Below are 288,358 nucleotides of genomic sequence, written 5' to 3' on the forward strand. Positions count from 1 at the left end.
ATGTCTAGTCTTCTGCGACAACAGACAGTGACTAAGACGGCAAAACAAGACAATGACAGGTCAGAGGAAGCGTGATATGAGGAGCTATAAAGTCTTGACACAAAAAGTGTTGTCCCTGAAAAATACATGGGCCAGGAACATGCTAGGAGTAAAGGTGAAGAAGTGAATTAGATGTGGAACTAACACACACACACACACACACACACACACACACACACACACACACACACACACACACACACTACCCTCCCATGCACATATATACACATTCTCACTTACCCAGTCAATGGAATACGAAATCCTTACTCTCTCTCTCTCTCTCTCTCTCTCTCCTCCCTCTGTGTTAATCACAGTGTTGTGGTTCTCTTCTCTTGAGACTCAGTGGTTGTTTTCTCCTCCCTCTCAGGAAACTCTCCCTTTTTACTCTCCCATTCTCTGCCTCTGTATATAAAAGAGTGGTGTAAGAATTGTGCAGCAGAAAGTATGTTCACATGCTGGGGACACAGAAAGGGCCATGTAACGTGTACCCTGGGCAGTGGTGCTGAAACAGACTTGCAGAAACTTTGAGTGAGTACTCTTTTACACACACACACACACACACACACACACACACACACACACACACACACACACACACACAAGTACTGCCTTTGTGATTCAAAATCAAAAGAGAAGAGAAAACAGGTAGCAACTCAATGTTTGTGTATTTCTTGGCTACTGTCTTACAGGCAATACAACATTGAGCACATTTAAGCATTTACACTAGCATTTTCTTAAAAGTTATTCATTAAACTTTTCCCAAAGCTAAATCTTAGTAAATAACTAAAATTAGTATTTAAGAGTCCTGGAAGTGATGGATAAATAACAAGGTGTACAAAGGTATATTTTAAGCAAAGGATGTCATGTAGGGAATTATACAGAAACTGTGAATTGTGGAAGAAATAAAAATTGCATGTAAATCTAAAATTTCTTCAACGGATTGCAGCTATACTGCTTAAAAGCGCTTATCAACAAAGTATACAGTAAAATTCAGGCTCCAGATTGCTGTCTGGGGTTGTTAAGAGGTCACAATGTCCCTCCTTACAGCCTAAGAGCAACAATTCATGTCACAATCAGACTAACTGAAGAAATGTAATTAGACCATACAGTGATTTAGATCATTCGTATCTAAGGTTGCTTAACCTTCCAAAAATGAACTTTTTCACAAATTAATAATCTAAGAGCAATACTTGAATTATACTGGTGGAAAGAATACAGTTACTTCCTGTTTATGAGAAGTTACACTAACTGAAATATTGCCTATTTATCTATGCACAGTGAACAGTGGAAGTAAATGCAATTGAATGATACTTAAAATGCAACTGTGCTCATGTCTTTCATAGTTTACTACGCTTCATAAAGTGAGGCTTATGCTTAAGTTTATTGAAGACCAGCTGCTTTCACTTGTAGAAACCATTCCGTGTTATATTTGTTTGGGTTTATCCCTGAATGAAGATGATCTGTAGTGTTTTCATCAGGTTGACTCTGTGCCGTCTGTGGTTTCTCTGAAGACGGTGACTGAAAGTTTTCCATAAAAACAAAACAAAAAACATTTACCAACAAACACTTATCATAATTACTACCAGAGACAGTCGAGGCTTTCAGGAAGCTCAGAGATAAATACATCTTTGCAACACCAACAGTGTTGCAATTCTGTATAGTTTGCTTTTGTGTCCTCACGTACAATCTTTATAACCATTTTAAGCAATTCAAAAAAGTGCAGAGCAGTATAACCTCTCATTGTTCTTCTGTTGTGTTAGTGTTATCGAAACATATATATTTTTTTGTTTTAGAGCGATATTACTTTTTGACAGGGCTGTTGCTTGTCACTGACAAATAACTAAAAATAGACAATATTACTAATGCTCACCAATAGCACTCAATTATAGACAATTATATCTTGAAGGCCTGTTCCTGATTGTGCAGGATGTGGTATAATTTTTTCCCCCTCATGGCATGGGACTGATGCCATGAGCAGAAAGATCCAGGACTTTTAGCTAAACTTTTTCCAGCTCATTAAAATAACCACACCAGTGATCAGCAAGCTGCCTTCATCTGTAATATTTCATTCTGAACCCCACTTTTCAACTATTGATTTAGCAGATGACTGTCATTAATAATATCTGACGACATGTTATTATCACCAATGGTTACTACTAAATAATTCCATACATTGCTACATGTTGTAAATCCTGTGGTGAAGCTTCTATTTAAAAGATTTTCAGACTCATTTTCTACCTACGTATTGACCTTGTTTGTGCAAAACACCACCTCAACTGTGACATTATCTCAAATGGGAACATTTTAGCAACTTAGAAAGTCTATACTAAGGTTTTCTGAATTTTATAAGCAGAGTCATTATGCCAACATTTCAGGATAGAACCACAACATTTTTCAAAAAATAATGAGACACTCTAAACATGTGGTAATTCTTTATGAACATCACCATGTATTGTGAGAAATTTGAGGTGAAGCTCCAGTTTTCAGGCAGGCTTCTGGCAAGGGCAGCTATGATTATGGGTATGTGGCTAGCATGCTGGTGTGTACCTGTGGTTGGATGTGCTTATTACACTGATGGTCAGCTGAGCATGCTTTGGTTGCAGACTGAAATCCTCAAGGTGCCATCTAAATAACAGTTAAACCAGCAAGAGGCCCAGAAAAACCATTCCATTGTTAAACTTCTTTTGCTTTCATGACTCAAAACTTAAACTGGTCTAAGGGTATTATTACAATTACATTATGCATAGATTCCTAGACTGTGCCTTGTGTTTCAATATTTTGTTTGCATTAAAAATGCAAACAAAGGTAAAAATTTTAGAACAATTTTCATTCTTCTTTGAATTGTGTTCAGACTTAATGATCAACCCATCCCTAGTTTCTTACATATGTATCATTAAGCTCAACATCAGCAGTTACTGTGAGTGAGCTTAACAGCTATGAAGACCAACTGTTTCATTCTACTACAGGTTGGCTAACTGAGCAGAAATTGTAATTGGACAAAAATACAAGTTCGGTTTTAATTTTGGGTCAGGAAAATCTCCACCTTGTGCTAAAATAAGTGCTACTGTTGGGACATTTCTATCCCATTCATCTCTAATCCTGTCCCCATCCTTGCTCATAGGATGATTGACAGTTCTCTTTGGTGAGTCAGAAAGCAGGATGCCTGGTGTGCCCTGCGGGGCCTCGCATCAAGCCCTGCCTGTTGCTTGTGCCCTTGTCTTCTCCTGGCTATTACTCTTGGTGCATGCTGCATTCAGCCAGAAACCTGCCAAGCTGCCCCTGGTGGGCCGCAAGCCATTTTTGGCTGCATGGAATGCACCACTCGACTTGTGCACCATCAAGTACAAAATGAACATCAGTTTGGACCTTTTTCACATTAGTGGCAGTCCACGAGCTGTCCATACAGGCCAGGATGTCACCATCTTCTATCCAAACCGTCTGGGTTACTATCCGTTCTATACAGAGCAAGGTGAGGCTGTGAATGGAGGCCTTCCTCAGAACTGCAGTCTGGAAGCTCACCTCAGCAAAGCTCGCAAAGACATTGCACATTTCATTCCCTCAGAAGATTTCCAAGGCCTGGCTGTCATCGACTGGGAGTATTGGAGGCCACAGTGGAGCCGCAACTGGCAGAAGAAGGACATTTATCGAAAACGGTCACGTGAACTTGTCTCCCGGGCCTATATCAATGTGACAGAAGATCAGATAGAGGAACTGGCACGTCTACGCTTCGAAAAGAGTGCCATGGCATTTATGCAGAGCACACTGGAGCTTGGCATACGGGCTCGACCAAAAGGCCTATGGGGCTTCTACCTATATCCAGACTGCCATAACTACAACGTGCACATACACAATTACAGTGGCTACTGCCCCATGCTGGAGAGTATGCGCAATGACGAACTGCTCTGGTTGTGGAACAGCAGTACTGCACTCTTCCCTGCAATGGCTATCCGTAAAGACCACATGGACAACATTCACAACCTGCACTTCTGCCAGAACAGGGTGCTGGAGTCTATAAGGCTTGCTTCTATGACCTCACTACCCTACGAGTTGCCCACTTTTGTGTATACAAGGCTTGGGTACAGAGATGAAGCCATGACATTCCTGACACAGGTAAATACACATCCTGCTTATAGCATGTAAAGGGGATCTCAACCCTGATCCTGGAATATCCTGTGTCCTGAATATTGCAGTATTTTCCCTGCTCTAACACACTTTAACTCAGGAAGGGCTGTTAATTAACTAGTTGATTAATTGGATCAGGTGTGCTAATGCAGGGAAAACACTAAAGTGCCCAGATATGGGGTACTCCAGGACCAAGGTTGGAATATGTGAACTATATTAATCAAATATACCATATGCTGAGAGGCTCTGGTTGAAATTATGAAATTAAATTTGGGGCTTCGCCCCTCACAAAGCAGTATGATGCCACTCACCAAAGAGAATCCATAATTCCCGGTGCCTCTCAGTGCATGGTATATTTGATTTATATACCTCATCAAAAAATTCCAAACTAAAAGTGTTAAGATTGACTCTCAGTATAAACTCATTGGAAGCAGCCATGTTTGTTGTTTATGTCAATGTGACCTTCGACCTGCGCATGTGCAATGTATCATGCTATGTCTTGCCTCGCTAGGCATAATCATGATGCGTAGATACACACACACACGGAAATGCTCACAGAGCCACAGCTGTGACTTGAGTCGGCTGTATCGCTTGACATTGTGACGTCAATTCATGGTACATCCAAGATATACCATGACTGACTCACACCATATGCATTTTTTTTTTAATGTCACAAGATACATTCCTTAATCAATGGTGGAACTATTTAATGTCATGTTAACCATGCTTGGCCAATCGCTGCACGGGAATTTTTTGATGAGGGATATAAAATACAATATGATTAAACATATTCATATAATGTATCATTCAGTTAATGGCATCATAAAAATGGAACATGAATACTGTAAACCTTACAAATGAAAAGATACAAGTTACTATTATAAGTTGATAGTAATAATAAGTTTATTTATTCTCAGCACTATTTTGTGACATTTTCCATATTAATGCCACACTCTACACACCCTTAGGGTATCACTTTCTGTGTTTGGCCATTGTGTCCTATTTATGCTAATTCTCAGGTCCTCTGTTCTTTGCTTTCACCTGTTCCTCATCCCCCCCTGTATGTTGCTATGTCTTGTTCTTGGCTTCTCCCAAGTTTAGTGTGTATAGTGCATTCCTGGTTTACCATTATGGGTGTGTCACCCTGTTCCCTAAATCCAGCTATAAACTCTGATTAGGGTTAATGATAAAAGCCACAATACAAACCTGGGACTGCAACCATATTACTTTCCAGAGTTGCTTGGATTACATGCTTACATGAGAGCTGAAACCAAGTGCACCCTCTTGTGGTGAGACATTCCTTAATTCATCCAAGGATGAACAAGTGATGTAATTACTGTAATACAAAATTCTTTGCATTATTAACACAGGAAAACAAGCTATTATAAATTATATACAGGTAGGTGACAAAGGGAAAAATAGTGGTTCTCTTGCTGTAGGAGGTTGCTTCGTAGCGTGGTTCCATTACGATTGTCTTCCTAGATCGAAGTCTGCAAATTCTGACTGATTACCCTGATCACCAAGAGCATGTTGGTGTATTTCTACTTTATCATACAGCAAACCATTTGTAATGGCATTTTATTGTGTTTCACAGAAGGATTTAATACACACAATAGGGGAAAGTGCTGCTTTAGGTGCTGCAGGCTTTGTGATCTGGGGTGACCTTAACCTCACATCTTCTAGAGTAAGTGACTTAATGGGTTTTTAAACCTTTTCAATCATATCTACTAGCTTAAAGCATCATCTGTTTCAGTTACAGTTGTAGGTAAAACTTTGGGCACCTTTACACGTTTTTATTGATTTTTAAAGTGAAAATCGGTAAACAATACCTCTTAAAACTATATTAAAAAAATACCCCAACATTTTCTGTAAAATGTCAATGCATATTAATGTGATTAACTTAGGAAATGGTGAAAAATAATAATTATGGCATGTGTAAAAGTTGGACACCCTTCCAGTTGTAAAATATCTGAACTTAATTAACTTCTTAGGCCTTAATTGACTCATTAAGACTCATTAGACAGGCCAAGCATCTTCATTAGGAATAACAATTCCAGAGCATAATAAATCCTCTGCCTCTTCAAACCTTATGTTAACAATCAACAACCACGGGCTCCACTTAGCCGCTGACTGAGAATCTAAAAATGAAGCTCATTGCAGCTTACAAAGCAGGGAATGGTTATAAAAATATTAAAATCACTTCCAGCTCACTATTTCCACTGTCCAGGATATCATTAAAAAAATAGCAGTTACAGGGAACTGTGGAAGTCAAGGCAAAATCTGGAAGACAGATTGAAATGCCTGTATGCTGGGCTGAAAAGCAAAGCAAACCTCTAAATGACACTCAAGACCTGCAGGAAGGTTTAACACTCAGCTCGCCGAACCCCACAGGGGACTTTTAGGACAGTTAGTAAACACACATCTAAAGCTCTGCGGGTTTTTGTGCTAGAAACATTCAAGTAACACCACTAGAAACCTTGAATCTTATAGTTTTCACACACACACACACACACACACACACACACACACACACACACACACACACACACATATTATATATATATATATATATATATATATATATATATATACACAACCCCGATTCCAAAAAAGTTGGGACAAAGTACAAATTGTAAATAAAAATGGAATGCAACTCATATTGTATTCACAATAGAACATAAACAACATATCAAATGTCAAAAGTGAGACATTTTGAAATTTCATGCCAAATATTGGCTCATTTGAAATTTCATGACAGCAACACATCTCAAAAAAGTTGGGACAGGGGCAATAAGAGGCTGGGACGGGGCAATAGATAGTTTTCACTGACGTCACGGCATTCTGGGGAACGCCCTCCAGCCGCCATCTTGTGGGGCAAACAAAACGGACCATCGCCATTACCGGCTACGTTATCTCGGACGAATTTATGAAGTTATATAGTCAGTTTTCTAAAATAAAGATCAATGTCTGCAAAATCAAGCAAACAGAAGTATATAGATACTTTAGACGACATCTCATGACAACAGTATGCAGTCAAACTGGCCTTGATTGGGGGAATTGACCCCTACGAAGTGGACAAAGATGCATTTTCAAGTGACTATGCAGGGCTGCCAAAGCCTGAAACTGCTAAAGCCTGCTCCAAAGCCTGAAACTGACTTCATCAAACTTTAAAGGCTGTCTGATATATACAACTTTATATATTCACAGCGCGCCTTTTGTCGGATGCCGCCTTTTTCACGGCTGAATCGCGCAGATCTGATTTTTTTTTTAGGGGGGGCGTTGGAGTGTCTGATTATAATTTCAAAGTAAATTCTGTATTAAAATTACTAAATAAGCAAATCCGTTACAGTCCATGAAACAGGAAGTATAAGGATGAGAAAAAAACAGTTTAAATCGTAAAGCTGTGCACATTTGCGCAGTGCTGCACACCGCTCGGGCAGCGCAAATGTGCGCAGCTTTATGATTTAAACTGTTTTTTTCTCATCCTTATACTTCCTGTTTCATGGACTGTAACGGATTTGCTTATTTAGTAATTTTAATACAGAATTTACTTTGAAATTATAATCAGACACTCCAACGCTCCCCTAAAAAAAAATCGGATCTGCGTGATTCAGGCGGCATCCGCCAAAAGGCACGCTGTTTGCATCCCAGACACAAATCAAATCATACAGAGTAGACCTAAAATGTTTTTCAAAAATGACCCTTGCGTGAGTGAAGTGATAAGTTTCAAATAGAAACGTGACAAATGAGTGATATTAAGTGTACATTACAATGTAAACGTACACTCAGCGGTTCCAGTTAGGCATTCTCCAGAGATTGTTCACATGATGTTTTGGTTTCCAAAAACAAACTTAAACACAATTGATTGTTTATTTAAACAACTTACCACTTATAAAATGATCGGAGCAGACTTTGCTGTGTTTGGAAGGCTGATAATCCTTGCGGTTGATTCTTGCAAGCCATAGATTTCTCCTTTGTATGCTGAGTTTCTTTGTTTGCTCGCCTTCGTGCTCCCGTACAGTGGGAATTCCATAAAAGCTCCGCTTGACTTCATCATTTGACCTATTACGACAGCCATGAATACAATAGGTGTGCACCATTGCTAGCTTTAAATAGCCTGCTTGGGTTCTTTTGAAGACTTTGTACTCGCGCATTACAATGTGTGCTCAGTGACCCTGTGACGTCATGTGAAAACTATCTATAGACCCTTTTCAGTCACGTGACCTTCGTAAACGCGACCACCATTTTGGACATGTAGTGGACTTCGGCTCGAATCAGTTTGAATGCGAGGAAGGCGACAAACGGAGAACATAAAAGAAAAAGGAGTGAGATGCAGAAAATACCTTCATTATCCAGCGACGTAGGGCATTTACAGGGCGAGCAGAGGGAGAGGTATTTGCAAAAATTAAGGTTAGCAGGCTTAGAGAACGACGTTTACCTGCTTCCACCAGGATTGTTCACTGACGTACGGAAGTACACGAAGCCCTTGTCTTTACCTGACTTCGGCCCACATGATCTGTATACCTATGTCGTTAAAAACCCATCGCCATACACATACACGCCAACGTCCGAGGTTCCGGAGCGCGCTCCGGCTTGCTCCCGGAGTGCTCTGGCCAAGGTTCCCCTCAAATTAAGCAGAGCGCGCTGGCTTGCTCCAGGAGTGCTCCGGCCGAGGTCACGGAGCGCGCTCCGGCTTGCTCCGGAGCAAGCCGGAGCGCGCTGCTTAATTTGAGGGGAACTTCGGCTGGAGTGTGCTCCGGAACCTCGGCCGGAGCACTCCGGGAGCAAGCTGGCACGCGCTGCTTAATTTGAGGGGAACCTCGGCCGGAGCACTCCGGGAGCAAGCTGGAGCGCGCTCCGGAACCTTGGACGTTGGCTCCGGCAGCTATTTATACTGGATCCGGTGTAAATAGCTGCCGGATCATAATTACAGTAAACTAGTAAATACAGTAAAGGAAAAACTTGAGACTGAAAGGTTTTAACAGTCATCCAAATGACTGAACATAAACATTGCTACAGTAACATACCAGCTACTTGTTGACATTAGCTAGTCAACAATAGCTACTACAGAAGAACAAAGAGGTTACAAGGGGTTATTTTAACCTATTTGGTTACACACTCGCCGCCACAGAATGTTAACAGCAATGTAATGCCTTTTCTGGCTAATTTTATTCGTCTTACCTCCAACAAAGTGGTCACTACACAAGCGTTGGTATGCCGCTATCCATCTTCTCCGTCGGTCAGCATCTACCGGGATCCGATAAAATGATAACCCTTGCCTTGTTTGTTGATGGTTACTACATCCAGGTGCACAACAATATAGTGGCATGATGGAAGTCTTGCTGAAAGTAAAAACTTTCTTTGCTGCCGTTCCTCAATGTTGGCTGTGGTAAACTACTGGTAGTACACATCCAAAATGGCGGCCGCGTTTGTCGTGACGTCACGTGAAAAGGGTCCATAAGAGGCTGGAAAAGTTAAAGGTACAAAAAAGGAACAGCTGGAGGACTAAATTGCAACTCATTAGGTCAATTGGCAATAGGTCATTAACATGACTGGGTATAAAAAGAGCATCTTGGAGTGGCAGCGGCTCTCAGAAGTAAAGATGGGAAGAGGATCACCAATCCCCTTAATTCTGTGCCGACAAATAGTGAAGCAATATCAGAAAGGAGTTCGACAGTGTAAAATTGCAAAGAGTTTGAACATATCATCATCTACAGTGCATAATATCATCAAAAGATTCAGAGAATCTGGAAGAATCTCTGTGCGTAAGGGTCAAGGCTGGAAAACCATACTGGGTGCCCGTGATCTTCGGGCCCTTAGACAGCACTGCATCACATACAGGCATGCTTCTGTATTGGAAATCACAAAATGGGCTCAGGAATATTTCCAGAGAACATTATCTGTGAACACAATTCACCGTGCCATCCGCCGTCGCCAGCTAAAACTCTATAGTTCAAAGAAGAAGCCGTATCTAAACATGATCCAGAAGCGCAGATGTCTTCTCTGGGCCAAGGCTCATTTAAAATGGACTGTAGCAAAGTGGAAAACTGTTCTGTGGTCAGATTTATCAAAATTTGAAGTTCTTTATGGAAATCAGGGACGCCGTGTCATTTGGACTAAAGAGGAGAAGGACGACCCAAGTTGTTATCAGCGCTCAGTTCAGAAGCCTGCATCTCTGATGGTATGGGGTTGCATTAGTGCATGTGGCATGGGCACCTTACACATCTGGAAAGACACCATCAATGCTGAAAGGTATATCCAGGTTCTAGAGCAACATATGCTCCCATCCAGACGACATCTCTTTCAGGGAAGACCTTGCATTTTCCAATATGACAATGCCAAACCGCATACTGCATCAATTATGGCATCATGGCTGCGTAGAAGAAGGGTCCGGGTACTGAACTGGCCAGCCTGCAGTCCAGATCTTTCACCCATAGAAAACATTTGGTGCATCATAAAATGGAAGATACGACAAAAAAGACCTAAGACAGTTGAGCAACTAGAATCCTACATTAGACAAGAATGGGTTAACATTCCTATCCCTAAACTTGAGCAACTTGTCTCCTCAGTCCCCAGACGTTTACAGACTGTTGTAAAGAGAAAAGGGGATGTCTCACAGTGGGAAACATGGCCTTGTCCCAACTTTTTTGAGATGTGTTGTTGTCATGAAATTTAAAATCACCTAATTTTTCTCTTTAAATGATACATTTTCTCAGCTTAAACATTTGATATGTCATCTATGTTCTATTCTGAATAAAATATGGAATTTTGAAACTTCCACATCATTGCATTCCGTTTTTATTTACAATTTGTACTTTGTCCCAACTTTTTTGGAATCGGGGTTGTATATATATCTTTAAAACAAACTTTATCTTTAGCACTTTGTAAAGAGAATAAAAACAAATCTTACGAATTTCAGTACTTCAGCCAGCAACAGCCTCTTAACGACACACCCATCAGCTATTCACATGTTAAGCGCATGGAACATCAGTGTCATCATTCGCTCATTGTGTAGCAAGGGGAAGTGAGAACACGCCCCATTTCACTGGTATAAACAAGTGCACATGTTCACTCGTTTCCATACCAACTGAGAAACTTTGAGGAATGGCCAACGCAAGGAAGATGTCTCACTAGCGGTTGTTGTCATGCTTTTTCAGTTAGCTTATAGGGAGAACTACATTACATTACATTTAGCAGACGCTTTTTTCCAAAGTGACTTACAATTGAGAAAAACAATCAAGCTACAGTAAAACATAGGAAATCAGAGTAAGAAGAAGAGAGTGCATGTTAGATGGTTAGTGGGTTGTTAGGATAGGAGGTGCTCTTTGAAGAGAAAGAACTAGTTGATCGAAACGTGCTGTGTTATTTTCGTCAAGTTTTGAAAACATTTTTCTGTTGCCAAACTATGTTTCATTGATTTACTGACTACTGATTTACAGTAATTAGTTAGCTAAGTCAACATGCCCTGCATAGTCATAGTTTATCTTCATTGCTAACTTTAGATTTATTATAGTCTGTGCATAAATCTATGCATAAGATTATGAAATGTAGCTTTGGCTTTTAGGGCTTCTTTTCTTTGCAGTAACTTTCCAAGCAGAGATGTGTGGAGGCAGGGAAGTACAGGGGCCAGGGTCTTTTGCCATGTACACACGTAGCCGGATATTTTTAAAACCGAACATTTTCCCCCCCTCCATTTATAAAAATGTTTTATCCACACCACCTCGTCTTCGAAAAAAATCCCTTCCACACATAACCGAACATCTGCGTTTTCAATCACATTCATAAGCATTCCAAACCTGTAGATGGCATTATTTCCCCAAATCCTACCCCCTAATCACATCGCCTGTGCTCTTGGAGCAGTAGTTGGGCTTCTAAAATTAAACATGTAAATAGCACCTGCACAATAATTAACGCTTTCAAGGCACTACTCCGATCCATTACTCTTTAGCTAGCCGCACACTACGCCGATTTTCAGCGTACCGAGCCAACTGAAGTCGCGAGTCAGGCGTAAAGACTAGTTTTCGATGGTACCGACTCATCTCACAGCCGATTCGAAAAACTAATCGGGAGCCAGACTGATCGGCGAGAGTCGCTAGCAATAGTCAATCATATCTTTCGCATATAACACGTGACATCATTAAACACAATTTCTAGCGCGAGAAATACGTGTTGGTAGCACCTAATGCAGGTATATACTGTAATTCCATAGACTGAAGCTTTATCCATAGACACAGTGGGCTGGAAAGCCACTCTGCTCAAGTTGTGTGGCTGAATTCCAAATCGCTTTAACTCCCCTATATAAGTGCACTATTTAAGGTTGGGAATAATAGCTCATGCAGCCTAGATAGTGCGCTACATATTCCGTGTTGTGTCATTTGTAATTCAGCCTGTAGCATCTTCAAGTGTTGGATTTAACAGTAACTATATCCAATAGCCAATCACAAAGCTATTAAGTTGTCACGTGTCGCTTCAATCGCGACTGCACTCGTCAACAGTCGGGGGATATGTGCGTGCCCTGTCGGGAGTCGGCTCTGAAATGGGTCGGTTCGGTACCGCGTGGATCGCCGTAGTGTGCGGCTAGCTTAAGTCCATGCTTAATCTGGCTTCTGCAGTAAACAAAGGTCGCACGTTTGACGTCAGGGCAGATTTGTTGTCATTTTTTTGGTGCAGATTGTGACGTTCTAAAACGCAAAACTCCGGTTATCTCTGTCTACACGAAAAGGCATACACGGAGTTTTCAAAAATCTTCACTTTGCCCGGAGTTTTTTTAAATATTCGTTTTTGATGTGTTTTCATGTGGATGACAGGCCAAAACGTAGAAAAATATCTTCGATTTAGCAGATACCCGGCTACGTGTGGACGGGGTCTTTGACAAATGGACTATTGACAGTGACAGGGGGGAGGGGGGATTACAGGTGAATTACACCTACCTCATCAACATTCATTTGAAAGGGCAACTGACTTTGGAGAAAACATAGGTAGTCTGAAGTTTCTACAATTAGTATTGAAACTACAAAACATTTCTGAATGCTGTTCTTACTTTTATGTAGCCAACACCTATGTTTACAAGGTTCAGACTTCAAAAGTCTTGTGCAGATATATTTATAGTGTATTTTTTTTTACAAGGTTTGAAGACTCTGAAAATAGTTTTTTGTAAAGCCTCGGTCACAACTGGCCGTATGTGCTCCTACAGCCGGTCTACGTGCAAAAAACGCAAGAAACGCACGGAGGGCGCGCGTGTGACGTGCTGATTTTCCAGCCGTAGCCTGGCCGCAGACCGGCCGCAGAGGTTCTTTGTCATGTCAAACAAACTCTACGGGTGCTTACATTTTTTTCAGGTTGCAAGACAAACTTACAGCCAATGTGCGTCTTTCTCCATGCACAAAAAAAACACAGCGATTTGGGAAACGCCAAAAATCGCACGGCCAAAAAATCGTACGTCCGGTTGTGACCTAGGCTTAAGGTTGTGTTTGCACTTAATTTAAATAAAAACAAATTTCATTACATTCACTTTACTCTCATATTATTATTGCTGAGGGTGTCCAGAATATAACCATGTGTGTCACTTTTGCATGGATGTTTTTAGTTAGATGAGATACTTAAAAATGTCAAGGTTTATTAGACTTCCACAGAGTGTCTGACAGGCCCAGGACCTCAGAGTGTTAATTGACAAAAGTCGCAAAAGTCAACAACTGTAGTATACAAAACAATGTCTCGATAATCCAAAGGCATTTTGGAAATAAGTGCTACATTTAGACATATATTTTATATTTATTAACTCTGTCCTATTTCAGTGGTTTCTAGATAGAAACACGACAAAATGCTTTATTTTGCAGCTTACATTCAAACTCCAAACAGCACACAAGCTATCTTTCAGTCTGTAGCCCTACTATATTAGCATATTCTGTTGTCACTTAAACCTCTTGTAAGTTCAAACTTCCCTCCTCCTTCTCCGTCTGTAGGAGCGAAAGTCTAACTGCATTAACCAATACTTTTGATCACATACACTTATATGCATGTTAATAATAATTTGACTACTAGTAGAGAATATTTACACATTATATATATTAACCTAGTGTCAGAAAATAAAAAAAATTAAGAACTCCATGTTTATGGGATCAGTGATCTTAAAACAGTGTATACACCCTTCATGGTGCTTAAGCTGTCTTTATTAATTGGTTCTTAACATGTCATTACAGCAAAACTGCTCTAGGGTAAGAACATTTTTGAACTACAGAATGGGCCAGTACATCACCAATGTGACCCGGGCAGCTGAAGTGTGCAGCGAATATCTGTGCCAGTCCAATGGTCGCTGCGTACGAAGAGACCCAAGGGCACCGGATTTCTTGCACCTGAGCCGCACCAGCTACCGCATCCGCTCAAACCGCAATGGCACATTCACTGTCACTGGCTGGCATTCCCAGCATGAACTACAACAACTGACAGAAAGGTTCCAATGTCACTGTTACGAAGGGTATGAGGGCGAGCACTGCGACAGTACAGAGCCCACATGCACAACGGACATTGAAGAGAAAGAGGAGGAGGTGGAGGAGGAAGGGCAAGATCGAGGGGCAGAGAGTTCTGCTGAGTCTGTGAGAAATGCCCTTGGCCTGGTTGTGCTGTTCGTTTTGTTTACCTTTGCCTGTATTTAAAGCACTGTGGTACAGCTATCCAATGGCACATGTAGTGACCAATGTTTGTATGCAGACATTTTATTTTATACAATCATGTTATAGGTTGATATCACTTGAAGCAACAGAAAAATAGTCATTCAATGACTACAGTTTACTTACGTTTACTGTTAAGTTGGTGTTCTTTACTTGTTAAAGTTTTAGCTTTGTTTGCACAAACTGTAGTACTTGCTTATATAATTTACTATAGTAAACCTACAATATTAAAGTAAGCAAATGCTGTTTATCTGAGAACTTTTTTGTTTTTAATGAAATTCTCCATCTATATCTCTCTTAATAACGCACATATATGGTTAATAAGGTTGTGTTTCAGATGCCATTTGCTATAAATCCACTCAGTATCAGAGATTACTGATGACACAAATGTTATTGATTTGTAATGACATCACTCATCATTCTAGGAATGCAAAAGAAGAAAATTGTACATAGTAGTCTTAGAGAGGCTATATTAACAACACAATTCATTAATCCACTCTGTTGTGTGATTAATAGTAGATTGATTACCACTCCAATAGACAAAAATGGAGTAAGTAATTTATCTGAAGTTATCCAAAGTCCAATAATCTAAGAATAATAATTACAGAACAGCTTCTCAACTTGAACTAGACATAAGACAAATACTTAACTGCATAGTGAAAAGAGGAATAATGTATCTTAAATGTTATCATTGTGATACTTTGCTTTAAAAATACCATCTTATTTACCTGAAGATTACATACAATATAAGTCATACGCTCAGTCATTTTCAATTCTTATTATCATCGACTCATATCACCTGAAAATATTACCACAAGTCATGGTACAAGACAAACTGAATGTTGAAAAAAATTGACAAATGTAAATATAATTCACTAAATCTTTTTACAAATGTTTATTACAAAATACTGAAAAGAGGAAAACTGGATCATTTCTAGCTTTTTATTATTATTTTTTAAACTCGGTACTCTTTGAATGTTTCTAAATACATATAGACAAACTGCATAATCACCACAAACCAAGCACAAATATTACTGCCTTACTTTTTCCAGTATTAACATGTAGCCTATTAGTAACATTACATTTTACCGTTAGTGTTTTATTGCTGAAGTTTGTTTTTGCATTTTCATTTAAAACAAAGCACAGCAATACTATCAGAAACAGAGGAATTAATACATACCTCATTTTGAGTCATTTTTCTCAACTTTTCTGAATGTCCATTTCCGCAATACCACAAAACTCACTACACAGAATATTCAAAGGATGTTGGATAACTTGATTGTTGTATTTCAATAACTTCACAATTCTTTTATATTGAATAGCATTTCTACAAACTGTTGCCAACTTTTTTTTTTTACCTCATCTGCTAAAGGTTAATATATCCCAATAGAATCACATCTTATGCATTTTATAATGAATTGATTCATAATGAATTTTATATTAATGATCTTGTACTGGCAGTAATGTTATTCAAATATTTTGTGAAGGCATATATTGCCTGACCTTGAATGCACTATAAATAAATGAGTATGTTGACTGAATTTTTTTTTTAGTATTCTTTGATGCATATATTGGCATGCTTGGGAAAGTTATCTTTTTTTTGGTAAATATATATAAAAATATTTAGGTTCATAAAAATATAACTACCAGTAGCTTTCCATCCATTGGCATAGTCACTCACATTCAAAATGCATTTTATACAGTTTGGTCTGTAAGTATTTGGACAGTGACACAATTTTTGAAAATTTGCCTCTGTCCACAGAGTCTACAGACTTTCAAGCTTTAATTCAAAGCGTTTAATTAAAAAAAACCCCATTGCATTAACCATTTATGAATTACATCCATCTTTTACATATTCCCTCCATTTCTACAGGCTCAAAAGTAATTGGATAAACTAAAATAATTATAAATACAAGGATTATTTGTAATATTTGAATGCAAATCCTTTGCAGTCAGTGACTGTCTGAAATTGGGAACCCATGGACTTCACCACATGCTATTTCCTGCTTTTAGATGCTTTGCCAGGCTTTTACTTCAGCTGCCTTCAGTTGCTGCTTGTCTGTAGGGCTTTCTGATTCAGATTTGTCTTCAGTAAGTGAAAAGCATGCTCAATTGGGTTGAGGTCAAGAAACTGACTTGGTCTTTTAAGAACATTCAATTTATTTGCTTTAATAAACTCTTGGGTTGCTTTCGCAGTATGTTTTGAGCTACACTTCAGAATTCATAGCTATAGAGCTACACTTCAGAATAATCATCTTGCTACTTCTATCAGCAGTCACATCACCAATAAACACACCACTGACCCAGTTCCATTGGCAGCCATACGTGCTCACACCATAACACTGCATCCATCATGTTTGACAGATGATGTAATTGGGTCATAAGCCCTTCCTTTCCTTCTCCATACTCTTCTCTTCCCATCATTCTGGTTCAGGTTAATCTTCATCTGTCCAAAGAGTCTTGTTCCAGAACTGGGCAAGCTTTCTAGCAAAGTCTAATCTGGCCTTTCTGTTCTTAAGGGTTACCAGTGGTTTACCTATGAAGGTAAGCACTTTGTATTTTCATTTCATGAAGGCGTCTCTTGATTGTAATCATCAACAATGATAGTCATACCTTCTTGAGATTGTTCTTTTTTTTGTATAGAGCTTTTAACAATAAACATTGTTGCAAAGCAGCTTTACAGAATTTGAACGACATAAAACATGAGCTAATTTTATCCCTAATCTATCCCCAATGAGCAAGCCTGTGGTGATGGTGGCAAGGAAAAACTCCCTCAGACGACATGAGGAAGAAACCTCAAGAGGAACCAGACTCAAAAGGGAACCCATCCTCATTTGGGCAACAACAGACAACAACATTAACAGTTTTAACATGAAGTCAGTTTTGTTGATGTTATAAACTCTTCATTGATGGAAACTTGAGTGCAAAACTGTTCATGACAACTACAGTCCTAAAGTTAGCAAGTCAACTGTAGTCCTCAGCCACAAAAGCATGACTGTAAGTGTCCAGAGCGTCTTCCAAGTGTGACTTTCAACTGTCCACATGGGGCCGTCTTCCACAGGAGCGATGCGATGAGACTCCAGCCAGACACAGATTGTTCTTGACTTGGCTAGATGTTGTGAAGGGTTTTTTTTATTCACCAGGGAAGAATCCTGTGATCATCCACTTTAGTTGTCTTCGGTGGTCTTCCATGGCCTTTTAGTGTTGCTGAGCTCACCAATGCATTTCTTCTTTTTAAGAATGTATCAAATTGTTGATTTGGCCATTCTTAAATGTTCTGCTATCTCTCTGTCTGTTTTTTTCCAGCCTAATGATAGCCTCCTTCACATCATCACCTCTTTGAACCACATATTGAGAGTTCACAGAAACAGCTACAAAATGCAAATTTAACATTTGGAATCAACTCCAGACCTTTTATCTCCTTAATTTGTCAGGAAGTGGAAACAGACCATAACTGGTCATGATACTGCTTACATCAGTCAATTGTCCAATTACTTTTGAGCATGTGTAAATGGATGGACTATGAAAAAAATGGCTGTAATTCTTCAAAGGTGAATGCAATTTTTTTGTTAAACCCCTTGAATTAAAGCTGAAAGTCTACACTTCAATCACATCTTGATTGCTTCACTTCAAATCCACTGTGGTGGTGTACAGAGGCAAAATTACAAAAATTGTGTTGCTATCCAAATACTTATGGACATGATTGCAAATAATTATGAATATGCACTTCACAATTACATTTAAATGAAGTGCATTTGTGCTTAAAACCAACACTGGGATGAGGTACAGTGAAATGTCTCTGCTGTGACAAAAGGTTTCCTGATTTTAATCATATTTTCTATTATATGAAATTCCAGACATTGTCTTCTTTGTCAAATATGTAGTTAATGTCTGTAATAAACCTCTTCTTTGCTGGACCAGTCAAAGAGTGCTTTACACAAAATGAAAGCTGTGCATTTATTTCTCTTGCTGGTGTTCTACATGCTAAATAGCTTATAAAACCAAGTTAAGTAATTATAAATGTATGAGGTCTCCTCACATACAGTATGTGAAAGACACATACAGACTAAAGACTGACATCCAGACAATATTGAAAATGACAGGGAGAATGATACTAAACAAAAATCAGGCAAACTACACATCAAAATGGAGACAATGATGCTTGACATCAATAGTAAAAGCATCGTCCAAAACAACACATTTCTGGCACTAATGGAACTTTGGACTGTTTCTCAAAAAAACTAAAAAAATTAAAATAAATCTCTGCATCTTAGAATAAAATAAAGGAGACAGAGTAATACCAAGAAATTTGTTCTGTTATTATTCCAAGCAACAACAATACCCATTTAATGTTTGTTAAAATATTAAAAGTGCAAAAATCAAAACAATATCAGTTAGAAGTTGCTTTAGCTTTTCTAAATGTTCCTTTAGGAATATAAATACTCTTCTATGGTATTCTTCTCATGTGTCATTTTTATTCTGTTGTGATTCTCTAATCATGCAATAACTGATTAAAGTTCACCTGAGACTGGTTCTATGGCAACACTGTACAAAGGGGACCAGCAATGTGTTGCAGTTTAAAAGTTTTAACAGTATGGCTGATATACTTGTTTTTGTCTTTTAGGTAGAAATTACAGGCTGCCCCACATTGCTTACACAGAGACATGCAGCAAATATCTTCCCTCATCCTTTTGAACCTGGCCGGGTTGTGTTTTTCAGCAGTTCCACCAACAGTATCTCCACTATTCAATAAGTCGTTTGTGGTCATATGGAATGCTCCCATCAACAAATGCAGTCAACTGCAGGTTCCATTGGATTTGGATGTGTTTCAGGCCATCACAACACCAGCTAAAGTCCTGAACCAAATGCTGACACTCTTCTATAAAAATCGAATAGGGCTCTTTCCTTACACAGATGTCAAAACTTTGACACAGTACAATGGTGGCATTCCACAGAAAGGAAACCTAACTGCCAGTCTGGAAAAAGCCAAAAGAGAGTTCACCAAATACATCCCATCATCCATACCTGGCCTGGCTGTTCTTGACTGGGAGGAGTGGGTGCCTCTGTTTGACCGAAATACAGACTTAAGAGAGATCTACAAGGTGCTGTCCATAAACTACACCCTTCAGCAGAATCCATCCCTTACAAGCAAGCAAGCTACATTGACAGCCAAAGTGCAATTTGAGAACGCTGCCAGAAGTTTCTTGGAAGAAACGTTGCAGTTAGGAATCTCAGAAAGACCAAATTTCCTCTGGGGCTTTTATTTGTTTCCTGATTGCTACAACTATGATTTTGAGGAACAAAACTATACAGGGAGATGCTCTCAAACCACAACAGAGTTAAATGCTGAACTTCTCTGGCTGTGGGAGGCAAGCACTGCTCTCTTCCCATCAGCATACATGCCCGTTTCCATAAGTGGAACTAAGAAAGCAGCACTATTCATTCGAAACCAGGTGCTAGAAGCAATGAGAGTGGCAGATATGCCTCAGCGGCCCTACACTGCACCTATTTATTTGTATCTGCGACCCCTGTTGAAAGAACAGAAGGAGAAATACATGCAAGAGGTAATAGATTTTTGACATGGAAATTTATGTACATTTCTTTTATTAGCATAGCAATGTAGCAATCACAAAAAAACACTGATGTAAAATAGTTCTGTATGTATTATTTTGGCTCTCCTTAGGTTGACCTGATTCAGAGTATTGGTGAGAGTGCAGCTCTTGGGACTGCTGGATGTGTACTATGGGGATCTAGTTATGATTTTAATGACAAGGTAGTATTTCTTCTGTCATCTTTATTGTGACTCAGTGCTTCTCAGTGGCATTTCATGAAAATTGAAGGACTGGAAGATCCCAAATTGGAAGAATTATATTTGAATAAGGTGTTCTCACAAAGAATGCTATAAAAACAATGGCCTACAGTTAAGTATTTATTTCAGGGTATGGTACAGATATGTCTTGTCCAGATATTTGTCCCCTTAGATATTGGTCCAAAAACTAGAGGACATGAATTAGCCATATGACACACAACACTTATTAAAATCACTACCAAGAGTAATGAATAGAATATTATTAATCAACTAACAGTGTATCTGCTTAGTTACTCATAAGCTAACCAATTTAATTGAGCATGTTTCCTAATGCAATGGTTCTCAAAATGGGGTCCAGGGTCCCCCGGGGGTCTGTAAAACAATGGCAGGGAGTCAGTGATTTTTTAAATTTAGTTACACTGGTGAAAATCACAACCAATGATTGCCAAAGTTAATCTATTTATCACTGAATTATTATTGACCTGTTTAACTGGTCAGTTGAACTGAATGGGCTTAATCCAAACCTCAATAACAAGCAGATCTACAAATAATGTCAACTTGGACCCAAGATATTATTGGACACATTTAAATAATGTTCAGGGAATAAATCTGTAGTGAGGGAGTCCAAGGAATTTATTTTACATGTAGAGGGGTCCATGGCTACAAAAAGTGTGAAAATGGTTCTAATGCAGTGATTCTGAACTGGTTTTGCTTCAGGACCCATATTTTATGTTGGATATCAAATTATGACCCATCGTTACACTAAAGTTGTTTATCATATGGCAGCAAACAAAGAAATGCATATTAATTTTGGATAATAATGTTATTAATACTAAAACTTATCCATTGCATAGGCCTAATCAAGTTGAATAATACAGTGATGCTTGAAAGTTTGTAAACCCTTTAGAATTTTCTATATTTCTGCATAAATATGACCCAAAACATCATCAGATTTAAACACAAGTCCTAAAAATAGATAAAGAGAACCCAGTTAAAAAATGAGACAAAAATATTATACTTGGTCATTTATTTATTGAGGAAAATGATCCAATATATATTACATATCTGGAAGTGGTAAAAGTATGTGAACCTCTCGGATTAGCAGTTAAATTGGAGGCAAAATTAGAGTCCGGTGTTTTCAATCAATGGGATGACAATCAGGTGTGAGTGGGCACCCTGTTTTATTTAAAGAACAGGGATCGATCAAAGTCTGATCTTCACAACATGTTTGTGGAAGCGTATCATGGCATGAACAAAGGAGATTTCTGAGGACCTCAGAAAAAGCATTGTTGATGCTCATCAGGCTGGAAAGGGTTATAAAACCATCTCTAAAGAGTTTGGATTTCACCAATCCACAGTCAGACAGATTGTGTACAAATGGAGGAAATTCAAGACTATTGTTACCCTCCCCAGGAGTGGTCGACCAACAAAGATCACTCCAAGAGCAAGGCGTCTAATAGTCGGCGAAGTCACAAAGGACCCCAGGGTAACTTCTAAGCAACTGAAGGCCTCTCTCACATTGGCTAATGTTAATGTTCGTGAGTCCACCATCAGGAGAACACTGAACAACAATGGTGTGCATGGCAGGGTTGCAAGGAGAAAGCCACTGCTGTCCAAAAAGAACATTGCTGCTCATCTGCAGTTTGCTAAAGATCATGTGGACAAGCCAGAAAGCTATTGGAAAAATGTTTTGTGGATGGATGAGACCAAAATAGAACTTTTTGGTTTAAATGAGAAGCGTTATGTTTGGAGAAAGGAAAACACTGCATTCCAGCATAAGAACCTTATCCCATCTGTGAAACATGGTGGTGGTAGTATCATGGTTTTAAGCACACAAGTCGTTCTCCCAAAGAATGGTTAAAGAAGAATAAAGTTAATGTTTTGGAATGGCCAAGTCAAAGTCCTGACCTTAATCCAATCGAAATGTTGTGGAAGGACCTGAAGCGAGCAGTTCATGTGAGGAAACCCACCAACATCCCAGAGTTGAAGCTGTTCTGTACGGAGGAACGGGCTAAAATTCCTCCAAGCCAGTATGCAGGACTGATCAACAGTTACCGGAAATGTTTACTTGCAGTTATTGCTGCACAAGGGGGTCACACCAGATACTGAAAGCAAAGGTTCACATACTTTTGGCACTCACAGATATGTAACATTGGATCATTTTCCTCAATGACCAAGTCTAATATTTTTGTCTCATTTGTTTAACTGGGTTCTCTTTATCTACTTTTAGGACTTGTGTGAAAATCTGATGATGTTTTAGGTCATATTTATGCAGAAATATAGAAAATTCTAAAGGGTTCACAAACTTTCAAGCACCACTGTAATTCTTCATGATTTCATAACAGGAAATAAATCAACTGAATTGTGAAGGTTGTACCTCATAAGTTTTTACAGTGGAAAATATCAGTTTATTAAATGCAATGCACATGCTTAATCTCATCTCATTCATCTCATTATCTCTAGCCGCTTTATCCTTCTACAGGGTCGCAGGCAAGCTGGAGCCTATCCCAGCTGACTACGGGCGAAAGGCGGGGTACACCCTGGACAAGTCGCCAGGTCATCACAGGGCTGACACATAGACACAGACAACCATTCACACTCACATTCACACCTACGGTCAATTTAGAGTCACCAGTTAACCTAACCTGCATGTCTTTGGACTGTGGGGGAAACCGGAGCACCCGGAGGAAATCCACGCGGACACGGGGAGAACATGCAAACTCCGCACAGAAAGGCCCTCGCCGGCCCCGGGGCTCGAACCCAGGACCTTCTTGCTGTGAGGCGACAGCGCTAACCACTACACCACCGTGCCGCCCGCACATGCTTAATCAAGTGCAAAATTAATTATTCACATGACGTTAATATGAAAATGGAACACTATAATCTGGAGAAAATGCAGTTTACCTAGTCTAACAAATTAAATAAACACTGACCCAAATTGTAAACTAATATGAAATATGCATAACTATTAAATGCATAAACATACTGTAGTTATGATAATTAACTGCAGCTAGCAAGAACAGAGCTGAAAACACAGCCTGTGCAAATCAATGGGAAATCCAAGGATGTGATTTCATTTTGATAAGTGTCTCAAAATCAGGATGGCATGATCAGATACATCTGTTGATTCGTCTAATTTGAGTGCATAATAGTCACTTGCCTTAATGCATGTTACCTTCCTTACTCTCTTGTATTTTCCTCCGTATGGCGTCACTGGAGGTTGAGATTCTTTTCAATTGATTTGTGGCATTCACACCAGGGATCTCTCTCCAGTCATGTTGACAGCAGCGAGTAAAACAAGCTCCTCTGTAACTGTATGGATCTTTTTACATTTTGAAATATGATGAGTGAATTTGTATGATACACAAAGTGCTTGCTCCTGAAACATGCACATATGTTTGATCATTTTTTGAGATGTGTCCAGAGCTTGTTGTTTCTTTTGAAAAAGTTCACCAGCTTGCCTTTCTGGCTTGAGTGTTTTGTCTCTAAATACTTTATGAATGTCAATAGTTTGACTGAAACTTTCCACAGCTTTCTGCATGCTTGTCATATTTTTATTTACCTTGCATAGTTTTTTTTGTCCAACTCTATCGATGTTATCACCAACTGTTTACGGGTGAATTAGAGCCAAAATTGACAGAATTTTATTGGACATACAACGTGATATAACTGAATTTTTCACTGGCTATGGGAAACAATCCTATTTATTTATTTATTTATTTATTTGTTTATTTAACTAACTAACTAACTAACTAACTAACTAACTAACTAACTAACTAACTAACTAACTTTTTTGAAACAATAATTTGTTTTACCCATGTTTTCTCGTTTTGCTGTTGTATCATTTCCCCCAGCAGTCTGCAACCCAATCTTAAAGGGCCTGCAACCAACATTTGGGTCACAACCCAGTTGATAAACACTGTTCTTCTGTATCAGAGTAATATGGAAACCCATTGTACTTCTCAACCATATCTCTGTCAGCAGAAAAGGACAAGAAATACACATTTTAAACACTAGATTAATGACTTATTGATCTTTCACTAGAAGCTGGTTCACAATTATGGACTGGAGCTATTCCTTCAGTTTTTTCAATAGCAGTTAATATCCAACTTCTCTTTTCATTTAGGCATCATGTGAATCCCTTTCTACATACTTGTCCACCACGCTAAATAAATACATCATCAATGTTACAACTGCAGCCGGACTGTGCAGTGATCTGCTGTGTCAAGGTAACGGGCGCTGTGTGCGTAAAAGCTATGACTCGGATGACTACCTACACCTCAACATAAACAGCTTTAATATAGAGAAGATTGATGGGATGTATTACATTACTGGGGAACCTTCTATCATCGATCTCACTGCCTGGGATGACAAGTTCACCTGTCAATGCTATGAGGACAAAATATGCACAGCACAAATTCCCTCTGGATTTGAGTATAGTGATAGAACTGTCACTGGACACCTGACGGTACTGCTTGCTGCATATCTGCTTGGTGAATTGTCATAGTTTTCAAGAGAATTACACATTTTACACTGAATGAAATGAGGAAATAAACATTCCTGAGAATTCAGTTAAGCATCTTAACAACACTCATTTCCTCCTGTCCTAAATTCTGTAATTATAAATGACTGCATTCCACTGATTACCCCAATGATTCATCATTAGACATATCTGGTCAGATTATTATATTATAACCTTATGTCATGTTTGTTTACATGGCTGAAGTAATGTCCACTACGACAAAAATAATGTAGAGTATATAATAGTAATTATAAAATATATAAATATATAATTTTCTGGGCGGCACGGTGGTGTAGTGGTTAGCGCTGTCGCCTCACAGCAAGAAGGTCCTGGGTTCGAGCCCCGTGGCTGGCAAGGGCCTTTCTGTGCGGAGTTTGCATGTTCTTCCCGTGTCCGCGTGGGTTTCCTCCGGGTGCTCCGGTTTCCCCCACAGTCCAAAGACATGCAGGTTAGGTTAACTGTTGACTCTAAATTGACCGTAGGTGTGAATGTGAGTGTGAATGGTTGTCTGTATCTATGTGTCAGCCCTGTGATGACCTGGCAACTTGTCCAGGGTGTACCCCGCCTTTCGCCCGTAGTCAGCTGGGATAGGCTCCAGCTTGCCTGCGACCCTGTAGAACAGGATAAAGCGGCTAGAGATAATGAGATGAGATGAGATGAGATGAGATGAGATATAATTTTCTCCGCAGACATACTTGCAGGTCGTTCAACATCCAAACAAGAAGACCCTTCTATCTTACCTTCGTTAGACCTCATGTGGGGTATGCAAGTGAAGTATGGGCCCCCCAACAAGTTGGAAATATATGCCGGGTAGAAAGCCTTCAACGTCATTCTACAAAGTACATCTTAAACCTTCGCTGGGAAGACAGACTAATGGCCCTTTTCCACTACCCTTTTTCAGCTCACTTCAGCTCGCTTCAGCTCACTTCAGCCCGACACGGCTCGCGTTTCGACTACCTCAGAACAGCACGACTCAGCTCGCTTCAGCCCTGCTTAGCACCCAAAACTCGCATGGTTTTGGAGTAGGGCAGAAGCGAGCCAAACCGAGCCGAGCGGGGCTAGGGGCGTGAGGAGACACTCCCCTGTGCACTGATTGGTGAGGAGGAGTGTCCTCACATGCCCACACACGCCCCGTGAGCACGCTGGGATCTGTAAACCCGGAAGAAGAATAATTACGAATTACGAGAATTTCTGAAGCCTTATGCGCCTCGCCTCATCTATACGCTCTTGCCAGTATCTGTTGGCGTTGTCGGTGACAACAAGCCACAGCACCAAGACCAGCAACACTAACGACTCCATGTCCTCCATGTTTATTGTTTACTATTCGGGTCGTGAGACTACCGCTTAAAAGGTCACTGATGTCACTGTTTGCGCCACCTAACGACATCATGTGACGTCCACCCACTTTCGCTAACTCCACCCAATGTGTCCACCCACTTCCAGCCAGCATGGTTCAGCGCGGTTGTAGTCGAAATGCAACTCCAACAGCCCCACTCAGCTCGACTCAGCCCAACTCAGCACGGCACGGCTCAGCCCAACTCAGCCGCATTGGTAGTGGAAAAGTGGCATAAGCTACTGCGAACGGCTGGAGAGAGTTAACCTATTACCTCTGTCATTCTGGCATGAAGTAAACGATCTTGTCTTCTACTTCAAATGTCGCACTGGGGTCTATGACATTCCAATCAAGAAACATATCAAGGAGAAAACAAGCAGACCTACATGAAATTATTCTGCCTTGGACCTTCAGACTCCTTAATGCCGCACGAAACTCTTCCAGACAAGTTCCTTTACACTGCGAAAAATTGAAAACTGAATTTGAGGAGAAAATTACTTAATACTAATGAAATTATCTTGCTGCACTGATATATTTTTACTTGATAAGACATCTTAGAATAAGTTGGTTGCAATCTAGAACTAAGTTTAACAATCTCAGAATTGGTGTTTTGTATTCTTCTAATAAGAAATGTTAGATAGTTTCAATTATTTTCAAGATATTTTCACTTGCTAAGATATCATTTTTTGCAGTGTAACCAGATTCCAAAATTGTGGAACAACCTGCCAACTACAATCTGCTCTTCTACTTCAGTCAATCAGTTCAAGAATTATGTTTTGCAATATTACTCCTCTGCTGTGGACAAGTATTTTGATGTTAACAACGTCATCACATAGAATTCTATCTGCCCCAAGTGCTGCTCACCATGTGATATTTTCTGTCACAAACTTTGTTGTTTTTAATTTAATTACCAGACTTTATCCAGTATACTTTGAAAAACAATGAACCTTCATGAACTATTAGGGTTTTTAAAAAAAATCCTTTTTGTATACTCCTGACATTCTTACTTATAAACTGCTATAAATGAAATACATTCATATAATTTTAGATATATCAAACTTTTTCTTAGTTATCGGCCTTTAGTGTACGTTAGTTAATATTATTCAACTGTTTAAACATATATCATGATTTCATTTTTCTACCTATTCAAAATTATCATAATTCTAATAATCGATTTACATGTGTGACAGTTCGTGTAGGTGGGTGGAGCACAGAAGGACAGCAGGCCAGAACTGAGTTCACAAAACTCTTTTATTTAGCTTTTCAGCTTCAATATTTACTCTCACACACACTCAGACACACGCACACACATCAGTCGTCTGGTTGGGGAGAGAGCTCCCTCTGCTCTCGCGCTCTCTCCTTAAATAGGGCGCGGTCACTGGGGAAGACACACAAACACTAATTAACGTCAGGTATAGTGATTCTGCCACTTACCTTCCCTGAGTCTGCCCTCCGGTCACAGACCGATGCTTGACCATGCCCCCGCTGCCACATACCCCCACCGCCCGACTCACGCTGTGCAGCTGACTCCCCCCCCTTGACGGGAGAGGAAGTCCGCTACGACCATCTGCGCCCCTGGCCTGTGGATCACCTTGAAGTTAAAGGGCTGGAGTGCCAGATACCAATGGGTGATCCACGCGTTGGCATCCTTCATGCAGTGGAGCCACTGGAGGGGCGCGTGGTCCAAACAGAGGGTGAAAGGGCATCCCAGCAGGTAGTAACGGAGGGCGAGGACCGCCCACTTGATCGCCAGGCACTCTCTCAATGGTGCTGTAGCGCCCCTCACGCACCGACAGCTTGCGACTGATATACAGTACTGGGCGATCCTCCCCCTCCACCTCCTGGGACAAAACAGCCCCCAGCCCTCTGTCTGACGCATCCATCTGTAACATAAAGGGGAGAGCAAAGTCAGGGGAGTGTAAAAGTGCCCCCCCACACAGTGCAGCCTTTACCTTAGAAAAAGCCCGCTGGCATTGCTCCGTCCACTGGACTGGATCTGGTGCCCCCTTTTTAGTCAGATCAGTCAGCGGGCTGGTGATGTCCGAATAATTAGGTATAAACCTACGATAATAGCCAGCCAGCCCCAGGAACTGTCTCACCCCCTTTTTGGTCTTGGGCCTCGGGCAGGCCACAATTGCTGCTGTCTTGTTAATTTGGGGACGCACCTGCCCATTGCCCAAGTGGAAGCCCAGATACCGTACTTCCACCCGCCCAATCGCACACTTCTTCAGGTTGGCAGTGAGACCCGCTCGCCTCAGCGACCTAAGGATGGCCCTCAGATGTTCGAGGTGCCTCGGCCAGTCATTACTATAGATAATAATGTCATCGAGGTAGGCGGCCACATAGGTGGCGTGGGGGCGGAGGATCCTATCCATCAGCCGCTGAAACGTAGTGGGTGCCCCAAACAGCCCAAAAGGAAGTGTGACAAATTGGTGTAAGCCGAATGGTGTGGAAAAGGCCGTTTTTTCTTGGGATAATGGAGTCAAGGGGATCTGCCAATAACCCTTTGTTAAATCCAGTGTCAAGTAAAAATGAGCCGTGCCTAGCCGATCGAGCAACTCATCAATACGAGGCATTGGGTACGTGTCGAATTTAGACACCGCGTTGACTTTTCTATAGTCTACACAGAACCGGACCGACCCGTCGGCCTTGGGCACCAAGACCACCGGGCTACTCCAGTCACTGTGGGACTCCTCAACGATGCCCATTTTGAGCATGGCCTCGAGTTCTTCCTGAACCACTTTTTGTGCTTGGGTAACCTGTAAGGGCGGCTACGCACTACCACCCCCGGGGGCGTCTCAATGTGGTGCTCTATGAGGTTGGTGCAGCTGGGCAGGGGCGAGAACACGTCCGAAAACTCGGTCTGCAACTGGGCAACTTCCGCGAGTTGGGTTGGGGAGAGGTGGTCTCCACAGAAGACCGGAGAGGTACGTGATGCCAATGTTCCCTTTTGAACCTCCGGCCCCAGCTCCGCCTTCTCCGGAACCACCGACACCAATGCCACGGGGACCTCCTCGTTCCAGAATTTGAGCAGGTTGAGGTGGTAAATCTGTAGCGCCCCACCCCATCTGTTCACCTCACCTCATAGTCAACTTCCCCGACTCGCCGTGTGACCTCAAAGGGTCCTTGCCACTTGGCAACTAATTTGGAGCTCGATGTGGGCAACAGTACGAGTACTTTGTCTCCCGGTGCGAACTCCCTAAGGCACGTACCCTTGTCGTGCAGGCGGGTTCGTCGTTCTGGGGCCTGCCGCAAATTCTCCTGAGTTAGGTGGGTGAGTGTGTGGAGTTTTGCGTGCAGGTCAATAACATATTGGATTTCATTTTTATTTGGTGAAGGTCCCTCCTCCCAGTTTTCCCGCAGCACATCTAGAATGCCGCGCGGCTTATGCACGTATAACAATTCAAATGGGGAGAACCCCGTGGAGGCTTGGGGGACCTCTCGCACTGAAAATAGCAAGGGTTCGAGCCATTTATCCCAATTACGTGCATCCTCACTTACGAATTTTTTAATTATATTCTTGAGGGTGCGATTGAACCGTTCAACTAAACCGTCCATTTGTGGGTGATACACGCTGGTGCGGATCGGCTTAATACCCAACAACCCATACAGTTCGTTCAGTGTACGTGACATAAACGAGGTGCCTTGGTCAGTCAGAATCTCTTTCGGGATTCCAACTCGGGAGATAACGCAGAAGAGTGCCTCCGCAATACTGCATGCTGAGATATTGCAAAGAGGCACTGCTTCCGGGTATCGCGTTGCATAGTCCATCAGAACTAATATAAAGCGGTACTCTCGTGCTGACTGATCTAATGGCCCGACGAGATCCATCCCAATTCTTTCGAACGGGGTCTCGATTAACGGTAGAGGGCGCAAAGGCGCTTTTGGAATGGCCGCTGGATTTACTAACTGGCATTCGCAGCACGCCTTACACCACCTACGGACATCGCCGTGAATCCCTGGCCAATAGAACTGGGCCATTATTCGGGCTAGTGTTTTATCCTGCCCTAAGTGTCCAGCCATGGGATTAAAGTGAGCCGCTTGGAATACCAATTCCCGGCGGCTCTTTGGAATCAAAAGCTGCGTGACTCGCTCTTTAGTTTGAGTGTCCTGTGTCACTCGGTATAATCTAGCCTTCATAATCGCGAAGTAGGGGAAGGACGGGGTGGCATTTGGCTGGAGCATTTGACCATCGATTACTCTCACTTGGTCAAACACATGCCGCAGAGTCTCATCTCGCAACTGCTCTAATGGAAAATCCACAAGGGATTCCCCAACAGAGAGAGGAGGAGCCGGCGGCTCCACACTCTGACGCGGAGCTGACGTAGATGGCACTGTGACAGCTGCTCCCGCCAAAGCGACACCGGGACCTCCCCCTGTTAAACTATGGCAGGACCCACTCTTCACTAAGTGTGTCATTAAATCCCGAAATCCCGGCCAATCAGTCCCCAAAATTATCGAGTGGGTAAGGCGAGGATTAACCACCGCCTTCACTATAAATTTTTCCCCTCGAAAAAGAATGTGGACCGACACTAGAGGGTAGTTGTGAACATCCCCGTGTACACACAACACCTTCACCACTTGTGCTCCCCCCAATGCCTCGTCTTGCACCAGGCTTTGGTGAATTGAGGTCTGATTACAGCCAGAATCCACCAACGCCTGATATGTATCCCCTTGGATACTCACTGGTATGCGATACACTCCAGCCCGATCGAGGGCGGCTCCTGGCGCGTCAGGGATCCGAACCACCATGCCCACCTCCATTACCGAGCACTGCTGTTGGAGGTGGCCTGGCTCCCTGCAGCGTCAGCAAACCGGCCCGGGCTTCCTCTCTGCACTATTGCTCTGGGGCTCACTCACCTGAGGGGGGGGAGAGACAGACACAGAAGGGAGAAACAGGAGGGCACCATGGGTGCGGCGGGCCGGCGCCGGCCCCCGCCTCCGCGGTGGGGGAATGGGGCGAGGAGAAGACACGGGAGGAGGGGAGAAAGAGAGAGAGAGAGAGAGAGAGAGAGAGAGAAGAGAAGAGGTCGTCTGCTGTCCTGCCATCGGGACAGCCGCCAAATGGTCCTCTGCCAGCTCGATTGCCTGATCCAGCGATGCCGGGCGGTGGCACTGGACCCATTCTGCGGTTCCTGCTGGTAGACGCGTGATGAACTGCTCCAGTACCACCTGGTCGATGAGTCCCTCGGCGTCGTGGTTGTCGGCCCTCAACCACTGCCAGCAGGCGTCCCGGAGTTGCTGGCCAAACGCGAACGGCCGGCCGACTTCCTCCAAGTGCAAAGCGCGGAAGCACTGACGTTGTTGCTCGGGGGTGCGCCCCACCCGCTGGAGGACAGCCCGGCGAAGGTCTGCGTAGGCCAGCCGGAGGTCGGCGGGGAGCTGTAGCGTGGCCAGCTGCGCCTCTCCCGTTAGCAGGGGGAGGAGGCATGCCGCGCATTGTTCCACCGGCCACCCCAAGGTCTCTGCTACCTGCTCAAAGAGCGTGAGGAAGGCCTCGGTGTCGTCCTGCGGGCCCAGCTTCGTGAGGGTGAGGGGGGAAGGGCCCGCGGCGGTGGAGATGGTGGACCCCGCCGATGCGAGGAGGTGCTGGAACGCCCGATGATCTTCCTGTTGTGCCAGCACCAGGGCCTCGAACCGTTGTTCTTGCTCCTTTCGGAGGGCGAGCAGCGCCTGGTGCTGGCTCTGTTGGGCTGTGGTGAGGGCGTGGATCAGGTCTGTGAAGGGGGAGGACTCCATGGGGCTGTTCTCTTCTGTGCTCATTTCCCGGGTTTCAGCACCACTGTGACAGTTCGTGTAGGTGGGTGGAGCACAGAAGGACGGCAGGCCAGAACTGAGTTCACAAAACTCTTTTATTTAGCTTTTCAGCTTCAATATTTACTCTCACACACACACACGTCAGTCATCTGGTTGGGGAGAGAGCTCCCTCTGCTCTCGCGCTCTCTCCTTAAATAGGGCGCGGTCACTGGGGAAGACACACAAACACTAATTAACGTCAGGTGTAGTGATTCTGCCACTTACCTTCCCTGACTCCGCCCTCCGGTCACAGACCGATGCTTGACCACACCCCCGCTGCCATAACATGTTATTTGTTTGTTTTTATTTTATTCTGTTAGTGTGCACTTAATTTGGAGCCAAGCTCTGTTGTGCTAACCCTTTCCATGTTAGTTTTATATATATGCTATGGATAAAGTTATGAAAAAAAAAAAAGTTAATGTTTTGGAATGGCCAAGTCAAAGTCGTGACCTTAATCCAATCGAAATGTTGTGGAAGGACCTGAAATGAGCAGTTCATGTGAGGAAACCCACCAACATCCCAGAGTTGAAGCTGTTCTGTATGGAGGAATGGACTAAAATTCCTCCAAGCCGGTGTGCAGGACTGATCAACAGCTACCGGAAATGTTTAGTTACAGTTATTGCTGCACAAGGGGGTCACACCAGATACTGAAAGCAAAGGTTCACATACTTTTGCCACTCACAGATATGTAATATTGGATCATTTTCCTCAATAAATAAATGACCAAGTATAATATTTTTGTCTCGTTTGTTTAACTGGGTTCTCTTTATCTACTTTTAGGACTTGAGTGAAAATCTGATGATGTTTTAGGTCATATTTATGCAGAAATATAGAAAATTCTAAAAGGTTCACAAACTTTCAAGCACCACTATATATCATTAGCATAGAGGGACACTTTATGTTCCAAAGATCCCCAGTGAATACCTTTCATACTGTCATGGTATCTCAAGGCTATGGCAAGTAGCTCAATTGCCACTGTAAAAAGAAGGGGAGATGATAAAGGGCTGTAATTCAAAGGTAGGTGATATGGTAATATGCACAGCAGTTAATGGGGATGAGTGCAGTACTTCAGTCCATGATATAAATTTAGAAACAAAATGAAACTTTTTAAGGATATAGTATAGAAAATCCCCATTCATTCATTCATTCATTCATTCATTCATTCAACAAACACATTTTCAACATCAAGCAAAAGAATAATTTGTGGAGTACTGGGTGAGGAGGGACCATATAGAACATTTAAAAGATGCCTAATATTAAAGGAAGCGTGAACACTCTTAATGAAACCTGTTTGATCAGGTCCAATAACTAATGGAAGTGCTTGCTCTATTCACTGGGCTAGGATTTTTGGCATCTGTATTCAGAATGGAAATAGATCGGTAGTAACTGCTCTCCAGGGGATTTTTGTCTTTTGTTAACTTAAAGAAATAACTGCTTGATGCATAGTGGGTGGCAAGGAATGATTTATAAAAGGCTCTTCAAGCATAGACTGCAACAATGGAGAAAGTTGGTGTGAGGATTGTTAAAAAAAAAAAAAAAACTCTGAGGGGTAACTATCCGGACCTTGTGGCTTGCCACTCTGCGTACCCCTAAATGCAATTGAGTCCAGCTCTGAAATTGTAATTGCCCCTCCAAATCAGCAACAAGATCTGGATTTATAGATGGGATGTTCAATTTTTAAATAAGTCCTCTAGAGCCAGTAGGATAGAGGGTGAGTTGGGGGTGTATAATGACTGATAAAAATGATGAAAGCATGTATTTATTTCTACATTGTTTGTATATTTGGTGTCCTGAACATCATTAATTTCAGGTTTAGCCTGACTAGATATTTTATAGTGCAATTAGTGATTCAGGAGTTTCCCAGCATTTTCTCCATACTCATAAACATCACATCGTAATTTCAAAATTAAGTGTTTGACTTGTTGAGTTGTTAAAAGGGTATATTCTGTTTGTAACAGTAAACACTGCTTGAGCTGTGCTGGAGAGGGTGTCTGACTAGTGAATCCAACTCCAATATCTGATCCGTCAGCTGTCTAAGACGCTCATTCCTCACTTTCCTCTGGTTTGCACAGAACAAAATAACCTAATTTGTCATCTTAAATATGCCTTAAGTGACTCCCACATGATTGATGAAGACATCCCTGGAGTCTGATTGATTTTAAGGAAGGACTCTATCTTAGCTGAAATGAAATTTACAAAATTTTCATCCGAAAGAAGAGTCAGGTGAAACCTACAGGGACAATAATCAGGTTGTGTGGATTAAATACATAATGTTATGCTCAGTGGGCTATGGTCAGATAGAACTATGGCTTTATAATTACAGTCTGTTACAGAAGAGAGGAGTCTTGTGTCGATGAAAAAAATAATCTATATGTGAAAAAGTGTTGCGGTTCAATTTAGAAAGCAAAAATAAATATGAACTTTATTTATACTCTTATAATAAAAATCTAATCTATAAAACCTTATATGTGATAATAATCTATTAAAATATGACCCAGAACTAGGGTTAAAATACATATTCATAGATCAAATAAATGTCTATTCAATTTTACCAATTGCATTTGAAATTTCCATGTCAAAATTCATTTCTTGTTTGATTGTCCTAGAACCTCTCAAACATAACACAAAAAAAAGTTAGTTAAATGCTCTGAGCCAGTGCATTACTACACTGTATTCCAGCTGTTTCTTCTCTGACAATTTCTATGTAAGTTCTGCAATAAAGCATTCAGCTTCTCTGTCATTTCCCCCATACAATGTGAAGATCAAAGGACTAAAGGAAATGATTGTACTGTCGCTTCTCATTCTCGTTGCTTATGAAGGCCTTATCCCATTTCTGATTTAGGTGGCTCTTTGCGAAAGGGTTACATCAAAAAATGTGTGTTGCCCCCTTTGCCAAAAACCACGCACACTGACATCCAGTCGAGCTTCATCAGAAGAGTTGGCACTGCTGGTAAGAACTTCTCCTGTCAAAGTCCGAAGATGTGGCTCAACCTTGACATTATGACATACATCCTTGAGAAGATTTGCAAACAGATTTGTACATCATTATGCCACTAATAGATGAAGCCACTTTTCATACATGACATGGGATGGCATGATTGACATAAAATCTCTTCCTGCAAAGGATGCACTGATGGAAGATACTTCAGTGTCCAGGCTGGATATCCAACATCAATATCTGATATCTAAGGCTGAGCGCATCATAAAATTCTCTCTTGTTCAGAATGATCAGTTTAGAAATGGTTCAACATCTTCAACAGCATAAGTGGCCAAATACAACCACACACAATTTTAAACTTTTAGCTTAAGTGGTTCTTAAGATATTGCAATGTATCAGTTATAGCACCCCTATGGACAAAATGTCACAAAATTTGATATGCTTCCAAGGAATATAGTGGTGATTAAGGGTATTACGTTTCATAAAGTTTGAACTTTTACATCACAAAATATTGGTCATAGAGTCAATGAGGCTACACCTTAAATTGTAATTGTCTTATAACTTTGAAATGGTCTGATGAATCAAAATTATTTTTACATCTTTTTTCGGCAACAAATTTCATGAAAATCAGACAAATGGTGGGCGGCACGGTGGTGTAGTGGTTAGCGCTGTCACCTTGCAGCAAGAAGGTCCGGGTTCGAGCCCCGTGGCCAGCGAGGGCCTTTCTGTGCGGAGTTTGCATGTTCTCCCCATGTCCATGTGGGTTTCCTCCGGGTGCTCCGGTTTCCCCCACAGTCCAAAGACATGCAGGTTAGGTTAACTGTTGACTCTAAAGTGAATGTGAATGGTTGTCTGTATCTATGTGTCATTCTTGTGATGACTTGGTGACTTGTCCAGGGTGTACCCTGCCTTTCGCCCGTAGTCAGCTGGGATAGGCTCCAGCTTGCCTGCGACCCTGTAGAACAGGATAAAGCGGCTACAGATAATGAGATGGGATGAACTTTATCGGCGTAGTGTGTCACAAATTGTGTGACAATTGGAAGAAGTGCCTTAGAAATGAAATTAAAATGGCAGGAAGTGTTGGGAGTAGAAATTGGTAGTTATAGACCCATTTGATTTGGAAAATTATATGTATTCAGAGAGAAGAAAAAGTTTTGTTGTAAACCATGCAGTTGCTGAGATATGCAAATGTGCTTATGGATGGAAGTGGAAAATTAAATACGGTGGCGTAGTGGTTAGGACTGTTGCCTCACAGCAAGAAGATCCTGGGTTTGAGCCCAGCGGCTGGCGAGGGCCTTTCTGTGTGGAGTTTGCAAATGTGCTTATTACAGTGCCCCCTTCTGGCCAATTTGTTACATACTTCGCACACAGGTTCTATTTGCAAATAAGCATGAGTCTACAATGTTTCATGAAGATTGGGCATTCATCATGGCAAATAATGGTTTCTGAAATTTGATTGGCCATTTGGTGGCCATTTTGGTGAGCCAGCCAATTGGCACTTTAGGATATGTAGGCAAATGGGGTCCAAGCATAGGTACACCAAATTTCAGATTTCTAGCTTAAGCAGTTCTTGAGATATAGACGTGTCTGTTGTAGTGCCCCTATAGACAAAATTTCATATGAAATTTGTGTGCATTCAGTGAATGTTGTAGTCATAATGAGTATTAAATTTCATTATATTTGGACCATGACATCAGCCATGGAGGCATTATGGGCCACGCCTTCAAATTTGATTGACACATAACTTTTAAATGGATACTCAGAACAAAATACCTTGTACAATCTTACCAGCATGGTCTGTAGATGATGTATACCGAAGTTGTGAACAGCCTCTGAGAAGTTCATTTTACTTCCAGTTTTTTAAATTTGTTTTAATAGCTGGAAAATTTGCAGGGAAGAAATCCACTCGATTCAGGAGCTTCCAAGTAATCAAAGGCAAAAAGAATTTTTGTTCTAACCCATGTGCTTCCCGAGATATGAGCAAAAACGTAAATACATTACATCCCCCCCCCCCCCCCCCCCAGAGTCATGCAGAGGTAATTACAATTTTCTGAGCTCTCTCCTAGTGCAGGAACCAATATATCAAGTTTGGTGCCTGTATGTATTATATTTTTTACTCCCCAGATACCTCCTTTATGAAAGAAAAATTGGAAATGAATCATGATCTTTACAAATCATACAGCTTTGGGTTCTACAGGGTTCTTACAGGGCTCCAGCAACAGATAGAAATATCTCATTAAAGCCCATTTTCAGAACAATTTCAGACATTGTGCACCTTGGTACGTTTAGAGAAAAATGGTAAGGAACATGGGCAGGGAGTCTGTGCAATTTTTTTTCACTAATCAATAAAATAACTGCTTATGGCTGACCATCACATTTTGCATTAGCGAATTTTTTTTTTTTTTTCATCAACCAAACAAATATCAAGTTACTAATTAAAGGGTCACCCCAGTTCGGTGAAGTTGTTTAGATTATGCCTGCTTGAGGAACTCAAACTTGGTGCAGCACTGTTGCCTCACAGCAAGAAGGTCCGGGGTTTGAAGCCCAGTGGCCGGCGAGGGCCTTTCTGTGTGGAGTTTGCATGTTCTCTCCGTGTCTGCATGGGTTTCCACCAGGTGCTCCGGTTTCCCCCACAGTCCAAAGACATGCAGGTTAGGTTAACTGGTGACTCTAAATTGACCGTAGGTGTGAATGGTTGTTTGTCTCTGTGTCAGCCCTGTGATGACCTGGCGACTTGTCCAGGGTGTACCCCACCTCTCGCCCATAGTCAGCTGGGATAAGCTCCAGCTTGCCTGCGACCCTGTAGGATGAGATAAACAGCTACAGATAATGGATGAATGGATGGAAGTGGAAAATTAAATCCGGTGGTGTAGTGGTTAGGACTGTCGCCTAACAGCAAGAAGATCCTGGGTTTGAGACCGACGAGGGCCTTTTTGTGTGGAGTTTGCATGTTCTCCCCGTGTCTGCATGGGTTTCCACCGGGTGCTCTGGTTTCCCCTACAGTCCAAAGACATGCAGGTTAGGCTAATTGGTGGCTCTAAATTGACCGTAGGTGTGAATAGTTGTCTGTGTCTATGTGTCAGCCCTGTGATGACCCGGCGACTTGTCCAGGGTGTACCCCGCCTTTCGCCCGTAGTCAGCTGGGATAGGCTCCAGCTTGCCTGCGACCCTGTAGAACAGGATAAGCGGCTACAGATAATGGATGGGGGCGGCACGGTGGTGTAGTGGTTAGCGCTGTCGCCTCACAGCAAGAAGGTCCGGGTTCGAGCCCTGTGGCCGGCGAGGGCCTTTCTGTGCGGAGTTTGCATGTTCTCCCCGTGTCCGCGTGGGTTTCCTCCGGGTGCTCCGGTTTCCCCCACAGTCCAAAGACATGCAGGTTAGGTTAACTGGTGACTCTAAATTGACCGTAATGTGAGTGTGAATGGTTGTCTGTGTCTATGTGTCAGCCCTGTGATGACCTGGCGACTTGTCCAGGGTGTACCCCGCCTTTCGCCCGTAGTCAGCTGGGATAGGCTCCAGCTTGCCTGCGACCCTGTAGAAGGATAAAGCGGCTAGAGATAATGAGAGATGAGATGAATCTAAGCCCCCTAGTGGATGAATAACGAATTGCAATGGACGAAGTACTTGAGCCTTGCGTTTTTTTTTTTTTTTTAATTTGCCATTTGACGTATTTACACGCCCTTAAAGGTTAATAATTGTTTTTTTTGTTGTAATTTATTTATCTATAACAAGTGTTGTGCATACGTCCTGGTATAAAGCTGAGGTCTGCAGGCTGCCAAATTTTCCCTGGTTTTACATAAATAAATAAATAAATAACCCTCTCTCTGTGTGATTTTTAGTTGGAAATCGCATATTTGTCCATAATTCAGCGAACAGAAGGAAACGATACCCATATTGCACCCAGTGTGGCGGAATATTATTATTATTTTTTCTTTGTTGAACCTGCAGTCAGCTGACCTCCTCGCCAGGTGTGAGCTGTGACCTTTAACTCTCCGCTGGAGCGGGCTGTGGGCTGAGTGGCGTCTCATTTAAGTTTCCCGGTAAGTGCCGAGTTTGTTTTTTAATAGTAATCTGAGAAAAAGAGGTTCATATGAGAGCAGGTTGCTCCATTCTGTCTTGTGTACAAACAAACAAAAAAAAGGTTCCTTTTACAGAATCCAGTTGAACACAGCAGTCCATATCTGATCTAAACCAGTATTTACTGGGACGAGGCGCCGGAAACAAGGCAGTCTCTGTGCTGGTGAGTCCCACGTTTCACTGGAAGAATAATCAATCGAAGATAATATGCGCATCATATTATAGTGAAAATGTTCTAATGGGGGAAAAAAAAGTCCTTACACGATCAATTAATTGTAAACCAAGTCCATTCTCACCAGAAGCAATTGTCTGTATTAAGCAGCATCGCAGGCTGTGATTGATGATAAATATAAGCATTTCAACAGGTGTTTAAATCCATAACACTAGCAATCAGTACATTTTGAATGATTTTTTTTTTTTTAATCGAGTTGCTATGCCTTGTGCTACAGTTTTACTGGGTGTACACTACCGTTCAAAAGTTTGGGGTCACTTTGAAATGTCCTTATTTTTGAAAGAAAAGCACTGTTCTTTTCAATGAAGATCACTTTAGACTAATCAGAAATCCACTCTATACATTGCTAATGTGGTAAATGACTATTCTAGCTGCTGGTTTTTGGTGCAATATCTCCATAGGTGTATAGAGGCCCATTTCCAGCAACTCTCACTCCAGTGTTCTAATGGTACAATGTGTTTGCTCATTGCCTCAGAAGGCTAATGGATGATTAGAAAACCCTTGTACAATCATGTTAGCACAGCTGAAAACAGTTGAGCTCTTTAGAGAAGCTATAAAACTGACCTTCCTTTCAGCAGATTGAGTTTCTGGAGCATCACATTTGTGGGGTCGATTAAATGGCCAGAAAAATGTCTTGACTATATTTTCTATTCATTTTACAACTTATGGTGGTAAATAAAAGTGTGACTTTTCATGGAAAACACAAAATTGTCTGGGTGACCCCAAACTTTTGAACGGTAGTGTAAGTTAGAAGAGAAAAAAAAAAAGTTAAATTAATAAATACTCACCGGTTGATTGAATTGGCCATTATAACCACTTGTGCACAGGGGTATTGTCAGGCTGGAACATGTTTGGGCTCCTTAGTTCCAGTGAAGGAAAATTGAAATGCTGCAGCCATTACACATTGCAGACAATTGTGTGCTACCTTTGTGGTAAAACTTGGGGGAATCCACATAAATGGGGTAATGGGCAGGTGTCCACATTGTGGCACTTTTGACCATATGGTGTATACAAAAATGCTATGTCATCTAATCATATTTTATTGAATCTTTTTTAAATACTTGCTTAGGCTTACCTTCTAAAAATCTTCGAGAAAATTAATGGTGAGCCTCATTCAGTTTACAAGAAGAGATATGCAGCAACTACAGTCCCTCGTCCTTTTGAGCCTGGCTGGGTTATACTTTTCGGCAGCTCTTCCACCGACAGCAGCTCCACTTTTCAATAAGCCGTTTGTAGTCATATGGAATGCTCCCATCAACAAATGCAATCAGCTTCAAGTCCCTTTGGATTTGGATGTGTTTCAGGCCATCACCACACCTCAGCGTGTGCCTAACCAAGTCCTAACCCTCATGTATAAGTACAGATTGGGCCTTTTTCCTTACATTGACCTCTACGATTTCTCACAGTACAATGGTGGCATTCCACAGAAAGGAAACCTAACTGCCAGTCTGGAAGAAGCCAAAAGAGAGTTCACCAAATACATCCCATCATCCATACCTGGCCTGGCTGTTCTTGACTGGGAGGAGTGGGTGCCTCTGTTTGACCGAAATACAGACTTAAGAGAGATCTACAAGGTGCTGTCCATAAACTACACCCTTCAGCAGAATCCATCCCTTACAAGCAAGCAAGCTACATTGAAAGCCAAAGTGCAATTTGAGAACGCTGCCAGAAGTTTCTTGGAAGAAACGTTGCAGTTAGGAATCTCAGAAAGACCAAATTTCCTCTGGGGCTTTTATTTGTTTCCTGATTGTTACAACTACGATTTTTTGAACCCAAACTACACAGGAAAATGTCCAAAGAGGGCACATACATTAAATAACAGACTTAAATGGGTGTGGCAGGCAAGTACTGCATTCTTTCCATCAGCGTACATGCCAGTTTCTTTAAGTAAAACCCACAAAGCAGCTCTGTTTGTCCGACATAAGGTTCTAGAAGCAATGAGACTGGCTGAGTTTTCACCACGCCCTTACACTGCTCCTGTTTATTTGTACCTGCAACTCCTCTTGCGGGATCAAAAGGACCTGTATAAGGATGAGGTAAATAGTCTGTCTTTATTAATTAATTTATTTTTTTTTGTGTGTAAGAGATATTAATTAATTGAGAGCTGCATATCTTCAAAGCATAGTTAGGATGTTTTTAATTCACTTTAAATTACATATTTCTAGCCTCAAATAATATATTGGCTAATTGGTTTATGTGCAGGTTGACCTGGTTAAGACTATTGGTGAGAGTGCAGCTTTGGGAACTGCTGGATGTGTGCTGTGGGGCTCTAGCTCTTATTTTAAAGACAAGGTAATACTTTGTGTTTTTTATAAAGCATCTTATTGATTAATTCCAGTTTGGTTTCAGACGCTCTAGTATTATGAAGAATGGCAAGTCACATTTTAAAAATCAACTAATTGAATAGTTGACTTTTATTGTATTTATATTTTAAGGCTGGGTTGTCCCTGTTCACATAGTTTTCTTCACTGTGTTCAGTCCATAAGATTGATCTGAATCTCCCACGCTGGTGTTTCAGATCCATTATTTGGGTGGCACGGTGGTGTAGTGGTTAGCACTGTCGCCTCACAGCAAGAAGGTTCTGGGTTCGAACCTCACGGCCGACAGGGGCCTTTCTGTGTGGAGTTTGCATGTTCTCCCCGTGGCCACATGGGTTTCCTCCGGGTGCTCCGGTTTCCCCCACAGTTTAAAGACATGCCGATTCGGTACAATGGGGCCACTGTAATTGGCGCAAGCTGTTGTGGTTTCCCATGCCATGATGTATGTACATATATAGATAGATCTTCCTATGGCAAAAGATAAATAAATAAATAATGTAGCACTGTTGGGGGGGGACCTTGATCTTCACAGAACCACAATTGCACATTTGAGTTTTTTTTTTTTTTTTCCTTTTTTTGGATCTTTTAAAATCTGACTCTGCACATCTACAATAAATAGTGTTTATTATTGATGTTTAGCTGGCTCTGTAGGTGAAGGGAAATACTAAGATGTACACTGCAGAAGCATCTAGAACCGTGATTAAGAAAAGCATGCAGTTTACTAATGGAGAGAAATATTTGCGGAGTTTGTTTATTGAATGTTTTATTAATCATTACCTCTGCCAAGGAGGGTTGTACATGTGTGTGGTTTGTTTGCTTGCTTGTTTGTTTGTCTGACTAAGCAAGATTGTGCAAACCTACCAACCTGATTTTCATGAAACTTAATGAAAGAGTGTAGTATGGGCCAAGGAAGAACCCGTTACATTTTGGAGTGGGTCGGAGTCATGGGGTGAATCCGGGACTTTAGTTTCACTTTGGCCTTGGTGGAAGTCTGCTTTCAAAAATGCCATACATCTTAAAATCCAGTAGATGGCAGTAAAATTCAATAGTGAAAAAAACATAGCCAATATAGAAATATGACGACTCCATATCACAATCTGTGTTTACGGGCACTAGTAATCCTCTGGGATACACATGTAGGCTTTGAAAATATATCCAGCCATATAAAGTGGTTACGGTTGCAGATTTGCATGTCGTAGAGGAGTCAACTGTTGTCCTTGGCAGAGGTCTGTGTTCTCAGGCTACGTTTACATTAGACCGTATCTGTCTCGTTTTCTTCGCGGATGCACTGTCTGTTTACATTAAACCGCCTGGAAACGCCGGGAAACGGGAATCCGCCAGCGTCCATGTATTCAATCCAGATCGTGTCAGCTCCGGTGCTGTGTAAACATTCAGAATACGCGGATACGCTGTGCTGAGCTCTAGCTGGCGTCTCATTGGACAACGTCACTGTGACATCCACCTTCCTGATTCGCTGGTGTTGGTCATGTGACGCGACTGCTGAAAAACGGTGCGGACTTCCGCCTTGTATCACCTTTCATTAAAGAGTATAAAAGTATGAAAATACTGCAAATACTGATGCAAATACTGCCCATTGTGTAGTTATGATTGTCTTTAGGCTTGCCATCCTTCCACTTGCAAGTGGTAAGTGATATGCGCTGGGATCACACACACAGCGGCTCAGTCCCGAATCACAGCTTGTTCACTTCACTCGCGCGCTCTGTGAGCTGCGCAAGGCCGGAGTGCGCACCCTCCAGAGGGCACTCGCTGTTCAGGGCAGAGTGATTTGGAGCGCAGGATGCCTGCGGAGCCGAGCGTATCCGTGTATTGGTGTTGCTGTGTGCACGCAAATTGTGTATTGGTGTTGCTGTGTGCACACTAATCGTTTTAAAAACGTTAATCTGATGATCCGCTGATACGGTCTAATGTAAACATGGGCTCAGAGTGCCCTTCTAGTTCAGTGTCTTGTTCTGTTTGTTGATATCTTCTTGAGCCTTTAAGTAATATTGAATAATACTTTTGTATAATAATCCAAGCTTTCTTTTCAGGAATCATGTGAATCCCTTTCTGCATACTTGTCTAACACCCTAAACAAGTATGTTGTCAATGTCACGACTGCAGCAGAACTGTGCAGCAACCTGCTGTGTCGAGGTAATGGGCGCTGTATCCGTAAGCACTATGACTCCAATGACTACCTACACCTCAACGCAAGCAGCTTTAATATACAGAAGATTGATGGGTTGTATAAAGTCTCTGGGCAACCTTCCATCACTGACCTCCGTGCCTGGGCTGACAAGTTCACCTGTCAGTACTATGAGGACAAAAACTGCTCAGTCTGAACCTTTTCAAGGGAGGAGTAATATTTGAAAATGTAACATGACAGTTGACAATGCAGACTTTCACTGTTTGTATACAACACCTCTTCATACGATTATAATTAAAGAAAGTTCTGAATGGATAGCTTTCTTTTTTACCATTTATGTACTGTGCAAAAGTCTTCGGCACATGAAAAGAAATGCTGTATAGAAAAAATTCCTTCAAAAATAAAATGTTTCTACATTAAAAAAAAGTTAAGAGCAGTAAAGAGTAATAAATGAAACAAAGCCATTATTTGGTGTTTTTGTAATGGCTATACTCATAAAATAAAAATCTATAGGAAAGTTTGTACTAAAAAAAATGGGATGTTTAAGACTTTTGCACAGTACTGTATATTCATGCAGCTTTCTTATTTCTTGGTGCTGTGTTGCTTGAACAAGTAAAATATCTGAAACAGAATCCACTCTGCCATTCGTCTTTTTCTTTTGGCATGTTAACTTTTGATACACACAAGATGAAGCAGGCTTAATCTTACACAACTACTTGTCACCTCGACTCCTCCAAATCTCAAACATCTGAAGAAATAATCACTGCTGGACCGATTCTTAAAAGGATCCTCCAGTGGATTTATTCTCAAACTTTTATTTTAAGTAAAAGTAGTCACAGATTTCAAAAATCAAACTTTCATTTTCAGAGACCAAATGGTGTTCGAGAAATTAATTTTCTTTAAAATGCCAGATGGGCTTCCTGCGGTGGTGACGTATGCAATGACATCAGGTAGTGGTCACTTGGAGCAACTCAGCTGTTTATATTCTGTTTGCATCCTCGTTTTGCTAGTTTTACAAGTATTTTTTTTACTGAATTTATCTGTTTTTAAATAAGTATGCCTCTTTGTGTAGCATATAAATGCCACAATGATGCTAAAAAGAAAGCACAAGCTGGAACTAGACTGCATTTCCACTGAGAAAATGCCAAGTGTGCTTCCTCAGCTGTGGCAGAGGGTCACCGACAGAAACTGGATCAGACATGAGACCTCATGCTGCAAAATCTTTCTTTTTTTACACGATGTACAGAAAGTGCGTGTGTGGGGCTGCATGCTTTAAAATCTCAGTTTAAAATGGCTCAACTCGCAGTGCTACACGACACTTCGTGCTCAAATTTTATTTTTTTTTTAACATGGTGCTGGGGAGATTAACAGAGTGTGACATAATTTAAAACAAGTTTTAGAGCGCAAAGCATGATATGACACTAAAGCTACATCCACACGACAACAGCAACGAGATTTTATTAAAAAAAATCACGTCCACATGGGCAACGGATCAGTAAAATATCAGGTACATATGGCAACGCAACGCTTGCTGAAAACGATGCAATACACATTACACCTCTACGTGCGCTGTAAGACGGTCCCATCGGAGACACCAGAACAATAGAAGAAGTAGGACGCATGCGCATAAACCCCTTCTTCTACCCGGCGTGACGCACTCACAGGAACAAACACACGACAACAAGAAGATGATGGCTGCGACTACGCGAGGAAATCGTGCCTTCTGTGTGTACAAATTAGTTTTATTAGTGTGCATAGTTTTATATAACTTAATTTTCTTATTGTGTGTGAACATTTTGGAAAGCATTTTTATATAATTTATATAACTTTTTATATTGTGTGTGAACATTTTGAAAAGCAGTCTTATCCAACAAAAAAAAGAAATTCAAGAAATCATTCAGTTACTTGTTTATTTAAAAGAAAAGCTGTATACAAAAGTGAATGCAATGCAGTGGTTCATACGAAACAGCGAGAGTGCTGCTTGTTCTAGTCATGTGGTTGTGACGTCATCGTAAACAAATCCGTTCTACTCATCCAGACGACTTTGCAACGGCACCGTTGCCAGATTTTTCCACTCTGGAACCCGTTCTCAAAAAATATCGTTTTGGGGCACCCAAAACGCCGGTGCCGTGTGGACACCAGGCCGAAATGATAATTTTATCAGATTCACCTGAATCCATTGCCGTGTGGACAGCCTCTATGTTTTTCTCCTGGAGCTCCATTCATTTGAATGGGGGGAAAAGTGAATGGGAGGAAAAGGGATCATCTCATCTCATTATCTCTAGCCGCTTTATCCTTCTACATGACAGTAGAATTAATTACACCACTGTGCCGCCCAGCTTAAATTATAATTATTAAATAAGTAGAAGCAGCTTTAGGACCAAAAGGTTGCTGGTTTGATTCCCTGGATCAGCAGGAATGGTTGACGTGCCCTTGAGCAAGGCACCTGACCCCCAACTGCTAACCGGGCTGCTGTGGGTACGTTGTACGTCGCTCTGGATAAGAGCATCTGCTAAACGCCTGTAATATAATGTAATAAGTAGGCACAAGAAGTCAAGAGAGGTGAAAAACTTCAAAAACAATGAAAGAAGTCCATGAGGATTATTGCCACTCCTCCAGAGAGTCAATCTATTGGGTTAATAAGACTGGGGGTTGAGAATAGGACATTATCAGGATTACATTTTAGATTAGATTAAGGTTAGATTTAGATTAGACATTTGTGTGTGCATGCGTGTGTGTGTGTTGTCAGGATTAAAACGTGTATGGCAGGTTACAGAGTATGTGAGGAAGCAGAATGGAAAAAAACCCTCCACCCTGTCATGAAAGATGACTTCAGTAAAAACACAAAATGAGGGTCATGTCAAAGTGTCCCTTCAACCCAACTATTGTTTTCAACCCTGTTGACCTCCATTCAGCTCCATGATGTCAGGTTTATTTTTTATTATTTAAACACAAATAAATGGTTGCATCTTGCATATGGATTCATCACATGGATGGAATAATATAAATAAATGACATTGCTATATATTTCTACAGAAAATGTGGAATCTTTTGCCATAAGATACACAAGAAATGTTTTAACAGAGGACAGCTATGAGATTTTCCTATTTACTTTCCAATTAAATTCATATTCAAAGCAGTTATATGGGTTTTAAACTTAATGCACAAAATAATAATCTGGTTAGGAAATCAGGAAAATGTTTTCGTGAAAGTGAAATATTTCTGTCAAATGAAATAATATGAAATGCAGGTCTATAATGTATTTTTTCTCCCTGAACTAGTGAGGCACGAAGGTTATTTCCTTATGTCTGTAATGTCTCTCTGAAATGTAAATTATAATTTTCTTATGAAATCTTTTGTCCAGATGTGTGTATGAGAGATGAACAAAAGATTTAAATGTATATGTTTAAATGCTTATCCCATTGAAATGGGATAAAGAGATATTAACTCAGTTACGAGAGTAAATCTTTACTGATTATAAACAATAAAAAGTAACCTGTTTTCAATCTTAAAATCAGTAATTCATTCATTTGTCATGATTTATTCTTCTTTAGTAACCACTTGATCCTAGTCAGGGTTACTGAAATACACCCTGGAGGGGGCATCAATCCATCACAGGGCATCGTACACACACCCCTAAGGGCAATTTAAACTCCCCAGTCCACCTAGTAGAATGGTTTTGGGAGGACACTAGAGGAAACTCATATGGACACAGGGAGAACATGCAAAACTCCAGAGGATAGAACTGGGGACTCTGGAGCTTCGAGGTGGCAACAGTTATCCACTACTATAATCCAATTCTATAAAACATAATTGCCAAATTACAAAATTATGGCCTCCAAACAGGTTCTATTATATACAGTGGTGCTTGAAAGTTTGTGAACCCTTTAGAATTTTCTATATTTCTGCATAAATATGACCTAAAACATCATCAGATTTTCACACAAGTCCTAAAAGTAGATAAAGAGAACCCAGTTAAACAAATGAGACAAAAATATTATACTTGGTCATTTATTTATTGAGGAAAATGATCCGATATTACATATCTGTGAGTGGCAAAAGTATGTGAACCTTTGCTTTCAGTATCTGGTGTGACCCCCTTGTGCAGCAATAACTGCAACTAAACATTTGTGGTAACTGTTGATCAGTCCTGCACACCGGCTTGGAGGAATTTTAGCCCATTCCTCCGTACAGAACAGCTTCAACTCTGGGATGTTGGTGGGTTTCCTCACATGAACTGCTTGATTCAGGTCCTTCCACAACATTTCCATTGGATTAAGGTTAGGACTTTGACTTGGCCATTCCAAAACATTAACTTTATTCTTCTTTAACCATTCTTTGGTAGAACGACTTGTGTGCTTAGGGTCGTTGTCTTGCTGCATGACCCACCTTCTCTTGAGATTCAGTTCATGGACAGATGTCCTGACATTTTCCTTTAGAATTTGCTGGTATAATTCAGAATTCATTGTTCCATCAATGATGGCAAGCCGTCCTGGCCCAGATGCAGCAAAACAGGCCCAAACCATGATACTACCACCACCATGTTTCACAGATGGGATAAGGTTCTTATGCTGGAATGCAGTGTTTTCCTTTCTCCAAACATAACGCTTCTCATTTAAACCAAAAGTTCTATTTTGGTCTCCTCCGTCCACAAAACATTTTTCCAATAGCCTTCTGGCTTGTCCACGTGCTCTTTAGCAAACTGCAGATGAGCAGCAATGTTCTTTTTGGAGTGCAGTGGCTTTCTCCTTGCAACCCTGCCATGCACACCATTGTTGTTCAGTGTTCTCCTGATGGTGGACTCATGAACATGAACATTAGTCAATGTGAGAGAGGCCTTCAGTTGCTTAGAAGTTACCCCAGGGTCCTTTGTGACCTCGCCGACTATTACACGCCTTACTCTTGGAGTGATCTTTGTTGGTCGACCACTCCTGGGGAGGGTAACAATGGACTTGAATTTCCTCCATTTGTACACAATCTGTCTGACTGTGGATTGGTGGAGTCCAAACTCTTTAGAGATGGTTTTGTAACCTTTTCCAGCCTGATGAGCATCAACAATGCTTTTTCTGAGGTCCTCAGAAATCTCCTTTGTTCGTGCCATGATACACTTCCACAAACATGTGTTGTGAAGATCAGACTTTGATAGATCCCTGTTCTTTAAATAAAACAGGGTGCCCACTCACACCTGATTGTCATCCCATTGATTGAAAACACCTGACTCTAATTTCACCTTCAAATTAACTGTTAATCCTAGAGGTTCACATACTTTTGCCACTCACAGGTACTGTATGTACTATCGGATCATTTTCCTCAATAAACAAATGACCAAGTATAATATTTTTGTCTAATTTGTTTAACTGGGTTCTGTTTATCTACTTTTAGGACTTGTGTGAAAATCTGATGTTTTAGGTCATATTTATGCAGAAATATAGAAAATTCTAAAGGGTTCACAAACTTTCAAGCACCACTGTAGATAAGGAAGTTTGGTTCAGGCCGTGATTTTTCAGTCCCCACATTTATGTTGTGAACCACTTTCTTTATCTCGTGCCAAAGGTGCAATTCATATACAATGTATCATCACCCCCCCACACACACGTACACACACACGTACACACACACGCCTAGCTATAACTGTAGACATTCAGCAGCATCCAAACAGAATGAGTTTGTTTGCGGAATGAGCATCATATAAATATGAGTCCGCATATTAACTCGGCAGAATCAAATAATGACAGGCATCATGAAAAATATTTGCAGATGTGATTCAGTTCTGTTTAGAATGTGAATGGGATGTGCAAAAATTATATATTTGAGAACACAGGTCAACTGCAGTCATTGGCTTGATTAGTTGTATGACTTCTTTGACTGTAGGTGGCACCAAAGTATCTTATTGAAGATTTTTTTCTTTTCATTCACTATAATCATGATATGTCATGTTTGTTTCAGCAAAAAAAAAAAAAAAGAAAAAAAACAACCCAAAACAACCAAGATGCTTATGATAGAAAATATTGTGTGGTTGAGATTTAATAATGTAGGTTTTATATCATTCCTTTAGCATATGGTACACTAATCTGGGTCCTAATTTATAATTAAATGGATACAAAAATGCCACATTAGCATGAGTCTGAACAAAAGACTGTCTAGTGACTGTCTGTGACAGGCGTAATGCTCTAGTTCTCAGTGGAGGGCTGGTCTACACTACAGCAGCATGACACAAGTGCCTCCTGACACGTGTAAGACAGATTTTGCGAATGAAAAAGCAGACTATTATAGGGAGTTCATAAAACACAAGCTAGCTAGTACAAACACAGTGCTCAAATGTTTCAAAACTGCCCATTGATCTATCACTGGATTCACAAGTAAAGTGCCTTGAAAAAGTATTCATACCCCTTGAACTTTTTCACATTTTTCCACCTTACAACCATGAACTTAAAAGTTTTTTTTATTGAGATTTTATGTGATAGACCAACACAGAGTAGCACATAATTGTGAAGTGAAACGAAAATGATAAATGGTCTTCAACATTTTAAACAAATAAAAATCTGTTAGTATTCAGCCCCCCTGCATCAATACTTTGTAGAGCCACCTTTTGCTGCAATTACAGCTGCAAGTCTTTTGTGGTATGTCTCTACCAGCTTTGCACATCTAGACAGTGAAATTTTTGCCCATTCTTCTTTGAAAAATAGCTCAAACTCAGTCAGATTGGATGGAGAGCATCTGTGAACAGCAATTTTCAAGTCTTGCCACAGATGCTCAATGGGATTTAGGTCTGGACTTTGACTGGGCCATTCTAACACATGAATATTCTTTGATCTAAACCATTCCATTGTAGCTCTGGCTGTATGTTTAGGGTCATTGTCTTGCTGGAAGGTGAATCTCCTTCCCAGTCTCAAGTCTTTTGCAGCCTCCAACAGGTTTTCTTCCAGGATTGCCCTGTATTTAGCTCCATCCATCTTCCCATCAACTCTGACCAGCTTCCCTGTCCCTGCTGAAGAAAAGCATCCCCATAGCATGATGCTGCCACCACCATGTTTCACAGTGGGGATGGTGTGTGCAGGGTGATGAGCAGTGTTAGTTTTCTGCCACACATAGCACTTTGCATTTAGGCCAAAAAGTTCAACTTTGGTCTCATCTGACCAAAGCACCTTCTTCCACATGTTTGCTGTGTCCCCTACATGGCTTCTGGCAAACTGCAAACGGGACCTCTTATGCCTGTCTTTCAACAATGGCTTTCTTCTTGCCACTCTTCCAAAAAGGCCAGATTTGTGGAGGGTACGACTTGTAGTTGTCCTGTGCACAGATTCTCCCACCTGAGCTGTGGATTTCTGCAGCTCCTCCAGAGTGATCATGGGCCTCTTGGCTGCTTCTCTGACCAGTGCTCTCCTTGCTCGCTCTGTCAGTTTAGGTGGACGGCCATGTCTTGGTAGGTTTGCAGTTGTGCCATACTTTTTCCATTTTTGAATGATGGATTGAACAGTGCTTCTTGAGATGTTCAGAGCTTGGGATATTTTTTTTATAACCTAACCCTGCTTTAAACTTCTCCAGAACTTTATCCCTGACCTGTCTGGTGAATTCTTTGGTCTTCATGATGCTGTTTGTTCTTCAGTGTTCTCTAACAAACCACTGAGGCCTTCACAGAACAAGTGTATTTATGCTGAGAGTAAATTACACACAGTAGGACTCTATTAACTAATTAGATGACTTCTGAAGGCAATTGACTGCACTGGATTGTATTTAGAGGTATCAGAGTACAGGGGGCTGTATACTAATGCACACCACATTTTTCAGATTTTTATTTGTTTAAAATTTTGAAGACCATTTATCATTTTTGTTTCACTTCACAATTATGTGCTACTCTGTGTTGGTCTATCACATAAAATCTCAATAAAAAAACTTTTAAGTTCGTGGTTGTAAGGTGGAAAAATGTGAAAAAGTTCAAGGGGTATGAATACTTTTTCAAGGCACTGTATATCCACGCCAGAAGAAGAATGAGCAGAAATTCTTCTTGAAACCCTTGAAAACGCAGGTGTGAGGCAAATTAATATCACATCTTGATGCCAGGAAATGTCTGGTGCAACATCAACTCTAAAATATGTCAAAGCTGGATTGAGTAAACCTAATACATTCATGACTGGGTTTTAATTTAACCACTCAAATGAATTATTGTCACCTGGAAAAGTTATCTTGCTTAAGCGTTAAATACAGTTAATGCTCTGGGTTACTGATCAGAAGATTGAGGGTTCAAGCCCCAATACAGCCAACCTGCTGCAGTTGGGCCCTTGAGAAAGACCCTTAACTCTTTCTTAACACGCTGGGATATGCAAAGAAAAGAATTTCACTGTGATGATGTGCTGTATATGTAAATAAAGGTTTCTTCTTTTTCTAATCTTGAACCCTTAAGAGTTCTTTGGTTCTTCCTCTGAGGGAAACATTTTCCTATCTAAAACCCTTTCAGAAAGTTAAGAACACTGACATTTGGAAGAACACTGTGGAAGAACATAATTGACCTGCACAGAGCCCTGACCTCAACTCCACTGAACACTTCTGGGATGAACTTGAATGCTGACTGCACCCCACGCCTCCTCACCTGACATCAGCACCTGACCTCAGTAATGCTCTTGTGGCTGAATGGGCAAATCCCCACGAGCACATTACTTACACACACACACACAAAGAAAAATAGAAAAGAAAAGCCTTCCCAGAAGAGTGGAGGCTGTAATAGCAATAAAGGGACCAACTCCATATTAATGCTCACTGGATCAACAAACATTTATGGCTGTGATAGTCAGGTGTCCCCATACTTTTGGCCATATAGTGTATGATCCAGTATTGGCAATAAATACCACCATACATACATTAAAACGTAACCAAAAACTGCATTAAGACATGGCTAGTAGAATCTAGTTGATTATTCATACAGCATGGTAGTGAATACAGATAGACTGCATGTGGACTCTACAGACAGTGTGCATCTTACAGGATGGGGTCTGTGAAAAACATTTTCTCCAGCTTGACTTACTGAGTTTTGCAAGGTCATCCCAATCATAGTATTCTTAAAATTAAGACTGAAAAATACACATGGAAAATTAGAAACTGTTTCTGTGATCCTCATAGTATAGACAATACCTTTATGGGCACCAGTTATGGTTCTTTATGGACCTGACCCAGCAATATGGATTTTTAACCCCATCTCCAGCTATGACCAAATTATCACTTTATTACAAAAAGTACTGTCTTGTGCTTTTCATACTATATTACCTCCCCAACAGGGTTTTTAGAATGATAGTACTTTTAGTCCCTGACCTAATGAACCATGATGAGGATGTGTTTATTGTTAGAGACTTCAAAAACACTTATGTAAGCCAGTCTGGATAAGGGCTTCTGCCAAATGGCATAAATGCAAATTTATCAGTCAGTCACCCCAAAGAATGTGATTTTTTTCCCCCAAGAAATGTGTATTCCTTTGTGTGTTTATATGTAATACGTTTTGACTTATAGAGATAAAATGAGAAACATCCATCAAAGAAACAGCCATGAGCTCTGGAGGACACATGGCATTTTTGGCAAGAGTCTCTCCATTCTTTGACCTGCAATGCTTTTGTGAGCCATTAAATCATACTTTGGTTCATCAAGGTCTAAGGGTTCCTGCTCTTCTGTTCCATACAGGAAGTGTGAAATTGATTTGCACCACCAAATCCTTTGGGATATTTATTGTCTGCTGTCTCTTCGACCATCTCTTCCACTATATTAGTGTGCTATGTGGAGACACCTTAAATATAACAAGTACCATATATACAACATATCGTTTTGAGCTCATGTTGGTAAAATAATTATTACGTGATTTTATTCAGGGACGATGGTGACCAAATTATTATGATACAAAAGAAGCTTTTAAAGCAGGGTTCAGTCACTTTAAATTTCTAAAGCCAAAACAGCACTACCAAGGAAGTTCTTGTTTCTGTCATTTTCATTTCTTTTACTGGTCGATCTAAATCCCATGGCCCAGCTGATTGTGCTTATTCCCAGAGGAAAATTTTGTTTCTCATTTGTATCCCTTCTGTTGCTCAGGAGACAAAATGGTGATTCTCTTTTAAGGATCATTTAAGTATTACTTTTGTCACAGTTCTTTTGCCTAATTTTGCCTTAGGAGAAATAAAAGAAGCAAAAAATGAGACATAGCAATGAGACAAGTAGGAGTCACAAAAGAGATCTTAGTTTTTTTTTTTGGGGGGGGGGGCTTTTTTCACCTTTATTGGATAGGACAGTGTAGAGACAGGAAATGAGCTGGAGAGAGAGACAAGGAGGGATCAGGAAATGACCTCGGGTCAGAATCGAACCCGGGTCCCCGGATTTATGGCATGGCGCCTTAGTCAACCGAGCCACAACTTAGACTATTTTATTAGTTGACTAATTTCAACTTTCATGAGAAATAACGCGAACGTCTGCATCATGCGGGATTTGCGGGCGGGAGCAGGACAAAATATGGCAGGCGCGGGCGGGAGCGGGACTGAAAATCATAATTCTTTGCGGGAGCGGGTGGGAGCGGGACTGCACAATGCGGGAGCGGGTGGGAGCAGGACTGAAAATTCTGTCCTGCGCAGACCTCTAATCTGAGTATTGTTTAAGCCTTTGTTGAGATCTCTTTTGTAAATCAAAAAAGGACTAAACTGAGATGACTAGAATGAGAATGGTTCAAGATTGTGTAGAGACCTCTTTTACAAAACTGACGGAGCCTAATCTGAGACTCACCAAATAGATCTGAAATGAGAATTGAGTTTACAGAGAGAGCTCTCTGGTGGATCAGCCTGAGTAAAGTATGAGATGTATAAATTGGTCAACACTGAGCATTATTTAAAACATTGTTGAGAACTCATTTGTAGATTAAAGGGAGTCTACAATGAGATAACTTAACTCTTTTGCTCCAGAGACAAACCTGAGAAGCAGGAGACAAAAGCAATAATCTCATTTTAATATCACTATGATCTCATTATTGTCTAGGAGAAACAATTGAGAAAGAGAAGAGATCTCATTTTAAAATTTCCTTTCCTCTGGGTTGTCCTGCTCTGTATGGGAGTCTTTTCAAAGACCGAAGAGACTATTTTTAAACAATCACGCTAAGGACATTTTCTGTGCCTTTCTTCTGTCTACTCACAAGCATAATTAAAGTCTATCATGCATGATTCAATGTTGGCCTATGGCTCCAGAATGAAAGCTCATTAGTACTAGCTTTGCATGACCAATAATAATTTGATTCACAGCAACAGGCCCAGAAGTAATTTTAGCCTAGTTGAATGTGGTTCAACCCACCAGCACCATCTCCTCCACCTTCTGCTTTGCAGCACCCTAATACTGAATTAGAGCAAATGGGAGGCAGCTGTCTGTTCACTACAGAAGGGTCAGTATGTTCCTAGAGACGAAAGGTTAGGTGAGGCCCGGGGGGGGTAGTAGTTATTAAGCACATTCATTAGAGCAGGGTCTGTGTTTGTGTTCAGGCTCAGGGAGGAGGAGAGATGTGGATATACCAAATGCCAATGCCATCCAGATTCAGGGAAAATTACTCCAGAAATTTATTCAAGTCAAGTCAAGTTTATTTGTATAGCGCTTTTAACAATAAACATTGTCACAAAGCAGCTTTACAGAATTTGAACAACTTAAAACATGAGCTAATTTTATCCCTAATCTATCCCCAATGAGCAAGCCTGTGGCGATGGTGGCAAGGAAAAACTCCCTCAGACGACATGAGGAAGAAACCTCGAGAGGAGACGGACTCAAAAGGGAACCCATCCTCATTTGGGCAACAACAGACAACATGAGTATAACATTAACAGTTTTAACATGAAGTCAGTTTCGTTGATGTTATAAACTCTTCATTGATGGAAACTTGAATGCAAAACTGTTCATGACAACTGCAGTCCTAAAGTTAGCAAGTCAACTGTAGTCCTCAGCCATAAAAGCATTACTGTAAGTGTCCAGAGTGTCCTCCAGGTGTGACTTTCAACTGTCCGCATGAGGCCATCCTCCACAGGAGCGATGTGATGAGACTCCAACCAGACATAGGGCACCAGGATGGATCAGGCAGGTCTGAGGAGCAGAAGAGGTCAACATCTCGATCCCAGGACCACCATGTAACTCAGAGGGACAGATGGGGGGGGGGGGGGGGGAGAAAACACAGGTTGTTAGGTACGGTATGCCCAATTTCACCTGAATAAGTAGGAACAGTACACATATTGCACTGAGTACAAGCAGGGACTCTGGCAACTAACTATGACAGCATAACTAAAAGGGGAGAGCCAGAAGGTAACACAGGCATGAGGGAGCCCTGGGACATAAAGCAGCCAGCCACTACACCGTCAACAAACTCGAGTGAGCAAGCGAGTGGGGACTGACAGCATCCATACATCCCAGTTTACCAAAACACTCTATGTCTGAGGACCCTTCAGATCTACACCTTTACCTCATAAACACCATTAACAAAAGGCTTGACTAAACAGATATGTTTTCAGCCTAGACTTAAATGCTGAGACTGTGTCTGATTCCCGAACATTACTTGGAAGGCTGTTCCATAACTGTGGGGCTTTGTAAGAAAAGGCTCTGCCCCCTGATGTACCTTCACTATATGCGGTACCAGCAGATAGCCTGCACCTTTTGATCTAAGTAGGCGTGACGGGTCATAGAGGAGCAGAAGTTCACTCAGGTACTGTGGTGCGAGACCATTCAGTGCTTTAAAGTTCAATAGTAGTATTTTATAATCAATATGAAATTTGATTGGGAGCCAATGCAGTGTGGATAAGACGGGGTGATGTGGTCATATTTTCTAGTTCTAGTAAGGACTCTTACTGCTGCATTTTGAACTAACTGGAGCTTGTTTATGCAATTACTGGAACATCCAGACAATAAGGCATTACAATAATCCAACCTGGAGGTAACGAAAGCATGAACTAGTTTTTCCGCGTCATGTAGTGACATTAAATTTCTTATCTTAGCAATATTTCTGAGATGAAAGAAAGCTATCCAGGTGATGTTATCAGTGTGAGTTTCGAATGAAAGACTGGGGTCAATAATCACCTCGAGGTCTTTTACTGCTGCACATGAAGAAACAGAAAGGCCATCCAGAGTTACTGTGTAATCAGAAAACTTACCTCTAGCTGCATGTGGTCCTAGTACAAGTACTTCAGTCTTGTCAGAGTTAAGCAGAAGGAAGTTAATAAGCATCCAGTGTCTAATGTCCTTCACACATTCCTCAATTCTATTAAGCTGGTGTCTCTCATCAGGTTTTGCAGAAACATACAACTGTGTGTCATCAGCATAACAGTGGAAATTAATACAATGTTTATGAATAATATCACCCAGAGGTAACATATATAAAGAAAAAAGCAGTGGACCCAAGACAGAACCTTGTGGAACACCAAACTTTACCTCAGTATGTCTAGAAAAATCACCATTTACATCAACATACTGATAGCGATCAGTTAAATAAGACCTGAGCCAGGAGAGGGCCGTTCCCTTAACTCCCACAACATTTTCTAGTCTGTCCAGAAGAATGGAATGATCAATGGTATCAAATGCTGCACTAAGGTCAAGCAACACAAGCAGCGAGACACAGCCCTGATCAGACGCCAACAGTAGGTCATTTACTACTTTAACCAGAGCTGTCTCTGTGCCATGATGAGGTCTAAATCCTGACTGATACATTTCATGGATGTTATTCCTATGTAAATATGAGCATAACTGCTGTGCCACAGCTTTTTCAAGGATCTTGCAGATAAAGGGGAGGTTTGATATTGGCCGATAATTGGACAGCTGACAGGGATCAAGGTCAGGTTTTTTAATCAGGGGTTTGATAACTGCTAGTTTAAAGGATTTGGGTACATAGCCAATCCTCATCTCATCTCATCATCTCTAGCCGCTTTATCCTTCTACAGGGTCGCAGGCAAGCTGGAGCCTATCTCAGCTGACTACGGGCGAAAGGCGGGGTACACCCTGGACAAGTTGCCAGGTCATCACAGGGCTGACACATAGACACAGACAACCATTCACACTCACATTCACACCTACGGTCAATTTAGAGTCACCAGTTAACCTAACCTGCATGTCTTTGGGGGAAACCGGAGCACCCGGAGGAAACCCACGCGGACACGGGGAGAACATGCAAACTCCACACAGAAAGGCCCTCGCCGGCCCCGAACCCAGGACCTTCTTGCTGTGAGGCGACAGCGCTAACCACTACACCACCGTGCCGCCATAGCCAATCCTAAGAGAAGAATTTATTATTTTTAGAAGCAGTTCAATTACTTCAGGTATTATCTGTTTGAATAGACGTGTAGGTAAGGGATCTAGTACACAAGTTGAGGCTTTTGATGCCGAGATTAATGAAAGTAATTCAGTTTCTCTAAGGGGAGTAAAACATTCTAATTGCTGATCTGATACAGTTATATTGTTAACTACAGGCCCACTTACATTGTCTGGCCTTAAATTAGTAGTTAGAATTTTTTGTCAGATATTCTCAATTTTGTCATTAAAAAAATTCATGAAGTCGTTGCTACTACATACTACAGGTGTGCATGTGTCTATAGTGGACTTATTCCTGATTAATTTTGCTACAATATTAAATAGGAATCTAGGATTATTTTTGTTATCTTCTATTAGAGAGGAGAGATATGCTGATCTAGCAGCATTAAGTGCTTTTCTATACATCAGGAAGCTCTCCTTCCACGCTAATTTGAACACTCTACCAATTTTTTTTTGATGCCATTTACATTCCAATTTTCGAGTGGTCTGTTTTAACCTCCTAAGGCCCAAGCTGTTTTTTTACATGCAATTTTTATTTCTCTTTGCTATTTGGGCTTATTAGAACCTGATTAGAATAAAAACTAAGCATCATCTTTTGATAAGATGTACTTTTAGAGAAAAAGTATGTCCACATATGTGGATTCTTGTTCCGAATTTCTAAAAAGTGCTGTTCACGCATGTGACCGCTAAGCTCTAGGAGGTTAAAGTGTGAGTGTCATCATTATACCAGGGTGCTAATTTTTTGTCTCTGACCATTTTCCATTTAAGAGGAGCTACATTATCTAAAGTATGGTGGAATGTTGACTCTAAGCATTCAGTTGCCTGATCAAGTTCTGCAGGGGCTGACAGTGACCCAATCAAAGTTGATAACTCTGGGAGATCATTTATAAAGCTCTGTGCAGTAGTTGACGCGAATGTACGTTTAATACAGTAGCGTGGAGAGGTGCATATATTATTACTTAGACATATTTTGAATGAGATGAGATAATGATCTGAGATAACGTCAGACTTTGGAAGTATGACTATATTTTCTACGTTTAACCCGAATGTTAGTATTAGATCGAGGGTGTGACCACCATTATGGGTCGGTCCTATAACATTCTGATTAATCCCTACTGAATCTAAAATGGACACAAACTCTGTTTTTAAAGGGTCTTCTGGGTTATCGAAGTGAATATTAAAATCTCCAACAACTAAAGGTGTGATGTTCCGAGTGATGTTGCTCGGTGGCGTCGCGGCAGCTGTGCAGGCGGTTTGGGACATACCAGTGCTCTGCATGGCAGTGCTTCTGTGCTTGCTTTGTGGATCCATGGTGTGGTGTTCAAGCAATGTTGCTGGCAGTGTCATGGCGGCTGTGCTGGAGATGTGGGACTTGTTTTCGTGCGCCTTTTGGTGGGACTGTGGCCGCTACACCACTGGAATGATATCCTGACCTCTATTTGGTGGACTTTTTTTTTTCTGCTCATTATTGTAAAGTGACCTTGGATTTTGAGAAAGGCGATATATAAATCGAACATATTATTATTATTATTATTTCATCCACTGAAGGACATTCTAATTTTATTATTATTATTTTTGTTTAGGGCGGCACGGTGGTGTAGTGGTTAGCGCTGTCACCTCACAGCAAGAAGGTCTGGGTTCGAGCCCTGTGGCCGGCGAGGGCCTTTCTGTGCAGAGTTTGCATGTTCTCCCCGTGTCCGCGTGGGTTTCCTCTGGGTGCTCCGGTTTCCCCCACAGTCCAAAGACATGCAGGTTAAACTAATTGATGGCTCTAAATTGACCGTAGGTGTGAATGTGAGTGTGAATGGTTGTCTGTGTCTATGTGTCAGCCCTGTGATGACCTGGCGACTTGTCCAGGGTGTACCCTGCCTTTCGCCTGTAGTCAACTGGGATAGGCTCCAGCTTGCCTGTGACCCTGTAGAACAGGATAAAGCGGCTAGAGATGATGAGATGAGATGAGACAATACACATAAAACTTACCTGTGTGTTTTTGCTCTTCTACTCAATACAATTTCTGATACCCCTTTCTCCAGTAGTGAGCCTAATCTTTTGATGTGCTGGTCCAAAAGGTAAACATATAGTGGTATAGGCATCTGTAAACTCCAGCGGTTACTCTTAATAGTGTGAGCTGAAGTGGCTACAAGTGCGCTCAAAATTAGCCCAATTATCTATAAAGCCCACACTGTTTTCAGAGCACCACCTGGACAACCAGCAGTTCAGCGTCCATAACCTGCTGTAAGCTACATCGCCACGCCGCAGAAATGTATTCAATATGTAAGGAGATAAAAATGTGACCTGATGTGAAACAGAGGGCTGTTACTAACACAACATTGATTCTTTTCCAACAATAGCATGTCCCATAATGATTATTCCTCTTAAACAACAGTAATTTGCCAACAATTACAATATTTTATGCATTACAGAACCACACATCATTAAATAATATTGGCTGGCTTTGAGTGATATATCAGCTATATTCCAAGTCGAAAACGAGTTCAGGTATCATGCTAGCTGAATGGAATATATCTGATATACCATGAAAAAAGCCAGTCAATATTATTATTATTATTATTATTATTATTATTATTATTATTATACATAATACATACACACTCTCTTTTCCAGTTTTTGGATGTCCGTTGGTGTGTTTTTCTCTTGTAAACAGAAGGGAACCGTCAGGGCCTTCTCCACCTTCAGAGAAAGCCCAAACATATCAGCATTTCAAATGTTATATTTAATTGCTTTCATTCTTTCATAATTTCATTATAATTATTCTCTTCTAATTTGGCCTCATTTTCTATAAAATTTGCTTCAGAAATGAAAGGGTTATTATCCTGAAAGCACTAAAATAGAGTTATCCAATGAGAATTTGTTTGTTTGTTTGTTTGTTTGTTTGTTTGTTGTCTCTAGGCTGAGAAGAGTTTAGAGCTGGCTCACTCATTGGCTAGGTTGTCGGATGTCCATTGCTAACGATGATGACTGCTTCATTAGGATGCGCAGAAATGCAGTTAGGCCGCAAGGCCCACACCAGAGTGTACCTTTCCTAATGAAGTGCCTTGCACAGTAAGGTAAGACAAACAATGTCGTGCCCCCATCGTGTTGGCAACAGGTCTGGAGGTCCAGAGAGACAAGTGGTGCACAAAAGTGCCACTGACCTGATGGGTATGGAAGTTGCCCCGCAGTGACAACTGACTTGCTGGGTCATGCCATCCATTGGCCCTTTGAGTGGCTCTTCATTGGTTAGGACTTCATTGCCAGGACAGAAGGCCATGGCAGTGTATGTTTATGTAGGAAGTGACAGATGAATTAACCAATCAGATTTTGATTTATAGTGGGAAGGATCAAAAATTTATCACCCTCTACCTTCTTGAAGGCCAACGCGAGCTTAAAGGACATGGGACATGAAACATAAATGCACGCTATATCAGTTTCTTTCCATTAAAAATATGAAATAATTGCATCAACAAATACAAAATTATCTATTAAATTCAGCAAAATCGTTATATTCGTGATGATTATATGGCATTTCTGCTCGAGCTCCGATATGCATATTTTACAACCGGAAGAGCCGCTGTCACGTGATCATACATCACAAAAACTTTCGGGTACAGCACAAGCGGGTAGATGAATATGGAGAAGTGTGAATCGCGATGATGACGAATGCGACAAAATAGTTTTTGTATCTTGGATGACAAGAAAATTGTTTCATTTTTAGAGTGTTTAACGTACATTGAACATCATGGTGTATTGCGACCTCCCAGTCAGTCAGACGCACTGTTACTCCTGTTAGCAATGTAGCTAGGCTCAGCATGGCCAATGGTATTTTTTGGGGCTGTAGTTAGATGCGACCAAACTCTTCCATGTTTTTCCTGTTTACATAGGTTTATATGACCAGTGACATGAAACAAAGTTCAGTTACACAAATTGAAACGTGGCGATTTTCTATGCTATGGAAAGTCCGCACTATAATGACAGGCATACTAACACCTTCTGCGCGCTTCGGCAGCGCATTGATACCTTCACTCGGAGTTATACCATTATTTTTTAGACAGGGCGGACGGACCAGTGCATTCGCCCGCCTGGCCGTGCCCGACGAGGAGCGCTCTCGGCCGGCTTGGGAGGCAGACGGCAGCCCCTCCTGGAAGTGTGGTTTTACCATGGGCCTCATGCGGTAAGGATTAGTATTATAATTTTGGGTGTATCAATTATTGATTATCATAATTCTGACTCATTTTGCCATTTTGAATGTTTTCATCTCAGACTCTGGAAGCATTGTATCTCAATCAATCTCGAAAAATATCAGCAAAAAAAAACTAGCTTGCAACGGACTTTAGCTAGATCTATGATGAACTTTCAATGTATGATACAAAAATAACACTTCTTTCAACAGATCATTAGCCTTTGAGCAGAATTGTTTTTAACTTACCAGGATGTGTTATCGAGCCGACCGCTTTCAGTTTCATGGGGATTGAATGAACTCTCACTCTCAGAATCATCTGACCTGTCAGAGTAAAGACAAGATCTATGTTCATGTGAATTTCCAGCTATCGGTTCGAATTGATAGGGTCTAACTTCACATCTCTGTGAAACATCGGGAATATCACTGTCAATGGTGTCCATTTCGGTAACCTGTTTACATTAGATACCCAAGCGCTGGCTCCTTGAAAAGTTTTTGTGACGTCACGGGTCACGTGACCGCTTAGCTAATTAACGAATCATTGTTTTACGCTGATGTATAAAAAAGTTGAATAATGTGATGATTTTCACATTTTTGACACCCTGCAGTGATTTAGATGGCATTTCTTATGTCCTTTATACAGAATTATACCCAGAAAAAAATCCATGTCCCATGTCCTTTAACCACGAATCAATGCTGTTAGTGCAGCAGTGAAGTAACCTTCTAGCTGGTGTAGCGTTCATCAGTCATGTTAGCGAACGCTAATAAAGCGGTCAAGCCAGTGTTATCGAGAGCATGTAGCATAGGCCAATGGCCGAGAAACTAAAATTTCTGTCTCCAGACTCTTCTTCCACGCACACTGGCCACAGTATTTTTCACTCAGACTTAAGTATTAATTTCCCTGTGTAATTTACAGAGTTACTTTTAAAATCAACATCGACAGCTACATACAGCAGCACGACCTGGCACCCTGTTGCTAATCCCTTGCAAAATCCTTTGCCCTGTTGCTTTTTTTGGTGTGTCTGAAGTCCCAGCTCTAATAATAACGGTTCGCCACTGCTTGTAAATATGTGTGAAGAATATAGAATGAAATTTTGGTAGCTTTTTGGTGTTCAACACATTTTTAGTTTCAGTTTATTTATTTACTGCTTAATTATAGTATAGCTAATTCTAGCACTGGATTAGCTTAGTCTTTCTCTTTCCCAGAGAACAAAGAAATGGTTCTGCGCATGCACAGCAGAAAAGTTTTGTCATTGGATATTTGCATCAGCTCCAACATATGACATCATGTTGTCTTGACAATGTGCAATATTGTAAATATTGTAATATTGTGCACACTCATTTTCCATTAGGTAGAATGGTGTAATACACACAGGATAAGTGATATGCGAACAATATTGTGTGCTATCAAACCAGATGAATGAAACCTGCTAGAAGGGAATAGAATACATGTTTTTATTCCATGGAAAAAGTGTCCTGTATGTATAATAATACTTTTTATTGTTTATAGTTTTAGAGTATATACAGCACTTGAAAATACATCCAAAGTTCTTGCAATTTTCTGGACCAACTGACCTTCAGGTGTTAAAGTAATGACAGACTGTTTTTTCTATGGTAATGCCCTTGTGACTGAATGATCACAAATCCCCACAGTCACGTTACAAAATCTAGTAGAAAGCCTTCCCAGAATAGTCGAGTCTGTTGTAGCAGCAAAGAGGGAACCAGGTCCATATTAATGGTCATTGTTTACAATATAAAGTTGGTTATCTCATCTCATCTCATCATCTCTAGCTGCTTTATCCTGCTCTACAGGGTCGCAGGCAAGCTGGAGCCTATCCCAGCTGACTACGGATGAAAGGCAGGGTACACCCTGGACAAGTCGCCAGGAAAGTTGGTTATATAATGGCCATATAATGCATCTTACATACCAGTTGATGTTTAGCACTCAGATGACACACTTCAAGCCACACTTCCAACTAAAAAACAGTATTGCTTAATCTTCCTAATGAGATCCACATGGGTTAAAAAGATATCTATGCTCAGATGAAACATCAATTTAAACAAAAAAAAAATGAAGCAGATAGTGTCATTTTTGCAAGTTCAAGATTTTGTGTGTTAAACTTTACATATCGGAAGACTGATATTATGTTGGTTGCAAAACTGATAAACAAAGAGTAATGAAAACTGGCCATCAAATCCATCTATCCATAACCTCTTATCTTGTGCAGGGTTGCAGGCAAGCTGGAGCCAGCTGACTATGGGTGAGAGGCGGGGTACACCCTGGACAAGTCATCAGATCATCACAGGGCTGACACATGGAGACAAACAACAATTCACACTCACACCTACGGTCAATTTAGAGCCATCAATTAGTTTAACCTGCATGTCTTTGGACTGTGGGGGAAACCAGAGCACCCAGAGGAAACCCACGCAGACACGGGAAGAACATGCAAACTCCACACAGAAAGGCCCTCGTCGGCCACGGGGCTCGAACCCAGGACCTTCTTGCTGTGAGGCAACAGTGCTAACCATGACACCACCATGCTGCCCCTGGCCACCAAATTAGTTAGCCAAATTAAACCTTTGATAAAGATAGAGCAATAAATATGTTTTAATCACAGTTCTATGATATCAGCAGAGAAATCCATATAATAGCATATAAATGGACATTGGCGTATAATGTATACTACATAAAAAATGGCTCATATGCCTCCTATGCCATGATTGATGTGCTTGTAATATATTTTCACAGCTTTGGTTGTTGCAACCAAAGAATTATATACCATACATCTTTGTAAAGATGTGAATTTGACTTGGCTTTAAGACGCGACTAAAAACATTCTGAGAAGTGTTCAGCTGCTTGGCTTTTTATTGCCTTTATGGGTGTGAGGCAGAGCAGCATTGTGTCCTCAGTGTCCCTGTGTCTTTGTGAATACTGAATTATAGGCCACTGGTGGCAGTTTGGCCCCTCCCACAATCCATAAAGAAGCCCACACAGGACTGTGATTGTTCCCTCTTGACCTCAAGTACCAGAATGACGCAGTCAGTTTCCTTTGTACTTTGGGGGGGGAGAATCAAATTTTCCAAATGAACACAATTTCTGCATTAAGTTGTGTGTTAAAAGCTAATATCAAGTCATCATAATTCATGTGACTTATACCGCACTTTCATAAACAGTTGCATAACACAGCTATTCTATAGAATAGGTGGTCAGTGCACCAGTTGAAAATAAACTAACAATACACAGCCATGTCAAAGCTTCAGCAGAATACTTTCCCACACAGAAATGCACTTAGACCAACAATGCAGAGATTGTTTATGGTTCCCAGTGAGACCAGTGATTGTGTTGTAGAGGCTCAGGTACCGTATAAGCATCACCTTCACTTCAACAAAACAAAAATACGTCACACTTCACAAATACATAATATTTACTGTATATACTTTACTGTATTACACGGTTTATCAGAGTCTCCCACAGTGATGAGGGAAATGAAAAAATATATTCTTTTTGTGTTGTAAACTAAGCTTTACCTGTATATTTGATTTGTCACATAGTTTGTGACGGGGAAAAATACAGGGTAAAGTCCCAGTTGATTTTAAACCTCTTTGCTTTGGTATAGATATTTTTTTCTTTACACCAGATGTCCTTCCTGACGCAACCCCCCCAATCTATTCGGACTTGGGATTGGCGCTAAGTACGCACTGGCTTGTGTAACCCCAGTGGCTGGGTATTTTTTACTTAACCTGCATGTCTTTGAACTGTGGGGGAAACCCATGCAGACACGGGAAGAACATGCAAACTCCACACGGAAAGGCCCCTGTCGGTTGCTGGGCTCGAACCCAGAACCTTCTTGCTGTGAGGTGACAGTGCTAACCACTACACCATCATGCTTCCCCTCACCGTGTATATTCAAGATTCAAAGTGTTTGTCATATGCACAGTAAGGAACATGTCCCCCTGCACAATGAAATTCTTAGTTTGCCGTCCACCATGAATGCCAAATTTCAACAATAAATAGGTGGAAGAAATAATACAAAGTAAAAGCAATATAGTGCAAAATAAAAGCAGTATAATACAAAATAAAAGTAATATAGTACAAAATAAAGGTAAACTAGTGTAAAATAGGCAGTATAATACAAAAATAAGGCAATGATAGAACGTAGCAGCGAAAAAGGGCAGTAGTGTGCAAACGTGCAAATATAAACAGTCAAGGACAGTTTACAGGGAGGTAGTCCATGGTTATAGACTCCTGTCAGCTGTTTAGGAGTCTGATGGCGGTGGGAAAGAAAGAGTTCTTTAATCTGACAGTCTTACATTTCACACTTCTGTACCTCTGGCCTGAGGGTAGAAGTGTGAACAGTCCGTGCTGGGGGTGGGTGGGGTCCTTGAGGATGGAGGCAGCTTTCCTGTGGACTCTGTGGTGGTAGATGCTCTGCAGAGAGGGCAGTGGAGTTTTGGTGATCCTCTCAGCAGTCTTCACCACTCTCTGCAGGCGTTTACGGTCCATAGCCGTAGTAGTGCTGCCGTACCACACAGTGATGCAGCTGGTCAGGATGCTCTCAATCACGCAGCTGTAGAAGTTGCTGAGGATCTTGGGTGACATACTAAACTTCCTTAGTCTCCTCCTAATATGATATGTAATTATATTACACAGTGTAGTCGAGGTGCACTCTCAGGCCCACGGGAATAGGTGTTTAAATAAAGAGCACTTACTGTCACTGTGCCCTGCTGTGCTCTGCTCTGCTGTTCAGCTAGGGCATCTTCTGGGCAAGGGCAATACCAGGTTTCTCAGATTTTAATACTTAGAGTATTTTTGTTGTGAAGGTCTCTAAAGACTAAAACATGCAAAATGAAGTATCCTTTTATTAAAAAAACCTCAATGGTTAAAAAAAAGCAGTGATGTAGGACCATGGAGTGTTTTTGTGGATCAGCTTTGTGGGGGCAGCGATGTTTTGATTTGTGTAGGTGACCAGAAAGGCCAAATGGAAGGTAACCAGTTGTAAAGCCATCCTGTAGTGTTATATGCAATTCCATTCTAAAGACCCAGTGCCTGTAAAAGAAATGCCTCTTGCTGCAGTAGGTGAAAACTTTAACAATTGCTCTGGACCCAGTTTCCCCAAAGCATCATATTTTAGCTCAATGCTATTCTTACTGCCTGCTCTATTGAACTAGCACGAGAATGTGTGTTCAGTGGAGACTACAAAGCATTTCTGTATAATGTCACTCTGGATAAAGGAGTCTGCTCAATGCTGTAAATATACGTGTAAATTTAATGCATCATAAAGTTAAAATCGTCTTAGTCTGTAGAGAGAGTGCTCAGTGTGATGTTCACACTACCATTTAACAATGATCTTTGTACAGTGAAAACTCATCCATGCTGATATAAGTGCTTAAGTACCATGTGTCCAACAGGTTTCTCATTAAAGGGATGAAATGGGAGGAAGTCAATGGGAAAGCAGAAGCTTTGTGAATTTTTCATACCCATTATTGAGTGTACGATGAAACCAGTGACTCTTCAATCCCGCTGTTGAGTGTTCATTGTGCCATTGAAAGTATGAAGAGAGGAAAATGTGAGATGATTTCATGTAGAAACCACAAGAATAGGTGTCAATATTAATAAGATTTAAATGAAAACCTTCACTACTTAGAGAAATTACTCAGCACAGAATAAAGATTAATTTGATCATTAATAAAGTGTTTATTAGTGAGAATATGTTCATGAATCTTTGTCAAAATTAGTCAGAAATGCAGTAGACAGTGCGAAAGCATTAGGCCTTAAAGCAGTGTATTCCAAGAGATTTACTCCATTACTGGATTCTTAAGGGTCTTTCTTACAGTAATTGGATTCACTGTAATAGGATTGTCAGCCTTAAAGAACATGGGCTTAAAAAATTAAAAACATTTAATTCTTCAAGGTGCAACACACTCAATACATACTTTTTAAAAATATTGTAGTTCAAGGAATATGAAATCTGCTCATCTGATGGAACATTCAGTCAGAAGCCTGCAGTTATTAGTATTACGAAGGTGCTTACCACAGCTGGTACTCTTTCTGAGTCTTGACAGTAGCACACCGTGGACTTTGCTGTGTGTTACAGTATTCATCAAAATACTTTCTGTCTGGAAAGAAAGCATAGCCGGACAGGTTTCTGTCTCCTTATTGCTCTCACTGTACATCTTATTGATGCACATTTAAACAGTACATCAGTGACAATTATCTAATCAGCCAATCACGTGGCAGCAGTACAATGCATAAAATCATACAGATACAGGCCAGCAACTTCAGGTAAATGTTCACATCAACCATTAGATTGGGGGGGGGGGGGGGGGGGGGGGGTGTTTGATCTCAGTGATTTTGACCATGACATCATTGTTGGCGCCAAATGGGTTGGTCTGAGTATTTCTATAACTGCTGATCTCCTGGGATTTCACGCATGTGCAACATTCTCTAGTGTTTACTCAGTGTGGTGCAATAAAGAAAAAGCATCCAGTGAGCAGCAGTTCCACCTTGTTGAGGGAGATCAGTGGCAATGGAGAATGACCAGACCGGGTTGAACTGACAGAAAGGCTACAGTAAGTCAGATAACCACTCGGTACAATTGTGGTGAGCAGAAAAGCATTTCAGAACACAACACGTCAGACCTTGAGGCAGATGTGTTACAACAGCAGAAGACCACATCAAATTCCACTTCTATCAGCCAAGGACAGAAAGTTGAGGCTGCAGTGAGCTCACCAAAACTGTAGTGGGTTTCCCAAAAGCTTCTTAACACTAAGAGCATGTTAACTAGGAGACAGTGTGTTCATTGTGCTGCTCACTCTACCATTTAACGATGATCTTTGTGCTATGATGCTTTTGGGAAACTCGGCACTGGACAGTTGAAGACTTGACAAACATAGCCTGGTCTGATGAATCTTGATTTCTGCTGAGGCTCACAGATGGCAGGGTCAAAACTTGGTACCAACAGCATGAATCCATGAACTCAACCTGCCTTGTGCCAGCAGTCCAGGCTGGTGGAGGTCGAGTAATGGTGTGGGGAATGTTTTCTTGGCACACTTCAGGGTCAATCAATATCAATCATCGCTTGAATACCACAGGCTATTTGAGTATTGTTGCTGACCATGTGCATCCCTTCATGGCCACAACTTACCATCTTCTAATGGCTACTTCCAGCATGATCATGCACCATGTCACAAAACCATGCAGTTGACTTGCTGACTTTAAGGCTGCAGTTGTCGTGAACGGTTTTGCGCTCGGGTTTCCATCGATGGGGGGTTTATGGCATCAACGAAGCTGACTTTATGTTAGGACCGTTAATGTTATAGTCATGTCTGTTATTGCCCAAATGAGGATGGGTTCCCTTTTGAGTCTGGTTCCTCTCGAGGTTTCTTCCTCATGTTGTGTCTGAGGGAGTTTTTCCTTGCCACCATCGCCACAGTCTTGCTCATTGGGGATAGATTAGGGATAAAATTAGCTCATATTTTAAGTCATTCAAATTCTGTAAAGCTGCTTTGCGACAATGTTTATTGTTAAAAGCGCTATACAAATAAACTTGACAAAATAAAAGTCGTCTCAAACAAGTTTCATGAACATGACAATGAGTTCAGTGTTCTTCAGTGGCCTTCCCGATCACTGGTTCTGAAGCCAATAGAACACCTTTGGGATGTGGTAGAACAGGAGAGTCACAGTATGAAAGTGAACCTGAAAAATCTGAGGAATTGTATGATGCAATCATGTGAACATGGACCAGAATATCAAAGGGATGTTTCCAACATGTTGTGGAATCCATGCCACAAAGAATTGAGGCTGTTTTGATTGCAACGCGAGGCCCTACTCAGTATTAGTAGTGTTCCTAATAATGTAGTTGGTGGGTGTATATAGTTTAGCTTCGAGGTGCATAAATAAATACATTTCAATTCTAGATGATTAGCTCATCCAGCCAGCAGACGATGAGCTTATGCCATCATGTGTCATTCATCGTCCAGCGTCGTCCACATTTCATGAAAATCGCTTCTTCTCTCTCAGTTCATCACTGATTTTTATTCTTTTTGGCACGAAGTTAGGTCTGCCTGGGGTGTATATGGCTTCCACCAAATTTGCATAATTGCAATTAATAATGAAGATATGGAGTAATTAAGCCCTTATGAGCAGTTTCCACACAAATCTCTTCTCCCTCAATTCTTCACCGATTTTGATTCTTTCTGGCATGAAGGTAGGGGTACCTAGGGTGCATATAACTTCTACCTAGATTTGATTCATTACAATTATTAATGAAGTTATGGACGAATTAAGCCTTAATGAGCAGTTCAACAAAAAAAAAAAAATCACTTCTTCTCGGTCAATTCCTTGCCGTTTTGGATTCTTTCTGGGAAACAGGTATGTATTCCTAGGGTGTATATAACTTGCAATATTTATTGCACAAGGTGGCCCACTTTAGATCATTCCTTCTGGACTAGACGGGGCCAGAGTGAGCAGTGCCGTCACTGATGGTCTCGTTCAAGTTTTGTTTTGCATCAGCTCAGGCAGTACACTAAACTGTTTGTAACAATTCTTCCTGGTTAAAATATTCAATCTGATTAAGACTTTGGTTACCAAATTTGTTAACTTCAAAATTTGTCTGAATTCAGATTTCAGCTGTCAAAATGCTATGCAGAAACTACAGCATTGTCTCTGTGAATGGTCAACAATCAGGGATAATACTGTAAAAGAGGGTAGGGGAGGTTCTGTTGTTGAACGGGACATGAATATTAAGGAGACTCAAATAGGTCCATAAAAAAAAAAGCATTTTGATGAAAGCGCAAACATGTCTGTCTTTCATGTACTCAATTAAAATATGAAAGAAAAAAATAAATATTGGTAGCATAAAGCACACTGCCATTAAATGTTTTACAAAAGAGTTGAGAAGGAAGAGCCATGCTGAGTGAGTGTACGAACATGTTTTTGTATCCTGCTGGACCAAAATATCCCCAAAGGGACAGGAATAGCTGATTCTTTTGATCTTGTGGCTCATTCAGCCAGACACCCTGAGGAACCTGAGGTTTTTTTGTTTTTTAAATAAAAAAAAGCAACTTTAAATACAAGCAAACAAACAACAACAAAAGAGCCAAAAGTTTCCTTCTAGTTATTGGGTTTAAGGTTTGGATCAGATATACTGTAGCTGTAAGCATAACGTTAATAATCTCCAGTTGAAGGTCCTCAAAATGATAACACAAATCTGTGTGTGAGAAACAGCAAGTAGAGCCCCTTAAAGAGTACCGTTCTCAGTGCCCTCCAACTCATTAATGCATTTATGTGATCACCACAGGCAGTGACCTAGAAATGAACAGCAATCCCACAAAGAGAAACATGAGACAAAGCAGCCTCTATCCCATCAGCATGGAATCCGCTCTGTCACACATATCACATTATACAGCACACTGAGGGCGGACAACCATTTTGAATACGCCGCTCACTGGGGATCATATCTGATAAATGGGCGTTGGGTGCATGTATGGGGTTATGACCTGTTCCCACCAAAGAATAGCCAGTATAGAATCGCGACTGGCCAAGCAAACAAATCTGCACTTGACATACACTGAACACAGACCCATGAAAAACATAACTGAAATTTTGGATGCATTTTGTCACTTAATTACCCTAGCAGTGGGAAATAATAAAAATATTACCACTCATTAATTATTCATGTTGCATCTGCCACAAGTTATAATTAATTTTAGGTGAGAAACTGTTCATCAGGTAAGGCTGTAGGTTTAAGACGACACGACACTGACTTTCCAGTAGGAAATACGATTGCTGGAGTCAAATTGTCTAAAAACAACCAGAATCCTTTTTTTTTCACCTAGAGTTATAATACTCTTGGTTAAATTAGGAATTTTTGATGTAGTTGGCATGAACCTTTCTAAAATATTAATGAGATAATAGATACAGTGCTGTTAGTGTTTTGGCTGTCAATGGCAACAGTGGGTCACAATTTGTCCTTGTTAGTCCAACAAGAATCAGCATTCCTTCATGATGTACTTTGCATATCAAAGGATTATGACCCCCCCCCCCCCCAAAAAAAGCAGATCTCACCAGACAATACCGTTATGGTACAAAACCATAATAATATGAAAAACATTAATGAAAAATCTTCACTTGAATATAAAAGTGTGTGTGTTACTGCAGACTGTAATCACCCAGCTCCAAATGTCTAGCTCACCAAAAAGCACTTCCTACATCTTTCCTCTCACAGCTAAGCTCTTTCTTCATGGCTGCCACTGAAGTAAACAGACCTTTTCATTATGGATGCCTAACGTTGCTCTGGCAACCAGCTTAAGACAATAGGTTCTGTGTGCATTCATACTGTATAGCACTGATGTCACGTATAAGACCAACGCCTTTACCAAGACTGAATCTTCTAGTGTTGTGAAACAACTTTGGATGAGTTACACGGAGAACAGTTAGTAAGTAAGCAAGCAAGTCAGTAAGTAAAGAAAATTAGCATAGGATGTATACAAGTCTGTCACACTTCTTTTCTTTTGACCTTTTTTTTTAATTAAAACAATATCTTGGCTAAAATAGCAGTCTTTATTTTACAGTGTCAGCTGAAGTGATGCAGTTTTTCCTGCTACTAAATACAGAAAGAACATAATGCTTACATAGCAAGGCAGCTAGGTTTAACTTTTAACTGATTCATATGAATCATTTCCCATTACCCAACAACATATTAACTACCAGCTATTTTAACATTACTGTCCATGAGACTTAAAAATACTATATTGTGTTTGCAAGAAATTAAAGATGTAAACTTTCAACATGTACCGTAGGTATAAGACAGTTGTGCAAAAAAAAGTTAATTCATAATCCCTATGAACTCTGTTTAAACTATCGTTAATTGCTCATGGTTTTCTTCTGTAAAACAGTATCGAGCAGCTACCACTCTAAGAAAGTCTGCCCTATATTACTGTCAATTGCTTTATGTAGTCTTTATGTTGCCAAGCATCTCCTAAAATATGCCAGGTTAGTTATAACCCAAAGTAAGACGGCATATAACAGTGGTCTGTTCAATAAGTCTGAGCCCTTTATAAAAGTGTGGTAGGATGTGACAGTGTAGAACATGGCATTGGTTGTATCCTTTGGGTATGATGTAGTATAAAGTGTACAGGTTCAAGTCTCCTAGCAGTGTGTGCTCACAGTATAGTTAGCTGCCTCCCTGTGCACTGTGCTATAGGGTGAGAGCTCCAGCTCAGTAGTGGCCTCATTCTCGTTGTCATCACTAGTCCCATTAGAGAGCTTTGGCGGGCCACATTCCTCCAGGCAGCAGCAGCAACAGCGCAGAAAGGCTTTGCTGAAAGGCTGACAAAGCGCTAGCAGCAGCACAGGTGTCACCGCACACTTGCAGAACAGCAGCATCTGACTAAGCAGGTGTAGGACATCCAGAGTGTGGCGTGGCATTCCTACAGCCATGTGTGCCGACACAACGTTGTAGATGTTCTCCGGGATCACACAAAACCCATACAGGATGGCCAGAGCCACGACTGTACAGTTCATCCGTCTCTCCAGGTGGATCTGCTCACGCTGCCCTCGAACACTTGTCCTCTCAACCTGGCGCATCTTTCGTGCTGTTACCACAGAGCTGATAATGGTGAAAATAGTGGGCAGGCAGAAGTAACAGCCAAAGTGCCACCATAAACGGGCTCCATCATAAGTAAGTCCCAGCACATAAAGGGAGTCAGGGAGTGTTGTGGAGATGCGGATTATACAGCGCTCACTGGGAAGCATATCATTCGCCACCCCAGGGAGCTCCTCAGCAGGCACCTCTCTCTCCTCTGTTACCAGCTGGTGGATTAGCAGCTCGGGCAGTGCCAGCAACAGAGCACCCAGCCAGATCACAACCAGCTTGGCTGCAGTGGAGGCACAGTTCTCAATCGTCTCATAGTACATCTGCACATTGGATGCGGCTCGGAAACGGTCGATACACAAAGCACAAAGGCTAAAAGTAGTCACTCCTAAGGAAGCCACCTGTAATGGAAAGACAGGAATTAATTTATTAATATCAATACCTTTCTAAATATCTATCAAACCTATTCAAACTATGCATCAAACAATTACTTCCACAGTCTGGGCCATGGTGACTTAAAGGAACAGTCCACCGTACTTCCATAATGAAATATGCTCTTATCTGAATTGAGACGAGCTGCTCCGTACCTATCCGAGCTTTGCGCGACCTCCCAGTCAGTCAGACGCAGTCAGACGCACTGTCACTCCTGTTAGCAATGTAGCTAGGCTCAGTATGGCCAATGGTATTTTTTGGGGCTGTAGTTAGATGCGACCAAACTCTTCCACGTTTTTCCTGTTTACATAGGTTTATATGACCAGTGATATGAAACAAGTTCAGTTACACAAATTGAAACGTAGCGATTTTCTATGCTATGGAAAGTCCGCACTATATAACCGAAGCGCGCAGAATGTGTTAGTACGCCTGTCATTATAGTGCGGACTTTCCATAGCATAGAAAATCGCTACGTTTCAATTTGTGTAACTGAACTTGTTTCATATCACTGGTCATATAAACCTATGTAAACAGGAAAAACGTGGAAGAGTTTGGTCGCATCTAACTACAGCCCCAAAAAATACCATTGGCCATGCTGAGCCTAGCTACATTGCTAACAGGAATGACAGCGCGTCTGACTGCGTCTGACTGACTGGGAGGTCGCGCAAAGCTCGGATAGGTACGGAGCAGCTCGTCTCAATTCAGATAAGAGCATATTTCATTATGGAAGTACGGTGGACTGTTCCTTTAAGTCCAAAAGACACATCCACATTTATGTGCTTAAGTCAGTTTTCTAAGTGCAGTGTTCAGATTATACACACTACTTATGTGTAGTTCACACTTCTCAGGTTGCCAGAGCTTTTCCTGAGTAAAAGCATCTGAGACAGGTTTTTCATCGTGTCTAGACCACCGGCTTTGACCCAAGCACTTGCCTTTAATAAGCCCATTCAAAAATCTGAGACAGGAAATGAGGGCTGAAGAAGGAAATAGCATTTTTTTCCCTTTGTAATATAATCTAAAACAAAAGTAAATGACAATGTAGGAATAGTGATAAATACCATGTAAATAAGTCAGAATACCTATTTGCTGAATTCGATTATTAAATCCTCACCAAGCATATGAAAAACAATTCAGAATACATCCCTTTTTAAAATCTAGCAAGACAAGTGGTGTTCAAAGAAAGGCTACATCTTAGATTTTTATCACAATGTATTTCAAATGCACCCAGATATTTCCAAAGTAGCCATTCCAGGTCTTAGCACAAATTTCATAATTGCACTTGATATATTTCATTGTTAATATTCACGTTCCTTATACACATTATCCTTATACACATTCTGTATCATGGCTGAAGTGCCCTTGAGCAAGGCACCAAACCTGCAACTGCTCCCCAGGTGCTGTAGCATAGCTGCCCACTGCTCTAGGAGTGTGTGCGCGCGCGCGTACACGCTGGGTTAAATGCAGAGGAGGAATTTCACTGTGCTTCAGTGTACATGTGACAAATATAAGCTTTTTCTTCTTCTCATCTCATCTCCTCTAGCCGCTTTATCCTGTTCTACAGGGTTGCAGGCAAGCTGGAGCCTATCCCAGCTGACTACGGGCGAAAGGCAGGGTACACCCTGGACAAGTCGCCAGGTCATCACAGGGCTGACACATAGACACAGACAACCATTCACACTCACATTCACACCTACGCTCAATTTAGAGTCACCAGTTAACCTAACCTGCATGTCTTTGGACTGTGGGGGAAACCGGAGCACCCGGAGGAAACCCACGCGGACACGGGGAGAACATGCAAACTCCGCACAGAAAGGCCCTCGCCGGCCACGGGGCTCGAACCCGGACCTTCTTGCTGTGAGGCGACAGCACTAACCACTACACCACCGTGCTGGCCCCTTTTTCTTCTTCTTCTATATAATACAGTATATACAGCACACACACCCATTCAAAAGTGTGGACACACCTACTCATTCATAGGTTTTTCTGTATTTGGACTATTTTCTACATTGTAGAACACCACTGTAGATATCAAAACTATGAGATTAAATATGGAACCTAAATAGAGCATATTGCATGGTGGCACAAAGATATGGGGTTTATATCAGAGTGGTGAATATATTCACAAGTGAGCAAAGGAAACGAGTGAAAATACTTTCAATACGAGAATATAAACTTCATATCTTTGCACCACCATGTAATGTTCTTTATATTATATAGACACATCCACAAAAAAAAAAAATTACGCAAGTTAATCAAAAGAATTTTAATTTTGAACTGGTTCACCATTTTGACAATGCGTGCCAAGTCAGCGGGAAAACACTGGGAGTGACGTCATTGGAGTGAAATATGTCACTCAGATCCGTGATGTATTTTGTATGAAAAGTGCAAAAAACACGAGAAGATAAACTTTATATCTTCAAGCCAACATGTGATTTTCTTTTTATTATACAGACACATTCATGAACAATAAGTCCCCAAATTTATCAAAACAACTTATTGATTTCCTCACAAGTGATATATAGAGCTTTAGGTCACGGTTTTGGTTCTCCATATCCCGGATGTAGCTCGTGTGAAAAATACGAGTGGTGTATTTCCCAGTAAAACACTCGTGTCCATGTGGTAATAAAAAAAAAAAAAAAAAAAAAAAAAAAAAGGGTTAAAAAATGTGTTTCATATTTTAAATTCTTCAAAGTAGCCAGTATTTACCTTGATGGCCCTTTACACGCTATTGGCATTTTCTTAACCAGCTTCATGAGGGAGTCACCTGGAATGCTTTTCAATTAACAGCTATGCCTCGTCAAAAGTTAATTAGTGCAATTTCGTGTCTTTTTAACGTGCTTGAGATCAAACAGTAAATAGTAAATAATAAAAATACAGTAAATAGCCCTATTCCATAACTGTAGTAATCCATATTATGCCAAGGACCGCTCAACTAAGTAAAGAGAAACGACATCCATCATTACTTTAAGATATGAAGTGACTTAAGTAATAAAAAAACAAACAAAAAAAACCCCATTGAATTAGGAGGTGTGTCCAAACTCTTGACAGGTAATGTGTATTTTTTGTGTCCACACTGCAGTAACTAAGAACAATTATAGTTCTTAGAACCCTGTTCTGAAGGACTTTTTTTTTTTTTTAAGCTCCTACTTCAGGGTAGGTACTCTCCGAACACAAGAGTAACCATGAGTGACTTAATTGTAAGGTGATTGGTCCAAGCATGTGTACATACATTAGTCGAACACGGGCCAATGTAGCCCTAGCAACCAGCATTTTTAAAACTCTGTAAAATGGCAGCCGTGTAAACAGCTCTTAAATGTTAGCATTAAAAAAAAATGAAATTAAAAAAAAAGTCCTGGTTTATTGAACCTCCAATTCTGATATGCTTAATGCCACCCCTGCCACAGTGACTTATGTATATATGCTTTGACGCCTAAGAACAGCTGTACACTGTCAGATAGGAGTTGGATGGTGTGACTGATGAGAATTTGGATGAATAGATAGAAGGATAGATGGAAAGAAGGAAAAAATAATGAAGACAAATTATACTGTAATACGATTGTCCCTAATTACTTTGGTGTGAGCATGTAAAATCTAAAGCCATAAATACCAATTTTTCAGGGCTCAATGCATTTTGTCGAAAGCACTGATATAGCAGTCTCTCTAATCATTCCTAATTAATGACTTGATTAGAGTCCTCTTTAGCATGACAACAGAACACAATCGTTATCTACTTTACATAAGGCAGTGTGGACTCACATTCGCCATTATGTAAATGGCATGTGCCACAGCTAGATATGTAATTTGTCTCAGCCAAATAGAATTTGTGTTTAGTCCACCGTGAAGTCATCCTGAATTACACTTCGTAGAAATGAAATCACTTAATACAAGCACAAGTCAGGCAAATCAGTCATTAAATGAGCCTTATGCAATTCTAGCTGGGCACAAAAGGTGATGATTGCTAGCAAATCAAGAATATATTCCACCACCTTTATGGTGGAGTGGGTCATTTAGAGAAGCTTAATCGTTAAAGGTCTTTATGTTGGATAAACAATTCTAATGGCAATCCAGGAGGCAGCAGCAAAACAAAAAATACAAACAATAGTTGAATAACTCATTCTATATTAAGCAAAAATCACAAAAGTCCGACAGGGCTCGTGCGTCTCATTAATGGATAAACTACAACAGTTTAGGTTACTCTGATGCTATGCAACAGACACACAGACTCAAACAAATCTCCAAACACTGCTAGAGGAGGTGGTGAGAAAATAAGATGGAGGTCTGAATTGTATGAAGGGAATCTCTCAATAATTAGCACAAGGCCCTTGTTTCAGCCAGAGTGACCTGTTGTAAAATTGAGATGTAGTAGAACGCAGCACGAACAATATTAGGTTCTTATTTAACATGACATCGGGTTTATCGCATTCTGATTGTTTCCTCCAGACCTTTGAACTCATGAATTCCCAGTGTCTTAATTAAGCTGCTTCTTAAGAAACCGCATATTGATCTTGACTATTTCTGTCCAACCACCAACACACGCACACAAAGAAATATAACAAGCATGATATATTTCAGTCTGGTTTCTGGAAGCATCATAGTACAGAATAAATCACTGGCTAAAGTGATCAGCGGCCTAGTGCTTGCTTCATATTGTGGATTTTGTTTTAGTTCTGTTAAGCTGGGTTCATACTACACAATATTTTTGTCTTTCACAATGGTCACCATGTCAGATTACGCAATCAAAGTGACAAATTCTTGCTGCGTCTTGGTTGGGAGACTGGTGAAACTACGAGTTTGATCATGACCAATTGTTCACGTCCTTGAGTATTGTCTGGAAGGAGGGTCAAGAAATTATCAAATCACGGCTACAAAAGAAATGCCAAGGAACACCTCATAGTTGTTGTCAAGCTTGGTGAGAAAATGCAAAAATTGCTGACATGCTAGAATTTTCATCAGGGTGTCCCAGACACCATATTGCTATTCTTCAATTACGTCACGCTACAAGACCCATTCGTCATTCCTGACGTTCATATTTGGGCCAGAGGCTGGAAATTTGTTGGCGACAACAAAATGGTCAAAATTGGGCTGAATTAATTAGTATTGTGGCAGAGCAGTTCCTACCTGGTTTAGATCCTATTTGACACAACTTTTCCACTTTATTAGCATAAATGGAGATTTTTGCTAATAAAGCTTAAAAGTGCAATATGGTAATAACAAGGCTCTGTTTTAGGGCCCATATTATTCTCTTTTTATACTCAGCCCCTTGGACATGTAATTCACAAAAATAATATTGCTTTCATTAATGATTTACAATTATATTCGTCATTTCAGCTTGATTCAGAAGCACATCTGTACAAAATGGAAGACTGTGTAAAAACACAGAAGATTGAAGGAATAGAAACATCCTCCTCCTAAATTCTGATGAAACAGAAATACTGATATCTGCCTGCAATAAGGTTGCTGATTTCACCATCGAGTTTGGCATTTTACTTTGAAACCAAAATCTCCAGTTGGAGATTCTATGATTTGCTACCTATGTAAGCAACATCCATCCATCCATTATCTGTAGCCGCTTATCCTGTTCTACAAGGTTGCAGGCAAGCTGGAGCCTATCCCAGGTGACTACGGGCGAAAGGCGGGGTACACCCTGGACAAGTCGCCAGGTCATCACAGGGCTGACACATAGACACAGACAACCTACAACACCTACGGTCAATTTAGAGTCACCAGTTAACCTAACCTGCATGTCTTTGGACTGTGGGGGAAACCGGAGCACCCGGAGGAAACCCACGCGGACACGGGGAGAACATGCAAACTCCACACAGAAAGGCCCTCGCCGGCCGCTGAACTCGAACCCAGAACCTTCTTGCTGTGAGGCAACAGTGCTAACCACTACACCACCGTGCTGCTGTAAGCAACATCTCTAAGCTTATCAATATCTCATAAACAACTCTCTGTCTGAGACGGAGGAAAGTTAACAATAATTGGTTCTCAGAATGTTCCCATTCAGTTTGCCAGGAAAGTTTGTTTTATGGAATGTTAGATTATAACGACAAAGTAAAAGCACCCATTCCTGATCACTTGTCGCAAGACAGACAATGTTATGACCCCAGACCATTTCAGAAACAATGCAAACTTTATTAACCAAAAATTAATAAGGCAGTTTTATTAAGCAAAAGAATGTAGTGGGTGTCTAAAGTGTGCTAATTTTCCATATTCTTCTGTTTACATAATAAGGGAGCATCATTTCAATTTAGCCACCCATCACAACTCCAGTCTATAGGCTTGTTTTCGCTCATTGCACACTATTTTATTTTATTGTTTTACCTCAAAGTAGGGTATAATCTTACAGGAAAACTCTCCAAGCAGCCAGTCCTTCGTGAGCTGGTGGAATATCACTAATGGTAAGCAGAAGAAGGTAATGAGGAAATCCCACAGGGCCAAATTGGCAAGCAGTGAGTTTGAGACGCTGCGCATGTAGTAATTATGACACACGGCGCACATGATTGCGATATTGCCGATTATCCCTGCTGTGAACATGATTACAGACACTAATATGATCGCATATGCAGCGTATGATTCCCCTGTGACTGGTTTAAAGGGGTTCGGAAGCCCAGGACCTCTGGGCCGGGTGTGAATGGGGCCGATCGGAGTGCTGTCCTCCCAGTAGTCCTCCTCAGGGGTAGTGAACGCAGCCTGATGTGGAGTGGAAACAGTCGGCACATCTGTGGGCAGCTTCTGAGCTGAAGGTTTAAGCAGGCTTTCTAATTTCTCAGAGATTGATCCTGGTTCACTTTGATTTGTCCTCGCAGCTCTCCTGGGTCGCTGATACACACCAGGGTCTTCCATGTGCTTTCCTTCGAGTGTGTGTATCCAGGACAGGCTGGAGTCAAGTGTTCCAGTCTTAATGTCCGTCCTGACATCTACTAAGCCATTTCCCCCAAACGTCCTGGACACGTTTAATGCCAAACCGTCTAACCATTGCGCACGATCTATGTCCACTTTATTAAAGACTTCCCCGGGAGGCTGAAGTGACCGTGGGCTCCTCAGTGCGTTATTATAGGAGCGAGAGTGGCTCTTATTCCCAAACCTGAAGTGGCGCCTGGACGCGCAAACTGTCGAAAGTTCGCAACACACGAGCAGACAAAACAATCTTAATTGTATTCCCATGTTTCCCTTAACCCCTCGGAGAGACCATACTCAAAAGTGACTATCCAGTCTGTTATAAATCCATCGATTCCCAGAGACACAGCTGGAGCGGCTCCGCAGCTCATGCAGGGGTTGAGCAACTGCGCTGTTCCTGTTGTGTCGCTCTCAGCGCGCGCTGCTGCTGATGGAGCAGGGGATGAGTTTTACTCTTCTCTTCTCTAACTGTGCACCAGTCAAAACACTAACACCCCTCTTCAAAACAGCGCCGCTCTGCGGAATCACATCAACACTGTCCGTCAGGGTCGAGAAGCGTCCCAACCAGGGGTGCAGATCCGATGTCCGGGGGGGGGGGGGGGGGGGGGGGGGGGGCACAAGAGTGATTTTTTTTTTTTTTTGCCCGTATGCAACTCATACCATGCAACCATAAATCACAACTTCGTAGAGGCTCGCCACATCATTCAAAAAGTACTGCACAGAGAATCATTTGTCTGAAAATATATTTGTTTGAACAATTTGTAATAATTTAGGGGATTTTTATTGGGGAGGGGGGCAATTCATGTTTTTCAGAAATTGGGGGGGGGGGGGGGGGGGGGGGTCATGTCCCCCTCCGTCCCCCCCGGGATCTGAACCCATGGTCCCAACATCGCACACTTTCTCACATTTAACTCTTCTGTGGTTCGGACTGAAATGACTCTCTGCAGAGTTTCATTCAAAGGAAACCACTCCCGTGTCCTACTCCCAATACTCTCATCTATGAAGGCCTGTTTCCGCCATAACGAGAATCTCTCATAATAATGAGATTCCTCATAGTCATAATGATCTCTTAATGAGATCCTATCTCATAATCATGACCCACTATCTCATAATTATGACTCTCATAATAATAATGCAGTCAATTTTGAGAAACTGTTCATTATTATGAAATAGTACGTCATTATCATCATACAAGTCATAATGAGGACATCCAAATTATGAGTTACGAGATATTCATAATTATGAGATATTGTGACAATATGGCCATTTTTCCCCCCAAGTGGCAGAAACAGGCTTCTATACTAATCCATCCATTATCTGTAGCCGCTTATCCTGTTCTAAAGGGTCGCAGGCAAGCTGGAGCCTACCGTATGGGTGAAATTGGTACACCCTGGACAAGTCACTGACACGTACAGACAAACAACCATTCACATCTACAGTCAATTTAGAGCCACCAATTAGCCTAACCTGCATGTCTTTGGACTGCAGGGGAAACCCATACAGACACGGGGAGAACATGCAAACTCCACACAGAAAGGCCCTCGCCGGCCGCTGGGCTCAAACCCAGGACTTTCTTGCTGTGAGGCGACAGCGCTACACCACCACACCGCCCCCATACTAATCCCTACAAATCAATTACAGTACAGTTTAGACTTCAGCTCATTGTAGGATATCATAAGCACAAAGCATGTTCTCCACTGTGCCTTCAACTGAAAAACTCCCTAACTACGTAATAAACACTCAGAGTTACAACAGAGTATTAGAGCCAGTGTAGGTTTAAAAAAAAAAACCACCTCAGAATTTCAAAGATTAAAGTCATAAGTTTATGAGAAAAACCAGGAATAAACCCATTTGAAATGAGAAAAAATAGCTATAGCTGGTTGTTTTAAAAGTCAAAATCCAGGAGGTCTTTAAAGTTCTCTAAAGCCACACCTCCATAACCAACGTGTCTGTGTATACATGCCTGCCAAAACAGACAAAAACAAATTTAATTATATGCAGGTTCAGAACAAACGGCCACTTTAAATAATAATTAATTACATAAGAACAAATTGTTTGTTGGGTTCCTCTGATGAATACCAGAGGAGATGACATTCATCTTGGAAGCTACTACAAGCTACGCTGCAAAAGTACAGCTATATTTTCTTAAAAAAGATTTCTATAGTACATTTTTTCTCTAACTAAACCTCTCCTCTTTACCCAGCACCACTGTCAAAAACAACAAAAACTGAACTGGGGGGGGACAAAAGCAAAGCAGAAAAGTATTACAAAAAAAGAAGTAACATAGAAAGCAGTGATGTAGATACCAGTATCTAAATGTTTCTGCAACTTGCTGAAGTCTAATCTTTGTTTAAAAAAAAATATATTTTTCAACATTAAAGTGTTGTCTGTTTGTGTTTCCACAACAGTGGAAACACTTTAATATTTACATATTAGAAATACATATCACATCTCTGATGAGAAAAATGGTGATTGTTGTCTTATTAGTCTACTCAGTAATCATTTTAAGCTTGACTGAATTAAACACTTGCTTCTGAATGCTGCAAAAAGCTTTTTTTTCCTTTTCTTTTTTTTTTGCCAGGATGAATTTGCTTTACATTTGTTTATAATCGACACTAAAAAGCCTGGTAACCATATATACAGTTTGGAGGACAATGCTGAAGATACAGTAATCATTTTTGTAAATGCACTTTTATGGAATGATGGCAGTTATGAGTTTAAAAAGCACTTTTCTTTTACTCTCACACACTTTTTTATATATATATATATATATATATATATATATATATATATATATATATATATAGGGCGGCACAGTGGTGTAGTGGTTAGCACATATGAGTGCTTCATATGTGTGAAACTATAATCTCAAAAGTGCTTGGGTACAGCTTTTCGAGTATTTGAATTTCAATGAAAAGTCAGTTGGTTACTTATCGCCCACAATATTGTGCCTGTGAAAGGGTTCATATTTATGCTGTATGTGATCCATAAACCTCAAAAGGGGGTTTAAAGTATTGAAAGCTGAAGGAAGCCATTCGTAAAGACAACCAACAGACTCTTTTTGCTCAATATTTTCAATCTCTTCAGTTATAAAGAATTGAAAAACTAAAGCATGTGTCTTTGTAATAATAATAATAATAATAATAATATGGCAGCATGGTGGTGTAGTGGTTAGCGCTGTCGCCTCACAGCAAGAAGGTCCGGGTTCGAGCCCCGTGGCCGGCGAGGGCCTTTCTGTGTGGAGTTTGCATGTTCTCCCCGTGTCCGCGTGGGTTTCCTCCGGGTGCTCCGGTTTCCCCCACAGTCCAAAGACATGCAGGTTAGGTTAACTGGTGACTCTAAATTGACCGTAGGTGTGAATGTGAGTGTGAATGGTTGTCTGTGTCTATGTGTCAGCCCTGTGATGACCTGGCGACTTGTCCAGGGTGTACCCTGCCTCTTGCCCGTAGTCAGCTGGGATAGGCTCCAGCTTGCCTGCGACCCTGTAGAAGGATAAAGCGGCTAGAGATAATGAGATGATATATATATATATATATAAACTCGGATGAAAGTTTCATAATGATCTGTATCAGGGCAGATAGGGCATAAATTATATGCTAGGTCTTATTTCCAAACTGTAATTAAACAAAGCTAGGTCATGTACCCGAAAATGATACATCACTTTATTAATGGAAAACAATGTACATTATATACTTTTTTTTTTTTTTTTAACTTTTACATAAAATTTTGCTCATCTCACTTTCAGTTTGTCAAATTTCTAACCAAAGTGTGTTCAGTCCAAAGGTAAGTTACTGTAGTTTTTCCACAGCATTCTTCATCCAGAGGAAAGCGGGCCTCATTGGGGAGTGTACAAATTGCCTCTTGCTTCTGTGTTAGTGATCTGATAGCACACTTGAGTTTTGCCATTCTCCTCTACAGTGTAGGCGCTAAGACAGAGGTCCAGCCACGGGCGCTCTGCTGTGGACAAGAAGCAGAAAAGAAAATCCTTGTTATAAACAGCAGTAATGGAGTATATATGAATGTCTCATCTCATCTCATTATCTCTAGCTGCTTTATCCTGTTCTACAGGGTCGCAGGCAAGCTGGAGCCTATCCCAGCTGACTACGGGCGAAAGGCGGGGTACACCCTGGACAAGTCGCCAGGTCATCACAGGGCTGACACATAGACACAGACAACCATTCACACTCACATTCACACCTACGGTCAATTTAGAGTCACCAGTTAACCTAACCTGCATGTCTTTGGACTGTGGGGGAAACCGGAGCACCCGGAGGAAACCCACGCGGACACGGGGAGAACATGCAAACTCCGCACAGAAAGGCCCTCGCCAGCCACGGGGCTCGAACCCGGACCTTCTTGCTGTGAGGCGACAGCGCTAACCACTACACCACCGTGCCGCCATATATGAATGTATATAAGTAAACCATGTGTCAGAATGGTTAAATTTCATTTATTAACTAAACGACTACATTCTGAATAGTCCGAGTGTTTTCTGTGCTCGCTCATTGTTTGGAGCTGGCAGTAGTTTCCAGTGATGATTTTACCCATGCTGCTCCCTGGTGGATGAAGCCTATCCATGGTGATCTGAACTTTATCCTGTGAATCCTGACAAGCTGATGCGTCAGCAGCAGTGACATGGAAAAACCTCTCCTATGAGAATAAGGGAAAGAAAGAATTTTATGTCTTCCTTCACAGAAGGAAAAACAACCTTGTTACAGAGAGTACAGAAATGATATTGACCCAAGTCATTGATTTTGTTACTTGCAAAAGAGTTAGTATAATACAGAAAAATAGCTGCATTTTACTACAAATATTCTTGAAGATTTTAACAGAATACAAATATTCATGATTTTAACAGAATGAATTTGCTCACAGCATCTTCCCAAATGAAAGCTTCAAGTGTGCCTGTCTCATCCTCTAGCTCAAATTTCATCAGCAAAGCATACTGCATCAACTGCACGCCAAGAGCTGAGAGCACGATGAGCAGAAGATAGAGAGAGAGAGAGAGAGAGAGAGATGAAACACGTCCATCACTGAAAACAATCTGGTAGTAAATGTTGTACAAAGGTTAATCGTATCTAGTAGTACTGTTAAGGTGTATTCTACCTTTGGCCACATTATATTCATCCCACGTCTCTACTTCAGAAACCTCAGGCTCCACAAATGTGGACCGAGAGCACTGTTTACACCTGAAAAAAAAAAAAAACACAGCAAATGAGACAAAGATCCTCTGCTCTCTCAACAGAGAGAGAACAACTTTGTGAGTATTTGTACTAATAGGCTAAAGAATTGCCTCAGTGGGCTGAGAACACTGAAGCATCGATAATCATCAGTCCTGACCCATAATATCTCTTGTCTTTACTGAAGAGGAATGGGGCTGAGAAATCCAGCAGTCTCATTCTCCCATCATCGGAGCGCACAGGAACCATGTTGCTATGAGCAGTGGATATCATGCACATCTCATCCAGCGTAACACCTACAAAAACCCCATTAAAAACAAAAAATTGCACTGGCCCATCAGCATTGTAAAGGAGATTTCGCCATATAGCACATCGAGCTGCTCCAATCATTACCAAACATCCCCATTTTACAGTGCACAGCTTACCCTGGAGAAACAGCAGCTGCATGTGTGTGTTGCTCAGGACCATCTCACCGGACATGTGCATGCTAATACAGTCCACTGTAGAGGTGACTGCCCAGTGCTCACTGCACGGCTGACTGACTCTCAAAGCATCCTCGAATACCCGAGCAATAACCTCATCATTGGGAACCTCCACTCTATTATACGGACACATTATGCACATCGGCTTTAGTACAGCTGCAGAATGTCTGTAGATAACTTCTCATGAAAATGTATGACACTGAACAGTTGCATGGTGAATCAGTTTTCTCTGCATACTATAACAAGATGATAGCACTTTTCTATTGAAGAGTGTGACACAGAATAGCAAGGACTGGTAACAAATCTAAACTCAGGAACATCCATGTTCGTATTTCCTTTACTGTTTCCAAATCACAATCATTTTACTTTGATTTTTACTATTATTTTAATTTTTATCATTATGTTATTTGTGAATTATACACAAATTAGTTCTGGTCAGTTAGTTAACAGTTATGGTGATGATACACGGGGCAACTTTTTGGGCAATGTTGCCGAGCAATGTTGCTGGGAAATTGCGTTTTGACTCTTTTCTATTGAGATTGGGCAGCATTGTTTCTTTCTGAATGGTTTTGATAATCTCTGGCAACTTTTTGAGATAAGCCAATCAGAACGCGAGTATCGAGTCATGTGACCTCCGGTGAGGTTCGGATCAGAAATTTCAAACAAATATGGCGGCCGCTCAGTGTCAGTGGAGTGAAGAGATGGAGAGACTCCTCATCTGTTTTTACGCCGGTAAGTTGTTATTTTAATATTCTATATGGAGGAATTTACCTCACCAAAGCTCTAAAAAACAACAGACAGCTTGATTAAATGGTCACAGCAAAAATTAAGACATCGATTTTTTTTTTAGCTAACTGTAAACTGCCGTTGCCCATTGTTAGTTGCCCTGAAAAGTTGCCCTGTGTCTCACCTAGTTGCCCGTTGCCAGCAACATTGCTCGGCAACATTGCCCAAAAAGTTGCCCCGTGTATCATCACCATTAGTTCTGGCCCACTAATTTGATTGGTTGAGCAATGTCTAGGGTTGCAAAGGGGTGGAAAGCTTCCGGGAATTTTGGAAACTTTCCTGGAAAGTTTCCGGGAATATTGGGAATGTTCAATTTTGGCATTTATTAAGTTTTAAACATTTTAAAACATTTCATCACCCAGAAAAACAAATTAAAGGAAAAGGCAAGTTTTGTACAAAACCAGGTGTGTAATAGGAGAAAAACATATACGTAATCAATTCCGTTAATTATTTCCATTATATATCGAACATGAAAAAATATTTTTAACTTTGAAATCATGAATTGACACAGAGGAGTCGAAGTTGGAGGAGTCAGCCATTTTGAGATTGTGGGCAACTATAAACCAATCAGAATCTTTCGTTAATGCGCCTCCCTCTGATCTGTGACGTCACTGGGCCCATGAAAACAGTGTTTACAAGCAGATCACTGTGATTAGGAGTCCCGGCGGGTGGCTTGTATTCGATTCGTTTATATCCCGACCTTGTCAGCTGTCAGATTTATGTTCATGGACCCGGTAAGCTGGTAAATAATATTTATTTATTTTTTTCTTTACCAAATTCTAACAGAAAATGAGAGCGCCCAAAAGGGAAAGCCGAGCCGAGCCGCTTCGCGCATGCGCAGTAGGCTTGGTAGGACAAATCCAAATAGGAGTCATTCAGGATTCAGCCATGTTTTTGCTCCGTGTTTTTACTCAACCAAAGTTCTACAGTATTATGAGCTTTAAGTTGCATAAATAAAACCATTTGGTGAAACTTTGAAGAAGCGATTGTACTGGTTTTTTACCTTATTACCATGAAGCACTGAAGAGTTCTTTTCAGTGGTGGGCCGCATGACGTCACGCAGTAGATCGATATGGCGGAACGCATCTTCGCTGAGCTCAGCGCAAGCCCATATTATTAAAAGTTAAAAGATACTGTTATGCGGTCTGTTCTTTCTCTATAAATTCCATGATCGATTACTTTATATATTTATCTATCTATTTGTGGTGATTTTGTACAAAAGTTGCCTTTTCCTTTAAAACCCACGTTAAGCCTTTCAATTATGTACTGTTTTGTGCTAATTAAGAATAGGACATATTGCGAAAGGCCAATTAATAAAAGGCTTTTAGTTTTTCAATATTAGTATTATAAAGATTTTTCAGTGAAAAATTATTATTCTCAATCTCAATTATCTAGTCCGAGGGACACTAAATCCAGTCAAAATTGTCAAAGGTCAAACGTACATTCCCAAGTTCCCTACCACAAAAGTGTAGATGGTCTTGTATCCCTTGGTCTACTACACATATTTTGAATACATTTTGTGTGTGTTGGGGACCTCTCGAATCTGCATTTGAATAAATTTCTATTAAGTGTCCCTCGGACAAGATATCTAGTAATTTTGAATTGAATAGATTGTTTTTCTAGAGTGTATCCTTTGGTAAGAATTAACTGGAAATCTAACTCATTGCATAACAATTAGTGAGTTCTAAAAATCTTGCAAAAACTCAATTTTGACCATTTTTATTACAAAATTTTACAAAACTTGAAGACTTGTCTACAGATTTAATCACAAAGGTATCACATCATAAAATAACAAGGAATATTAAAAAATGTAAAATTTAAAATTTCTAATTACTAGTAGTCTTGAAATAAGTTTTGCTGCTTGTAAAATATATTAGTGCCACTTTTTTCTTTGAATCTGGAGCAAGGCTGTTTAACGTCATTGTTTTAATAGCACTGCATACCCTAATCATTACTTCTACTCCGATAATTTGCAAGCAAATTACTTGACAGGATATGGTTTACAAACCAGTTGCAAAATGAAAAAGGAATTCAAGTTGTTGAAGTAGAATTCGTAAACAAAAAAAAAGTTACAGGAAGCAGTCTTCAAAATCATAAGTAGAGTTAAAGTTGCTTTTGAAGATATGTTCTCACAAAGTCTAAGGTTATTGTTTAATTCATTATACATGTACCAGGGAAAAACCCGTATTGTTTTTGTAAAGCATTTGGTGGTTATTAATTTTCTCAGTTGTTTAATTAGTTGCATGCTTGTTTTTGCTTGTATGTATGTTCTTCTGAACAGAACAGAGACCCAGAGAAATATCCTAACCTAAATAAAAGGATCTTATTTTTTTGTATCAATTTTTAAGTAAAGTTGGTTTTGAAAATTCCCGAAAGTTCCCGTTAATTCCCAAAATTTCCCACTCTGAAAATCCCCGGGAACTTTGCAACCTTAGCAATGTCCCAAGAGTGACGATGTTTCCTTTAACCGCACTGGGAGGTTTCACCATGTGTATTACTCCACTTGTCTGTGCTTGCCACGTAAAATTCCACTTCCTAGGTCAAATCTGTTACGAGAGTAGCTTTCGTGGACATCAGTGAACATGGCAAAACATACTGAACAGGAATTTAACTTTTGACTTAAAATATGAAAAGCTTGTCCGATGAAAAGGAAGGATGCCATCGGTATCAGAAGCACCAAGCTAAAATGAGCTAGTTAGCAAGCTAGCCGACATGCGGGTGTGGCTTCTTCTGGATCCATTTCTGACAGTGGAGCAAAAAGAAAGAACATTTGTTTGGCCATATTGTGTCTGAAACATCGCTTACTCGATATTAGCTTCTTGTTCATAGAACTGTTGTGTAAAAGCAACATCACACTCGCAATCGTGCTATAAACGTCATACTGAACATTGGAACAGCTGTGATTGAGTTGGAGGGCAGGAGCCTGCAGAGCTGGTGCTGAAGGTAATCACAGCATTCAGTAAAACAGCACAATCCTCAGTAAAATGTTAGATAAAAAAAGGTGACTAGCAATATGTATGAGAAGCAAAATGCTTCTGTGGCTGAATCTTAAACTTTGGTTATATTCAATGTACAACACAAAAAAAAAAAAAAAAAAAAAAGAGGGAGCAGGAAGTAATCTGGGAGGGCATGCTATTCAGAAGATGGCAAATTTTACATGAGTCAAGGGTAAGAAATGTAAAATTAAGCTAAAAACACGTGAAGAAAATGATACTGTGGCCGAATAACTAATAATAATTAACAGTTTAACAAGCTATGATGTTGCCTTTTAAATCCATCAGAAAAGGAAAGGTTGTAAGAAACTCAGGAGGAACCAGTCACCACATGACTAGATTACTAGATTTTGTGCTCGAGGAAAATTGATTCCAACCAGGAAACCTTATATACATAATACTGTGTGAGGAGTGTGCTTAACCAATCGATAGCCTCAATCAAAATAATATCAGAATGCAGGGAATTTGCCAGCTGAGCAATGCCACACCATCCAATCCAAAAGAGCTATACTTTTTTATACAAAAGAGAATACTCCCCCCCGCTAGTTTAGATTCTTTTTTTTTTTTTTTGCTTTTAATGACATTTCCTACTTCCTAAGTGTACAATTCTACATCATTTGCCCAAATGTCATGAATTTATAAAAAGACTAAATACCATGTCTACATCATTGTGTTTAGTGCAGTACGAGACTCACAGTTTTGTACATTGTGGACAGAAGAGTTTGAGGCACTGGTACAGGTTCTGCGGTTGATAAGATTTCACCTTGGCGCGAACGTGACAAACCACAGGTGCAGTCGATTTCTTCACATGAGCAAGAGATACCTGTTGCAGTCCGTGGCCACATGTCCGAACTGAACACATGCAATTACAAGCAAACAGCAAAGTAAATTTGAGTTCCCCAGTGTCTGCGTTTATAGCCTAGTCAGGAAGTGAAGACATGGCTTGCTGAAATGGCCATGGTAGAGTTAAGGGGGAAAAAATAATCGTGGAAAAAATGTGAACCAATTAAGAATGGTGTATTTTACCTGTATAAAAATCCTTATTGACCGCTTCACCTGAAAACAGCAGAAACGTCGCATTTATGGCTATGCTGTTATTATAAATATTGCACAAACAAATGTAGTACATACGTATTAAAGGAGAACTGAAGTCATTTTTAAACTTGCTTTATTTCTTAATTAACGTGTTATTCAATTACGTTTTCAGTTTTAGTAACCTTATATCGTGACTCGTATTGGCAACTAATTGCAATTAAATATTATACTTATCGGCCTATTCGGTTTGTAGCCATGTTGAATTTAGTTCGTTTGGTCCATGGCAGGCGTCGCTTATCCGCGTGATCTTCATGAGACTTGTGCGAGACTTCGAAACGTGAAGTGCCAGCCAGGTGTCAGTGCCGCCATTTTGAAAACTGTTTTCCAAGCGAAATATTGCACAAAAATGAGTTTAAATGGTGATTACTGCCTACTTTTTTCAAACTTTCCTGACTACCATCAAAACAAACAAAACTTCCGGCTTCACTACTTCGAAAGAGGGCGCGCGCGTCTTTTGACAACGTTGGCAGATGGTCACTTTGATTTCCGCTGTACGTTTTACTTCCGTCCTACGATGTCGCGCACAGGTCTCAACGAATCTCGTTTACGGCCATTACTTTGACATATGGACTCATCTATATTACATAGCATATTTCAAAACACTCATAACTTGCTATAGCTGTGACAAAATAGCTATCAAAAATGCATTCCTATATTTGATAAAATGAGAGAAACAGAATTTTGCCTTCAGTTCTCCTTTAAATGAGCATCCAGGAGACATCATTGTGTCCACTGTAATATATGTGTATAATGTTCCCCTGTGTATTACAGTAATCTATATTACTATAATAGATTAATACATCAACATTATGAAATTCAATAGTGTTTTAATTTCATTATTAAAGTGCTGATGACACGTTTTTGACATCTTTGGCGATGTTTTATAACAAAAAGTAATTCCCGATGATCCATATATTAATTCACGAAGGCGCCTATTTTACAAGTTATGATGATAAACGCGGCTATTTGGGCAAATTTGATGGGGCTGCAGCGCCCAGGAGACGAAGGAGGAGGAGGAGCTATATGACGTCAGCGAAAGAACCTTCCTCCTAACTTACCAGTTTGTTGTTGATGCGACAGGTGTTCAGTTTATCATTATTAGTATTTTTATTATACATCATATATATATATATATATATATATATATATATAGTTATTATGCCTTCGCGTTGTGTTGCCGGCTTTTGCTCCAAAACCCACAAGGATGGGGTAAGTTTATTCAAGTTTCCCAGAGATCCCGAGCTGCATGCGAAGTGGGTGAAGCAAGTCAGGCGCACTCGTGACAAGTGGGAGCCCTCACCAACATCCGTCCTGTGCTCTGAACACTTCGATTTGGATTGTTTTGACACCCTTCCCAGCTTAAAAGAATCTCTTGGGTGTTCAGTTCAGCACAAACGTGTGTTACTACCATCAGCAGTGCCTACACAGTGTTGCCAGATTGGGAGGTTTCCCGCCCAGTTGGGCGGTTTCAAGTGCATTTTTTGGTGGGTTTTGAACATATTTTGGGCTGGAAAACGTGAGCAGTATCTGTTGCCAGATACTGCTGAAGTTTTCCAGCCCAAAATATGTTCAAAACCCACCAAAATGCACTTGAAACCACCCAACTGGGCGGGAAACCTCCCAATCTGGCAACACTACCAGTATTCCGGAGGGGGTCTACTAGTAGCTATGCCGGATCCAAAGACAGTCCTCCTGTCAGAACATGTGTTGTGAAATGACATAAGATAAAGGTACGTAGAGCTATAGATTCTACATGATAATCATAAATGTAATCATAAAGTCGGCGTGATATCAGTCATGTATTTGCTTGTGAAAGCTTGCAGCTTTCATGTAACTGCTGCCTAGCAACGAGAGGCAAAGGGTAAAGAGGGTAGGCTATCATAGATTCTATTCGGAAGAGATCAACACAATTCTAGACTCCCAGAAGAGGAAGAGCTAGCACTAGAGAGTTCACCGGCGTTTTCATGCGCCATTTCCATTGAGTAGAACCAGAGTAGAACCATAGGATGTCTATGAGTAGAACAGCCAGTGAACTGCAGCGTGTTCTTCCGCTGACGTCACAACATGGCCGCGAGCCACGGACCCAGTTTTCTTGCGCTGTGCAATTAAAAGTTGGATATTTACGTAACAGCAGCTTCTTTTCACGTAATTATAACAGAAATCCAACATGTTTGCCATGTTGTATAGTTTATTTAAGAAATTGCATAGAGTCATGTTCGTGTCATCAGCCCTTTAAGAGTTCAACTTCTTTTCAAATCTTTGTCTATTTTTTCTTTCGCTTAAATACAGTATCTACATTTCTGTATTTAACTCTATAGAGAGAACTCTATAGGCTCTGGAATAACTTGCCCTGGCACAGCCGATCTGCAGGATCATTTGAGGTTTTTAAATCTTCTCTAAAAAAACACTTTTCCTCCCTGGCTTTTAACCAAGTTTAAGTATTTTAGTATTTATCTTAATTTCTTGTAATTGTGGCATTATATGTATAGATATAGTGTATATTATATTATATATATATTAACCTGTACAGCACTTTGGTCAAGCCCTGTTGTTTTTAAATGTGCTTCATAAATAAAGTTTGAGTTGAGTTGAGAGAACATTACACACATACTATATAAGAGATACAGTGACTGATACACAGGGGGATTCAGATCTTTGCCCCACTGGGTTCAGAATGTGTAGAGGCAAGAACTTACCAAGAGCTTCTGGAGGAGTACACCAAACATCAAGAAGAGTGGCATCGTTCACCTCATCTTCATGAGCGACAGCTGCATAACTCTCCAACCGTCTGGACAAGTCAGAGGGAAAGAAAAGACCAGATGAAGTGCTATGAGACACTTTAGAGACATGGACAGAGAACACTTGTTAATACCATCAGTTTATTTTAAAGTACACTGAAAGAAATCTACTATACTTATGCCAATTTTCTACTTCGGTCAAGCATAAAAACTGTCATATTAAAGTAATTCCCCCCATTCAGGAAACACTAAGTGTCAAAACCATAATGCAGTTTACCTCTTGAGGGGCTGGAGCTCGGGACTCTCGGAGGGAAGCACACACAGGCCTTTACCGTATGAAGTGCCACTGTGCAGGTGGAAGGAGAGAAGGCTGGCACAGTCAGCAGATTGCTCAGGAGCTCTTTGAGTCACTGCATGAAGATTGTACAAGCGCAGGAACACACCAGGCTACACACACACAATTCAGGAGCAATAACTATTTATCTTGCTTTAACAACCAATAATAATCATTAACTCTTTTTTTAACGTGCCCATGTGACTAATAATGTGTCCAAATAACGCAAATCATCTGTGGGTTAAGCAAGACCACGAACAGCTTGCCAGTGTCCTCCAGCAGGGGGCAATCTGGTATAAAACCTAAAGGACACTTTATGCTACCCGGGAATGAATCATGGCACCCAGAAACATCTGCACTAGTGTTGTTTTTAATTGCACATCCTAGCCTTTGCATGACAAAAACACCATTTCATGCTTGCTGTTTTTGTTTCATGGGAAACAAATGCATATACACCAGCTTAAATACAAAACTCAATAGCTAGCAGGGTGCGGTGTTATAACATTATACCTGCCTCTCTATACTGCAATATAGATCTTCAGAATGTTACAAACCCTCAGGTGTGTAGGCTGAGACAAATATGCTACAATTGTTTCTGTAGGAGAAGGCAGTGATAATGATTTGCATAGTTTTTTTTTTTTTTTGAAAAGCTGCTGCAGAGCCACTGTGTCCGCTGTGCACAGATAGCAATACTGGTGTTACTTGGGCTGACAAAGCAAAAGAGAGGGGGGAAAAAAAATCCCAAACAAAACCAGGATGCAGTTTACTTTTCACCCATTCTGCATTATTAAACTGTGCAAACAGCTTGCACTTGAGATCTAGAATTCAAGTCATTTATCATGCAATTACAGTTACATTTTATCACTGATGATGTGCTGGTTAAGAATAAGCATGAATAAAACCTGATGCTTTCAAAAGAAAAAAAAAATCAAAACAAAACACACCGAGTGTGTGGCTTCACAGTAGGAGTGCACGTCTGTGTGCCTCACTTGGGTTGTGATATGAGACTGTTCAGATTATGATATGAACGCGAGAGAGAGAGACGCTCCAGCCCTCCTCCTTCACTCTGAGTGACAAGTGAAATCCCATGAGCTTAAGCTCTCTGACTGCTGCTTGTCAGTCTTCTTCTCCTTGTGCCTCTAGACCAGGAGAACTGAAGACCAGAACAGAGCTCCATACCAGAGCACTGGAGCCGATCTTCACTACTGTCGCTACCAATTATTAACATTCTTTGGTCTCAACTCCGAAAGCTTACTTTGTACCATATACACCCATGATTTCTCTTTGGCACTTTCGGGATTTCAGTAGTCTAAGGAGACTGTAACAAAGTAGTAAATTCACAGCCAGAGTTGGATATACTCCATCTGCTAGAGCCTATTTCTCTCTAGCAGCAGCACAAACTTAAAGCCTTCTCCTTGCCATTAAAGTTCATACCTTCTTCCTCCCTTCCTTCCATCCTTCCAAATAGCACTGTGATTGGGCCTCAGGTTTTATAACCTTGGTAAACCCTGAAAGGCTAACTGATCATGCCAAAAAACAGATGCTTATTTCACTGCAGTTTCTTCCCTGCCAGAGTTGGAGCTTTAGCTTTATTGCCAGTTATGCCTTGATTATGCCATACTCGCCGTACAAAACTGAATTTGACAGTGAAGAAGTGCAGAATGATTTATTGGCTTGCGGCGGTTTGGAGTGAAGGCCTGCCAATAAATGTGCGAGAAATTCTTGCATTACAAATGTTAGCTGCATTAGAGTAACAAATTCAGCAGCATACGAAAATAAAGCTCACTGAAATTCAGGCTTTGTCCTTGTTTACCTGACAAGAGTTGTTCTCCTGTGCAAATTTTCATGTTTGATTTCAGCAAAATTATAGATGTGTAGATTGCTTCATGCAACCAATCAAAATTAAACAACTGAAGAAAACCTTCGTATTTTGATTTCACTGATTTTTTTTTTTAAACAAAGGCATTTTCTTGCTTCTCAGGTCCAGTCATTTTTTGCATATACTGTAGATGAGGATCCAGATAATACCAGTATTATATTGCTGCATATACCTGCAAATCCTGGAAGAATTCGTTCAATAATTATAAAGGAAAGAGTTATAAAAGCTGAATAACTGTACAGCATATTGTTCCATACATTTTATGCCAGTAGACGTCATCACTGAGCCATTACCAGCCATTGCTGTTCATGACACCTTCATTTTTCTCACTTCTTCAGATACAAATTCCAGTCTCACTTGTCTCATGTGGATGCAAGATGTGCTACCAATTAGGAATGAAATTCATATAGAATTATGACTAATCTTAATGTTTTGTAGAGTCTGTACATGCACGTATAGTTTTCATGGATGTGCGTATACCACACACTTCATTCACGGGCTTAAAAAAAAAAAAAACTATTATTAAGTGCAAAGGTCTCTTCAGCAGAACTTACAGAGAACAGCTAGAATGAGGTAGTGCTCTTACAAAGACCGCAGCTCCCAGCATGGAAAACTCTATTAACCTAAGATTTGCAGCTACATACAACTGGATAACTCCGTTATTCACTGGAACCTCATCTATATGTAAAAGAAGGGGGCGGGGCGTGGAACTGGGGAGGTATATTCAGCATACAGAAAAGATGATTTTCACCAAGTCAAACCAATTCACATATGTACAAACAACATAACTCCATCAGCACAGAATGAGATGATTCCCTTTGGATTTGACTTTTTTTTGGGGGGGTTAACCTAACATGCAGGTTAGGTTAACTGGTGACTCTAAATTGAGCGTAGGTGTGAATGTGAGTGTGAATGGTTGTCTGTGTCTATGTGTCAGCCCTGTGATGACCTGGCGACTTGTCCAGGGTGTACCCCGCCTTTCGCCCGTAGTCAGCTGGGATAGGCTCCAGCTTGCCTGCGACCCTGAAGAACAGGATAAAGCGGCTAGAGATAATGAGATATCGTGAAAAAAAAAAAAATAGGTACCCTATGGGTACGTGGTTACTACTTAAAAATAAAATTGTTTTCCGATCCCATGCCCATACAATAAATATAGCATATATATATTTACTCTATGAGGCAGTAGCCACAAAAATGAAGTGTAATCCAAAAATGAACAATTTAAAAATCGAAGAAGTAAAATATACCAAGTGTCTGTACTTTATTATTCTACTCTTACACCTTTTACAGTTTTCAAAACTGAAACCTCCGAACCGAGACTGACCTACACACGCTGTCACCATGACCGAAACTCTCATTTCCCGGAAAAGGCCCAGCGCTAGAGCTCAGTGGAACGCGCTTTCCCTCTGTAATAAGCATAAACATGTCTGAAAGCGATTTCTTTAGTCTAGTCCATTTATTTCGAATGGTGAACCAAACTGTGTACACTCACCGGCCATTTTAATCAGAACACGTATATGCGCATGCACAGTGTGCATCACCAGCAGTGCGCAATTGTTACACTCTTGCATACGAGTGTATGAGGCAGTAGCCAAAAAAACCTTGACCGGATGACCCCCAAAAATGTTGGAGGTTCTATTTGAGACCAATGCCCATCTATCCTGAAAGTTTCATGAAGATTGATCCAGCCATTTTCCCGTAATATCATTTACAAAAAAAAACAAAAACAAAGAAACTCTATTAAAAACAATATCTCGCCCCCTGGTGGACTCCGTCCCAGGGCGAGGTAATTAAAGCATTTAAAGCAGTAACCATCAGTCAGGACATAATACAAAACTGACATTACTGCCCTACGGTCCAAATGTTCATCTTCAGCAATAAATTGCAGACGACACTCTCCCCAGCTCTCGAATAACAAAAAGAATAGACTAGCCGACTGACATCACCTAAGGATTGTCCTCCTAAGCTTCTGTGAAGTTTTCTGGCTTTGGATGTGCACAAGTGAATGACTGCAGCTCTCCATTCTATTCATCTCTGTCAAAAAAAAAGTGCAGTTATGTCAGCAAACATTTTCCAGGCACATTAGCCAAGATCCCCCAAACCAGCATTTCCTGAAATAGTACATCATATATGTGCCAAGTCCCACTGAATAAAAACATGACCCACTCAAGTTTTTTTTAGTAACACTTATACAATAATTTGTTTTGGTATATTTAAGATTTTATAGTGACTGTGACTGGTGAAGAGAAACCCAGTTCCCTTTTGGATCTGGTATGACTTTTAACCTTTATTATTATTATTCGTCACATGCACACTTCAAGCACAGTGAAATTCATCCTCTGCATTTAACCCATCTGAAGCAGTGAACACATGCACACACTCAGAGCAGTGGGCAGCCACACCAGAGCACCCGGGGAGCAGTCAGGGGTCAGGTACCTCGCTCAAGGGCACCTCAGCCCAAGGCCACCCCACGTCAACCTAACTGCATGTCTTTGGATTGTGGGGGAAACCAGAGCACCCGGAGGAAACCCACGCAGACACGGGGAGAACATGCAAACTCCACACAGAAAGGCCCTCGCCGGCCGCTGGGTTCGAACCCGGAAGCTTCTTGCTGTGAGGCGACCGTGCTAACCACTACACCATGCCCTCTGCATGGAGAACGGCAATTAATTCAAGATATTCTATTGATGTTTTCCCCCTTCGTCTGTAATACACATTCACACCCAATTACATAAGCATACCTATGACCCATTCTAGGTAGACGTGTTATCAGCCTGCTGTCTGAGGAAATCATAGGCAGGGAGCATTTGTGTGTTCAGACAGCCCATGTGCTCCCCCCCGCATGAATAATTGATAGTCAGATGTGACTACAGACAGGATGTCACACTGCTGTGAGCCAACTCCAACTACTATAAAACGCCACTTGCATATCTTCTGGTGCACTTATTCCTTTAACACCTGTATCTTAGTCAAATGGAAACAATGAAACCGCATTAAAATTAAATCTCAACGACCAAGGGTGAAAAACACTTGGTGTATTTATATTTTATTCGAGAGTTATTAAACTTTAATACTTGTACTCTTACGTAATTAATTTTCCAAGACACAACCTTATGTTTTACATTTTTATTTAGAATTTCATACAATCAAACATCTCTCATCCAGTCAATGACTCTAGACTACATATCAATAGAATGAGCTCAGTTTAGCATCCAATCATTTAAATTTAGCATTCATTCAATATACTTTTTCGATGGAATAAAAACCATGTATTCTATTCCCTTCTAGCAGCTTCCATTCATTTGTTTTGATAGCATGCAATATTGTTAGCATACCGCTTATTCTACGTGTATTATGTCACTCTACCCAATGGAGAATGGGCACTGAATATGGTTTACAATATTACGTGGTTGTCAACACTCACTCAACGCCAGCCAATATTATTTAAATACAGAAAAAAAAACCTATCAAGAATTGTATAATCATCTAAAAAATTGTACCAATTCATCATTAGCTTTTTATGCTACAGAATATATAGTTATAGCGGTATAACTGTCCATGTGCATCTGAACATTTATATCTACCAAGTGTAGAACTTGAGAATGATCATTCCTGGCGCCACCTTAGAAAAATGTCTCATTATGTTTGAGTAAGCAAAGACTCGTATAAACTCATTTTCCTCTTCTGAAGGCATGAACTCCATCTAATTTTAAAAAGCATGTTGCTAATTTGCATCAGTTGGCTCTATTTAACCAAGCTAACCATTTCTGCTTCTTTGCCAAATCCAGTTTCGAATAGAATTGATTCCAGGAGCTAACAGAAACTGGCTAGGGAAGTCAAATTCTAGCTCATTATTTACATATTTTACTTCTGATTAATTCACTGTCAAAGTGTTAGTCATGCATGTGAGCAGCAAGCAAACGGCACAGTTCCTTTAAAACATAAATCATCTTTTGGCAGTTAACCATCTTCTAACATTTCTATTCTACATTACATGACCAACAACTACTTGAATTTATTGCAAACGTTCCTTTTCAGATGAAACAATGGAAACTGGCCTGGGACACATGAAGCAAATGCAAAAGGAAAATCGATACAAGCGCTTAGGGTAATTTTTTTGATATTCAGAAAATCTTTGGAGTTTTGTCCTTGAAATAGAAGCCCCTGAAATATGGTATTATTCATTCACAAGCTGACTACAGTCACTCATTCATGTGAAGCGTGAGACAGTCATTAGGATCGTTGATGCGTAATTGAAGCTGCTGTTCAGCTAGCTATTAACAACTCTGTGTGATGTGGCTTTGTGACTGTGCTCTGCATCACACGCAGTGTGCGCGCGCAAGACCTGTACAGACAGGACCTCTTACCGTTACCACATCAATTTAGCCCTCTCTTCCCCAGCAAAAAACCTCACTCACTCTGTCTGCATAATTCTAATGGTCTGTTTTATTTCACACCATTATTCACCCCTGCCCAGTTTAAAGCGCCAGCAAATTCACACACTACTACAGATGACAGGGGTACAGATAATAATAATAAAATATTGCCATTATTTGATGAATTATTTGGTAAACTGTCTGAAAAAAAATAATCAGGCACTCTTTAAGAGATGTCTTCCATTTCTTAACACTGTACACAAATAAATGCTTATTAGCCCTCTCAGTCTCCAGATCTGAACCCTATTAAAAAATGTGTGGTCTCATTTGAAGAGGATGTCCAGATTAACAAACACTAGGATATAAAGAAGCTACAAATATTTTGCATGCAGCAGTCGTCCAACATGCACCTACATGTTGTTTTTATTGTTTTAATTTACTGATTATAAAAAATGCTTCATCCTGCTATTCTGTTCTTTAATTGTATGGGGACCAGCATTCCCTCACTAAAAACTACAAACCCCATCTACAGAAAAGTTTGGATATCTTCCAAAATGCAATAAAAACAAAAATCTGTGATTTGTTAATATACTTGAACCTTTATTTAACTGACAAAAGTACAAAGAAAAGATTTTCAATCGTTTTACTGACCAACTTAATTGCATTTTATAAATATAAACAAAGTTAGAATTTGATGCCTGCAACACCCCTCCCCCCCAAAAAAAAAAAAAAAAAAAGAAAAAACTGTAGGGACAGAGGCATTATTACCATTGTATAACTGCACTATTCCTTTAATAACACTTTAATTGTATGGGAAATGAGGATACTAATGTTTGCAGTTTTGCAATTCGAATTTGTCCATTTTTGCTTGATACAACAACACTTCAGCTGCTCAACAGTCCGTGGTCACCATTGTCTGATTCTCCTCTTCATGATGCACCATACATTCTCAATAGGAGACAGATCTGGACTAGCAGCAGGCCAGTCAAACACACGCACTCTGTCTATGAAGTCATGCTGTTGTAGCCCATGCAGAATGAGGCCTGGCATTGTCCTGCTCAAATAAGCCTAGACTTCCCAGGAAGAGACATCGTCTTGATGGCAATATGTCTCTCTAAAATCCCAATGTGGCAGCAGGGACGTGGCCAAGCGGCAGTTTGTGAATGGAGGGCAGGGTCAAGGAAGGTGAGTGGCAAAGTCAATGCACCTGTTGTTGATTAATGGTGCGCATGTGTGTGTATGTTGCAGTGAGGGCAGAGAGTAGAAAAGGAGGAAGAGAACGATGAGAAGAGAGCTCTCCCAACCAGAACACGTGTGTGTGTCTGAGTAATAAGTGAAATGTATGAAGCTGAAAAGCTGTAAAAAAAGTGTGAGAGAACATCATCTCTCATCTGCCGTGCTTTAGTACTCCACCCACATCAGGGCTTACTACACCCAATATACATCTTCGCATCAATGGTACCTTCACACACATGCAACGCACCCATACCATGGGCACTGATGCACCCCCACACCATCACAGATGCTGGCTTTTGTACCTTTCTCTGATAAACTGGATGCTCATATTCACCTTTGGCATGGAGAACTACGTCTGGTTTTCCCAAAAACAAGCTGAAATGTGGACTCACCTGACCACAGCATAGGTTTCCACTGTCTTTCGGTGCATCTAAGATGAGTTCAGGCCCAGAGAAATCAGTGGTGTTTCTGTATAAACCTGATGAATGGCTTCCTCTTTGCGTAATACACTTTCAGGTTGCATTTCTGGATGCAGCGCCGGACGGTATTAAGTGGCAATGGTTTTCCGAAGTACTCCCGAGTCCACATGGCTATATTTGTCACATTAGCATCATGGTTTCTCAAGCAGTGCCACCTGAGGGCTCGAAGGTCACGCACATTCAACAGTGGTTTCCAACCTTGATTCAATTCCTGGAATCTTTTCACAATATTTTATGTACTGTAGATTTTGAAAGACCTAAATTCTCTGCAATCGTGTGTTGAGAAAATATGTTCTGAAATTTTTTTAAAATCAAAAACTATAAATTCATCTCGGCCTAAAAATTTTGGGCAGACGCTCCCGCGTGGCACATGCCAACAATTCCCCCCCATCCCCCTATGAAATGAGCAACAAGTAGGAGAGTTATACATGGTATCATACCTAAAATTTTATCAGAAATATAGATATGATACTATGATTCTCCCCAACATGCTACATTAGATAAGCTAACCCCATTTATAAAAAGATACACACTTGTATATGACGACATGTATTTGATATATATTATATATAAAAATGTATGTATATGTGTGTGTGTGTACGTGTACAGTGCCTTGCAAAAAGTATTCATACCCCTTGAACTTTTTCACATTTTTCCACCTTACAACCACGAACTTAAAAGTTTTTTATTGAGATTTTATGTGATAGACCAACACAGAGTAGCACATAATTGTGAAGTGAAACAAAAATGATAAATGGTCTTCAAAATTTTAAACAAATAAAAATCTGAAAAATGTGGTGTGCATTAGTATACAGCCCCCTGTACTCTGATACCTCTAAATACAATCCAGTGCAATCAATTGCCTTCAGAAGTCACCTAATTAGTTAATAGAGTCCTACTGTGTGTAATTTACTCTCAGCATAAATACACTTGTTCTGTGAAGGCCTCAGTGGTTTGTTAGAGAACACTGAAGAACAAACAGCATCATGAAGACCAAAGAATTCACCAGACAGGTCAGGGATAACGTTCTGGAGAAGTTTAAAGCAGGGTTAGGTTATAAAAAAAATATCCCAAGCTCTGAACATCTCAAGAAGCACTGTTCAATCCATCATTCAAAAATGGAAAAAGTATGGCACAACTGCAAACCTACCAAGACATGGCCGTCCACCTAAACTGACAGAGCGAGCAAGGAGAGCACTGGTCAGAGAAGCAGCCAAGAGGCCCATGATCACTCTGGAGGAGCTGCAGAAATCCACAGCTCAGGTGGGAGAATCTGTGCACAGGACAACTACAAGTCGTACACTCCACAAATCTGGCCTTTTTGGAAGAGTGGCAAGAAGAAAGTCATTGTTGAAAGACAGGCATAAGAAATGTAGGGGACACAGCAAATATGTGGAAGAAAGTGCTTTGGTCAGATGAGACCAAAGTTGAACTTTTTGGCCTAAATGCAAAGTGCTATGTGTAGCGGAAAACTAACACTGCTCATCACCCTGCACACACCATCCCCACTGTGAAACATGGTGGTGGCAGCATCATGCTATGGGGATGCTTTTCTTCAGCAGGGACAGGGAAGCTGGTCAGAGTTGATGGGAAGATGGATGGAGCTAAATACAGGGCAATCCTGGAAGAAAACCTGTTGGAGGCTGCAAAAGACTTGAGACTGGGAAGGAGATTCACCTTCCAGCAAGACAATGACCCTAAACATACAGCCAGAGCTACAATGGAATGGTTTAGATCAAAGAATATTCATGTGTTAGAATGGCCCAGTCAAAATCCAGACCTAAATCCCATTGAGCATCTGTGGCAAGACTTGAAAATTGCTGTTCACAGACGCTCTCCATCCAATCTGGCCGAGCTTGAGCTATTTTGCAAAGAAGAACAGGCAAAAATTTCAGTGTCTAGATGTGCAAAGCTGGTAGAGACATACCACAAAAGACTTGCAGCTGTAATTGCAGCAAAAGGTGGCTTTACAAAGTATTGACGCAGAATACTAATAATACTAATAATACTAATACTAATAAAAGTGTATACTGAATACTAATGCACACCACATTTTTCAGAATTTTATTTGTTTAAAAATTTGAAGACCATTTATCATTTTCATTTCACTTCACAATTATGTGCTACTCTGTGTTGGTCTATCACATAAAATCTCAATAAAAAACTTGAGTTCATGGTTGTAAGGTGGAAAAATGTGAAAAAGTTCAAGGGGTATGAATACTTTTGCAAGGCACTGTGTGTGTGTATGTATATATATATATATATATATATATATATATATATATATATATATATATATATATATATAGAGAGAGAGAGAGAGAGAGAGAGAGAGAGATAGATAGACAGACAGACAGGTGCTGGTCATATAATTAGAATATCATAAAAAAGTTGATTTATTTCAGTAATTCCCTTCAAAAAGTGAAACTTGTATAATGTATACATTCATTCCACACAGACTGATATATTTCAAGTGTTTATTTCTTTTAATTTTGATAACTGTCAACTAATGAAAACCCCAAATTCAGTATCTCAGAAAATTAGAATACTGTGAAAAGGTTGAAGACACTGAAGACACCTGGTGCCACACTCTAGTCAGCTAATTAACTCAAAATACCTGCAAAGGCCTTTAAATGGTGTCTCAGTCGAGTTCTGTAGGCAGCACAATCATGGGGAAGACTGCTGACTTGATAGTTGTCCAAAAGACGACCATTGACACCTTGCACAAGGAGGGCGAGACACAAAAGGTCATTGCTAAAGAGGCTGGCCGTTCACAGAGCTCTGTGTCCAAGCACATTAATAGAGAGGCGAAGGGAAGGAAAAGATGTGGTAGAAAAAAAAAAGTGTACAAGCAATAGGGATAACCGCACCCTGGAGAGGATTGTGAAACAAAACCCATTCAAAAATGTGGGGGAGATTCACAAAGACTGGACTGCAGCTGGAGTCAGTGCTTCAAGAACCACCACGCACAGATGTATGCAAGACATGGGTTTCAGCTGTCGCATTCCTTGTGTCAAGCCACTCTTGAACAAGAGACAGCGTCAGAAGCGTCTCGCCTGGGCTAAAGACAAAAAGTACTGGACTGCTGCTGAGTGGTCCAAAGTTATGTTCTCTGATGAAAGTAAATTTTGCATTTCCTTTGGAAATCAAGGTCCCAGAGTCTGGAGGAAGAGAGGAGAGGCACAGAATCCCCGTTGCTTGAGGTCCAGTGTAAAGTTTCCACAGTCAGTGATGGTTTGGGGTGCCATGTCATCTGCTGGTGTTGGTCCACTGCGTTTTCTGAGGTCCAAGGTCAACGCAGCTGTCTACCAGGAAGTTTTAGAGCACTTCATGCTTCCTGCTGCTGACCAACTTTATGGAGATGCAGATTTCATTTTCCAACAGGACTTGGCACCTGCACACAGTGCCAAAGCTACCAGTACCTGGTTTAAGGACCATGGTATCCCTGTTCTTAATTGGCCAGCAAACTCACCTGACTTTTAACCCCATAGAAAATCTATGGGGTATTGTGAAGAGGAAGATGAGATACGCCAGACCCAACAATGCAGAAGAGCTGAAGGTCACTATCAGAGCAACCTGGGCTCTCATAACACCTGAGCAGTGCCACAGACTGATCGACTCCATGCCACGCCGCATTGCTGCAGTAATTCAGGCAAAAGGAGCCCCAACTAAGTATTGAGTGCTGTACATGCTCATAGTTTTCATGTTCATACTTTTCAGTTGAAAATTACAGGCCTCTCATCTTTTTAAGTGGGAGAACTTGCACAATTGGTGACTGACTAAATACTTTTTTACCCCACTCTGTGTGTGTGTGTGTGTGTGTGTGTATATATCAGTGGCGGCTGCTGGTTTTTAAAACAGGGGAAGCCCATTTTACGCATTCATCGTAAAACCTGTAGGCTGGATATCAAAGCATAGAAAGGTGTGCCCCATTAGCATAGTGAACTAGACAACCCTACCTAGTGGCAGAAAGTATTTTTGCTTGTACATTTCATGTTATAGTCTGGCTTGCCAGGCTAGTGCCTCATATCCTTAATCAAAAATATCAAACATCCAAAAATCACTGGCTATTCAACGAAGAGCCTTGAACAATCATACCCTGATATGCAACACAGAGTCTTTAACACAACACCCAGCTGTGCAACACATCCTTGAACATCTTCTGCAACACAGTCTGGAAATTCATAACCAGGTAGGCTATGCAACACACAGAACCTTGAATATTATACCCAGGTATAACCTATAACACAGAGCCCACCATTCTCTTAACATTACTGAACAATATACACACTTCAGATTCATGAACATTATATGATGCACACTATTTATACACAAATTCTGCCCTCCGCTCCTTTTCCAGAAAATGGTCTGTGACCCTGTCATACCAGCTGGTTGTGCTTTCCAGAGACTTCACCAATTTCTGTTAGCAGCTAGCACTGCAGATCCCAATAAGGCTCAAGCTAGCCTACAACCAGATTGAACTACAAATGAAATAAACGAGTGAATTCACGAATGATCAAACTGATAGAATGGATGAAAGTTAACGGAGCACAACGAGTAATATTTACATTTATTTACAGAGTAATGTACAGAGATAATGAGAAGAACCGTTTATATGAAAAGTCGGACAACACTTTGGCACACGACTACACTTTCTCGACATCCGCTAGGGACTGACTGATCATACTTCCGTGTTCCTCGCTGAAGTACCGCCCTCCTCATGTCTTTCAAACACTACCTCCAATAATCCTTTATCAGCCCGGCTTCTTGTCCCTCCCACTGTCTCGTTTAGTCCCAGAGAAGCCCGGCTTCCCTGGAAGTGATGATTTTGTTGATTTTAACCAATAACAACTGGCCGAAATTGGCTGTTCAGAGCCCTCTCATAGACTGCCACGGATACCCGGCTGCCAGTCAGTGTTGCCAGATACTGCTGACGTTTTCCATCCCAAAATATGTTCAAAACCCGCCAAAATGCACTTAAAACCGCCCAATCTGGCAACACTGCTGCCAGTCCATAGAGCCCATTGAAATAAGAAAGGTCACAGCCTGGCAGCAAAGGTGATTCTCGTAGCGAACTGCAAGTTCGTCAGACATCACTCAAATAAGTTACAGGATAGTTATGAACATAAATACAATCTTGGGCATATATTATGTTATGCAAGTTATTGTTTTAATGAGAATTCAACGTCATAGACGCCGCAGTTTGGGGAGAGAATTTTAGGGGAAGCTCGGCTTCCCTTGTTGTCTCTGAGAAATCGCCCCTGGTGTGTGTATGTGTGTATGTGTGTGTGTGTGTGTGTGTGTGTGTGTGTGTGTATGTATGTATGTATATATATATATATATATATATATATATATATCACGACCTTTGTGTTTTTTGGTGTATATGTGAAGTTCGATAGTCCTTGCCCCTCTACTAGCGTAGTTTATCATCATGTCAGAACACAATGAGCAAAGTACTTTTCCTGGGACGTCGATTTTCCGTATGTGATCAAGTTTCGTTGTGATCTCGACATTCAGTGTTCTTTCTAACCAAGCCCATCGAAAACAGTTCTTTATTCCTGCACCTTTATCAATCTCCCTCGCTTGATCCTCTTCTTTCTTATCTAGGACTTTTGCCATTGTCAATATGCTAAAACATCCCGCCTGAATACGTGTGCCTTTCCGATGTTACCAATGCATATCGTCAAACAGTGTGTACAGTCGGTGAACGGTGATTGCAAGCCACGCGTGGAGAGCATGCGTACTTGTGTTTATACACTGCACGCAATGGGATTTCCCGAAAATTCTACGGCAAATAAGTCGCAAAAGTGAATGTTAATTACGACATGTCGAAAGACTCGTGTTAACCCGGAGCCCACCAAGAATCAAGACGTTTTAAGGTGACCACAGATCGTTAACCATACACCCCCCTCTGAAAATTTCTCAACGGATTTACATCGATCTCAAAAAACGATCATTTTGGTCTGAAAAAGTCGGAAACCCGCCAATCGGTGGAAAATTCTCATCCCTGCTTAACACGGGGCCGTATTTCTGAAATGCTATTGGCTACGGTAGTTCGTTGCTTGGTTACGGTTACAAAAATTAGCAAATTGTGTCAACAAAATGGTTGACTCTGCTGACTCAGCAATGCCGCCTTTCACTATATTTGACGAAGAAATTATAAACCAATTGAAAGCTGCAAGCGAAAATGAAAATACCAAAAAAAAAAAAAGTACGAATTTTTGGCTTTCTGGGTTTAAGAAATGGGCCGCAGAAAGACGAATAAACGACTCTCTAGTTGCATATGAATGCTGTGAGTTAGACAAGGTGCTATCGCAGTTTTTTTGTCATGATGAAAGACCCTTTAGAAACTGATTCAAACGGGCAAGATAGTCTTGCGCCCTGATTGGTTCAGAAAACGTGAATGACAAAATGTTGTGAACTTGAATGGCTTCCGAAGTATGAATTTGGCCCTATATATTATAAACAAATAATCGTATGGGGCCGAGTAAAATTAAGGATTAATTTCACTCGTGATTTCAAAGTTTTGAAATTTTCAAAACTTCAAAATCACTCATGAAATTAATCCTTAATTTTACTCGGCCCCATATGATTACCTATACAATCAATCAATTTAGAATAAGGCTTAGATTGCATAGAGAATCTGACATGCAAGTCCTGCAAATGAATTTTTAACTATAGAAACAATACTATATTGGAATAAGTGCATTAATATAAATATCATTGGAATTACAGCTAGCACTATTGTCAAAGCTGCCTGTTAAAGGAAAGTGATCACTTCTGACTGGTGACTTTTGAGAATTAACAATGCTGTGGTATAGACTCGACCAGAATTTACTGACTGGGTTAAGCTGATGACAGATAATGCCTCCTATGAATTGATGATAGCAAGGTTAAATGATAAAGGGAAATATTACCAGGTCTGGGGTCATTTGAATCATATAAGAGGGGAATAGATAGGTGCCTGTAACATGTGAGGGGAGGATGACTCGTGTGTGTGTGTGTGTGTACGTATACACACACACACACACACACACACACACACTTTTTGTGGACACTTTAGTGTTGGGAGATGTGCTGCGCTGTTTATGGGCTGGGATGTGTGTGTAGGTATATGTATATGCATATTTAGTTTTTATTCTGTGTATTTTTGTTTAATATGGTTGATTTGTTTGTGTTGAAGTCTGATGTTTTGTTTTTTTTGTATGATGTGACATAAGAAATTGAAAAAAAAACAAATGACAAAAAAACAAAACAACAATGCTGTGGTATGAGCAACATTACAACAAGATGAAGTTGTGCAACTGACGCATGGTCAAAACTCCTGTTTTAAATGTCACAGAACTTAATAATGTGCATTTAAGCCACATTTAAAGCATATAACATATTGAACTATAAACGATTCTGCTTCCTTAGAGTTTTGCCAGCTGACGTATCAAAACTTTGATGTTCAATATTTCAAAATTTCTTTCACCCAGACAAAATCTTACAATACCAAGGCCACGATTTCCCAGACACAGTGCACAGTCCCATATGGCAATGGGACATTTATGGACAACACGGTCAGAAAGAAGTTATAGTCTATACAGGGTCTTTGGAGATAACCTTTGTTTTATACCCAGTGCACAAAATCCTACTAAGCCCCTCAAAACAAGGTAGGATACAAAATAAAAGATATAAAAGCAGTCACGGCTATAGAAGTTCAAATAAAAGAATTTAAAGTATTACATTTGAAGCTAAGGCCAAAACCATACTGTTCCAAGGTCCAAGAAACCACAAAAAATGATCTAAAAAAGCCAAGCTCCGCTGAAATATTAATACAAAGAGAGTAAAAGTAGAAAAGCTGTCAGTAGTTTGAGTCTTTATTCTCTAAGCATTTATAGAATACCTTCATGAAAACAAATTCTGTGCTTTTACTGTGTACAAGTCAAATTCCTTCAAGATAGATTAAAGTTTCAAGTGTCCAACTTCTTAGAAGCAAAGGAAACATTTATTTAGGGAAATAACTATATTAATACATTTCGGTTTGAAATCAAAAGAGTATGATACAATAGATCAAAATGTCTGCTTTCATTTCCTGATATTTACCGCTTGACGTGTTCTCCTCAGAACATGGCACCTTTGGTTTGAACCCACACATTTTCAAGTGATCAAAAACACTGGAAAAAGTGACGACAGGCATTTCCAGGTGTGCCCTGTGAGACTGTTTAAACAATTAATAGCTCTCAATGTCTTCTCTTGGTTCTAGACCTGGGGTTCACCTATAAAGACTACATTTGTTGTTAAAAAGGATAAACTAACATGAAGACCACAGAGCTGTATATGGGAGAAAGCCATCTGAAGCTGAGAAAAGAGGGAAAAATCAATCAGAGCCATTCATAATCATTGGCTATAGGCAATACAACAATCTGGAACCATGGGTATAGCAACATCCAGACATTGAACAAGTTGGCAAAGTAAAACAGCAGTTGTGACAAAAACATGGACACACAGCTGTGAAGAAAATCCCCCAAAACACAACAGTAACATTGCCAACAACCTCCACAGAGCAAGTGAAGGTATCACAATCCAGCATTCTACCAAGACTTTGAGATCAGAAATATAGAGGAAATCCCACAAAATGCAAACCACTCATCAGCAGGTCAGATTGGAATTAGCAAAGACATACAGAGATGAGACAGAAATGTTCCAGAACCAAGAGTAACTTCTACCAAAGCGATGGAAATGTCAAAATTTGGAGAAAGAAAGGATCTGCTCATGATCCAAAACCTACAAGCTCGTTGGTCAAACACGGTGGAGAGAGTGTCATGATTTGGGCTTGCATGGCTGCTTCTGAAATAGACTCATTAATCTTTATTGACGCAACTCATGATGGTAGCAAAATGAATTCACAAGTCTCCAGAAACATTCTGTCTGCCAATTTACAGAGAAAGGCATCCAGTTTAATTGGGAGGAACGTCATCATGCAGCAAGACCGTGATTTAAAACACAACAAAAGGCTTCATCAGGGGGAATAAATTGGAAGGTTTTGACTTGGCCAGTGTAAATCACCAGATCTTAACCCAATTGAACATGTACCGTATTTCACCTCCTGAAGAAGAAATCCCCAAAATAAACAACTGAAAGAAGCTGTGGTACAAGCCTGGGAAAGTATCATAAAAGAAACAAGCAGTTTAGTGATGTCAGTGGGTTGCCAGTTTGTTGCAAGCAAGAGATAGGCATCCAGTGTCATTTACTTTAAGACTGTCTGTTCCAATACTTTTGCTCAGCTAACGCTTTGGTGGGCTGCCACCAAAGGTGCCATGTTCCAAGTTGTTTAACACACACCGATGTATACATCATGAAATCAAAGGTAAAATTCTGTTCTATTATCTCATGTTTATCTTTTGATCTGAAATCCAAATGTCTTCAGTGCACAGCAAAAACAACAGAATTGGCCTAGCTGCACCAATACTTTCAGAGGACACATGCACACAGAGAGCCACTTCCTTTTTTCCACCCATTCATATGTTTGGGATATTGGACTGTCGCACAAAGGCATAAGGCTTTTCTCTGAACAGGGTTTTTTGCTTGATTCTGAACTGAGAAGTATTCAAAAGGTGTAACCATTTGGAACAATTCAAAACACCTTAAAAAATCCTCACAATTCAACTAAATAAGGACTGTCATACATTGTTGATTACAAAAGCAGAAAAGAGGTACCAAACATGTCCTAAAGGAGACGACATTGGAAAAGCACAATCCATCTTCTTGAGGCAAAACCTGACAGTCCTGCACATTCCATACAAGAAAGCAGCTCAGGCTTAACAATAGACAGATGAGACAAAAAACACACTGCAGTTAAATAATTGATGGTTACAAAAATTACTAGGCAAACAATTCATCAAACAAACCCTTGCAGAAAGCTTGCAAATGCTGGCCAATGCAATCAATGAGGCCTGGAAATGCAAAGAAATCAAATCTCTCTCTCCTAAAACTCTATTGGGGGAAAAAACCTCATTGGAATGACCAACAGCGTCATATTTTCTTTTCTAGACAGGCATAAAATTTTATTGCAAAGTGGTATGAGAGACTGGCTCCATCACATCTGAAGTCCTATCTGCCCACTACCCTGGACACCCATCAATTTGCCGACCACACTAAGAGGTCAACACTCCACTCCACCTTGACTGTCCCAATTCTTATAGCAGTATGTTTTGATGTTGACTTCAGCTCAGCGTTCAACACTGATCCCCTCCAAGATGATCTCCAAGCTCAGCCAGCTCTGTTTCAGCGCATCCCTCTGCAACTGGACTTTGGACTTTCTGATTAACAAACGACAATCTATTAAAGGTCTCCTTGCATCGTTTTTTCATTAATTGTGCGGTGGTCTCTAGTATGAATGAATGCCCTGTGAGCCGGTTTTGGTGAAAAAAAATGCTGTGGTTCTCCTGTTTCAGGCTGTTCTAGTTGGCTGGAGGAGTGGGTGGTGGGAGAACGACAGGATTTCAGCTCTTACTCATTAATATTCATGACATGTCAACGTGTTACCTCTGATTGGCTACCTCCAGTGAGTCAGAACAAGCGGATGCGAGTGTCTTACTACGGCGAGAGAGAAGGAACAAACCGCGAAGGGAAAAATACCGCACGCTGACGTCATTGAGGTGCGACGCGAGTAAATTAGAAAAATTCAACAAATGTTTGGGTTTTTACTGAACAAACAAACGAATAACATGAACGAGTGACTTAAAAAAATGTGGATGTCTTTGTAAAAACTGTTTTGATTGGCTATTATGGTCTCGACGTCGATGTTTTGACCAATAACAATGTAGATAACACGAATTTTACATCACATTCAACGAGATTTAAACGAGACTAAAGATGGTGACTTACAAATAATGTGTAAACATCGTTGGAGTTAATAAAGTTTGAACAGCATGAAGGAACATACCCCGACCCCCCGAAATTATTAATAATAAAAAAATTCTCAATGGATTTGGCATAATATAAAAAGGTCGTTTTTTACTCAGAAAAAGTGGAAAACCCTCATCCCTGCCTAGCTTGTGACCATGTCATGCATGCTAACATGGAGAATATGAACATGCTGTTTTGTAACAAAAACCTTCGAACAAAAAGTTCATGTTTTACTTACAGCTTGTGAGCTGGCGGTCGATCGTCTTGACGGTACAGATCCAGAGATTAAATGCAACCTCGAAGCAAAACCACTACTGAAGGTGCCGAAGTTTGAAAAGTCACTGTGGTTGAAATGATCAGAACACAGTACTAACACTGCATTATACTTCGCTGGTGGTGTTCCAAAGATAAATTCCAACCATTTATTCTTCACCTCTTCTATCTTGGGCAAGAAATGCAACGTTGATGTGTTACTGCCACAAATAACACAGGTACGAACTTGTTCAGACATGTTTTCAACTTGCTGTTAGGTCCTCTCCCCTCCGTTAGCTACTGACGAGATGGGCTCTGCTCAGTGTTGCCAGACACTGCTGACGTTTTCCAGCCCAAAATATGTTCAAATCTGCCAAAATGCACTTAAAACCGCCCAATCTGGCAACACTGGCTCTGCTATCTCTCCTCGCGCTTAAATCCGAACTTCCTTCCCGTGGGCGGTCGCAAGCCAAGGTGGGCGAGACCATGAATACTAATTTACGAAGTGACGCAAGAGCGTATGGTTTTTTCAGATCCGCTCGTTTTTCAGGCTATTTTCTTTCATAAGCTAATACAGGGAATGGGGGTAGAATTACATTTTCACATGCATATGCAACTCAGAGTGAACTATGGTATTTCAAAAAGAGCCAGTATTAAACGTTTTTGGTCGAAGGGCACCTTTAAGTTAGACAACCACTCTTTCTCCACCCTCACCCTACCATAAGGCTCTGTGCTGAGCCCTTTTCTGTACTCTCTCTTCACCAATGACTGCTGTGTTCCTGTACATGACTAATGCCATAATCATGCTTGCAGAGGACACCATGGCAATAGAGGGCCTACAGGGATGAGGTCCAGCACCTGGCATCGTAGTGCACTAAGAACAGCCTGGCCCTTCACACCCAAGAGACCAAGATCATTGTGTACTTCAGGCAAGCTAGGACTCACACACACACCCTCATAAATCCATGGAACTGTTGTGGACCATGTATCAAGCTTCAAATTCCTTGCTGTCCACATCTCTGACAAATCTCACCAGGTCCATGAATTCCTCCATCCTGTTCCAAAAATCCTTTATTTCCTGAGGAGCCTTAAGAAAGGTCACCTGTGTCCCAGGATACTAGTGGACTTTTACCACTGTACCATTGACCGCATATTCATCGTTTGCATCTCAGTGTGCATCTCATCTGCAACTGTTCTGCATCTGACCATAAAGCACTCCAGCGGGTGTTGAAAACTGCCCAGTGGATCACTGGCACACAATTGCCCACCATCAAAAATATTTATCATAAACGCTGCCAGGGCAGAGTGAAAAGCATCATCAAGGATGCTTCCCAACCCCAACCATGGACTTTTTACTCTCCTTCCATCAAACAGGCGTTACAGGAGCCTCAGCTACAGCACCTGCAGGCTCAGGAAAAGCTTCTTCCTGGAGGCTGTGACCCTGCTAAACTGCACATCGCAGCACTAAGCATTATTGCACTCGTTACTGTATTATCTTGATACTTTTATATTTGCACTGCTCATTTTTTCACAGGCTGAATTCTCACATTGTGCAGATTATTATTATCTAGATCATACATACAACCAACTGTATATTTTATCTACGTGTATATACACAACCCTGATCTATACACTTCCCTTTCCAACACAGTCCACTTCACCTCCATGTATAATGTAGTTGATACATCAAATATCATTAGGTTGACAGACAGAGAACATTACACAGTGGCACAAAAATTTCTCTTATAGTGGCGAATGTATATATTCACGAGTGATGTATTTTTCAACACGAGAAGATAAACTTCATATCTTCGCGCCACCGTGTAATGTTCTTTATATTATATGGACACATCAAAAAAACAATACGCAAGTTAATCAAAAGAATTAATTTTGAACTGGTTCACCATTTTGACAATGCGTGTCAAGTCCATGGGAAAAGCACTGGGAGTGACATCATTGGAATGAAATATCAGGAATTATACATACAGGACACTTTTTTCATGGAATAAAAATCATGTATTCTATTCCTTTCTAGCGGGTTACATTCATTTGGTTTGACAGCATGCAATATTGTTAGCATAATCGCTTATCCTACATGTATTATGTCACTCTACCCAACAGAGAATGAGTGTGCAATATGGTGTACGATACTGCATGGTTGTCAAGACATGACGACATGCATAGCAGCTGATGCAAATATCCAGTGAGAAAGTTTTCTGGTGCGCATGTGCAGAAGCATTTCTTTGTTCACCGGGAATGAGGAAGACACGTCGAACACCCGAAAGGCTATCAAAACTTCATTAGATATTCTTCACATATATTTACAAGAGAAAAGCATACCAACAGACATCGAAAAACTGGGAGAGCGAGCAATAGCTGAAATATTGTCAAAGTTCTATTTGGAGGTGAGGAAAAATGACAGAGACTTGAATTACATTGGACCAGAATTAACATTTGATATTGGTAAGGTCACCCTCATGTTCTTAACTTTTTGTAAAATCTATAATTGTCCCATCAAATGTGTATGTATGATAATATTGGCTGGCTTTTTTTCATGGTACAGAAGATATATTCCATTCATCTCATCTCATTACCTCTAGCCGCTTTATCCTGTTCTACAGGGTCGCAGGCAAGCTGGAGCCTATCCCAGCTGACTACGGGTGAAAGGCGGGGTACACCCTGGACAAGTCGCCAGGTCATCACAGGGCTGACACATAGACACAGACAACCATTCACACTCACATTCACACCTACGGTCAATTTAGAGTCACCAGTTAACCTAACCTGCATGTCTTTGGACTGTGGGGGAAACCAGAGCACCCGGAGGAAACCCACGCAGACACGGGGAGAACATGCAAACTCCGCACAGAAAGGCCCTCGCCAGCCACGGGGCTCGAACCCGGACCTTCTTGCTGTGAGGCGACAGTGCTAACCACTACACCACCGTGCCGCCCTCTATATTCCATTCAGCTAGCATGATACTGAACTCATCTTTGACCCATTCAATGTCATGCAAGCTGAATGGAATATATCTGATAGACCACGAAAAAAAACCCAGCCAATATTATTTAAATATGCATCACAGTTGCTGTTTTTGATGTCCTGGATATAGTTTGTATTGAAAAATATGAGCTGTGTATTTCCCAGTAAAACACTCGTCTCTCTCTCTCTCTCTCTGTGTTATATATATATATATATATATATATATATATATATATATATATATATAAATAAAAATTAAGATATAGCATCACTTACACTGTAGTACTTATTTTACATGCATCTGTAAATATACAATTCTTCTGCACTTCTGGTTAGATGCCAATTTCATTTCATTGGCTTTGTATCTGTGCTCTGTACAGTGACAAAGTTGAATCTAATTTCATTCATTTTTCATGAGAACCATCAGATTCCCTCGGTGAACTCATTAGGATCCAACAGTCAACATTGGCTATTGAAAATGCATTGTGTGTGATGGAACTGTAAAACCTCGGGCATCTAAACTAGCAGTTAAGAAAAGTGGAAGTTTTTTTTTCTTTTGCATCTACACTTGAGAATATGACGAGACAAGATACAATATTGTTTGATACTGCCCTGCGTAATAGCTTTTTTTTTAAATTCTTACCCCATTTTTCCCCAATTCCTATCTACCAGCTAGTTTTCCAACAGAAAAATTGTTAGCTAACCACAGAATCAGGCTTCTGTCATGGCCGTCTCAGTCCCCTGACCTGAACCCCATTGAAAACCTGTGGGGGAGCTGAAGAGGAGAGTGCACAAGAGAGGGCCGAAGACCCTGGATAATCTGGAGCAATTCTGTGAAGATGAATGGTCTCAGATGCCCTGCTCTGTATCTCCAACCTTGTAAAATGTGATAGAAAACTCTGTGCTGTTTTACTGGCAAAGGGAGGTTGTACAATGTATTAAATGTAGGGGTGCCAATAATTGTGGTACTTTTTTGTGGCGGGCATTGCACCTCCATCCCTTTTGTACATCTGGAAGATTATCAGTGATATCCACCCTAACGCGAAATAATTTCATTCCAACAATTTTGTTTCGATTGTCTGTCTATAAAACTTTCCACCAATGTCATGATTGTCCTCATTAGCTGTTACTTACTTAGGCCCTTCGCCCCCTGAGGAGCATAGGCCATCGATCAGTTTCCTCATTAGCTGTACCTCAAATGAAAAATTGCAACTTTACATTTAAAAGTACGAATCTTAAAGATTCAAAAGAAAAAGATGTTTTGTTAGGATTGAAAGCTATACATTTTTTTAAAGTCACCATAATTAAGAGATTGGTTAGTGTTGAGGCTCAAATCTGCTTGGAATTGTACAGAATTGTGCGACTGGATTCTAGTTTGAAGTAGTTTGTTCAGTCTGTTGTGGACGTTGTGTAACATTACGCTAAACTGCCCACACAATTTAACTTGGTAACCCATCATGTATGTGTCATATACATTTTTTATCAAACCTGTTTAAAAAAAAAAAATAATAATTTCCCCAAGATCCACAGGCAGCAAGCTAGTTGTGTACATGTAGCTGCAAGTACATATCCAGCCTAATGTCATTATTTCCACACAGACAGCAATGCCAATTATGCTCTCCTGGACTCCTAGCGACAGGTGACTCATGATCTCCTGACAATATAGCAAACACTGGTTTAAACACCCATTTTGATGGAGCTATCTACACCCCACACAATTTTTTTTTTTTACAGATGTACTGTACCTGTAAATTTCTCCAAGCATATTAGCGCACACTACAGCTGTGATCATACCATTAATATTTGATAAACTGAGACTAAATTATAGGATTAGTTATTGGAACAATAAGCTCTGGAAGCAACATAATATTATACAGTGGTGCTTGAAAGTTTGTGAACCCTTTAGAATTTTCTATATTTCTGCATAAATATGACCCAAAGCATCATCAGATTTTCACACAAGTCCTAAAAGTAGATAAAGAGAACCCAGTTAAACAAATGAGACAAAAATATTATACTTGGTCATTTATTTATTGAGGAAAATGATCCAATATTACATATCTGTGAGTGCCAAAAGTATGTGAACCTTTGCTTTCAGTATCTGGTGTGACCCCCTTGTGCAGCAATAACTGTAACTAAACATTTCCGGTAACTGTTGATCAGTTCTGCATACCGGCTTCGAGCAGGGATGAGAATGAAAAAAAATATTAAAAAAGTCTGAAAAAAGCCAGGGGTTTGGGGGCCGCAGGCACCCAGTGGGGCCCAGGGGCAGAGCTAATGATTTTTGGCTTTTTTTTTTTACACCCCAAAACCATTAATTTTAATCAGCAAAAAGTTGCAACTTATTTGGAAATAAATTCCCCTTCTTGGTGGACTACCAGGTGAAAATGATTAATATGGTACAAGAGACTTGTTTTTAATCAATTCACATTTGATGATTTAAAAAAAAAAATCAATGCACCTTTTAATATAAACGAGCTCTACGGTATTATATTTCTGCATTTTAGCTATTCATATTTTTGAATACTCTAATCCTTTAAAATGAAGTGCAAACCAGAAAAAAGTTCTATCATATAATTCTCTTAAGCTTTCTTCTGATGTTATCATGGTAGCAGGAGGTCTTGCATATTAAGCAGGCAACACTCAACATCACTTATCACTTCCCTTTCAACTGTTGTGTGAACTAACTAGGTTTTATCTGGACAGGATGTTGTGTAATGTAATACATACGTATACCATATGGTCAATCTGAAGATCAAGATGGTGAATTTGAATTCAAGAACAGGCATGTACAATTGGCATTACATATTGGAATTTTTTTTTTTTTTAAATCAAAAACTACAAGTTCATCTAGGCCTAAAAAACATCCCTCGCTCGATCCTCTTCTTTCTTATCTAGGACTTTTGCCATTATCGATATGCTAAAATATCCCGCCTGAATACGCGTGTCTTTCCGATGTTACCAATGCATATCGTCAAACAGTGTGTACGGTCGGTGAATGACGACTGCAAGCCACGCGTGGAGAGCATGCGTACTTGTGTTTATACACTGCACGTGATGGGATTTCCCGAAAATTCTACCGCAAATAAGTCGAGCATTGCTGCAAAAGTGAATGTTAATTACGACATGTCGAAAGACTCGAGTGTATTAACCTGGAGCCCACCAAGAATCAAGATGTTTTAAGGTGACCACAGATCATTAACCATACCCCCCCAAAAAAAATTTCTCAACGGATTTACATCGATCTAAAAAACGATCATTTTGGTCTGTAAAAGTCGGAAATCCACCGATCGGTGGAAAATTCTCATCCCTGTTGGAGGAATTTTAGCCCATTCCTCCGTACAGAACGGCTTCAACTCTGGGATGTTGGTGGGTTTCCTCACATGAACTGCTCGCTTCAGGTCCTTCCACAACATTTCGATTGGATTAAGGTCAGGACTTTGACTTGGCCATTCCAAAACATTAACTTTATTCTTCTTTAACCATTCTTTGGTAGAACAACTTGTGTGCTTAGGGTCGTTGTCCTGCTGCATAACCCACCTTCTCTTGAGATTACAGTTCATGGACAGATGTCCTGATATTTTCCTTTAGAATTCGCTGGTATAATTCAGAATTCATTGTTCTATCAATGATGGCAAGCCGTCCTGGCCCAGATGCAGCAAAACAGCCCCAAACCATGATACTACCACCACCATGTTTCACAGATGGGATAAGGTTCTTATGCTGGAATACAGTGTTTTCCTTTCTCCAAACATAACACTTCTCATTTAAACCAAAATGTTCTATTTTGGTCTCATCCGTCCACAAAAGATTTTTCCAACAACCTTAAGGCTTCTCCATGTGATCTTTAGCAAACTGCAGACGAGCAGCAATGTTCTTTTTGGAGAGCAGTGGCTTTCTCCTTGCAACCCTGCCACGCACACCATTGTTGTTCAGTGTTCTCCTGATGGTGGACTCAAACATTACCTTTAGCCAATGTGAGAGAGGCCTTCAGTTGCTGAGAAGTTACCCTGGGGTCCTTTGTGACCTCACCGACTATTACATGCCTTGCTCTTGGAGTGATCTTTGTTGGTCAACCACTCCTGGGGAGGGTAACAATGGTCTTGAATTTCTTCCATTTGTACTAGTGCTGTCAAAGTTAACACGATAATAACGCGTTAACGCGATCTCAATTTAATGCGATTTAAAAAAATAGTGCCGTTAACGCAAATTCTAATTTGGCCCTGTGAGTCACCCGTAGTTCCTGTTGAGGCTTGTCGCGCGCTGCTTCAATAAGAGTACGTGTGAGTGATGGAGAAAGGCATAGACATATAAACATCCTCACCGCCATATTGGATGGGCCAAAGTGGAGAATAAAGATGCCTCATTCATGTGCTGCATTTAACTGTACCAACAGGTTTACCATCCAAACAAGATCACATGGGATTACCTTTCACAGGTGAGACTGGAAAAATACTTTTCAATACTGTTCCTTCAGTCTTCAGTTTCCCAGCTCATCTCCACCGGGTAGGTGTAGAGTTATAAGCAGTGAGCATTAGATAATACAGTGCCACACTATAATGAACATTTTTGAACGTATGATGAATGTTTTTATTTTTATGTTTTTTTCTTCTTTTATGGCAAATACTTCTCTTCAAAAGAAACTAATGAAGAGTAAAATAAAACATTTTTATTTTCACAGTGATATGCACTTTATTTTTCATCCCTTGGTTTTCTCATCTAATATGGAAGTTATGGATGTCAGTGGCTGTGACAAGACGTGTTATGCTCTGCAATAAAAAAAACAAAACATTGGTACAAAGCAAGCCCATTCACTTTTTTATGCTGATAAGAGAATTACAACGTTTTTTCATGTGACAAAAATCTCATCTCATTATCTCTAGCCGCTTTATCCTTCTACAGGGTCGCAGGCAAGCTGGAGCCTATCCCAGCTGACTACGGGCGAGAGGCGGGGTACACCCTGGACAAGTCGCCAGGTCATCACAGGGCTGACACATAGACACAGACAACCATTCACACTCACATTCACACCTACGGTCAATTTAGAGTCGCCAGTTAACCTAACCTGCATGTCTTTGGACTGTGGGAGAAACCGCAGCACCCGGAGGAAACCCACGCGGACATGGGGAGAACATGCAAACTCCACACAGAAAGGCCCTCGCCGGGCCCGGGGCTCGAACCCAGGACCTTCTTGCTGTGAGGCGACAGCGCTAACCACTACACCACTGTGCCGCCCCGTGACAAAAATGTGCAATTAAATTGCGATTAATCGCGAGTTAACTATGACAGTTGCGACATTACCGTATTTTTCGGACTATAAGTCGCACTTTTTTTCATGGTTCAGCTAGCCATGCGACTTATACTCCGGTGCGACGTACATACGTTTTTTTTTTTTTTTCACCGCGGAATAACTGGAGCTGATGCCGAGTCTGACGACAGCCACGCAGAAGAAGAGGAAACGGGGCTTCGTCTGCCGCTGGAGGCAGAGTTGTTCAGAAGCGACACCGAGGATGAGGAATTCAATGGATTTGCTGATTTGGAGTGAAATTGCCAGCTTGATAAACTTGATTGACCTGTGTTTTATTAATGATAGGCCTATAGTTATTTAAATAAGTTATGTAGTGATTTTAGGCAGTGCTTAATTTGTGAAGTGGGAGGTCCCGGAACGCAGGAGGTGGGTGGGTCCGGCGACTCAAAAAAAAAAAAAGGTGGGGGGTGGTTTACTATAACTTTACGCACACGCGCTTATTGTGTGTGTAAAAAAATAATAATATCAGACATTATGATCTTAGAAAACGCTTTAGTGACGAACAGTTACAGACAGTAATATGTCGTGATATGTTATAAAATGTTATTTTTATTAGGCTATATATTAAATTATATATTAAATTTATCTTCTAAAATAACAGACTGTACTCATATCACAACCGGTTTATTTCACCATTGGAGATCAGATCACACAAGACATGAGTTAAATTACTCTTTTTAAGGATTTAAGTAGGGGATTTAAAAGCGGTTGTTGTTTTTTTTTTCACTAGACGGTTGTCTTTGGAGATGATATACCTATAGCCTACTTGACCTCTGATTTAATGAAATAAAATTCGACAAAAATGAAGAATGACTCTCCTCGATGATGACTACAGCTTTAATAACACAGATGAAAGAGCCATGGGGCGATAATAAGCCCTACCGGTAAAAATAATCTAAAAGCAAACTGATTAATGCATCAGTAATAGGCTACTAATATTAGTTATAATAATAATACTATAGGCTATTAGTAATAACGATAGTGATAGTATTAAAGATAGTAGTAGATATTTAAAATAATCAGACTAGGCTACTTACAGGGCAAAGGGCGCGTTATCACTGCTCAGCTGTTCGTTTATTAAATAAACAATGCAGTCGCGCAGTAACCACGCGCCGCTTATCAGATACAATCACAGATTCCATGGATAGAATAACCCTTCAAAAAAGTGCGACTTATAGTCCGGTGCGACGTATATATGTTTTTTTCGTCTTCATAATGCATTTTTTGGCTGATGCGACTTAAACTCCGGAGCGACGTATAGTCCGGAAAATACGGTAATTGCGATTAAATATTTTAATCGCTTGACAGCACTAATTTGTACACAATCTGTCTGTGGATTGGTGGAGTCCAAACTCTTTAGAGATGGTTTTGTAACCTTTTCCAGCCTGATGAGCATCAACAACGCTTTTCCTGAGGTCCTCAGAAATCTCCTTTGTTCGTGCCATGATACACTTCCACAAACATGTTGTGAAGATCAGACTTTGATAGATCCCTGTTCTTTAAATAAAACAGGGTGCCCGCTCACACCTGATTGTCATCCCATTGATTGAAAACACCTGACTCTAATTTCACCTTCAAATTAACTGCTAATCCTAGAGGTTCACATACTTTTGCCACTCACAGATATATAATATTTGATCATTTTCCTCAATAAATAAATGACCAAGTATATTATTTTTGTCTCATTTGTTTAACTGGGTTCTCTTTACTTTTAGGACTTGTGTGAAAATCTGATGTTTTACCGGTAGGTCATATTTATGCAATACAGAAATTCTAAAGGGTTCACAAACTTTCAAGCACCACTGTACATGCATAAATTACACTTTCTATATAAAAGCTATTTTTCGTGCTGCTTAGTTTTACAGCTACAGTTTGCAGGAAATCAATTAAAAAATGTATTATGATGAAGTGCGACAATCTGTCAACCAGAAAGTTTTTTTTTTTTAAACTCCTCACCTTCAACTTACTGGCTCCCTCCACATGGTTGTCGTAGACCAGAATGTTAGCAATCATGTTCTCTCGCTCTTGAGAGGAACTGGCATCTCCTTCCAAGGCATCTGGTGCCACAGTCACATTGAGCAGAGGGTGCGCACATGCTGTCCCATCCCAGACCTGAGCAACAAAAGTAAACTTACTGTAGGTGCCAAATTAATCAAAAGGCACTTGATAGAAACAATTGTATTTAAAGCATCTAACACTTTCGGGGGACGGGGGTAGGGTGCATCAGTTGCCCTCACTTTCATAAAATCTGATGCATTTTTGTTTGGGTGTTCCTTTTCACCAATAAAGACATCCTGTAAAAATTTTTGACCATATTCAAAAGTCTAATGGTGGCACCATGAGGTTCATTTTTTGCCAAAAAACACTTGTTTTCGCGTAAGGTTTGAATCACAATGTTGGACTCCATTTATTGATTTCTTGTGAGCCAGAGATCATGTTAAGAACCTTTGCAAGGGATCGAGAAGCATTAATGCGATTCATAATACATTTGTATTGTTTAAAAGTAGTTGAACAATGATTCAATGAACAGCTAAAACTCAAACTGTGCTTGATAATATATTTAGAATATGTACTAAAAATGTGTATGTAAGATATTTGGGATACTCTATAAGGTGCCATAATGTTTCATGAAAAGTGATCGAAATTTTGTCATAAAATAGCAGCTTTTTCCATAACTTTGAGCTCCTGGTGCCACCATTAAGCTTTTGAATTTTGTCAAAATATTTCACCCAGTGTGTTTTCTTACCAAAAGGAACACAAAAACAAAAATGCATCATGATCAAAGGAACTTTTCATTTTTAGGGGGCAACTGATGCACCCTAGCCGGGGGAGGTGGCATCTTCCGACCTGACAACCCCAAAAATCAATAATGCCTCGTCTTGTCCGAACTTCCCCTTGATATTAGATTAAGATTTAAAAAAGACCCACACACAAAAACACGTCGCCCCACTATCTTTCAAACAGCTATATCCAGGTTTCTCTAAGATATATCTATCAACAGTACCAGTCAAAAGTTTGGACACCCCTACTCATTCATAGGCTTTTCTGCATTGACTTTTTTCTGCATTGTAAAACAATACTGAAGACATCAAAACTATGAAGTAACATATGGAACACACATGGAACTACGTGGTAAACAAAAATTGTTAAAAAAAAAAAAAAAGTTTCATATTTTAGATTCTTCAAACTAGCCACTGTTTACCTTGACGCTTTGCACACTACTGGCATCATCTTAACCAGCTTCATGAGGTAGTCACCTGGAATGCTTTTCAATTAACAGGTGCCTTGTCAAAAGTTAATTAATGCAATTTCTTAATTTTTTAATGTGTTTGAGATAAACAGTAAATAATAATAATAATAATAATAATAATAATAATAATAATAGTAAATAGCCCTATTCCACAACTGTAGTAATCCACATTATGTCAAGAACCACTCAACTAAATAACGGGAAATGACATCCATCATTATTTTAAGACATTAAGTGTCTAACAAGAATGAAAGAGCTATTGAACTAGGAGGTGTGTTCAGACTTTTGACTGGTACTGTAAATCAGCAGAACTATAGCATATTTAGTTTGAAAAAAATACTGGATAGGCTCCAGCTTGCCTGCGACCCTGTAGAACAGGATAAAGCGGTTAGAGATAATGAGAATGAGAACATCACAGGAAATTAGAGTTGAGTGGATGTTGTCCATATACAGTGGTGCTTGAAAGTTTGTGAACCCTTTAGAATTTTCTATATTTCTGCATAAATGTGACCTAAAACAACATCAGATTTTCACACAAGTAGATAAAGAGAACCCAGTTAAACAAATGAAACAAAAATATTATACTTGGTCATTTATTTATTGAGGAAAATGATCCAATATTACATATCTCTGAGTGGCAAAAGTATGTGAACCTTTGCTTTCAGTATCTGGTGTGACCCCCTTGTGCAGCAATAACTGCAACTAAACGTTTCTGGTAACTGTTGATCAGTCCTGCACACCGGCTTGGAGGAATTTTAGCCCAATCCTCCGTACAGAACAGCTTCAACTCTGGGATGTTGGTGGGTTTCCTCACATGAACTGCTTGCTTCAGGTCCTTCCACAACATTTCGATTGGATTAAGGTCAGGACTTTGACTTGGCCATTCCAAAACATTCACTTTATCCTTCTTTAACCATTCTTTGATAGAACGACTTGTGTGCTTAGGGTCGTTGTCTTGCTGCATGACCCACCTTCTCTTGAGATTCAGTTCATGGACAGATGTCCTGACATTTTCCTTTAGAATTCGCTGGTATAATTCAGAATTCATTGTTCCATCAATGATGGCAAGCTGTCCTTTCCCAGATGCAGCAAAACGGGCCCAAACCATGATACTACCACCACCATGTTTCACAGATGGGATAAGGTTCTTATGCTGGAATGCAGTGTGTTCCTTTCTCCAAACATAACACTTCTCATTTAAACCAAAAAGTTCTATTTTGGTCTCATCCATCCACAAAACATTTTTCCAATAGCCTTTTGGCTTGTCAACGTGATCTTTAGCAAACTGCAGACGAGCAGCAACATTCTTTTTGGAGAACAGTGGCTTTCTCCTTGCAACCCTGCCATGCACACCATTGTCGTTCAGTGTTTTCCTGATGGTAGACTCATGAACATTAGCCAATGTGAGAGAGGCCTTCAGTTGCTTAGAAGTTACCCTGGGGGTCCTTTGTGACCTCACTGACTACTACACACCTTGCTCTTGGAGTGATCTTTGTTGGTTGACCACTCCTGGGGAGGGTAACAATGGTCTTGAAGTTCCTCCATTTGTACACAATCTGTCTGACTGTGGATTGGTGGAGTCCAGATTCTTTAGAGATGGTTTTGTAACCTTTTCCAGCCTGATAAGCATCAACAACACTCAGAAATCTCCTTTGTTCGTGCCATGATACACTTCCAAAAACACGTGTTGTGGAGATCAGACTTTGATAGGTCCCTGTTCTTTAAATAAAACAGGGTGCCCACTCACACCTGATTGAAAACACCTGACTCTAATTTCACCTTTAAATGAACTGCTAATCCTAGAGTTTCACATACTTTTGCCACTCAATAGATATGTAATATTGGATCATTTTCCTCAATAAATAAATAACCAAGTATAATATTTTTTGTCTCATTTGTTTAACTGGGTTCTCTTAGTCTACTTTTAGGACTTGTGTGAAAATCTGATGTTTTCAGTCATATTTATACAGAAATAGAGAAAATTCTAAAGGGTTCACAAACTTTCAAGCACTACTGTAACTCCAACATAATAGGAATTCAGCAATGACAAAGTATTTATATATAAAAAAAAAAAAAAAGTCTGATGTACCACACCTTAAGCAGCACGCATCTGGTGTCCATGCTGGCTTTGGCTAGCAGCTGGCAGGTCAGATCAAAAAACATCCTGGGCTGGACTGAGGATAGGGGTACAGTGGGCTCATTGGCTAGAAGTTGGCTTGCTGCCCACTGACGCAACGCCTCCACTGCACATTTATCAGCTTCACCAAAGTGAAAAGTTTTACTTGATGTTCGGGGCTCAATAGGGCTGTCAATCATTCCATCAAACGTGATGACAGACCAGCCTAAAGTGGTCAGTAAAGTTATGGATCCGTTGAACATTTGAGTCTGTGTACATAAATTCCAACACACTCTTAGTGACCCAGAATATTTAAAAATGACTCAAATATTGCTTAAATAGACCTTAATCAACAGTAATCGTTGAGATTAGAGCTCATTACAGTGCTTAGCACTCAAAGTAATTACAACCTAAGTGGATGCAATCAAAGATGCGCTTCCAATGGTATAAATCTAGCCTGGGTAATGTGAGTGGAGAAGCCTATCAAAGTTGTCAAATATAGTCCTCTGATCTCCTCACCTTCACTCTGTGAAGACGAACGATGTCTCCGATTCTGAAGATTTTAGGATGGTCCTCGAGCTTTTCACTGAAAATGGTGCAGCACACTTTAGCGTTTGACTGGTCTGTGATCTTCAGTGTGGAGCAGTAATCTATAGAAAATTAGCGCGTCCATAGTGATCAGGGTGGCTTAGGTACACGGAACCGTCAATATTACCTTACAAATCAGCTTTAACATAGGATAGATTAAATGGAGAAAAGGAGAGCATTAGCACAACTCTTGATTAGATATTAAACAAGCATTTACCTTTGAGCAGTTATCAGTAAAACAATAATTCCATTATTCATTCATTAACTAGAGCGGCGGCTACAATTATCGACCGTCCATAATTATCGACACCTTTTCAGATTTATCAATAAAAAACAATTTTACAAAGGTGAGTCTCAGTTACAGAAGTTATTATTGGTTAATCAATCAACCAGAAGACCCCTCTCACCCTTTGATCTTGTCGTCTGATGAGCCAGCTCGTTATCAGAGATGGATTTTTTTTTTTTTAAAGCATGATCAGCAAATTGAGGAAAACCAGGATGTTATAATCACAGATAATCTTTCCACCATGCTTATGGACATGTTTTTACTTATCAAATTCACCGATATTTCATGATCTCCTTGTCGAGACCTACTTTGTTTCTTACTCTTTCATTTGACATTCGCCATTTTGTATCTAAACATGCGTTTGAGAAGTCATGTGAGGCGTCGATAATAGCGATCACCTTCACCGGTGTCCGCTATTATCGACACCCTGTGGAATTAAGTGACATTTACACAACTGTTATGTCTCGATCTTTGTGTAACATTGAAGTAGTAAATGAAGTACTTTAAAAAAAAAAAAGGGGCTGTGATTTATGATTTTTTTTCTGATTCATAACAGAATGTTACACAAAGATCAAGACATATAGAGTATTTGGAATCCTATTGCAATAACTAGAATTCGACTAGAATTAAATTCCTAGCATATAAAAAAATTACATGCTTGAAATATTCAGATTTTTCTATTCCATTCAGAAATTAATTTTTTTTGCAGTTTGTTGTGAATATGACATGTGACCTTTGACCTGGATTTTCATGTGGTTAAAAATGTCAATCGCCTGTTGACATTTATTGGTAAACTACAAAACTAGAAATTAATAAACAACGAATGATTAACAAAATATGATCTATGAAAATACTTAGAAAGTGGGTAGAAAGTGGAACAAAAAGATTTTCTGACAAGTTAACCATTATCAGTTCATTTGTTTACAAACATTAGAATTACTTCTACATTTACGTAAACACCGACATTGATAGATTTATATAAAATATATTTTGTATTAAATATAAGTCTATGTAAAACTAATTTTAAATAAAAACTATGTTTTGTTAACTTAATACCACATACTGATTATTAGTTTTATAAATAATCATTTGGGTGTCGATAATTGTGGACAAAGGTGTCAATACTTGTGGAATGGTGTCACGTGATATGATATGCTAAGTAATCGGAAATTAACCTTTTTTTTTTTTTTCCAGTGGAAGTTTGAGTAACTATTCATGCACTATTTACATATTGAAAGTCTTTTCTCCTTTTATAATGGCCAAAAGATCGTTAAAGCATATACGCAGAGCCATGGCCTCACTTTCGTTTATAAATGCCTTGAGACCTCAAGAATGGCACAGGAATAGTTTTAAGCGTTAACAATAAATCTAATATAGTCATTTTTATGATTAAAGTGATTTATATAGGTAGTGGTCTGAGTGAATGACCTTGACATCCATAACGTCACAGCAGGAAGTCTGTCAGTCTCATCGCCATTTCCGCTATACTAAAACACAGAGCTGACTGCAACTCCGATCCTCCATTTTGAGCTAATTTATCACCATGACTTTCAGTTGTTCGTTCAGTTCTCTGTTCATTCACTTCTTCCACATAAAGGTGAGATGGCAGCAATATCCAGTTTAGAAATAAGACGGCTGCTCCACTTGTTCACTTTTCTTCATACTGTGTATTCCGCCATTACTGCTGGGCTCAGGCAATTACTAAAACCTGGGACGGGATGTCACCGGTTTTAGCAACAACTGTGGGGAGGTCACTGACTGAGCGATATGTCCGGTAGATGTGCCAGCAACACGACAGAAGGTGGATTTACGTTGCATGTATGACCCAAGAATGTTCAAACCGCAAAGATTTGGACGCGCTTTGCGAGAAGTTCACGGGCACATTGGGCGCCTATGAAGTGGTCTCTCCTCTGCTCTGCACATTTTACTGAAGACTCGTACGAGACCTCTGATCTGTTGAGGAGCGTTGGCTATAAGCCAGTACTGAAAGAGGGTGCAGTACCAGCAATTAAAGAAAAAGAAAACTACAAGAAAAGGAAAAGTAAGTATTTTATTTATTTATTTTTATTATTTTTTTTTTAAAAAAGGAAAGTGAGTTCAGTTGCACCAGTCCTCCTGGAGTGAGCCAAGGGTTGTTGCTAAAACCCGGGACGGAACCGGACATATCGCTCAGGCAGTGACCTCCCCACAGTTGTTGCTAAAACCGGTGACATCCCGTCCCAGGTTTTAGTAATTGCCTGAGCCCAGCAGTAATGGCAGAATACACAGTATGAAGAAAAGTGAACAAGTGGAGCAGCCGTCTTATTTCTAAACTGGATATTGCTGCCATCTCACCTTTACGTGGAAGAAGTGAATGAACAGAGAACTGAACGAACAACTGAAAGTCAGATTGTTTCAAAAACAATCGGCAATAAGATCGGCCTTCAAGAAGTGAGAACACAGACGGGTAAGCTCCGACTCTCATTTGGATACAAAACACATTGTTTACCTGCATTTAGATTAATACATGCAACTTGTATTGCGTTGTTTAAGTTACCGGTATAAGATTATTTAATTTGCTTCAGAATGTGATTGTCTCAGTTCATCTGATTATTTAATTAGCCTTTTACGTTTTATCAGTGAAAATGCATGCATGTACATGTATGTTGCATAAGTTATAACGCCTATCCTGTTTTAATGAGAGCCAACCCACAATCAGTGAAGTTAAATCAGTCTTAGTTGAACAAGTCGGTAACGGGATTTCTTACTTTCACCATTTTTTTTAATATGACTTTGGTCTGTAGCTGTAAAAGGCCTCGGCCTTAAAACCGGTTACCGCTGTGACGCCACGTGCTCAAGGCTGGCTGGCTCAGCGGGGCAGCTCAAATGGCAACTTTGCGGTCGATTTTAACTCTCAAAAATATATATATATTTTTTATTCCCATTTATGCAGCATACAAGAGTCAAGGATGGAAATACTATCCACTCAGAAATTTATTTAAAAATAAAGGCTCTGCGTATCTCCTTTAAGGTGTCGATAATTGTAGCTCTATCTGCTATTCAGTATTATTACTACTTACTCCTGGCTTATTCATTACTGTTACTTTATCTTTTTTATTCATGCCTTTTCTGTTAACTGTACCTGATACCCATTCAGATAAAGAAAAATGATAAACACAAAGAAAATGATTCCGGTAACAAATGAGTACAAGTAATAATGCCTGATCCAAGAACAACTAATAAATAATCTTATAACCCTCAGTAGTGTTTGTAATATCATATGCAGCTTAAATTAATTTCAATAAATATTTCAAGGAATGATTGTATACATAAGCATCAGTCTCATTACAGCACAAATGCTGCCACACAGTATTTCATGCAATTCACGACGTTAATTCGTTCCACAATTTCAAGCTATTTACTGTGAGCACAGCAAAACCTGCTGAAGTAGCGACAAAATCATATTTATTTTCTCCTCTCTGCTCCCTTCATGCTCCTGAAATGAGTTAATAGAGTTCGAGGAGAAAGATGCTGAATGTTGCAAATATAAACAAACATATCTGCAACATTTAACGAGGAGAAGCATTAACATCAGGTTTATTGTTTCAAAGCTGAAACTCTGCTTTTCAATTCTGCTATGACCTTTTACATTCAGCACCGATTTAGAATGAAGTGTTTGCCTCTTTGGGCAGAATTCACATGCACAATCCTCTGTGCTGATTAAATTGGACAAGAGCCTGGACTTTTTCTGCTCATCTCAATGATCCATCGACAGGAGCCTTTGAGTGAAATGAGGATTGATTTTCGGGACTTTACAAGATACCAGCACAACATGTCCTTAAGAAGGATCAATTATCTGAATGTGTCGAGGCACACATAATTGCAACTTGAAGCCAGAGATGTCTGCAATGAGAAAGTGAGAAAGCATCTGCATTCCTTTCCATGATCAAGTGGAAGAGCTGTAATTTGTTAGTACTTCAAACTGCTTGCTGTAACCCACACCACATCCCACAAACGTGAAGGATTTCATGCTAGTGTCCCAGACTCATGGATGTATAAAGAAGAGAGAGAGATGGGCAAGAAAGAAAAAAAAAAAGTCAAAATCAAACCAAGAAGTTTATCAGAAACAGGCCCGTTTCAAGCTATTTGGGGGCCCTAGGCAAAGGGGGATCTGGGGCCCATAATTATCCCCCCCTCGACGAAAGGCCTTATGGCCGCCTACCCACTGAAGACTTAATAAATAAACATCACACATATTGTAATCATTCTTACGATTTTTACTTAATAAATTAACTCTTTACATTATTATAAATAATTATCAAACCCAATTAAACACAAGAATAGACAAAATATACACACACACACACACACACACACACACACTATATATATATATATATACATACATATATATATATATATATATATATATATATATAAATAAATCAAATATGAAAATAAGACAAAGTAATATAAAATGCGCAAATAACACAACACTAAATATTTAAGTAGAAATAACTTCAAATGGTGATTAAATGATTACAAACATGAATAAGAATCTTAATAAGAACCAGCACACACAGAAAAGTGCAAAAGGTATAGAAAAACACATAAAAATTTAACAATACACAACTAGAATCATGGGCAAAATGTCTAAAACTGCTGCTTGCGGGCTTTGGCTTCAGCAAAGGCAGCCACAATACCCTCCATGTCCAAAGACCTGCGGACATCACATTCAATTGACATCAGTGCCACTTTTTTACATAAATAGGCTATTTATGTAAAAAAGAGCTTTCTTGTGAGCCATCCCCTGTCCTACTCCATTCATGCTCACGACACACTAGCTACTTCTGATGAAAGCCATGCAGCTCGCTGAAACTAACTCTGACTATGACATTTTGATAAACACAATAAATTAATCTGGGAGAAGTTGACAGTCTTTGACCTATTTGTGTGGCACATATTAGAATTTTTAGCCAGTCCTTGCAAGTTTGTAAGCCTGTTGTGCATGACAATGTTTACATCACTGTTATAAACACTGTCTACAAGATAACTACCATTAACGTAAGCTAGCTACCAAATTTGCTTGTCGACCCGCTTGGTATTAATGAGTGTGTACATTCTCACTTACCAGTGTCTTTTTTTCTGTCTTCCTCTTCCCTTTTCTTCTTTCTCTTCTGGCTCCCTGAGGGGTAATTTCGCTTCATATTTGATTTTGGGTTTTTTTTGCCGCAGAGCTCTGCAACCACTTCACTGGACAGAGATGGGCATTGAGGGGTTGACAACAGACTGTCATTGCACTTTTCGGCCAAATCATGTAGGGAGGCGCTGTTGTGCATTAGGGGGCCCCCCCTGGAACTAGGGTATTTCAACAAGTGTCATTAGGCGCTGCGCTGCCGCGCTCAAAAAGTTGTCATTGCTATTGAATACATAACCAGTCGTTCGGCAGCGGGGGCCCTTCGAGGGCTGGGGCCCTAGGCAATTGCCAAGTCTGCCTACCTTGTTGCAACGGGTCTGATCAGAAAGGACAGTCCATTCAAGAGCTCTGTAAAGAGACTCGAAATGGTGAACTGACTTTGATCATGTAATACCTGTGATTAGTATGAAAGCTGAGGATGATGAACATGAAGCACTTCAGCCAACAACCATCCCTTCTAAGCTACAATTCCGACTTCCATATACTATATCAAGTGTGTGTAACCTCCAGGTCTACCACCCTATTCCCCAAGCTGAGTTTCAAATGGTGTGAAACAAAATAAGCCGGCTTATTATCCCGGTGTACACCTAGAAATTTAAAGTTGGTTAAACTTAGGAATAAAAGTTCACTTGCTGCCCTAAAACAATAGTAAACTCAACTTAGACATGAGGTAAACGAACACTAACAACCCAGACAAGACTCACAAGTAGCCAAGACAATGGATTACTTTAAGTTTAATTTTTGAAAACATTTATAAACTTGGAGTTCAATATCCAAAACTTGTCATGGCAATTGAGATAGCCCTATTAATTTATGTGAACCTATCATTTTTATAGGGATATTATTTTCATAAAACAGCACGGGCAAAGTGTGTTATTTCAATTATACCACAGCTACAGTGACGTGCCCTTATAATACAGATCACTGAGTGCGTTTACATGCACATAGAGAAAATCGAATTTCTGCCGTTGCTCGACTGAAATCGAAGTTCTAAATGTCATGGAAACACCTTAGCTAGGCTGAAATTGAACCGAACTTGATTTCTCGTAATCGAGCTACGCGACCTAGATTATGCGATTTTAGCCGAGCTACTTAGTGCATGTAAACCCTATCGAGCTACGTAGTCGAGCTACTTACTTCAGCACTGCCCCTTCCGGGAGTGACGAGACCACAAGCGGGAAACACGACAGCCTCGGTCGGCATGACAACAGTAGTAGTGAGCAGCAGAAGAGGTCAGGAGGAACAAACGAAGAAGAGAAAATGGCGAGCAGAAACGTGCACTTCTGGAGCAATGAGGAGACAGTTCATGCTCATTCAGCTTAAAGGGATAGTTCGGGATTTTTGACATGAATCTTTATGGCATCCCCATCAATAGTGTCGTGCAAACACACTGACTTACCCCTGACAGCATCCTGTGAGTCCAATTCTTGTCCAGTTTTGGTCCAGACGAAAGTAGTCCGGCAAGTTTGTTGGGGTCACGAAAGTAAAACGTTTTTCGTCTCAAAACAGTATGTGTTCAAAAGAGTGATATATTTGCATCACAAAACCGTTGCCAAATAAAAAGTCAGACCTCGCAATCGCTTGGCACTATTTTCTCTCCCTTCTTATCACTGCGCGCTGCCGCCAGGTGACAGCGAAACGCAGACCCACTAAGCTGGTGGGAGACCAAGGCTGCACTCGATCCACGGCTTACACACGTGATGGCACGGAGGATGTGTATAGTGGCAGCATCTGTCCCCCCAGAGAGGATCTTTTCAAAAGCAGGACAGATTATAACAAAGGAGAAATAGAATCAGAATTAACTAGTTAATTGCAGCAATTAAAGGAATAGGTAGGAAAAGGAAGGCGCAAAGACACCGCGCAGCGCCTGAAAATGGGTTTTCAGGCGCTGCGCACCCGTTTTCAGGCACTGCGCGGTGTCTTTGCACCTGCAGCGGTGCTTTGCCTGTGCTGTGGCTGAAAATAGTTCCAGATATAAATTGGTCTAGTACAGAGCTTTTCAAAGTGTGGGGCGCGCCCCCCCTGGGGGGCGCCAGAGTTCTTCAGGGGGGGCGCAACGTGAGAGACAAAATGGATCGGTTTTTAGTACCTAAAGCTACAGTGAGTGAGGAGACAAAGTCTGGGCCAAGCAAAAAAACAGAGCCTCCAGGATGTTGCGATTTGCAACTTCAGCGCAAATTCAACCAATCCCCGCGAATTCAGGGCGGTGTTGCAATTATATCCAATCACCGCAACTTTCCCGCAAATTTGACCAATCATTGGCGTCGTCTTGAGGTGACGTCGACAAACTACCTTCCGCCTTACTTCCGTGTGTTCAAGAGAAGCAGCATGCGCGCAGTGTTGCCAGATTGGACGATTTCAAGTGTATTTTGGCGGGTTTTGAACATATTTTGGACTGGAAAACGTCAGCAGTATCTGGCAACACTGAAAGTGTGTTATGTTTACAGTGAAGGACTGTGTGCACTTTATTTTTTTTTTTACTTAATACAAGAAGTTAATGGATGGCAACATTTTTGCCAAAATGGTATTTTATTTTCCACTGTTTAGGCAGCTTCAGCATCATACTGTGAGATTCTGTTCAAATTGTTTTTTTTTCTTCTATGAAGCCTGAGCCATTTATTTTATTAGTTTATAATTATTGTTTAATTTAGTCTTCAGGAGAGACTGCCTGCACACAGTACTAGTATTAATAGGTTTTTTTTTCTTACATAAAAGCTGAGGCATTTATATTATATTTTAAGGTAACTTCATGTTGTGCTGTGAGGTTCTCTGCACTGTAACTTTTGAACCAACAGGAGCATTTGGATAAGTAAAGCCTATTTTTCTGCATTTTTGCAGTCCTGGTAATCTTTTATATTGGTAAAGTTGTTTATAGGACCATTTCTCTTTGTTTTTTTTAATCAATAGTTTTTCAGTAATAACTTAATATTTAACATATCACTCAATTTTAATCACAAAAAGAGAAAATCGCAACAATTTCTCGCAACTTTCACTTCCTCCCGCAATGTAATCGCAATAAAAACCTAAAAAACACCGCAACTTTCATCGCAATTTTTTTGGAAACCCCCCGCAACATCAGACATTTTAAACCGCAACAATCACAAAAAAGGCCCGCGGAATCCTGGGACTGGAAAAAGAAGGAAGTATGACCACGATTATTTAAAGTTTGGATTTTCATGGACTGGATCTGAAGATGCTCCACTGCCACAGTGTGTTGTCTGCCAAGAGATGCTACCTAACGATGCTATGGGATTTTTAAAATGTGTAAAACAAGATGTTTTAAAAAGCACAGATGTTTAAAATGTGAAAAAGAAAAAAATAATGTGTACAACAACCATTTTTTTAAAAAATACGAATGGAACATTAAGTATAGCAACAACAAAAATTGTAAGGGGGGGCGCTGTTTATTTGCTCTCCGAGGGGGGGCTGACTCTCCCACACTTTGAAAACCCCTGGTCTAGTAAATCCCTTCGTGTTAATTTGCACTGATATGTGTACTCGATGTGACTGTACAAGTCATGAGAAATAATTATAAAAAATCTTGAGTTATTTAATTCACTTTTGCAACGACAATGCTAGCTGGACACGCCAGCGACTAAGCTAAGCTAACCTGGGCGTTTATAGATCAGGACAATGGCTGGGTCGGCTACAAAACGCTTTGGCTCACTCATCCAACTCTAGGGACTGCAGGGACTGACTCAATTTCATCTGGGGGTGGCGTATTCCTTTAAATCAAAAATAAAATCTCAGGAGCCGTTTGGGAGCCGAAAGAGCCGGCTCCTTATAGTAAGAAGAGCCAAAAGAGCCGGCTCCCGAAAAAGAGCCGAAATTCCCATCACTAGTAAACAATGAATGAAACAGCCGTGGCTGTCACCTGGCGGCAGCGCGCAGTGATAAGAAGGGAGAGAAAATAGTGCCAAGCGATTTCGAGGTCTGACTTTTTATTTGGCAACGGTTTTGTGATGCAAATATATCACTCTTTTGAACACATACTGTTTTGAGATGAAAAACGTTTTACTTTCGTGACCCCAACAAACTTGCTGGACTACTTTCGTCTGGACCAAAACTGGACAAGAACTGGACTCACAGGATGCTGTCAGGGGTAAGTCAGTGTGTTTGCACGACACTATTGATGGGGATGCCATACAGATTCATGTCAAAAATCCCGAACCATCCTTTTAAGGGAGTTGAATATATTAAAATTCATGGATGAGAGAAAAACGCGCAATGGAGAACACGGAACTGATAACTTTGTTTACACTCTTGAATAGCTCTTCTTCATGACGACAACCGGAAGTGTAGCAACACGATGGGGCGTGTAGCGCCACCTGTGGCTCGGGTGCACAATGTACCTCACACAAGAGCTCGATTTCCTTGTGTGCATGTAGGATTGGATTTCTCTGGCACCCCTGCTGGGACCCTTTGCTCGATTAGGATGTGCATGTAAACGTACTGACTATTACACAAAAAACGTTGCAACACGGTCAGCTGATGGCTCCCAAAATTTAAGTTTAACTTTATGCAGCTGCATTCGAGAACTCAACAGGCTCAGACTCGGAAGAAGAGTTACTTGAAAACGCGTTATGGTTTGAGTGCAAAGATACTTTTGCAGCGAACGTCATACATCTACGAAACATGCTTTATTTTGTCCGACTACAGGCTCGCACGAGATTTCAACAAACAAAAGTTACAGACGTTTTCAGTAAAACCAAGGAGTAAAATGTTGTGTTATGCGCTTTGTTGCATGATAATCATTGGTCTATTCTTTGAACATGTCCCGATTACTTATTACATGCAGTTAATTATTACACAGTTGTCCATATTCTTCTGCTATTGTAATTTTATAATGACTTGTAATTAACTCGGTGGTGCTACTACGCTGGATAGAATTATGCTCACAACTGTTCAGAACAGGGGCGGCACAGTGATGTAGTGGTTAGCACAGCAAGAAGGCTCTAGGTTTGAGCTCAGTGGCCGACGGGGGCCTTTCTGTGTGGAGTCTGCATGCTCTCCCTGTGTCTGCATGGGTTTCCTCCAGTTTCCCCCACAGTCCAAAGACATGTAGGTTAGGCTAATTGGTGGCTCTAAACTGACCGTAGGTGTAAATGGGAGTGTGAATGAATGGTTGCCTCTCTATGGGCCCGTCCACACGAGTACGTTTTTGTCGAATCCGCATAAATACTTTATTGCTTCGGCCTCGCATCGCTTCGGCTTTTTCGAGGTGTGAAACCGGTATTTTTTGAAAACGGGTCCCAGAGTGGGAAAATCCTACAACGCCAGATAGCCCGGAGTCGTCCGGACGGCGAATGCGGATTTTTTCAGAAACGACGACGTATAAGCCCCTCCTCTCTAACCTTTAACCTCAGCCGCTAGACGCGTCATAACAATAATGGTGGACTACAGGCTTGTGCTCGTACTGCAGAAACGTCCAATGTGACACGAAGTAGAAGTTCCACTTCATTGTCGGTCCACACAAAAGACTTTCCTCTTCCTCTCAGTGTTGCGCTGGCCATGATCGTCCTCTTCTCGTGTTATGAGCTTGTTTGTAAACAGCGTGTGACCTTTATACGCATGCTCCATGGCTTCTCTTCTGGTTTTAGTGTATTGGTGTGGCAGTGTCACAGTGCCACATACAGGCCTGGCATATTTACTACAGCGTTTTGAGTCGTTTCCAGTGAATCCGTGTGGACGCAGATATTTCTGGAAACGACGCCGTGTTTACGGAGATTTTTTTCAAAACGACAGCGTATTGGGTGAGGCCGCGTACTCGTGTGGACGGGCCCCAAGTGTCTGCTCTGCAATGATCTTGCTTGTCCAGGGTGTACCCTGCCTCTCACCCATCATCAGCTGGGATAGGCAGGGCCGTGTTAACCCTTGCCGAGGCCCTGAGCAGACACCCCCCCGAGGCCCCACCCCCGCCTGTTGTCAACTGCGCTCAGCAAATTCATCCCCTCAGACGTGCCTGCCTAACTAGACACAGAAACTTAAATAATGACAGTGGCACAATTAGAAATACTATTGAACGATAAAACTTTATATCCATCAACACCTATTTAATCGAGAAAAAGCAATGGTGAAATAGGCAACTGCATGGCGAAAAAAATCCATCAGACATCATGGTTAACAAGTCTGGTTAACTAAAGTTTAGCCTCAAGAAGCCTTTGAATGAGTGAGTCAATAAACAACATGTCAAGAACATAACCTAGGCCTACAACAGTTTCTTTAGTATTCAGAACAAGAACATTCATTTGGTATATAACCGTTCGTTTTCATTTTGGAATCCAGGCGACTTTTAACTTGTGAAAACAAAGAGCGATAACAAAGAAAGAAAAATATCTTGCTTCTCAGAAATAAATCTCAAAATGTTAGGCTATGTGAAACATTTCATCCTTTCACACACGTAATGTCCCAAACAGCAGTGGCGCACAGCTTTGCGCATTCAGTTTGACAGCCATGGGTCAACTTATAAGGGCACTTTCCTACTTTTGTGGAAAGCGAAGTCATTAATTAAATCATTGAACTCAAGCTGGTGTAGCGTGTGAAGACATGGTGGACAGTAATCATATTGACAATGCCGGGTGATTTATGCGACGGGACACGGTGGGCTTCCTTACGGGTGGCGAAATGCATCAAAAATGTTATCAATATGATCAAAACTTCTGAAAATATCATTTCATATTTTCCGATCTCACTACCTCCGAGGCCCCGTGCAGCTGCCCATGAAGCCCATTAGGATAACGCATCCTTGGGGATAGGCTCCAGCTTTCCCGTGACCCTGCACAGGATAAACGCCTACAGATAATGGATAGATGGATGGATGTTCAGAGCAGGCCAAACTTGTATTTTTAATACCTTGCAACACAAAACATAGGATGTCACTATAGAAAAAAACCCCGGAGTTTTGTAAAGAAATCTATTTTATACATGTATATACATGTAAATAAAATTTATTTAAATAACATACATAAGCATCCATTGCTCTAATCCGGGACAGGTGCATGTAATCAGTCCTTGAGGTGTGTGCTGCTCAGAGCGGAAGCGCATGAGTGAGGCCAAGTTTACATTAGACCGTATCTGTCTCGTTTTCTTCGCGGATGCACTGTCCATTTACATTAAAACGCCTGGAAACGCCGGGAAACGGGAATCTGCCAGGGTCCACGTATTCAATCCAGATCGTGTCTGATCCGGTGCTGTGTAAACATTGAGAATACGCGGATACGCTGTGCTGAGCTCTAGCTGGCGTCGTCATTGGACGACGTCACTGTGACATCCACCTTCCTGATTCGCTGGCGTTGGTCATGTGACGCGACTGCTGAAAAACGGCGCGGACTTCCGCCTTGTATCACCTTTCATTAAAGAGTATAAAAGTATGAAAATACTGCAAATACTGATGCAAATACTGCCCATTGTGTAGCTATGATGGTCTTTAGGCTTGCCATCCTTCCACTTGCAAGTGGTAAGTGACTTGCGCACAGCGGCTCAGTCCCGAATCACTGCTCGTGCACTACACTTGCGCGCTCTGTGAGCTGCGCAGGGCCAGAGTGCGCACCCTCCAGAGGGCACTCGCTGTTCAGGGCGGAGTGATTTGGAGCGCAGCTGCTGAGGAGGAAGCGATGAGCCGCACTGACACATTTCAACTTACGTGCCGAATTAGTCATGTGATTAGCGTATCCGTGTATTGGCGTTGCTGTGTGCACGCGAATCGTTTTTAAAAACGTTAATCTGATGATCCGCTGATACGGTCTAATGTAAACCCCACCTGAGAGTTTTGAAGCGTGAACGTGTGCGGACGCGCAAGGCAGCAAAATATTTTATTACATATTATTTGTTACATTGACAGTCAACATTTTTTTTTCCCCCAGAGTTATCAGCATGGTAAAAATGATCACAGTGCTTGCAATTTCTTCATTGGATTTCTTCAGGGGGTTGGTTTATCTAAAAAATAAAGCTCATAGAATGTTTGCTACTCGAGTCATGCCAGATTTTCCATACTGTCAGATTGCTCATTTTCACTCATAACACGGTCAGATTCTTTGGTTCCCAACTACCGTGTTATAACGGCGCTCCACTGTATTTGCCAACTATTATAATTTTCCATTCCTTAAAGGTAGTCTGCCTTTCAGATTTTTCAAGTGTAGGTCATAAAAATAATTTTCCCTGACACCCAGTTATTTTTGTTTAGTGGACTGAAAGATACTGAATTCAAATTACAGGCTTCCAATTGTATTAGTTTTTAAATAGAATAATTAATGAATTTAGAGCCACATGGCCCTAAAGTCTCTGCTATTTTTTCTGGCTTCACCGTGACCCAGTTCAAGATACTACATGATGCATCATGTGGTGGTCTTTCCCCGTTCACACACAGCATTGTGAGATACAAATTTGAAACAGGAGAGAAAAATGGAGGACGCAAATAAAACGTTCAAGACTGACCACAGTAACGGAAAGCGAGAAGAAAAGACATGTTGGGAAGGAAAGGAAACGCAGGACCAAACTAATAAAATATTGGCAGTCAGCGAGCACCTCTGTGTGATCAGCTGTTCGTTTAGCGACAGAATGATGTAACTGTCAGTACACGGTCAAGGTAAACCCGTAGATGGCAGTAATGCAACACTGTGGATGCCAGCTGCCGTAAAGCCCCCAAAAAAGAAGGTGGTAAACCTGCGCGTGGATTTCCTCTGTCTGCTAGACTGCACAAAGTGAGCGATTTCATGCACATTATTTGCAAGGGAATCCCCACAAATTAAATAACTTCCCAGCCACAGAATGGCCTGATATTTTGCGAGATATTACAGAAATAAACATACATCACAATGACCAAATTTCAGCGGGAACTAAATTTCACCGATTTTATGAAATCGAAAGACCGTCAAGCTTTAATGAACACAACAACATGCTTTTTAAAGGTTTATAGTTGTATCTGATATTGCAGAACATCGGTGGGACGAGTTAGGTCCTGTCATCACTTTTGTTACAACAGTCAGTCATTCCTTCACTAAAGAACTCACAAGAACGGCAACTTGTCACCATACAAGTCCCTGTGCAGGAGCTATTACAATAGAAATAATAAGATACAAGCGCAAGTACATTAATATAAATCTAACGCTAATTTTAGACATTAATCAAACATTAATGCACACCTTCTGACCAATCAAATTTAAGAATTCAACCACACTGTGGTATAAACATGTTTAATGATTACTTCCATATACAATGAAAGTTAGATGTTTATCAGAGGATAATGAAAGATTAACACTGGTGATGCAAGATTGAAACTTCATTTAGAAAATGCTATTAGTCTGCAATCACTCACAGCATATTTCACTGGACAAATAAGTGGCAGAACCAAATAAGTGCTCCTGTGTGTGCGCAAGATCATGCCCCCAGAGGGAAATCACTCGTCTGCTTCATTACTAAGGAGATAAAATGGGATCGCACATTTTCCGAAATACAAAATGTCTATACATACAGCCTCTAATGTTCTAAATATATTTAAAAGAATATGGTAACGCATCAACCTGATTTTTGGTGGCTTTGTCCATACAATGTGTGTGCATACAAACACCGAACATCACAGGGAACCCGACAGTAAGTGCAAGGCAACGGATCTGAAACACTTGACCACTGAATAACGGAATTTGTATCTTTATTTACATAAGATAGATGGGTTTTGAGTTTTAATTTGCTTTTTAAAAATAATGCAGGATTATTTACCAACACATTTGTCGGAAAATATTCACAACAGTTTCACATAAAACGAGTTAAGCAGTTTTATTAGTCCAGTAGCTTGTTGGAAAATTGACAGCTTCTGTCATGTAAGCACGGTAGATGGATGCAAGTGCAGGAAGAGTTTTATTGAAAGCACGCTAGCAAACAGATCCATAACGGAGACAAAGGCAGAGTCGAATAACAGGCAGTGGTCGAGTGAGTCACAGACAGGATATCAGAAATACTCACAGTTCAAAAACACAAACAGGGTCAAAACCAGAAAAGAGACACAAAATACAAGACTTTGCGAAAGCCTGTGTTACTGAGAGTCCTTATATGTACACGCTGCGATTGAGCTCTAATTAGGAACAGGTGCATGACAATTAGTCCTAATGGCATGCGTGCGCTTTGCAGGTTGTGGCTGTGAGCTCTGAGCTCCAAAAGCACATGCATGTGAAAGATGTAACCAGACAACTGTTTGACGTATCAAGTTTGATGTTGGATCATAACTATATAGTAATGATGTAAAGTGCAAGCGCTGAAAGCCGAGTCACACCATAATAAAATGTTGTGGTGTTGTTTCTGGTGCATGGCATGCGGTATCAAAGAAAGGAATAAACGTGTTCGTAACTGCGATGCATACCTCATTATTGGCATCACTGTCACAAGACAATGCAGCAATTTACTGACGCGAAATACACTACACAATTCAAATGGTTCATAGGCTAAAATGTTATTCAGGTTGATTTTGTGCCCTTGCAAATACTTTACTCATACACTCAGCAGGAACTCCGCTTTTAGGCACTGCCTAAATATCTCCATTACTCCTTACGTAACACACAAAACATAAATGCATTGCTTTTTTGTATTTGTCAATATATTTGCCAATTCTATTCTGCAATTATTGATAGTTTAATGCTGCTGCTTTGTCATTACAATTTACTACATATTTCTATTCACACATTTCTCTTCAAATGGTAATGTAGAAATACAAATTATTCCAATGAAGGCAATGCTATATTTAAGTTCCCTTTGCTGATATCATTTAACATATTAGTTAACATGAAATTTTAAACTACAAAGCCAAAAAAATGCGTGCGCACAAAAAATAAAAATCAACACCAGCATTAACCAAAGTTTCATCATTGAGTAAAAGTAAGTCTCTACAATGACCATTTGTGCGGGTGAAAATTTTTTTTTAACGCCGGTTTTTCGACATTTTTTCCGGGTTCGTAAATCTAAAATCAAACTTGACATTTCCGCATTCCCAGGGGCCAAATAAGTAGCCATCCGGGGGGGGGGGGGGGGGGGGGGGGGGGGTAGTAAACACAAAAACTCCTGTGCACACAGTTCCCAGGATTAAATGTATTTTCCACAGACCATTTATTTATTCACTTTACTAAAATACAAAGTAAAATGGCAGTAAATCTTCTTTCTTTTCTTGCGTATTGCATCATGAGGCGTTCCTGGCTTGTAAATCTCTTATTTTCGGTGCATGACACATTCACGCAGCTGAGCATGCTATGAATTAACAACGACAGCGGTCTGCAGTGGGGCTACACAATTAAACACTCAGCGAACATTTCTCCATTTGTGTATGAAAATACACTCCAACGGCTCAGTTTGGTTTCATTTACAGCCAACGGTGTCTTTTGATGCCAGCACGTAACTGAACGAGAGAAGACTGGTTTACCGGAGACAAAATAAGCGTCATCTCTGCTTCTGTTCCCTCCGACGGCCCCGACACACTACTGCCTCCGCCGAGTGCGCGCGCGCACACCGCATGTCGGGGCCGCGGATGAGTTACTCTCCCTTGATCAACGAAGTCGGCAGGGAATTTGTGGTTATTATCGGTACAAACAGCGCGAATCACAACTTAAATGAGTGCGGTTCAGTTTGACATTCTTATCAGTCCGTTAGATAAACATTTAATTTTATTAAAATCGAAAATTAATATTTAGAGCCTGTGGGCTACAAAAATAGTCATTAAAGTAGCCGGCTGGACTTATTTGTGTAGTCGGCTGTATGGCCGGCAGCCGGCGCTTGTGGAAAGCCCTGCATTCCGCGCAGAATATAGAATTGAATCAGCTCTGCGCATGCGCCGTGCGGCACAAAAAAATGGCAGCCACCATGAAGGAAGGAGATCCGGAGTTTTCAAACATTTGCTTAAGTGTGAAATCGCAAAATGGTATTCTAGCGAACAACAAAATAGTAAAGATTCAGAAAAACAAATCATTCAGTGATCATTTTAATAGTGTAATTTCATCCGAACTAGGCCTAACGCTCGATTTAGAACTACAAAAAGTCTGTGTGTCGGACATTTTAAGTACCTTTGTAAAAGTTTTGCAAATGTTGCAGTCAGCATTTAAAATGCTAACTTAAAGTTTTTGTACAAGTTTCAGTTGATTAAACTGTCATATTTTATTAATTGTGTCTGCTTTTGTAATAAAAAAAAAGTACTGAAAGAAAAAGCAAACACAGCATTGCGATTTCTTATCCATCCATAAAAAAAATAAAAAATCCCTCCCTCCCGACTGAAAATTTTTTTGCTCACCCGGTGGACAGGAAACGGATTTTTTTTTTAAGGATGGCCAGACTTAACATTTTTGTGGTTTTTAACAAGCAAAATTCACACTGGAGACTGCAAACATGCTGCATATTTACAGCTGAAGACCAAAGTTCAGTAAGTTATCAACAATTAGGGACATGCTGTTATTTAACACTAATGAATACATCTCGTCTCGTCTCGTCTTCTTCCGCTTATCCAGGACCGGGTCGCGGAGGCAGCAGTCTAAGCATGGAAGCCCAAACTTCCCTTTCCCCAGACACCTCGGCCAGCTCCTCGGGAAGAACACCGAGGCGTTCCCAGGCCAGCCGAGAGACATAGTCCCTCCAGCGTGTCCTGGGTCTTCCCCGGGGCCTCCTCCCGGGGGGACATGCCTGGAACACCTCCCCAGGGAGGCGTCCAGGAGGCATCCGAAAAAGATGCCCGAGCCACCTCAGCTGGTTCCTCTCGATGTGGAGGAGCAGCGGCTCTACTCCGAGCTCCTCCCGAGTGACTGTGCTTCTCACCCTATCTCTAAGGGAGCGCCCAGCCACCCTGCGAAGGAAACTCATTTCAGCCGCTTGTATCCGCGATCTTGTTCTTTCTGTCATTACCCAAAGCTCATGACCATAGGTGAGAGTCGGAACGTAGATCGACCGGTAAATTGAGAGCTTCGCCTTTTGGCTCAGCTCCTTCTTCACCACGACGGACCGGTAAAGCGACCGCATCACTGCGGAGGCTGCACCGATCCGCCTGTCGATCTCACGCTCCATCCTTCCCTCACTCGTGAACAAGATCCCGAGATACTTAAACTCCTCCACTTGAGGCAGGACTTCTCCACCAACCTGGAGAGGGCAAGCCACCCTTTTCCGGTCGAGAACCATGGCCTCGGACTTGGAGGTGCTGATTCTCATCCCAGCCGCTTCACACTCGACTGCAAACCGCCCCAGTGCATGCTGAAGGTCCTGGTTTGAAGAAGCCAACAGGACAACATCATCCGCAAAAAGCAGAGATGAAATCCTGTGGTTCCCAAACAGGATTCCTTCCGGCCCCTGGCTGCGCCTAGAAATTCTGTCCATAAAAATTATGAACAGAACCGGTGACAAAGGGCAGCCCTGACGGAGTCCAACATGCACTGGGAACAGGTCTGACTTACTGCCGGCAATGCGAACCAGACTCCTGCTCCGTTCGTACAGGGACCGGACAGCCCTTAGCAAAGAGCCCCGAACCCCATACTCCCGAAGCACCCCCCACAGAATACCACGGGGGACACGGTCGAATGCCTTCTCCAGATCCACAAAGCACATGTGGACTGGTTGGGCAAACTCCCATGAACCCTCGAGCACCCTATGAAGGGTATAGAGCTGGTCCAGTGTTCCGCGACCAGGACGAAAACCGCATTGTTCCTCCTGGATCCGAGGTTCGACTATCGGTCGAATTCTCCTCTCCAGTACCCTGGAGTAAACTTTCCCTGGGAGGCTGAGAAGTGTGATTCCCCTATAATTGGAGCACACTCTCCGGTCCCCTTTCTTAAAAAGAGGGACCACCACCCCAGTCTGCCACTCCAGAGGCACTGTCCCCGACCGCCACGCGATGTTGCAGAGGCGTGTCAACCAAGACAGCCCCACAACATCCAGAGACTTGAGATACTCAGGGCGGATCTCATCCACCCCCGGTGCCCTGCCACCGAGGAGCTTGCAAACCACCTCAGTGACTTCGGCTTGGGTAATGGACGAGTCCACCTCTGAGTCATCAGCCTCAGTCTCCTCAGTGGAAGACATGACGGTGGGATTGAGGAGATCCTCAAAGTATTCCTTCCACCGCCCGACAATGTCCCCAGTCGAGGTCAACAGCTCCCCACCCGCACTGTAAACAGTGTTGGCAGAGTACTGCTTCCCCCTCCTGAGGCGCCGGACGGTTTGCCAGAATTTCTTCGAGGCCGACCGATAGTCCTTCTCCATGGCCTCCCCGAACTCCTCCCAGTTCCGAGTTTTTGCCTCCGCAACTGCCCGAGCTGCAGCACGCCTGGCCTGCCGATACCCGTCGGCTGCCTCAGGAGTCCCGGAGGTCAACATGGCCCGATAGGACTCCTTCTTCAGCTTGACGGCATCCCTTACTTCCGGTGTCCACCACCGGGTTCGGGGATTGCCGCCACGACAGGCACCGGAGACCTTGCGGCCACAGCTCCGAACAGCTGCGTCCACAATGGAGGTAGAGAACATGGTCCACTCAGACTCAATGTCCCCCGCCTCCCTCGGAAGCTGGGAAAAGCTCTCCCGGAGGTGGGAGTTAAAGACCTCCCCAACAGAGTGCTCGGCCAGACGTTCCCAGCAGACCCTCACCATACGTTTGGGCCTGCCAGGTCTGTCCAGCTTCCTCCTCCGCCAGCGGATCCAACTCACCACCAGGTGGTGATCAGTTGACAACTCAGCCCCTCTCTTCACCCGAGTGTCCAAGACATAGGGTCGGAGATCAGATGACACGACTACAAAGTCGATCATCGACCTCCGACCTAAGGTGTCCTGGTGCCACGTGCACTTATGGACACCCCTATGCTCGAACATGGTGTTCGTTATGGACAAACTGTGACTAGCACAGAAGTCCAATAACAAAACACCACTCGGGTTCAGATCGGGGAGGCCGTTCCTCCCAACCACGCCCCTCCAGGTGTCACTGTCATCGCCCACGTGAGCATTGAAGTCCCCCAGTAGCACAATGGAGTCCCCAGTCTGAGCACCCCTCAGTACCTCTCCCAGGGACTCCAAGAAGGCCGGATACTCTATACTGCTATTTGGCCCGTAGGCACAAACAACAGCAAGAGCCCTCTCCCCAATCCGAAGGCGCAGAGAGGCGACCCTCTCGTTCACTGGGGTAAACTCCAACACATGGCGGCTGAGCTGGGGAGCTATAAGGAAGCCCACACCAGCCCGCCGCCGCTCACCATGGGCGACTCCAGAGAAGTGGAAAGTCCAGCCCCTCTCGAGGAGCTGGGTTCCAGAGCCCAAGCTGTGCGTGGAGGTGAGCCCGACTATCTCTAGCCGGTACCTCTCAACCTCCCGCACAAGCTCAGGCTCCTTCCCCCCCAGCGAAGTGACATTCCATGTCCCAACAGCCAGCCGCTGTGTCCGGGGGTCAGGTCGTCGAGGCCCCTGCCTTCGACTGCCACCCAATCCACACTGCACCAAACCCCTACTGCTACCTCTGTGGGTGGTGAACCCACATAATGAATACATATGCCAACTTAATATTTCTCAATGTTTATTAATATTCAAGTTTATAGGCTGGCAATGTTCACTAATGCAGTAAAAAAAATATAAAGCAATTCTGCTTTTTAGTCATTTTATTCTCGATGTTTTCAAAATGCTACAGACAGGCATAACTTTGCATTTATTTAACTATTAGAGACTAAGTTTTTGTGTATTTTCATGTATTTACGAAAGGTTTGCAATGATGTTTTCCCATCATACCTACTAGCTATACGGTAGAGGTTTAAGTGCACTGCTGAGCTCCAACTTTCCCTCAGCCTCAGCATGAGCTTGAGGGCACAAATGACAATAAAAACACATTATTACTGTATTTTGGGGACTCACCTGTGCCTTTGGTGGGAAAAGGGTGTTTGAAGAAGGTCACCACACCATACACATTCACTATTCTGTTGGGTTTCAGTTCATTTAAAGGGAGATACGTGTACCTGGACTGAATATAGAGAAAAAAGAGTGATGTAGAGGAATAGTGATGCATATGAATAATAAACACAAGCACAACAGCATGGCGTCAGCTTCTCCTGAATGTAATCGAGTAGCACCAAAGCATGAAAACTTTCAGCCAGTCAGTACCTGTAAAAAGTTTGAACAGACCAACACAATGAAGGCTTCTCTTTACTATTTTTCATGTCTAAATAATCAGGAATGCAGCTAAACTATGATGCAGTGACCAAAGTCTAAAGTCTTAACAGCTTGGCCCACTGCTGGCATTCTGTCAGACTCTTTATGAGGGGACCAGCTGCGATAGTTTCCCAACAGTCTTGCCGATGTTCCCACACTTGCTGCACTTGCTGGCTGCTCTGCCTCAACTCTTAATAAATTAAACTATTTGCTGGGGGCATTTATATGGGCACAAAATGGAAAGGTGCGATATAAATTATTATTATTATTATTATTATTATTATTTTGCACTAGCAGTGCTGGCACAAATTGTTACTCTCACTCAGGATCTTTCTACTTTATCATCATCCTCCTAACGCTTTTTTTAGGATGCTATTTCTCCCTCAGTTTTCAACCAATCACCACCAAATTTTACATGAAGAATACCTCTGGGCTGAATGACATTGCTATGACTTTTGGTGGCGATCCAGATCACTGATCCGGAATGATCCATGAAAAACGGGATTTTTTTTTCCAATCACTTATAACTGTGGGGCGGCACGGTGGTGTAGTGGTTAGCGCTGTCGCCTCACATCAAGAAGGTCTGGGTTCGAGCCCCGTGGCCGGCGAGGGCCTTTCTGTGTGGAGTTTGCATGTTCTCCCCGTGTCCGCGTGGGTTTCCTCCGGGTGCTCCGGTTTCCCCCACAGTCCAAAGACATGCAGGTTAGGTTAACTGGTGACTCTAAATTGACCGTAGGTGTGAATGGCTGTCTGTGTCTATGTGTCAGCCCTGTGATGACCTGGCGACTTGTCCAGGGTGTACCCCGCCTTTCGCCCGTAGTCAGCTGGGATAGGCTCCAGCTTGCCTGCGACCCTGTAGAGCAGGATAAAGCGGCTAAAGATAATGAGATGAGATGAGACTTATAACTGTCAATTTTCATGATTTTTTCAATCAGTGGTTTTGTGTTTTGCTTTTTTTTTTTCAGGGCGGCAGGGTGCAACATTTCCTCACTAAGCGTCATTCTCTAACTCTTACCATTCTGGATCTACAGGGTACGGTGGCCAGACGTCCCGGTTTGTAACAGCTAGCGCAAATTACTATGACTTTAGTCACAGTCTCCATCATTATTATTATTTATATTTGTTTTTGGAACAAGTTTGAGGCATAATCCTTTTGGTCATAATGATTATGAAAAACAATGAGGAAGCCATGGCCTAATGGTTAGAGAAGCAGCTTTGGGACCAACAGGTTGCCGGGTCGATTCCCTGGACCAGCAGGAATGGCTGAAGTGCACTTGAGCAAGGTATCTAACCCCTAACTGCTCCCCAGGCTGCCCTGGGTCTGTTGTACATTACTATGGATAAGAGTATCTGCTAAATGCCTGTAATGTAATTGTATCAAGTATGTTCAAATTTTTGACTGGTAGCACTGGACAATCGCATAGGATTAGACAAACAAGCACACAATATACACATGCATAAAATAAGACAGACACTAGATTTGAAGTACAACTGTTCAACCACATATTAACATTCTGGAAAATAAGAAATTAACATAATGGAGTGGGCTCCCTAATGGGCCATGTAAAAATCAAGGATGTAAACAGGGAAGATTTTTGTAATAAGCAAAAACATTTATTATTATTTAAACAAGCACAAAACCAACTGGTAGTGTGACAAGGACTCAAAATGGCTGAGTTGCTTTCAGAAGAGCAGTGAGTTTGAAATCGGTTGCAATGCCTCCAGCCAGAACAGACGATTGGTCATTTCAAACAAACATTTTATAAAACAAACAATTTATGGATTTTGAGCAGAATCTACTTGCAATACAAGTGATCCATGCATAAGCACAAATAACAGTGCTCCATCTAAATGTAGCTTTGTAATACAACAATTACTACTTAACAGTAAACAGGTCCAATCAAGAAGTGCATTACCTCTACTGCTACAGAGTACAAAAGCTGAAACTTTTAGCTAAAATATTCTGAAATCAACTTTCATATCAATATGTAAATCACATACAATTATGGATTTCATATAAAATGCACCATTAGCAGCACAGAAACCACACAAAGACAGTTGGAAAGGATGCGATTAGGATTAGTCAGCTGCCTATTATGAAACTGCAATCTGCTTTATAGAAAAGAAATAATGGCACACACGGGGAAGCGCCTGTCTTCCCAGACGAGCTGCTCTTTTCGTGCAATCAGCTTGTTCTTTGCCATGAAATGTAAAACAGCATAATGGCGTAAGCACATTTGCAACTGTACTAGCCGTATTTCTTCTTTGAAATGTAGCATCAGACTTACTGCTGCCTTTAGGCTCATATGCAAGCAAACACAGTACCTCGGAGCTGGCAACAGCAGGCCCACTGGAGACAAACACATTAGATGAGTACACCTGTGAAACACACCATGTGAAATCAATCCTATGGCAAATACGACAAACCACGGAGCCAGTGTTATGTCTTCTTCTGGTGAAAAACAAACAAAGCGATACAAAGCTTGTGCATTTCAAACAAAAATGCTTGCCATTGTTAGCGTTAGGTACTCACATACACGCAGGCATCAGTGCTACTCATCTCCAAAAGACACGGATGCAGTCTGTCGGTCTGTTCAGTGGGCGACTTACTGATGGTGAAGCCAGACAATAAGACAATGTCCTAGAGCAATAAGCAGTAGGACAGACAAAAGATGATCAAAAACAGCACAATGCCAGTAAATTAAGAGTGAGCATTGAGATGAGCTCAGGGAATGGATCTCACTCATGCCTGGATTTGTGGACTTAAATGAGTGCTGAAAGCAAGGGTTTTCAAATCTTATTTATGAAAGGATGAGGAGGCTGTAGGCTTTCATTTTAGTCAAACAGGAGAAAACATTGTTTGAAGACCAAGATAGATTGATTAGTGTTTCCCTAAAGTTTACTGGCTTTTTTTTTTGAATGTGGGTTGCTGGATGAGGATGGTCACCTGCGGGACCCCTTCCTGCGGCTCCTGTTACAGAGCATTTGGACCTGAACAAACAGTTAAAGGAGTCATACTTAAGTTTTTCACATTTATTTTAGAACAATAATTGGAACAAATTTTATAATAGAACTGCACTCATGTTTTTTTTTTTTTTTTAGCACGACATGCAGTCACCTCGCAGTTAAATATACTCGAGAATATAAAGATGCGAGGGCTTTCGTGTATCGTGTGAGAACAAACCACCACATCTCGTTGCCAAAATGTCAACCAGCGACTTACTGACTTTTTGCTGAAGGTGCAAACATGTTACATGATATGAGACTCATCCAGTTCCTTTAGCCCAGGAGTGGGCAATTATTTTTTTCATGGGGCCACATGAGAAACAGAATTTTGTGGAGGGCCGGACCATAAGGCTGAACTAAATTCTGCATAATATTAACTGTATTTCTTTATATAAAGCAATAAATAACATTGTTTTACAAGCTGCTAAGACTGGTAAGAGTATGGAAAAAACGAGGTTGCCTGACAAAAAATGTCATTTATTCAATCAAATTTCCCAAAACAATGGTTAACAGTGTGAACGTTTGTACCATTTTTTTTTCAGTCACATTCAGCCCAAAACACAATAAAGACATCACAATATTGTCTTTCTACTCCAAATATCAAACAAGATACATCATATTATAATAAGGATGCCCACATTTGTAGTCTAATCACCTCATTTGGTGTTGTTTATTTGTTCAGTGAGAAATCTAGTCTCTGTTGGTCTTTAACGAGTGCATCAAAGTCAGGTTGAATGTCTGAGGTGGAGATGCGAAGCACAGCTGACGGATGATCATCAGTCCATTCGGTGTAGGTATCAGATCTACAGATCGGCTCGGGCTCCTGCTGGTGACGTCACACTATGTGATTGGCTGGACCGTTTGAAGGATGACGTACAAGTTTGTGGTTGGTCTGGACAAATTTGCGGGATTAGGTTTCGTGGGATTTCATGTCGCGCGCATTGCGTTTTTGTTGAACACAACTTAAAAATAAAAGCAATGCACATTCAGTCCATGCATGAGGTAAAATTAGAAAATACGTTTATTTTGTAATTTCTAATTAACCTTACGCGGGCCGGTTAGAATGAACCAAAGGGCCGGATGTGGCCTGCGGGCCGGAAAATGCCCAGGCCTGCTTTAGCCTGTATTAATGTAACTAGTTCCTTAGCTATTACATTCCATTAGTCTCTAGTATATTTAACTGCAAGGTGACTACATGCCGTGCTAAATGTCTTTGCACTGCACTCAGTTTCATGAGTGCTTCCACATACTTGACAGCCTAAAAAATTATTATTATCTGTGATTTTTTATATGCTCGCTAATTTATGCACCTAGTAAAAATCAGCCAGACTGCACCTCGGCCAGTGTGTGTAGTACAGCAGGGAGTAAATTCAGAATGAATAGCATGAGCTATAGCTACATCATGGAGGTGCCATGATGGTGTGCTTCACCACCATGAAGCACATTGAATTTGAAATGCCACTGAAATCAAAACTGGTGTTTCGAATTTTTTCACCCCCCATACGCATTTTTATCCTTGTCAGTTAGGTTTCTTGGTAGCGCACTTGAAAGCTTTTACTGGTCCTCTAGGAGAGATAATTAATTTATGATAGCAGAGGCCATTGCATCACCCACTTGGCTAAAATTAAAAAAAAAAGTTTAAATGATTTGAATTTCCAATCAAACATGTTTTTATTGCACATCAAATTCTTATTTCTGTTTAAAGAACTGTATTAGCCCATTTGGAATTATCATGATTTCTGCTGTAAAATGTTTTACCGAGGCTCTAGTTGGCTAACTTCTTTTCCACCCCCGTGTACTAATTACACCTGAGCATTTATATACGGCTGTAGGCAACAACAGAGACGCCCTCCTCTTTCTCGAAATTAAACAAAAGCATTTGACGTGGATGCCTCCTTCTGGAAGTTTAATCCTTCTTTATAAATGCAAGAAAGCAAACTGACAAAGCCTTTATAAAAGCTGCCATGTGTCTACTGTAATCACGCAGAGGGTTTTAGCATCAGCTCACATTACATAAGAAGTGCTCTTTCCACAGCCTATCCGGGAGCTTAGCCCACTCCACAAACAAGAAGTCAACGAGTCACGCTCAGCATAACACTAACAATAACAGTGAGGATAAGCCACAGTGGAGGGCTCCTGATGAAAAAGCAGCTCTTGGGCTAATGAGCAAAACGAAGATAAGGCAGTCACGAGGACTTGAGGGGATAGCAGGACAGGATCCGGAGAGCAAAAAAGCAACATTTCATAAAGCAAAGCAGCAGGGCTCAGATTAACAGACAGGTCTCTCAGGGAGGATTTTTCTGTCACACAGCCAACAGGGAGGCAATCCAAACTATGATAATTGTGTTGTGTTTGCATTTTCAATACAGCACCTGTGCTACTATCATGCTTTTAACATCATATTCACACAAATTTTACTTCAGAACACCATTAGTTGGTGACAGCAGGATTTAATCAAAGGCTTGGTGAACAATGTAGTGTTCAGAATTATAATAAAAACAAATAGTTATTCAATATCCAGTATTTAATACAACCTTTTTAATACATCTGAAGAGTGAAACTCCCACTGGGTAAAAGTATAATCGCATTATGGTTTAAAACTATTCCTGCAGAGCTTTCATTACTAATGGTATTAAATTTAATGAAATTGAGCTCAGGGATCATTTCAGCAGGAAACTCAACAACACCATAGGTTTCTTAAAAGGTAGGTTTTAATGTATTAAAGCAAAGGCTTACCCCTTGATTAACAGCCTGTGAAAAATCCTTCGCAAGTGTACCAAAAATAATGACATTGATTGATGTGTGTTGTGATGGGTCTGAACTCTGTGTGTCTTTATCTGAGACAGAGAGAGAGAAAAGAAAAGAAAATACACTTAACATTTTATACTTTAAGTTTAAAAGATTCAAGAAGTTAGGTTCACTTACTCAACTTTCTCATGCTATAGTCACAGATTTGAAAGAGAGAGAATGCTTGAAAAACACATCTAACACTTAGGTTAAGGCCGCACAAAAAACTGTATTGGAAGCTGTGATCAATTTGTTATTCAACACAATTCGATTCAAGAACTGAAGCTGATTCTGGAGCAGGTGCACTCAGCTAACCCTCAGATGAATGAGGTGTACCACATTACCTGAAGTGCAGCGAGTGTACAGAAGAAAAGAGGAGAAACAATGTCAGAACACTAAGCTGTAAGTGAAGGACCAATGACTGGCCCTGAAGGGGTAGTGAGCAGGAACAAATTTATTCTAAATCAAAAGTATTATGATGTACTAAACATTAAATTCTAGGCATGTAATGATTCACCCAATTCACAAGTCAATTTGATTCACAATATTGGGTTCGTGTTTTTCCCTTGATATATATGTGCGTGCGCACGTGTGTGTATGAGACATCCCCCCAGAATTCTACAAAGAAGGAATTCTCCAATCAAAACACCGCTTGCAGAAGTGTTTAGATTTAAATGGAGGATATGTTGAGAAGTAGCTTTGTTATTTTTATAAATAAAGATTTTTTTTCAATTTTTCTTAGAACTTTTTGACTTACCCTCGTGTGTGTGCGCGCATAACACACACACACACACACACACACACACAGTACCAGTCAAAAGTTTGGAAACGCCTTCAAATTCAATGTTTTTATTTTTTTTTCCTACATTGTAGAATAATACTGAACATATCAAAATTATGAAATAACATATGGAATTATATGGTAAACAAAAAAAGTGTTCAAAAAAAGTTTCATCTTTTAGATTCTTCAAAGTCGTCACTATTTACCTTGATAACAGCTTTGCACACTATTGGCATTATCTGAACCAGCTTCATGAGGTAGTCACCTGGAATGTTTCTCAATTAACAGGTGTGTCTTGGCAAGAAATTCCATTTTTGACTTCTTAATGCATTTGACACCATCAACCAGAATGAATGAATGAATGAATGAACGAATGAATGAACGAATGAATGAATTTATTTCGAACATGTATAAAAATGTATGTAACTATTTGTACATACAAAAGAAAGAAAACGAGAAAGTGACAAAAAAAAGAATAAATAAAATAAAGAGCTAAGACATTACAATACATCGCACATTGTTCGAAAAAGGAGTGGGAAGAAGTACAATACTTTTTTTAATTTCCCACCCCTTTTTAACTACCCCGAAATCCAAACTACATTAATACACCTATAAAAATATATACACACTTCATGAATATCTATATAAATATACAATTACAAAAATAAATATATACTACATACTCTCTCTCTCTCTCTCTCTCTCTCTCTCTCTCTCTCTATATATATATATATATATATATATATATATATATATATATACACACACACACATACATACACACACATACACTTCATAAATATCTATACAAATATTTAATTATAAAATTAAATATATACTATATTCCATATATACACTTCATAAATATCTATATAAATATATAATTACAAAAATATATACATACACTATATACCATATATACACACTTCATAAATATCTATATAAATATATAATTACAAAAATAAATATCTACTACATACCTATCCCTGTAAATATGAAGATATCCATCCCCATAAATAAATATATACCATATATACCATATACTAAGTTAGCTCTAATATAACAATCAACCCTATTCTATTTATCCCTCATCATCCTCCATTAACATACTTCCTCTTCTATATACTTGTTTAAAAATGTTTTTTGTACCTTTTTTTAAACAGATTTATATTTGCACTTTGTTTTATTTCTGTCTCCAGTCTGTTCCATAAAGTCACCCCACAGCTCGATACGCACATGCTTTTCATATTTGCTCTAACCTTTGGTTTTTTAAAATTTAGGTCTCCCCTTAGATTATATCCCCCCTCTCTCTCACTAAACATTCCTTGTATATTTTTCGGCAATAGATTATTTCTTGCTTTGTACATTATTTGTGCTGTTCTGAATTTGACCAGATCCATAAATTTCAACATGTGTGATTTTATGAATAGTGAGTTTGTGTGATCTCTGTATCCTGTTTTGTTTATTGTCCTTATTGCTCTTTTCTGTATTGTACATATCGGCTGCAGAGTGGTTTTGTAGGTGTTTCCCCAGACTTCGACACAATAAGTCAGATATGGCAAAAATAATGAGTAATATAGAGTATGCAAAGATTTGCAATCAAGAATATCTTTTGTTTTCCACAGAATTGCCGAGCACTTTGCCAGTTTTGCTCATACATATCCTACATGAGGTTTCCAGCAGACTTTATGATTCAAAATCACACCAAGAAATTTAATTTCCTGTACCATTTCTATCTTAGTATTGTCTATTATCAATTCTACATTACAATCTATTTTGTGTCTCCCAAACAACATGATCTTTGTTTTGCTTAGATTTAATGATAATTTATTTTTGTCAAACCATAGTTTTAGTTTATTTATTTCAGTTGTGATTGTCTCCAAAGTCTGCTGCAAATTCTCACCGGAACAAAAAATATTGGTGTCATCTGCAAACAAAACAAATTTCAGTACTTGTGAAATTGTACATATGTCATTGATATATATTATGAATAATTTCGGACCTAATATTGACCCCTGTGGTACCCCGCATGTAATGTTCATGAAATCAGATTTATGGTCACCTATCTGCACAAACTGTTGCCCGTTTCTTAGATAGCTCGACAGCCAATTCCACCCAACTCCCCTAACACCACACTTTTCTAGTTTACTTAATAATATACTATGATCAATAGTATTGGATGCTTTTTTTAGGTCCACAAATACTCCAATTGCTATTTTTTTTATTGTCTATACATTTTGTAATTTCCTCTATTAGTTCCATTAGTGCCATCAATGTTGATCTATCCGTTCTGAATCCATATTGACTGTCTGTAAGGAGGTTGTGTTTTTCAATGAATTTGTCCAGTCTATCTGAAAAAAGTTTTTCGAGTATTTTGGAGGATTGGGGGAGTAAAGAAACAGGCCTGTAGTTTGTGAAATGGTGTCTATCTCCGGTTTTAAACAAATGGTATCACTTTTGCAATTTTCATTTTGTCTGGAAATGTACCTGATTGAAAAGATAAATTGCAGATGTAGGTGAATAGTAAATAGCCCTATTCGACAACTGTAGTAATCCATATTATGTCAAGAACCACTCAAATAAGTAAAGAGAAATAACAGTCAGTCATTACTTTAAGACACGAAGTGTCTTTTAGTTAATTAAAATGAAGAAAAGAAAATCTAATTTTAAAGGTGTTTCCAAACTTTTGACTGGTACTGTATATATTTAAATTTTTTTGGATGAAAAATTTTGACCAAAATATACATTTCCCTATTCTCCATCAACTTAAATACTTATTTTGTTTAAAAAAACAAATAAACCCTTTCATTTTCTTAATAACCAACAATTATTTACCCACATTTGTAGAAGTTGAACTAAAATATAATAGCCTGTTAATGAAAATATTCCTTTTATCAAAAATGAAAACGTTAAATAGACCTTAATAAACTTTTTTTTTTTTGAAAATTTGTACTACCTCCATTTTTTTCTCTTTTCTTTAGCTTTCAGCAGTCTGTAAGAAGAAAGCTCCAATTTCTTGTTAAATCTATTTGTACAGCACAGGGTTAGTCAAAATTATGTTAACACTTAAATGGTAGAAACCATTTATTCACAAAACATGCATCACGTGTGCAAGATGATTTACAGGATGGTCTCAACCTGTTCGCCATCGTGTTCAACACACAAAAACCAGCGAGCAACAGTACCATTTAATCCGTCACCCATGGTATACGTCTATCTGCAGGAGAAAAATTATCCATTTGTGTTAACATAATTTTGACTAACCCTGTAAATCACACAACAGCTCCTTCCCATTTTAGATATGTTTGTGGGTTTTCATGGCATTAGAACTGCATTACTTCAGTTTAGGGTGAAGTCACGTGCATTCCCGCTACTGTACATCCTTGTGCCCTCTGTTATTTAAGCAACACAGTTACAGCTAGGAAAAACTAAGATTACAATAATCTCAGATTGATACACAATTCACTGTTTTTCTCATCTATTTGAATTGATATATACATTATTATATACACATGCCAATTCTTAGCTGCTAAACACATTACAACTAAGTGTATGAAATAAATGGATGGTGTGAGTAAGTCATTGCTGCATGTGCTGTCTTACTCTAGCCAGTGATGCATTGCACATACAGCACGCTAATCAAGACTGAATTTCCACCCACAAGCGGCTTAGGAATTGCTATTAACAGAAAAATGGAAGCATATCCTTTAAACACCTTTTAATGTTTCTGGTTTTCTTTTCATTTTTGGAGGACACACCATGCTCTTCGGACCCCAGCATGAAAAGCAGTTACTTTTGTTCAGCTCAAAAGTATTGGTAAGCTTTTAATACAAAATACAGACTGTAAGAATGCATTATATTTTTTTCGCGGTCCGGTTTCCATCAAATCCTGCGCTCTAATTGGCTGGCGAGCAGGTCCGTATCCTACGGTACGGACCCCAGTTACGGACCTCTGGCGACTGGCTCATTCACAACAAACATAGTAGCATTTTTTGTCAACATTTATCTTTTTTTTTAATAAGATTTATTTATAAGATTATCAAAAATCTTATGCTTGCCAGCATTTCTCAGGAGAATAGCATTAATTTTACAGCACGGATAGTGATAATGACAGTCTTCACAGCGAAAGCGAGTTTTACTCCCCTGAGGAAGAAGAAATAAAAGAAAACATTTCAGGAGAAAGTTAAAAACCTGTAACTTACTAACGCCGAGCAAAAACATGGCTGAATCCTGAATGACTCCTATTTGTATAAATAGGGGACTACATAGGCGGCAAAATGTAGTTTTTTTTTCCTGCCATGGAAGTGCACTTGTATACCAAGGAGGAAGCAATTTGCATTACAGCCGTGAATGAGGATTCAAAATGGCGGCTCGGCTCGGTTTTCCCTTTCAGGCGCTCTCGTTTTCCGTTAGAATTTGGTAAAGAAAAAAAATAAATATATTATTTACCAGCTTAAGGTCGGTCCGTATGGTGAAATACCGTGACCTCGGCCTTGAATACTGACCTCGGCCCAGAGGGCCTCAGTCAGTACTTTCAAGACCTCGGTCAGGGTATTTCACCATACGGACCTCCCAGCTGGTAAATAACGTATTCAGACCTGTTCTTACTGGGGGAGACATTGTTCTTTTGGGGTATGTTTAAGGGATAACTCATACAAAATGCATGAAGGTTGGCAGGTCTGCATTTTGTTCCTATTGTCTCAAAATTGGCTACTGAATCAGGGAGAATTCCGATCTCAACTCCAAGTAAAAAAAAAAAGTAGATTCCCATTACATCACGAATTGCACCACTCTGGTTCAAATCCTCTTAAACCAAATACAGCAGAACAATACAGAGGGGATACAGGGCAAACAGCACTGACTACATGTTTAAGATCATTCTCCTCATAATCTGCCACCCTGCCTCTGAGGATCAAGGAGATCCTCAATTTCTTCCAGCTCTCAAACTGCATTTTCTCTGTGGGACTAAAAATGATTTGTGCTGTCTATCACAAACCTGCTAGTGCCTACTATAACCTTGAAATCAAGGCCACAGTTCCAATATACCTACCCGCTTCATAGCAGTCTGCATTAAACAGCCTTTTCGGGTGTTTTAATCTGAAGCTCACCTTGGATAACAGCCTTTATTAGGTGGTCTGTCTGTCTGCAAGACACAACAGGGCCCTTGTGAACCACTTTACCCTATGAGAAAGAACAGAGGGCAGTTCAGTCAGTGAGCTAAGGCTTTGCTGTTTTTCTAAGCTGATTAGTTTTATTTTAGGAAAATTGGAAGAGGTATAATATTAAAGGGTGCCAATTTGCAACCTTAACACTCTTGTGCACACAGTCAGACGTGAGGCTGAGGCTTGATACGGAGATCAGCTGGAAGTGTGGAGGGACACTAATGTCCAGATCAGAAGCACATTTCACCATGTGGACAGGCATTGCTCTTATCTGTGATGAGAACAATGAGAAAGAAAACAGAAAAACAGTAAATTACTGGCAAGCTGAGACACCATCCTCACAGAGGTGACATTAATAAGCTGCTATATTGATGATCAATTCAGAAGAAAGCACCGAGTTTAGATATATAATATGGACAAAAATAGCAAGTAACAATTTCAGAAGCAAGCCACAGACTCTGGGGTAAAAGTGCATGAGCTTTTTTTTTTTAATTGTAGCTTGTGCAATTTGGCAGAGACAACACAGTAAAGTCAAACTCAGTGAAAACAAAATCACAGCTTTTCAGCACATTCACCAATTCTGCTGCTTGGCTTCACTGTTGTACACACCCACAGCTGCTCCAGGTACCAGTAATTTACCATTTGAAACCGTACAGCATCATTTCATAACTTTCGGTAGTTAAATGTACTGCATTTCACTGCTTTTTTCACTATACTTTGAAACACCTTTCCGTTTGCTTTTTTGACAACCCTTTACAACCCGGGGCGTTTTTTTTTTTTTAAACTGTTTTTGTTGTGAGTGTCATCACACAGAACGTGAATATCACAAACCAAAAAGCAACATTTTTTTTTCCCCGCATCAAGGCCAATTTTTCTGAGCTTTTGCATTGCGAAGAAATGCATCAACCAATCACATTGTGCGGAACAGACATACATGGTGACATAGGAGGCAGCCAGCAAAACAGCCTCGATTGCATCAGCGAACCTCTGCTATTCGCCAGCATCACGCATATCCGGGAGCTGCCTGGCCATATTTCCATTGAGTTTTATTCCTATCTTTAATCAAGAGCCTGGTCTTTCAGTGTTAGAACAGTATTTATTCATTTCACGTTCAGATCCCCCCCCGCCAAGTTAAAAAAAATTAAATAAAAATCATCAGAAAAATTGACCTCAGTGGGGAAAAAAGTTGCTTTTTCGCTGCGTAATATTCATATTCTGTGTGAAAATACTCATGACAAAAACAACAAATCGAAAAGTGAACTAATTGCACTTCACAACACCGTGTGTAAAGGCCTCAACACTATTGCCGCTTTTCCACTACAAACGCGGCTGAGTCGGGCTGAGCCGTGCCGTGCTGAGTTGGGCTGAGTCAAGCTGAGCAGGGTTGTTGGAGTTGCATTTCGACTACAACCGCGCTGAACCATGCTGGCTGGAAGTGGGTGGACACATTGGGTGGAGTTAGCGAAAGTGGGTGGACGTCACGTGATGTCGTTAAGCGGCGCAAACAGTGACATCAGTGAGCTTTTAAGCGGTAGTCTCACGACCTGAATAGTAAACAATAAACATGGAGGACATGGAGTCGTTAGTGTTGCTGGTCTTGGTGCTGTGGCTTGTTGTCACCGACAATGCCAACAGATACTGGCAAGAGCGTATAGATGAGGCGAGGCGCATAAGGCTTCAGAAATTCTCGTAATTCTTCTTCCGGGTTTATGGTGTTTACAGATCCCAGCGTGCTCGCGGGGCGTGTGTGGGCATGTGAGGACACTCCTCCTCACCAATCAGTGCACAGGGGAGTGTCTGCTCACGCCCCCAGCCTCACTCGGCTCGCTTTGGCTCGCTTCAGCCCCACTCCAAAACCGTGCGAGTTTTAGGGGCTAAGCAGGGCTGAAGTGAGCTGAGTCGTGCTGTTCTTTGGTAGTCGAAACGCGAGCCGTGTCGGGCTGAAGTGAGCTGAAGCGAGCTGAAGTGAGCTGAAAAAGGGCCATAACAGTGGAAGAGCTATCCTTCTGACCAGTGACCAGCCGCACCACCTCGAGTTATGGAGCCAAGTTTGGGAAGACGCTATGGATTTCATAACTGCTGAATTAACTAGTGGCATTAGATTGCTGAAACTTGTTGAGAAACGAGGCTCTCTGAGGGAGATAGTGATATTATGCTTTTAGGGCAAGTGATAGTGGAGAAATGGAGTCCCTTCTACACCTGTGTGCAAATGGTGTCTCCGGTCATGTGTGGCAGGAGAAGGCAAAACAGCTAACCCGATGAAACATTTGATGCAAGTGCATCCCGATGTGTGTAAAGAATTCTAAATGGAAGGTGCACATGATGATTACATTAATACATTGAAAACAAGATGGGTCCCAGACTTTGCCCATGCTTCAATTATTCACAATATTTCCCGTCCTGAATCTAACTAACAGACTCGCCCACTTGCAACGCAAGTTTAGCCAACCTGAAGTTACACAGAGCTAACTGGCAGCCAGCCACTGTGATGGCACTAAGGCTGCTGTTTGTCTTCTTAGGCTTCATTCACATTAACATGTTTTAATTTTAAAACTAGTGCTGTCAAAAATGTCGCGTTATTAACGCGTTAACTTGACTCAATTTTAACGGCGATAATTTTTTTTATCGCGAGATTAACGCTCTGTGACATGACGTAGGTTTTTCATAAGCTTTTGAAACTGCCAGGAACTTGGAACAGAGACTTTGCTTAGAAAAACGATAGCTAGACTGTAATGCCACGCCCCGCACAGCCAGAGTCCTCTGCCACCCCAAAGAACCAGCGCGGGCGGGGCGCGCTAGTAGAGATGGGATTTATGGCTCTTTGATGGGATCCGCATCTTTGTGATCCGTTCTTTGAAAAGAGCCGTTCAAAAGACTGGCTCATTTGGCTCTTTTTAAATATTTATTCAGTTTTAAGAAGACAGTGTCTAAAGAAGCCAGATCCCTCTGAACTGTAAACTCAATGCTATCCCAGAAATCCTTCCTGTAATATGCAAATTTGGCCGCCTCTGATTGGACAGCGCGACGCATCAACAGGCAGAAAGTGTAAAAGTACAAAATGTGTTAAGTGAGCTGAAACAGTAAAGATGAGATTCAATGCAATATTTATCAACGAACAACTTAAAGTTAATATAATAGTGTACTTTATATTATAATCAAGCATGTCAAGCCTACCGTCACTGTGTAACCTGTCTCTCTGATTAGACTAACTCAAGCAGTAGATCACTTCACTCATGGTTCTTTTGCCAGCCCTGGTGTTCGGCTTAGGTTTCACTTTGCGGTGGTTGTGTCAAGACGTGTTATGCTTTGCAATTAAAAAAAAAAAAAAACATTGGTACAAAGCAAGCCCATTCACTTTTTTATGCTGATAAGAGAATTACAATGGTTTTTCATGTGACAAAAATGTGCGATTAAATTGTGATTAATCGCGAGTTAACTATGACAGTCGCGACATTAATCGCGATTAAATATTTTAATCGCTTGACAGCACTATTTAAAACTCATCAATTTTGGTACATTTACACCTGGTGTCCACACTCTACTGGAGTTTTCGAGCCCCTAAAAATAGAGACGTTTGGAAAAGCTGCTGGCCTTGTTTTAATTTGAAAACTCCAGGGTAGCATTTTAGTGTAGACAGGCGAAAACGAAGCCGTTTGTAAATGATAACGCAGACACCCATGCTCGCTTCCTGATTGGACTCTTATCAGTCACGATGTATCCTTCCCTGATTTGTCACGCTCCTATCATGTAACTCTTTCCCAACAGCAAACAAATGGCATCAGCTATTTCTACCAGCATGCGCATGCCCAGTGTACGTGAATGGTAATCTTAGTCAGATGTTTGTAAAATAAGCCCATTTATAAATCCTTCTTTCTACACCCATCACCCACAGACAGAAGCAAGAAGTCAATGTTTTAACTCGATTAAAGCAGCGTTTAAACAATTTCATCAGTTTGTATTATTTACTTATTGCATTGGTACCAAACTAGTACCATAACCGTTCTACCGTACCGAATCCGCGCACACACACCCTCACTGGAGTTACTGCACTGGATAATGGGGATATTTTCCCACCACCACATAGTTGAAAGAACAGTTCATTCAAAATCTTCAATATAATCGCTCATGACAGAAACAGATCCGAACATTTTCTTAAAAAAAAAAAAAATCATTTTAGACATTCACAATGTCCTCTGTAATAAAACACACGCTCTCAGATATAACTATAAAACTATCACAGCCAGTTTCTAGCAGGTTACTTTTCCTGCAAAGTTGGATGTTTACTTCACACACAGTGGTAGGGTCACGTTACTATATTATTTTATTTACTGAAAAATACAACTATGAAACGGTGGCATATGAGAAAAGGTTCCAAGCCGACAGTAGCTGTCATTATAACGGACAATTTTATCAGCTCCCATGATTGCACCCTTTGATTTACTTTCTTAGTTAAATGCACAATGTAGATGAAACTTTAAAAGACTTCCCAAACATCAGTCAGTCATTCTGTGATTGCTGTAATATGTGATTTCAAAAGCACGCGTGAATATAAACGCTGATTAAAATGAAATCCTTGTAATGGAATTTTCTCCGACATGACCTTGATACAGGCAACTAAAAACACATCAGGAAAGCTTCAGAAATTGGCCTGGATTCTAATCATGTATATAAGGCTTTTATTTTTTGCCCTGGTATTGCTCTCATCACCTTTTTCTTTTTCAGAATGCCAGTCCCTTACAACATATTCAGCTTAACTGGGGAATCTGAAATGTGTCCCAATAAAATACTGCCCACGTTAGTTTGCCCAAAAATCTTTTTTTTTTTTTTTTAAATCACACTAATGCAACTATTCACCGAAGCATCCTCAGAACAGTCTGAAAGCAGATGGTCAGACTATATCACTCGGAGCAGAACAATAAAACACCTCGGTAGGAAGCTCATTTGCATACTGCAAGCTTTTGCAGTATCAGGATCACTATAATATTTAACAAATTATATACAGCTTTAGTGCATTCCCCCCTCACCACCACAACAGAACACCTTGAAGAGAAAAGAAAGGTCGAGGACATGCAACTTATAATGAATTCTAATCTTGCCTGCTAGCTTCACACCTCTCAGCCTCCCAAAACTCACCCATGTTGCTTCACGGTTGAAATACTAAAACATCGCTGTACATTTTGCACCGCATAATCAATGCCCAATAAGCTGGGAGTCGGCAATTTATTCCAACGATATTAAAAGCACAAACATGGTTATGGACCACAAAACAAAGCCTAACAAGTTCCCTGTGAGGCTGATAATTCACTGCCCTCATGAAAGCCACTTAGTTCCAGCAGTATTCTCCAGAGACAAATGATAAATCAATGATAACTAATTGAAAAGGCTATCGAGATGCAGCGTTTGTTTCCACAAACAAAAGTCAAGTTAAAGGACACAGCCACATCTCACAATAGAACAAACTTCTTATCGTAAAGCAGTGACTCGGCAAGTCTAGGACAGAAATCCCTCAATGGTCATTTTATAGATCTCCTGGTTTGTGTAAATGGGCCTTATATTCTGCATAAACGCATGTCAATGGACCGGAAACCCTTTCTATTGCCCCAGGTGCTTTACACTACGTTCACACTGCAGGCTGAAGTGACTCAAATCCGATTTTTTCGCCCATATGTGACCTGTATCCGATTTTTTATTGACAATATGAACGACACAGATCCGATTTTTTCAAATCCGACCCAGGCCGTTTGGATATGTGGTCCTAATTCCGATTCCTATCCGATCTTTTCATATGCGACTTCAGCCTGAACCGTCAGGTCGCATTCATCCGACGTACACGTCATCAACAAGCCACAAACGTCACTATTCTGCGCTGAAGTAGGCGGCGGGTCTCCCAAAAAAAGTTACAACAACATGGCGCATGACATCAATGCGACTCCGCACCCACACGTTCCTTTGAACGGAGGTTGCAGTCACTACCCCGCAGAACGCCTGAGCCAAAACCCTTGCCCTCTTCCTTCTCAACCTCCTCCTTAACATTAGGCTATCGTGCATGTTCTGGCTCCGTCGCAACAACAACTGCATCATCGCCAGATACTCCATGCTGGCTACTGTCATACACAGGAAACTTTAGGTTACTTCCGTAAACACTGGCCACACGCCACTGCGTGTGACGTCGTCGTATCCTGCAGTGCGCATGCGGAACACTTTTAGGTCGTTTTTCGTTCATACTGAGGATCACATACAAGTCGCATATATTTGTTAATGTGAACGACCTCACAAAAAAAATCAGATTTCACAAAAAAATCGGAATTGAGCATTAAGCCTTGCAGTGTGAACGTAGTGTTAAATTCTTAAAAAGATGCACCAATACTAGGCAGAAAACGTGAACAGAACCAACCCGGCTAAATACCTAACCTCTATGAGAACCTTTGATATTAACGTTCAAGCCTGAAGTCCAACAGTGTTTTCCCTATGCTTACTGGTTGTTGGGGGCTTTGCTGGGTGCTGAATGAGGATGGTCACCTGCAGGACCCCTCCCCACGGCTCCTATTACAGAGCATTTGAACATGAACAAAACAGTTAAAGGAGTCATATTTAAGTCTTCACATTTATACTAGAACAGTAATTTAAACAATTTTTACAAAATAACTTTTTTTTTGGTAAAGGTGTGTGTGTATATATATATATATATATATATATATTAATTAGTGCTGTCAAAAATGTTGCGTTATTATCGCGTTAACTTGACTCAATTTTAACGGCGATAATTTTTTTATCGCGAGATTAACGCTCTGACACACGATGTAGGTTTTTCATAAGCTTTTGAAACTGCCAGGAACTTGGAACAGAGACTTTGCTTAGAAAAACGATAGCAGCTAGACTGTAATGCCACGCCCCGCACAGCCAGAGTCCTCTGCCCTCCCCCCAAAGAACCAGCGCGGGCAGGGCGCGCTAGCCCCGCGCCTCGGGACGAAGAGCCACGGTGCTCGGCTTAGGTTTCGTTTTCCCATCGGCGGCTCCAGGCCGACTTTGCAGTGGCTGTGACAAGACGTGTTATGCTCTGCAATAAAAAAATAAAATAAAAAAATAAAAAATAAACCATTGGTACAAAGCAAGCCCATTCACTTTATGCTGATAAGAGAATTACAATGGTTTTTCATGTGACAAAAATGTGCGATTAATCGCGAGTTAACTATGACAGTCGCGACATTAATCGCGATTAAATATTTTAATTGCTTGACAGCACTAATATATATATATATAAAAAAATCTCCTTCTCACCCCCGGCGGGGGGGTGGTATCCATGTCATCCTCAAGCTCGGGTCCTCTACCAGAGGCCTGGGAGTTTGAGGGTTCTGCGCAGTATCTTCGATGTTCCTAGGACTGCGCTCTTCTGGACTGAGGCTTCAGATGTTGTTCCTGGGATTTGCTGGAGCCACTCTCCCAGTTTGGGGGTTACTGCCCCAAGTGCCCCCACTACCACGGGGACCACGCAACCCTTGACCTTCCACATCCGTTCCAGCTGCTCTTTCAACCCTTGATACTTCTCAAGTTTCTCATGTTCCTTCTTCCTGATGTTGGCGTCAGCTGGGATCGCCACATCTATCACCACCACCCTCTTCTGCTCTTTGTCCACCACCACTATGTCCGGTTGGTTAGCCAGGATCTGTTTGTCAGTCTGGAAGCTGAAGTCCCACAGAATCTTGGCCCTGTTGTTCTCAGCCACCTTCTGTGGTATGGCCCATTGGGACTTGGGTACGGCCCATTGGGACTTGGGTACTTATATTCCATACTGGTTGCAGATGTTCCTGTATACTATCCCAGCCACTTGGTTGTGCCTCTCCATGTACGCTGATCCAGCTAGCATCTTACACCCTGCTACTATGTGCTGGACTGTTTCAGGGGCTTCTTTGCACAGTCTGCATCTTGGGTCTGATCTACTCTGGTAGATCCTGGCCTCTATGGCTCTTGTGCTTATGGCCTGTTCTTGTGCTGCCATGATTAGTGCCTCTGTGCTGTCTGTCAGTCCTGCATTATCCTGCCACTGGTAGGATTTCTTGATATCAGCCACTTCCTCTATCTGACGGCGGTACATGCCATGTAGGGGTTTGTCTCTCCAGGTTGTCTGTTCCTCCTCCTCTGCACTCTCATCAGGGTTCTGCTGCCTGAGACATTCACTTAGCAGTTCATCCTTTGGGGCCATCTTTCTGACGTATTCTCGGATTTTCGATGTTTCATCCTGGACCGTGGTCTTGACGCTCACTAGCCCTCGGCCTCCCTCTTTCCGCTTAGTGTATAGTCTCAGGGTGCTGGACTTGGGGTGGAACCCTCCATGCATGGTGAGGAGCTTTCTAGTCTTGATATCTGTGGCTTCTATCTCCTCCTTTGGCCAGTTTATGATACCAGCGGGGTATCTGATGACTGGTAGTGCGTACATGTTGATGGCTCGGACCTTGTTTTTACCATTCAGCTGACTTTTCAGGACCTGCCTTACTCTCTGGAGGTATTTGGCTGTGGTTGACTTCTTTGTGGCCTCTTCATGGTTTCCATTAGCCTGTGGGATGCCAAGGTACTTGTAGCTGTCTTGGATATCACCTATGTTGCCCTCTGGTAGGTCAATCCCTTCAGTCCGGATCATCTTGCCTCTCTTTGAGACCATCCGGCCACACTTGTCCAATCCGAATGACATCCCTATGTCATCGCTGTAGATCCGGGTGGTGTGGATCAGCGAGTCTATTTCTCGCTCATTCCTGGCATACAGCTTGATGTCATCCATGTAGAGCAGGTGGCTGATTGTTGCCCCACTACGGAATCGGTACCCGTAGCCGCTCTTCGTGATGATCTGACTGAGGGGGTTCAGGCCTATGCAGAACAGCAGTGGTGATAGCGCATCTCCTTGGTATATGCCGCACTTGATGTTGACTTGGGCAATGGGTTTTGAATTGGCCTCTAGGGTTGTCTTCCACATTTCCATTGAGTTCTGTATGAAGGTCCTTAGGTTCCTGTTGATCTTATACAGTTCCAGACATTCCAGTATCCATGTGTGTGGCATTGAGTCATAGGCTTTCTTGTAGTCAATCCAGGCAGTGCACAGGTTGGTCCGTCTCTTCTTACAGTCTCGGGCGACTGTTCTATCAGCCAGTAGCTGGTGCTTGGCTCCTCTGGTGTTACTGCCAATTCCTTTCTGTGCCTCGCTCATGTATTGAGCCACATGCTTACTCATTTTTGCCGCAATGATGCCTGACAGGGCCTTCCATGTTGTGCAGAGACAGGTAATTGGCCGGTAGTTGGATGGGATGGGTCCCTTCTGGGTCCTTCATGATTAGGACTGTCCTGCCTTGGGTTAGCCATTCTGGGTGGGTTCCATCCCTCAGCATGGAGCATCTGTGCTGCTAGGCGTTCATGGAGTGCAGTTAGCTTCTTCAGCCAGTACGTATGGATCATATCGGGGCCTGGTGCTGTCCAGCTCTTCATCTTTGACACTCTTTCTTGGACGTCTGCCATTGAGATGGTTACTGGTTCTTGTTCTGGGAGGTTGCTGTGGTCAGCTCTTAGGTCCACTAACCATTGGGCATCGGTGTTGTGTGATGCCTTTCTTTCCCATATGTCTTTCCAGTATTTTTCCACCTCAGCTCTTGGTGGGTCTGACCGGTTGTTGTTCCCCTGCCATTGAGAGTACACCTTGGCTGGTTCAGTGGAGAACAGCTTGTTTATTCTCCTGGCCTCTCCCTCCTTGGTGTATCTCTTCAACCGGGTGGCCAGAGCTGTTAGTCGCTGTTTGGCAGTTTCGAGTGCCTCTGGTATGGAGAGTGAGTTGTACTTCCTGGGCGCCCCTTTATTCACCATGTTCCCTTTCTGTAGTTCAGCTAGCTGGCTAACTTCTCTCCTTGCTGCCTTTATCTTGGCCTCTAATCGTCTCTAATCTGTTTGTTATGTCCCGAGCCCACCTTGTGTCCAAGCATCTCCATGATTACTGTTGCTGTACTGTGTATCAACTTGTTGGTCTCAGTGATGGTTCTTGTGGAGATTGTCTTCAGAGCAGCATTCACATCTACTAGTAGATCTTCTGAAGGTACTTGGCAACTCAGCTTCGGTATTTGTCGGGGGCTCCAGGTTTCCAGTTGGGTCACGATCTTCCTTCTCAGGTCAGCAGCTCTTGTGTTGAGGCTGTTAGCTGTTGGGGCTTGGTACCCAATCTCTGGTTGTGGGGATGATGACATCTCCCCGCTGACCTGTCTTCCTGGCTCCCCCTTGCCGTAGCATCATTGTTGTATTTCATTAATCTCTAATTGTGATAGCAGATTTCGATTATGGATGTTGGAACACTGGGCTAATAGCTGTTTCTTAGTTGGTTTCGAAGTATCCAATGGTCCCACATTCTCTGCATGTATCCCCTCTCTCTGGGATTGCTTGTATAGTAGCATTCCAGCAAATCCGTATTTTCTGTCCTCGTCCATCGATGTCTTGTTCCAGTAGCCCATTTCTCATCAGTTTGTCCTGGTTCCCTAGCAACTGACGCAGACCTTGTTGACCCGGGCGACATCTGAGCCGGTATGACTCTATCAGTTATGTTTTCACTCATTCCTGAGGTAGGCTGATATATCATGAGGGGTTTTGCCTAAGGACCCTTACTGGATGATGTTTTGCCCCGACCGGGATTCGAACCCCGATCTCCTGCGTCGTAGTCAGTGAGCATTACCACTGTACTATCCAGCTGATATATATATATATATATATATATATATATATATATATATATATATATACACATATATGCACATACAAACATGTTTGTATGCATGTATGAGTGTTTAGTCTACGTCTAGTTCTTATCTAGTGTGTTTATACTGTTTATATTGTCTGTTTATGAGTGTTGAGCCTATGTCTAGTTCTTATCTAGTGTTTACACTGTTCATATTGTCTGAGTGTTTAGTCTGTGTCTAGTTCTTATCTAGTGTTTATACTGTTTATTTATACTGTTTATATTGTTTGTCTGAGTGTTTAGTCTATGTCTAGTTCTTATCTAGAGTGTTTATACTGTTTGTTTGTTTTTTCAATTATTCTATTTTTATTTATTGCATTGCCTGTTTGCACCGTGGGTCAGAGAGGACTGAAATTTCATCTGTGCTGTATGTCGAGCATGTATAGCATATTTGACAAAGTTGACTTGACTTTTTTTTTTTTACAATGTCTTACAATAGAACATTTCTTTGACAAATCTATCACGTATTAAAAGATTAAAATGGCATATGAACCGTGTATAATTCTCATTGATTTCTCATTCTAATTACAAAGTCAGAGAGCTTATTTCTTCTTTCTGTAATGTGTTTTCACTCACCTCTCCACTGCCCATCACTACCCGGATTTATGTGTTGAGTGAAGTACAGTAGTCACCTGACTGTGCTCGTTTGAAATAACATGTAAAATAAGTCATTTTCTACGACTTGAAGCTGTTTATAAAGTGATCATATTCCAACATGATGTCACTATGAATACTCATAACATAACGTTAGCTAACTTAATACAGAGTGTGTCTGAAGCCATCGCTCTCACTCTTTTTGGAAGAAAAAAAAAGTTGTATGTCTTCCATCTTTTGCTGCTTGGGGGGTTCTGATATTACTAACTATTATTTGAATCGAATTGTTTGAATCATTTTTGAGCGCACGAGAAGATAGCACAGCTTGAACGGGGGATGTTTCTGCATGGTCCTAGTGCCTGCACCCTGTCCGGTTTTTGAGCAGGCACTCTTTCCATGTGGTCCTAGTGCCTGCACACCCTTTTTTGTTGTTTGTTTTTTCAGACCTTTAAGTGTGTGCGTGGGGAAACACTGGTGTGAAAGGTGCAATACTCAATTCTTGTGCAAATAACCCAATAAAATAAAGCTTATTTATTACGGGAGAAGGGGATAAAGCTAGACATAGAATTAGTGTCATTGCACCCGGACAGGGTATGCAAACACAACCTGAATAAAGACTTGAATTGTTTGAATAGCTTAAAGTTCCTAAAATATTATCGCAAACAAAAACAGGAAAGCATAAGCACTCGATCATTTTCATAAAATCAGTTTGTCTAATTTTGTACGTTCATATCATTATAACCTGGAGCAGTTGAACGCTGAATGTGCTTGAAAGAGATGTCATGACAGCAGAGGTGGACAAAGTACCCAACTTCATTATTTAAGTCAAAGTACAGATCCCACTGGTCAAATGTTACTCCGATACAAGTGAAAGTTGTACAGTCAAAGTTTTACTTAAAGTACTTGCTTTTAAAAATACTTAAGTATTAAAAGTACATTTTCTGTCAACACATTGTTGTATTATTGCTACAACACTTATAATACCTAATGCCTCTGAAGCAACCGACTGGATTATTTCGTGAATTCAGAAAATGAACGCATGCTGTGCCATCATGGTGGTTTAACATTAAGCTAGCTAGTCAGTGAAACTCCACCTGCCATGCTAGTAAACTCTTTTCAAACTCAAAAATCATATTGGGTAGCGAACGTTACTAGAAAGAAAAGATTTCTACATTCTGTTTATTTGGCAAGATTCTGCTAAAACATTTCTGAAAGGACTTCAGAGAAGTTAACGTTATTCATGTTAGCGCAAGTCCGTTCTTACATGCTAACTAACAGTGTCCAAGTTAACTAGCTATGTGTAAACGTTAGCCGTGGACAAGGCTATGGTGACTTGGTGGGCAAATCCATAGAAAGTCATTTGACTAACCAGACTGCACAGCTATTGCAACGTTATCACTAGCTCTAAAAGCACAGACAACTTCGTTGCAAGCTTTCTCTTGGAATAAAACATTTATATACCTCGATATGCTTCCGCAGGTTGGACGGCGAGTTTTTGTAGGCCGTGATGTGGTTTGTTTTCAGCAAACAAAGCAAACATTTAAAAAAATTTTTAATCTCATCTCATTGTCTCTAGCCGCGTTATCCTGTTCTACAGGGTCGCAGGCAAGCTGGAGCCTATCCCAGCTGACTACGGGCGAGAGGCGGGGTACACCCTGGACAAGTCGCCAGGTCATCACAGGGCTGACACATAGACACAGACAACCATTCACACTCACATTCACACCTACGGTCAATTTAGAGTCACCAGTTAACCTAACCTGCATGTCTTTGGACTGTGGGCGGAAACCGGAGCACCCGGAGGAAACCCACGCGGAGAACATGCAAACTCCGCACAGAAAGGCCCTCGCCGGCCACGGGGCTCAAACCCAGAACCTCCTTGCTGTGAGGCGACAGCGCTAACCACTACACCACCGTGCCGCCCCAAAATTTTTAATCCTTTCAGAAAACTGAAACATGGGTTTGAGGTATGGCCATAAGTGTGTGCATTCCCCAAAAGAACCGCCTCCTTCTGTTCTGCCATCAACTGACTGTGTTTAAATAATGCTGCTGAGAAATCATTGAACTTGATTTTATAGTCTATAGACATGACGTGACCCAAGTGATTGCTGATGGGCTGTTTCAGTGTCACCTGCGAAAAAAACAATAATTTTAGAAAAGAAAAAAAAAACATCCACTTTCAAAGCTGCTTCATAGTAATGAGGACCTTGATAGAAATGTAGTGGAGTAAAAAGTACAATATTTGCCTTTCAAATGTAGTGAAGTTAAAGTCACAAGTTTAAAAAAAAAAAACCTCAAGTACAGATACTCAAAAAGTGTACTTAAGTACTGTACTCAAGTAAATGTACTTTGTTACTGTCCACCTCTGCATGACAGTCCTAAACAGCTTGCTAAAGCGACTCAAACCAGTGTATTTTCTGGAGCCGGAGCTTTGTGTAATTGGGTGGGAACAGAGGCAGGCTCAAGTGGGGGGGGGGGATAAAAATAAAAAAAAATCATTTAAATCTTCTTAAACCTGTAATCTAATTTGAACTAATATTTTAAAGAAACACTCAAAGATTCAAAAAGTGCCAACTTAGAGATTCTGGAAATTCCAAAAAGTTCACTTGAGACTCAAAAACAAAAGCTTATATTTGTTTATCTGGGAAAAACAAGGCATTCGAGCCTACTCCTAACAATCAGAGGAAAGAAATAACAGGTAATTACAAGGTCAGACACATTTCAACAGTTTATATAACGCATCTTCCTCTGTGATTTTTCTCTGCAAGGAGCACAACACATTGTTAGATGAATTAACTGAAATGGTTGCGCTTATGAATACTTCTCTGCTTCGCTTGCCAGCTAGTAATTGAAGCCTTCAGAACAGAACACAAAAGGAATTAGAATTAGACATTATCACTCAGAGGGAATTAGACATTATTGTTCAGAATGCACAATTAGAAAAAAAAAAATTAAAATAAATAAATAAACCTATCTAGACATAACGAGCAAAATGAATTCTCAAATGGACAGCTTCACACCAATAATCAATTAGCCTAAGCAATTAACTAGATTCAAGACTTTATTTCAAACGGGACACCGAAAAATATCACACTCCTAAGCAAGCAATAGAATATTCAACTGTGCCGTGCAGTCTGACTTGGAAGGGCAGCAGAGATAAGGTTTAAAGCTGCAGTGTGTATTTTATAATACGAGCAGTTTTGTTCTTCACTCTGCCTTTTCACTAATTAAAGTTTTCAGCTAGCATGTTACGCTCATTCTCAGAGTCATAAAAAAAAAAAAAAAGCTGAGTTCGTGCTTGAGCTAGTTGCCGATATTGGTTACTAAATAATCCACCTATTAAAATCATTCTCCCAGCAGCCAGACCGTGCCTCGGCTGATGTGTGTAGTCCAGCAGTCATGGAAATTCAGAATGACTAACAGCATAGCTATTTATGCAGATATACACCAAATGAGAACTCTTATTTTGTCATATATGGCTGTTGAACCTAGTCCCCTAGGCAACTATGGATAATAAAAACTAATAACCTGCACACAAATTCTGATTCTCTCATGTACCCGGACTACTGATTTGTCCAAACCTGGTACACCAATATGGTCATTACAGTTTAGACACAGTATATAAAATGCAGTTTAGGTTACTCTCAGCCTGCCACTGTCATCATTTAAGGAAATGTCTTTTGACTCGGCGTTAATTCATGCAGAGGAGAAGGGTGCAGCACAACCCATGTCATGGCAACTTGACATTAAGGAATCTCTCTATAGAGTAGGGCTGTAACAATATGCGTATCGAAATCGAGATACGCAGAGCCACGATCCGTGTCGCGATACAAGAAGGCAGAATCGCGGTACACCCTTTCAAACTTCTCCTCAGCCCAAAAACAGAGGCACTTCCAAACTTCAATTTATGAATACTTTACTTTTTATTTAAATTACATTTTAAACTTACTTAAATTACTTTTATTTTTTATATCTATTAGTAAGGTGTTTTTTCGCCGACCTGCAACAATCTTCTGCGAGTCACGCAACGTCCACACTCGCCACTGGCAACCATATGGCGTCCTTGGCCACCAGAGCATTCGTTTCTTTTAAGCGGTCGCCATTCTGGTTGCGACGCGGGGAGCGAATCTGTAAACAAGCAGCTCATTGGCTGGCTAGGTGTGCCACAAGCCAATCACAATCACTTGACCGGAAAGGCATGCAGTGTTGCCAAACTGGGCGGTTTTAGGTGCTTTTTGGCTGGTTTTGAACATATTTTGGGGTGGAAAACGTTAGCAATATCTGGCAACACTGAAGGCATGTCTGCTTGGGCGGAAGCCTTCTGCGGCAGTTACATTTTGACACGCGAGCAATGTTTCACCATAAAAATTCCGTAATTTCCATCTGTTTTCCGCGATCACAGAAAATCATTGGCCCTATGAGAGTGAGACAGTGAGAGAGTGAAAAAAAAAATCTTAACGGATTTACACGATTTGGAAAAATGACTTTTTCAGAACCGAAAAAAACAGAGCTTCCGGCTCAACAGTATTATTTTGAGAAATAAAACAATCTTTGGATATACATTTGTTCATTTTTGCATACATATTACTCATTCTCTGCAGTGGTCTGAATTATCTGTTATTAAATAGTTAATGTAAGTAAGTAAATGTTAATAAGTCAAATTTACTACTTTAAAAAAACATTTAAAAAAAAATCGTGGGTGTATCGAATCGTGGGTCAAAAATCGCGATACGAATCGAATCGTGAGTTGGGTGTATCGTTACAGCCCTACTATAGAGAGAATGTTATTTTAAAGTACTCAGAACAACATTAAGTAATGTGGCTCACACTTCTCCATACACTTCATTGTGACAGCTCAACAGGCTGTGTCCCAGTCAGCACTTTACTCCAGAGTGACAGGACAGTCGAACAGGACAGCAAAGTCCCTTACCACGCCATGTGGCGCATAGGGCAGCACCGATCTCCGTTTCCGTAGCCCTCGGCCTCTCGCCTCTTACATAGCTAGGGTTACAGTGGGGGGTTAGTCCTCTGGTAACCGCGAGAGTTTGACTCCCCACTTGCATCTGTATTGCAGCTTGCTTTGCCAGACGGCAGTAAGCACCATTTTTATGATGGTCTTTGGTATGACCCGACCGTGAGTAGAACTCGCGATCTCCCGATCGAGAGGCAGACACGCTAACCACTAGGCCAACTCGCAGTTAGCTGCGCAACTGCAGCAACTTATAAAAAAGGAGAAAGAAGGCACACCAGAAAGTGTCTGGAAACAGCAGCTAGCTAGTGTGTGCAAACAATAATTAATAATGATAAATCAAACTTGTATGTTATGATACACAGCCAATCTAGATCAGACTTTCTCACTCCTCTGTCTGGCTCTAGTCTTCTTTTACTGAGCACTCGCATTGATAGGCTCCAGCTTGCCTGCGGCCCTGTAGAACAGGATAGAGCAGCTAGAGATAATGAGAATGAGAATGTATAAACTCCACAGGCTTTTTTTCTGCCCAAGGTTATGCTGTGATGCCATATGAGGAATGGATCCAAAAATTTGCACCAAATCAGACCCAGATGAAAATGCATCTAAACATTTAATTTTTCTTCTACTTCTCCAACTTGTATTACTGGACTCGGCCAAATTTTTAAAAATGTTTTGTTTCGGTCAGGCACCACCCAAACTGATAAATCACATCATCAGCTTTTCTTTGGCTAATCAGATACAAGGTACGCCACCACTCTTGCCGGGGGGTGCTCAAGGGCACTTCAGCCAGTCCTGCTGGTCCAGGGAATCAAACCAGCAACCTTTTAATCCCAAAGCTGCTTCTCTAACTATTAGGCCATGGCTTCCCCAAAAATGTAAATGTAACATGCACCAACAAGTCCAAACTGTACCAGTTTATATCCCAGGTTGATCAGCTCAACTTTTTACAAAGTAATTTTTAACCTAGTTGTACACTCACCATCCATTTTGTGAGGAAAACCTATACTGTACACTCATGCTGTTATCTAATAAGCCAATCATGTGGCAACAACAACTTCCTTTGGCTGCTCCCGATTAGGGGTCGCCACAGCGGATCTTTCGTCTCCATTGCTCCGTCTTCCGCATCCTTCTCTACCACACCTGTCACTTTCCTGTCCTCTCTCACCACCTCCATGTATCTCCTCTTTGGCTTTCTTCGTTTTCGTGTGCCTGGCAGCTCCATCCTCAACATTCTTCTTCCCACATGCTCTGCATCTCTTCTCAGGATGTGCCCGTACCATCTCAGTCTCATCTCTCTCAGCTTAATTCCCAAGCTCTCCACATGGCAACACCAATACAAATAAATAAATACCCCAGACGCATATTAAAAGCTTCAGGGAATGTTCACTTCAAACATCAGAATAAAGAAAGTGTGAGACCTCAGCCACTTTGGTCATGGCATGGATATTGGTACCAGATGGGCTAGTGTGAGTATTTCATATACTTCTGATCTCCTGGGAATTTCACACATTTGTACAGAATGGTGCAGGAGAAAGAAAGAGGGGAAAAAAAAAGTTCAACAGAAACAGAGTGACAGTTCTGTGGGTGGAAACATCTTTTTGATAGGAGAGGTCAGATGAAATGGCCAGATTAGTCTGAGCTGCCAGGAAGGATATAGTAACTCATGTAAATAAGTCTTTCCAGCTGTGGTGAGCAGAAAAGCATCTCCGCATACACAAAACATTAAACCATGCAGTGGATGAGCTAAACAGCACAAGACCACATTCGGTTCTACTTCGGTCAGCCAAGAACAGGAATCTGACACCATCACCCAAACTGGACAGTTGAAGATTAGAAGGAATGAAATATCTCTCACACATGCATACACACACTGCCTAAAAGCAGAGCTCCTGCTGAGTGTAGGAGTAAAATATTTGCAAGGGCACAAAATCAACCTGAATAGAATAATATTATAGCATATGAACCATTGAATTGTGTCGTGTATTTCATGTCAATAAATTGCTGCATTGTCTTGTGACAGTTGTACCAATAATGAGATGCACTTCACAGTTGGCAGATTCTACCATAACAGAGGCCAGTTAAGTCCCATCTCCTTAAATTGCTGAATTGATTATTTTGATCATTCTATTAAGTTTTTCTAGTAGCATTTGGGGTCTTGGACATTCACAGTAAATTTTAGGACAGTAGTCCTGGTAACTAATTAATAAAAGCCTGACATGACAGACATGCTAAATGACAATAGAAACACATCGGTTTCTATCATCAAAATCTGACAGACAAACTAACGTCTACCGTCATATTCTGACAGACGCTCTAGATGACAATAGCAACAAAACTGTTTCTTACATTATTAATCTGACAAATTTAGTAATAATATTAAATACCTCATCACTAGAACCAAATAATAAAATATTGAAATAAAAAAGATAAAATTTATTTTCAAAATTGAAATAACAATAATTGTCAGAACAGTGACTATCGATAGACACGACTGTGTCACTTTCGCGGGGAAATAACACATTGAAATGGCCTGTCGGCTGAAAGGGTCGCAAGTGGCTCTGATTTCTCAACTTACGATAGTTTTCCTCCAGAAAATTTTAAATATGAATGCACAAATATATTCTCAATGTTTCTATAGTCAAAAAATTCTATCGTCAGGATAGCTGACTGAAAATCTTACCTTGATTTATTTGATGAAATCTAGCTGTCAGAACTCCAAGTCTTGCCCGGAAGTAAATGTCTGCTGTCACAAAAATCATGCGCAGTAGAATTTCCTCTTTGCGTCAGTCAACATATGCATGGTGAGGGCTTGAATTTTGCTATCGTCAGGTGCATTAGACTGACAGACTGACGATAGCATTTTTAAAAAATAACTGTGGGCTTCTCTCGTGAACGAAATAGTTTTTTCGCTGTTAATCTATTTCAACTCTATCTGTTGACACCCAAAAATGATAAAGCCTGCTTCCACACGATAACTACCAAAGATCCATAATGGCTGAGTCTATCGTCAGGTCATCTGACAGAAATTCACTGACTATAGCAACAGGGATAATGAAAGTGATTTTTGAAATGGGAGTTATGTCTGTCAGATATGTCAAAGAAATAGAACTTTATTCTTTAAAAATCTTTTATTGATATACTCAGTGTATTTTTAAATGACGTGCTGTTTTAGAAGACCAAATACCATATTTTCAATCTTGAAAATATTACCTCACTGAAAAAAGGACAAGAAAAATTTGTTATTTTGTGGGCAAGTGATTAATGGATCCAGTTACGGTAGAATCTGCCAGTTACGAGTACATGTTTATTCCTTTCTTTGACACCGTATGCCATGCACCAGAAACACCACCACATTTATTATGGTGTGACTCTGCTGGGTGCCTGGTGGACAGCAGTGAACCAGCGCTTTCACTTTACATCATTACTATATATCCATGTAGCACATCTTTACTATACATCTTTCACATCCACATGCACTGGTGCTCGGAGCGCACAGCCACAGATTGCTATCATGCCATTAGGGCTAATTAGCATGTACCTGACTTTGCAAAAGCCTTGGATTTAGCGCTTTTCTGGTTTTGATCCTATTTGCGTTTTTGGACTACGAGTATTGTATTACCTCAGATATCCTGCTGTTGCCTTGCTCAACCACTGCCTGTTAGTTGACTGTCTTTGTCTCAGTTTTGAATTTGCTTGCTAGCGTGCTTTCAATAAAACCTTCACGTATATCCATCTACTGCCTTTTTATATGAAACTGTCGTGAATATTTTCTGTAAAATGTGTAAACACCATGTTTTTTCTCATCTCATCTCATTATCTCTAGCCGCTTTATCCTTCTACAGGGTCGCAGGCAAGCTGGAGCCTATCCCAGCTGACTACGGGCGAAAGGCGGGGTACACCCTGGACAAGTCGCCAGGTCATCACAGGGCTGACACATAGACACAGACAACCATTCACACTCACATTTACGGTCAATTTAGAGTCACCAGTTAACCTAACCTGCATGTCTTTGGACTGTGGGGGAAACCGGAGCACCCGGAGGAAACCCACGCGGACACGGGGAGAACATGCAAACTCCACACAGAAAGGCCCTCGCCGGCCCCGGGGCTCGAACCCAGGACCTTCTTGCTGTGAGGCGACAGCGCTAACCACTACACCACCGTGCCGCCCCAGTAGTCAAGTGTTTATGAAATACATTGCCTTGCACTTACGATCGGGTTCCCTGTGGTGGTACACGTACGTCATTTGTAGAGACATCATACGGTCAACCCATCAAATATCAGGCTGACACATTTCTATTAAGTATGCACCTCTGTTCTGTGCGTGCAAAGCAGGGGAGCTCTGCTATAAATCGCCTGGTGTTTTTCCAGTTTTCAAACGTATAGTTTCGAGGATTCTGTGCCCATGACAGCCTCAGACTCCTGTTCCTGGCTGGCAGGAGCGGAAGCCAACGTGGTCTGGTGTAGTCCATCCACTTCGAGTTTCAATATTTTGGCACTTTACTGCCATCCTCTCTCATTTGTCTCTTTACTTGCACTATATCCTCAGTGCAATGATGCCATTTGCGCTTCTGGATAGATGCTGACTGTATTTCATCGGCTTTGTATTTGTACTCTGCACAACGGCAATAAATGCGAATCTAATCTAACCTTATAATATACAAATGTATGCTTCCATTCTCTTCGAGCGTCCAACAGAAAACTGTCTGTTCACACTGCAGCATTTATTAGACTGCTTGTGTTTATGTCCATGAATATGCAGTATGTTTCAAAAAACTAGTGTCATTTTGATTAAAACGTTTAATGATTTTGCACTGCTAGAGGACAGACCCTTCAAATCATGGCAGCCATTTATTTTTGAGAGTTTTTTTTTTTAAACAATTTCTGGTTTTATTGTCAGAAATGGCTTTAGTAAATAACATTTTTTTCCCCTCTCCAAATCACTGGCGGAACAGCATCCTTGTTATTGAAAAACAAACAGGATTGTTCCATTTTAAAATGTGTAACAGATCTGAATGAATGAGTATCATACATTTTGTGTCGACAAACAGAGAACAAACAGAATGTCTTTAACATATCCATGATGTCATTTCCTCATCCTGTGCTGCATTATTCAGATCATGTCATCCCAGATGCACACTCTGATTTGAGTGCTCATAATAAACAAGGCTAAAAACAGTAAAAAGCTTGAGGGAGTGTGTGCAATGCTCCAGCAGTTTTGTGGCAGAGTCGCAGCAGTTTATGTCAGAGGAGACTCTTTTTAGGCTGAGCAGCTCGTCTCATCACATGCCTGAGTGAGCTCTGTGATATGGAGACGAGATCATGGTAGCTGTCCTGCTTATGCTCCAGCCAAAATGATTTGTTAAGGAGCATGTTAAAGAGATATTGTTGTTGCAGAAATGAGTGCACCCACGCTGCCCTACTAACGTTTACATGCATACCACGACGATTTATCCACAGAGGCAGGCATGCAAATAGGTTCCAGACATGACTGAACTGCAAGCTAAACTGCTTCCTCCGACACTACACGCAGATTGGTTGCTACTAGGAATTTAAACAAATGTGAATACATTATTCAGACTGAACAGATATTTTCTAAACAAAATACACATAAAGGTACAAATATGACATGCACCATCTCCCCCCCCCCCCCCCACAGGAATCAGACAGCATCTGGCTGAGACAAGAGATGCACATTGGGACTGAAATCCTGTGGAACACACGCAAAAAATATAAAAAAAATTGAACCCCGCTAGAGATTTTTAATTTCCTATATCATACTCACTAAGGGGGTGACTATGAAGATCAGAGAACAAAAATACATACACTTTTTTTTTTGGCTACCATCGGTCGTTTGCTACAGTAGCCCGGACCTATACACTGCCTTATTAATCTCTAAAATACAGCCATATGTCTATCATATTCCTGCATAAAATTCACAAAAGAAATGTGCTTTAATTGATACAGCTCTCCCTCTCCATAAAGCCTGCACACTGTACACAAACCAGCACACGAGCTGCGATCAAAAATTCTGAGACCGTTCCTGTTATGAACCAGTGGAGCACGGCAAGGTCACGAGTGTGTCGTCACTGACTCTCCTGAGTCAGTATGCCACATGACATCACGCCATCAATACCGGGACCTTGTTACACACATTTTTGGAACGACGTGCACGTGTACATTTGCAATGAACAACAGCGATCCTTGAAATGCTACAGCGAGCTTACGGCAATGAAGCAATGATCCAGGTGAGGTGTTTTGTCCTCCAGTGATGTCAACTTTCTGCCCCTCTTGGGGCTCAACCCAGGTCCTGATGTTGACCGTACAATGTCAGGCAGCATACTGACTCAAGAGTCACCGTACTCCACTGGGTCGCAGTAGGAACAGTCCTGGAACTTTCTGATCACACCTCAGATCTCTTCTCTCATTTAATTGATTAAAAAAATCTATGCTAGCTACCTACCTACTATCTGGTACAAACTTGTAAATTAATTGCACGTGACTTTCATAGTTTCTAAGAGAGTCAGGGATCGAAACGGGCGGTCGCCCACTCGCCAATGCGAGTTGGAAAGGGTATGGGCGACTAGTGACAACATGTACTCGACCGAGTGGGCGACTGGCTCGCCACGCTATATATATATATATCAAACTACTCACTGCCTCGATGGTTTCTATCAACGATTCTCACCCATTTTAAGCAGAACTTGGTCTATTTTACCGTTTTTTTACGATAATTTCAAGACATTTTGTGAGACATTTGTCAAGTTGGCATAGACGTGGGCGCCGCCATATTGTTTAAGTGCGCAGTATACACCGCTACATGCAGCATGGCTGCGCGAAGTTTCGTTTCTTCCCGTTCATTTTCGTTGCTGCCCGTGAAGACAAATGTAACTTGAACCGCTATTGGTCAAATAGATTAGACCCCCGCGAAGTTTAAAAGTCCTTGGCTTGACATTTCTGACAGCTATCAAAACAAACGGATATTGCTCAACAAGTATGATGAGCCAGAGCAGCCTGCAGGTGATGAGAGGGAGTATGTGGCAGGAGATGTAGAGCCCCAGGAGAGACAGGATGAGGAGGTGGAAGGTGAAGATGACGAGGAGGCGCAGCATGATGTGGCGTATGAACCGATAGATGATGATGATCTGAATGAGGGTTTCGAAGATTGTGATGATAACGAGATGACTGAGGAAGAAGTTTATAGACAGTTGAAACTGATCACTCATGTATAATATGGTTGTATTATATGAATAAATACATAAAATCGGCTTGAAATTTGTAATTATAAATACGGACCAGTGCTACTCCATTCGGACCAGTACCTCTGAAAGGCACTGGTCCAAATGGACCAGTGCTCCCAAATTCCCGTTTCGATCCCTGAGAGTACCCACACTAGGCACAGTTGCCTTATATCATGCCCAGCAACATTTTCTTATCTTTCTGTCACAAACCCAGGACCTGAAGTAAATCTGATACAATATTTCTAGGTGAGGATTGTCATCAACTTTAATCTATAATTCCCTGATTTGGAAAAAAACATTGTTTTGAAAGTTAGCTCTCCATTTTACTCAAGCACATTAGATAGAAAGCTTGTGAGAAAGCTTCACAGGGCATCTGGTTTAGACCAATTATGAACATTAGTGATTTAGAACCAAGAACTCTTCAGGTTCAGAAGTTTAATGTTCTGCAAACTGCTGTTATACTGTGTGAATGAAAATAACATTTTCCCAGGAGCCCTTGGTTTTTATGCCTCCACCACCGTAAGGTGCAGGAGGCATTATGTTTTCGGGTTGTCCGTCTGTCCGTCCCAAAACCTTGTGAACGCGATATCTCAAAGGCTAATGAAAGGAATTTCACCAAACTTTCACCATTTGTGCGCTTTGGGACAAACATGAACTGATTAGATTTTGAGATCAAAAGGGCTAAGGTCAAGGTCACTGTCAGGTCAAATGTCTGTCCAAGAACCTTGTGAACACAATATCTCCAAGGCAAATCAAAGGAATTTCACCAAACTTGCACCATTTGTGCATTTGGGGACAAAGATAAACTGATTAGATTTTGAAATCAAAAGGTCTAAGGTCAAGGTCACTGTGAGGTCAAATGTCTGTCCAAAAACCTTGTGAACACAATGTCTCCAAGGCTGATACAAGTAATTTCACCAGGTCAAGATTACTGTGAGGTCAAATGTCCATCCCCAAATCACAACTTAATAAGGCGTGTAGTCTACCAGGCGGAGGCATCCCCATCAACGCCGTTGGCGTCGAGTTATATCTAGTTTACAGTGTTTTCAGGCATATTAAAACTTAAAAAACAACAATAATAATAATATCATCTCATTATCTCTAGCCGCTTTATCCTGTTCTACAGGGTCGCAGGCAAGCTGGAGCCTATCCCAGCTGACTACGGGCGAAAGGCGGGGTACACCCTGGACAAGTCGCCAGGTCATCACAGGGCTGACACATAGACACAGACAACCATTCACACTCACATTCACACCTACGGTCAATTTAGAGTCACCAGTTAACCTAACCTGCATGTCTTTGGACTGTGGGGGAAACCGGAGCACCCGGAGGAAACCCACGCGGACACGGGGAGAACATGCAAACTCCGCACAGAAAGGCCCTCGCTCGCCGGCCACGGGGCTCGAACCCGGACCTTCTTGCTGTGAGGCGACAGCGCTAACCACTACACCACCGTGCCGCCCCATAATAATAATAATAATAATAAATAATCCTGGTCGAGTCCACACCTAGTTTAATTCTGAATACAGTTATGAATATTTCGAGCACTTTACAGATGCAGATAATTGCACTGCATTACAGCCCTCTCTGCTACCTGTGCTTTTGGGCTGTCGCATTGTTTGGTCTGCATACACTGCAGCAATCCAAACATTTGGGGAGATTTTTCGAAATTTAAAAAAAAAAAAAGGGTTTATTGGCACATTAAACATTCTAAAAGCACATCATGGTTTTTGGCTCACAATAAAGGTAACTTAACTATGCTTATGGGCTTCCACCATGCTTCCTTTTTGAACAGACTGAGATGGGGGTGGAGTGAAAGGTCATTGGGGCACATCTCTGAAAAATACTGGCAGGAGACCCGTGTACACGTAAGGAACTTTCAGACCGGAGGAACTTTTTCAGAGTTCTTAAAACTATGAAGGGTATTGCACAATGCGCAACAGAAGTAAACCGTTGTAGCAAGACGGCAGAGCATATTGATTACCTGCGAGCTTTTGTTCCGTTACTGCAGTTATTTGTTTTCTTTCCATTTTGTCTGAAGAGGTGTCCTTTGCCATTGCTGCGCTCCACTTCCTCTCCAAAATAATGACACTTCTACTGATGTCAACACGGTTCACACTGAAGAAAACCCACTACATTTTAGCTCCAGCTGGAAGCCAACTCTTCAGATTCTGAACCAATTAGTTTTGGTCGAAATGCTCTGAAAGGTTACATACCTTCAAGGGCTTTTTTCTGTGTGCATTCACACCACCAGCAGGAATACTGAAGTGATGTAAACCGGCTTGCTAGCTTGACGTTTACATGCATTTCCTCCATCATATATAGGTTCAATAAAGCCAGGACTTTTTCCAATTTTTAATGCCAACATTAAGAGTTGTTGTTTACATGGCGGAGTTTTAAAAATGTTGGTCGTCAGTGCTGCATTGGCCTGTGTTTAACCAATCAAGGTACACTTAATGCCTGAACCAATTAAGTCACTCATGGTTACTCTTGTGTTGGGAGAGTACCTACCCTGAAGTAGAAGCTAAAAAAAATCCTTCAAAACAGCATTCTAAGAACTACAATCATTCATTCTCAGTTTCTGCAGTGCAGGGACACAAAAAAAATTTAAATAAATAAAAATATTCACAGTACCAGTCAAAAGTTTAGACACACCTTCCAATTCAATGGATTTTACTTACTTTACTTTAGTTGAGCAGTTCTTGACATAATATGGATTATTACTACAGTTGTAGAATAGGGCCATTTACTATATTTTTTTACAACCCCAATCCCAAAAGAGTTGGAACACTAAACTATAAATAAAAACAGAATGTGACAATTTGCAAATCATGGAAACCCTATATGTCATTGAAAATAGTACAAAGACAACATATCAAATGTTGAAACTGATCAATTTTATTTTATTTTTTAAATATGCGCTCATTTTGAATTTGACGTCAGCAACATGTTTCAGAAAAGTTGGGACGGGGCATGTTTGCCACTGTGTTGCATCACCTCGACTTTTAACAACACTCTAAATGTTTCAGAACTAAAGAGAGCAATTGTTGTGGTTTTGAAAGAGAAATCTTGTCCTGTTCTTGCCTGATATACAATTTCAGGGTCTCCTTTGTCGTATTTTGTGCTTCATAATGTGCCAAATGTTTTAAATAGGAGACAAGTCTGGACTGCAAGCAGGCCAGTTTAGCACCTGGACTCTTAATACAGAGCCATGTAGTTTTAATATGTGCAGAAAGTGGTTTGGCCTTGTTTTGCTGAAAGAAGAAAAGCTTTCCCTGAGAAAGATTTTGTCTGGACAGCAGCATATTGCTTTGAAACATGTATATACCATTCAGCATTAATGATACCTTCCCAGACATACAAGCTAGCCATGTCGTGCACTAATGCACCCTGGTACCATCACAGATGCAGGCTTTTGAAATTTGGGGGGGGGGGGGGGGGGGGGGGGGGAATCCAGAGCACTTGGAGGAAACCCACGCAGACACGGGAAGAACATGCAAACTCCATACAGAAAGGCCCCCATCAGCCGCTGGGCTCAAACCCAGAACCTTCTTGCTGTGAGGTGACAGTACTACACCATCGTGACACCCATACATTTTTTTTATATTATACACACACAAATACGTATGTACATACATACATACATACATACATACATGTATATATGTTTGTATCAGGGCTCGACATTAACGCTTGTCCAGGACAAGTGATACTTTATGTCGGACAAGTTCATCGTCTCAGTTACTTGTCCGATCGGACAAGTGCCAAAATACACCGATATTCGGGTTACATATCAAATTTATCAGTTTATTTACATGATTTCTGAAGCATCTCACTCAACATATTGTTTTGATGAATCGCCGGATGTTTCTATTCGGAAAGAGCGATGTGCGCAATATTCCACTTGAGAAACCGGCTAATACCGCTTCGTGTATTTGAGCTGAAAAGTAAACGGTCGTTTATGATTGGTTTTAATCGTGTCATACATGTGAATTTGACGACACTTCTGTTGGCGGGATCATTATTCAACTGTATATTTACGTTGAGTATGTGGTAATTTCCAAATCTCTGAATTGTTGTTGATGGTGTTCGTTATATAGCCGAGCGTGTGGCGGGGTGTGCTGGGCTTGGAATGTGCGCCTGCATGCGTGTAGCTTGACAGGGAGTGAGGTAGGAGTGGGGAAAGTTATCTATGAAATACCAGAAAATACTAGAAAATGTCCCTCCTGAAGTTGGCTTCAGGGTGGGGTCAGAACACGCAGAACTCGAGGGTTGATAGATGAAGATGAATAGAAACTTTATTTGTATCCATTCATCTGTGAGTCAATAGAGGTGTGGAGGTTTTCATAAGATATATTATCTTGTCATTTGATAACTAGATTTCAGTGTATAATAAGTGATTTACAGTATTAGTCAATTTTATCAGTTGTTTTTATTTGAAGCATTGTTTGTTTCTCTTGTCCAAACTAGTGATCTCATCAAGTCATACATTTTATGATAACGTTACTTTTTGTGATATTTGTTACTGAACTGCAGAGCACTGATCTGTGTATATATAATGGTTAGTGTTTCTGGATCTCATAGTATAGTTATTTTGTTCTTAAAATTTTATGTTCATAATTTCTACTCTATTGGAATATATTGCTTCTGAACTTCAGCAGAATAATTGGTGAATTATGGTATCAGTCTGTTTTACTATATTTTTGAACTTTTGCCTCAGTATATCAATTATTCATTACTTTTGATTCATAGATATTATGCATATGTTGCAAATTCAGAAACAAATGCAATAAAGATTGTTGGGTTACAAATAGTTTATTTGTGGGGGGGGGGGGGGGGGGGGGTTCTCAAATATTTCTTCGGACAAGTCAACTTCACATTCGGACAAGTAAATTTCCTTTCAACTTGCCAGACAGGACAAGTGGTTTCAAAAGTTAATGTAGAGCCCTGGTTTGTATGTAAAAACTACACACACTAGTGCATCTCAAAAAATTAGAATACCATGAAAAAGTTCCTTTTTTTCATAATTTAATTCAAAAAGGTAAACTTTCATACCTTCTATATTCATTACATGTAAAGTGAAATATTTAAAGCCTTTTTTGTTTTAATTTTGATGATTATGGCTTATAGCTCATGAAAATCAGAAATCCAGTATCTCAAATTATTAGAATATTCCCTAAGATCAATCAAAAAAAGGATTTACAATACAGAAATGTCCAACTTCTGAAAAGTATATTCATTTATTAGGGCTGTAACGATACACCCAACTCACGATTCGTATCGCGATTTTTGACCCACGATTCGATACACCCACGATTTTTTTTTAATGTTTTTTTAAAGTAGTAAATTTGACTTATTAACATTTACTTACATTAACTATTTAATAACAAATAATTCAGACCACTGCAGAGAATGAGTAATATGTATGCAAAAATGAACAAATGTATATCCAAAGATTGTTTTATTTCTCAAAATAATACTGTTGAGCCGGAAGCTCTGGTTTTTTCGGTTCTGAAAAAGTCATTTTTCCAAATCGTGTAAATCCGTTAAGATTTTTTTTTTGGGGGGGCTCTCTCACTGTCTCACTCTCATAGGGCCAATGATTTTCTGTGATCGCGGAAAACAGATGGAAATTACGGAATTTTTATAGTGAAACATTGCTCGCGTGTCAAAATGTAACTGCCGCAGAAGGCTTCCACCCAAGCAGACGTGCCTTTCCGGTCAAGTGATTGGCTTGTGGCACACCTAGCCAGCCAATGAGCTGCTTGTTTACAGATTCGCTCCCCGCGTCACAACCAGAATGGCGACCGCTTAAAAGAAACGAATGCTCTGGTGGCCAAGGACGCCATATGGTTGCCAGTGGCGAGTGTGGACGTTGCGTGACTCGCAGAAGATTGTCGCAGGTCGGCGAAAAAACGCCTTACTAATAGATATAAAAAAAAAAGTAATTTAAGTAAGTTTAAAATGTAATTTAAATAAAAAGTAAAGTATTCATAAATTGAAGTTTGGAAGCGCCTCTGTTTTTGGGCTGAGGAGAAGTTTGAAAGGGTGTACCACGATTCTGCCTTCTTGTATCGCAATACGGATCGTGGCTCTGCGTATCACGATTTCGATTTCGATACGCATATCGTTACAGCCCTATCATTTATACACTCAATACTTGGTTGGGGCTCCTTTACCATGAATTACTGTATCAGTGCGGTGTGGCATGGAGGTGATCAGTCTGTGGCACTGCTGAGGTGTTATTGATACATTGACACCAGCCTCCCAAGTGTGAAGCTCTCCCAAGTTCTTGAATCAACTTTTCTTGACAATCCTCTCAAGACTGCGGCCATCCCTGTCGCTTGTGCACCTTTTCCAGCCACCCTTTTCAGCAATGACCTTTTGTGGCTTACCCTCCTTGTGGAGGGCATCGGTGATCATCTTCTGGACAACAGTCAAGTCAGCAGGGTTGTTTTACAATCAGGGGACAAAGTTTGTGTCACAGGGGTCCAAAATTCAAATTGATTCAAACTGGTTCTTGTACCAGTTTTTAAGTGAAGGACAAGTTAAGGAACAGATAGGCATGTGGAATAGTTTGTATTATAACAAGATTAAGTGTAGCTTTAAGCAGGGCTGGGAGAAACAAATGAAGTGATTCTCGGAGAGGACTTTTTTTTTTTGACAATTCAGAATCCACTACTTCCATAGTGCTTTTAAATATAAGGCTGTAAGCTTTGTGTTAGTTGTCTCGAATATTTATGTCCCAATATCTTGACCACATTTTAGATATGTTATTTTATATTGAAAAATTAGCTGTCTCGGTGAGGACATTTTTTTGACACAATTACTAATTTGATCAAAATAGTCTGAAAACTTACTGCCATTCAACATTAAAACTTAACTATGTTTCCAATGATATGGAACCAAATATTTGTTTTATGGTATAAAGAATGATTTAAGTGCATCCCTTTTGGTCAAAAAAAGCACTTTTTCTAAATGACACGAGTAATTTTGCTAAATATGACATACTGCAGGGCGGCACGGTGGTGTAGTGGTTAGCGCTGTCGCCTCACAGCAAGAAGGTCCGGGTTGGAGCCCCGGGGCCGGCGAGGGCCTTTCTGTGTGGAGTTTGCATGTTCTCCCCGTGTCTGCGTGGGTTTCCTCCGGGTGCTCCGGTTTCCCCCACAGTCCAAAGACATGCAGGTTAGGTTAACTGGTGACTCTAAATTGACCGTAGGTGTGAATGTGAGTGTGAATGGTTGTCTGTGTCTATGTGTCAGCCCTGTGATGACCTGGCGACTTGTCCAGGGTGTACCCCGCCTTTCGCCCGTAGTCAGCTGGGATAGGCTCCAGCTTGCCTGCGACCCTGTAGAAGGATAAAGCGGCTAGAGATAATGAGATGAGATGACATACTGCCATACATTCACCAAAAATAACGTTATCACCAAATTTTTTTTTGCATGGTAAATAGAGCTATCACAGGGCTACAATAAACAACCAAGTTTATTTAGTCAAGCCTTTTGATATTGAAGATAATAAGTGTTAAATGTGATTTTTAGCTTGTGTAGCCTGATTGCAAAACAACCCAGCAGTCTTCCCCATGATTGTGGTTGTGTGTACTGAACTAGACCGAGAGATACACTGTGTTCATACTGTTTTACTCAAACTCGAAATGAAATATTCTAATATTTTGAGATTTTTTTTTTTGTTTTTGTACTGTATGCCATAAATTAAAATAGAAAAATGCTTGAAACATTTTAGTTTATGTGTAATGAGTCTATAATATATAACATTTTCACTTTCTTAAATAACTGATGGAAAATTTTGAACTTTTTCACAATATTCTAATTTTTTGAGATGCAATCTGACCGAAAAGTACACAGATGCACTTTGTATATATTGGTATAAAGGTTGCCTGATGAAACTGAAGGCTTTACACCACCAGGCTGCCAAATAAACAGAAGCTAGCAAAGCATCACCCTGTTAGCTCGCTAACCTCGGCTAATGCTACATAGCCAAACTAAACAGACACAACAGAATAATTTAGAGCAGATATTACTCTCAATATTCAACGTTAATATAGCAGTTTCTCGATAAGTGGATGGAAAAGGAGCGCAGACTGAGCGGCGTTACTCACATTAGCAGGCTGCACTGCAGCAAACAAACTCTCCTCTTTCAGTTTGATGTGTGCGCGAGAGGAGGCGGAAATGAAACGTCACGCCGAGAAGGCGGAGCCTCTTCAAGTGTGCACTACTGCACTGAACAGTGTGCACGAGCGCCCTTTCAAGCATTATTGAGGATATAAGATATTTGGGGTTATTATAGTATTTATTCCCGGTAAATGAACATTTTATTTAAAATTTGGGTCATTCCATGTCAAATCTCCAAATGCTCCCACTCGACCATCTCAGATTAGGCTGAAAAAAATTCCAGGAGGTTCACACACTTCCCAATAGAAAAAGTCCCAAATTTTAGTTCCTAACTCCTTATAGTTTTCTCATCTCATCTCATTATCTCTAGCCGCTTTATCCTGTTCTACAGGGTCGCAGGCAAGCCGGAGCCAGCTGACTACGGGCGAAAGGCGGGGTACACCCTGGACAAGTCACCAGGTCATCACAGGGCTGACACATAGACACAGACAACCATTCACACTCACATTCACACCTACGGTCAATTTAGAGTCACCAGTTAACCTAACCTGCATGTCTTTGGACTGTGGGGGAAACCAGAGCACCCGGAGGAAACCCACGCGGACACGGGGAGAACATGCAAACTCCGCACAGAAAGGCCCTCGTCGGCCACGGGGCTCGAACCCGGACCTTCTTGCTGTGAGGCGACAGCGGTAACGACTACACCACCGTGCCGCCCCCTTACAGTTTTGTCATAAAAAAAATATTTTTGCAACTAACCTCGGACCCGTTTTGAGCAGAGTTTTTTGGGGAGCCACTTTGAGATTGCTGTATCTAGAAAAGTATTTAAGCCAGGTCCTTCACATTTTCAAGGGTCAAAATCTGGCACCAGTAGGCTACTTGTAGAATATGGACTTTTACATGTGTGCTTTTGGTTTATCATAGAATTCTGGGGGCTTGAATTTGCTTAGAAATTCTACACTACGCTCTGTGGCAGCATATTTGAAGGACTGTGGAAAGTGCAATTTGAAAGACAGAGGCTTGATATTGCACATACACCTTCCCATATATACTGTGTACTTTGTATTCTAAAGCTGCCCCTCCGTGATGAGCAGTTTGGAAGATATTCAAGTTTAAAAATGGAAAAAAATTAATTTGGTGACGTTTTTGGCATGTTATAGCAAAGAAAATGACAGCATCCACCAACATAAAATTGACCGTTTTAGAAAGATTAGATGTCTGTTTTTAACATATCCAAAATTTGTGATGGTGTTCTGCCTTATTTTTGCAAAATTATTTTTTGAAAATGTGGTGTTTGCATACACGCACAGCATTCATGGCCTATGAAAGCATTTTCAAATGCTAACAAAATGCCCTGAATTTATGACACACAGCTTAAACTCAACAAAATGCTTCATGGTAAACTATACCTGAAGGATAACCTATATGCAACCTTTACATACTGAAATATTGGAGCTCCAATGTGGGTGAAAACTGAAACTTGTTTTCATTACAACATTTCTGTTGTACCATAATTTAGAAGAAAAAGCAACCTGTATGCTTCAGTTAGTATTTATCCATGATAAAAAGACTTTGACAGTCCAGTAGAATTGATTATTATGATTATTATGATTTATTATTTATGACACTTATTGAATTTCTCATCTCATTATCTGTAGCCGGGCGGCACGGTGGCGTAGTGGTTAGCGCTGTCGCCTCACAGCAAGAAGGTCCTGGGTTCGAGCCCGGGGCCGGCGAGGGCCTTTCTGTGTGGAGTTTGCATGTTCTCCCCGTGTCCGCGTGGGTTTCCTCCGGGTGCTCCGGTTTCCCCCACAGTCCAAAGACATGCAGGTTAGGTTAACTGGTGGCTCTAAATCAGGGGTGTCCAAACTGATCCATAAAGGGCCGTGTGGCTGCAGGTTTTCATTCCAGCCATGCAGCAGCACACCTGACTTGGCTCATTCAATCAACTGAACTGTCTTCACACAGTCAAATACTTGCAGCCACACCCACCCTTGATTAAAGGGTGGGTGTGTCAGTTGATTGAATAAGCCAAATGAGGTGTGCTGCTGCATGGCTGGAATGAAAACCTGCAGCCACACGGCCCTTTATGGATCAGTTTGGACACCCCTGCTCTAAATTGACCGTAGGTGAATGTGAGTGTGGATGGTTGTCTGTGTCTCTGTGTCAGCCCTGTGATGACCTGGCGACTTGTCCAGGGTGTACCCCACCTCTTGCCCATAGTCAGCTGGGGTAGGCTCCAGCTTGTCTGCAACCCTGTAGCACAGGATAAGTGGCTACAGATAATGAATGGATGGAAAATCCAAAAGGACACAATTGCAGAATAGCATCTTTAGAAGTGTTATAGCTTTTTGTTTGGTTTTCTTTTTTAATCCTTTATGCTACTATAATAATAATAATAATAATAATAATAATAATAATGGGCGGCACGGTGGTGTAGTGGTTAGCGCTGTCGCCTCACAGCAAGAAGGTCTGGGTTCGAGCCCCGTGGCCGGCGAGGGCCTTTCTGTGCGGAGTTTGCATGTTCTCCCCATGTCCGCGTGGGTTTCCTCCGGGTGCTCCGGTTTCCCTCACAGTCCAAAGACATGCAGGTTAGGTTAACTGGTGACTCTAAATTGACCGTAGGTGTGAATGTGAGTGTGAATGGTTGTCTGTGTCTATGTGTCAGCCCTGTGATGACCTGGCGACTTGTCCAGGGTGTACCCCGCCTTTCACCCGTAGTCAGCTGGGATAGGCTCCTGCTTGCCTGCGACCCTGTAGAACAGGATAAAGCGGCTAGAGATAATGAGATGAGATAATAATAATAATAATAATAATAAAAGTTGATGTTTTTGTTATTGTTATTATTGCATGGTGCTCTGTGATAGAATGGCATTCCATCCAAGGTGTATTCCACCTCACACCCAATGTTCCCAGGAGAGGAAAACTGATCAGAATAAAGTAGTTATTGAAGAATAACTAAATAAATATCATTATAGGCTGAGAAGTGGAAGTAAACACACAGGGGCCTATTCCGGGACTTGATGTGAGATGGGAATACAGTCTATGCACACACACACACACACACAGGAAATTTAGCACAGCCAGTCCATAAAGCGACATGTTTTGGGGCAGTAAGGACCCTGGAGCTGAAAGGCAGCAGCCTCGTGTTGTTCAGTTTTTTCTTTTTCCCAAATACAGCTTGCTGGTGTTAATTTTATGCAGTTTTATTTCATAAAGGGTGCCAATGAGTATGTATGATGATATGACACCTTCTCAAAATGCAAGTGATAATCCACCTCTTTGGGCTTTGACTTGTTTCCTGGCAGTAGCTAGTGACATAAATGAAGGTGGCAGCTTTGCTAAATCATCTCTCACCTCTTTTTCTCACTCGCTGACCATTTTGTCACACATTGGCAGTGACTCACCATGTTACTGTATCACCTCTCTCAGCATAACATTCAATATGCTGCTCTTTTCCCTGTCACCTTGTATTTGCCACCAGATCTGCCATAATGTGAGGTCAGTGTTATTTTTAGTTCAGAGTGTTTGCAATCTGTTAATGCCAATATGCAAAATAGTTAGGAGGTAATGTTTCAGTGCACATTAGTTATTCACTTCCACTTTTGGATTTCTTACTAAAGATCATACTTATTTACATGTGCATGGACATATTTTAGTTAAAAATCAGTTGCACGATCGCACTAACCTTTTGGCCTGTAGTGTAATTTTTAATATCACATTTGAAACAGGATAAAGATTACAGACTGTGCAGGCCAAGGAAGCTGAAAATAAATTAACTTTCACAAAATCCAGGTTCATGGCTCTCTCAGGTCACTATCTGATTATCTACTGGGCTGCGGTGGACTGATAATTTGTTGAAATTGTCTTCGTAATGTAAAGTAATCCCATCAGGCAGCCTCTGGACAGAGCAAAGCAGATTAGCAGTGTCAGACTAATCAGAATCATCTGGCCGTGACACTAGACTACAAATCCCAGTAGACGGATTTGTTGTGACAGACTCAAACAGTAAGACTGTAGCGAGAAGCTTTATTAAAAGATGGAATCTCAGGTATGGTAAACAAAAAAGGTATAGTAAATTTACTTTTCAATATTCAATTAGATCAGCAAATGCTCTATTTATACAATATTTCATCAACCATAGGAATAAAAAAAGTATGGTCAAAATGTTTTCTCCTGTTTAAAAAAATTGATGAATATATTATAAGAGAAAGCATAAATGAGATATAAATAAATAAATAAATAATGTGAAAATAAATAAGAAGATATTGAGTAAAACAGCATATTATACAGACACAAGTGTTTTACTGGGCAATACACCACTCATATTTTTTCATACGAGCTACATCTGGGACATGGAGAACCAAAACTGTGATATAAATCTCAATATGTCACTCATGAGAACACTGATGAATTGTTTTGATAAATTTGCATACTTTTTATTTGTGTATGTCTACATAATAAAAAGAAAATCACATGCTGGCTTGAAGATATGAAGTTTATCTTCTCATATTGAAAAACTCGCATTTTTCATACAAAATACATCACGGATCTGAATGACATACTGTATTTGCTGATATTTCACTCCAGTGACGTCACTCCCAGTGTTTTTCCGCTGACTAGACACGCGTTGTCAAAATAGCAAACCGGATCAAAATTAAAATTCTTTTGATTAACTTGAACATTTTCGTTTTGTGGATATATCTATATAATCTAAAGAACATTATACAGTGACACAAAGATATGAAGTTTATCTTCTTGTGTTGAAAATATTTTCACTCATTCACTTCGCTCACTCATGAAATATACATTCACCACTTGGAGATAAACTTCATATCTTCACGCAGCTGTGTAATATCCTGTGTATATATGTGTGTGTATATATATATATATATATATATATATATATATATATATATATATATATATATATACGTGCACACACACACACGGGGCTACAAAAGTAGATATACAGTAATGAAAAACAAAATGTTTGCACAAAATGTTAGTATGAAATGAAACCTAACACCACTATTATAATACTGGTAATACTGGAATAATCCTTACTGTATACCGTACCTACTTTTGCAGCCCCCATATATATATAAAAAAATCTCCTTCTCACCCCCGGCGGGGGGGTGGTATCCATGTCATCCTCAAGCTCGGGTCCTCTACCAGAGGCCTGGGAGTTTGAGGGTTCTGCGCAGTATCTTCGATGTTCCTAGTACTGCGCTCTTCTGGACTGAGGCTTCAGATGTTGTTCTTGGGATTTGCTGGAGCCACTCTCCCAGTTTGGGGGTTACTGCCCCAAGTGCCCCCACTACCATGGGGACCACGCAACCCTTGACCTTCCACATCCATTCCAGCTGCTCTTTCAACCCTTGATACTTCTCAAGTTTCTCATGTTCCTTCTTCCTGATGTTGGCGTCAGCTGGGATCGCCACATCTATCACCACCACCCTCTTCTGCTCTTTGTCCACCACCACTATGTCCGGTTGGTTAGCCAGGATCTGTTTGTCAGTCTGGAAGCTGAAGTCCCACAGAACCTTGGCCCTGTTGTTCTCAGCCACCTTCTGTGGTATGGCCCATTGGGACTTGGGTACTTCTATTCCATACTGGTTGCAGATGTTCCTGTATACTATCCCAGCCACTTGGTTGTGCCTCTCCATGTACGCTGATCCAGCTAGCATCTTACACCCTGCTACTATGTGCTGGACTGTTTCAGGGGCTTCTTTGCACAGTCTGCATCTTGGGTCTGATCTACTCTGGTAGATCCTGGCCTCTATGGCTCTTGTGCTTATGGCCTGTTCTTGTGCTGCCATGATTAGTGCCTCTGTGCTGTCTGTCAGTTCTGCATTATCCAGCCACTGGTAGGATTTCTTGATATCAGCCACTTCCTCTATCTGACGGTGGTACATGCCATGTAGGGGTTTGTCCCTCCAGGTTGTCTGTTCCTCCTCCTCCTCTGCGCTCTCATCAGGGTTCTGCTGCCTGAGACATTCACTTAGCAGTTCATCCTTTGGGGCCATCTTTCTGATGTATTCTCGGATTTTCGATGTTTCATCCTGGACCGTGGTCTTGACGCTCACTAGCCCTCGGCCTCCCTCTTTCCGCTTAGTGTATAGTCTCTGGGTGCTGGACTTGGGGTGGAACCCTCCATGCATGGTGAGGAGCTTTCTAGTCTTGATATCTGTGGCTTCTATCTCCTCCTTTGGCCAGTTTATGATACCAGCGGGGTATCTGATGACTGGTAGTGCGTACATGTTGATGGCTTGGACCTTGTTCTTACCATTCAGCTGACTTTTCAGGACCTGCCTTACTCTCTGGAGGTATTTGGCTGTGGTTGACTTCCTTGTGGCCTCTTCATGGTTTCCATTAGCCTGTGGGATGCCAAGGTACTTGTAGCTGTCTTGGATATCACCTATGTTGCCCTCTGGTAGGTCAATCCCCTCAGTCCAGATCATCTTGCCTCTCTTTGAGACCATCCGGCCACACTTGTCCAATCCGAATGACATCCCTATGTCATCGCTGTAGATCCGGGTGGTGTGGATCAGCGAGTCTATTTCTCGCTCGTTCCTGGCATACAGCTTGATGTCATCCATGTAGAGCAGGTGGCTGATTGTTGCCCCACTATGGAATCGGTACCCGTAGCCACTCTTCGTGATGATCCGACTGAGGGGGTTCAGGCCCATGCAGAACAGCAGTGGTGATAGCGCATCTCCTTGGTATATGCCGCACTTGATGTTGACTTGGGCAATGGGTTTTGAGTTGGCCTCTAGGGTCGTCTTCCACATTTCCATTGAGTTCTGGATGAAGGTCCTTAGGTTCCTGTTGATCTTATACAGTTCCAGACATTCCAGTATCCATGTGTGTGGCATTGAGTCATAGGCTTTCTTGTAGTCAATCCAGGCAGTGCACAGGTTGGTCTGTCTCTTCTTACAGTCTCGGGCGACTGTTCTATCGACCAGTAGCTGGTGCTTGGCTCCTCTGGTGTTACTGCCAATCCCTTTCTGTGCCTCGCTCATGTATTGAGCCGCATGCTTGCTCATTTTTGCTGCAATGATGCCTGACAGGGCCTTCCATGTTGTGCAGAGACAGGTAATTGGCCGGTAGTTGGATGGGATGGGTCCCTTCTGGGGGTCCTTCATGATTAGGACTGTCCTGCCTTGGGTTAGCCATTCTGGGTGGGTCTCATCCCTAAGCAGCTGGTTCATCTGTGCTGCTAGGTGTTCATGGAGTGCAGTTAGCTTCTTCAGCCAGTACTTATGGATCATATCGGGGCCTGGTGCTGTCCACTCTTTCTTGGACATCTGCCATTGAGATGGTTACTGGTTCTTGTTCAACTGGAGGTTGCTATGGAGAGCTGTTAGTCGCTGTTTGGCAGTTTCGAGTGCCTCTGGTATGGAGAGTGAGTTGTACTTCCTGGGTGCCCCTTTATGTTCCCTTTCTGTAGTTCAGCTAGCTGGCTAACTTCTCTCCATGCTGCCTTTATCTTGGCCTCTAATTGTCTGGTGGATGCTGTTTGTTATGTCCCGAGCCCACCTTGTGTCCAAGCATCTCCATGATTACTGTTGCTGTACTGTGTATCAGCTTGTTGGTCTCAGTGATGGTTCTTGTAGAGATTGTCTTCAGAGCAGCATTCACATCTACTAATCTACTGAAGGTACTTGGCAACTCAGCTTCGGTATTCGTCGGGGGCTATCGATATATATATAGATAGGCTCCAGGTTTCCAGTTGGGTTCTGTCCTCGTCCATCAATGTCTTGTTCCAGTAGCCCATTTCTCATCAGTTTGCCCTGGTTCCCTAGCAACTGACGCAGACCTTGTTGACCTGGGCGACGTCTGAGCCAGTATGACTCTATCAGTTATGTCTTCACTCATTCCTGAGGTAGGCTGATATATCATGAGGGGTCTTGCCTAAGGACCCTTACTGGATGATGTTTTGCCCCGACCAGGATTTGAACCCCGATCTCCCGCGTTGTAGTCAGTGAGCATTACCACTGTACTATCCAGCTGATCAATATATATATATATATATATATATAGATAGAGGTATATATATTAGTGCTGTCAAGCGATTAAAATATTTAATCGCGATTAATGTCGCGACTGTCATAGTTAACTCGCGATTAATCGCAATTTAATCGCACATTTTTGTCACATGAAAAACCATTGTAATTCTCTTATCAGCATAAAAAAGTGAATGGGCTTGCTTTGTACCACTGTTTTTTTTTTTTATTGCAGAGCATATAAAAAAAAAACAGAGCGTCTTGTCACAGCCACTGACATCCATAACTTCCATATTAGATGAGAAAACCAAGGGATGAAAAATAAAGTGCATATCACTGTGAAAATTAAAAAAAAATGTTTTATTTTACTCTTCATTAGTTTCTTTTGAAGAGAAGTATTTGCCATAAAAGAAGAAAAAAACAGATAACAAAAATAAAAACGTTTAAAAACGTTCATCATAGTATGGCACTGTATTATCTAATGCTCACTGCTTATAACTCTACACCTACCCGGTGGAGATGAGCTGGGAAACTGAAGACTGAAGGAAAAGTATTGAAAAGTATTTTTCCAGTCTCACCTGTGAAAGGTAATCCCATGTGAACTTGTTTGGACGGTAAACCTGTTGGTACAGTTAAACGCAGCGCGCGACAAGCCTCAGCAGGAACTACGGGTGACTCGCAGGGCCAAATTAGAATTTGCGTTAACGGCACTATTTTTTTTAATCGTGTTAAATTGAGATCGCGTTAACGCGTTATTATCGCGTTAACTTTGACAGCACTAATATATATATATGTGTGTGTGTGTGTGTGTGTCTGTGTGTGTGTGTGTATACAAACACAAGACATTACTTTCAACAGCACTTAATAAATTTCCTTCCCTAATTCATGCATATTGCATTTTTAGATACTGCTTTAATGTTAAGGGCTGTTTGATTCGTCAGGCTAATTGACGACATTCCTGATATCTTGAGCAATAAATATAGGAATGATTAATATTGCAATACACATTTGCTTTCAACACATCCACGCACATACAGTATATGTATGTTTCAAACGAACTGTTCCTTGGTGCTGTGACGTGACCACTGTGGCAGGCCTGACAGCTTCTTGAGGCATAAACACCAGAGCATTAGAGACCTGTTATTAACTTCTCTGCTTGGGACCTCACTTAAGTCACTTTTCTGATGAAATGTCACAAGTTTATGGGCAGTAACTCAACTCAAATAGAGTCACAATGAGACCATTGAGTACAGGAACATTGTTTTGCACACTCATGCCCATATGTTTGGAAGAACAAGTTTTAGCCTTGTTTCCTAAACCTGTAAGTTTCCCTGTGAGACCAAGCCATGAGACTCAGGGAAGAAACAGAGCTGGAAAATGGATGCACATGGCCCAAACACAGACATCAGCCTTTTGATGGAGTGGCCATTTAAAAGCCAATATAGGCAATAAATTCTACAAATTCTATTGGAAAGCCCATCTGCAACAAGATTTACAAGACAAGCAGTATATTTTCCCCTACTTATCGAACCAGAGGAGTTCATACACTGTATGTAGTGATATCTGCAGCAGAACAATTCTAGTTGCTTCAAATAGGGCCAGGAAAAGTTGTGAGTCATCATGCTGTTCCACACGTTCATACATTACTAGTGTAAGGCCCTGTTTACATTATTTCGAATCAGCGGATCATCAGATTAACGTTTTTAAAACGATTCGCGTATACACACAAAATTTCTGTGCCCGCAACAAAACCGTTCCCCGTGCACACAGCAACACCAATTAGGGTTGGGCGGTATTACGGTAAGAAGGTATCCCGAGGTATCCAAAAGTACCAACGGTATCGGTCTCATTACCGTCATTTTAAAAAAAATATATACTATCTAAATAAATATGGAGTACATGAGGTCATAATATAAAATAATAAATTGAAGATCATCCCAAATAACTGTGTGATCGTATTTTCACTAATTCTATCAATTTCCTAAAGAAGTTTTCATCGCGTGCAGGGTTGTTTATGTCGTTACCATGGCAACCCTGCGTGACATTTGGAGTCTGACAGAAAGCTTCGCAAGAGACTGAGCCCGGGGGTGTCATGGCTCAGATGGCTAAGGCACCGTACCATAAATCCGGGGACCCGGGTTCGATTCCGACCCGAGGTTATTTCCCGATCCCGTCTCTCTCTCTCCCCCGCTCATTTCCTGTCTCTCTATACTGTCCTATCTAAAAAAAGAGACTGAGACCACGGTTGAAAGATGGCAAGTCAAGATAACGAGTTAGTAGCAAAAAAAAAATACAACATCAGCAGTGTGGCAGTATTTTGGTTTCAAACCAAACGAAAAACCTAATATGTCCCCTAAGGCACACCATAGCCTGGGGTACTCCACTTCCACGAGATCTCTCCAATGAGTTGTGTTTTGAGTAGGTTACATGAGTAACAACAAGGTAAAATAATATAACGTATGACATTTGGGATGTGGGTAATAAACGTTTGAAATGTCCTCTACTGAAGAAACAGAAGAAAACATCGTAGCGTAAACTGTTAGGTTTCTGGTGGGAATTAGCAATGCGCTTGCTATCTTTGTTGGGTGTGTTAAACCGTATGGATTTAAGTGGAATAATTGTAAGGAGTTATGTGATCAAGACAACGTTTTAAGCAAGGTAAGGCCATTTGATTATTAATTTCCCTGCCATGGCATGACGTGGGCCCATATGATTTTGCCTTGTGCAGCTATCACGCATTTGAATTAGGTTCGCCTCATTTGCGCTGAAGAATATGGTTTATTGCGCAGTCTAAACGGACTTGGGTGTTGATTGATTCTTTTTCTTTTTTTTATTTCCCATGCTTGAAAGGGTATGATCCTGCTCATCGTGTACTTTTTTTGATGGAGTAGGTGAAATAGTGCTGCAAATGCGTTTCAACGCAGACATGTGTAAACGACAGTTGAATGCTATTTTCAAGATGAAGGAAGAGTTGCGTGATGCTTTGAAATATCTCTTAATCCATTCATCAATGCACAAAATTCGCTTTGCTGCTTAATCCATACCACAATGCACACAATTCGCTATGCTGCTTTTAAATAGTACATTTGAGGCATAGGCGCACGTTACACAGTAGGCCGAAACAAAATATTACTTTTTTCTCGGTAATACCGTATACCCCGGGAAAACACAGAGACAGTTTAAAGGTATCAAAATTTGGATACTGCCCAACCCTAACACCAATACACAGATACGCTAATCACATGACTAATTAGACGGCTCGTCACATGATCCCAGTGCATATCGGGCATGCGCAAGTCACTCACCACTTGCAAGTGGAAGGATGTCGTTGTAAAAAATGAAGTATGCCAGTCTGTTATCGGCGGTACTGGTACTACAATGACGCCTTTTTTACACTGTGTATGGCCTTCGTGTTTATGCTAGAAGGATCTAACAGTGTTCGGTACACTCTTCACCTCGCAGAATGGCCGTTTTTTGCGATTACAACAAGACTATTTAGTGCTACGGTAACCAACACACTTCCTGTATTGCTCATTCACTTAATGACTTCCTCAACACACTTCCTGTATTGCTCATTCACATGACCAACGTGGCATGACCAACGCCAGCGAATCAGGAAGGTGGATGTCACAGTGACATTGTCCAATGACGACGTCAGCTAGAGCTCAGCACTGCGTATCCTTGTTCCTCAATGTTTACACAGCACCGGATCAGATACGTACTGGGTTGAATACGTGGGCCCTGGCGGATTCAAACTGTTCCGCCTGTGGAGTCGTTTTCCGGTGTTTTAATGTGCACGGACAGTGCATCTGCAACGAAAACGATACGGATACGGTCTAATGTAAACACCACCTAAGACTGTATGGCAATTCCACACATTGACCTTTCATTTTGAGGTCCTCAGTGGAATTCCAGGTCCCCCTGCTAAACCAAGAGCTGATATAGGACACTCTCTTCATCATTCAACACATTAGAGCTCTAACAGGACCAGAATGCTCCATAATAACGTGACATCTATGAGTGATTTTCGAGTCATAATCAAAATTGCATTAGTATTTATGTATTAGTATTAGTATATTTGTGTAGTCATTTAAACATATGGTACCATGCAAAAGTCTTAGGCACCCTGTTTTTAGAACAAACATTTATACAAACTATTTGTGTATCAGCAAAGAAAGCAGAATATTATGTAAGATACCACTTTTCAGGCAAAAACATAATGAAGGCTACTGGGTTTAGATGCATAAATACGAAGCAAGTGTCACAGTCAAAAAGTGTCCAGAAGAACTGTGGCTGGTTCTACAAAATGCTCAGTAAAACCTACAGCTCACTTCTTTATGAAACCTCAGTAACTGTACCTACAACTTTTTTTTTTTTACAGCAAAGACTCGCCATACCAAATATTGACTTTGTTTCATTTATTACTGTTTACTGTTCTTTATAGTGTTTTTTAAAATGTACTGTTGTACAGTTCTGCGTCGTATATACACTATATTGCCAAAAGTATTTGCTCACCCATCCAAATTATCGGAATCAGGTGTTCCAATCACTTCCATGGCCACAGGTGTATAAAATCAAGCACCTAGGCATGCAGACTGTTTTTACAGTTTGGAGCTGGCCGCTTCCTCTTCCAACATGACTGTGCAGAAAGCAAGGTCTATAAAGACATGGATGACAGAGTCTGGTGTGGATGAACTTGACTGGCCTGCACAGAGTCCTAACCTCAACCCGATAGAACACCTTTGGGATGAATCAGAGCGGAGACTGAGAGCCAGGCCTTCTCGTCCAACATCAGTGTGTGACCTCACAAATGCGCTTCTGGAAGAATGGTCAAAAATTCCCATAAACACACTCCTAAACCTTGTGGACAGCCTTCCCAGAAGAGTTGAAGCTGTTCTAGCTGCAAAGGGTGGACCGACGTCATATTGAGCTCTATGGATTAGGAATGGGATGTCACTTAAGCTCATATGTGAGTCAAGGCAGGCAAGCAAATACTTTTGGCACTATAGTGTAGCTTAAACAAAGTCACAATCATCTCCTTTTGCCTATTAACTGTTATATGAAGTAGACATGTGATTATGCCTGATTGTGCAGGAACGGTTTCTTTCCTTTATTTGATTTCTCCACAACCAATGCAAAACAGGAGACATTAAGAATTTGTATATTACTGTCACTGAAAACACATTAATCTCAACTAGAACATTATTTCTGTTCTGCAATTAAAAAAAGTGTAGACATCTGAGTGAGTGTTGAAGATTCAGACATCTGAATTCCCCAGTTTCAAGTCAATAAATCAGATCTGGAGTCCCTAGTATAGTAATTATGGATGAAAAGAACAAAAAAAAAAATCCATTAATACTGCAGGCAGCAACACAAGATGTTAATTTCAGCTGCCATTATAATATGATTTAATATAAATTTTTTTAAGTGTAACTGACCATTTTAAATCTCATCTCATTATCTCTAGACGCTTTATCCTGTTCTACAGGGTCGCAGGCAAGCTGGAGCCTATCCCAGCTGACTATGGGTGAAAGGCGGGGTACACCCTGGACAAGTCGCCAGGTCATCACAGGGCTGACACATAGACACAGACAACCATTCACACTCACATTCACACCTACGGTCAATTTAGAGCCACCAGTTAACCTAACCTGCATGTCTTTGGACTGTGGGAGAAACCGGAGCACCCGGAGGAAACCCACGCGGACACGGGGAGAACATGCAAACTCCGCACAGAAAGGCCCTCGCCGGCCACGGGGCTCGAACCCGGACCTTCTTGCTGTGAGGCGACAGCGCTAACCACTACGCCACTGTACCGCCCCCATTTTAAATCTGTCAGTTATTATTAAAATACAGTGCACATTAGTGGAACAGTGGAAGAGCTTCAAACAGGTGCAGAAAAAAACATATGGTTAAACGATAAATATAATCTGAATAGCCACTTCATGGTGCCACGGTAGTGTAGTGGTTAACACTGTCGCCTCACAGCAAGAAGGTCCTGGGTTCGAGCCCAGTGGCTGACGGGGGCCTTTCTGTGTGGAGTTTGCATGTTCTCCCCGTGTCTGCGTGGGTTTCCTCCGGGTGCTCCGGTTTCCCCCACAGTCCAAAGACATGCAGGTTAGGTTAACTGGTGACTCTAAATTGACCGTAGGTGTGAATGTGAGTGTGAATGGTTGTTTGTCTCTGTGTCAGCCCTGCGATGACCTGGCAACTTGTCCAGGGTGTACCCCACCTCTTGCCCATAGTCAGCTGGAATAGGCTCCAGCTTGCCTGCGACCCTGTAGAACAGGATAAGTGGCTACAGATAATGGATGGATGGATGGATGGATAGCTACTTCATGAGAACACTTAGAGCATTTTATCAGGTACAAAACTGCAGTACTGTGCAAAGTCAGACCATTTTATTTTTCCCCTCAATAAAATGGTTATTTAATACTTATTATTATTTGGTGTCAAACACTGACGTATGTGATGCTCTGGGATGATTCTTTCAAGAACAGCTAAGTTGATGAGGTTTATAAACACTTTGTGTACTTTCTGTATACTTTATTAGATACTTCCACATTGTTGGTGCACTGTCTAGGTGTTTAGTTAGAGATTATACCTACAGTAATCCTTTTCCTTGCACAACTTCCTTCCCAAGTGCAGGACGAACAAACTCAAAAACTCCTTTGTCCCTCACGCCATCAGACTGTACAACTCCTCTCTGGGGGGGAGGAGGGGTAACAGGATGACAGAGGATGGGAAGGAGCAGTAGCCTAGCCTAACATTAAGCAATACCGGACAATGTGCAATATAATATGCAATATAAAGTGCAATATCTTTCCTGCCCCCCCACACACACACTTACCCTAACCCCACTTCTTTCCCCTTTCCCCCTCCCCCTTCCTCTCTTCCCCATATCTTATTCTTTTATATTAGTATATGTAAATACTTAATTTATTTTAATTTATCTAGAAGTTTTCTCTATTTCTTTTCTCTGGTTATCTGTAATGATGCTGCTGGGATCTTAATTTCCCTGAGGAAACCCTCCCAAAGGGATCAATAAAGTTTTATCTAATCTAATCTAATCTAATCTAATCTAATCTAATCTAATCTAATCTAATCTAATCTAACTTGTGTTATTTATCTTCTATCCCTTCATTAGTGACAGTTTCTGATCATAGGACCATTGCTGACTGAAGGTCTTTGGTCAGATTCTTCTCAACTCAGTAGATGTTTAAAAATCCCAGTAACACTCTGGCGCCTGATACAACAGAAGCTTAATATCCATAATAATATCAGTAATATCCATACAGCAGCTCCACTGATGGTGTAGAGGGTGGGGATGAAAAACTTGATAGAGCAGATGGACTTTAGTCAGTAATGGTACACCCCCAAAAATTGCCTATATTCCATGTTTACCTAATAAAGTGGCTGATATGTATGGTATAGCTACAAGGTAAGCAAAATAAACGGACAGCTCAGCATATCTGAAAGCTAGACTTTATGAGAAAGAGATAAACATGGGGAGATTTCTTGATAAAGCTCCCAAACATTCTTTTCACTCACACCCACATAAGGTAAAGCAAAGCAAAGCAAAGCAAAGCAAAGGAAAAAAAAAACAACTCACAAAAATGTATAGCATGTAATTTCTTATGCATTTAATTTTAACCTGATAATGGGCAATTACACAAGCATAATTAAAGCAATTATATGCAATACAATGAGTGACAATACCTAAATCAAGAAACTGCCTGATTATGATAATTACAGAAATAATTTCAAGGTGAGCTCAACTTGTAATTTAGAAACACTTGAAATTGCACCCAAGGTAAGCTATACAACACCAAACTCACATCAGAAGAACTGTTAGTAAACTGTTAGTATGTATTGTGTACTTCCACAGATATAATAAATCAGTGATTTGAGGGTGCATTGGACACACAATAGTAAATAGCCGTGAGCTTGACTTTGAACTAAGAATCAGCCAGTATAACAATTCCACTAATTTTAGTCATTCATATTATTTTGAATGTGATGTCTTAAATCACCTTTTCATGTGAACACCCATGCCATCAATGCCCATATTGTTTCCTCATCTCATCTCATCTCATTATCTCTAGCCGCTTTATCCTTCTACAGGGTCGCAGGCAAGCTGGAGCCTATCCCAGCTGACTACGGGCGAAAGGCGGGGTACACCCTGGACAAGTCGCCAGGTCATCACAGGGCTGACACATAGACACAGACAACCATTCACACTCACATTCACACCTACGGTCAATTTAGAGTCACCAGTTAACCTAACCTGCATGTCTTTGGACTGTGGGGGAAACCGGAGCACCCGGAGGAAACCCACGCGGACACGGGGAGAACATGCAAACTCCGCACAGAAAGGCCCTCGCCGGCCACGGGGCTCGAACCCGGACCTTCTTGCTGTGAGGCGACGGCGCTAACCACTACACCACCGTGCCGCCCATATTGTTTCCTCATCTCATCTCATCTCATTATCTCTAGCCGCTTTATCCTTCTACAGGGTCGCAGGCAAGCTGGAGCCTATCCCAGCTGACTACGGGCAAAAGGCGGGGTACACCCTGGACAAGTCGCCAGGTCATCACAGGGCTGACACATAGACACAGACAACCATTCACACTCACATTCACACCTACGGTCAATTTAGAGTCACCAGTTAACCTAACCTGCATGTCTTTGGACTGTGGGGGAAACCGGAGCACCCGGAGGAAACCCACGCGGACACGGGGAGAACATGCAAACTCCGCACAGAAAGGCCCTCGCCGGCCACGGGGCTCGAACCCGGACCTTCTTGCTGTGAGGCGACGGCGCTAACCACTACACCACCGTGCCGCCCATATTGTTTCCTCATCTCATCTCATCTCATCTCATTATCTCTAGCCGCTTTATCCTTCTACAGGGTCGCAGGCAAGCTGGAGCCTATCCCAGCTGACTACGGGCAAAAGGCGGGGTACACCCTGGACAAGTCGCCAGGTCATCACAGGGCTGACACATAGACACAGACAACCATTCACACTCACATTCACACCTACGGTCAATTTAGAGTCACCAGTTAACCTAACCTGCATGTCTTTGGACTGTGAGGGAAACCGGAGCACCCGGAGGAAACCCACGCGGACACGGGGAGAACATGCAAACTCCGCACAGAAAGGCCCTCGCCGGCCACGGGGCTCAAACCCGGACCTTCTTGCTGTGAGGCGACGGCGCTAACCACTACACCACCGTGCCGCCCATATTGTTTCCTATTACTATGAATTATTTTAATCATAGCAATCTATTAAAGAAAGAGATATGCTAAGAAAACATCATAAAAATACACTCACTGAATACACACACACACTTTACTGAAACTGTTGTCAGGGAGTGATGTGGCATGTGTTAGCTTTCAAGGTCATTTACCCAAACCCAGGAAGACGGAAAAAAAAAACTTCACATAACTACACCTGTGACTAATTTTGCTATTTTTTTTTGGTGAGCCAGAGTGACACCACAAAGAATATCTGTAATTTATTCAATAAGACTCTGTATTGAAATCGTTATGATAGTTGAATGAGTTTTCACAGTTCACAATACTGTAGCTCAACTGGTATTTTGTGAAAATATTTGCAGTATTGTAAGATTAACTTGCATCCAAGGATTGTATTGTATGGGACTATGTGATAATAACAATTAAGACCAGAGAGCAGCTTTGTAGCTTGACAGGCTGATAATGGGCAGCCTGACAGTCTTAGAACTCTATGCTTCAATCACACTGTGAAACTGGTACCCATAGCTCATTATATTATATACTTAGTACTGTGTATATTGCTTATTCTGTTACATTTTGTATGCTGCACAACCATTCAGGAATCTCACAGTACGAACCCAAGATATTTCATGTTTTGTCTGATCAGCTTAATTTCATTTGTTAATATACATCCATTTCTGCATTTCAGGCCTGTAACACATTCCAGGAAAAAAAAAGTTGTGACGGGGCAATTTAGGGCTAGTAATGAGGTACAATAATTAAATAATGATGTGATTTGAAGCCCTGTGATGACCTGGCGACTTGTCCAGGGTGTACCCCGCCTTTCACCCGTAGTCAGCTGGGATAGGCTCCAGCTTGCCTGCGACCCTGTAGAACAGGATAAAGCGGCTAGAGATGATGAGATGAGAGATGAGATGAGATGTGATTTGAAACAGGTGATGTCAACAGGTGACTGTAATCATGATCAGGTACGAAATCAGTATCCAGGACTGGCCTAGTCTTTGAGAACCAAAAATGGACTCAGGATCTCCAATTTGTGAACAAATGCATGAGAAAATTATTGAAATGTTTAAAAACAATGTTCCTCAAAGAAAGACAGGAAGGGGGTTGGATATTTCACCCTCTATAGTGCATAATATCATTCAAGGATTCAAGGGATCTGGAGGAATTTCGGTGTATAAAGGGAAAGGGCGCAAGCCTAAGCTGAACACACGTCATCTCCAATCCCTCAGAGATGGTAAACACGCATGTGCATGTTTACCTTTAGGCATCGCCTTCTTCTTCTTCTTCTCTTGGGTTTTATGGCAGCTGGCATCCAGTGTTGCATTACCTTTGACTGTGCACTGACAGTTACATCATTCTGTTGCTAAACGAACAGCTGATCATAACAAGGTGCTCGCTGACCGCCGATATTTATTAGTTTGGTCCTGCATTTCATTTCCTTCGCAACATAACATCTTTTCTTCTCACTTTCTGTTACTGTAGTCGGTCTTTCACGTTTCATTTGCACACTCGTGTCCTCCATTTCCCTTTCCTGTTTCAAATTTGTATCCCACAATGCCTTGCGCGAACGGGGAAAGCCCACCACCTGCTGCATGACGTAGTATCTTGTATTGTGTCACGGTGAAGCAAGAAATAATAGCAGAGAATTTAGGGCCATGTGGCCCTAAATTCATTAATTGTTCTATTAAAAAAAAACTAATTAAATTGGAAGTCTGTGCTTCAAATTCAGTAGCTTTCAGTCCACTAAACAAAAATAATTGGATGTCAGGGAAAATTCTTTTTATGACCTAAACCTGAAAAACCTGAAAGGCAATCTACCTTTAATGTAGGAATGCTGGGCAAAAATACATCTTATAGCAAATAAATTAGTAGCAGTGGAATAGAAGAGAAACTTCAGAACTCTCCTTAAATGTTCAGGTTCATGAGTCATCAGAGACTCATGTTGAGCACACAACAGCACAAAATGTTACCCTTTGTCATTGTCATTTTAAACTGATAGAACTGTGACCAAATTCCTGCTTTGTCAAATTATCTTTAAAAGAATAAATTACTGCTTTTAACTACAAACCTTGACATCAGTGCATTTCTGTGGTACTGCCTCCATACAATTTTTACTCTCCCCCAACAGGTATATATTAGCATGTATGTCTGCAGTGCATGTGCTGTGGTTTGTACTTGTGCTTTCTGCCAAATGTTTTGTCTTTCATGTAGTACTTGTATTCATCATCATCCATTTGGCTTGTTATAGAAGTGAAATAATTATACCGACTCAAACACTGCTAAATGTTTCTGCTTGGCCTGAGTACAGCTCATTTCCCAAATCTGCTTTGAAGTGCTTTACGAAGTGGAAGTATTGTTGCAGTGGATGCATAAGTGTTTGGTTGGTTTTGTTTGTCTGATTTCCAGAATAATGCGCCAACATCCTCCCCCCAAGCATTTCAAGGTCCAGGAATCGTTAAATTTTCTTTCTTAGCCATGACAAATGATGCATTATTTCATGAACAACCACCAAATGCTTTCATTTTGGAAGAACTGGAATAAAATGAAAGTTTTTCGGTCAATCTGGCAGTTTTTCAGTCTTAAATAATAAACTCACCATACCTGCATGGAGCCTTATAGTCTCTTAAGATAGCAACCAATTAAATACAAGTCTGCCAATATAATAGAAGTGTTTTCTTCTCTTGTCAGGAAGCACACAGATACAAGTAATGGTTTTTTGTAGCAAACAAAAACATGAAGCAGACAAATAGTCTATCAGTGTGCAAGCAAAACTAAATTAGACAAGACTAAGCCAGTAAACGTGAAGCAGGCTATGGTCAAAACACTAATCATCCCAGTCAGATAACACCAGCTGGGAACCATCACCGGCACAACGCCGAACCTAGACATTGCAAATTAATCTGCCTTATTTAAAGAGAGTGGTGTGAAAGCAAACAGGTAAATGTGATTATTAACCAGGAGACTGTTAATAATCACATTTACCAGCTTGACTGGAGGACGTGTGATGAGGTCATGGGCTGAGTATCATGGGAGTTGTAGTCTGCAAGACACAAATGTGACACCTGTACTGTTCTGAATGAACACATCTCCTGAACACAAGTGAGAAAACAATGCAGGGATGATTTTGTTGTAATGGGCATTATGGACTTTGCTTTTATTCAATCATTAAATATTTTGTAACCCATAACTGTAAATCATAATGAATTAATAAATAACTGAAAATAATTGAAGGCAATTTGGGCAGCATGGGGCTGCAGTGGTTAGTGCTGTCACCTCACTATGAGAAGACTCTGGGTTCAAACCCCATGGGGACTTTCTGTGTGGAGTTTGCATGTTCTCTTGTGCCTGTGTGGGTTGGTTTCCTCCAGGTTTCCTCTCATGGACTGTGGGAGAAAAACAGGCAGCCATTCACACCTATGGGCAATTTAGAGTAGCCAGCTGACCTATTGTGAGAGACCCACACAGGTACTGGTCCCAAAAATTAGGTCAAATGGTTACTCTAAATTGCCCATAGGTGTGAATGGGAATGGCTGTCTGTCTCTCTGTGCTAACCCTGTGATAGTCTGGCGACCTGTCCAGGGTGTACCTTGCCTCTTGCCAAAAGCATACATAACTGCCATTAATAATAATAATAATCATCATCATCATCATCATCATCTTTTCTTCTTCTTCTGGCTGTTCCAGTTAGGGATCACCATAGCAGATAATGTCCCTCCATCTCCTCCTGTCCTCTGTATCTTCTTCCGTCACACCATCCGTCCTCATGTCCTCCTTCACCACATCCATAAATCTCATCTTTGGTCTTACTCTTTTCCTTCTACCCAACAACTCCATCTCCAGCATTCTTTTTCCAATATACCCTGGATCTCTTCTCTGTATTTGTCCAAACCATCTCAATCTCACCCCTCTCAATTTGTCTCCAGGCCATCCTCCATGTGCTGTCCCTTTAATATACTCATTTTTAACCCTGTCCATCTTTGTCACTCCCAGTGAGAATCTCAACATCTTCAACTCTGCTACCTCCAGTTCAGCCTCCTCATCTCATCTCATTATCTGTAGCCGCTTTATCCTGTTCTACAGGGTCGCAGGCAAGCTGGAGCCTATCCCAGCTGACTACGGGCGAAAGGCGGGGTACACCCTGGACAAGTTGCCAGGTCATCACAGGGCTGACACATAGACACAGACAACCATTCACACTCACATTCACACCTACGGTCAATTTAGAGTCACCAGTTAACCTAACCTGCATGTCTTTGGACTGTGGGGGAAACCGGAGCACCCGGAGGAAACCCACGCGGACACGGGGAGAACACGCAAACTCCACACAGAAAGGCCCTCGCCGGCCACGGGGCTCGAACCCGGACCTTCTTGCTGTGAGGCGACAGTGCTAACCACTACACCACCATGCTGTCAATGATACTAATACTACTACTAATAATAATAATCTTCTATTGCTTCTTCTTCTTCTTTTGTCTGTTCCCATTTGGGGTCCCAACAGCAGATAATGTCCCTCCATCTCCTGTCCTCCATATCTTTTTCTGTCGCATCAACCATCCTCATGTCCTCCTTCATCACATCCATAAATCTCATCTTTGGGGTGCATTTTATGGGGTTACATTTTCAACTTCCATGTTTTCCATGAATGTCAGGAAGGGCTGCCAAATTGTGTAGAATCTCAGTGCAGACCCTTGAAGAGAATGTCTCATCTTATCTAGTGTGAGATATTGCAAAACCTCTTTGATCCATTAAGAGTATGCAGGGATAAGAGGGTCGTTCTACTGAAACAGTATTAATTGCCTGGATAACAGAGTGTAAAAGGCCAGTATGTTGTATTTGTAATTATTTAGTTGGATATCTGGCTGTGCAACACCAAATAATGCAATATAAGGGAAGTGGTCTATTGGCTCCTCTAGAATTTTAGAGAGAGTATAAAAAATAGATTGCCAGAAATGATGTCGTCCTGATCATGTCCAAAATATACGTAATATGATTGTACCTACTGCATGTAGGATCCAAATTTGGTTTGATTCTAGAAAGTCTAATTTTATACTATCCAGTGTACTACTTTGAATTGTACACTGTAAAAAATGATGGGCTAAATTTTACTTTAAAAATTAGTGCAGCATTTTTGCATCCATAATTTTATGTAGAAAATGCATAAATTGTTCGGTAATTTTTACACATAAAATTAAGCTGACTTTACTAAAAAATCTGAATTTCACTTCATGTCTTTACTTAAAAATATAAGTTTCTCCAGCCAGTAAAATTAAGCTGTTTCATTTAGACTTTCTTAATATTTTAAGTTGTATATGTGCAATATCTTGGTTAAACATTACCACTACAAAAACTACTATTACAACTATCGCTACTTCTGCCACAGTAAAAATCTATAGCACACAGATTTTCTTATATGACAAATAAATTAACAATCACTGTATAATAACAGAACTTTCAAATCATCATGTCCAAAAAACTAGATCAATGGTACTGTTAACTAGCAAAAGCACACAGGTGCAAACTTCCGTCAATGACTGACTTCAAGATATGAACAAATAAAACCCGAGAAGTTCTAACACGGTCGTATATAAGAACATCTCTGGTAAAAGACTGACTTAATTACAGGGTGTCTCAAAATACATGCAACCTATGTCACTGCTAATAATTCTGCCAATATTAATGTTCTTGTTCTAATTTTTCAGATTTGAAGAGAGGAGACCTGAACTAAATTATTAGTCAAAATGCCTTGGACAAAGGAGGAAAAAATATTTTGTGTTACTACTTATTTGGAAACAAAATCATTCAAAGCAGTGCAAGCAAAATTTCACAGGAAGTCCAACTTCAACAACTATCCCCAAAAAAGCCAAATTTATCATTGGGCACACAAATTTCAAGCCACAGAATCAGTAAACAACCTTAACAAGAAGGGAAAAACACCCAGATCTGGCAGGAAGCTGACTGCAAGATCTCCTGACTGTGGATGCGGTGAGAGATTCTGTCGGAAGGAGTCCAAAAACATCCATCCAAAGATGGAGCCAAGAACTGGGTCTTTCATGTGCATCAGTGCAAAGAATCATGATCAAGGATCTTCAGCTGTACCCATACAGGATCCAGATCAAACATAAACTCACACCAGCTGACATAGCAAAACGTGTTGTTCGAAAACAAGATCGAAGAGGATCCTGACTTTTTTGATGTTTGGTTCAGCGACAAAGCACACTTCTTGCTCTCTGGGCATGTCAATAGCAAGAACAATGTGTTCTGGGGCACACAAACCCCAGATGAGGTGCTTCAGAGGCCCTTGCACTCTGTGAAATGTACACAGATGTAGCCTGGGTGGCCATCTCAAAACACGGCATAATCGGACCATTTTGGTTTGAATATGCAGACGAGGAGGCAGTCACTGTCACAAAGGAGCATTACCTTGTGGTGCTTGACGAGTTCTGGAGGGCACTTGGGACACGTCGTGGCGTGAATTGAGATGTGCAATGGTTCCAACAAGATGGGGCAACTCCACATACAGCCAACATTACAATGGAGTGGCTGGACCACCGATTCCCTCATCGGCTGATCAGCAAGTGCCGCGAACCAGAGTGGTCTCCACATTCACCTGATCTGAACCCCCCAGATTTTTATCTTTGGGGGTTCTTGAAAGACCATGTGTATGATAATCGCCCTCAATCCATTGCTGAACTGAAAGTGGCCATCACCCAGAAGATTCGTGCCATCAGGAAGGAAGAGTGTGTCAGGGTGATTGACAACTTCGCTCGTCGGCTTCAAGTTTGTCTGCAGTGCAACAACAATCATTTGGAACATATGCTCTAATGGATGCATCCTTTGAGCTAGAGACCTCAAATCTTTAGTTTTGTAATTGTTATAATATCAGCTTCTTGAAAATGTAATCTTTTTTTGGAGTTTCTTGTCTGAGTAATAAATTATTATAATGTTAGTGGGTTGCATCTATTTTGAGACACCCTGTATTTGAAAAACTGACCCCACTTAAATTTGCTAATTTCAGTGCTAGCTCCACTTTGCTAGCCTCATGTTCCCTGCCAAGCCAGCGTTACAGTCAAAACACCTTTTGATGTAGATAAACAACACCCTGTAAAACATTACATGTCAGTTGTTTGAAACAAGCCAACAAAAAAATCCCTCATAACTGTAAACACATAAAAATTAACAGTCTGATGTGCTTTTACCTATGCAATTCTTCCTTTTAGTGTTGTGGCAAATGGTCCAAATGCTTTGAAGTTGACGAGCTAATGGTGTGGTGTCAGAAGATCTCAAAATATTTAGTTTAGTGTTCCTAAATCTCCTGAATGTAGGTATTGCTAAAAATTATAGACAATGTTTGTGCAAAATCTTAAAGACACTTAACACACAAAATAATGAGCTGTACTTATTCTTTTAATTGAGCCAAGTTCAGATAACAGCATTTTAGTTCAACTCTTCTCTTTTTTATGAGCAATATTTACTGGGCTGAAGAATTATATTTTTTAGTGTATAATAGCATAGCATGTTATTGATAGATGGATAATTAGTATAATAATTGGAATTTGTTGTTCTAAGTCTTCTTGCTATTTTATATATATATTACACACAGTATGCCGTTCAGGAAATTAATCTTTGAATATAATGAATGAAACTTATATTCAAAGATTAATTTCCTGAACGGCATGCCATATATATATATATATATATATATATATATATATATATATATATATATATATATATATATATATATATATATATGTATGTGCTCAGAAGTTTACATACAGTGACATGAATGTCATCTTGGATATGAATGTCATGGCAATATTTGGGCTTTCAGTAATTTCTTTGAACTGTTCTTTTTCTGTGGCAGAATGTACAGCATCCATCTTTCATAAAAAAAAAAACCCACTAGAATTTGGTGCACAAGTATTAATTTTCTTTGGGTTTTCTGAAATCAACGCAGGATCAAAATTATACATACAGGGTCAAAAATGTACATACACTCAGATTATTAATTCAGAGGTGCTGAAACTTCCAAAATATCTCTTATGTTGCCAAGGCCGAGGTCTCTTAACTTCCTGTTAGTGATCATGATTGACTACAGCTGGTAGCTTCTCTGTGCCTTCATAAAAAGGGTTTATTTACAGCACTCATAGCACTTTAAAAAAACAACATGGGTGTCTGTTACATGAACCTAAATCTAGCATGTAACGGTTGACATTTAGGTCACTCAACAAAATTGTTTCTGGCTAAGTTAACGCATTTTACTTGGGTGGAAATACTTTCCATAATTTTATTATGTTCACTGAGCAAGTTATTTTTTTGAGTGTGGATTGACCAACACACAGTAAAATGGGAAAGTCCAAGGAGCTCAGTGCAGATCTAAGAAAGAGGATTGCAAATATATACAACTCCGGAATGTTTCTTGGAGCCATAAACAACTGCAAATTCCAAGATCAGTTCAAACAATTGTATCCAAGTTATTGTGAGGTGTAGTCACTTTGCCAAGCCACTTTGCTTCAAGAAAACCCAAATTGCCACCCTCAGCTGAAAGGAAATTGGTTTGGATGGTCAGGAACTACCTGGGAACCACCATGGCACAGCCCTGCCATGAACTGGAAGCTGATGGATCACTGTCTGCAGTTCAGATCACCATGGACTAAGAGGCTGCTATCCAAGAAATAACCCCCTGCTCCAAAATTGACACCTTCAAGCTTAACTAAAGTTTGAAGCTGACCACACGGACAAAGAAAAAAGCCTTCTGGAGGATACCTGTATGGTCAGATGAGACACAGATTGAGTTGTTTGGCCACAATGACCACCATGTACAGAGGGACACTGTACCAGCTGGTGGCAGTGGTAGGATCATCATGCTCTGGGGATGTTTTGCTGCCAGTGGAACTGGTTCATTGCACAAAGTGGATGGAATAATGAAGAAGGAGGACTACCTCAGAATTCTTCAGCATAAACCATCAGAAACTTGAACATAACTTGGGACTTGGGAGTTACAACAGGACAGTGAACCCAAACACGCATCAGAGCTGGTTGTTGAGGATAAAGCAGGCTAACATTAAGCTTAAAACAAGCCCTGACTTCAACCCTATTGAAAATATATGAACCGTGCTTATAAGTTGAATCCATGCCAAGAAAAAAAAAAGAATTGAACTCTACCAATTCTACCATGAAGAGTCATGAAATATCCAACCAGAATTCTGCCAGAAGCTTGTTCATGGTAAACAAAAATGTTTGGTCAAGGTGAATCTTGCGAAGAGACATTTTACCCAAATATTAGGTGTGCTGTATGTATATTTTTGACCCTGTATGTATAATTTTGACCCTGTGTTGATTTCAGAAAACCCAAATAAAATTAAAGCTTGTGCACCAAATTCTAGTATTTTTTTTATTATTAAAGATGTATGCTGTACATTCTGCCACAGAAAAAGAACAGTTCAAAGAAATTACTGAAAGGCCAAATATTGCCATGACATTCATGTCACTGTATGTAAACTTCTGATCACAACTATTTTATATATATATATATATATATATATATTCATATTCTCATCTCATTACCTCTAGCCGCTTTATCCTGTTCTACAGGGTCGCAGGCAACCTGGAGCCTATCCCAGCTGACTACGGGCGAAAGGCGGGGTACACCCTGGACAAGTCGCCAGGTCATCACAGATATATATCATCTCATTATCTCTAGCCGCTTTATCTTTCTACAGGGTCGCAGGCAAGCTGGCGCCTATCCCAGCTGACTACAGGCGAAAGGCGGGGTACACCCTGGACAAGTCACCAGGTCATCACAGGGCTGACACATAGACACAGACAACCATTCACACTCACACCTACGGTCAATTTAGAGTCACCAGTTAACCTAACCTGCATGTCTTTGGACTGTGGGGGAAACCGGAGCACCCGGAGGGAACCCACGTGGACACGGGGAGAACATGCAAACTCCGCACAGAAAGGAGCTCGTCGGCCACGGGGCTCGAACCCGGACCTTCTTGCTGTGAGGCGACAGCACTAACCACTACACCACCGTGCCGCCCATATATATATATATATATATATATATATATATATATATATATATATATATATATATATTCAGAAAAAAAGAAATCAGTAGGTATGCATAACAGAATAATAGAAAACCTAAAACCTCACCTAAACTGCAAGTTCTTCAGTTTCGCATGAACAGATGTTAATGTTTCTTTTTTTAGTAACAATCAGCATTATTACTAAATGCCTCATGGAACTGGGTTCTATTCAATAAATATGAGCTCTTATTGAACCTTGAAGCAGTTATCTAAGTCTCTCTCTCTCTCTCTCTCTCTCTCTCTCATAATGTGTAAATTCAGATTTTCTCATATGACACTTTTCATCACGATTCCCATGTCCTCTGTAAGAAAGGTCTAAGAGGTTAGAGCTATCAAAAAGGAAAAATTAGACAGCAGCTCTGATAACCATTCCAATCTCAGAATGAGTCCTCAAATAACTGAAAATGAATTTATAATAAATAGGAGATTCCTATAAGGAAAGAAAGATCGGCAGGAAACGCTATACCAGTCAAGCTCAAATTACATGTATTAATCTGTCATGGACTGGCATCTCATTTACCATTTCTCCTGTCTTGTGCTCAGAGTTTCTGAGATAGGCTCCAAATCTGCTGCGACTGTGAACAGGATAAAGGGGTTACTGAAAATCATTAAAATAATTAATGATCTACTGTAGACAACTGTATAGAATGATAATAGAACCCAAATAATGTTTAATATTAAGCTGAACCTTGTTTTTAAGATTTTTTTTATTCATCAAATCTAATCAGTCAATACAAATTTACGATTTAATATACTATGTTGGAAAGCATAGTGTTGTTTCTATAGAAATATTATATCTGTAAGTAAAGGTCAACATGCTAGTAGGCTAAGATAAATTGTGTATTTAAGTGTAAATGACTGTGTGAATGTAAGTTTGCTTGGCATCGTATCCAGGGTGGATTCCTATCTCAAGTTCAGTGTTCCATGCACCGGAACCACTGTGACCCTAACTGTTACTGAAGGTGAGTGAGCAAATAATTACATCAGTAGAAAAATAGTAAAAACCTATCCTATGTTTCAGAAACTCATAATGCAAGGAAAAAATCTCTATATACCACCAGATAATGAGGTTCCCTGGACACAACGACCTCATCACAGCTCATCAGATGAGAATCAGATGTGAGCTGATTCTGTGACATTTTTCTTGACAATTACTTCAATAAATTGTTACTTTTAAAAAGATATAGGAATAACTACAATATTTCTGCTGCACTGTTTGGATATCAGTGGTTTTCATCCTTGGTCTCTATCCTGTTCTCTTGAGATAACCAACCTGTCATTTCTTCATTGAATGAATAACTTTTTCTTGTCTCTGCCATTAAATGGATCATTAATTCTCATTCATGATTTTTACTCTGCGTGAGCTGTAAATTGTCACTAGAAAGCTGTTCAGAAGCCAACCCATGCTTCAAGATTAATGACAGAGGGTTATGTCTAAGGAGTTTTATCATTTACTGTATATATGGGAGTGAAGGCTGATTTACCGTGCACTATGGCACTATACTGTTGGGATTTGTGGATGTATTGAAAGTACTGTTTGCTGTGTGAGAATGAATGTGAGTAGAGGGGTATAAAATGAATATAAATTAAAGGCCCACTCTAACTCTTATAGATCTCTATTCTGAGACCACTTGAAACACAGTTTTGCTATTAGGTCAGCTCTAACATATTACAAACATCTTTCACTCTGCCTGTGTGTTTGTCCACTGTGTTGCCTTTTTGCCTTCTTGCATGACTGGAAACAAACCCAAGAGGTCCTGGCTGATTAGATGCAATGTGAAGAGTGAAACACTTAAAATCAGTGCTAGAAATCCTATTAGTTATGACAACTGGCTGCACTAATGTTTATTGAACCAACCCTCAGTGAACCATGCATTTATGTTGAAGCTGAGAGTGGAAAGGGACTGAACAGCTTCTGCTCAACCACTTGTGTGGTAATTATCAATGCATCACTAAATGCATCCTTAAGCAGCTTCATTATCAAGTAGAGCAAGTGGAAACAAAAAAAAGGGGGGGGGGTAATATTACTTCTGTGCTGTGAAGCACCGTTGAAAATGATCCCTCGAACGATTTCCTTCCTCTAGAGAACTGAAAAGTTCTCATCAGTGCCATATGAAGAATTTCAGTGTACTGTCAATGGTGTAACAAAATAGCACATGTGAATATCAGGCTCTTTCACCAAAGTTGTTACTTTACAGGCAATCCCCAAATGAGATAAACACCAGATGGTCATGTTTGCCACGTTGTTGTGCACTGCTTGCTTTATTTACCATTGAACACAGATTCCATCATCAGCTTTGCCTCCAAGAAGTATTTACTGACTCCTGAACAGTAGAGATGCATAATAAATTGCCCTGCAGTGACTTAAGGTTGATGGATGGGCCTCGATGGGTGGTTTCGCATCACACCACCATATTGTTAACTATAACAGTATGCCAGGCATAAGACACTAAATCTCTAAGAATTTAAGCAAAGGATGAACACAAATTCGCTTATCATGCACTACTAGCCAGTAGGTCATCAATCCATAAAAAAATGTACAGTAATAAATAAAAAACTTAATCATTGCATTCTTCGGGTGGCACGGTGGTGTAGTGGTTAGCACGGTTGCCTCACAGCAAGAAGGTTCCGGGTTCGAACCCAGCGGCCGGTGAGGGCCTTTCTGTGTGGAGTTTGCATGTTCTTCCCGTGTCTGCGTGGGTTTCCTCTGGGTGCTCTGGTTTCCCCCACAATCCAAAGACATGCAGTTAGGTTGACGTGGGGCGGCCTTGGGCTGAGGTGCCCTTGAGCGAGGTACCTGACCCCTGACTGCTCCCCGGGCGCTTTGGTGTGGCTGCCCACTGCTCTGAGTGTGTGCGTGTGTTCACTGCTTCAGATGGGTTAAATACAGAGGATGAATTTCACTGTGCTTGAAGTGTGCATGTGATGAATAATAAAGGTTTCTTCTTTTTTGTATTTCCTTATACATTATTGACTAGAGATTGCTAGAAATTAGACAATTTCCTCAGAAAACTCTGAGGCTTTTTCTGTGTTTATGAATGCCTGAGTAGTTAATAATGAGAATCTGCTGCAGTCTAGCCACAATTTGAAAGCAGACAAATTTAAGCCTATTTGAAAGCACGATTCTGAAATGGGTGAATAGAAAACCTGTGCCAGACCTTGACTCTCCACTGTATAGTGTAGATCAGCAGGAAAATATGTTCAACTGGTGCTGATGAAAAAAAAATAATGGAAGTGTTTTATTGCTATTGTTTCAGATTAAATTTATATTTACAATTTGTGAACCGTCAAACTTAGAACATGCCACACTTTTACAATTTCTAATTACTGTTAAAATGAGCTTAGGAAGTTGAATAATGAGACCATCCATGATGGCATAGCTCACTCCCGTCTAGTCCAGAAGGAACGATCTAAAGTGGGCCACCTTGCGCAATAAATGTTGCAAGCTATATACACTATATACAATCTATATAGGGGCGGCACGATGGTGTAGTGGTTAGCGCTGTCGCCTCACAGCAAGAAGGTCCGGGTTCGAGCCCCGTGGCCGGCGAGGGCCTTTCTGTGTGGAGTTTGCATGTTCTCCCTGTGTCCGCGTGGGTTTCCTCCGGGTGCTCCGGTTTCCCCCACAGTCCAAAGACATGCAGGTTAGGTTAACTGGTGACTCTAAATTGACCGTAGGTGTGAATGTGAGTGTGAATGGTTGTCTATGTGTCAGCCCTGTGATGACCTGGCGACTTGTCCAGGGTGTACCCCGCCTTTTGCCCGTAGTCAGCTGGGATAGGCTCCAGCTTGCCTGCGACCCTGTAGAACAGGATAAAGCGGCTAGAGATAATGAGATGAGACAATCTATATATAGAAGTTATATACACCCTTGGAATACCTAACAATTTGCCAGAAAGAATACAAAATGGCAAGGAATTGACTGAGAAGAAGTGATTTTTGTTAAGGCTTACTTAGTCCATGACCTCATTAATAATTATAATTAAGCAAATCTGGGTAGAAGTTATATGCATCTTAGGTACCCCTACCTTCATGCCAGAAAGAATCAAAATCGGTAAAGAATTGAGGGAGAAGAAGCAATTTGTGTGGAAACTGCTCGTTAGGGCTTAATTACTCCATATCTTCATTATTAATTGCAATTATGCAAATTTGGGTAGAAGCCATATGTACCCCAGGCAGACCTACCTTCCTGCTAAAAAGAATAAAAATCAGTGAAGAATTAAGAGAGAGAAGTGGTTTTCGTGAAACATGGGCGATGCCTGACGGACGATGGATGATGGATGGCACATGATGGGATAAGTTCGCCTGTTGGCTGGATGAGATAATAATAATAATAATAATAATAATAATAATAATAATAATAGGGCGGTGCGGTGGTGTAGTGGTTAGCACTGTCGCCTCACAGCAAGAAGGTCCGGGTTCGAGCCCAGTGGCCGATGGGGGCCTTTCTGTGTGGAGTTTGCATGTTCTCCCCGTATCTGTGTGGATCCCCTCTGGGTGCTCTGGTTTCCCCCACAGTCCAAAGACATGCAGGTTAGGCTAATTGGTGGCTCTAAATTGATTGTAGGTGTGAGTGTGAATGGTTGTGTGTCTCTATGTGTCAGCCCTGCGATAACCTGGCGACTTGTCCAGGGTGTACCCTGCCTCTCACCTATAGTCAGCTGGGATAGACTCCAGCTTGCCTGCGACCCTGTACAGGATAAGCGGCTACAGATAATGGATGGATAATAATAATAATTTTTTTGAATGAGTGTGTGAGTCTGCTGTTGTATCTTGGGCATATTCTTGCCTTACGCCTAATGTTTCTGGGACAAGTTGTGGATTCAGCATGACCCTGACCAAGATAAAGTGATTATTGAGGATGAATAAATTAATATTATTTAGCAACTTTATTTTAAAACTGGGGGCGGCACGGTGGTGTAGTGGTTAGTGCTGTTGCCTCACAGCAAGAAGGTCCGGGTTCGAGCCCCATGGCCAGCGAGGGTCTTTCTGTGCGGAGTTTGCATGTTCTCCCCATGTCTGCGTGGGTTTCCTCCAGGTGCTCCGGTTTCCCCCACAGTCCAAAGACATGCAGGTTAGGTTAACTGGTGACTCTAAATTGACTGTAGGTGTGAATGTGAGTGTGAATGGTTGTCTGTGTCTATGTGTCAGCCCTGTGATGACCTGGTGACTTGTCCAGGGTGTACCCCGCCTTTCGCCCGTAGTCAGCTGGGATAGGCTCCAGCTTGCCTGCGACCCTGTAGAACAGGATAAAGCGGCTAGAGATAATGAGATGAGATGAGATAAAGTTTCTGTCTACTTGATAAATGTACAAGAGTCTTGGTGAATAAAAACAGTGGTGGTACATACAACATTATACTTGCCTGCATTTTGGATCGTTTGAGTGATTAGATTTTAGAGAGCTTTAATTATTATAACTTTACAAATGATACACTAATCAAATAGCAATAAAATATTTTAATTGCTCATATGAAATATTCATCATTTCCTGTCAAATTTCGTATGTGGCTGTTATTGAATTAATGAAGCGCATTTAAAATTAGGAGCAGAGCTACTTCTTTAACCCCATGTTTCATGGTGACCTCACCCATAATTAGCAAGTGAATGTGGTGTAATATTATATACTTTGATATTCTACTCACATCACTGGACTGCTGCCAATTTAAGAAAGCATGATATGAGAAACAGTGCTGCACCAGAGTCAGCCATACACACAAGGCTCTGAAAATATCCAGCTTGCACGCAGCATGAGTAATTTACTTTATGTTAAAAGTATAAGCTTGTGTGTAATACCATAAGGAACACAGAATCTGTATATTCCCACTGACAACATCACTGAATAATCCCAGAAACACCTTAAGTGTTTTGTTTTCACTGGTTATCTCTGATACTTGCTCATGGTTGAAGGATTTGGAGGGTCTCTGAGCCTCAGGTGTGGCTCTTAAGAGCTGGTAGCAAATGTCCAACTCTTTGCTGTCAATCAGATATAGTCCATTTCCTATGCAGCCCCCTGAGGACCTGAGAAAAGCCTGGGTATGATTCCTGCCTCATCGTGTGCAATTGTTGTATCCTTACTGGAAAACCACCCGTATTTCACGTGATTATGTGAATAATACGTGATCATGTTTGAAAAACGTGTAAGAGCAGTTGAATATGTTACGCATTGAAGTGGCACACAAACTCAAAGAACAACGGGCCCAGGTGTAGCTCTAAGTTGTAGTCGGATGGAGGCATAACAATGTTAACAATGTTATGATGCATTAGTGGCATCTTGTAGTGAGTAGATTAGCAACAAGCTAGCCAGCTAACATTTGTGATAAATCTAATTCTGATGATTACCTCCTCAAAACAGTAATTAGTTTGATCAGTGTTATAGATTTAACCAAGTACTGTGTCTGTGGATGACCTAATCTAAAGCTAATGCTGCTATAACCTCATTTAAAAGTAGAGAAGGTACTTTACACTCTTTACTGTGTGTGAGGCCGTGTTGATTTGACATCACTTAGTAAACAATGAAGGAACTGGTATTTGAGATGACACTAACATGAGTTGAAATTTCAAGATGAAGGGATGCTTTCAGTGGTTTTTACCAGTTGCAGAATTAAACTCAGAATAAAGGGCCTTCTCTACAGTGCTTACTCCTTGCATTTACAACAATAACTTTCTGTTCACCCCCCCCCCCCCCCCCCCCACCCTAAAAACTCCTTCATAACTGTTTTTTTTTCATAAACCAGAATAAGATTCTTCTTCTGGGATCAGGACACTTTGTCCAATGACCATTTCGTCCAATGCCATTTTGTCCAATAGTTGAGACATTTCATCCAATAGTTGAAAGGCTAGTAATGGGCAGCTTGACAGTCTTAGACCCCATCCACACGTAGCCGGGTACCTGCTAAATCGAAGATATTTTTCTACGTTTTGGCCTGTCATCCACATGAAAACACATCAAAAATGAATATTTAAAAAAACTCCGGGCAAAGTGAAGATTTTTGAAAACTCCGTGTATGCCTTTTCGTGTAGACAGAGATAACCGGAGTTTTGCGTTTTAGAACGTCACAATCTGCGCCAAAAAAATGACAACAAATCTGCCCTGACGTCAAACGTGCGACCTTTGTTTACTGCAGAAGCCAGATTAAGCATGGACAAAGAGTAATGGGTCGGAGTAGTGCCTTGAAAGCGTTATTGTGCAGGTGCTATTTACATGTTTAATTTTAGAAGCCCAACTACTGCTCCAAAAACAGGGTCAATATGTCCACATATTTGCTTTGACAAGATTCCCAATCAATGTTTTCTTGCGTCTTTTGAAGTTTATACTCCAAAATTGTGTTTAGAAGCAATTCTGTCTCCGAGTCTGTCCAGACGAACGAGCTTGGCGCCATGTTTAGGCGGAAGTGACGCCAACAGAGGGCTATTCTGATGTGATTAGGGGGTAGGATTTGGGGAAATAATGCCATCTACAGGTTTGGAATGCTTATGAATGTGATTGAAAACGCAGATGTTCGGTTATGTGTGGAAGGGATTTTTTTCGAAGACGAGGTGGTGTGGATAAAACATTTTTATAAACGGAGGGGGGGAAATGTTCGGTTTTAAAAATACCCGGCTACGTGTGTACATGGCCTTAGAACGCTATGCTTCAATCACACTGTGAAACTGTAACCCATAGCTCATTATATTATGTACTGTAATATACTGTGTATATTGCTTATTCTGTTACATTTTGTATGCTGCACAACAGGGGCGATTTCTCAGAGACAACAAGGGAAGCCGAGCTTCCCCTAAAATTCTCTCCCCAACATCTATGACATTGAATTCTCATTAAAACAATAAATTGCATAACATAATATATGCCCAAGATTGTATTTACGTTCATAACTATCCTGTAACTTATTTGAGTGATGTCTGATGAACTTGCAGTTCGCTACGAGAATCACCTTTGCTGCCAGGCTGTAACCAGTGTTGCCAGATACTGCTGACGTTTTCCAGCCAAAATATGTTCAAAACCTGCCAAAATGCACTTAAAACCGCCCAATCTGGCAACACTGGCTGTAACCTTTCTTATTTCAATGGGCTCTATGGACTGGCAGCCGGGTATCCGTTGCAGTCTATGAGAGGGCTCTGAACAGCCAATTTCGGCTAGTTGTTATTGGTTAAAATCGACAAAATCGTCACTTCCAGGGAAGCCAGGCGTCTCTGGGACTAAACGAGACAGTGGGAGGGGCAAGAAACCGGGCTGATAAAGGATTATTGGAGGTGGTGTTTGAAAGACATGAGGAGGGCGGGCTCTGTACTTCGGCGTCGGCGAGGAACACGGAAGTATGATCAGTCAGTCCCTAGCGGATGTTGAGAAAGTGTAGTCGTGTGCCAAAGTGCTGTCCGAATTTCTTTTCATATAAACGTTTCTTCTCATTGATGTCTCTGTACATTACTCTGTAAATAAATGTAAATATTACTCGTTGTGCTCCGTTAACTTTCATCCATTCTATCAGTTTGATCATTCGTGAATTCACTCGTTTATTTCATTTGTAGTTCAATCTGGTTGTAGGCTAGCTTGAGCCTTATTGGGATCTGCAGTGCTAGCTGCTAACAGAAATTGGTGAAGTCTCTGGAAAGCACAACCAGCTAGTATGACAGGGTCACAGACCATTTTCTGGAAAAGGAGCGGAGGGCAGAATTTGTGTATAAATAGTGTGCATCATATAATGTTCATGAATCTGAAGTGTGTATATTGTTCAGTAATGTTAAGAGAATGGTGGGCTCTGTGTTATAGGTTATACCTGGGTATAATATTCAAGGTTCAGTGTGTTGCATAGCCTACCTGGTTATGAATTTCCAGACTGTGTTGCAGAAGATGTTCAAGGATGTGTTGCACAGCTGGGTGTTGTGTTAAAGACTCTGTGTTGCATATCAGGGTATGATGTTCAAGGCTCTTCGTTGAATAGCCAGTGATTTTTGGATGTTTGATATTTTTGATTAAGGATATGAGGCACTAGCCTGGCAAGCCAGACTATAACATGAAATGTACAAGCAAAAATACTTTCTGCCACTAGGTAGGGTTGTCTAGTTCACTATGCTAATGGGGCACACCTTTCTATGCTTTGATATCCGGCCTACAGGTTTTACGATGAATGCGTAAAATGGGCTTCCCCTGTTTTAAAAACCAGCAGCCGCCACTGCTGCACAACCATTCAGGAATCTCACAGTATGAACCCAAGATATTTCATGTTTTGTCTGGTCAGCTTAATTTCATTTGTTAATATACATCCATTTCGGCATTTCAGGCCTGCAACACATTCCAAAAAAAAAAAAAAGTTGGGACAGGGCAATTTAGGGCTGGTAATGAGGTACAATAATTAAATAATGATGTGATTTGAAACAGGTGACGTCAACAGGTGATTGTAATCATGATTAGGTACAAAATCAGTATCCAGGACTGGCCTAGTCTTTGAGGACCAAAGATGGACTCAGGATTTCCAGTTTGTGAACAAATGCATGAGAAAATTATTGAAATGTTTAAAAACAATGTTCCTCAAAGAAAGACAGGAGGGGGTTTGGATATTTCACTCTCTATGGTGCATAATATCATTTAAGGATTCAAGGGATCTGGAGGAATTTCGGTGTATAAAAGGAAAGGGCACAAGCCTAAGCTGAACACACGTCATCTCCAATCCCTCAGATGGCACTGCATCAAAAACTGTCATTCATCTATAGCTGATATAACCACATGGGCTTGGTATTACTTTGGCAAACCTTTATCAAGCACTACAATACAGAGTTACATCCACAAGTGCCAATTAAAACTTTACAGTGCAAAAAGGAAGCCTTATGTTAATTGTGTTCAGAAGCACCATTGACTTCTTTGGGCTCAGAGGGACCTGGGATGGAAAATCACACAGTGGAAACATGTATTGTGGTTAGACAAATCAGTATTCCAGGTCTTTTTTGTAAGAAATGGATACTGTGTGCTCTGGATCAAAGACAAAAAGGACCATCCAGACTGTTACCAGCAACAAGTCTAAAAGCAGGGTCTGTCATGGTATGGGGTTGTTTCAGTGCAAGGGAACTTAAACTTCTGTGATGGCAGCATTAATGGAGAAAAGTACATTGAGATTTTGGAACAACATATACTGCCTTCAAGACAACATCTTTTCCAGGCACTGGAATGGACAATGCAAAACTACATTCTGCACAAGTTACAAAAGCATAGCTGTGGAAGAAGAGGATGTCTGTCCCGTCTGTCCCCAATAGAGAATGTGTGGAGAATTTTGAAACAAAAAAATATGACAAAAATGACCCCATAAAACCTGTTTGCAGGAAGAATGGGACAAAACAACACCTGAAACACAGCGTTTTTCAATCTTGTAAACGTGAAACTAGCAAAAGGTCGGGCGAGGCACAAACAGGCTAAATCAGGCAAAGACAAAAACAGAAACTAAGAACAGGAAACCGGATCGGAAAACCAGGTTATCTACATAGGAGCATAATGCTTGGTAATGCGTGCTGACGTGGTGTAATCCTTCGCATTGAACATGCGTTTTCTCAGTCTTTATATAGGCACGCTGATGCCTCTGATCATGTGCAGGTGAGCCTCATTAACAGCGTGCGCGCAGTCCGGAGTGCACCCGAGCGGACTCTCACACACGCGCTGCTAATGAGGCTCACCTGCACATGATCAAGAGGCATCAGCGTGCCTATACAAAGACTGAGAAAACACACGTTTTCTCATATCTGGATATCATATCTCATATCTCGCACTTGCCAAGGATATCTAACAAGTGCGAGTATAGATCTTCCATGTAATTTGGTCTAATAAAAATGATCTCTCCCCACAAGCGGCCCCAGCTGAACGTGCCTAAAGTTGACACTCGTTGATTCCCATCATTTCCGGTTTTGTTTTCATTTTGCAAAAATGTGTTTTGCTTCAGTCAAATGGCATTGAGAATTCCTCCTTTTTTTTGAACAAATACCTGAAACATGAAATAATTGATAGTAAGTATGAAAAAGGCTTTGGACGAAATGTCTTTACCAGGCCTGCCAACTTTTCAAAATTCCTTGGAGTGAGATTTTTTTTTGGGGGGGGGGTCGACGGCAAAATTTTTCCGCACACAACGCAGTAAGTGGGAATTTTGTATTCAGTTTGATATTCACTTGTTCCCCTGCATTCTGGTGTTTTGTCTGTGGGTCGTCCAGCTGGAGATGGACAATGGGGGGGCTTGAGCTTTTGGATTTAGTAGATGTTCCTGCATTCTGGTGGATTTTTGGAGTGGCCTGCTGTGCCATACCTACATTCTTACACACCCTGACTTGCCAGGCCTTCAGCTTGTGGCCAACAAAAGCACCAAGTTTTGGCTTAAAAGCCCCCACACTAGAAGACTACAGATGACTGCCAATGTTCCTGTAACCCTATAGACCTGTGTTTCAGATTTAAAGGCAAGTTCATGTTTGAAAATATTTCATCAGCTAAGCCTAAACACCTTCTGAATTGAAACTAAATGTTAAGTTTTTAATAACTGTTGCAAAAATAAGATTAGTCAGTGAGGGACATTCATTATGCATTTAAGGGCTTTCCCCACCACTGGGTTCAGCAGAAGATTGGCATGGGGAAAAATATCAACAGCAAAAGAACAAATAAAATGCTTAAACAGTAAGCAAAATGTGCATGTGCTACAAGAAACATTAAAATGATTAAGTTTGAACAGTACTGAAACACGGCGGCACGGTGGTGTAGTGGTTAGCGCTGTCGCCTCACAGCAAGAAGGTCCGGGTTTGAGCCCCGTGGCCGGCGAGGGCCTTTCTGTGCGGAGTTTGCATGTTCTCCCCGTGTCCGCGTGGGTTTCCTCCGGGTGCTCCGGTTTCCTCCACAGTCCAAAGACATGCAGGTTAGGTTAACTGGTGACTCTAACTTGACCGTAGGTGTGAATGTGAATGGTTGTCTGTGTCTATGTGTCAGCCCTGTGATGACCTGGCGACTTGTCCAGGGTGTACCCCGCCTTTCGCCCGTAGTCAGCTGGGATAGGCTCCAGCTTGCTTGCGACCCTGTAGAAGGATAAAGCGGCTAGAGATAATGAGATGAGATGTTTCTTATTAGTAATAGAGCATTCATCAGGGCCTGTTATCTGACAAATATTCTCTACCTGTCTTGCCCTCTTTGAAACCCTGTCTCCTCAGTATATTGTTCTCTGTCTTTTTTTTAATTATTCACAAGAAGTTCAAGTTCTTTGATATTACAGGTGACCATGCTTTATTTACTTTAACTGAGCAATTACATATATCATAAATAATTAAAAATAAATACCCTGTAAATAAACAATAGGTATGGTGGCTAATGGCTCTTCTTGCATTTGTAATATTATCTCTTACTTGCTTTATTTTACATTTCCAGTATGGCTTCAAATAAAGTCATAAAGTATGATAACATACAGTAAACAAACTAAAAATGCGCCTTAATAAACGTGTGCTAAGGAGGTGCTCTCTCACAACACATATAGGCTAAAACGATTAAGAAACTTTATATAAGTTCATAATTACACCAGTAACACCACACATTGGCGTGCATATGTACAAACCTGTCTGAGACACTCGTCTTCAACTCGGATACCTTCTTCTCCCTCCTCTTCCTCTAAATTGACGGTAGGCAATTATCCAACTTCCGGCGAGTGCAGCATCATTAGATGCGCCACCTACCATAGGGGAGCGTGTACAGAAAGGAACACCTCTCTGCCTGTTTAGCTGTGCGTAAGGCGTAATTGATCAATCGCAAGTGGTTGGTGCGACGCAATGGGTAGCCTAGATTAGATTGGTAAACTAGATTTTTTTCAGCGTGAGAAATCGGAGGTATGGCGTGTGAAGAGAATCAAATGTGTGTGTCTCACGCTCATTGCGTGAGAGCCCAGTCTTTACTATTGGACGAAATGGCATTGGACAAAACAGAGGCTCCAACCAAGCTCAATGAAAAAGATGAAGATCTCCCTATACTTACCCCAGAAAATAGGGAGAATTTTTTAAACCTTGAATGACACACACAAAGCTACAGGAAGATGCTAAATGATACACATACCAGTACAAATGATTTAAAATGTACAAACAAACAAGATTTCTGTATCAAAATAACATCTATTTATTCAAATTTTGTTATCTGTCAGTTGGGTGAAGTACAATCATATTAAGGAGGAAGTCATAAAATCTTTTAAAAAATTGTAAATTAAAAATTCCAAAACAAAACCATTTATCTTTTTGAAATTTAGAACTATGATAAAATAATATCAAGAATCAAATTTATAACAACATTAGGAGACAAATAAAACAATGTGGATGGATCACTGTAATAGGATATTTAAGTTTACTCATTGCAGTTACTGTCCTTTTTTCAATCACAGAGTTTCAGTATCAGAGTCTATTTATTTAGGAACTCTCCTCCATAAACTCAGTATTATACTGGACTGTTGCCTTCTTAGCCAAAGAGATCAAGGAGGTACTTGGGTTGGTCTCATAGCATGTGTCATCTGTGTTTATTGTGACAGCACAAGAGTGATGTCAAGGACTCATTACTCAGGGTTGGTCTGAATTTGGTGTCTATTTTGCCAACCATGCTGAAGACTCTTTCCACAGGTGCCTGGTTGTAGAGTAGGATCAGTAGGATCTTTATCAGGTCTCCAAGGTACTTGTATGTCTGCTGGTCAGCAATGTCTTTTGTTGAGAGTAGTCTGGCCCACCATTCATCCACTTTGGTGTCAGCAGCTGTAAATGGTAGTAGTGAGTTGCTGGTCTGATACAATCTCCAATCATCTAGTAGTATTCCCTCCAGTTGTTCATCAGTGGCATCTTTCAAGAAATTCTCAGCAACTTTCAAAACTGAAAAAGACAAGATCCATTAGAGGTTTTTCAAATATTGATACTCAGTTTAAGCACCTGGTGAAAAACATTTTGTATTTTAAGTACTTACCTTCTCTTTCTGTCACATCAGTCCTGTGTAATGGATTTAGAATTATTAGCGACTTCAATATTGGGTTTCCAAAGGGAAACTTCTTTAAAAACTTTTCCACAGCAGCAACATATGCAGCTCTTACACTCCTGTAAGAGAAAGATTTCACCATTTTCAAGAGAAAAGCACATACTATTATAAGCACAAAAAAGTTCAATATTCCAAGCTAAAACTTACCTAAAGAAACAAGTAATAATCACAGGATCACACTCCTCACTGATGGATTCTAAGTATCTGGAAGCTTGTATGCCAATGGTGAGATCTTCATCAGATTTCTGCTGTTCTTCACACTTATAATCTACTTTTGATATGCCATCAATATTCACAGCATCCACTTTCATGAAGTTCAGAAGGTAAGCCTTCAAAAGACCCTCTGTTTCTTTCTCTAGCTCAAGTACACGACAGTCATCAGACTAAAAAGAGAGGAATTAATGATACAATTTTTATTCTAAGTTGAAGTGTAAAGAAGTATGGAGGGAATGAAATATTATGTGATAATTTTCTACCTATAAAGGCAAAGATATACTTACCTGAAAAAGAATATTGAACTTATTCAACTTTGTGAGAGCATACTGGAGAAAGTAACACATGAGCTTCATCTCTTCACTTGCGTAGGCATCAGCACATCGTTTGACATGACCAGGCTTTTCCTTGTCATCACTGCTGTTAAAGTAAGCTTGTAATGCTGGGCACTGGGAGAGGGTTCTACCAACAGATCTTTCCATCGACAGCCATCTTATTGACACATGTTTAAGAACCTCCTCCATGTCAACTCCTGTGAATATTTGGAACTCTTTATATTCCTCCCTTCTTTTGGAACTGGAAAAAAGGCAGCCTTTTAAATAACTGATAATGGAGAACAAAATTGAAAGACTTAAGCCTCAATGATATTCTACTTTTTTTTAACAAGAATTTGTATAACTTACCTTCCATGAAAATAATAGTCGGTATCAATGAGCAAATCTTCTACTGGTAGGTGGAGTGACTTTATAAGACTGTTGGCACAGAGGTTTGCAATATGGGAAACACAGCCGAGGTCAAATACTTGGGAGTCTATCGCTTGTCTTACACGGGAGAGTACAGAATTGTTCTTGCCCACCATGACACTTGCATTGTCAGATGATCCTTTGACGCTTGACCAGGGTATACTGTGATGTATGTAAAATATACAGCAAATAATGTCCTTAGCACAGAAAAAAATTTTTAATAAGAAGTGATAGGCCTATCATTAGATTGACACAGAATTTAAGGACTGGAATAAAAAGCTATCCTCTTATCTGTTAATAATTATTATATTATGGGAAAAACACTTACTGTAGTGTGTCTTGTAGAGTTGTGAACAAGTTTTGAGCATTCGGTATATTGCACACTGGAATGCCTAGAAATCTGTTTTCAACTCTGAAGGTCCTTTTGCCAAGCAGTCTGACCATGATGGCACAAGCTTTGTCATCTGACCTTTTGTTGGACTCCTCCATCATGATGGTGGTCAGTCCCTCTTGAGCAGTTTCCACAATGCTTTCCATATAGTGAGGAGCAAGAGCCTTACTGATTATAGCTGTGGTTTTTGTGTCCACACTGATATTTTTCTGCTATCTTGCTGTCTGGAAAAGCTGCCTTCACAAGCCGAGTTATATGGTCAGCAGCAGAAAATGGTAAGTTATGCTCATCTATAAACTGGCAAAACAGTACCTCAGCTTTTGTCAGTTTATCGTCCACAGTTTCAGTTACTAATATTGACTGACGTAGATCAGTCAGTCAATCTTGCTTGAGTACCACTCTGTTTGGCAGAACGTTCACTGTCTGTTTTTGTCGATCGGAATGTTTTCGAAGATCGTTTTTACCTCCATAGGCAACCGAGAAAGTCTCAAAACAGTAAACACACTCAGTGAACGCCAGTCCTTTCTTGCTCTCTCTGACCCGTGGATACTCCGTTTTCCAACTCGACTGATACTTCGACAAGTACTTCGTTGACTTCTTAGGCAGTTGAGAGCCATCAGGTTTTGTATTTTGTAGTTTTGGCATCCTTAATGTACTCCTTTTCTTTGGTCAATGCAAAAAATGCTGCCGACCGCAGAAAACTGAAAGTACACAGATTTACTTCCGGCAGAAGGCGGGAACTAGACTAGGTGAGGTGACATCTTATGGCGAAAATAGCAACTGATGATCGAGTGGCGCTGCAATCGCCTTCCGTGGAAAAAAACTGCATAAAAAAAATTTTCAACTTCAGTCAATGAAATGTTGGGAGGGTTTTTTTTAGATGTCGGGAGATCGGGAGATTTTTTAGAAAAGTGCCAAATGACAGGAGAGCTCCCGATTTATCGGGAGACTTGGAGCCTCAGCAAAATGTCTTTACTATTGGACGAAATGGCATTGGACACATTTGGTCTTTGGACGAAATGACCTGTATCCCTTCTTCTTATCATGATACACTGATGCAGAAAGGGAGTCAGCACACTTGTCAGAATAAAGAATAAGCTCGCACACGATTTCATGTGAAAATGTCATTATCCTTTATTAATTCAATATTTTTGAAACTCGTTTCCATATTACTCTGCAGTGGATATGATCACCAAAAGTGGGAGGGCCTGGGATAGTGGATAGTCTCCAGGTCCAGCCTCTCCTCACTCATGGTGCCATGCACAGTGGGGTGGGATTAAATAACATGATTACCTTTGAAAAATAATTATTTGTGTGAGAAAATAACATTAGAAAAGTTAAACCAACTTGAATGTGTAAAATTAGCCTGTGAAAGGATTATATGTTAAAAAAATGAATCCTGTTTAAAATCACCTGTAAAAATAACACAGTCACGTGAAAATAATCAGGTGCCCTACATATGGAAAATAAATGAATTGTCTCTCATCTCATTATCTGTAGCCGCTTTATCCTTCTACAGGGTCGCAGGCAAGCTGGAGCCTATCCCAGCTGACTACGGGCAAAAGGCGGGGTACACCCTGGACAAGTCGCCAGGTCATCACAGGGCTGACACATAGACAACCATTCACACTCATTTTAGAGTCACCAGTTAGCCTAACCTGCATGTCTTTGGACTGTGGGGGAAACCGGAGCACCCGGAGGAAACCCACGCGGACACGGGGAGAACATGCAAACTCCGCACAGAAAGGCCCTCGCCGGCCACGGGGCTCGAACCCAGGACCTTCTTGCTGTGAGGCGACAGCGCTAACCACTACACCACCGTGCCGCCCTAAATGAATTGTGATTGTGTAAAAATCACATGGGAAAATAAAAGCACACGCACACACAAAGAAAGTGTACTACATGCAAAAATATTACATGAAGTTATCATGTGGGTTTTCTTCTTCTTCTTCCAGTTGCTCCCGTTAGCAGTCACCACAACAGATCATCATGATCTGCATATTTGATTTGGCATAGGTTTTTACACCGGATGCCCTTCCTGACGCAACCCTCACCAGTCTATGCAGGCTTGTGCAACCGCAGTGGCTGGGTATTTTTACCTAATCTGCATGTCTTTGAACTGTGGGGGAAACTGGAGCACCCAGAAGAAATCCATGCAGACATGGGGAGAATTTGCAAACTCCATACAGAAAAAAAAAACCATCAGCCATGAGTTTTGAACCCCAAACCTTCTTGCTGCGAGGCTACAGCACTTACCACAACACCACCATTCCGCCCATCGTGTAACGTTTCTATAAAGATAAATTCATTGTATGACGTCTCTGAAGTTATTTAGTTTTAAATAATAAGTGCTAAAATGTTCATAGTTAAACCAGAAGAGTCAACGGTCTGTACTGAACCATTTTTTAATGGCCAGAAGGTCACAGAAACACTGGAAAACACTGAAGAAACAAACAGAGTGGAAAAAAGGAGTATCTTTTATAGTGATAAAAGAAGTCATTTTTCATCCACACATTAATATTTAGCAGAAGAGAGTCAAAATGGAACGGATCCTTTGAGAGGCATTTCATTATAATGACTACTTCTAAAAATCACACATGCCAATTTCACATGGAAAGATCATGTGACTTTTCCATAAAGGTAAATTCACTGTCTGGGGTATCTGAAGATATTTGGTTTGATATAATAAGTGCTAAAATATTCTGTGCATAAAGTCTTTCTGCATTCATATATGTATCATCTAGAAATCCTAGTACTGAATAGAAAATGGGCAGAGTGCTGTCTCTATTTGTGACATAGCTGTGTGATTGCATTAGTAGTGGAAGGTATTATAATAAAGCAGAGAGGAGACATTAGAAAAAATGTGTAATGACATCCTGGGTGTGATTTCGACATACTGTTGGCTGAGGTGATGGAAGATATTCAACTAAGCGGATTAGACTCCATACCTACATTTTAATCCTATTGTATCATACACAGCAAAAAGAAGCTACCCCATGTTTCCTTGCTTAAGGGGCCAGTGAACCATTTTTTGACACACCATATCACCACCTGAACCTTTTTCTAGTGATTCCACTTCACTGAGCAATTGACTTTTTCAGTATATTATCTTTATACAACACAGTGACCTTTGGTTCCTCAGAGGGAGCATTATTTGAAGTGAATATTCAATTATCTCTTTGGGAAAAATATCATTCAATGTATTTTTTTAAAAGTTTCTTTTCTCTGCCATCATGCAATCATCAAACTCCTTCAGGGAAGGTCAGTGTGAGTGTGACTGCTTTTGTAGAACACAGGCATTTTTTTTTTTTAAGAGATTGCAACCAAGGTCATCTTCATCAATAAATTACTTCCACATTCCAGGCATTCATCTTGAGATAACATTTTCCATCAAAATCAATGAATATTTGGTCAGCAGGCACAGACACGTCAACAGGGTGGCTCTAAAATATACTTTAGAAGGTTATAATTAGACCATTACTCATGCAAAGCATTATTGGGAGAAAATCTTACTGAAGAAGGCACCAAACAACAAAACACCAATTAACCTATTGACATTTTGATGTACCAGCTTAATTTAATTTTAGTATTACAAACTCAAAAAACTGGAGTGAATTAACATTTCACTGCAGTACAAATCAATAATTTGCACAAAAGTCTCAAACTGGACAAATGATTTTCTCATTTCTAGAGAGGAAAGTCAGTAGCAGCTGCTTATGTTGTGTTATAGTTGTAAAATCAATAGTAATAACAGCTTACCTTTGAGGGACATTTTTCACCACAGAAGCAGACATGCCAACAGCAAACTCAGCAAATCAAGTCACACTTTCTGCATGGACAGAGACAGAAGCGTAATGATTTTGTAATAGCTGACTGGAACTGTTTTAAGGTCCAGAGGATCAGCCTTAGGAAAGCCTGGTGCTTAAGTCTTTATTCAATTACCATAGAAATGTCAGTTTACAGCCACTTTAGTTGTACTCATTTTCTTTACTTCTTTCAGTTTGTTTAATACTCCACATGCATGGTTACAATTCAGAACACATTTTCGACTGTCCACTTTAATTCCTGACTTTATGACCGTCTGTCTCAGCAACTCCATGGCCAGGCTTCCTGAAAACTGTCTGTACAAAAAAAACCCCAAACAAACCAAAAAAATCTCTGTGTATATATATATATATATATATATATATATATATATATATATATATATATATATAAAATACAGAGTCTACCTGTAATGTGCAATTTTTTCCGAGCCTCTCAATAAGGCAATATTTCTATACTTTTTCACAGTAGATAATGCAAATAGCCTTCTGTATTTAATCTTTCGTTTGTCTAATTTTTTATTTCAGTTTTATTTTGTTATCTGTATGACTTTTTCTTGCTACTGTAACACGTGAATTTCCCTGATGTGGGATCAATAAAGTGAATCTAATATATATATATATATATATATATATATATATATATATATATATATATATATATATATATACACTGTGTGTGTGTGTGTATATATATATATATATATATATATATATATATATATATATATATATATATATATACACACACACACACACACACACACACACACAGTATATATTATATATGAATAGAGAGCTTGCTCTGCTACTGTGTCACAGTTTGGTACACCAGCTGCACTGCAGAGAACCGCAGAGATTTGGAACAGATAGTTAAGACTGCACAGAGGATTGTGGGGACAAAGTTACCAAATCTGGACATAGTTTATGCTAGTCGTTTATGTAAGAGGGCTAATGACATTATCAAGGACTCAACACACCCAGGTCATAAACTGTTTGTCCCCCTCCCATCGGGCAAAAGATACAAGACCATCAGAACACACACAAGCAGACTGAGGAACAGCTTCTTCCCCAGAGCTATAGCCTCAGTTATACACCCCCCACCCACAACACACACACACACACACAGCCAAGTTGCTGCTAACGCACTGATCACTTTACATTCAGGACTGTAAATACAATTATTCCAATCTGTGCAATATCTGCTTACAATGCACTTTATTTTAATGACTTGATCACTTTCCACATAGGATCACTTTACACATACGGTAGGATCACTTTACACATACGAATGTAAATACGCCTAGTACAATTGTGCAATATCTGCCTACACTGCAATTCCCCCACTTACTTTATCTTGTATTTTATTTATTTTATTTATATTCTTGTTTTTTTTATTTTTTATTTTTACTGCTGCTGCTTTCTCTGAGCGCTACCAAACTAAGTTCCATTGTATAGCTACAATGACAGTCTTATCTTATCTTATCTTATCTTATCTTATCTTATCTTATCTTATCTTATCTTATCTTATCTTATCTTATCTTATCTTAGCTTAGCTTAGCTTAGCTTAGCTTAGCTTAGCTTAGCTGTTCCCGTTAGGGGTTGCCACAGTGGATAATGTCCCTCCATCACCTCCTGTCCTCCATATCTTCTTCTGTCACACCAACCATCCTCATGTCCTCCTTCGCCACATCCATAAATCTCATCTTTGGTCTTCCTCTTTTCCTTCTACCTGGCAACTCCATGTCCAGCATTCTTTTCCCAATATACTCTGTATCTCTCCTCTATATGTGTCCAAACCATCTCAATCTCGCCTCTCTCACTTTGTCTCCAAGCCGTCCTACATGTGCTGTCCCTCTAATATTCTCATTCCTAATCCTGTCCGTCAAGACATGCATGATGCCACCATTGTGACTCTTTACGAGAACAAGGGTGACCGCAGTGACTGTAACAATTACAGAGGCATCTCGCTCCTGAGTATCGTTGGCAAAGTGTATGCCCGCATCCTCCTCAACAGGCTGCAACTCCTGGCAGACCGTGTGTATCTGGAATCCCAGTGCGACTTCAGGGCAGGCAGGTCAACAATAGACATGATCTTCTCCCTTCGACAGCTACAGGAGAAGAGCAGAGAGCAAGGCCAGCCACTCTACATGATGTTTATTGACCTCACCAAGGCCTTCGATTTGGTCAGCAGGAAGGGCCTCTTTGAACTTCTCAGGAAGATCGGCTGCCCCCCAAAACTCTGCAGCATGATAATCTCCTTCTACGCCGACATGAAGGGAACAGTCTTATATAATGGTTCATCCTGGAACTCCTTCCCCATCAACAGTGGAGTGAAGTAGGGCTACGTGCTGGCACCGACCCTCTTCGGGATTTTCTTCTCCCTGCTACTGTCATATGCCTTTGACTCGTCCACCAATGGCATCTATCTGCACACCAGGTCTGATGGGAGGCTGTTCAGCCTGGCACGACTGTGCGCAAAGACCAAGGTGAGGTCGGTGCTCATCAGGGAGACGATCTTCACGGACGATGCAGCCCTTGTGACCCACACCGAGGATGCCCTCCAGAGACTCGGAGAACGCTTCGCCGATGCCTGCAAGCAGTTTGGGCTCACCATCAGCCTGAAAAAGTCCAACATCAGCGCACAGGATACACCTACTGACCCTTCCATCAAAATTGACGGCTTCACCCTGGAAGCAGTCAACAGCTTCACATACCTGGGGTCGACCATCAGCAACACTCTCTCGCTGGATGTAGAACTGGACAAACGGCTCGGAAAGGCGAACACCATCATGGCTTGGCTAACGAAGAGAGTGTGGGAAAATAATGCACTGACAGAGCACACCAAGATCCGCATCTACCAGGCCTGCATTCTCAGCACCCTGCTATATGGAAGTGAGACCTGGAGCACCTACATGAGGCAAGAACGCCGGCGCAACTCCTTCCACACACGGTGCCTCAAGCGCATCTTGAGAATCAGCTGGCAAGACCACGTCCCACACAGTGTGATCCTGTAGCGCGCAAACATCCCCAGCATACACTCCCTTCTGAGCCAGCACCACCTTCGATGGCTGGGACACGTCCGGCGTATGGAGGATGGGAGGATACCAAAGGACATCCTGTATGGACAGCTGGCCACCCACACCAGAAGAGTCGGCCGCCCCTCACTCCGCTACAAGGATGTGTGTAAGAGGGACCTCAAGGCATGCAGCATTCCTCCTGACAGCTGGGAAGCGCAGGCTGAGGACTGAGGAACCTGGAGACAGCTTGTAGTATGAAAGGGCATAGTAGACGCCAATGTGAGGAGAAGCCAGCAAGCTGCTGAGAAATGAGTGAGACAGAAGAGTGTGACAGCAACCCCAGCAACATAGACATCCCAGTACGTCTGCACCAACTGCAAGAGGGACTGCAACTCATGCATCGGCCTGCTCAGTCACAGCAGACGATGCCAGAAACCCAGAGACAGATGACACTCCAAGGGCGCTACCCGTATGGTCTCCCGAGACTGAGGCACCAATGAATGAATGAATCCTGTCCATCTTTGTCACTCCCAATGAAAATCTCAACATCTTCAGCTCTGCTACCTCCAGTTCAGCCTCTTGTCTTTTGTCAGTGCCACTGTCTATAAACCATACAACATAGCTGCTCTTACTACTGTCTTGTACACGTTCCCTTTCACTCTTGCTGGCAACTTCAGTCACAAATCACTCCACAGGTAACCCAGGCTGACGATTTGTATAAGAAGATGTATGTACTGTATACAAATTAATATAAAAAAATTAATAAACGATTGTCCAAATTTTACAAATAAAGCTTATATTGCGGGCGGCACGGTGGTGTAGTGGTTAGCGCTGTCTCCTCACAGCAAGAAGGTCCTGGGTTCGAGCCCCGGGGCCGGCGAGGGCCTTTCTGTGTGGAGTTTGCATGTTCTCCCCGTGTCCGCGTGGGTTTCCTCCGGGTGCTCCGGTTTCCCCCACAGTCCAAAGACATGCAGGTTAGGTTAACTGGTGACTCTAAATTGACCGTAGGTGTGAATGTGAGTGTGAATGGTTGTCTGTGTCTATGTGTCAGCCCTGTGATGACCTGGCGACTTGTCCAGGGTGTACCCCGCCTTTCGCCCATAGTCAGCTGGGATAGGCTCCAGCTTGCCTGCGACCCTGTAGAAGGATAAAGCGGCTAGAGATAATGAGATGAGAATGAGCTTATATTGCAAGAAAACAAATGTACTTACTGTTTCGTGCACATATTTGGTCATTTTAAATGTATTTTAGCCATTTTTGGGTACCCCATACTCTTCTGTTACCTAAAAAGACAGATAACAGAAGAGTATGGGATACCCAAAAATGGCTAAAATATGCTTTAAATGATCAAATACATGCACGAAACGGTAAGTACACTTGTTTTCTTGCAATCTAAGCTTTATTTGTGAAATTTGGACAATCGTTTATTAATTTTTTTATATTAATTTGTATACAGTACATCTTCTTATACAAATCGTCAGCCTGGGTTACCTGTGATCACTCCTGATACTGTCTTCCATCCATTCCAAACTGCTTGCACTCACTTCTTTACTTCTCTTCTGCATTCACCATTACAGGTGACTCCAGATATTTTAACTCATCTGCTTTGACCACCTCTATTCCTTGCAGCTGGACCATTCCACTGTCCTCCCCTTCATTCACGCACATGTACTCCATCTTGCTCCTACTGACTTTCATTCCCCTTCTCCCTAGTGCATACCTCCATGTCTCTAAGTTTTCTTCCACTTGCTCCCTGTTCTCATTACAGTTCACAATATCATCTGCAAGCATCAATGTCCATGGGGCCTCTTGTCTGTTGTTGTCTGTCAACCTGTCCATTACTATTGCAAACAGGGCTTAGGGCCAAGCCCTAGTGTAATCCAACATCCAACTGAAATACCTCCATCATTCCCACTGCACATCTCACTACTTTCACACTGTCCTCATCCTGCACCATTCTCACATACTTCACCACTACTCCTGATTTCCTCATGCAGTACCACAACTCCTCTCTCAGCACCCTGTCGTATACCTTCTCGAAATCCACAAACACACAATGCAGCTCTTTCTGGCCTTCTCTGTAGTCTTCTTTCCAGGTATGAACCATATTGCTGCTCATATATCTCTACCTCTCCTCTTAGCCTAGATTCCAATACTCTTTCCCATAACTTCATGCTGTGGCTGGTCAACTTTACGCCTCTATAGTTACTATAGCACTGGACATTGCCCTTGTTCTTGAATATTGGTACCAGTATACTACTTCTCCACTCCTCAGGCATCCTCTCACTTTCCAAGATCTTGTCAAACAATCTAGTCAAAAAGTCAATTGTCATCTCTCTTAAGAATCTCCATGCTTCCACTGGTATATCATCTGGGCCAACTGCCTTACCATTCTTCTGTTCATAGCTCTCCTGACTTCCTCCTTGCTAATCTGCTGTGCTTCCTGATTCACTATCTCCACCTCGGCCAACCTTCTCTCTCTTTCATGTTCTTCATTCATCAGCTTCTCAAAATACTCCATCCACCTTCTCAACACACAATCTTCATTTGTCAGCACATTTCTGTCTGCATCCTTTATCAGCCTAACCTGCTGCACATCCTTCCCAGCTTGATCTCCTTGTCTTGCTAATCAGTACAGGTCCTTTTCTCTATCCTTAGTGTCTAACCTTTCTTATAGTTCATCATACACCTTTTGCTTTGCCTTTGTCACCGCTCTCTTTGCTTTCCCTCACATCTCCTTGTATTATTGTCTGCTCTCCTGATTTCTCTTTTTATTCCAGTTTTGCTTTGCCAACTTTTTCCTCCTTAGATTCACCTGGACTTCCTCTTTCCACCACCAAGTCTCCCTGTCTTCCTTTCTTTGTCCTGATGTCACTCCAAGCACCTTCCTAGCTGTCTCCCTTACCACTTCTGCCATAGTTGTCCAATCATCTAATACCTCTTCACCCAGTGCTTGTCTCACCATATCCCTAAATTCTGACTTGCAATCTTCCTCCTTCAACTTCCACTATCTAATTTTTTGTTTAGTTCTCTTCTTCTTCTTCTTTTTTTTTTTTTACCTCTAAGGTCATCCTCCCAACCAGCATCCAATGTTGCTTAGTTACACTCTCCTCTGCTCTCACTTTGCTGTCTACAATCTCCTTCAGATTGTATCTCCGACATAAAATACAGTGGACCTGAGAACACCTTCCTACTCTCTTATATATTACTCTATGCTCTTCTTTCTTCTTAAAGTATGTATTCACCACAGCCATTTCCATCCTCTTTGCAAAATCCACCACCATCTACCCTTCCACCTTTCTCTGCTTCACTCCGTATCTACCCATCACCTCCTCATCATCCCTGTTCCCTTCTCCAACATGCCCATTTAGGTATGCTCCAACCACCACTCATTCCTTTTTTGGTCTTCATTCAGGATTACCCCTGCACCATTTCTCCTCCCATCCACACCGTGGTAGAAAAACTTGACAGTATCTCCGATATTCCTGGCCTTACTTCCCTTCCACTTTGTTTCTTGTAGGCACAGGATGTTAATCTTTCTCCTCGCCATCATATCAGCCAGTTCTCTTCCTTTACCAGTCATAGTGCCAACATTTAAAGTTCCAACTTTCAATTCCCTTTTCCTGCCTTTTCAAATCTCACATTTCTTCTGAATTCACCTTCCACCTTTCTTTCTCCTCCTTTTCCCCACCAGTAACATAGTTTCCACTGGTACCCTGCTGGGAAACAGTTCCAGTGGTGGCCGTTGTTAACCTGGGCCTTGACCGATCCAGTATGAAAGGCCTCTTCTTCATCATCTGCATAGTTGATTTGGCATGGATTTTATGCCGGATGCCCTTCCTGACGCAACCCTCCCCATTTATCCAGGCTTGGTACCAGCACTAAGAATGCATTAGCTTGTGTACCTCTTGTGTAGCTGCAGTTACTCAGTTGTTTGAACTGCTGTCTGTGTGGAATTCACATGTTCCATGTTTTCTGCCTCTTCATGTGGGTTTGTGTTGGTTTACCAGTTTCCTCCCACCACCCTAGTGAGTGATGAACTGGTGGCTCTAACTTGCCTTAGAAGCGAATGTACAATCATGTCTGAATGTGTGGCTTATTTACATATTTTATATACTGCATACAAAATACATAGTTATATAATTATAACTATAACTATATAAGAGGCTAAACAGAGTGCCATTATCCATAGTGCTCTGTGTCTGGAACTGTAACTGGAAGTTAACCTTACCATTGAGTATATAGGCCATAAAACACTGAAAAAATTACAAACAAATGTAGTGGGAAAACAAGATTTTTTTTGTGAAAAAGCAAGTCATTTTCTTTCACAAATTAGCAATGAGCAGAATAGAGTTAAAATGGAATGGATCTTTTAAATTGCGATTTTATCACTATTATCTTTTGTGCCATTAACAGACTGAGAAAAATATGAAAAATATGTCTATCTTTTCCTATCCCTCAGCATTTTTAGACTAATTTCAAGACTTTTTGTGCAGTATTTGATTTGTAGTTAGGGATTTTTTTCCTGGCGGCATGGTGGTGTAGTGGTTAGCACTGTTGCCTCACAGCAAGAAGGTTCCGGGTTCAAGCCCAGCGGCTGATGGCGGCCTTTCTGTGTGGAATTTGCATGTTCTTCCTGTGTCTACCTGGGTTTCCTCCAGGTGCTCTAGTTTCCCCCAACAGTCCAAAGACATGCAGGTTAGGCTAATTGGTGGCTCTAAATTGACAGTAGGTATGACTGGTTGTGTGTCTCTAGGTGTATGACCTGGCGATTTGTCCAGGGTGTACCCTACCACTTGCCTGCGACCCTGCACAGGATAAGTGGTTATGGATGGATTTTTTTCCTCCAAAACTTGGCAACCCTTCAACCCCAACACACACACACACACACACACACACTCCTACAAGCTGTTCCTTAAAACTCTACATTAAAGTAAAAATGTCATATCGGCAAGTTGGAAAGCTTTCTTTAAAAAAATTAATAAAACTAATTTCTTGCCTATTTTTTGTATTTGTATACATATTTGATGAGTAAACATTATCTGTTCATTCATATATATATATATATATATATATATATATATATATATATATATATATATATATACAAAAATTGATCAAATTCATTTGATCAATTTTATATAAGTTCTCCCACTTAAAAAGATGAGAGAGGCCTGTAATTTTCATCATAGGTATACCTCAACTATGAGAGACAAAATGAGAAAAAAAAAATCCAGAAAATCACATTGTCTGATTTTTAAAGAATTTATTTGCAAATTATGGTGGAAAATAAGTATTTGGTCAATAAAAAAAGTTCATCTCAATACTTTGTTATATACCCTTTGTTGGCAATGACAGAAGTCAAATGTTTTCTGTAAGTCTTCACAATGTTTTCACACACTGTTGCTGGTATTTTGGCCCATTCCTCCATGCAGATCTCCTCTAGAGCAGTGATGTTTTGGGGCTGTCGCTGGGCAACACGGACTTTCAACTCCCTCCAAAGATTTTCTATGGGGTTGAGATCTGGAGACTGGCTAGGCCACTCCAGGACCTTGAAATGCTTCTTACGAAGCCACTCCTTCGTTGCCCGGGCGGTGTGTTTGGGATCATTGTCATGCTGAAAGACCCAGCCATGTTTCATCTTCAATGCCCTTGCTGATGGAAGGAGGTTTTCACTCAAAATCTCACGATACATGGCCCCATTCATTCTTTCCTTTACACGGATCAGTCGTCCTGGTCTCTTTGCAGAAAAACAGCCCCAAAGCATGATGTTTCCACCCCCATGCTTCACAGTAGGTATGGTGTTCTTTGGATGCAACTCAGCATTCTTTCTCCTCCAAACATGACAAGTTGAGTTTTTACCAAAAAGTTCTATTTTGGTTTCATCTGACCATATGACATTCTCCCAATCCTCTTCTGGATCATCCAAATGCTCTTTAGCAAACTTCAGACGGGCCTGGACATGTACTGGCTTAAGCAGGGGGACACGTCTGGCACTGCAGGATTTGAGTCCCTGGCGGCGTAGTGTGTTACTGATGGTAGCCTTTGTTACTTTGGTCCCAGCTCTCTGCAGGTCATTCACTAGGTCCCCCGTGTAGTTCTGGGATTTTTGCTCACCGTTCTTGTGATCATTTTGACCCCACGGGGTGAGATCTTGCGTGGAGCCCCAGATTGAGGGAGATTATCAGTGGTCTTGTATGTCTTCCATTTTCTAATAATTGCTCCCACAGTTGATTTCTTCACACCAAGCTGCTTACCTATTGCAGATTCAGTCTTCCCAGCCTGGTGCAGGTCTACAGTTTTGCTTCTGGTGTCCTTTGACAGCTCTTTAGTCTTGGCCATAGTGGAGTTTGGAGTGTGACTGTTTGAGGTTGTGGACAGGTGACTTTTATACTGATAACGAGTTCAAACAGGTGCCATTAATACAGGTAACGAGTGGAGGACAGAGGAGCCTCTTAAAGAAGAAGTTACAGGTCTGTGAGAGCCAGAAATCTTGCTTGTTTGTAGGTGACCAAATACTTATTTTACCGAGGAATTTACCAATTAATTCATTAAAAATCCTACAATGTGATTTCCTGGATTCTTTCCCCCCATTCTGTCTCTCAAAGTTGAAGTGTACCTATGATGAAAATTACAGGCCTCTCTCATCTTTTTAAGTGGAAGAACTTGCACAATTGGTGGCTGACTAAATACTTTTTTGCCCCACTGTGTGTGTGTGTATATATATATATATATATATATATATATATATATATATATCCAAGGGCGGCGCGGTGGTGTAGTGGTTAGCGCTGTCGCCTCACAGCAAGAAGGTCCGGGTTCGAGCCCCATGGCCGGCGAGGGCCTTTCTGTGCGGAGTTTGCATGTTCTCCCCGTGTCCGCGTGGGTTTCCTCCGGGTGCTCCGGTTTCCCCCACAGTCCAAAGACATGCAGGTTAGGTTAACTAGTGACTCTAAATTGACCGTGAATGTGAGTGTGAATGGTTGTCTGTGTCTATGTGTCAGCCCTGTGATGACCTGGCGACTTGTCCAGGGTGTACCCCGCCTTTCGCCTGTAGTCAGCTGGGATAGGCTCCAGCTTGCCTGCGACCCTGTAGAAGGATAAAGCGGCTAGAGATAATGACAATGACAATGATATTGATCCAATCCCTAATATGTACTGTACTTATACATAACCTAGTTATCATTTTAACATTTGGTAGTTCAAGTTGGAAGAACAGATGGGGCAGGAAAAAAAACCCACTTTGAGTAGGTGCTGGTATACAAGAGATCTGCAAACATTAACAACAAGTTCATGAAAACAGGTACAGATATACTGCATCAAAATACACTCTAGCAGCACTAATACATCAATGATCAGTACATTGGCAGTACAACAAAAAAAGTGCCATCACCTCAATAGACACCTACACACTAGAGATGAGAGCTGATGGTGCTTTTATTTAGGTGCATTCAGAAGAGCTGAGTCTTCAATTGCCAAAGTGTATCTTCTTGTACATGCTCAAATGCAGATGTTGGGGTTTTTTCCCTCTTGGCTGGATTGCTTAGCAAACAAAGAGCCTATTGAAAAGGCACCATGTTATTTCTGATAAGAAAGAAAATGGATAAATGAATAAATCTGACTGAAACTGAAAACACGAAGAAGAAGAAGAAGAAGAAGAAGAAGAAGAGATATTTTGACAGAGCTTTGGGGCAGCAATCTGCAACCAAGTTCCAGCACATTAAACTAAGTCAAGGTCTAGACTGCGATTTCTTGATGCCTATAGTATCAGGTCATGCTAAAGCTATGTTAAAAATAGATATTGAAGTATGACAGCACATTGTGAATCATCACATTTCACTGCATGTTGTGTTCAGTGTGCATCCCTAAGGAAAGAGTCTAATTAGAGTTCTGACTCAAACAGAAGAACTCAGGGCAGACTGTTTATGGTTCACAGTGTGTTGTGGTAATAGCCGTGTGTGTGTGTGTGTGCGCGCGCATGCACTGCAGATATGGGAGTCATGCATATGCTAGTCGGAATGTTAAATGCTCAGCTAATGAATACTATTTCATATTTCATGTATGAAATATGAATACATCTGACTCCTCAAGCATTAACCTTCTGATCAATAGCTATTTTTCCTATTTATTTTTTATTATCAGTCAGTAGTGGTATTTAAGTATGTAATAATTTGCTTGGAGGCTGAGGCACCCGGGTAATATTTCATTCATACAGGGCATACAGACAATGTTATGACCAGAAAATGTTATAAAAAGGTTTAATTAAAGACTTAATTTCATATCTTCGGAGTTATAAATGACTCTATATGATCCCATAGCCATTGGAAAATGCAGCCTTGAGATGTATACTGCCTTTTACAAGGTAATTGGTCACTGAAAAGTCTACATCCTCTTTTGTGCCCTATGTCTGTGACTTATAGTCCAATTAGTCCATGTGTTGACAGGAAAGAATACTGAAGTTGAGATAAAAAAAAAATGCCTGGGGAGAAAATGAACTGAACTCTGTGAGATGGGTAAGAAGTTATTGCCTTATTGGAAGACAAAGAAAAGCGTGATCGTCACTATGAGTTCACTACATATGCCTTATGTACAATCATCAACAGAATATAATTGCCAGTATTTTCAAGCAATTAAAGCCATAAGGAATGCCAGTTTTAAAGAGCATTTTAAAGAAATGTGGAGCAGTCTCACAAGACCCATTAATGTCTGGACAAGCTTCATTGCCTTTCGCTGCAGTTTGTTAATGGCTCAGTTCACTGTATTTCTACTGAGAATAGCCCATGCTCTCACATGCGTATTGTAGACTGCTAAGTCAATGTCAAGAATTAGTTCTGTTTACTCACAAAAAGGCGTAATATAGAAGACCTGTCCCCATTGGACATTCCTTCAGAAGTACAGTCTGGGAAAAAACAACAGTTACGAGCATGCGGCCATCCAACACCTGTTTGAAATATGATTTTATTTCAGAAATGCTTTCTTCACTGTACTTATACACTATCTCCATGTTGAAATCATTTTCTTGCATACAACCAGTACATGAAGGTAAAAACATGAAAGAAAACTGCAAATTTCAGAATGATGGCGTGGCCTCTTTTTTTAAATTATTATTATTTCAAGCTTGTAAAACAACTGAAAATGTTTGTCCTCCTCATTGTCCTCATCAATGAGGAAGTCAAACTTACAACACCACAAATGCTTTGAATTAAATTTGAGATTTAATTCCTTGAAATGTCTAGCTCCAAGCAGAGTGAGTGCACTGATGAACTACAAGAAGCTATCAGAAGAAGTGCACATGTATACTAAGGCTGGAGTAAGCCACAAAATCTTTGGAAACTGACCTTGAGGCTTTAAGAAAGAAGTGAACTGACCTCAAAAGCCAGAATCTTTTAAAGAATGTCCACTTTTTATTTTGTTATTATCCCCTGCCCAAACAAAGTTTGGCAGGGGATATTGAAATGGGTTCCGCCCAGTTACGTTTTCGGTTCCGGGCCATATCTTTAAAACTACTGAAGATACCTTCATGAAACTTTGTATACATATCAAACAACATGTGAACTGGTGCCTTTTGCTATTTTGGATTTTTGAAAAAAAAAAGGATTTTCAAAATTTTTACATAAAAAATAGATTTTGACTTAGTTTCTAAGAGCAATGTTCATTTCCAGAGCATATCTCCAAAATTATTCATGATATGGATTTGAAACTTGGTATACATGTTAATAAGGTGATGTAGATGTGCCTTTTCATACGAAGAAATTTGAGAAATTTTCATTTTTCATGTTTCCATTTCAGACTTAGTCTCTCAGGTTAGTCTTAGTGGTAGGTTTTGTTTCCAGAGCATAACCTGAAAACTATGACTGATATGGTCTTGAAAGTTGGTATATGTGTTGATTAAATGATGTATATGTACCTTTTGATACTAAGAAATGTGAGAAATTTAAATATTTAGCTTACCTGGACCAAAGGTCGGGTGGGCTTATGCCATGGGCTGCTGAGGTCAGTGTAAAGAGGTAGGGTTGGTTTCCTGCAGCAGAACTTGAAAAATGTGACAAATAATATCTTGAAAATTAGTATACAGTTGGTATATAGGGCGGGGGATATAGATGACTCTGTCTTCTTGTTGTTAGTTGTGTGTGAGGTGGCGCAGTGGTGAAGTGGTTAGCACTGTTGCTTCACAGCAAGAAGGTTTGAGCCCAGCGGCCGACAAGGGCCTTTCTGTGTGCAGTTTGCATGCTCTCCCCATGTCTACGTGGGTTTCCTCTGGGTGCTCTGGTTTCCCTCACAGTCCAAAGACAGACAGACATCCATCCATCCATCCATCCATCCATCCATTATCTGTAGCCACTTATCCTGTTCTACAGGGTCACAGGCAAGCTGGAGCCTATTCCAGCTGACTACGGGCGAAAGGCGGGGTACACCCTGGACAAGTTGCCAGGTCATCACAGGGCTGACACATAGAGACAAACAGCCATTCACACTTACATTCACACCTACGGTCAATTTAGAGCCACAAATTAAACTAACCTGCATATCTTTGGACTGTGGGGGAAACCAGAGCATCCAGAGGAAACCCACGCAGACACTGGGAGAACATGCAAACTCCCCAAAGACATGCAGGTTAGGTTAATTGGTAGCTTTAAATTGACCATAGATGTGAATATAAGTGTGAATGGTTGTTTGTCTCTATGTGTCAGCCCTGTGATGACCTGGTGACTTGTCCAGGGTGCACCCTGTCTCTCTCCCATAGTCAGCTAGGATAGGCTCCAGCTTGCCTGCAACCCTGTACAGGATAAGCGGTTACAGATAATGGATGGATAGTTGAGTGTGATTTATCACTAGGTAAAAATTTGAATATTCATTAAATATACCCATAACTTTCCAACCTTTTATTGGTATTCTTGAAAGTAGCTTTGACTTTAAGTACATTTAAATGCTAAATTTAGTAAATTTAAGTGACATCTTAAATATTCTTTTTAGCAGCATTTCTTTATCTTTAAGAACTCATGGAAAGCCACTTCAAGTTATACTGTAAAAATTTTTAAAGTGATAAGTAAATACACTGAAATTTAGCATTTCGTAAACATTTAGGATACTTTAAGAATATCTTAAAGCTGCTAATTCATCTAGTGTGTGACCCTGATTTTATGCTAAATTAAAGATAAGACATCTTATTGTATAAGGATAAGGCATATTCAGTTGTGTACAGGCCAACTAAGCATTTAGACACCTGGCCATTCTCCCAATGGAAAGACAGACATAAGAAAATTGAATGAAATCGGATACTTTTCAGCAGATGCTGGGAGAAAAGTGTAGTAGACATGCTGGGCCTCCCCAGTCAGGAAGGGCACTAGGCTCTGGGGGTCACTCCTCTTTGGGCCGGATTTCCCATTGTGCCATCTGCTCAAATACATAGAGGTAGGCTTCTATGTCATCAGAGGGACTCAGCTTGGGGAGGAGCCTCAGAGCCTCCTGCCAAAGGTCAGGAAGGCGAGAAGGAATTGGCCTGGTGGTGGATCTTTGTTGCAGCAAATCCTGTGTCGTAGCCTGTAGTCCCCTTGCCAGCTCCTGGGTGGCATACTGTTGTTGCAGGCTTGGTTCAAGGAGGTGCTGCAGCAGCAGTAGTGGCTCCATTCTTGGAGGTCCTGGGGTACTGTGTCTCTCCACCAGTGTAGTGAGACCCTAACTATGAAACAGACACAGACCTAGCAGATGACGTGGAAAAATGAGTGCTCTTTTATTTACAATTAAGTGCGGGGAAAAGGTGCAAGGTTCAGGGCTGTGCAGGGTGTAGTGAGGGCCCAGGAGCTCTTCAGTTGTGCACTGGAGTAGTGAGGTCAACCTGAAAAGCTTGTTGCAAGACTGGAGTACTGATTTCCTCTTCCTCATTGTTGGTGAAGTGACCTGAGAGCAAACGAGAGGGACAGATCAGGATCATGGCTGTGCCTCAGCTCAACTGGACTGTGTTGCTGTTGATGCCTTCTTAAGGCCAATTTATGCTGACAACGCAGTCCTCGCAGATTGTGTCGCAGATAGCGTCTGCGTAGCCCCCCCCCTTCGCAGACGCTCTGCGCGCACCTCCCAAAAATTGTGACCACCGCAGAAGCCTCGCAGACAGCGTCGCAGACAAGAGGGCTCTGATTGGTCCACTCTACATCCGCTGTACACGCACTTCTGCTTCCCTACTTTCCCGGTTTGGTTTGTTTTCACTACCGCCATTTTTAAAACATGAGCGAAGATGAAGCAGCACGAAGAGCGGTTGATCGAGGAAGTGAGGAAGTACGTACATCTATACGACTCCAGTTCTAGTCATTATAAGTAACCGGAGGATAAACACTCCACTAACCACACCCACCAACTACTCCTAGCGATTTCGTGACTTCGCGCCCCCTTGCATTGTGGCAGTGAATAACATCGCGCATGCCTATTACTCCCCGCTCAACGATAAATTACAACTGTCTGCGAAAAGCTATCTGCGAAAGCCTTGTCGCAAGAGCATGCAGAGGCCCTTATACTCTCATGATTGTTCGTGGAGGGTTAAGAGAGGCACCGTTTAAGCTGCTCCAGCTGGGGCTGGCTGATCGGCTCCGCCTCAAGGCCACATGCCACTCTGCTGTCCAAAACATAGGTGCTGAACCAGAGTTACGGTAGCAAAAGGAGCAATGTTCTGGCTTTGTGAGGTGTCGCTCAACAAAACATATGTTGTTCAGTAAAAAAAAGAATAAATAAGCAAGCTGTGTGTCCCAGAAAAACAAGTGCAGTTTATTAACCTTTTAAAAATTAAATAGGTTCTATTATCACATGCCATTGAGTTGAAAAACAAAACACTTCGTCTCCTTTTGTATTGTCCTTTGTGTCCTGATGAAATATTGTTGTGTAAAATAAAATAAATGAGAATAATAAAGGTCATGTATCCAAATTATATGTTAATTAAACAACCCACCTGGTACATTTTGCATTATAGCAGCATTTTGTGACTAAGGGAAAGTAAAAGGTTAACTGCTTGGATATGAAAAAGTACATTCAGTTCAAGCAACTTACATCTTGCTCCATATGCTTAAGCCTTAAATACATGTGTGTTTTTTAATTGATCATGCATAAATTGGGTCATTAGCGAACCAGCAAAATTCTTTGACAAACATACATAATAAAATAAATAAAATATATTCGCAGTATTTTAATATTTCATTTGTTACTTAAGTGTTACAGATTTTGCTACAAATTACAGAATATGGTTCATAACTTTGTCCTGTGATGACCTGGAGACTTGTCAAGGGTGTACCCCGCCTCTTGCCCATAGTCAGTTGGGATAGGCTCCAGCTTGCCTGCGACCCTGTACAGGATAAGCGGCTACAGATAATGGATGGATGGTTCATAACTTCTTATAAACAAAGCCTCTGATGGTGTGCTGTGGTATCTGGCACCAAGACATTAGCAGCAGGTCTTTTAAGTCCTGCAAGTTATGAGGTGGGACCTTCATGGATCAAACTTGTTTGTCCAGCACATCACACAGATGCTTTATCAGATATCTGGTGAATTTCACGGTCAGGTCAACACCTTGAACTCCTTGACATGTTCCTCAAATCATTCCTGAACAATTTTTGCAGTGTGGTAGGGCGCATTACACTGCTGAAAGAGGCCACTGCCATTAGGGAATACCGTTGCCATGAAGAGGACCACTTGTTCTGCAACAATGTTTAGGTAGGTGGTCCATTTCAAAGTAACATCCACATGAACACCAGGGCCCAAGTTTTCCCAGCAGAAAATTGCCCAGAGCATCACACTGCCTTCTTCCCATAGTGCATTCTGGTGCCATCTCTTCTGCAGGTAAGTGATGCACATGCACCCAGTCATCCACAAGATGTAAAAGAAAATGTAATTCACCAGACCAGACCATTTTCTTCCACTGCTTCATGGCCTATGGTCTCATGTGCCCATTGTAGGTGCTTTTGGCAGTGGATGGGGTCAGCATGGGCACTCTGACCAGTCTGCAGCTACACAGCCCCATATGCAGCAATTTTAGGGGCACTAAATATTGAGAGTAACCACAGGTGCCCCTAAAATCACTGAATCATTGAAATTGAAAAGGATACCTCCACCCCTGCACAGGCACTCTCAGGTAATCATGTCAGGGCAAAATTGGCCTTTGGTTATTTACTCTTTAAATTAATGTTATAGAAGACATATTGCTCTCAATGGTGCATTTTGCCCATGTTCAGGGTGGAAAATAAAAAAGAACGATTCAAGTAAGACAAGCCAAATTGGTGTTTTTAAAAAGAAGGGATCATGGAGAATAAAGAAAAAATATTTAAAAAATCTGCGCACGTTCCCACAAGGTGTTACGGTGCTCTGAAAATGACATCCAAAATGATTTGTCAGACTTGTGAGGTCTTCTGTTCAAACACTGATAGAGTTTCCTTTCTGTTTATTGCTTTTTTTGAGAGTGTTTCTACTTATCTCAATAAGGGAAAAAATCAAGAGCCTATGTTGGGTAAAAACATGTCTTCTGAAGGCCTAAACAGCACAGGCAAAAACTCCAATAAAATTTTGATCATCTTTGAGGGAGTGCTATGACCATGCAGGATCATCCAGACCCAAAATGATAGTTTTGCTACATACTATTCCTATTTATGTACCAGCATGCAAAATTTGAGCCTCCTACATGGTTTAGTTCTTGAGCTATGGGCTTGTGAACTTTGACAAAAAAAAAAAAAAGAGTCTGAACAAAATTGACACCCCCCTCCCCCAGTAAAACTGGCTGTAACATGGAAAGTATGCATCTTACATTCAAATAAATTTACAGTGTTTCTCCTAGGTAACATGGGTACATCTGGTGATTTTTTTCAGAATTTTTTGAGACCTAAGTGCGCGGGACCCAGTTGAATTGACGTGGAATGATCCTTATACAAGTACGGCATGGTGGTGTAGTGGTTAGTGCTGTCGCCTCACAGCAAGAAGGTCCTGGGTTTGAGCCCAGTGGCCAATGAGGGCCTTTCTGTGTGGAGTTTGCATGTTCTCCCCGTGTCTGCGTGGGTTTCCTCCGGGTGCTCTGGTTTCCCCCACAGTCCAAAGACATGCAGGTTAGGCTAATTGGTGGCTCTATTGCCGCTTTTCCACTACCAACGCGGCTGAGTTGGGCTGAGCCGTGCCGTGCTGAGTTGGGCTGAGTCGAGCTGAGTGGGGCTGTTGGAGTTGCATTTCGACTACAACCGCGCTGAACCGTGCTGGCTGGAAGTGGGTGGACACATTGGGTGGAGTTAGCAAAAGTGGGTGGACGTCATGTGATGTCGTTAGGCGGCGGAAACAGTGACATCAGTGACCTTTTAAGCGGTAGTCTCACGACCCGGATAGTAAACAATAAACATGGAGGACATGGAGTCGTTAGTGTTGCTGGTCTTGGTGCTGTGGCTTGTTGTCACCGACAACGCCAACAGATACTGGCAAGAGCGTATAGATGAGGCGAGGCGCGTAAGGCTTCAGAAATTCTCGTAATTCATAATTCTTCTTCTTCCGGGTTTACGGTGTTTACAGATCCCAGCATGCTCGCGGGGCATGTGTGGGCATGTGAGGACACTCCTCCTCACCAATCAGTGCACAGGGGAGTGTCTCCTCATGCCCCTAGCCCCACTCGGCTCGGTTTGGCTCGCTTCAGCCCCACTCCAAAACCGTGCGAGTTTTGGGTGCTGAGCAGGGCTGAAGCGAGCTGAGTCGTGCTGCTCTGAGGTAGTCGAAATGCGAGCCGTGTTGGGCTGAAGTGAGCTGAAGCGAGCTGAAAAAGGGTAGTGGAAAAGGGCCATAAATTGACCGTAGGTGTGAATGTGTATGTGAATGGTTGGTTGTCTCTATGTCTACCCCGCCTCTCACCCATAGTCAGCTGGGATAGGCTCCAGCTTGCCCGTGACCCTGCACAGGATAAGTGGCTACAGATAATGGATGGATGGATATTTATACTAGTGCATCTCAAACAATTAGAATATCGTGAAAAAGTTCACTTTTTTCATAATTTAATTCAATAAAGGGAAACTTTCATATATTCTATATTCATTACATGTAAAGTAAAATGTCAAGTCTTTTTTGTTTTAATTTTGATGATTATGGCTTATAGGTCATGAAAATCAGAAATCCAGTATCTCAAATTATTAGAATATTTCCTAAGATCAATCAATCAATCAATCAATCAATCAATCAATCAAAAAAAGATTTACAATACAGAAATGTGCAACTTCTGAAAAGTATGTTAATTTATACACTCAGTGCTTGGTTGGGGCTCCTTTACCATGAATTACTGCATCAATGCGGCGTGGCATGGAGGTGATCAGCCTGTGGCACTGCTGAGGTGTTATTGATGCCCAGGTTGCTTTGATAGTGGCCTTCAGCTCATCTGTATTTTAGGGTCGGGTGTTTCTCATCTGCCTCTTGACAATACACCATAGATTACCTCTGGGGTTCAGGTCAGCCAAGTTGGCTGGCCAATCAAGCACAGTAATATCATGGTCAGCAAACCATTTGGTAGAAGTTTTGGAACTGTGGGCAGGTGCTAAGTCCTGCTGGAAAAGGAAATCAGCATCTCCATAAAGCTTGTCAGCAGATGAAAGCATGAAGTGCTCTAAAGACTCTTGGTAGACAGCTGCGTTAGCTTTGGACTTGATAAAACACAGTGGACCAACACCAGCAGATGACATGGCACCCCAAATCATCAAAGACTGTGGAAACTTCACGTTGGACTTCAAACACCTTGGATTCTGTGCCTCTCCACTCTTCCTCCAGACTCTAGGACCTTGATTTCCAAATGAAATGCAAACTTTACTTTCATCTGAAAAGAGGACTTTGGACCACAGTCCAGTTCTTTCTCTCCTTAGCCCAGGTAAGACGCTTCTGATGTTATCTCTGGTTCAGGAGTGTCTTGATATTAGGAATGCGACAGTTGTAGCCCCTTTCCTGAAGAAGTCTGTGCGTGGTGGCTCTTGATGCACTGACACCAGCCTCAGTCCACTCCTTGTGAAGCTCTCCCAAGTTCTTGAATCGACTTTTGTTGACAATCCTCTCAAGGCTGCGGTCATCCCTGTTACTTGTACACCTTTTCCAGCCAGCCTTTTCAGCAATGACCTTCTGTGGCTTACCCTCCTTGTGGAGGGTGTCAATGATCATCTTCTGGACAACTGTCAAGTCAGCAGTCTTCCACATGATTGTAGTTGCGTGTATTAAACTAGACCGAGAGATACACAGTATTTATACTGTTTTACTCAAACTTGAAATTAAATACTCTAATATTTTGAGATATATTTTTTCATTTTTTTGCCATAGTTATCAAAATTAAAATCAAAAAGTACTTGAAACATTTTAGTTTGCGTCTAATGAGATAAAATATATTAAATTTTCACTTTCTTAAATAACTGATGGAAAATATTGAACCTTTTCATGATATTCTAATTGTTTGAGATACACTTGTAGATTTATAGAGATTAGAGTGAGAAAGATTTTTGGCTTTTTCCAATTTGAATATATCTAGATTGTTCCAAATCATTTCTTATGTTTTTAAACATTTCTCGACTTACTTTCACCGATTTCATGGTTAGGTTTACAAATTTCTAATGTAAAATTGTTGAAAATTCAGAGTCAAATGAGGTTGTTTATTCACAAATGCTAAAACCTTTGGCTAGCAATGTGTATTTACATCCTTATTGCTGTTCAGCAAACCAACATCCTCTCAAGAGAGTGGTAAGTGATCAGCTGATTATTGAACCATTCAGTTAAGACACATTCTCATCAAAACATAACAGAGCTGTCTTTAGATTTAATACATCCCTGTTTTGCAGTGTTGGAGTGTATGATTTATTCATACAGTTAGGTCCATATATATTTGGACACTGACACAAATTTTCTGTTTTTTACCTGTTTACTGAAACATATTCACGTTATAGTTATATAATGGACATGGACATAAAGTCCAGACTTTCATTTGAGGGTATCCACATTAAAATTGGATGAAGGGTTTAGGAGTTTCAGCTCCTTAACATGTGCCACCCTGTTTTTAAAGGGACCAAAAGTAATTGGACAGTTGACTCAAAGGCTATTTCATGGGCAGGTGTGGGCAATTCCTTCGTTATGTCATTCTCAATTAAGCAGATAAAAGGCCTGGAGTTGATTTGAGGTGTGGTGCTTGCATTTGGAAGATTTTGCTGTGAAGAAAACATGCGGTCAAAGGAGCTCTCCATGCAGGTGAAACAAGCCATCCTTAAGCTGCGAAAACAGGAAAAAAAAACCATCTGAGAAATTGCTACAATATTAGGAGTGGCAAAATCTACAGTTTGGTACATCCTGAGAAAGAAAGAAAGCACTGGTGAACTCATCAATGCAAAAAGACCTGGACACTCACAGAAGACAACAGTAGTGGATGATTGCAGAATAATTTCCATGGTGAAGAGAAACCCCTTCACAACAGCCAACCAAGTGAACAACACTCTCCAGGAGGTAGGCATATCAATATCCAAATCTACCATAAAGAGAAGACTGCATGAAAGTAAATACAGAGGGTTCACTGCACGGTGCAAGCCACTCATAAGCCTCAAGAATAAAAAGGCTAGATCGGACTTTGCTAAAAAAACATCTAAAAAAGCCAGCACAGTTCTGGAAGAACATTCTTTGGACATATTATGAAACCAAGATCAACCTCTACCAGAATGATGGAAAGAAAAAAGTATGGCGAAGGCGTGGTACAGCTCATGATCCAAAGCATACCACATCATCTGTAAAACACGGCGGAGGCAGTGTGATGGCTTGGGCATGCATGGCTGCCAGTGGCACTGGGTCACTAGTGTTTATTGATGATGTGACACAGGACAGAAGCAGCCAGATGAATTCTGAGGTATTGAGACATACTGTGTGCTCAAATCCAGCCAAATGCAGCCAAACTGATTGGTCGGCGTTTCATAATACAGATGGACAATGACCCAAAACATAAAGCCAAAGCAACCCAGGAGTTTATTAAAGCAAAGAAGTGGAATATTCTTGAATGGCCAAGCTAGTCACCTGATCTCAACCCAATTGAGCATGCATTTCACTTGTTAAAGACTAAACTTCAGACAGAAAGGCCCACAAACAAACAGCAACTGAAAACCGCTGCAGTAAAGGCCTGGCAGAGCATTAAAAAGGAGGAAACACAGCGTCTGGTGATGTCCATGAGTTCAAGACTTCAGGCAGTCATTGCCAACAAAGGGTTTTCAACCAAGTATTAGAAATGAACATTTTATTTACAATTATTTAATTTGTCCAATTACTTTTGAGCCCCTGAAATGAAGGGATTGTGTTTAAAAAAAATGCTTTAGTTCCTCACATTTTTATGCAATCATTTTGTTCAACCCACTGAATTAAAGCTGAAAGTCTGAACTTCAACTGCATCTGAATTGTTTTGTTCACAATTCATTGTGGTAATGTACAGAACCAAAATTAGAAAAATGTTGCCTCTGTCCAAATATTTATGGACCTAACTGTATATTCTTTACTGCCGTAATCAAGCTGTCAGACCAAGAATGAAATGTGACACGCATAAATACAAATATGCAACTAATTGTATGTTCAACATCGAAAGGTAAAAAGGTTGTTTATTTTGACGAATAATATAATTAGTATATATAGCCAACCTGTGACTAATGTAATATAAATACTACAGTGGTGCTTGAAAGTTTGTGAACCCTTTAGAATTTTCTATATTTCTGCATATATGACCTATGCAGAAATATAGAATCATCATCAGATTTTCACACAGATTTTCATCATCAAATTTTCACACAAGTCCTAAAAGTAGATAAAGAGAACCTAGTTAAACAAATGAGACAAAATATTATACAGTACTTGGTCATTTATTTATTGAGGAAAATGATCCAATATTACATATCTGTGAGTGGCAAAAGTATGTGAACCTTTGCTTTCAGTATCTGGTGTGACCCCCTTGTGCAGCAATAACTGCAACTAAACATTTCTGGTAACTGTTGATCAGTCCTGCACACCGGCTTGGAGGAATTTTAGCCCATTCCTCTGTACAGAACAGCTTCAACTCTGGGATGTTGGTGGATTTTCTCACATGAACTGCTTGCTTCAGGTCCTTCCACAACATTTCGATTGGATTAAGGTCAGGACTTTGACTTGGCCGTTCCAAAACATTAACTTTATCCTTCTTTAACCATTCTTTGGTAGAACGACTTGTGTGCTTAGGGTCGTTGTCTTGCTGCATGACCCACCTTCTCTTGAGATTCAGTTCATGGACAGATGTCCTGACATTTTCCTTTAGAATTCGCTGGTATAATTCAGAATTCATTGTTCCATTAATGATGGAAAGACATCCTGGCCCAGATGCAGCAAAACAGGCCCAAACCATGATACTACCACCACCATGTTTCACAGATGGGATAAGGTTCTTATGCTGGAATGCAGTGTTTTCCTTTCTCCAAACATGATGCTTCTCATTTAAACCAAAAGTTCTATTTTGGTGTCATCCGTCTACAAAACATTTTTCCTATAGCCTTCTGGCTTGTCCACATGATCTTTAGCAAACTGCTGACAAGTAGCAATGTTCTTTTTGGAAAGCAGTGGCTTTCTCCTTGCAACCCTGCCATGCACACCATTGTTGTTCAGTGTTCTCCTGATGGTGGACTCATGTACATTAACATTAGCCAATGTGAGAGAAGCCTTCATTTGCTTAGAAGTTACCCTGGGGTCCTTTGTGACTTCACTGACTATTACACGCCTTGCTCTTGGAGTGATCTTTGTTGGTCGACCACTCCTGGGGAGGGTAACGATGGTCTTGAATTTCCTCTATTTGTACACAATCTGTCCGACTGTGGATTGGTGAAGTCCAAACTTTTTAGAGATGATTTTGTAACCTTTTCCAGCCTGATGAGCATCAACAATGCTTTTTCTGAGGTCCTCAGAAATCTCCTTTGTTCGTGCCATGATACACTTCCACAAACATGTGTTGTGAAGATCAGACTTTGATAGATCCCTGTTCTTTAAATAAAACAGGGTGCCCACTCACACCTGATTGTCATCCCATTGATTGAAAATGCCTGACTCTAATTTCACCTTTAAATTAACTGCTAATCCTAGAGGTTCACATACTTTTGCCACTCACAGATATGTAACATTGGAACATTTTCCTCAATAAATAAATGGCCAAGTATAATATTTTTGTCTCATTTGTTTAACTGGGTTCTCCTTATCTACTTTTAGGACTTGTGTGAAAATCTGATGATGTTTTAGGTCATATTTATGCAGAAATATAGAAAATTGTAAAGGGTTCACAAACTTTCAAGCACCACTGTATATGAATACCAACAGCTGTGGAGGTTATGATTTATCTCATAATTTTACCTTTTTTTTTAAAGATGTTAAAAAATGAATGCTAGCTTCATTAAAAAATTAATACTAGCTTCATTAATGCTGGGTGGGTTTTTAATCTCTGTCCCTAAGACCTGAGTTGTTAGCCATTAAAGTCTGCCCCGACTGCACAACATTGATTAGAGCAAACATACTGATAAATGTTTTCCCCCAGTTTAACAAAGTAGGACCCACTGGGTCAAAGCAGAAAAAAAAAATCATCTAACAAGCTGAGTGCTGTCAAAAGATCTGAAGTGGCAAAAATATTCAGTGGGATTTTAGCTACAGTCTCTTGAGCCTTAAATGGAGGCTGAGAGATAGCCATTAGTGAGCTGTGGCTATGAGGAGAGATAATTGGCTGCTGTCTGCTCACAGACAAATATCAAGAAGTTTCTTAGTTAGCAGTCTCATGTCTGTCAGTGAGCCAATTAAGTGCGGTGGACTGAGTGCAAAACACCTCACATGTATTGAAGGTCTCTTAAATAGCTTTTGTGAAGACTAGTCAAAGTGTTAGGCCAGGTCAGTGCATGTTTTCTGCTTCAGTATGATCAGGTCTTGAGCAGAATTATACTGCAATCTATACAGTGTGTGTACACTAAAGAAAAAGTACCTGCCCACAGCATAGCAACATTATTCAATTATTCTAAAAAAACTTGCAAATTCTGCTAGGAAAGCAAAATAAGAACCAGAACTGTAGAGTGATATTATTAAGGATATGGGAAAAATGCCAAAAAACATCAAAATAATTTAACGTGGCTCATCGCAAAGCAAGGACAACTATTGTAGCAGGCAGTAAAAAGTACTGTACAGCGGCCTCCACAAGTATTGGCACCTCTTGTAAAGATTAGTCGAAGAAGTTTGAAAAAAAATCCATCTTTGGGTGTAGAAGCTTCATTTCACACATTTAAAAAAAAAACGAGAAAAATCCAACAATTAATTGAAATAAATTCAGTTAAATTCAGAGGAAAACCAAGCTCTCACTGAGATAACTTTTAACAAAAACACGTCACAATTATTGGCACCTGTGACGGCCTCAGGGCTGTCAGCTTGTTGGGGTGCTGGCTCTTTAAATGGGTAGTTACCTGTGATTGTGTTCACTTGTCTTTGTTTTCTTTATATTCTCCTCTTTTCGGCCTACTCAGGCAGAGGGGACGGACAGGTGGCAGGCGTTTGCCCTTTCGTTTTGGCTTGTGTTGGCTTTATTTTTCATGCCTCAACATCATACTTTCATGCATCCACTCTTATACTACCGATTATTGACTGGTCATACTGACATTGTTTGTTTGAGTTATGCTTTACATCTTATTTGGTCCGTTTATGGAATAAATTCCTGAGTTTCTGAAATTTAATGGTGTGTCCTCGTCCTTTGTGACGGTCTTGAGCCAGGTCATTACAAAATGGGGCCTCATCCAGGATATACACAGTGTACACACGCATGTTGAATATTTTGTCCAACCTCCCTTTGCCAGTAAAACAGTACTGAGTCTTCTCCTAGAACATTTTATAAGGCTGGACAATACAGAGCAGGGCATCTGAGACTGTTCCTCTTTATCTCTCCAGATCATCCAGGGTCCGAGGCCCTCTCTTGTGCACTCTCCTCTTTAGCTCAGCCCACAGGTTTTCAATGGAATTCAGGTCAGGGGACTGAGATTGATTGGACAGAGAGACAGAAGCTTGATTCTGTGGTCTGTTTACCATTTTTGTGTTTATTTGAACATATGTTTCAGATCACCGTCCTGCTGGAAGATCCAATGACGACCCAGTTTTAGTTTCCTGACAGAGGCGGCCAGATTTTGATCTAAAATGTCCTGGTATTTCATGGAGTCCATGATGCCATGTACTCCAACAAGGTTTCCAGGGCCTTTGGAGGAAAAACAGCCCCAAAACATCACAGAAACGCTACCATATTTTACAGGTGGGATCGAGTTCTTTTAATTCAGTCACATTTTCAGAGGAATAGCTATTTTTTTTATAACCATTCCCTAACTTATGAAGATCAACACAAGTCTCCCTCATTTGGTTTGTGTGTTCTCTTATCTTTCCCATGTTGATAGATGATTAAGGGAATTTAGCATCTGTGTCACCTCATATTTGTACCCCAGTTAATCAGGAAGTCTGGGATTACAGCTTGGAAATTTCCTACACACTCCGATCAACTCAAAAATGTACAATTTAAATGGGAAATATGCTTCAGTTACATTGTGTTCACTATAATATCAAGGGATGTGAATAATAGTGGCTCATGTGCTGACAATAATTATGTCTTGATGAGGGATTTGCTTTTTCTCTGTATTCATTTCAATTAAAGGCTGGATTTTTCTCATTTTTTTCAGTATGAAATGAAGCTACTTCACCAAAGTGTGGATTTTTTTAAAACCCCTTTTTACTAATCATTACAATGGGTGCCAATACTTTTGGAGGGCACTGTATATACCCGGTTCTTTACTAGCTTTGAAACATACTCTGGGTTTAAATAAACCAGAATTTATTTAAGATTTCCTTTCTAAGTAACTTAAATATGATGCTAATGCCTGGAGAACATTTCTGTAGCAAAATTGATATTGATAACCAATATATCTCTCATATTAATAGCTTCATTATCAGTACTTAGACAAATAAATAAAAAGGTGATTCCAGGATTAGGATATCATTTGTGTCCTACTGTAGCAACACTTACAAATAACTATGTAAATAAAGGTAAAAGACATTTCAACCATTTCAAGGTGTTCTTCACAAGAATCCATATACAGTACATATGTCAGATAAATAACTAAATGAATAAAACATTCATAAAACTCTTAGAACACAGCATGCTTGAAGCATCCTTTTCCATGGGTCATCTACTATAGGTTATGAAAAATGTAACGGTGCAGCATTCAACCCTGTTACCTGAACACATTCCCCACTATGAAATACTTGAAAAATTCCACATCAAATGGATATTGCATAATCTGAATTTCCTGAAGGTTATGGAAAGAAGAAAAGTATGTTCTGTCATTTTTTTTATTCAATTAGACTGTGGTATTGACTGACAAGTTCACTTTGAAAGTACAAACATGTTACCCAAATTATAAACTGAAAGTAAATTATTAAAATGTCCTTAACACCATCATGCATGGATGTTACCTGTATCTGCTAATTATATGATAAAATCTCAACCTTTTTACTCAGAGCAAAACACAACCATTGGCAGCATTGTAACCTTGGGAAAATAAAACTGTTGTCTGAGATAGGTTAACACATTTTTAAATGCATTAGTTGACAAACCACTTAACATCTCTTAAATATAGCATTGTTACTGTGAAAGGCTAATTCATTAACTAGACCTTACTACTGGAAACCAGCTAGACATGAAACATTGGCTGACATTGGTAAGATACCCAATTCCACAATAAGCTAATGTTACACATTCAGAATACATGAAACTCTTTCTTTATTGATTGGACAGTGGTACACACAAAGCGCTGTCCACTTGATAGTCCAGAAGGAACTGGCTATAGTATTAGTCTAAGCTGCACTTCTATATAGCTTGGAGGTTTGTGTATTGAGGGTGAAAAATTAGATCTGGTTCTATAGTGGAAAGGAACAAAATCAGAAGTTAAAAACAAGGGTGAGATCAGTGTTTGTCGTACATGTACATATTAGATTTTAATATGCCTATAGACATGCGTTTGCATTTTGGAATAAGCAGATATGGCTTTAAATTACAGCTAAGTCCACATATAAATTCTATGGTCATGTCTATACTTACCATTTAAACTGAAGTGTTTAAGTGAACACATTTGCTGAACAAGAAAGAAAAAAAAAAGCTGTTCCAAAACGCTGCTTTCACTTTCCCAAAGTGTCTCCTTTCATTATTTTACCTTAGTCCAAAAATCAACTATTTACAGCCTTCTCAATTTACAGCCTCTACTTTCTTTAACCAAGGTGTTTTTTTTTTTTTTAATCATTTGGACGCAGAGCATTTTGGTATTATGAGCTGCATACATAAAACAGCAATAAAACGTACTGTATACTCCTGGCATAGCAAAACTGAAAAACTGAGCATATGCTATATTTGGAATACAGTACTGCAGCTCATAAATAATATCTTGCCAGCTATGCTTTTTGCCAGTGTCTAGGCTCACCTGCTCAGAAAGATAGTTCCATAAAGTAAAAAAACAAAAAAAACAAAACAGCCCAATTCATGTTATCTGGGCTTCAATTACTTATTTCTGTCCTGAGCTTCATAAAGTTATGAGTATGTAGAATTTCTAATCATTTCAGTGTAGAAATAGTGATTTGTTTGTATAATAGTCAAATTTCAAGTGGACTTGATGTATTTTTGCTCTCTAAACTGGGTAAGTGGGGGAAGCCATGGCCTAATGGTTAGTGAAACAGCTTTGGGACCAAAAGGTTGCTGGTTTCATTCCCTGGACCAAGCAGGAATGTGCCCTTGAGTTCAAGTGCCCTTAAGCAAGGCACCTAACCTCCAATTGCTTCCCAGGCTGCCATGGGTATGTTGTATGTCGCTCTGGATAAGAGTGTCTACTAAATGCTTGTAATGTAATGTAATATTTGACTTTCACTAATTGTGTAGCTGGATGGTTGTAAACCACCAGAAACTGTGGTCCAAGATGCACAATATATGACTGCTCATCCAAGATCTCTCGACATTTCAAAAACATTCCTTTATTATAAATAAATTATTTGTATAAAAATCAGGCATGCTTCAACCATGGCATATACACACTTAACAAACCAGCGCTAATTGACCAGAGTAGCTGATACAAGAGACAAAGGCATTTTCCAATGCAGATCTTACACCGTGGGACAAGAATGAAAAAATCTGCACAACCACAAAATACTTACAATTAGAATAACAACTAACATGGTTGACTCCAACACTTCCTTAATTTTCTTTGATTTTTTTTAAAATATATGTGTGTGTGTGTATATTTTTCACTCTGCTTCAATGAAGTCCCATTTCCATGTGTTGTTATGCCAGCAGTGAATGCTGTCCCAGTCACTGTTGTACAGCCAATGTGTGTAACTGTTAGGAAAAACAGGCAAGATTTGTCTCAGCACAACAAACACTCTCTTTATCATGAACAACATTAAAGTCTCATGCTTTAGTTCCAGGCAGTGCCAAATAATCCTTCCCAGAATCCTCTACTCAGGATGCGTCTTCATATGGCATGATTGGTATAGCTGACATATGTTGTTTTAGTGGGTAAAGCTGCAAAAGAGAAGAGGAGAACAGGTTTTTGTCCTGTACAGAAAATCATTGAGGCTTTATGATGATGCTTTGTAAGGCGTGAGAGAAATAATGGCTGCTATTTTTAACACAGACTTGTGGCATCACTTTCTGAAAGTGTGACTTTGAACCTCCAATATCACACTTCTCTATACCAAATTAGATTAACACCAGGCTCAGTATGCTTCATACTTATTTGAGCTGTATGAAGACAAAGGAATTCCTACTCTTTATTCCTCATATTGTTCCTTTGAGAATTACTTTGTGGTGATAAGATTAAATCAGTCAATTTCTCAGTCAAGTGAAAGAAATTAAGAAATGCTGAAAAGAAATGGGTTATAAATATAAGCTCACTGTATGCCTTTTGATTTTTAGGTCACACAGTGTATAAAATTATAATAGCTTACAGTGACATATGGTTCACAGGCCATGACCTGTGAGCATAATGAGAAATAGCCTGCTCATGAATACCCATAAATATTAATATTCTTAAATATTAAACATAAAGGCTTAGTATTGACACTCAGAAGACTGGCACTACATCATAATATGCTTATGACTCTGCTTGCTTTGAAGTGGGTTGATATGTGCTGGTGTCAGGTCTTGATGGGTAAAACCCAGCAAAAGATACACATATGTTTTTTTCCCCTTCCAAATGCCAAACTACACTCCACATGATGTACCATTTATGTTATCAGTTATGATTTGGCTCACTATAAGAGTTTCTTCTGGCACAGGAGGAAGAGCCTGAATATTTGCATTCACTCTCAGATGATGTGAGAAAGACACAATACGTCTGTTAATGCTTGTAACTTTAATCTCATATAAAGGAATATCTTCTTGTATTAATGAGAAGATCCACATCCTCTGTCCTGGTTTCTTGAAGCTGATATTGAAGAGTACATCCAATGAACTAAAAATGATTCCTTTTCAACTGTATTCGCTCTTCGTAGAGCCAAGGTTCACACTATAAAGATATCAGAAGCTGAATGAAATAGGCCATCATCAATTCAAATCTAAATTAAAAATGTTGTAAGAAAAATACCCTGAAATGTTATTTAAAAAAGTTGATTTTGTCCCAGGGGCGGCACGGTGGTGTAGTGGTTAGCGCTGTCGCCTCACAGCAAGAAGGTCCTGGGTTCGAGCCCCGGGGCCGGCGAGGGCCTTCCTGTGTGGAGTTTGCATGTTCTCCCCGTGTCCGCGTGGGTTTCCTCCGGGTGCTCCAGTTTCCCCCACAGTCCAAAGACATGCAGGTTAGGTTAACTGGTGACTCTAAATTGACCGTAGGTGTGAGTGTGAATGGTTGTCTGTGTCTATGTGTCAGCCCTGTGATGACCTGGCGACTTGTCCAGGGTGTACCCCGCCTTTCGCCCGTAGTCAGCTGGGATAGGCTCCAGCTTGCCTGCGACCCTGTAGAAGGATAAAGCGGCTAGAGATAATGAGATGAGATGAGATGAGATTTTGTCCCATAATGGGAAATATGTGATATAAACTGATTATACACTGAAACATACAAAACATCTGTCACTAGAGGGTGAGAAAGTAATATAAACGATACTCACTGCTGTTGTCCACACTCTCACAGAGCTCAGTTTTCACCTCTCCGTTTGGCCTTTCACTGGCCAGTTGACTGAGCTTGCTTGACATGGTCGCAGCTGTGACAATAGCCTTGAAGCTGCGCTTGCGTTTGGGCACATTTTGCTCAGGGTGAAAGATAATTATATAGACTTTGGGCATGTAGAGCATTCCCAGTGACACAGATGCACTCAGGCTCAGAGACATGGTCAGAGTGGTCGTTTGAATGTACATCTACGGTAGAGAGAAAGAAGAAAATTAGCATATCAGCATCTTTAAAACCATTATTCAACCAAGGTCTGGCTACTCTCTGAACTAAAACATTTTGATGTGTAGATGTCTGCTTTGCTCCTTTTATCTATCCTTTTTTAATCAGAATTACTTAGGATCACTCCCAGTTTCATATCAGCTGGTTTTACAAATACTGAAACATACTGTATACTATACCCTTATTTATGTCCTAAGCTTTTTTTTTTTATTAATACTATAATCAATAGCAGTGTGGTTTTGCCACATGCACTGTAGATTAATACAGATGTCTACAGCTACAATAATAAGCAAAATTAAACCTTAATGCATTGACTGTGGATTGTGCTTTGGCATTTAGGTCCAGAAGAATCGAGGATGCCAGAGAATAAATAGATTATCTAATAAAGTAAGAATGTCATAGAACCCTGACGGTTAAAAACCAGCTCTACTGTAGAAGCAGGTGTGATTACACACACACACACACACACACACACACACACACACACACACACACACACAAAGAAGAACAGCTACTTGTAGCTGTTAATTTTGACACATTTCAGCACTCTTAGATAAACTGATTTCTTAGCAGCTCTTTAGATTGTTAATTGTTCAGGCTTTCTAAAGAGGGCTCGACATGGAACCTTTGTTGAAACAAAGGTAGATGACTACAGAGGACCTTTAATGGTCCCCAAAATGGAGGGACAAAGAACTGTTGCACATGTCTCTAATGTGCAAACACAGAATTAACCAGGAGTCAGGATCTTATAATAATAATAATAATAATAATAATAATAAAGAACTGACTTCACCTCAATAGAATTTTTCTGTTTGAGTTGTTTCAATAAATTCTGACACCATGCAGAGAATTAAAATGATACATACAATAGATGTGGTTATTAATATTGTTATTGTTTCATGTTTTTCAAAGAGAAATATACATTTTTAAACATTAAAAAATTCCCCTCTATTATTATACTAGGATTGCTTCTACATTACATTTAGTGTTTTAAAAACACTTCCTGCCATGTTTATTATAATTTGCAGACACACTTAATTAAAGAGAGAGAGAGAGAGAGAGAGAGAGAGAGAGAAAACATAACAGAGACAAAAAAAACCTACAATTCTCTTACATTTCCTTTAATTTTAGTCCTACGATCTTATCACACATACTACTCCACTGTACTGTGAGGGCAGAGAATTACTTAGGAGCTCCAGCAGTGGTTTATGTTAAAATGGTTGGCTGATTCTTTTGCCACTTCAAGACAAGGATTACAGAAAATTAATCATATGAAGAGTAAACTGGCCTTATTAATAATACGCTTCAGTAAGTACACTGGCTGTACTGAAACTCTTCAGCACACTATCTCTATAATGCTTTGATTTTGTGCAGGCATGCGATAGATGTACTGTATTAAAAGAACATACTTATCAGCAATCACAGCCAGAAATGACAGAAATCATTATCAGTGAAAAATATTCACAGCAATAATCAGCTTGTAATATCAGAATTTCGATTTGTATTAAGTACCGGTATAATAATGTGCCATATGTTGAAAGAATTCCAAGAAATCAGATAGTGTTGGAGCTCATTTTCTTTACACCATCTGATATCACATCAATATAATGCAAAGACATTTTAATAGAACATCTGAGGCTCAACACAAACACAAATGCAATGAGGAATGAGCAAGCAAATACAGCATTAAAAAAAAAAAAGTAGGTCAACTTAATATGCAGATGATCAAACCTTATTGCACACCTAATTCACCCCCTACTGAGGCTGTTAAATGGCACTGTGTATGTAAATCTTATTTTGGTGTTGTTCCTGAAATGCAAATAGTGACACTTTGCCCTGCAGTACTGTATGTACTTACAACACAGAGACATGGAGTAAAGCTACACAGAGCCACACTTCAGTGTCTCATTGCATCACTTAATGCTCTGAAGAAGAAAAATAAAAGCAAGATCATGATAAAAGATTCAATATAGTATTTTGCTGTTTTAATCTCACTGCATCTCAGTATATTGGCATTTTTGTATAAATACACAAAAAGTTACGGATATAAAGGAAATTATTTTCTACCTTAAATAAGTTTATAAAATAGTTTATTACAGACTACATAGTATGAGATGCTTGTCAAGTTATTTGTTTCCTCTGAACCCTCTGATACAGAATTCTGGCTGTTATCTCATATTGATTTCTGACAAAAGGTTATGGGGATGGCCTGTTTTGCACAGCCAGTTCATTTGCTCATTATAATAGCTTCATAATGGAATTTTGGTGATTTAAATGAGATGTGAAATGTAATCAATAATCATAAAATTTAAAAATTGCTGAAAGACCTATATTAGTTTTAGAAAAAAGTGAGGTGGTGTTGGCTCAATTTACAGTACATACAAAAACAGATGACACATTCTGTTTTACCTAGCCTACTTCTATATGGCCTTAATGGCATTTCTAGTTTAAATAATGTTGGTAATGCTTTTCCATTAAGGCTGCTGTAACTAATGAAAAAAGGTTTTATGGAGCCAAGTGAAATATGCTTCAGGTTTAAGGTAAAGGCTTCGTCACACTTATTCGGAATTAGCAGGAATCAAGCAGAACCAGCCGGAATGAAAAATTTTTCAAAATCCGTGCCACATTCGGGCGGGAATTTCAAACTGACCAACATTCTTACAGCTTTGTAAGAATGCAGTTCGAATACTTAGAATGCACTTCAAACCCGCCTCGAATGATTCTTGCACATTCTGGGTGTACAGTATTAGCTTTTGAATGCAGTTCAAATGTAGTTGGAACACAGTAGGAATACCTAGAATGCTGTTAGAATGCAGTAAGAATATTAAGAATGCACTTCGAATGCCGTACGAGTGCGGTTTGATTGCTGCCCGAATACCACCCAAAGTCTGGTCAGAAGGTGCCTCAAATGCTGTACGAATTCACCTCAAATTCAGTCAGAACGCTTCTGGAATAGCCGCCGAATATGTTTCGAACATCTAAGAATTCAAAGAGAATGCAGCTCAGATACTTACAGTAGAATGTACTTCGAATATCCCAGAATATACGAAGAATTTTCATTCCAGCTCATTCGGGACATTCTGGCAGGATTTGAAGTGGCTTGCCATTTCGATTTTTCCCTCGAACGCAATCAGAACGTTTTGAATGCTGTTTGAATGCCGTAAGAATATTTAGAATGCAGTTAGAATACACTTCGAATGCTGTTCGAGGCACCTTCCGCCTCTAGTGTGACTATTTTTCCTCTTCGAATGCACCTCGAATGTTTTGAGCATGAGCAAAACATTCGGGCTGGCCACAAGAATGGGCCCGAATGTTTGGAATGCACTCAGAATGCAGTCAGAATTTTTAGAATGCACTTCGAATATCCCAGAATATACGAAGAATTTTCATTCTGACGGCATTCCGGCTCATTCCGCCTCTAGTGTGACTATGCCCTCATGAATGAATGGATTCTGTCACCTCACAATTCATGATTTTGCAAGGGAGTGCAGATGCTTACCACAAAAGCGATTATGCAGAGAACCCAGGAAAGGCATGTTTCACAAAAGGAGTATCCTAATTTACCATTATTTAAAGCACAAACATTACTTATAGGGTAGTCACACTAGAGGCGGAATGAGCCAGAATGCCATTGGAATGAAAATTCTTTGTATATTCTGGGATATTCAAAGTGCATTCTAAAAATTCTGAGTGCATTCCAAACATTCGGGCCCATTCTTGTGGCCGGCCCAAATGTTTTGCTCATGCTCAAAACATTCGAGGTGCATTCGAAGAGGAGAAATATCGAATGGCATTCGAAGCTGTAAGAATGTTGGTCAGTTTGAAATTCCCACCCGAATGTGCCATGAATTTTTAAAAAAATTTTCATTCCGGCTGGTTCTGCTTGATTCCTGCTAATTCTGAATAAGTGTGACGAGGCCTTTACATTACAAGCGCTTAGCAGACGCTCTTATCCAGAGTGATGTACAATGTACCCAGAGCAGCCTGGGGAGCAGTTGGGGGTTAGGTGCCTTGCTCAAGGGTACTTCAGCCATTCCTGCTGGTCCAGGGAATTGAACTGGTGACCTTTTGGTCCCAGAGCTGTTTCTCTAACCTTTAGGCCATGGCTTCACCATTCATTCATTCATTCATTCATCTTCAGTATCTACACAATATGGCCAAAAGGTACACCTAACCATCATATCCATAGGAGCCTTCCCCAGACTGTTGCCACAAAATTCAAAACACACTTGTACAGGATGTCTCTGTTTGTTGTAGAATTAAGATTTCCCTTCGCTGGAACTAAGGGGCCAAGCCCAAACCTATTCCACCATGACACAGAAATCTTCTTCTTTTGGCTGCTCCTGATTAGGGGTCGCCACAGCGGATCTTTCGTCTCCATTGCTCCCTGTCTTCCGCATCCTTCTCTACCACACCTGCCACTTTCATGTCCTCTCTCACCACATCCATGTATCTCCTCTTTGGCCTTCCTCGTTTTCTTTTGCCTGGCAGCTCCATCCTCAACATTCTCCTTCCAACATGCTCTGCATCTCTTCTCAGGATGTGCCCATACCATCTCAGTCTCATCTCTCTTAGCTTAATTCCCAAGCTCTCTACCGGTACATGTGCTGTCCCTCTGATGTACTCGTTCCTTATCCTGTCCAACCTTGTCACTCCCATCGCAAACCTCAACATCCTCAACTCCGCCACCTCCAACTTTGCCTCCTGTCTCTTTGTTAAGGGTATGGTCTCCAATCCATACATCACAGCTGGTCTCACTACTCTCTTATACATCTTACCTTTCACTTTTGCTGGGACTTTCCGATCACAAATGACTCCCGAAATCCTTCTCCAACTGCTCCACCCTGCCTGCACTCTCTTTCTCACCTTACTATCGCAGCCCCCATTTTCCTGCACAGTTGACCCCAGGTACTTGAATTCACCAACTTTCTTTACGTCTGCTCCTTGCATCTTCACTACACTCTCATCCCCATTCTCATTGATGCACATGTATTCTGTTTTGCTCCTGCTCACCTTCATTCCTCTTCATTCCAATGCATACCTCCACCTCTCCAAACCCAACTCAACCTCCTTTCTACTTTCACCACATATCACAATATCACTCGCAAACATCATGTTCCATGGTGACTCTTGCCTCACTTCATCCGTCAAGCTATCCATCACTATGGCAAACAAAAAAGGACTCAAAGCAGATCCTTGATGGAGTCCCACCTTCACCTTGAACCATTCAGTCGTTCCAACTGCACACCTCACTGCTGTTTCACTGATCTCATACATGTCTTGCACCACTCTAATATACTTCTTATTCACTCCACTCTCTCATACAATACCATAACTCATCTCTCGGCACTATTGTATGCCTTCTCCAGGTCTACAAACACACAATGTAGCTTTCTCTGGCCTTCTCTGTACTTCTCCATTAACATTCTTGGAGCAAAAATTGCATCCAATGTGATCTTCCTTGGCATAAACCCGTACTGCTGTTCACAGATTGCTACCTCTCTTCTCAATCTTGCCTCCAATACCCTTTCCCATAGCTTCATGGTGTGACTCATCAATTGTATTCCTCTGTAATTACTGCAGCTCTGTACATCACCCTTATTCTTGTATATTGGGACTAGCACACTCTTTCTCCATTCATTTGGCATTTTCTCATTCTCTAGGATCTTATTAAACAATCTCGTTAGGAACTCCACAGCCATCTCACCCAAACATCTCCAAGCCTCAATTGGGATACCATCTGGTCCGACTGCTTTCCCAGTCTTCATTCTTTTCATGGCTGCCCTCACCTCATCCTTACTAACCAACTCCGCTTCCTGATTTGCTGTCTCCAATGACTCTGACCTTTTCTCTCTTGGATTCTCCTCATTTAATAAATCCTCAAAGTACTCTTTCCACCTTCTTAATACACTCTCTTTGTTTGTCAGCACATTTCCATTTCCATCTTTCATCACTCTTACCTGCTGTACATCCCTCGCTTCCCTGTTTCTCTGCCTAGCTAGTCTGTACAGGTCTTTCTCTCCTTCTTTGATCTCCAGTCTTTCGTACAACTCCTGGTATGCATCTGCTTTCACCTTCACTACAACTCTTTTTGCCTTCTGTCTTGTCTCTCTGTATAACCACCTGCTTTCCTCGTCTCTCTGCTCGTCCCAATTCTTCTTTGCTAGCCTTTTCTCTTTTATAATTTCCTGCACTTCTTTGTTCCACCACCATGTCTCCTTGTCTTCTTTCCTCCTTCCCGATGACCACCCTAGCACCTTCCTTGCTGCCTCTCTTACTAGTACAGCAGTAGTATTCCAATCTTCTGGCAGACTTCTATGACCAGTCAATGCTCATCTCATTTCTTCCCTAAACTCCTTCTGATGTTCAACCTCTTTTAGTTTCCACCATGACACAGAAATCAATGTCCATAAATACATGGTTTGTCAAGGTTGATGTGGAGTAACTTGAGTGGTCTACACAGGTCCCTGACCACAAGCCCACTGAACACATTTGGGATGAACAGGAATGTCCAGTGCGAGTCAGGCCTCCTTGTCTAACATCAATACCCAACTTAAATATTGGTCTTGTGGCTAAATGGACACAGATCTCCACAACGACACTCCAAAATCTAGTGACAAGCCTTCCCAGAACAGCAAAGGAGGCTGACTGCATATTAAAGCCCATGGTTTTGGAAGTGGATGCTTAACCAGCATATATGACTTTGCCTATATTGACTCTCTTCAAAACTTCAAATCCTGCCTTAAAACAGATCTCTTCAAAAGTGTCTTCTCTGTCTGACTCAAACCCTAAGGGCTACATTCAAATTAAGTGGGTTTTTTTTAATTGATGTTGGATGTTATATTATTATAACTATACTAATTATTACAACCATATTATTTATTAGCTCATCCGGCTGACAGGTGATGAGCTTATGCCATCATGTGCTGTCTGTCGGCCGGCTGTCATCCACATTTCACGAAAATCGCTTCTTCTCTCTCAATTTTTCACTGATTTTTATTCTTTTTGGCAGGAAGGTAGGTCTGCCTGGGGTGCGCTTCTACCCAAATTTGCATAATTGCAATTAATAATGAAGATATGGAATAATTAAGCCCTAATGAGCAGTCTCCACACAAATTGCTTCTTCTCCCTCAACTCTTCACCGATTTTGATTCTTTCTGGTATGAAGGTAGGGGTACCTAGGGTGCATATAACTTCTACCCAGATTTACTTAATTACAATTATTAATGAAGTTATGGACTAATTAAGCCTTAATGAGCAGTTCAACAAAAATCGCTTCTTCTCTGTTAATTCTTCACAGTTTTGGATTCTTTCTGGCAAATAGGTAGCTATTCCAAGGGTGTATATAGCTTCTATATATAGCTTGTATATAGTGTATATAGCTTGCAACATTTATTGTGCAAGGTGGCCCACTTTAGATTGTTAATTCTGGACTAGACAGGGCCGGAGTGAGCAACGCCGTCATTGATGGTCTTGTTATAATTTCCTATTTTATATCTTTGCCTTGCTTGATTGCTGATGTCTTGATATATTGTTAATTGTTGGCTAGTGTGTTTGAGTTTTATTGTATGTTTTATAAGGTGTCCTTCAATTCCTTGAAATGTGCTAATAAATAATATGCATTATCATCTTCTTCTTCATATGATGATCAGGTGTCCACGTACTTTTGGCAATATAGCGCACATTACTATGGTCAGAGTGATTCCAGACCCTATCTTTGGAATAGTCCCTGAATGGGTTGCCAGATAATCACAGGGCACCCTTCACACATTCACAGCAAAGAGCAATTTAGTGCGGCCCATTCTCTTACTGTCATGGTTTTGGGAGGTGGGAGGAAAACAGAAACTGTGAGGAAATCCACACAGACATGGTGAGAACATGTAAAACTCCATGGTAACCTAAGCTCAGGATCAGATCGAGGACCCTGGACCTGCTGCATCACCACACTGTCCATAAACAAGTGTGTAAACTAATTATATATGTATAATCTTGCATGTGTAAGCCCATAAAATGATGCAATTAAAGGTTATAGAATCATCTTTCAAAAATCATCCTTCTATGACTATGATCTTTAAGAAAATACAAACAGAACTAATAGAGATTAATATACAACCCAGCTAACATGATGAAATGAAGGTGCATTTTAAACAGAAAAGTTAGAGCTAAGAATTATTAGCCTGAGTCAGTATTACCCTGCCAAGCTACACTAAAACTAATAATCTCTTGCACACAACATTCATATCCAATTACACATTATATTACATGCATTTAGCAGATGCTCTTATCCAGAGTGACATACAACATACCCAGAGCAGCCTGGGGAGCAGTTGGGAGTTAGGCGCCTTGCTCAAGGACACTTCAGCCATTCCTGCTGGTCCAGGGAATCGAACCGACAACCTTTTTGGTCCCAAAGTTGACCATTAGGCCATGGCTTCCCAAGGAACACTCACATAGGGAGCACAAAGTGTACCTTTGTGTAAGAGCTGTCTTAAAATGTCCATTCCTTCCAGATTTGGCCTGTCTAAACTAGCAGTATCCAGTATAACAGAAATCACAGTAAGCTCCAGAGGCTGTGTTCATATTCAAAGACTAATATCCGTTTGTGTGAACTGTAAAACATTAGGCACTGTTTTTGTGTGCCCCATTCACTGTTATCAGTAACAAGATAACTCTCCTGCAGAAGACAGCACATGCATCGAACAACTGGAATTGTCTAAGGGAGAAAATAAACAATCAGCATGGATATTACTCAAGCAGAGGTTGTGTAATGATGCTACTGGGTTATTCACAGACACAAAACAACTGCACTAATGAGAAGTAGGATGAAATATTGTGTGAGAAAAAAAGTTTATATCCTTCCACTCATCAGCTGTAAAGATTCATCAGCTATAAAGTACTGAGATAACATCTGACCAGGGAACACTTTTTAATCCATCCCAAATTTGTCAGTTTATTTGTTTATAGCACAGAGGTTAGTTAATATGACAGTTTGAAATTGAATTCATAGATTCAGTAGAAGTATCAACAACAAAAAAAAGTTGATCTGGGAAAATGATCAGTGCCAATTTGGTGCAAAGATGAGCACTGTTTCCACTCCAAAGTTAGTGTTTTTTTTTACTCTTATAGCATAACAAGTTGCCAATGATTTCAATTTTTAATTTATTAAACAATGATGTCATAAGTTTGTGTTATCACTCATATTATTGCAGCCACAACCAGTCATTCTCTTATCACCCTCTCTTCTTTCTCTCATTTGAAGTTAATAAAACAAAAATGCAGTTTGTCATGTTATCAAGAACGTTCTCTCTCCTAAATGCTCTCCAGTGGCAGAAAACTTTAACCAGCCATTACAAAGCATTGACTTGTTGGATGCCTTTCATGAATGTCATCATCTTTCTTACATAACAGCATTAATTAATTTTCTATGCCGCTTTGTGGAACGTGGATAAGCTGGAGCCAATCCCAGCTGGCATTGGACGAGAGTCAGGGTACACTCTGACTGGATGCTGGTCTATTTCAGGACTAACACAGAGACAGACAGTCATTCACACACACATTCACACCTATGGGCAATTTAGTGTAGCCAGTTGACCTAATCCACATGTCTTTAGAGCACCCAAAGGAAACCCACACAGGCACAAAGAAGGCATGCAAACTACACAGAAAGGCCCCAGCTGAATGGCAGGTTTGAATCTGGAACCTGTCTGCTGTAAGGTGACAGTGCTAACCACTACACCACCATGCCTCCCCTATGGACCCTTTTCACGTGACGTCACGACAAACGCGGCCGCCATTTTGGACGTGTACTACCAGTAGTTTACCACAGCCAACACTGAGGAACGGCAGCAAAGAAAGTGTTTATTTTCAGCAAGACTTCCATCATGCCACTATATTGTTGTGCACCTGGATGTAGTAACCATCAACAAACAAGGCAAGGGTTATCATTTTATCGGATCCCGGTAGATGCTGACCGACGGAGAAGATGGATAGCGGCATACCAACGCTTGTGTAGTGACCACTTTGTTGGAGGTAAGACGAATAAAATTAGCCAGAAAAGGCATTACATTGCTGTTAACATTCTGTGGCGGCGAGTGTGTAACCAAATAGGCTAAAATAACCCATTGTAACCTCTTTGTTCTTCTGTAGTAGCTATTAGTTAGCGTTGTGTTCCTTTGCTGTTGGTAGACTGTAGGACAGATCAGAGGCAGTGTCCTACAAACAGCGCTTAATTTGAGGGGGAGCAAGCCGGAGCGCGCTCCGGAACCTCGGGCGTTGGCTCTGGCAGCTATTTACACTGGATCCGGTGATCCGACACCTCTTTTGACTATGTAACAAAAAAAAAAAAAAATAATAATAATAATAATAATTAAATTAAAAAATGCAAGTTTATTTAGTGTTAATGTCTGATTTTGATATGTCTTGTTGGTGATTTCTCTCATGAAACGACATCCACAAAATATCTGCAGATGAACTTAATTTGCAGTGTTATTACAAAACATGCCCAGAAGCGCAGCGCAGCGCAGCGCAGCGCCCCCCTCCCCTCTCCTCTCCTCTCCTCTTCTCTTTTTTTCCGCACCGGAGCCACTCATCCTCTGCGCTCCGGGACCTCCCACTTTACAAATTAAGCACTGCCTACAAATAAGTGTTCAAAATAAGAGGAACATGTATTTGTCTCTTAAATCCAGACCGTTCCCTGTAATCTGTAACAACGGTTGGAGAAAGTAATGGCAACTAGTGAGTGCACAAACCGTAGAAGGTAAACTGTGCACAGCGCCAGGGCAGTGTGATGGTATGTCTACTTTTAGATTGGGTTAGCTTATCAATGAACACACTCGTCACTCGACGAGTTTCACGTCTTTACGACGGATACTTAAATGTGTGTTAGGTATTATTGTTGCAGTCTAAGCAGTCATTGTAGCAGCTAGATGAGCAAGAACCGAAAGGGTCTGTGCCATAAACTGTTATTTCTGTACGGCGTTGCTAATGTGTCGTTACTGTTGTTATTTCTCCCTCTGCTCGCCCTGTAAATGCCCTACGTCGCTGGATAGCGAAGGTATTTTCTGCATCTCGCTCCTTTTTCTTGTATGTTCTCCGTTTGTCGCCTTCCTCGCATTCAAACCAATTCGAGCCGAAGTCCGCTACATGTCCAAAATGGTGGTCGCGTTTACGAAGGTCACGTGACTGAAAAGGGTCTATAGAGATCTTGCAGTCACGTGACCGAAAAGTACACAGCCGCCATCTTGTCGGTAAAAAACACAGCTGAATACTGCTGCACTCGTGTACAGAAGCTTTGCACCATCACATGACCCCATAGCAACAGTAACTACGCTTGAGCATGCTTGTAGTGCTTCATTCAGATGAGTTAGTTGTTACTGATTGGTATGGGAAGGTTTTGCTGCCTTTTTGGATGTTTTGTTTTTTTTGTTTTTTGTTTGGATGTTTTGCATCTTTGTTTTGTTGAAAACACATCTCATCTCATCTCATTATCTCTAGCCGCTTCATCCTTCTACAGGGTTGCAGGCAAGCTGGAGCCTATCCCAGCTGACTATGGGTGAAAGGCGGGGTACACCCTGGACAAATCGCCAGGTCATCACAGGGCTGACACATAGACACAGACAACCATTCACACTCACATTCACACCTACGGTCAATTTAGAGTCACCAGTTAACCTAACCTGCATGTCTTTGGACTGTGGGGGAAACCGGAGCACCCGGAGGAAACCCACGCGGACACGGGGAGAACATGCAAACTCCGCACAGAAAGGCCCTCGCCGGCCACGGGGCTCAAACCCAGGACCTTCTTGCTGTGAGGCGACAGCGCTAACCACTACACCACCGTGCCGCCCGTTGAAAACACATCAGATTTTTTAATTTGCCAAAAGTAATTCATCATCTGGGAAAAATGCTAGAGAGATTTCTAAACGTAGAAGGGGAAAATGGGGGAAAAAATTCAGCGGGACTCAGCGTCGAACGGAGAGGTCAAAAACTCAATGATAAGAATTAAAAAAAAAAAATCACAACTGCAGCAAGGTGTTCATTCTTATACAGTGACGTGAACATGAGCAACACAGTGGTTTAGCACAGCCTAACCTTCACCAAGACTTAAAAAAAAAGTGCATTTACATTCGGGGATCCTTCAGAGTGCGTTGTGCCCAGTAATGACCCAGTCATTATGGGAAACACCTGATGGTGATTTGACTGCAATCATCACATGCATATAAGGACACTGTTTTCACAGAGACTTTGTGAAGTATTCTGTCAGGTATGCAGCAATAGACAGCTGTAAGTGCAGGAACCGAAAGCAGAGTCATAAACATGGCTACAAGCAAACGTGACAGTCAGTGCGTTTACATGCACATCCAAATCGAGCTACTGTTGGTAATCGAGCTAAGGGTCCCAGCAGGGGTGCCAGAGAAATCCAATCCTACATGCACACAAGGAAATCGAGCTATTGTGTGAGGTACATTGTGCACCCAAGCCACAGGTGGCGCTACACGCTCCATCGTGTTGGTACACTTCCGGTTGTCGTCATGAAGAAGAGGAGTGATTTCCACTTTACATTCACACCACATGTCATTGCCACCTGTTGGCTACAAACTGTCCTGCGCAGACCACTGTTTTGTAAGACAACTGATTTTGCACAATTGTATATTTTTCTAAAGTCCATTTTTTGCTTACAATTTAACTTATGTCTTAATAAACACACAAAAAGTTCAATTGTTTTTATTTTCTTTCTCCTTGTTCCTCCTGACCTCTTCTGCTGCTCGCTACTACTACTGTTGTCATGCCGACCGAGGCTGTTGTGTTTCCCGCTTGTGGTCTCGTCACTCGTCACTTCCGGAAGGGAAGTAAGTAGCTCGACTACGTAGCTCGATAGGGTTACAAGCACTAAGTAGCTCGGCTACAATCGCATAATCTAGGTCGCGTAGCTCGATTACGAGAAATCCAGTTCGTTTCGATTTCAGCCGAGCTAAGGTGTATCCATGGCATTTAGAACTTCGATTTCAGTCGAGCTACGGCAGAAATTCGATCTTCTCTATGTGCATGTAAACGCACTGAGTGATAATGATAATACTTCACAAAGCCCCTGTGTTCTTACATGTTCGTGCTGATTGCTCTCAAATCAGCATCAGGTGTTTCCCCTAATGACTGGGTCTCAAGCACATGCACAACATGCTCCAAAGGATCCTCGAATGTATGCACTTTAAGGCCCTGTCCACACGGCAACGGATTCAGGTGACTCCGATACAATTGCTTATCATTTAGGCCTGGCGTCCACACGGCACCGGCGTTTTGGGTGCCCAAAACGCAATCTTTTTGAGAACGGGTTCCAGAGTGGAAAGATCTGGCAACGTTGCCGTTGCGAAGTCGTCTGGATGAGTAGAACGGATTTGTTTACGATGATGTCACAACCACATGACTGAGTGCTTCACGCCGGGTAGAAGTGTAACGAACTCGATGCGAGTTGTCAACAAATCCTATAACTTGGTTCATGAAACGCGCTTACAAAATATTTTCACTGTGAATATTTATTGTGTAATGGTGCAAAGTGAGAGAGAGAGAGAGAGAGAGAGAGAGATTAGCCCTTAGGGCAGAGTCAATCCCGCCAGCAAAAATAGGGAAAAAAAGGAGCGATCTCACCTCTTCAGATGTTGATTTAAGTCCTACAATACATTCCTCAAAAAGGGCGTAGAAGAGCAAATTAATCCATCAACGTGTAGCATTCAATTTATTCCGGACCATTAAAGACGCCGCCTTCCGTGTAAAATCATACGTCATCCTCGCTGCCATATTGGATAGGTCAAAGCGGAGAATAAAGATTCATGTGCTGTGTTTAACTGTACCAACAGGTTTACCGTCCAAACGGGATCACATGGGATTACCTTTCACAGGTGAGAAACAACAAATTAATCCATCAACGTGTAGCATTCAATTTATTCCGGACCATTAAAGACGCCGCCTTCCGCGTAGAATCATACGTCATCCTCGCCGCCATATTGGGTAGGTCAAAGCGGAGAATAAAGATTAGCTGCGTTTAACTGTACCAACAGGTTTGCCGTCCAAACGAGATCACATGGGATTACCTTTCACAGGTGAGACTGGAAAAATACTTTTCATTGTATTTGGTCATTATAATGTAATTTTATGAACAGATTTTCCTGACTTTTTGGCTAATATGAAGTCTCGCGCATAATAGTTTATGCGCATGCGTCCTTACTTCTTCTATTGTTCTGGTGTCTCCAAAGGGACCGTCTTACAGCGCCCCTAGAGGTGTGGCATGTGTATTGCATCGTTTTCAGCAAGCGTTGCGTTGCCATATGGACCTGATATTTTACTGATCGTTGCCCATTTGGACGTGATATTTTTTTAAATAACATCTCGTTGCCGTTGTCGTGTGGATGTAGCCTAAGTCTCGGTGATTGTTAGGCTGTGCCAAGCTGCTGTGTTGCTCATGATCACTTGACTGTATAAGAACGAACACCTTGCTGCAGTTGTGAAATTGTTTTTTTTTTATTCTTACCTTCGTGAAAATGAAATGATCATACCATTGCGTTTTTGACCTCTCTGTTCAACATCAAGTCCCAGTGAATTTTTCCACCCATTTTTCCCTTCTATGTTTAGAAATCTCTCTAGGTTTTCCCTGATGATGAATTACTTTTGATAAATAAAAAAAATCTGATGTCTTTGTTTTGTTCAAAATTATTTATACATGCAAAAATGCAGCAAAACCTTCCCATACCAACCAATAACAACTAACTTGTCCGAATGAAGCATTACAAGCATGCCCCCGTCATGGCGGCATAGTTACCATTGCTATGGGATCACATGATGGTGCAAAGTCTCTATATAACAGCATTAAAAAAAAATCTGTTTACTAGCCTCAGATTATATGGAGTGTCTGTCATAATAGTCAAGTCAAGTTTATTTTTATAGCGCTTTTAACAATAGATATTACCGCAAAGCAGCTTTACAGAATTTTAATGACTTTAAACATGAGCTAATTTTATCCCTAATCTATAACAGGTTTTGTTAGTTGCTACTGTAGAAATGACAACATTAGTTCAAGCACATTAATCCAAACCTGGAAATACTGTAATTAATCAACACGTTCAAATCATTCAGATTCAAGAATTCTGGGGTATAAATTGATTTTCTTTCTATGATGCTAGGATTGAACCTGTGCAATGTGATATATTTAACAGTTATTACACGAAATTGAGTCGTACATGAGCTGATAGCCGACGAGGCGCATAGTACCGAATTGGCTATAAGCCATGTAAGACGAGATTGAATAGAATAACTGTTTTATTCTATCCACATTCACTGGATTTTGAGAAACAGCATTTTTATTTTTTGCAAATTCGATAAATAAAAACTTTATACAAAACGTCCGACAAAATAATTTCCAGTTAGAATGTAAACAAATGGGCGAAATGACAGTAGCAATTTGTGAAAAATGCTATAATAATAATTCTTGAAAAATAAAAAAAGATACGTTCTTACCATCAAATGCTTTCATTCTATATTTTGTTGCTTTTTTGTATTTTTGGGGGTTTTGTTTTTGAGTAGAGTTTTAATTTCATCCTCAGTTGGTTCAGCAACACGCTCCACCATTTTGTTTTTCTCTACTCACGGTACATGAGCTGATAGCCTAGTAGTGGAGTAGCCAATCAGAGCATGCAATTGCTCATATCCAGTGAGTGTGGATAGAATAAATTTGATTATATTGATTTTGTATTTTAGATGTGGTATACAATCAACCTTCAGTAGCTGTGTATTCATGTTTTAAAGCAACTTTTGAACTGAGCCATGTTGTGGAAGTTTTTTGTTGTTGTACACAGACTGGGTTTCGGGCATTTTGCATGTATTAAAGCTAGTTGTTCGGTGGTCTGCTCTCATACTTGCTCCTCTTGGTCACATTTGCAAAATTAGTTTTGTGCATTACTGTGTCAATGAATAATTTAATCCGTCTAAGAGTTATACTTTATTTATTAGAGTATATGTAACAAAACAAGACCATTTGAAACCATTTTGAAAGAATGTCCTATCTATTTGTATAACCACTTATCCATTCCATTGGGTTGGCCTGGCTCTGACTTTATCATCTGAAACTTTATCATCCAAAAAATCATGAAAAAAAACCCCAAGGGTAATTCTATTATTAAGATTTTTTTCAAATTTCATTTTCTAGTTTGTTTAATTTCCTTAATGTGCAATTTCAAAATGTTCATTAAATGGATAGATCGAAAACCCCATAAAGCTGTGAGCATCGTCTATATATCAAGAAAGCTTGTAGGTATGTCTAGCCCATACATGTGTGTATATAAAATGGATTTAAACCTTGAACTCACCCGCTCTGCAGATTGTGCCGTCCCAAAGAAGATTGGTATGAAGGCAAGCCAAATGATGCAGGTGGTGTACATAGTAAATCCAATAGGCTTGGCCTCATTGAAGGTCTCTGGTACTCCCCTGGTTTTGATGGCGTAAACAGTGCATGTGACCATTAAGAGAATGCTATAGCCTAACGAACAGATGAGTGAGAGATCCGATATGTCGCATTTGAGCACACCGCGGGCGTTTTCAGGGTCCTGCGTGCGTTGTTCACCATAATCCACAAAAGTGTGTGGTGGGTCAGCGATGAACCACACCAGCACACCCATGAGCTGCACTGAGATAAGGCTGAAGGTGATGAACAGCTGGGAGGCAGGGCTGATGAAACGCGGTGCTGCCACCGAGCGCTTGCCCTGCTCAAAGATGCGGTGAATGCGGTTGGTCTTGGTGAGCAGTGCAGCATAGCTGAAGCACATGCCCAGGCCAAGGAAGAGCCTACGGAAGGAGCACACAGCCACTCCAGGTGCTGCTATCATAGGAAATGTGGTGATGTAGCAGAGGAATATTCCTGTAAGCAGCACATAGCTCATCTCCCTGCCTGAGGCACGTACAATTGGT

At 40.9% G+C, this 288,358-nt stretch overlaps 6 protein-coding genes across 12 annotated transcripts in view; 3 read left to right on the top strand and 3 right to left on the bottom strand.

The window, feature by feature from the left end:
- The first annotated feature begins 480 nt into the window (after window positions 1–480).
- On the top strand, window positions 481–16,196 carry hyal4 (hyaluronidase 4). The gene is made up of 4 exons (XM_060914776.1): window positions 481–567; window positions 3,161–4,149; window positions 5,756–5,845; window positions 14,361–16,196. The coding sequence occupies exons 2-4, from the start codon at window positions 3,199–3,201 to the stop codon at window positions 14,811–14,813; spliced, it is 1,494 nt and encodes a 497-aa protein (XP_060770759.1). The 5' UTR covers window positions 481–567; window positions 3,161–3,198; the 3' UTR covers window positions 14,814–16,196.
- Window positions 4,085–25,275, top strand: LOC132881833 (hyaluronidase-5-like). Its single transcript, XM_060914777.1, has 4 exons — window positions 4,085–4,149; window positions 19,453–20,392; window positions 20,512–20,601; window positions 24,764–25,275. Exons 2-4 carry the CDS (start codon window positions 19,493–19,495, stop codon window positions 25,142–25,144), a joined length of 1,371 nt encoding a protein of 456 aa, XP_060770760.1. The 5' UTR covers window positions 4,085–4,149; window positions 19,453–19,492; the 3' UTR covers window positions 25,145–25,275.
- Window positions 25,276–40,635: 15,360 nt separating this feature from the next.
- On the top strand, window positions 40,636–44,192 carry LOC132869812 (hyaluronidase-5-like). The gene is made up of 3 exons (XM_060903261.1): window positions 40,636–41,571; window positions 41,738–41,827; window positions 43,902–44,192. Exons 1-3 carry the CDS (start codon window positions 40,636–40,638, stop codon window positions 44,190–44,192), a joined length of 1,317 nt encoding a protein of 438 aa, XP_060759244.1.
- Window positions 44,193–73,015: 28,823 nt separating this feature from the next.
- gpr37a (G protein-coupled receptor 37a) lies at window positions 73,016–81,881 on the bottom strand. Its single transcript, XM_060914784.1, has 2 exons — window positions 80,816–81,881; window positions 73,016–74,460 (listed from the first exon to the last, which is right to left on the bottom strand). Exons 1-2 carry the CDS (start codon window positions 81,656–81,658, stop codon window positions 73,615–73,617), a joined length of 1,689 nt encoding a protein of 562 aa, XP_060770767.1. The 5' UTR covers window positions 81,659–81,881; the 3' UTR covers window positions 73,016–73,614.
- A 3,150-nt stretch (window positions 81,882–85,031) lies between these two features.
- Window positions 85,032–201,931, bottom strand: pot1 (protection of telomeres 1 homolog). 6 transcript variants are annotated; one of them, XM_060914781.1, is made up of 20 exons: window positions 201,913–201,931; window positions 161,839–161,967; window positions 161,643–161,715; window positions 155,703–155,803; window positions 152,494–152,601; window positions 152,286–152,339; window positions 149,667–149,772; window positions 128,293–128,423; window positions 127,752–128,042; window positions 124,364–124,519; window positions 94,943–95,112; window positions 94,624–94,715; window positions 91,859–91,888; window positions 91,528–91,684; window positions 86,997–87,169; window positions 86,732–86,867; window positions 86,498–86,580; window positions 86,265–86,359; window positions 85,936–86,041; window positions 85,032–85,348 (listed from the first exon to the last, which is right to left on the bottom strand). In XM_060914781.1, the coding sequence occupies exons 2-20, from the start codon at window positions 161,956–161,958 to the stop codon at window positions 85,227–85,229; spliced, it is 2,304 nt and encodes a 767-aa protein (XP_060770764.1). In that variant the 5' UTR covers window positions 161,959–161,967; window positions 201,913–201,931; the 3' UTR covers window positions 85,032–85,226. The 6 variants fall into 6 exon arrangements, with proteins under 6 accessions (XP_060770764.1, XP_060770762.1, XP_060770763.1 ...); XM_060914779.1 differs by lacking the exon at window positions 201,913–201,931 and adding an exon at window positions 193,381–193,452; XM_060914780.1 differs by lacking the exon at window positions 201,913–201,931 and adding an exon at window positions 164,871–164,914.
- Window positions 201,932–268,984: 67,053 nt separating this feature from the next.
- Window positions 268,985–288,358, bottom strand: part of grm8b (glutamate receptor, metabotropic 8b) — a 312,271-nt gene continuing 292,897 nt past the window's right edge. For both annotated transcript variants that reach the window (XM_060914785.1, XM_060914786.1), the window contains 3 exons: window positions 287,761–288,358; window positions 271,128–271,374; window positions 268,985–269,547 (listed from right to left, as the gene is read on the bottom strand). The exon at window positions 287,761–288,358 is cut by the window's right edge and continues 338 nt beyond it. In XM_060914785.1, the coding sequence (XP_060770768.1) occupies window positions 269,498–269,547; window positions 271,128–271,374; window positions 287,761–288,358 (895 nt within the window). In that variant the 3' untranslated portion in view covers window positions 268,985–269,497. The remainder of the gene's footprint in view (window positions 269,548–271,127; window positions 271,375–287,760) is intronic.

This window comes from Neoarius graeffei, chromosome 2, assembly GCF_027579695.1.
Source record: "Neoarius graeffei isolate fNeoGra1 chromosome 2, fNeoGra1.pri, whole genome shotgun sequence".
Classification (NCBI taxonomy): Eukaryota; Metazoa; Chordata; class Actinopteri; order Siluriformes; family Ariidae; genus Neoarius; species Neoarius graeffei.

Coding starts and splice junctions, on each gene's coding strand:
- pot1 (XM_060914781.1), bottom strand. CDS start 161,958: ATGCCTGTCCACATGGTGAAATGTGCTTCTGATCTGGACATTAGTGTC. Junction 128,043..128,292: donor TTCGTCTTCACAGAGTGAAG/GTGAGGAGATCA, acceptor TTATGTACACAG/ACTCAAATGTTCAACGGATC. Junction 95,113..124,363: donor AGGGAGCCAGTAAGTTGAAG/GTGAGGAGTTTA, acceptor GTGTGTGTGTAG/CCTGGTGTGTTCCTGCGCTT.
- LOC132881833 (XM_060914777.1), top strand. CDS start 19,493: ATGCAGCAAATATCTTCCCTCATCCTTTTGAACCTGGCCGGGTTGTGT. Junction 20,393..20,511: donor AGGAGAAATACATGCAAGAG/GTAATAGATTTT, acceptor GGCTCTCCTTAG/GTTGACCTGATTCAGAGTAT. Junction 20,602..24,763: donor GTTATGATTTTAATGACAAG/GTAGTATTTCTT, acceptor CTTTTCATTTAG/GCATCATGTGAATCCCTTTC.
- gpr37a (XM_060914784.1), bottom strand. CDS start 81,658: ATGGGAATACAATTAAGATTGTTTTGTCTGCTCGTGTGTTGCGAACTT. Junction 74,461..80,815: donor AGATTATACCCTACTTTGAG/GTAAAACAATAA, acceptor TTTCCATTACAG/GTGGCTTCCTTAGGAGTGAC.
- LOC132869812 (XM_060903261.1), top strand. CDS start 40,636: ATGGTGAGCCTCATTCAGTTTACAAGAAGAGATATGCAGCAACTACAG. Junction 41,572..41,737: donor AGGACCTGTATAAGGATGAG/GTAAATAGTCTG, acceptor GTTTATGTGCAG/GTTGACCTGGTTAAGACTAT. Junction 41,828..43,901: donor GCTCTTATTTTAAAGACAAG/GTAATACTTTGT, acceptor CTTTCTTTTCAG/GAATCATGTGAATCCCTTTC.
- hyal4 (XM_060914776.1), top strand. CDS start 3,199: ATGCCTGGTGTGCCCTGCGGGGCCTCGCATCAAGCCCTGCCTGTTGCT. Junction 4,150..5,755: donor CCATGACATTCCTGACACAG/GTAAATACACAT, acceptor TGTGTTTCACAG/AAGGATTTAATACACACAAT. Junction 5,846..14,360: donor TTAACCTCACATCTTCTAGA/GTAAGTGACTTA, acceptor ATGTCATTACAG/CAAAACTGCTCTAGGGTAAG.